Here is a 264,677-nt window from a genome sequence, read left to right on the forward strand (position 1 = left end):
AGCTATGTCACATCTTAAAGAAAAGCTTTTAGTTAAGCATAATATGCACGCAAAATTTCGTAATAAGGTATGTAGCGCAAAATGCAAAGCAAGAATGTTACTGATGCATACAGTTGATCGCAACAGTTATAAATATAGCACATTATTTTTAGAGAAAGTTATTGCAATTAACGAAATAAATTGTCTACGAAAAAAAATACAAAATAAACCTGTAGCATAAAATAAGATTTTACTAGCTGTTGCATAAACTCAGTCGAACACAAATCCATGATGGCGGAAGATATCATAAAACTAAGTTAAAGTCATCAATTCCCATTATGACTTTAGAGAGGGAGACATCATTTATTAAGCGGGTTTTCTTTCCTTAAATGAGATTAAACGAACTGAAAAAACTTTTGATGGGACAAGGAAAAAATCACTGACATCCAGATACTATAATTATAAATTAAAGCAACATGCATAAGATTTAAGATAAGATATAAGGAAATAACTGCTAAAATATTCTAAATTTCACAACTTATAAAGTTTTGCTGTTTAGTTTCCTTTAAAAGCGTGTTGATATATAATATATTCAGTATTAAAAAAAAATTCTAAAAGTTAGAAAACGATTCAAAGAAGTTTCTTTAAGAAACCTTTTTTTCTCCCCTTAAAGTACAGATTTTTCTTAAAAACAAAAACGATTCAAAATGACAATAGCTTAAAGAATTTCTTTTTTTAAAAAAATCATTTTCTTTATTCACTTTCAAGCAGTATTTTGATCTGCCAAAAGAGATATTAAAACCCTTATTTGGTGTTGAATTGTTTGGTGATAAGCTGTTTAAAACATGAATCAAGTTTCCAAAAATGAAAGATTAAAAGAGAAAAGCAGAAAGCTGTTCTGAAAGAACAGTAATTTAATGATTTGTTTAATTAAAAAATTTCCTTCTTTTTCTCACCCTAAAAAAAGATTCTTCCTTTGAAAATAAAATAGGATGTTTCAAAAAAATCTTATACTGTGATGAGTTACGAGAGTAATATCGTATCACTTCATTATCATGAAATTATTTATTTAATGATGATAAGCTGTTTTACTATGAAAATTTGTGAAGATAATTCAGCATATTTCGAATAGAAGATGTGAATTCAAATTTTACCTACACTTCACGGTCTTTTTTGAAGATGTAATAACTATTGTGAATCGATGTACTAACTATTGTGAATCGATGGTGAATAATAATGTAATGGTTAACAATATGAATCAGGAGTAAATGCAATATATAATAAGTTTATTTTTTTTAAGAAAATTTATCGTGATCTATTTATTTTTTGCTTGGAAAAATAATTAAAATGGAACTAAAATGAATACTAAATTAATGAATAAATTAGTATGAATTAATTAAATCATGAATAAAAATAAGATTTGAATAAAGGGAAAGTAAATAGATAAAAGTTTGTATTTTAAAAATTTAAAATATATTTATAAGATTTATTTTTTTGTAGAAATTTTTCTTTCTTCTTTTGCTCCTTTTCCTTAAAAAAATTTTTTTTTGCCGAATTTGTTGTTAGTAAATTTAATCCCGAAGTTGTGTCATTTTCGAAAGAGCTTTTACTTCAAAAATAAAAAGCATTTAAACAGAATAAAATTCTTCAACATCAATAAAAGAATTTCGAGATATACGATTATTTCAAGATTAGGATTTTAAATAATAAAATATTTTAAGAAATATTTATACCATTTTTCATACAACTAGGAATAATTAAAAAGTGATTGTCCTAATTATGTAAGATAAATTAACTAAGAATAGAAGTCACATTTTGCTACACACTAGTTGCTGAAGAAAAGAAGGATTTTTTTTTTCATCACGATTATTTAACAATAGAACACTTCAATGTCCTGAATGAAGCTAGGCTGATAACAACGGGGTAATGTCTTCTTAACAATTGCTCCCCGTGTCTGAAGTTCATTAAAATATTCTATTTTTCACCAAGTAACTTAGAAGTATTGTTTAATTTCACTTTTTAAGGAGAAATTTATGACTGGGCTTGGCTCTTTTAAAAAATAATTAGGTGCAAAGTGATACAATACAGTCTAGTATTACAATAGCTTTTCAGTTCTTCTTTTTTGAGGTATAAAAAGAGCAAAAATAAAATTGCTTCTAAAATACGTTTAAATTAAGGAACATTCAATTAAAAATATTTATTCACAAAACTGCTAACATAGAAAATTTAAATATGAATGTGCTAATTTAATTAATGTGTATAGTTATGCAAAGTTAACACCATAGTTGCGTTAGTTAACAACATATTTTATTCCATAACATTGAATTAAAGTTTTGAATTTACCATTATCAAAGCTCATCTCCGAAGCCTTGTAATTCCAAACCCATCACAGAAGACAAGAGAACTCCTGGATCAAACACTGCAAGAAACTAGCTTTAGTAAAGGACTTCTGGATGGAACTAAGTCATATTTGCGTTACATAGAGATGAAAACACGAAAACCTTCCATGATCCAACGTCAAGAGAATTCTAATCTATGATCTGTCCACCATTGACGATATTTTACGTCAGCACTGTGGTCGGTGCGAGCCAGGAGCAGATTTTGTATAAACCAGTTATCACTGGGATTTGAACCTGGGTTACTTCATTGGGAGGCGAGCATTCTATCCCCTAAGACAGTAATTGAGAGGATAATGAAAAACACTATTATAATATCATCAGATGTGCTAAAAGAGATGCAAAAGGAAAATAAATGGACCACCTTGAATAATTTCTGATCTAATAATTGAATCTTCACGTTCTAGAACTTAAATTTAATGGTTGGAGGGGGTGCCCTCAAATATGAAATATGTTAATTAATTAGTGCAAATGATATTTTAAGTTACGACAGATTTTCTAGATGCGTCTATCCCCTAAAATTTGGAGATCAGAAATCCAAACCCATCAACAAAAAAAGGTATGTTTATTCAGAGAGAATACGCTTTTTTGTCTGATTTCGAAACTTAAAATATCGTCTGCATTAATTAATTAGCATATTTGAGTTCAGTCCCTAGAAACATTAAGATTAAGTCCTAGAACGTGAATATCCAATCTTTAAATCAAAACTTATTCAGAGTAACCAATTTTATTTATTTATTTATTTATTTTGCGCACTGTACATTTATACTTAGTGACTGTTTTTCGAGAGCATTGAAGGTATTTTATTTTTAAACATGAATATGATTTAAAATGCCTGAGCAAAATTAATTTATTATTGCAAAAATTTAAAATTGTAGGAATGTTACAATGAAACCTAACTTTATTTCCTAATCTAAATTTCTTAGTTTTCATCAGCTACTAAATATTACGCAGAATTTACTAATATCAGAAATTTTTTTTTAGTTCTTTAATAGAGGTTTAATAAATAAACTTTTAAATGAGAAGTACTTAAATTTATGAGTGTTTAACGCACTCAACACTTTAAAAGCTCAATTTGTATCATATTTTAAACATTTCTTCTTACATCTTAGATAATTCTCTATGTGAATAAATTAGCTAGATTGATAATTCCTAATCCCTAAATATTCTGTTTTCCTTTCACCTAAACAGAAAGTTTAAGAACATCGCATTTTTAATGAATAAAATAAAAGAAGAAAGAGGAAAGATTACAATTTCAAATACACTTTAAAATTACTTTTATTCTTCCTCAAACTTCTAATTTCACTAGAAGACGTTTTTAATGGTACGGTATAGGTTTCATCATTGATGATCGATCAAGGACAAATTTTAACCATTATTTTGCTGTGGGAAAAATTTGTCCTTTCAAACCTTTGTTAATTGCATTATTAATTTCGTGTCAAGGATGGTGCAATTAGTCTCTTCATGTACAAAGGAAGCAAAGGGGTGTGGGTTAAACCTTACACCATCTGAAACATTAATGATAGATTACCCTTACTAATAACAGCCTGTTTCAAGTGCAAAATCTTCCAAAAACGTTCTATTAAAGACTTGTTTGACAGTGTAGGGGTGCTTGTGCAACGGGCAAGGCAAAATGAAATTCTTCCCCTCAGACCACACCACAGGACACACCTGAGGTAAGTAATATACCAATATGTCATCATCTTGACCCATTAAACCTGGACGAACACCACAATCAGAAATCGAACAAAAAAGAAAAGTGTATAGCTCTCGGCAGTTATTGATTAGTTTTCAGAACTGGTAGCGGTAATATTCTAAAGGAGGGTCTTCCCCACGCCCTCGCCTCTCTACTCTGCCAGACAAAGACCGAGACTACCGATAATTACAATAACAAAAGAATAAAAATAAAAGAAAGTTTTGTTTCAGACTGAAATAAGTGGGGTAGAGTGTTGTGACCCAGTGTGGATGGAAGGAACGAATAGCCGGATGGACAGGATTGAAACATCTCCTCCCTCTGTTTGACCTCCACCCTGTGTTCGATGAGTGTATAAAAGGGATGAACACTTTCATCTTCATTCATCCCGCTTTTTGAATCCTTCGTTAAGTTCCTACTTTTAATCCTTGAAGCAATTACCATGATCGCCAAGGTAAGTTTGGACATTGTTTTTTTGGCAGTTTTTATCTGGGAGTTGTTGTTTAAGAGGGCGCTATATCGCTGGAGATATTTTCCATGGTGATTTCGTTTCACCTTCATTGTTATTTTCAAATTTAAAGCTTAGAGAAAAGTGAGTTCTGATAAACCTAGAGTAAACCATAAAGCTTCAAATGCTGAATAAATGCTTTAAAAATGAAAGTAAATTATTGCAAGATTACTTCCTGTCTGTGTAATCCAGAGTAATCCAGCCATAATTTGGATATTTTGAATTTTTTGAATTTGGAAATTGTGATTTTTTTTTAGCATTTGAAACTTTATGATTTACTCCAGGCTTACATGAACGTATTTTCTCTGTACATTAAATTTTAAATTACTTACGTAGGTGAAAAAGAACATGCCATGAATGTGTTTGTGGTAAAGCGATCTTTTAAATCCATATTTGGAGTTTGTTTATCGACCGAATTAGCTCTCTGTACTGCAATAACTCTCAAGAAACCGTATTTTGAAAATTAATGCGAGGCAAGGTTAATGCTACCTAATTAAAGAAAAAAACTAAAATATGTTCTGATCAAATTGAACCTCAGTATTGTAATCGACTGATTTAGAGTCTCTGTTCTGCAATAACTCTCAAAAACAGCATCTTGAAAATTTATACGGGGCAAGTTTAATGCTACCTGATTAAAGAAAAAAACTAAAATATGTTCTGATCGAATTGAACCTCAGTATTGTAATCAAATTTAAGAAGTACAATAATGTTGTTCAACATATCAAGATTTTAAGCTTTCGGCAAACTATGTTACATGGTGCAACGCACTTGAAGAATTGATTAGTAAAGCAAGTAATCAAGTTTCTAACATGTAATGAAAATGTGGAAGATTGTAATTTTGCATTACAGAAATTAATTTAATTGAAATAACATAACGAATATGACGTAAACTTATATCAAGAAAAATCCCATGCATTTAAATAAAGAGAAAATTCGTTCTCGTATAAAAGTATTCAATTTTAAGTGAAGACTATTAATCAAAATATCCTTTCGTTGCTCCACAACATTTGTTAACTAAAATAATTCCGAATAAATTGTTGGAGCCGAAGTTTTTTTTTAACGCTTATGTTAAAGCATAGGAAACTATTACTGTGGAATAATTTATAAATCAAAAATTGCTTTTGATTATTAATTTTTAAATATAATACTTCGAAACATCAAAAAGAACACTACGTTTTGAGCAAACGATTTTATAAATGATTTTAGAAATAGTTTTCAAATCTTGTAATTTAAAGTTTTCTGGGAAAGTTGGTCAAATCAGGTATTTTAGAAAACTTAATTCTAAAGCAATAATATTTTAAATTGATTTGAAATTTAATTTTATCATTGCTTATAAAATACGTATGTTCGTCTGTACTTTAAAATTAGCAATTTTTTTTAATAAAATTTATTAAAATTTTTATTTTACTCAAAATTTTCTACATTAAAATTCATTACTTCAATACCAAAAATATAATTTTACTTAAAAATAAAATGTCAGAAAATTAATTAAGACTTAATCACATATGAGTTTGGTAGAAAGGAAATAAATATCGATATCAAACTGTATTGTTCATAAAATTAAAGCAGAAAAACTTTTATTTCTTATTTTTTAATCATTTTAATTCATACCTACAAAAAATGTCTATTGTAAGAAGATAGTATGGATTAATATAAATTATAGGAAATATGTGAAAAGAATAAAATTTTTTCCTACATAACGGTTCTGTGCATACCGTATGCGATTTTCAAAGTTAGAAATCTAGGAAGACTTAACGTTACAGTCTTTTATAATCATTACAATACACTGGAAAAATAGTTAAAACTTCTGATTTAAAATGTACCAAATAAAATACACCACAACAGATAAAATTACATTGAATTGAAAACTAATTTATGTTATAAAATGTGAAGAAGATGGCTTAATCGCAGAAAAACAAAATCAAATAAAAATATATATTAAAATTAAATCAAAGTTAAATTTACATTTTTATTATTATTTATCAAAATATTAAATATTATGTTTTGAAATTGTATTTGTTAGTAACTATTTTAATGTAGTAATTGTAGTATGTTTGTTAGTAATTAGTTTTAATTTAATTTTTTTAAGAAATGAAGTGTTTAAATTTTTTTCAGACTATAAATTATGATCTAGAAAATGTAGAAAATATGACTATAAGACTTTTTCAAGACAAAATAAGGCCGTTTCGTAATACATTTACAATTAAATTTTACCAAGTAAACCAGACGATAAAACGTGTGAAAATTTGTTTTTTTCATGACACGAGAGGTAACTCGGAGTGAGAAATTATATGGTGAAAATAAGTGTTATTTACTGTGTAATTTATGAGCTAATCATTCAAAAAATATAACCGAAATATAACAAATATATCATGACGAAATTTTTTTGCACTGTTAGTCGTTAAATAGAGTTAAATAAAGGTATGGTAAATATGTCTTGCTATTCAATTCTTTTTTGCTTATTTTGTTCGCTCTGGTAAAGGGAAATATTTGTTTCTAAAAGCAATAATTTTATAACAATAATGGCAACAACAAAAAAATATATATATTATATAATTCTCGCTCCAAATTATTTACTGATCAGTCTGATTAATTTCATAGTGCTTTCTGAAAAAAAAACTTCGGTTACGTCAATTGTTCTGGAAAAAATATTGTAATGTAAGAACTTGTGCATTTATGAATAGTTAAAAAGTTTCATAAGTTCCGAAAATGTCCCATTGTCTCCGATGCCTTCTCATGGGTTTAAAAAATCAAGTCTTGAGAATAAAACTATGGTAAAAGTGTTATCAACTAATCATCTAGTTCGAAAAAAATGCTAAAATAAGATTTTTATCATGAGCTCTAAATTGCAGTTTCGCTTAATGGGATATATACAAAAAAACATTATAAAATAATATCTATTTAGCTATTTCTTTTAACATAATCATATTAAGCTGGAAAACAAATCGTAAATACTGTCCCTTTTTTTGCGAGAAAAAAAAGTGATAAAAACAATTATTCTTTTCTCGCTTTACTTCTTATGTTTACAAAGGAGAACAAATTTTTTGTTGCTTTTATATAAATACTTGATCTTGCATAATTTATGACTACGGATTCCTAGTCTGAAATTAGTCTTGCTCTTGAATCTACTGATTTTTCTTTAAAAATAACATTTTTATTCCTTTCTTGTCAAAATGTAGAAGCTAAAAATCGTCGTATATAAAAGGGGGAAACGTTGATGTTTCGACAAACATTTTGGGGAGTTAGGCACATTACAGAATTAAAATGGCATAATAACCCATGCTCGAAAATGTCATCATACACCAAGAGAGGCTCTTCCCTATCATGAAGAGATTTTTCGTGTGCGTCTGATCAGGTCATAATAGGGAAGAGCCCCTATCAGTAAATGACGACATTTCAGTGTATGATTCCTGTGCAAATTTAATCCTGATAATGTGCTTTAACTTAGTTTGTCGAACATTTATGCGATCCTCTGTTATATTTAACATTTTTAAACTTATAGATTTCGACGAAAATTAGACTAAAATGTCATTTTTAAAAAAGTCTGCAGATTGGAGAAAGAAACTGATTGCATATTTGAAATCAGCAATACGAAAGTATCTGAGATCTGTTAAAAAATCCTGTGCCTCAGAAAATTTGTTCCCCAGTATAATTTAGAAACAATTTAGAATTACATTCAGAATATCAACAATTCAGAATTTCCTCAATATTACGTAAAATAGACAGAGCTGTATTTTCTTATATTATTTTCTAAATAAAGTTTATGCATGAAAGCTGAAATTTTGAGTTTTGATATAAAGACGAAGTTTCGAGAGTAACCGATATAACATCCAAACAAATACACACTTATTTCTGATAACTTAATCTTTTAACAAAAAAAAAACTAAAGTTAATAGTTGTTACATATACAAAAGCTAATACTCCAGATATTAAAACACGATTTAGGAATATGGTTTGTATTATTTAAATAAAAGATTTCCTACCATGATGTACTCTCGAAATCTTATTGTGATAGGCAGTTGAACTAAAATCATTCATTTATGTAAAGCGTGTAGAAAGAATAACTTAGTAAAAAATAACTTAAAAGAATAATAACAAGAATAACTAAAAAGTAGAACACTCACATTTACATTCATTGAAGACATTAGAATAGATTTAAAGAAATGAACTGTTATTGACCTTGATACATTGTTATAATAATTAGTCCAGTGCTTCTATTTGTGATTGATTGGATATATTTGATGATGCAAATGCATTAAGATTTACATAAACCTTTTGTTATCTAATGTTCTAAAATAATAAGGATCTAAAAAACGTAAGAGCTTTCTAATTTTACAAAGAAGGTTATTTTATTAGATCAAGTACTGATTTAAAAAGCAGGTTTTTTGTCGCTAAGGAATCTGAAAAATATATTCATCATTGAGTATTATTTTAATAAAATTAGTTCATAATAATCATTATCAGTTGCTGTTCTAATACATTACGAAAATTATCAGAAAACTGGTGCTCAAATGCATCAGTTTAAAAATATTTATTTCTTTATAGTATACACACATAGAGTATTCGGATCTAGTAATCACATATACTATTCATACATGCGTAAAGGGATTCCAAAATTAGGATTTAAAATCTTTTCTAGAAGGTATAGATCAGTCTTACTAGAAATATTTTTTAAGAACTTCAGGCGCAATTTGTTCAATGTTTCGGATGTTAATAGTTATTTACGTTAAACTATATTCACTAAAAGTTAAAATTCACCAAAAAAATTATCATTACTTAAGAAGCGAGTTGCCCTTTCTAAAAACAAATTAATTGAAAATATTCGAAAGAAAGATAAGATTTAAGTTTTTGTTTTTTTGAAAATTACATATCAATTCGTCAATGATTGATTTTACCACAACATTATGCTATTATTATGCACTCAATTGCGTTGAATATCTAAAATGATTATTAAATCAAACACCGTCACTTTTTATCTATCATAGGTAAGTTTCAGTTTGTTGCATTTATTACGTACTTTAATATTACGCAGAGAAAAGTAGATAAATGATTTTATACAATTACGCAAAATCACATAATAACATTTTAAAAGCATAGAAAAAAATTATTTAAGATTTACAGAATTTACAAGTGAAAACAAAAGTCTTTTTCACCATTTTTAATTTTTATAACTAAACAATATCGTAAAATTTTAATATTTATTAAACCTTTGACACAGAATTTTTATTAAACATATTTCTCATTATTTTTTTTATTATTTTGTATTAGTTTAGCATTTCAATCAATTATGGTTACAAAGTACAGCATGCAACATCGGTGTTGTTAAAGATAAAAATTTTCAAAAACGGACAATTTCCGAACAAAAATTTTTCACATTTGCATTTGGATCTAGGGGAAGCAGTTAATCATCATTGAAATTACTTTTACTTACAAAGTTAAGTATTGATAAATTTTTTAATATGAAGGAAAATAAAAATTCTTGAACTTTTTTTTTTTTGGATTTTACATTTAAGAAGAAATATACTTCTGATATAACAGCAGATTTTTTAAATAACTATTAAACTGTTTTTTATGATCAGGAATAACCAAATATGTTTTTGAGAGTCAGAAAAAAAAATATGTAAAAATGATACCAGTGTCCCATCTGTGTCAAAGAGTTAACAAAATATTGAATAAAAAGTCTAATTTTGACTTAAGTACAAAATTATATAATTTAATTAAACAATTATAAATTAAATAATATTTATACTTAATAGATTGAATAAAGCGAAACTGCTGATAAAAATTATTGAGGGAGATTTATCCTCAATTTAGTTGTTTATAATAAAAATTCAAAAATGCTAGAGCATGCGATATATGTGACAGAAATTCCAATTGTTTAAACTGATAAATTTAATAAGTTTTTTTTAAATCAAAATAAGCCCCTTGATGGAATTTTGAGGTGGCTTAGCAAAATGGATGCTTATACAATGCCAAAACACAGAAGGTGAATAGTAAAATGCATTCATCGCTTTTCTGAGAAATATATTTCCAATTTATATTATTATTTTTTGTTTGGCAACGATGACAAACTGTCGCATCTGTCTAACTTTCTAATTTACGCATTTAAATTAGCTTCTTAGATTGTTTCAATTAGCCTATTACATTGCGTCTACGTTTATGTGTATTATTACAGAAACTATAGCAAATTGTAAATATGGGATACAAATTTTCTATATTCTTATATTCCTAAGTTGTGGTAGAAGAGAACTTTAAAATTAAGGTTAGATTATTATAATTATTATACATAGGTGTCAAAATTATATTGGTACTTATGTATAGTAGCTTGAATTTTTAAATTTTAAAATTATCTTAATTAATCTTAGTATCTATATTTTTAAATTTCAAAAATTGATTTTAGTAATTTGCTACTATTATTGACTATTAAAGAATAAATTTTCAATTGAAGAAACGAATGATTTTTTGCAATATTAATTTTATGCATTGAAAAAAAAAATATTCGACATTTTTAATCAGTCTGACTTTGTCCCATTATTAAACTTCTATTAAAATTGTTCATGCTTTGGATAATAATACTATTTGAGGTCTGTTTTTTCTAATTTCAATAATTTCATACGTGATAAATATCATAATAAAATTATTATGATATTTATCACATATTTCTAATATATACTAAAGCGGCTACATGAATATTTATGTTTACTAATATAAATATATCAGTGTAAAATTTTTAATCTACTTATCAAGGGTTTCTGAGTTTAAATCAGTAGAGACTAAAATAGTAATTAAATGCTGGCCGACTTCTTTATTTAATTTGAAATATTACAATTATCAATATCAGTTTGTTTAAGAATTCTTTACTATTCTACTCCCTTCTCCAACTGAGTCTTCAGTTTTATTCGTCATACCGTTTTTCTGTGGTGCTGCCATCTATACATAGAAATGATTATTAGCATTAGTCGTTCATTCACTTTCTGAAAGATGGAGCCACTAAATTTTTAATTTAAGCCATTATGTGAAAAATCATTAGATTTAATTCTTTTATAGTTAAATTATTTAAATCATAGTTATTTGTTTGTTTTTACATCATCTATTTAAAGAAGAAAGAAAATTTCACCACTATTATTAATTAAAGACAAATATTCCCAAACATTTTGATGAGTTGTGATTTAAATTTAAAGTATAATCACAAAAATTTCTTCTTTCTTATAGATTTTTCTGCTTTCTGCTGTTGTTGCAGCTACATATGCACAGTATGCTGCCCCATATCCTCAACAATACGCTCCAGTTAAATCAGAAGAAATAAAGGTGGGTGTATTGAAAATATTTTTTTTATAAATATTGCTAACATTTCTGTATTCTAAATTTTAAACAGAGTCAAGAAAGAATTGATATTATATGCAAGAAAGCGATTTCTAGGTACTATTTCTAAGCAATTGTACGAAACAATGCGTATTTCTTGGATGAATTAGAGAAATCAAGCTAAATTTGCCTTTATTTTCCTTTTTAACTATTAATATACTGAAAATTGACGTATCATAACTACCGTAGGCGATTCAAATTGAGTTACTTTTCTCTACATGTTTAGAACATTTACTTTAAATCATATTGTTTAACTACTATTGTCAATTTTTGAGATTATTTCTGATATTATTTTTCATCTTAATTTTCATCTTAACTCAGACACTTATTTCCAGTTTATTTATCAAAACTATATGTTACTCTGCTCTTTCTCAATTTTAGTTCTGATATATATGTTGACAAAATAATTTCTGATAACTTCTCCAGACAATTTATTCTTGGTTTAGATATAAATAAGTATTTTACGTGCACGTCTTTGTCTATTTAAATTCCCTGGATCGCTTAAGTATTTATTAATTCTGAACGGACCAATGCCGAAAAATGAACGGCTAGACACTTACACTCACTATTAAGACAAATACTGCGCATATGATAACTAAAATAATTTTGTTTTTTTATCACACTATCAATTTAATTGTAATAGTTATCATTAATCATTACAATAATACCTGATAAACTTGATAATAATACCTCATAATAAACTTGCAATAATGTCTGAGAAACTCATGATAAACTTGAAAAACTTCCGGACGTTAAAAACATATCAGTTATATTGCCGAGTCACGATATGTTTTTTTATTTTATGATGAACTCCAGCAATATATTTTCGGAATAGTTTAGTATACATTAAAATGTATGACAGATTCTATGTTTTTTTTTTCTTAACAAAACGCTTTTATTTTTATTTTTTGAATTCTACTTTAAATTTATTTTGAAATAACTACAGTAGTCTCGATAATTCGAGGAGGACGGAACCGAGCCCACCTCGAACTTTCGAAAACTTGAATTATCGAAAACGTAGAATTTAAGAAATATTTAAATAAATGGAAACAATGCTATTTCTAAATTTCAGTATTTAATTGAAAAATATATCATATTTAAAGAAAATTTATTTACATTAGATGATCAGGGTACATTCACTGCATTACATCAAGTTTCAACATTCTTTATATTACTGCATCAGATTAATTGTACTTTAAATTACTGTCTAATGGTTTTTGTTTAAACTGTTCACATGTTTCAATGTTTAATACACAAACTTGTTTTTAAACATTCAGTCTCAGTAATTGCCGTAAAGCCAATCGTAGTAATCGTTCCACATGTTGTGTCTCAGTTGGTCATTGTTTGGGAGCAAGACTGATTTTTTTTCACTAGCTTGGATTTATAGGAAACTCGTTTTTTTTTTATTACAGCGGCCATGCCAAAACAAAAGAACATCTTCATATCTCTTAATTATGTGCAATTTTCTAGTTATTAAGGCTCAATTTTGGATTTGCTTATTTGTGAAAATTTTAAGTTACAAAATCAGAAGAAAAAAAACGTACTTTACCTGATATAAAATTTGATTCATTTAGATTTTGATTGATTTTGATTCTCAAAATGTGGTGAACTAGACGTTCTATTGAAAATATAGATTTAGAAGTGAATTATAATTTGCATTCCTCGTGTTAATTTTACAATTAGTTTTGTATATATTGGAAACTGTTTCACTGAATAAAACACATTCCCAAAACTACCAGAATACGGTAAAATTTACCATGTTTCTGGTTCTATGTGAACACCAAAAGGCTCTGTAACTTTTAAGGAAGCGTAACGATTTTGTTAAAATTAACCGTAAAATATTATTTTACATTAATTATTATATATTTATATTTATTATTAATGATTATTATACTGTTTAAAATCAGGCATATGCGTTTAAGTTGATATTTTTATAAATATGTCTTAGAGCATGGCATAAAACTCTTTTCTTTAGTTAAATTTATTTTTAAGTTTCAACTAGTTATTTAATGAGTGGTACTGAGAACTAAAGTTTTTAAAACCAGAATTGCCAGTAAACTGTTAACATATGAACAGAAAAATTACCAAATTAATGGTGATCTACCGTATATTTTGGTTTTTATTGCCAGAATTATGCTTTTTCTTCTTCGTTTTTTTAAATTTTTTTTTATACCGAAACGTCATTATTATATAGCGCTGTAGTTTCACCAGAATTTCTTTCTTCATGTTAAGTAAAATCAGAAATTTTTGAAAACAATGATGAAACTTATTTGACAAAAGATGATCTTTAAAAAAAATTTTTTGTTTGTTATTTATTAATTAATTCAATGATGGTAAAAAAAAGCTTTAATAGAGAGGTGTAGAAACTTTAACATCATTATGAACTACATAATTTTGAACGATAATATCCAAATCGGTTGCATATTATTTCTTGAGAAACTAAAATTTTAAATATTTCATTTTAAATTTAATTAAAAAAAAATTTTTCTCGCTACATAAAAAAAATAACCAATATTTCTGATAATAAAAAAATTCAATTATTCAAATTAAAAGTCTTGTATTTAAACGTCTTTTATTAAATTTTAATAACTCTTTGAAATTACAGTACCCACCACAACCTTACCAATTCGGATATGACAGCAATGATGAGTACGGCACAACTGCTTTCCGAAAAGAATCGGGAGATGGCAGTGGAAGAGTGCAGGGAAGTTACGGTTACAAAGATGCTCAGGGTATTGAAAGAGTTGTTGAATACGTAGCTGATGAAAATGGATATCGAGCTCAGGTAAGGCGTAATTTTTTTTGAAATTGTTTCGAATAATTCAAATTTTGATATATTCGCACATTCAAGCGATTTTACTATTTAAATTCATGATATTTACAAAGGAAAACATGCGATATAGAACTACATGAATTTCATTACTTTTTTACGAATAGCATTTGCGTTTTTCCTTCCTGATTATAGTTACATTTCCTATTTCTCTAGAAATATAAAAAATTGAGGGAAAAAAGTCATACAGTACAGAGCAAATATAAAGTATTAATATAATTTGATATTTCTTCTCTGTAATTTCAAATAAGTGATGACTTATGCTAAAACAAAATCATACATTTTTTTTTTAAATTTTCATGAAGATATTAAGAGAATATCAGTCATTTTATAAATTTTTCAGTAAATTTAATACAAATGTTTGATTAATAAAAAATTCAGATAAAATTTCCAATAACATTGAATATAACTGAATAGAGTCCAATAACTGAACAAAGTTTGTTGATAAAAGTTTTGTTCTAGAAGATAATGAGAAATAAGTATCGAAGATTTTTATTTAATTTAATTTTATGTATAAGAAATCGCTGTTAAGATTTACAGCAAATAAAATAATGTAGATAAAATGCCTCCTTGTATCAAAGATAAAATTCAGACAACAGTAGTTCATGCACTGTGCACAAAAAAATAAATAAATAACGGACCACCCTGAATAATTTTTGATCTAATATTTGGATCTTCAAGTTCTAGGACTCAATCTTAATGGTTCTGAGGGTGTTCTCAAATATGCTAAAAAATTAGTTACGAAATTGTAAATTAATTTATGAAATTTGACACAAAAAGCACTTTCCCTGAATAAATATACCTGTCTTTCGACGGATTCAGATTCCCCCAAAATAGAGTGGGTAGCCGCAATCTGGGAAGTATGTCCTCATAATTTGGTCAGGAGAGCGATCCAAAGTTTGGACCCCTTAACGTTAATTTTACTTTTTGCATATGACACCATATCTCGGAAATTTTTTAAGCGAATTTGAAAGATTAATTTGAAAGATTCACATAATTGTAAAATTCGCTTATCTAAAGAATATTTTATACTAAAAAATTTTTAATAAAGATTTATTATTTTTTATGTTTTTATTTAATACTAGTCCAAAAAAATTGAATTGTAAGATATAAAATGTTTTACATCATTCCAAAGTTTGCAACTTTAAGTGCAAAATACAAAATTTGAGCAAAATCGGTTGAATAGCTCCTGAAAAATCGAATTGTAAAGAAGTCGTATTTTGAAAATTCGATTATGATTTGTTGGACTGTACTGTTGAAAGTAATGCATATTTTTTTTTCTTATTAAGAACCAATCAAAAGTGAACAGTCTAATTCAATTTTCGGCTAATTAATATATAATCTCCTTTATTGTAGTCTTACCAATGTCTATGGTGTCAAATTAATACTAATAAAAATATTTGTGTGTGCTGTTAAATTCTTAACAAATGAAACCAAATTATAATAATTTGTCCGGAACTGCCGTTCAATATAAAATTTATAATTTTTTACCAATATTTAAAATAATGTCATATTTTAAAACCAACATTCAACAATTAGGAAATAAGTTTAGAAAAATAAATGCAAAAATGGTAATTTTACGCTAGAGAAAGCAGTTCTTTTTAAATCGCTTTTGTGAGAGTTTGATTTAATAACACCTCTATAAACATCTCTTATATATTGTATTTAATCTACTTATTATTGCACACATAATACGGGTAGTTTCATTCTATATAAATATTACTTTCACATTTGCAGCTAATTTTCCTATATAAAAGCAATATTTTACAGTTTATTTAATTAAATTTTTTTATAGTTTAAATTTTAATATTACATACTCCTAATATTTTAGATTATAATAATCAAATAGATTTGTAATATACAAGATAAAAAATGTTTGATAGTATTTTAAACTATACAAACATTTTTAAAACCGCATTTGTCGCATTAACTTGAAATGATTACAGCAAAGTCTTTTCTAAAAAGAGTTTTATTTAGATATTGTATTAAAAGTAGAAATCAAAGCTAATTCAATTCCGTTTAAATAAAGTGCAACCATCGCAGGAATAACTAAAATTCATTTAGTGAACCATTGTTTTCATATACTATTTTTTTCTTCTTTTTAATAAATTATGCTGCAAATCTTTCCTAAAGCTGTATTTTGTAGAATTAGTAAGTAATTTCAACATTGTTTATTGAAGAAAAACGATAAAAAATAATAAAATGCGCGTAAGAATGCACTGACAAAAAAATTACGATCAAAAGTACTCGGAATATGGTAAAATTTACAGTGTTTCCGGCTCTGGGGGAACCACCAGAAATCTCGGTAATTTTTACCGCAATGCTCTGGTAATGATTTTGGTAAAATTAGCAACAATGTATAGTAAAATTTGGTAATTTCCTCATGATACCTTAGAGCACGGCATAAAAACCCTTTACTTGCTTAAATTTGTTTTTTTAACACTAGATTGTCGGAGGAAGTCATTTTGACTGTTTTTTAATTTGAGTTAGAAAAACAACGATGTATATAATGACACAATTTCTTAGAATTTTGTGACTTTTTGTACAACATATAATTTCTTTATTGTTAATATTTACTAATAACTTGTTATATAACTGTAATTAATATAAAAAAATATAAAAAATTTATTTTAAGCAAATTTCTTTACACATTAGTTATTCCTTTACAATGCAGTCGTTTTGACTGCTTTTGGACAATATTGTAGTTTTAATCCTTTTAGTCATAATTATATATTATTTTTTACTAAATGTGTGGTGAAAAGAACTATAATTTTGAAAACCAAAATTTCCAGTAAACTTTTATCGTATGAACGGAAAAATAAGCAAATGAATGGTCTAAATACTATAACTTTTGATTTTACTAACCAGAATTATATATTTTTTCTTTCAAAAACGTCATTACCATACAGAATGACAGTTTTATCAGTTTTTTTTTCCATGTTTGTTCTAAATTATCAACTTCAGCAAATCTGTTGTTCAGAAATAAGATATGTTGAATATTAATCAAATCTTGAAAGAAAGGAAACTTTTAGTTCTATTTTTTTCTCAATATCACTACTTAGCTTCAATCAATTTTTAAATACTTCATATAAAATTGCTAAAAAATTTAATAAAAGACAATTTGGGGATTTATAATGAAATGCTTTCTTAAAGAATATGAAATGAAATTATGATTAACTGTTTTTAATTATTTTTCCTATAACTTTTGAGGACTTAACGTCTAATAAATTTCATAACTTTTGGTGCACTATTATGACTTAAAAAATAGTATTTTAATATTTTTAATCAGTTTGCGTGCCTTAACAAATCGTTTGTCTATGTAAAAATTGGATTGTATTTATCTTTGTTGGTTGGAGCTTTGAATCTCAATAAAAATTATAAGAAAGGTAAGAAATTCGGTTCAAGTAATCGTTCTGTCAGTTTGATGGTATATAAATATCTAATTATTTTAGTCTAGGGGATTTTGTTCATGAAAAATGCGATAGTTAAAAACAAGTAATAAAATTTATTAAGTTTAATTAATATTTAAAAAACATATTTTATTGCATTTATGAGTTTCTTCTAAGCTGAATATTTCTATTTAAAAATCGCATTTTATGTCATTATTTAACACTCGGGTTTTAGGAGTATAAATAAGAAACCTATATGTGAAAAAAGCTATTTTTTTGTGGTTATTTACTGCACTTATAAACATAGAAAGACTTGCTTTATCATAAGCTGCAATTATCTGAATTGTTCAAATTAATACAAAACAAGTTGAGTTTTAAATATTTAGAAGGAACATATATTAGATTGGACATCCTAAATTTTAATTGCTTTAATATACTCTTGCAATTTACATTTCTTTGCTTGAAAACTGTAATTTTGTGGAATGTTTTGAAATTATAATTAAAGAAAATTAATATAAACTTTGAGGAAATAATTTTTTATGTGTTGAAAATATTTGCTGTTTTTGTGAGTTTTATACATTTTCTATTTTGTATTATGTATCTAGGTGGGTGTATATATTTGGTGTTTTGAATATTTAATAGAATTTTTATTCTTAAAAAAAGATAAGCTGATTAGCATGGAAGATTTTATCAAATTTTTTTTCGAAACTTCTAAATCAAATCTATAAAAATTATGACCTTTTTAATAATTTTTTTAATATAATAAATGCAGAATAATCATTTGAAAAATTGTTTACTAATTTTAATTTTAATACAATAGTAATAATAAATAATCTTGAAGTAATTATGATTACCATAGTCTTCAAAATATTTTAACGTGAACTTATGACAATTAAGACACATTTAAAATTTGTTATCTTTCAATAATCTTGACAATTTACTTCTCGATAGTTTTTTTGATAATAATATGATATTTTCATAAATAATTTTCCCAATGACAGACTTAAGCTATCTAGTATGAAATATTTAATTTCTTTTAGGTAAAAACCAATGAACCAGGAACTGAAAGCAAAAGCCCTGCTGATATTGAACTCTACGCCAATCCCATCCATGTAAATTATGTACCACCACAGAAATATCAATCTGTTGATGCTGCCTACAAGCCCCAATATTAAGACAATGACTGGTTCTTTTATTCCTTCATCTGAGGTAAGTAATTTGAGATTGGTGTATGCATAGTGTTCTGTACAGACCACTATTAATATATAATTTTGAAGCACTTGCAAAAAAGCCAAAAATAGAAAAATAGAATAATTTTGAAGCACATTAGGTGCCTTCAATTAATATTTGAAAAAAAAACGTAAATTAAGAGTCACTAATGAGGAAGGCGGGATTGAAAACATCAAAATCAGATTGATTGCCGAAGGAAACAGAGAGAGCTGAAATGTTTTCTTTTAAAACATCTCTCAGACAATCGAACTAATTTGGTGTTTTTCTTCCTATCTTCTTTGCTAATGATTCGACAGATTTCGATATCCGTCGAATCATTAGTGAGATTTTGATATATATATATATATATATATATATATATATATATATATATATATATATATATATATATATATATATATATATATATATATATATATATATATATATATATATATATATATATAATATTGCTTAAATTATAAATTAATCATAAAAAAAGTTGCTAAATGGTTTAATGTGAGTCACAATTAGACAACTTACTGCATAAAAAAATCTTGATATTTTTCTATTTTCCTCAACAAACTTTCGCTTTTTAGTTTCAATGAAATAGAAAAACTGGTATAAAATTTATAAATAGAATTTTGTAATTATATTTTTTATCACATTTATACTGTAATCTGATTAAAGGTTTAAATTTAATTAGCATTTTAATAATTAGAAATAAATAAAAATACTTGGGAAGTATAAAAATGAGAAGAAAGGCATTAGCAAGACGTATTAATGGAATATAAGTTTATAAATAAATTATTTCATAACACGAAATTAAACAGACAGAAATAAATAAAATTCTCTTTGAATGAGTAAAACATTAAAATAAAATTTTGATTTAATTATTGAAACTGTGTATTCGAAATATATAATATTATTAATTTATTTCAGAGTACTCATGTTTTGATTGGACGTTCATCCCTACCTGAAAAAGTATTTATTTGATGTCTAGCTCTTTCAATTATGGCTGCTAAAATGGCATTCAACGAATGCACGGCTTATTCTGAATCTATTGTCAGATTCATTGTTACTTAACTCTTTTTTCTCACCTTGACGTTTTATAAAAGAAAACATTTCGATTTTGTGTATTCATCTGTTATAAATAAATTTATTCGAAAAGAAAGTAAAAAGTATTTTATTGCGTGTGTATTTATTGTAAGCAATAATTAGTTCAATAAGAGAAATGAAAGCTTTGTCATAATCGTGGCTAATATGATATCACAGTAAAATGATAAGAAAAAAAATTAGGACTTTAAAATGTTTTTTACGCAACAGTAAAATTAAAAATTTTAATATGTCTTTAACTTGGGTTACAGGAATTATATGATATATGTTATTCCTTTTGCGTTTCTGAATGAAGCAGAATGTCAGTATTTTCAAGAACTATAAATTTATTAAAAAGTTATTAAAAGTTTCCAGGAGAATAAGTATGTTTTAAGTTTTTAAAAGTTTAATGAAAACATAATATAGATTTCAAATTATAGATTTTAATATTTTTGATATCGTTTAATCATAAAATGAAACATCCAAATGAAAAAAGTTTCTGAAAGACAAACCCAAAAGTATCTTTACGTTTTCAGCTTGAGAAAGTACTTTTGGATATTAATTAACCTAAGTTGAGGTTTATAGCTTTAACTGAAGACTAAAAATTTCCCCTGGTTTCCTCAATAAAACTATTTGGTTATTTATAGTATTTTTATTTTTAATAAAACTTTCATTTTTTTTCTTCAAATTTCCAAATTATTTTTTCTTAAAAATTTCATCTAAAGTTTTTGATTTGTACAGTTTAACATTAGCCATTTGCCACAAAACTGAACCACATACCACAAGACTTAGCCACATCACTGAGAAAAAACTACGTTTAAAACTACAGTATAAGGTAAAATTTACTGTGTTTCTTGCTCTATAAGAACACCAAAAAGCTCGGTAATTCTAACTGAAGAGCTTTGGTAGGAATTTCGGAAAAATTAACCATGGATTTTTATAATGAGTGATAAATTTTGGAAAAGGAAGTAAAGTTGAGTAATTTTATCATGATGTTGCCATATTAATGGAAAATCTATCAAATGGATGCTTTAAATATCGCATATTTTAATTTTTTTAACCAGAATTATTTTTTTCCTTTTTACAAAATATGTCATTATCATATAGTATCATATCATATGCGGTAATTTTACCAGAATTTTTTCTCCGTGCTTAGTTAAGTTTTCTTGACAATAATCTTAGAATTAAAAATGGTGCGAATTATCAGGGTTATTTAGGATTATGTGGGATAATTATCATTGGCTTATTTGTACTCTAAAATAATCTTTTTCGCTCAATACTTACCCAAAAAAAATCTAAGGAGCTTGTATTTTTTTGGTATTTGGAAACATTGAATGAAATTTCATAGTAATCTAGAGTTATCTATACTGTTACAAAACATTTTGATAAATTATACCCATGTTACGTCTAAAATCTCATTTTTATTTCCGATTATTTTAACATTTCAAGGCAGTATATAGTTTCCGAAATTCGCTAAAAATTGAAACCATGAAAATGACAACTAGAACAAACTGTAATACGGAGCGTTAATGTAATTTTTTCTAAGTAGTAATCATTACAGCATTGCTTAGATTGAAATTCTTTTAAGTTTAACTTGCGAACTTAATTTCAAATTTAGGACAGAATGAGAAAAATTAGAACTTAGATTTACTTAATTTTTTTGTTTAAATTAATAATATATATATTTCGACACATTGTTAAAGTATTAAAAATCTGTATTATATAAAACGCTAATACGTATGTATCAATGAAACCGATGATATTTCTTTTCTCGCGTTGGCAACAGTTTTCATTTTTAATTGATAGGCTTCGGCGCGCAAGAGCACGTAGTGAGCATCATATGTCTAATCGGGTGAATTCTCACCGAATTATAAAAAAAAGTTCTCACAAAATTATCTTCATCGAAGCCGATGCTTTACATCCGGCTTTCAGTACTATTTCATATTGTTTTACAACACATGGTTTCAGCCCTCTGGTGGGAAAGACTTTAAAACAAAACTTACAACAGTTACTTTTCTCAACAACTGAAATTTAGAATAGTGTGATTACGAAAAATATGTGAAATGTTTGCGATTTCAAACTAATATTGAAATGCACAGGTTTAGAATTTTCTACAGTGAAAAGTTTTCGGAACTTCAGTGTTCAAAAAAGTATACAAAAGCTATACGATAAGAACATATCCAATGAGCGAGCAAAGCGAGCATCGGATTGCGAAGCAATCCGAAATGAACTGCGAAAGCAGTTCCGGGGGTTGGAGAGCGCCAGCGAGCAGGGGGCAGAGCCTCCTAGATATTTCATATTTTGATACGTTATGCGTTATTAGATAAAATTAACCACAATTTGAGCCAAATTTGACTCTGTTGCAACACTTTCATGATTTTCTAATGAATCATAAAATATAATTTAAATAATATAAATGCATAATTTTAATTTTTTGATCCCAACCTTTCTTTCCACGACATTGTGGCAACCCTATGCTAGATCATTTCTTACCAATCACAAGGAATATCTTTTACTATAATTTTCACGTGAACTAATTGTAAGATTTCATTTATAACAGAGATTTAGTATTTCAAAGAAAACTTCTTTCCTAAAAGCTTTTCATCTTCAACCGAAATGTTTTATTTCCAAGAAAACGTATCGCAGAAATATGTTTTGAGTGCATATGGAAACTATGTTATATCTTAATATGATTAAAAACATTTGTGGCACATAAATTAGATATTTCATGCTGGGCAAAAGCTTGCTGACTTTTTATTCAGCATTGAGTTCTTAAGAGGTAATGTCTTCTTTTCGAAGCAGGTGCACATATTTTAGGCTAAGAATATGCATATAGGGCATATCCAACCCACGCAATAAACAGAAACAGTAAGTCACCACCAAAATATTGTATTTAGGTTGCACAAATATACTTATAAGACGTTCAATACATTTTTGTAATATTAGGTCATGTTTTACGTAAATTCTGTGTCATCATTAGGTCTTTCATACGCATTATGAACCAAATATTTGAATTATCGAATGCATAAGAATTCTATAACATCAGCTAAGCAAACAAATTGCAGTGATCGGTGGCATTTGTTTATTGAGTTACATGAATTTAATCATCTTTGTTCTAAATATGTAAAACATTTTTAGAAAGCAAACCGAAGAAAGTTTGAAATTAGTAAAAATCTTCAACTTTTTATATATTTTTTTTATTTTAATGAGCATTTAATTATCTGAAATAATTAAGAGTTAAACTACACCGAGAAAAAAAGGTTTGGTAAAAACTACCAAAATACGGTATTATTTACCGTGTTTCTGTTTAGATGGGAGCAATAAAAACATAGTAATTCTTACCATTACTGTTGTATGAGTTTTGGTAAAATTAACAATAAAATGCGGATATTTTGCCAGATATATATGGGTGATTCTCACGAAACATGACAATTCACTGTCCCTTGCTCCAAGATCTAATACTATAATACTGAAAGAACTTTTTTTTTAAAAAAATTAATAAATAGCATTGCTGTTAGCATTTTAAAATGACTTTGCACAAGCATTGACTGTTTTGCATACTTAAAAAATTTAATTGAATATCAAAATGTCATTTTCATGGCATGTCCCAAACAATATTTCCAATAGTAACTAGCTTCAAAACTTCCCATACATTTTTCAAAATCTAATTTTTTTTAATCTTATCCTATGTAAGCATTTCTAGAATATACGCAGAAGGTATTGTTTACTAAAACTTCGTTTAAAATAATTTTTTCTGTCAATAATTTGTTTGTCCCATGAAAATCTGTCATTTTCCTAGCTACTTTTATTTAGTGATTTATAACCAAAATAGATAGCGCCAGGAATCTATATCTTATGTTAATAGATTGATTAGATACCCTCCTATCTGAACATGTCTTGTTGCATGAATAAAGAACCAATTTTCTGGCTCAAAATCTATTTCAAAAAATTTTTCAAGATGAGTAGGTTTTTATGCTGTCATTTTCCTGGCTTCTTGAAATCATTAATAACAAAAACTACATAGATTTATCTGAGTTATTTTAAGAAATACTGTTGTTTTCTGCAGAATATAAACGTCTTAGGCCAAAATATTAAATTAAAGCAAAGTTATATGCTATAAAATGACGAATTTGTCATTATCCTTGCTTATGAATGCCAGGACATTGAAGTGTTACCAGAAATTCTTTTTAACTGCTAATACTGTAAAGAGTTAAAGCAAATATTAACCTAATACCAAGTTTATGTATGATTGTGATATGCTTGGATGTAATCAAAGTTATTTATTTATTTAATGATTGAATATTATACTCAATTTTATTCTGTACATATCAGCAACAAAATTTTTTTTGTTTTTTTCTACAGTGGATAAAAAGAATTAGTTTAAGCAATTTATGGTCCATCTAACATAAAAGTTTAAGTTGAGTTACTTACTATTAACTTAAAATGACTGTTTATTAAACTTCTAAGGTACTATGTCATTTTCCTAGCATTCAAGATTTGGTGAATTTCTATTTTATTTTTTTTCTCGAGCAAATGTCAATAAACTACACTGCTGTCTATAAGATATTAATAAGTGTAGCTAAAGAAGTGTAAAAAAAATTTTTATTTTATTTTGAAGACTTTAAATTTGAAGAAATTTTTTGGTCCGAATTGTCATGTTTCGTGAGAATCACCCATATATGCTTATAAATTATCAATAAAATGTTGATGTATGGATGCACGTCATGATACCTTAAAGTACGGCATAAAAATCATTTATTCAATTAAATTTATTTTTTAGTTAAAGTATAATTTTGAAAACCAGAATTTAAAGTAAACCATATCCATAGGAGCGGAAAAATTTCCAAATGAATGGTTTAAGTACCGTATATTTTGGTTTTATTGCCTAAATCGTACATTTATAAAGCGTAAGTATTATTCTCAATCTTAGTGGTCTTCGAACTTATCAACTGGAAAGCCAAACTAAAGCTTCCATTTACATTTTTGCGTATTTTTTATGCATCAATAAAAATTATTGAAAATGGAATTTTAATATTATTTTTTAAACTATCTATATCCAAAAAAATGAACAAATAATTTTCTCTTAAGTAAACTGCAACAGACCAGAGAGCTTTTGCTTTTAGAAACTTATTTCAAAATGCATTAAACATTTATTTTTAATTGAATAATGTGTAACATTTAAAAACATTATATTCGAATATTTTGTTTAGAACTTAAATAAATTTTTTAATACTAACTTCATCGTGAGCTTAAAAAAACAAATAAAATTGTTTATATATTTACAAATAAAATCGGATTTGAGAAAACTAGACCCTAGTGACTGAAATTCAGAATTTGTACTTAACGTGAGAAAATTCAATGTTTTAGATCTGCGTTTCAAAATGCTCGGTAAAAATACTGCAAATATAGAAACTAATTTGTATTGTTTCATATGTGTTTTAAGTTACAGTTTTGTTAAATGTTTTTGACTTAAAAACTACTGGCATTGAGTTACTGAAACGGAAACTCTTATCGAACTAAAAAAGTGATTTATTTAAGCTTTTAGAAATTTAACCAGAATAAAATAAAAATGTTTTATTTTCATCAGAGTGTGTTTATTTAAGCACAAATATTGATTTAAAAATGTATCAATGTATAATTCTGAAGATATGCATAATGAATTGATAATTTTGTATAAACTTTATATACATATCTGAAAATATTTATGTCTTAAAAATGAAAATACTTTATAAAAAAAATTGATATAAATATAAATTATAAAATGATGAATGCAAAAAAAGTTGTTGCAAATAAACGCATAAAATTTTTGACAATCAAAATCTAAAACACCTGACTTTAAATTCAATAATTATCCAATGCGTGAAAATTAAAATAAATCGCTAGAAAACAATTCTCAAATTGGTCTTTGGAGTGCATAAATTAGTATTAATACACTATCTTGTTCAGTTTCTGGATGGCCTTCTCAAATGTCGTTTTCAAATTTTGGGAATCTGTGAAAAAAGTTCCATTACACTGCAAAAAATTCAGGATCTAATTGATGTATGAAGTGCCAGCAATTCTGGCGCATTATCCGCAAAATCCATTTTACAGTAAAATCCATTTCTAATATATATATATCATAATTTTTACAGTAATATTTATTTAATGAGAGTGATACAGTTATTTTACTGTAATTATAATTGTAAAAATTACGACACATCAGTTTTTTTGTTCCGTAAATTGTTCCGGTAAAAATGGATTTTGGCGAAAAAAAATACTGGCACCCTGAGTGCCGGCGTTTTTTATCGTAATTTGGAATTTTTTACAATGTAGAAATGAAAAAGTAAATTTTTAAAATTGGGGTTCAAAATGCATAAATTCGAGACATCTGTCATATTCAGTATTAAAATTGCAAGTGTCATAGCCTTTTCATGAACTGACATATAGACGAATTTTTCTTTATTTTAATATTTAAAGAAGTAATTGTAAAACAAAGATTTTTGTAAAATCAAGATTTAAAATGAAATGGAGGAGTGAAATTTTGTAAATTGCAGAAAATTCTAAGCATTTTCTAATCGTATCACCTTAAAATATCTCGCAAACAAAAAAATCAGGAGCGAATCTATTATAATAGCGATTAGGACACTTTCATTCCTGCTTACTCACTGATTTTAACGGAAGTTACTTACTGAAATGCTCAAATATTATGTCATGCACATTATTAAAACCGTAAAATTAACCAAACTCTTTATTTTTTTTTTATTTATCGGGAGGCATTGAATTTATCGTTTTCCGCCATGGAAGGCTCATTTTGCTCATTTTGCGATACCTGGTGAGCACCGTGTGACCGAAGTCACGGAGGCGAGCAACATTACCCACGCCACATTGCCACAGACATCCGTTCATAGGGTGGGCCACATTCATACATCACACACAGCAAAAGACAGCAAACAGAGAGAAACATCAATGCCCTGAGCAGGTTCTCAACCCGCAGCCAGCGACCCGCCACCCGGCGAGATAATTAACCTAACCTAAAAACACTTTGTTTACCTAAAAACACACCTAACCTCAAAACACTTGAAAAAATCAAAAACTCTGTAAAATTGCTGAATGTAATGCAACAATGCAAAACTTAGAGAAAAAAAGAAAGAAAGAGAAAAAAAATCTAAATTTGAGTGAGATTTTAACAAAAAAGTGTTCATAAAATTCATAAACTAAACTATTTGTTGAACTTAACTAGAAAAACGAAACAGCTAACGAATAATTAAACAAACATAACGCTTTTCTTCTTATCATTGCTAAAAACAAACAAAAAATTGCATGAAAAAATTTACATTCTCAGCAAAAAAGTTGATGAGTGCTGCCTTTGATAAAATTTAAACAATAAAAATTTTTTGCAGTTCATGATAAAATTATTACTTAAAATTTTTTTTACCAAAAAGCCACTGTGTTTTGTTGAAAAATTACTTAAAAGGGAACTGTATAATTAACCATCTGAATATCCGGCTTTTGTTTGGTAAAAAAAATCGTAAATAATCGTTAGCAATTAACACTACTAAAACATTTACGAAACTGAAGGGTACGTGTTCAAATTTCGGGACTGAACAAAAAAGTGTTTAAAGCACAAAAAGCTCCGGTGTTATTCTAAAGTTACACACACACTGGCAGACGCATAAAAACTTTATTTTTAATATGGATGAAATAGCTCCTTGCGCTCGTTCAAATTTCAGGATCCCTTCTCGAACGGTTATGGAGCAATAAGAAATAGAAAGAATGCGAGAAGCACTTAGAGAGACACTCATACAAAATCTTTTTTTAATTATTATTATAGATTATGATAAACTAGAATGGCATGTTCTTTTTAAAAAATAGTCTTAAAGCAAAGATCTCGTAGACTATATCTTTTATGATCCACCATTAAAAGCTGTAGTCTGAATATATCAGATCAGAGGTTCAACTTGTGTCACGCTTCTCGAGATTATTAATTCTATTCACAATAAATTAATAAGAAAGCAACACCTGCCTAAATATTAGTCACCCTTGAGATACATGAATCATAAATAATTACGAGCCTGTTTACTTTATTTATAAGATTCTAGAAGATAATAAAAAGAAACAACTAAAAATAGTTCATCGCATATGTGTAGTATAATTAGGGAGAAAAACTTTTCTATTACTATGGAGATTAAAGTTCATTTGAATTCTAGGTAGATTTGCTTTAATTGAAAGCTTCTAAACAACTGTTAATACGGATAGTAAAGTATTAAAAATAAATCAGTCTTCAAATGTTCATTGATAATTTAAGATGACTACTTCATAAGTCTTAATCGAACACAACCATGAAAACTTATTTTTTTTATCTTCCTTTTGGTAGTTAAGTGGCTTCCAAAAATTTTATAGTTTCTCTGAGACAAAGTTATTTTTAGGGTAGCTATTTTATTTTATTTTATTTTATTTTATAACCGTCGTTGAACAGCCGACCCAATTTCATGGGTTTACGACTACTTACGTTCAACTCCGTAGCCTTCTAATTTTGAACCAATCCAGAAGACAAGGAAACTCCTGGATCAGTACCCCCAGAGGTATTGATTTGTTGTGGGAACATGGAGGACTTTGAGACTCGACAGATTTAACGTGCATCAGTCACCATTTACTACATGGGGAGTCTTCGGCCGGCGAGGATCGAACCCACGACCTCTTGGATATGGGCCCAGCGCCCTACCGACCAGGCTATCCCGGCCCTTAGGGTAGCTATTATTCGCAATTTTATAGCATATTTTGTAACCAGTGTTGAACAGCCGCCCCATTTCTGAGTTTACGACCATCAATGTACAACTTACCGCATAAAACTAATAAAACTAAACAGCATTTGCGTTTAATGGGCAGGAAAACCACAAAAAACTGTCACGGCTAGTCCGACGGGAAGGGAATTCTACCCCATGATTCATCTACTAGGCAGGATATTTCTACACCACCACGAGCAGGGAGTAGAATTCGTATCAACCGAACACTGCTGGGATTCGAACCTAGTTTCTTTATTGGGAGAAGAACGCTCTATCCCCTGAGCCACTGCAGCTCCTATTCGTAATTTAGATACATCACATATAAACTCATCAAGTAAAAACTTATAGCATAATCTGCATTTTTCAGATATTTCAATGCATTGTTATTTATTTCATATGTAAGTAGTCGCCTATTTGGGGTAGTGGGAGGGGGGTTGTCTACCATGGCTTCGATCGGGGTTCGATTCCCTGTGCGGAAAACTAGGTGTTAGAATAAATTGTATTTTTTCGGGACATGTATTTGTGGTTTGGATTCCCTTTTAATGTAAAGCTCCCGATAGTTTCAGAACCAAAAAAAAACTTAAATGTTCAACAGTTTCTTTCTTTCCTTCTTTTTTTTTTTTTTTTTTTGAAACATTATTCAGTTTCCTGTAGGTATCTTTCTGTATTTTTCAAAAACTTTCTAGATTTATTTCCTTATAATTTCACAAGAGACTTTTACTAAAGAAATATCCAAGTAATTCCTTAATTTTTTTTTTTTTACAGTGCATAATTTTCAAGCTCATATTAGGTAACTTGTTCTCAAATTTATGTTTCATTAAAAAGCAATACAGTGAAAAAAATCTAATTTCTTTCTCGGAAAAATCCTAATTTATTTTTCTTGTCGAAACTCTAAATTACTTATAAAGATCGTGGCCAAAAGTTGAACATAGACTACGAGGGTGTGTTTGTTTTCTTACATAAAACAAAATGAAACTTTATTTCTATAGATATTTTTTTTAAAATTATTCTTTCCCAGAGTTGAAAGTAAATTTGAAGTTTGAAGAAGTTTTTCCTTAGTTCAATGGCTTTTTTAACTTTTTCTTTTCAAATTCATATGTTAAGAACTAGACAAAAGAACTAGATAATAACTAGAAAATTAATACATATAAATTAAATGTCAAATCATTGCCATGATTATTCTAAACCACAGGTAGTCAACCGTTTTATACCCAGTACCCACTTTTGTATACTAAATAGCAGTCCAAATCTCTAAAACTCTTCTTCCATCGATTTTACACAGTAAATGACTTATTAAATACAGACGTAACTTAATAAATTTTATGGTGTAAAATTATAGCAAGTTAAAGAAGCTGAAATCTAAATCAAGGAGTCATTTCCATAACACAACGAAACAACTTGTTCTTCTACGCATTTGCAAAGGTTTCCCTACTAGGAAAAAAAATTGGTGGTAGATCCTCATGTTCTTGTACAGGTTGACCACTCTTGTTCTTAACTGGTCAAAAATTAGTCCAATATTAAGAGCAATGGTACTTGGTTGATTCACATTTAAATCATTTATGACGGAGATAGTTCACGGGAATGATCTGGCGTATCTACCCCGAAATTTTGCAACAGAAATTTTGCGTTTTAATTATTAGCGCACTAAAAATATAACCTCTCAAGAATTTAATGCTAATATACAGAAAATATTTTTAAACGATGGAATGAAATTTTTTTACGTAATGCTTAAAAAAATGATTATTTCGATGCTTTTATTTCGTCCATCTTTTATAATGATGTAATCCTCTCTGAAAAATTATAAAATAATCAACAAGAAAAAATCCAATATATATACTTAATAAAATTTCGTATTTTTTTGAAATGGTGGCTTTATAACTAAATTGTTTAATAACTCATTACGTCTAAAAGCAAACAAACTCGTCAAGTACTTCAACTACCGTAAATTGAGACACCTTTTGCGGAAAGTAACAAACCTCTATTATAGCATGAGGTGTTTATTACTCAATTAAGGGTCATAAAGTCTACGTGTTCATTGATCCACGCTGTCCAGATCGTCACCAACAGGAAATGTCCTAAATAACCATATCACGAAATATTTAAAAGAAAAGCTGGCAGCTAAACATGATTTCCTGCTGTGGCAATGCCACGTCATCCACGTCATCATGGAACTGACACGGGGTCTTTTTTCTGCGCATCAAATTTTTATATGTTGTTCCAAATGATTTGGCACCTGTGCCAATATAGATATAACATTTCTTTATCTGCAGCGTGAATAATTAAAACGGAATTTGTGAAGTCTGAATCATGCAGCGTATGTTGCTGCTGCCTCGGACTGTTACCTTTGTCGCCTGTGCAAACACTTAGTAAGATGTTCGGAGTTTTGACTTAAACTTTCATTATTAGGAAGAAAAAATTTTTTTCTTCGTTAAGGGCATATGCCCGACGTAAGATGCAGATTTTAAAAATAATTTCCACTGTACTAAGTGATTAAACATGTTTTTGACAATACTGTTAATACTTAAGAATATGTTCGTCAATGAGTGGGGCATAAGAAAATGATTTTAAAAAGTCTACTATGTAGACTAGAAAAATTCTACAATGTAGAATGCAATGTATAAAAGTCTACAATGTAGACTACTAGATACACTTGTGGCAAAAATATTGATGATGACAAAACTAATATGAAAATACACTTTTATTCTTTGAGACATTATTTCTTAATGTGTAGGAAAGATATTGATTTTAAAATGTAGTAGAACGTGAATAGACAAACTTCAGACAAAAGCATTGATGCTTCTATCTTTTAAAAACATGTTTAAGACAAAAATATATTTTTATTATTAGAGGACAGGTACCTTAAAGTGTACGGCATAAGACGTAAATTTTAAAAGAAGCTAAGTTTCTGATATACAAAGTGAATAATATGCTTCTGACATATGTTGTTGCGTTGTTATGAATGCTTCTGACATAAACATTGATGCTTATATCCATTTGGGACGAGTGTTTTATGATGAAAAAATACTTTTTTCTCTTGAAAACACGTTTCTTAATGTTCAGAATATAAGATAGGATATTATTTTGAAATCTATTTCTGCTATACTACTCTACTAGACATGTTTCTGTCAAATATACTTTAATGACACGTTTTTTAATATTTAAATAAGCTTTTATTCCTTGAAAACATAATTTTTAATGTGTGGAGTACAAGATATTGATTTTCAAACATGCTTCCACAATGCAATAAGTTTCAATATGTTTCTGACTAAGGCAATGATACTTCTATCCCTTAAAAATGTGTTTAAGATGAAAAGATGCTTGAGGACTTATATCTTAATATACGAGACATAAAACATTGATTTTAATGACTAATTTCTAAAATTTAGCCATTTTGCTAAGTATGAAGAGTTTCTTTTGTTAGAAATTTTAAGAAATGTTTCTTAATGCTTTGAATATAAGATACGGGAATTAAAAAATTATTCTATTGCAAATTGGAACAAGACATATTTTTAGAATATTTTACTTTGTAGAGATACATTTAAAAAATGTATCTTTAAAGTAAAAACCAAACATTCCCTAATCAAGTGATATATAAAATTAAGACAAAAGAATGCATAAATTATATAACCGTTGGCAAAATAAAATGTTAAAAAAAAATTCTGAAATGAACTTTTAGTACACAAAGTGATACAAAGCTATCTTTAATACTTTCAGAGAGAATAATTGCAGTATCAAAATTCTTCACGTTCTTATTTAGAGTTTCAAAAATTAAGATTGTCTAAATTCGTATTTTTAATAAGTTGAGTATTATGAGGATATTATTATTCTTGCCACATTACTTTAATAAGAGACTCACATTTTGAGATTTTTTTCATTTTTATATATTTGGAGATGCATTTACTGAATGAAACAGTTGTGAATGGTATCAATTCCATTATTCGCCATATTTTATCACTTTAAGTTTGATACAATATATCAATTTATATGGAAAATATTCATGCAAAAATATTTGATTGAAAGCTGATCATTTGAATTACAGTACAGGTTTTGATACGATTTAGATGTTTTAATAAGATTAAGATTTAGATATCAAACCAAAATGTTTCATTAAGCGTGCACTTCTTAAAAAGTGTTAAAAAGCATTTTCAATAACGTTTATTTTTAAAGAACTGCATCTGCAAGAAAAAAAAAAGAAACACTTTTCAAGCGCAAATGATATTATATCACTTTAAGTTTGATACGATATATCAATTTATTTGGAAAATATTCATGCAAAAATATTTGATTGAAAGCTGATCATTTGAATTAAATTGCAGGTTTTAATAAGATTTAGATGTTTTAATAAGATTAAGATTTAGATATCAAACCAAAATGTTTCATTAAGCGTGCATTTCTTTAAAAGTGTTAAAAAGCATTTTCAATAACGTTTATTTTTAAAGAACTGCGTATGCAAAAAAAAAAAAAGCACTTTTTAAGCGCAAATGATGGCTTTTAATTTCTCTTTCAAGCAATAAAATAATTCTTAACATTCAGCTACTTATTACATAATAACTTTTTCGAAAAAAAAAACTTTTTTTTCTTAGTTTTGTTTACAAATTGCAGAAGTCTTTGAAAGCTGGTAAACTTATTTATTCATACGAAAAATATCCTTCAAATTCAGAAATTTTAACTTACAATTGATATTCATAAAATTATAAATCTTAAGGCTTGGAACATTAAAGTTTATTTAAGTGAATAATTAAAAGTGAGTGAACATCAAATTTCGTTTACACACTTTTCGTATGATTTCTCCAAAATATTTTTTGAGTGGTACTGCCATGTGACGTTTTTAACTCAACATATAAAACGAAAATAATGAAATTATTATTTTTATACAAAAAGTGACATTTTATTGCACACTTCATCTAAAAATTACCACCATGCACTTGAACATATACTTCAATAAATTATTTTTAAAATAAATATGTAGAAAACTTTTTCCTTTTAAATTTAAAAGTAAGTACATTTAATGGTTTTACGACTATTTGTAATTTTTTGATGACATGTTTCTTAAGATAATTTATATCATTTTATATTAAAGTCGATCAATAATTCCTCAGTCTAGAGATAAAGTACCATGAGTTTAGGGCATTTGCTGAAAGGTATTTGTTCATAGAGGAACTTTCGGATATAAAATAAAAATTATTTGAAAAAGTTATAAAATTATATTATTTAGTAATAAAATTATATCAGTAATAAAATTATAATATTTAGTAAATCTAACTTCATTTTGCTCATAAAATTCCTTAAATTACGTAAATCACTGATTTAGGCTAATGAATATAAATCGAAGTTCTTGAATTTTCTAACTCTATTTGAAGTATTTTGTAAAAAGAACATTAAAATCGAAAATTAATAGTTCCGTTACTTTGAAAGTTCGGAAATAAAAATTAAATTTACGAACGAAATTAATTTTGTAAATGACTTAATTAATGCCTTAAGGCTAGAACAGGGATTTTAAAATTTGTTTTAACAGGCTGGAAAAAAATTATTATAAATTTTCATCAAAACTACCAATAAATCTGTACTAAACAACACCACAAATAATGCACAAAACTGAAAAGCAAAATACTGACACAATTAATAAATCTAATATAATTCTACTTTTTTAAATTTATTATTAATTTTTGATGTTGTCGGTGGCTCCACGTTATTAGATTGAGTAGAATATGTTTTTAGTAGTTCATTCCATCAAAATAATGATTAAAAATATTCAGTATCTTTTGGAATTATGTTATTGTTCGAGGTCAACTCATGATGATTTAAATTTACCACTACTAAGCGATATTTTTCTGGCACTTATCTCTTTTGAAGGCCAGTAAATCATTTCTTTCTGACTTACATAGATTAAAACTCAACAGAATTAATGCAGTTTTAGTAGGTACCATTTACACTTATTTTAACTACACTGGTAAATTTGGTATTGATTAAAATTGCACTAATTAAGTTATACCAATAGTGTCTATTATCAAAATTGATTAAGCACCATTGGTGTCAATAATAGCATAAAGATAAAGATTTTTTATGTTTCTCCTGTACTAATTAGAAACACTTGTCCATTAATTTTAATTTTCAGTACATAGCTTATTCTTTGTTTCAATTAGTACCTATAACCAAAATTAATTATACATCAAAGGCGTAAATAATAGCATGGCAAATTTTTACGTTTGAGTCATTTCCCAAATAATTTTGGTTTTTGGTGCATAGCTTACAATTTTATTTTAGTGAGTACCTATTTCTAAAATTATTTAGGCATCATTAGCTTCAGTAATATTTGGGCGAGTTTTTTTAATTTTCTTCGTAATGAATTAGAACCATTTCCTCATTAATTATATTTTTAGTACATGGTAAATTTTTACCATTTCATATAGTGCCAAAATAGTTTAGCATCATAAACATCAATAATATTATGGTGATTTACTACGAAATATATCATGGAGATTTACTACTACATCAAAATAGGAATTATTATCATTTCTTCATTAAGTTTTCTTTTTAGCACATATATAATTTTCTTATTCCAATTAGTACCTTAACACCAAAATAAATCAAGCATCATGGATGAAGGACAATACCTGTATGGTAATATTTTACTTTTCTCCTAAACGATTTAGTAGTTTTTTTCACATTCACATTGTTCTTTTAAGTATATATATATATATATATATATATATATATATATATATATATATATATATATATATATATATATATATATATATATATATATATATATATATATATATATATATATATATATATATATATATATATATATATATATATATATATATATATATATATATATATATATATATACTTCAAATACCTTTGATTTTAAATTTTCAAGTTTCATAGAAACACGTTTTAAAAGCATAATTATATACGAATACATAGTTATATTTGAAGACGTAGTCCTCCTATGCTACCACGCTCGAGTTGATCATTGAGTTTATCTGACTTAACAATTTTTTTCTTTTACATTTCTAAGAACATGCAAAAAGCTCCTTTTTTAAATTAATGAGAGCTATAAGCAAGAAAACATCACTAATGCTATATTTAAAATCGCCTGCAGTTTCATTTATATCAGTGGCACTAGCTCTAAACCAATGAGAAATTTCCATTTTTTAAATTTCTCCCCTGAATGATCTAATTAAAATTTTAAAAGATTTTGATCGTTAAAATGAAGAAGTTGGAGCTTAATATACTATATTTATACATGGCACTATATCTCCTCTTAATAGTGATATTCAAACTGGGCCGCGTATTATACAACAAAGTACTAATGTAGCCAACCAGAGGAAACTATAGGCCCATTGGAGGACCCACAATATGGCCCTATAAGTTACTGTGTTTGTATATATATATATAATAGTTTGTTGAATAGCGTTAAAATGAGGACGTGGGCAAAAATTGCTCCTTTTACCCACTGTCTAAATTTCAGGTTGATAGACCAAATGATTTTGGAGTTATAAGAGACACACACGCATGCAAACTCTTTATTTTATTATTATCGAATCATAGTTTTATGTATTGCTTATTTATTTCACTGACATAATTATTTTTGTTTAACGCATTATTTAATTATTAATTATCTAAGATTATGATATCAACCTTTTATATTAATAAAATTTTTTTACAATTTAATTCATAAGATTCAGAGTTTCATTTTTGTATATCAACTAAATATTTCAAAAGAAAATACGCGTTTCCTTCCATTTTCTTCATTATCTGATTTTTAATCAAATACCGAATATTTTTTAATCAAATATACAATTCAAAAGTATTCTTTATAAAATTAACGATTTTTGAACACTTTTGAGACTTTCAAATTTTAGAATACCGTAGAATAATTGCGCATTTTTTCCGACTATCCCTTGACTCATATTTCGTAGTTTCATATTAAGTTCTTTTTCTCTTGCTGCATTTTTAGAAGACATAACTCGATTTTAAGACCTGTAATATCAAAGTTTTTTTTTTCATTCCTGAAACTGATAGTATAAAATTAATCCCTTTTTCTGGAATTCGCGATCGAACCCGGGATGAAATTACCTGTACAAACATAATTAAAGTAAGAATGGTGAGTTAAGAAGTATTAGGAAAGGATAAAAATGAATATTTAAGTCTTGTGAGCAAACACCGATATGCAAATTATATCCGCAAGGAGTCATTATCTATCAATTTTCCATTTTTGTGTCATGTGGTTAAGTAATAGTTAAGGATTATATCGAATATAAATTGAAATGAAAGTGCCATATGAACCACACTTCTCTAGAAACCGTTATATTTAGAGTTAGTTCACACTTTGTGAAAAGAAAACCTCAAACAAACATGAGATTCTTCCAATACATCGTTGCTGTTGCTGTTGCAGCTCTTATGCTCATCTCTAATGGTATGAAAAATTATTCCTTTTCTTCTCTCTTTTTTTAATACTTTACTCTCGTGTTAGAAAATTGTAAACAAAAATTTTAAACTAAATTCTCTGTAGTGCTTGAATATTAAATTTTGCAAAAGTATGCTGTTGATAAAATAAAATCCTAATTTTTTTAATTGGAAAAATGGCTATTTTGAAATATTTCGGAAAAAATCAGAGAGTAATTGTCAAATAAAGGAGATAATGTGTAAATTTTGCCCAATTTTGCGTCTGCAGAAAATAATTTGTCACTACAATCGGTAGCATTAAATAAGTTTTTGTTTCATTAAAAAAAAACGAATCGTGTATTAACGCGAGATCACTGTGATTTTAAATTGTAGCTTATTCAAGAACGGTTAATGTAACTAATGTAGTACAGCAATGAATGTAGCTAATGAATGTAAAAACATAGCTAAGCTGAAAAGGGTAAAATGATTAGACAAGCATTAGAGTTCGCTCATTAAAATACTATTGTGATTTATAGGATTATACGAAAGTCATGAGACAAACAGAACAACTTTTTTTTGACATGGGACCAAATCTATACAAATACTTATTAATTAGATAATGTTTATTCAGAAAAATAAATTTGTCTCTGGGACCCTTACTTAAAGGAACGTTAGAAAAAATGGTGCATAATAAATCCCTAAAAGAAGAAAGAAAAAAAAAAGAAAAAAACCTTTAAATTATCTTACTTAGGTAATTTCAGATTTTTTCTGAGAAAACCTGAAATGATTGACGGTGTCACTTTTTTATATACTCATAAATTGTATGAAAAGAGATATAAAGGCAAGTATTTTATGCTCTAATTCATCAAAGTATCAAAAATATAGGACTTAAAAAATATTCCTAAATCAATTGTGGTGAAGAAAAAAAATCGTCAATTAGAAAAGCAGTTATTGCAAAGGAACAAAACTCAATTTCAATTAACTGCTACTCTACAATCCTATAAGCTGCAATTCCAGTAGAGAATAATATATTAGAACTTACTGGCAAATTGCAATTGAAGCATGAAAAATAATTAGAATTCACTAGATAAAAATACACCAAAATGAATGAGTACCCCTTTTATTTTCTTTCTATAGAAATATAGGAAACTTTAATCTAAGAAACTTTCAAGGACTGATTTTACTTATTGAGACCAATTGTTTTTTAAATGCAGGAAATAGCAAGTTGGGAGAATCTAATATTAAATAACCACCGAAAGTAAGAATGAAAGAAACTATATTTGCAGCAGTTTTGGTTGTGAATGTGTGTGATATCTCTTAAATGCTAATAAATCAATGTTAAATGGTTTAGCCGTAACTCGAAACATTCAGAATTACCCTGGTAAATTTCTTGGATGCGTATATACTTGAAATTAAAATTATTCTAAAACAAATATCATTAGAAATATCATTCTAGAGAAATCTGGAATGTTTTTTCCTTGAAAACTTTTTCATATTTTTGAAAATAAGAGCCAAATTGTAATACTGTCTTTAATTACAATATGTATAGTACGCAAAAAAATAAAATAAATAATAAAAATAATAAAAAACAGACCACCCTGAATGATTTTTGATCTAATTTCTAAGATCTTCAAGATCGAGAACTCTATCTTAATAGTTCGAAAGTTTAATAAATATGCTGTTTAAAGCAAGCGATTTTTTAAGTTACGAAATCAGACACAACAAGGGAATAAACAAACTTTTATTTCGACAGATTCAGATTTCTGATCTCCAAAATATAAATGTAGCAGCAACCTGGGATTCCAATAGTTTGGTCAAGAGATCGGTCCAAAGTATGAACTCCTTAAAGAAAAGCTTATTTTTTGCTTATTTCGTCGTATTTCTAAAATTTATGACAGTGAATTGAAAAACTTTTGTTCGAGCTTATAAAATTCGTTTATCCATAGATAATTCCATGCAAAAAATAATTTTCAATGATTATTTATTATTTTATTTAATGAATAGTTAAAAATTTTGATTTGTAAGGTTAACAATTTTCGCAACATTCTAAAGAATGTAATTTTGCATGGCAAAATGCAAAATTTTGAAGAAATCTGTCGAATAGTTCCTGTGAAATTGACATTTAAGAAAATAGTATGAATGTTATTAAATTTATTGCACGCAATATGATTTACTGATGGTTGTACAATTTTAAGTTAAACAATTTATTTCAACAGTTTTATTTGAAATTTTCAATATATCATACTTATTATTAAATTTGGTCTAATGAATATGCAGGCACGTATGTTGTTTTATGTAGATACAAATATTACTTTACTTTCACATGGAATTATCTCACATGCAACATTTAAACGAGTTCAGCACGAGTTAAAACAAAGTACCCTTTAAACAATAATATAATTGTAAATAGGAGATTTTTCTAACGGCTTTGATCTATAATAGCTAAATAATAATAATTTACCATGTTAACTGCTAAAGTATGGCATATAAACTTTTTTTTAAAAGTTTATATACTTCACATTAAAAATGGAATTATTTATTTAATCAGCAAATAAACAAATATTTTTTATTTCTGCGAGAAAAGAGGGAAATATTTAGATACGGGATAATTTTAAAATTGCTTACAGATACAGACATTAGAATAAATAGTTATTTGAAAAGAAAGTTTTGCTTTTATTTTTTGTGTTTCTATATTGCATTTTCAAACTATATTAAAAATATACATGTAAATAGTGTGCTAACTGCTAAATCTATTAATTATTTATTTCTTCCCTTTTTTACAGCTGCTGTAATTGCCGATGATACTAGTAAGATTTTGTTGATACACATTCAAATTATTCAAATTAGTATATATTATAATCTCTCTGTATTTATATATATATATATATATATATATATATATATATATATATATATATATATATATATATATATATATATATATATATATATATATATATATATATATATATATATATATATATATATATATATATATATATATATATATATATATATATATATATATATATATATATATATATATATATATATATATATATATCAATTTTCTGATAATTTAAAATTAATTAAAGAATTATGGTATCAATTACTTTCTTTTCTTAGCTAATGATATTTTTAAGGAAAATAACTTGACTTTTAATTAAAAATAAAGTGACACAATACTGATTATTAATTTAAATTTCTTTTCTTTACAGCTGCAGCAGGTAATTGATCCATTTACATTTTATAATTTCAACAGATGTTTTAAAAATGCTAAGTACAGAAAAATGTATCATACTTTAAAGCATTTCTTTTTTTTTAATTCCATTAAAATAATAGAATTATCGCACTATTCTTTTACATTTCAGGTACAGATACACTGACTGAATCTTTATTCTATGAATTATGAATATAAATATTTTTTATTGCCATTCTTAACTTTAACCCTTATTTTAAAATAATCCTTTGATATAATTCCATATAACTATAAAAAGAAATAAAAAAAGTTTTAAAAATAATTTGCAATTATAAATATAAAATTATTGATAAGTTATATTGATTTGAAACAGTGATTACAAACTCAATGCAAGTAAAACAATTAACAGCAAATAAACTCGGATTAATGGGATTGGCATATTATTTGATAACTATCAGTAAATATTTTTCTGAAAGTTACATTTTCCTTCAACTTGATTCATGTTTTAAATCTAAGTCAAAATTTACATACTTATTAATAGAAATGGTATATTCAGTGATAAAAATGCAAAATTATATTAAATTTCGTTGAAGCTTTAACTGTATACGACTCATACTAAAAGTGTTTAAAGAATACTTCAATACTAAAAGCAACTAATGGAATATATTTCATATAAAATTTAAAATTATATTGCATTTCGCTGAAGCTTTAATTATATACGACTCTCACTAAAATTGTTTAAAAAATACCTTAATACAAAAAGCAACTTATGGAATATATTTCATATATTTTAAATCAAAGTTAATTTTATTAACGTGAAAGGTTTATTGTTTTACACCATGTTTAAAAACATTTTTTAAATTTTCAACTTCTGTTTTCTTTTGCAGATGCAACAACAGTTGCTGCAACAGAAAAAGCTTGTAAGTAATTAACTGCCACTGAAAATAATTCTTATTAATCAAACTTGAGTTTATCGATTTTAAAACAGATATTTAAGTGATTGATGTTTTATAAACTCTCAGAAAAGCGAGCTCGTTGAAACCTTCATAAGTTGTTAAATTGAATCATGATTTCCTTCAAGTTAAACAATTGAGTAATCAAGTTTGCGAAGTTAGATAACATGGTTCAAATTGGTTTCCTTATTCATGATTCAATTGCAAAATTGAGCCATGATTCCGTTCAAGTTGAGTAATCGTGTTACCAAGTTTACAGGAAAAGATAACATGATTCAAATTAACCCTGTATAAAGATTGACGCAAATTTGAACCATGCTAAGGCTTAACATGTTCCGAAATTTCCTTCAGTGTAAGGTAGCGTTTTAGTAATGCCCATAAGCTCATCCGCTGAGAAAAAAAGTATTTTTGTTAAAGCTACCAGAATGTAGTAAAATTTACTGAGTTCCTGGCTCTATCGGAACACCAAAAAGCTCAGTAATTTTTAAGAAGCGGTAATGATTTTGGTAAAATTAACTATATAATATGGTTACATAAAATGTGGTAAAATTTGGTAAATGTGGTTACATTTGGTAATTTTAACAGGTTCACTTATAGTACGGCATAAAAACTATTTATAGACTTAATAAACTTTTCAGTTTCTTTTTTTTTTTTACTAAATGTGTGGTAATGAGAACTATAATTTTTAAAAGCAGAATTTCTGGTAAACCGTTACCATATGAATGGTTTAAATAGCGTATCTATATATTTTTTTAATATTAGAGTTATGATTTTTTTTACCAGAAATGACATAACCATACTGCATGGTAATTTCATCAGAATTTATTCTTCCATGCAAGAATTATGTCTCCGGCATAAATTTTGAATTAATTCTCTTTAATTATTCATTTTATTAAAATTTTGCAAATTTCAAGAGTTTTATCTCCTTTCTTGTTTTGTAATTTTTGTTTTCGTCACGAAAGTATTAAGTTACTTCAAAAGAGCTCACTTGATCTGAATTATTTAAAAAGTGCTAATAAAATTATGCATGTTGGTAAAATTGCAGCAAAATGTAACCCACAGATAATTCGAGAAAATTACTAATAGCGACAAACTTAACATAATATTGGAATTCAAGGAAAGCGTCCTCATTTTGTCAATAAAAAACATGCTTGAAAAATCTTTTGTAACACAATTTTTTAGAACAGATACTACAAGAAGTTCCTAATGTTAAAAGGAAATATTTTCCACATTTACTTAACCTTTTCAGGTCACAATTTCATACATATTTAATTGCATTAAATATGTAATAAATTGAAAAACAATTTTTTTTTAAACGAACACTGTCCTCATATTTTTTTTTTCTTTTTATGAAAAACTAGGCTATTTTTATGCAATAAGAAAAGATAAATTCGGTTGAAATTTTGAGAAATGATCATAGAAAATTATGAAAAATGCATCAATTGTGAAGGATTGCAAAAGAACACGAATAGATTTTTAGAATGCTAAAAAAAGAAAAGTGTTTGCTAGTAATTAATTTCTTTGCATTTAGAGAACAATTTAAAAATAATTTGTTCGAATTTTTTTTGTCACATTCGTATTATTTGCCGTGAATTAAAAAATATGAAATTTGCACTTTAGACCATTTTAGGCGTAAAAACTCTAATAGTATGATTTTTAATGTTATTTAAACTTCTTCGTATTTTTGAATATAAAATCACAATATCTAATTTATATTATTAAATAATATCTCATTTAAATAAACTCTCATTTTAGAGGCTGAATGGAGTTTTTTATTAAAATATGAAAATAAATTACTTCAATCAGTAAATATTTTTCTATTTAGTGAATAAATTTGAACTAGCTAAATAAAAAATATTAATTTCGAGCATAGTTTCTACCCATATCATGACTTCTCGTAGTGAGACAAAGATGTTGTATAAGCTATATTTATCTTTCCAAAACTTTAGTTGAAGAAATAATTTGATTCGTTTTACATTTTTAAAGACATTGTAAATGTTTATTAAATAAATTGTTGTTTGATTTTAGAAATGAAAACTCTATGAGGACCGAAACCCAGCTTTCTGTTACAGCCACTATGCCATCGTCGCTTTAGTGGATTCTTCTGGTGGCGTTGATTACCATAAAACAAAGATCTTTTTACTAGGTTTCGGAACAAACTGCAATGTACCAAATTGATTCCCTTTATGTTCTATTTTCTGTACAATAAATTGTACTAATAATTTGTAATTTTCTGGACAATAAATTTTCTGTACAATAAATTGCCTCTTTCCTAAAAATTTCTTATTTCTGTCCATTTATTATTTTATAAGTTTCAATTTTCATCATGTTTCAAAATTTTTAGAAGTTATTAGAATGAAATTAGCGATTATGAAATTCTGCACATCAACAATAATATAAAAACGACTAACACTTACTTGTAAAAGGCAGTTCGAAATCTAAACTAGGAAAATAATTTTTTTTATTTTTAATAGTTTTTCATAGGCATAAAATCTATTATTACTCTAAAAAGTATAGTTTGCTACTCAGAATTTTGCAATACTGGAAAATATGAGTAATATGTGTTTTTCTCATAATGCTATTTCGGATTATTTATTGCCATGAAAAATTTGCTTCAGAAACATAAAAAATTAGTTTATTGGTATAAAAAAATTAGGAAATTTAAAAATTTCACATTTCCGAATGAAATTTAATTAACTATAATTCACAATAGTCTTGGAAATCTTAATCATAATTACGAAATTAAGATATTTAATACATAACTACGAAATTAAGATAATCATAATTAAGAAATTAAGATAATCATAATTACGAAATTAAGATAATCATAATTACCAAATTATGATACTTTAAATGTATAAAAATAATAAGGAAAATATAAGTCAGGTCAAAGGAAATAAGAGACTACTCTCAAAATTACGGAGCATTCTATTTTGTCTCAATCCATCCAAAGAGTTGTGTTTTGCTTTATTTGCTATATTATGTCAGTAACAACTTTGAAAACAAAAGTGAATTATACAGAGTGTTCTCTATGGATCACACATAATTTGGTAATTTTAAAAGATACCTTTGAACATGCTATGAAATTCATTTATTAAGTTTTTCTTCTCAGTTTTGAATTTTTTTGGAAATGTGTAAATAAGAACTATAATTTTGGAAATTAGAAATTCCAGTAAACCGTTACCATATGAAAGAAAAATACTATCATAAAAATGGTTTAAATGCCATTTATTTTCACTTTATTACCAGAATTAGGCTTTTTTATGAGAAATGTTTTTAACATACATCGTGGTAATTTTACCAGACTTTTTTTTTCTCTGATGCAACACAAAGCGTTTTCGATTGCAGTAAGAACTAGAGAGAAGTCAAACTAAAATTATGACAAATGAGTTTTTTCTAGCAAACTAATTTTAATGAAAAGTCATTCCCCTTTCCTCACTGGTGATTCTACAGAATCTGTAGTGATTTTGTTTTTCACTCACTCATGTAATTATTCGTCACCCTTTGTGTGTGTTCTTCCTTTATTTTGTTTTATTTCTGACAAGGGTTCAATTTACAGGAAAAGGTTTCTATTATTTAACTGCGAATTTTTGGGGTTAATTTTGGCACATCTGTAGCTTAGTACATTAAATGTAATTGTTATCCTCCATATTACGCATACCTAGACATATTTGCTATTATTTGAAAATTTTCAGTAAATTTTACAAATATAAAACAAAAACAATGCAATACAATACAATATGTTACAAAAGTATGTGCCATTTGCCCAATCAAGGAAACCGTTCGTCTTCACTGGGACACAGATTTTTAATTAATAAGACTTTTTAATACATTTTAATGCATTCAATTATCTCCCTTCCTGCCTCTGATTTGAGAGGGAAGATTTGAGACACAGGCTCCATCTTGTTTTGAATTTTCTAAGCGTATACGGATTCATGGGATACGGACATGTCAGTAATATACAGTTTAAAATATTATGATCCAGTGTGGATCGCAAGTGAGAACATAATAACAATATCTCTTAAAAAGATATCTAATTGTTTGAAATTTTTGATGTGTGTATATCGATTTGGACAGAATAAGTTAGATTATTATATAATTTAGGCTTAATGACTCAGGCTTAATTACTTAAGCTTAATTACTTAGGCTTAATTACTTAGGCCTAATTCCTGATGTTCTTTTACTAAATCCAACACAGTTCGTGTCTTGTTTTTTTCCTCTTTTTTTTTCTTCCTAGAAAAGAGGTATTCACATATTTTACTAATTTTAGAGGCAACCCGCGAATCAAAAAAATATTTGATTTTAAAAATCTTGGAACCATTTTTTTTTCATTACTCACAGCAACTTTCTCACACTTTACAGTAATAGAAGGAAAAAATTTATTTTCTTTTAGTTTCATCAAGTGAGATTTAAGTACTTGATACGATTTGTACATATGGAATACATACCAATACATGTACGTAACAAATGTCACGGAATTTATTGTTTTGCAAACGAATTCTTATCCAGAATTACCTTTCTTGACATATCATTTCTAAGTGCATGCATACAAAAAAAATTTAACTTATTGAACTCTTTTTAATTGCACGTGGAAGGATATGAATAATTTCATCACGATACTTTTCAACTGATAAAGTACGCAAATAAAGACAAATCTAAATTTTTCGAACGTTTTTAAATGTCAAGCGTCAAAAATAATTTCATCGGCCTTTTACACTACTGTTTAAACATATAAATACGAATTGATTCTAATTTTTTCTTTTCCTTTAAATATCGAATGTTTTTTTTTTTAAATTATTTGATCGTCTTACCAATCAACTTATTAAATGCATAACTACACTGTAAAAAGATTTTGTGTATTGTAGACACCATTTTACGGATTGAAATTTTTTTTTACAGTGCATGTAATCTGTTTTTTTTTTATTTATTTTTCACTGTTAAAGTTTTATATATATTTTTTTTCTGCTTATTTGTTTTCTGGACAACACATATTTTAATGCGCATTAAAATAACTTCAGGGTTTCATTGCAGAAACATTTCGTTTAAAAAACAGACTTTAGTAATATATTTTCACTAATTCCTTCAAACAATTCGTATTTTGTCACTTTCATGTTAATTTTTACACGATAACTACAGTTTTGTGACTAAAAATGCATTTCGTTTTCCTGGTGGCAATTACACACAAAAAAAATTACAGTGTTCGCAATAATCTTCGTTTTCGATTCAATATTATTTATACGCCATGTTAATCAAGAGATGCATTTGAATACAGCAAAATTTGAGTGTTGCGATCCTCTTTGAACAATGTTTAAAGAAGAAAGGGGTTGTATGGGGGGAAAATAAATGAGACTATCATTATAACTCTATTTCCAATTCTAAATTTAGTCCATTTTTAATAAGAAGTATATTTACGGCTCATTAAAAATTTCACACGTCTTCTTGGCAAAAATTTCTATACATATACATTTAGCATTTGTTCCCTTTCGTATGAATACATGCTTAAGGAATACACATGGTTTATGAATGCATAGTTCTCTTTTTTCTTTTTTTTAAGTATTTTCAACAGTCTGCCCAATTCTGAGTTAACAACTATAAATCTTAAACTCTGGGGCTTCGTAATTTTTAACCCAACCTAAAAGACGATTGAACTTCTAGATCAAGCAATGAGACAAACTAGGCTTAGTGGAGGACTTTCTGATGGATCTAACCAGCATTTGCGTCACATGGAGAGGAAACCCACGAAACTCTCCTACGGTAAACCAAAAGCAAGGGAAATCTACTTCCGTAAAATTTTACCGTCTTCCACTGAGGATATTTTTACTTCATCATTGTGCTCGGTGCGAGCTGGGAGCAGGATTCGTATGAACTAGCCACCGCTAGGATTCGAACCTGGTTCATCTGATTGAGAAGCGAATGCTCCATCCGCTGAGTCACCACAGCTCAGGGTCAGGTCATATGAGCATGGTTTATCAATTATATGCAAAACTTTTGATACTCTATATAATAATACAAATCCCACTGAATATTCTCTAATGATCGCACTGCAGGGGAAAAATTCTATCATTGAACTCGATCCTTTGTTTGACCATCTACATTATTCTATAGTTATTGGCCACAGCCCCGCCCTCCTGGGATGTTTATTTAGTATACTTTGTAAAGTTCGAAAAGCGCCATCTTGGACGTGAGTTAATACACGTTCAAAGGAATTTTCTGCTCATAAAAATACGAGTTTTGTACTTTTTTTTAGCTCATTTTCATATAAGCAAATTACAAATATCAAAGAGACGCTTATAGTGCTGATAATATTTAAAACTGTGCTTAATAATTGTTATTTAGCCATATTAATAATAATTGTTTACCTTTATAACAAGATTTTGTAACTAACTATATATATATATATATATATATACACACACAAAAAGAGAGAATCGTCGAAAATTAGAGTTTTTACCCCTTGATACCAATTGCACTTTTTGTGTATTTCTCCATGCCTCCAAAATAAAAAAGAGAATTAAAACACTTTTCCCACACACAGTTACTTAACTTGTTTATCCAAATATAATTTCATTATTTTATTTTACTATTTATCATTGAAAAGTTTCAAATTTGAGGTATGCAAATTTTTACATCATTTTAAAGAACGTAATTTTATAGAGCAAAATTCAAAGTTTGAAGGGAATCTGCCGAATAGTTCATGAGAAATAAAAATTTAAAGGTGCGATTTCTATGAAATTTCATTACTCAGAAACTTTTTGACTGATTCGCTTAAATTTTGTATTTCGGAATTTAAATTTGCATAGCTCAAAATGATGCTAAATTTGCATAGTTTAAAATAGAAAATTGTTTCGACCATTATGAAATGAAATATTAAAAAATTGTAAATGCTTATACAAAATCATTTTTTACATGAAATTATTTCTAAATAAAGAAATTTTCTAATTCTGCGAAAAATATTTTTAATTGTGAGACACATCGAATTATATAAAAAGCAAAATTAAAAAAAAGGGGTTCAAACTTTCAACCGCTCTACTGACTAAACTATTGGAATCATATTTTCCAGAGTACGATTATAATCTGTTTTCTTTTATAATCAAAAACACAATTAAACCGATAAAAGACAAGTTTATTCAGAGAAAGTACGTTTTTGTGTTGAATACCGTAATTGATCGTCTGAGTGAAATTACTGAGCTATCGTCTGAACTAAATTACATATTTAAGGTTAAACCTTCGAACCCATTACGATTGAATCCTAGTGTGTAAAAATCCAATCATTGGGATCCAAAGTTATTCAGATTGTTCCTTTTTTAATATTAATCACTGTGTTTAAAGAAAAAAATTGTGTTAAGTTTCTGATTTTAGATAAAAGAAAAAAATTCAAAGTAGAGTTGTTATCGGTATTTGTAAATTTTTAATGTAATTAGCGAAGGAAAAAAAATTTTATTTCAAAAAAATCGTATTTTTCTTCTTTTAAATGCTGCTAACGAAAATTTTAAGCACCGTTTTGATAGTAATATTTAAATATTCACTTATAGAAATAGAGTATATTTAAAAAAGTAAATTCAAAATAAATTAAAGTTTTTAAATCAATCAATTATTCCACTATTTAAACTATATTGTTTCATACTTCCATTCTGCATCTAAATTACTTATTCCCTTTTTGAATATTTATGATTAATATGTTTTCAAATTGCTATCAATTATTGGTTTAGGAAAAAAAAACAATTTTATAGGAATGCCATTCTTACCAAATCATGAAACTTATTTTCGATTTTTTTTAAATTCTATATCAAAGCTCCTGATGGACTCCTAATTGTATTTATTCAAAACATATTTCTCTACTATAATGTGTCAACACAATAATGAAAATTTTTCTAATTGCTGGACAATGAATAATTTATTCATTTATAACAATATCCACATATGTTTGTGAAGTTAATCAATTTTATAAGTCATTCATATCATAATTAAACTCCGCATTTTATTTCGATTTAACTAATTTGAATATTTTTGGTTATATTTCTATGTAAGAACCAGATATTTACCATATTTTCCAGACAAATAAAATGAATAGTACAAAGTCGAATTTTAGTACTATGATTCAAACATTTTCCCCATAAAATTCAGATAAACAAAAATTTAAACACTATTACAAAATTTTGATATAAACGGTTTTAAAAAAATAATCGTTTATATTTTTCGAACAAATTTGCACATTTCTATTCCGCAGGCAGCGATTAACATTTTGATTTTTAATACCACGCAGATTCATGTGAAATAAATCTGCTACTCACATTTCTTTTTCCTTATAGGAGGTAATAAATAAAATTTAACACCCATGGAATGTTCGATAGGAACATTTTTATTCGAAATCAGTTTCAACCTTTAATCCCATTTTTCTGGGATTCGGGATTAAAGCTGTGGTGAAGGTGCCTGAACAAACATATGAAAGCCAAGAATGAGGGCTCCGGGATTATGCCTTCTTTTAGTCTTTTGAGCAAATACCGACTTGCGAAATAATGACCACAAGGCGTCGTCACGATTCGAATTCCTGCACAATATCAGTCACGTGATCGAATCATATCTAGGGATTATCAGGTATATAAATTGTGGTGAATGTGCTGCTAGTATCACACATCACTTCGAATCCTATCATTTACAGTTAGTTCACTTTTGTGAAAAAAAACTCCAAACCAAAAATGAAATTCTTCGCATACATCATTGCTTTATTCATTGCAATGCTTTTCTTCGCCTCCCCAGCAGGTATGAAAATTTTTTATTCTATGCCTATATTTATTCTTAATATTAATTATCTTACTTATTCTTATGATAAATTTGACTACTTGTTAACAGTTCTTGGCAGTTTTAAAACATTTATTCTGTATTCTATTATCAATTCTTATGATAAAAAGGAAGTCGTCTGCATCTTAACAGTTCTTGGCACTTGCAAAACATTAATTCTATTATTAATTCTTATGATAAAAAGGAAGTCGATTACTTTCTAACAGTCCTCGGAACTTAAAAAAAACATTAATTCTAGTAACTATTCTTATGATGAAAAGGAATTCGTCTATTTGTTAATAGTTCTTAGCTTTTGCAAAATATTAATTCCATTATTTATTCTTATGATAAAGAAGAAGCAACTACTTGTTAACAGTTTTTGGAACTTGAAAAGCATAAATTCTATTATTAATTCATACGAAAAGGAAGACGACTACTCGTTAACAGTTCTTTGCCGATGCAAAACATCAATTATATTATTTATTATGATAAAATAGAATTCGTCATCTAGTTATCAATATTTGTTATTAAATATTAAGCTAAATCTAATAGAAATTCTGAATTGTATTTATTTACTCAAAAATTGAATTCAATTAAAAACATTTAGTAATTTAAATTACATTTTAAATTCAAAACAATCTTATAGTTTACAATATAATTGCAAGTAAAATCATTAGTAATTAGTTTAAAATTAAGAGTAAGGATAGTATTTCCCAAATAAGTTGTGAATGAGTTTAATTTGTAATCCGTATTTTATCATATTCTCCTTAAAAATAATTCTTCTCAAGTCTGAATTCACCTTTCCACTTAACACTAAAAGTATTTTTCAAATTTCCTATGCTGCATTTGAAAAAGTTTCAGAATAATAAATTAAATGATCTGTAAACGAGTTTTTAAATTTTTTTTTTCGATTTACAAGTTTTAATCTGGTTTGGACCCATTAGTAAAAGCTAGTATTTTTGATACGAAAAATAAAATGAATAAATACAATTTAGCAGTCTTTACAACAATCTTTCGAATAAAATAGTACAGTTTTTTCCGAGAAATTTTTTGTGGTTCAATAGATTAATAATAAGTAACTAATTAAAATAGAGGGACTTAAACAAAACCCTTTGGAGTATTTCTTAAAAAAAAATTACTTTTATTAATATCAAATATTTAAACAGATTCTTAAAAAAACAGCTTCTATACTTATCTTATATTATTCAGTTGTAAGCAATTTCCAAAATAAATTTATATAAAAATGTGCTCGTGACAAAATGTGTAAATTTTTATATTATTTTTTGTAGTTGTATTTGCTGATGGAGACGACACAACCGCCGCCGCAGACGATGGTAAGTTTTTTATTCATATTCATTTAAGAAAAGAATCTTAGATTTTTAAAAATTCAACACCACTAAATATATTGCCTCCATTCCTTAAATGCAACTTTTTCTTTCTCCGTGTATTTTGCTTCTCAAAAATTAACTAAACAAATGAACAAGAAAAACGGCAGTGAACTGGGATCACATGATCAAAATCCAATAAATCATATATATTTGCTGAATTATAATACACAAATCAAATTAAAATTATTTCAAATCAATAATCGACTCTTAAAGTAATTACTTTTATTTATTTATTATTCTTATAAGTTATAACCAGACTGATTTTAAAAAAATTTTTCGATAAATTTGAATTCTACTACTACGTGACGTTATTTCTGGAAAATGCCATTTTTCATACCGTTGAAAAATATTATACGATATCGAATTTGTATTTGAACTAAATTTTAATACAGATTAATATTTAACTTATTTATATGAATTAACTTCTTAAGATGAATTTATATTACATTTTTTTACATAAACATTCTCCAATTGTAGCATAACTCACAAACATATATATTTCAGTAATTGAACCAAAATATTTATTAGTGTGCAATTTTTAAAAGGTAGTAAAATGACCGCAGCTAGAAATTTGAAATTAAAGTTAATTTAACAAAAGTGTAGAAATTTAATTCAGAAATGACTAATGAGCATTCAAATTTCGCATATCTTATAAGCATAGAATGAAAAACTTTTCAAATCCGTATCAGTGTATGTGACACATCAGGTTCGATTAAAAACATTCATGAGTAATTGAAACGAAAACAATTCCGAAATTAAGTTAAAATGTCCTAAATGAAAACCTAAAACGGAAATAAAGAGCCTATCTCTACTTTAGTACAGTAGACACTCCACTCTACGCATCAGTTAAGCATTTGCTGCTTCGATACTTAGCGTGGACGTTAATAACATATTTTTTTTTTATGTACACGAATAATTCACATTTTATTGAATTATTGATGAGCAAAGAACATTTAAGTCTTAACATATAAAATACTGCTAAAATTGTTTTATAAACCGTTTCAAACCAATTTATTTCCTGCCATGTGCGGCCTGAATGAGAAATATGAGGCATCTATAAAGCGAATTTACGGCTAATTCGCCCTATTTAATATGGTAAAAACTTCTCTCCACATGTTACTAAAGCTTCTGCTACCAATTTATTTCTTGAAATGAGTGGCCTGAATGAGAAACATGGGCCATCTATAAAGAGAATTTACGGCTTATTCGTCCTATTTAATATGGTAAAAACTTCGCTCAACGCGTTACTAAAGCTTTTACAACCAATTTATTTCTTGGAATGTGTGGCCTGAATGAGAAACATGAGCCATCTATAAAGCGAATTTACGGCTTATTCGTCCTATTTAACATGGTAAAAACTTCGTTTCACTCGTTACTAACGATTTTACAATTTCGAGGCTAAAAGTAGACATTTTAAGAATTCAAAATAAAAATTATATTTTTACAAATCAGTACTAATAATTTTGCGCTGTTAAATAAGTGTTTGTTTATGCTTTATGCAAGACTCTAAAACAGATCAACTCTTTAATTATTCTTTTTTCTACGTTAATAAGAAGTATGGACGATATTTAGTTATTCTTTAATGTCCAATAAGTATTTGTTTACATTCTGGAAGTAATTATCAAATTTCGGTGCAGCAAGTTTACTAGGAATTACAATGTGTCAACATTAAAAAAAAAGAATTTGATTGATTTTCTCTGTTTAGTTACTGATACTTTCTTTTCATAATAATGTAGTTAAGTTACATAATAAATTCTAATTATTTTTCTTTTTCTTTACCAAAACATTTGTTATTTTATTCCCACACCAACTGTTCGTAAAACACATAATTTTATGGACTGAAAAATGTTTTGTATAGATCTTATAAATATTTTTGTATTTCTTATGTTACTTTACTTTCATTTTTAATTTTAAGATTATTAAATAAATTGCAAATAAAGTTAACCATGTTTTATTTTTTGTTACAGCTACAAGTAAGTTCTGCTTTTGAATTATTATTTCATATAGTTCATCCAAAATTAGTATTAAAAATGTTTTAAAGATTTGAAAATTACTTTTAGTTTTCTATAACTATAATCTTGTTACAATCTTAATATAAAGTATAATCTTAGCTTTAATCTAAATATATGAAATAGGTCTGAATTACTGTTAAAAATTTCCTCCATAATCTTTATAGTTAAATAAAGTAATAAAATTGGAATTTATAATTTTATTAGAAATATTGATTTAAGCTTCAGTGATACTACGAATTCAGTGCGAGTAAAACTTTTGAGACCAAAAAACATTATTTATAAACATAATTCTCAGGTGAATTTACATTACAAGTGACGTTGACTGTAGAACTATTGAAATTATGAGTTTAGCAGGAGTAAGAGTTTTAAGAAAAAGAAGCATAATTTATAAACATAACTCATCTCGGGTTAAGTGAAAAAACGAAAAAGAAATATAATTTCTTTAAAACAAATTTCTTCCAATGAAGTTTTAATTTTTGATGTAAAAAAAACATAATTTATATATTTATTAATCAAAATGACACTTTAAGAAGCACAGTTATACTAAAAAATCTAAAAAATTAAAACAGCAATTATATTAATAAAATTTTATCAAATTTTATAGCAATTTTAGTATTATCCAATTACAATAAATTAAGTAATTTAGAACAAATAGCGAACACGTTTGATATGTTTTTTTTAAATTTAGATTAAACTTACATAAGTAAAATTTTTAATTTGTTTTGTGTTACTATTAAAAATGATTTCGGAACAAAGTATTCTTGTTATATTCATTTTCAAATTTATTTTTTCCCTTTTTTTAGCCGCAGCAGCTGATGCATCAACTGCCGCAGACGCCGCCTGTAAGTAATTAAGCTTATTCGAGAAAGAAATTCATTCTGAATAATAAGTTCTTTAACATTCTTCTTCAGAAACTAAGAGATTTTAACTTCTTCAGAAACTAAGAACATTGTTCTTCAGAAACTAAGAGATTCACAACTAAAAAATCCAATAGAAAATAGATAATCACAAAAAGGAGATTCTCTGTAGTGTAAAACTAATTTCGTGACAAAACGTAGATCGTGAAATGTATCTGTTTCTTCATCTAGATTACCTTTGAAATTTTCATATAAACTGAACATTTACCGCAATTTTGTGAAGAAAATGAAATATGTTAAATTTTTAACATACTCTATCAGCGAATTCTGTTTTGGAAAATAAATTAAATGTGTGCCCTCTTCCAAGGAAGCTCTTGAGCCAAAGATGTTCTTGGTCGCCTCATATTCTTCTTCACAGACTATGCCAGGATAAGGTCCGTTTATTATTTATAATTCTTATAGTTTGGTTTTGGGATGGAGAAAAGTCCGGTCGTGGCAATTTTGTGCTAGATTATGCCAACTCTCCGTTACAGCTCTGTATCATCTAAACGAATTTTTTTTCTCCTGGAAAAAATTCATATAAGCATCTAAGAATTTAATTTGTCATCAACTTTTCAAACTTTTAATTCAGAATATTTTTTTCTAATTTAAAATGAAGAAATTAATCGCCTGTTTTAGGCATTTTACTTCCCAACAAACAATATTAAATTAAGCTTTTTGAAAATTAAATAAGCCAATTTAATTTTTATTGAAAATTAATTAAAAAGTCATTTTTTAAACCCTTTGAAATAATTATCTCCTTAGAATTATTTGATATTAAAAAAGGTTGAAAGTTAAAATTCAGAAAACTATTTAAACATACAATTTATAACTTATTATACAAAATTAACTATCTTATTTTAAAATTTTTCATTTAAAAATAGTTATTCAAAACTATCCTTTAACAATAAGTCATATTTTCTAAAATTGAGCATAAACAGTCATAAAATCATAGATAAGATCATAGATAATCATAGTCAAAAATCATAGATAATATTCCCGAAACAGAATAAGCATACTTTTAAAATCGCTTATCTGAATAAATTAATGAAGAATGTTAAATTTATTAAATTATTATTAAAGAATTACTTAATTATTAAGCTATGTAATTGGTTATACTACAATTATATATTAACTATATAATTGGTAAATAATTTAATAAACATTTTACAAATCTCATATTAAAATGGTAGTTCAAAACAAATTTCAAAAGGATTAAATTATTGCTTAGCTTTTTATTTAATTCATCCGAACTGTATATATAGAATGAATTAAACATCTTTAAGCTGTAAATAGTTCTTATTAAAATAATTGTGACAAAGTCATCTTACGTTTAAACAATGGCACTTTTACATTCTCTTAAATTTTTTTGGATAATGAAAATTCCTCTTCTTTTATAATCGTTCTTTTATTTAACATTTAAAAAAATCGTCATTAAATCTCTTTGCATTACAAAAAACAGAATAATTTTTAAAGTATACTTTTTCTTCAACACTTCAACCATTTTAATGAACATTGTACAAAATAATCATGCAGTTTCGAACACAATTATTTCCCATTTTGAATATAATTTGAGCAAACGATAGAATTATCCGCAATAACTTTCGTCGAAATAATTTCACAAACCTAAACTTCTTAACAAATTGTCCGTCTATTACGTCTTTTTGATACAGTTTATAACTGAAATTGTTATCTAAACATTGATGAATATTTAAACAATGATCTTATAAATGATGAAAACCATTTACTTTTTTCAAAAATCCCCAATATCGAAAACAGTTTGATATTTTCATGTTTTTTTATACTCATAATCGTTTGCAAATTTACTAAGTTTAATCCTGTGAATTGAAATAGTTATTCCAATAACCCAAAATACAGCATTAGAATAGTAAGCGAAAAATAAATTTATTCCTATTAAGGAAATTTTTTATCAAACTATAGTCTTATGAGCAATAAAAACCATTTTCCTTTTTCCACTAATTCAGCAAAAATAGTTTGATCGGTTCTGGTTTTCTATTCTTATAATCGTTTGCAAGTGTGTAAATAAAAATGTTGTGAAATGAAAAAGTTATTCTAAGAACTCAAAACACTGTTATAAAGCTTCATTTCAAAAAGTATTTGATTCTTTTTATGCTTTTAAATAATTTAAATTGTTCTCTAACAATCTGCCGTTTTATTTCAGAAATGGGAATTCTATACGGACGGAAAAACAGCTTTATGTGTCAGCAACTATGCCATCGTCGCTTCAGTGGATTCATTTTGGTGGCGTTGATTCTTACAAAAAGATCCTTTTACCAGGTTTCGGGATAAAATGTTATGTACCATTTTGATCCACTTTCTGTTCTCTTTTCTGTACAATAAATTCTCGTTTTCTTAAAACGCACTTTTTTTAAGTTCATTTACGTAGTTAAGCACTTACAGCTCTTCATCATTTATTATATGAAACATTTGGAAAGCTAATAATGGTTTTCATGACAATGCATATAACTTTAACATAGAATAGATTGGGAAAAAATAACATCTGCATACTGAACACATTAAAAAAAGCATTAAGAGAACTATTGAGATTTTTATCAAACAAGTCACTGGTTTATCAATAACATTGAAAAATATTTGTAAAACACCTGCATCTTATTATTTCCTATTGACTAGAAAAATCAACTATACCTTTTACTTATAATTAACAAATTTTCATGCTCAATTTCTCATTGACCTTAAATTGTTTTCTTATTTGTAGACAATTACTAGAAACATTACGTAATGTGTACGTCATTATTTTACTGCGACGTCATGGAAACATTTCCTAAGTTTCTCCTCAGAAAAAATATTATAGTTCACTTACAGAAGAGCTATTAACTTAATAAGAAAACACTTTTGAACAGGGAAAATTAGCATATCGGCAATTCTTCTACAAGTGTACTTATTCCTGTTGATTTCAAACTCTATTCTTCGATAATTCTAAAATAGTAGGAGTTTAGATCACTTACTGTAATTAGTATTAAACATATCATGTTTAATATTAATTACAGTATATATTCAACTACCACTAATTACAGTATCTATTCAACTACACTGCAAGAAATTTCAGAAACTAATTTTGACTCGACGAAAATGTTTCCGAAAATCTCAAAAAACTTCATTTGATATGTTTTCGATCAATTAAGAAACACTTCTTTTATTCTCAAAAGTATGAAACTGAATAGCATTGATACTGATCCAGTTTCAGAGTGTACCGTAACTACCACTACAACTGTTAAATTCCAGTTCGCTGGTATATAAGACATGTTATCCAGACTTTACCGAGATGAGGCATTAATATAGCGTAACCACCACTACAACTATTAAATTCCAATTCGCAGGTATGTAAGACATGTTAACTAGACTTTACCGAGTTAAGGAATTAATATAGCGTAACTACTACCACACCTATTAAAATCCAATTCCCCAGTATATAAGACATGTTAACCAGACTTTACCGAGTTGAGGGATTAATGTAACGTAACTACCACTACAACTTCTATTCGTTAATAAGATATGTTAACTCGATTCGATCAGGAGATGATGTTTAATATTGTCGGTAGCCTAACCTCAAATGGGTGTCTCACGGACGTGATCTGAACACGCCTACCTTGACCGAAACGCCCACTTCGATTTGACACACCTAGTTCGACGGATCGTTCACAGTGAACAGCTGACTTGCTATATCTGTTGCTATTCAGTCTTGATCACGCACAACGGAGCAACACCTTCTAGGAGGTATTGAACGGAGGCCATGCACACTCGCTAATTGTCGAGTGCTAATTGCAACACAGGAACAACCATGATGCTAATACATCTCTCAAGACCTGGACACAAGGCCTGATGATCTTTTGCAAAACAGCAATGAATCGTCTAGTGGTATCCATTCACAGATAATCCATTCACAGAATTCTATCACAAATAAAATTCTAGTGGGGTAGTTATGTAGTGTAGCTACTATTAAATTCTAATTCACTAGTATATAGGATATGTAACTCTATTCTAACTTGAGATAACTTCTGTTAAATGACGGTTGACATTGTTGGTAGTTTAGCACCACACACTGCTCCATAAATTCAGAAACGTTTCGGGATTTCTTTTACAGTGCATAAATAAAATGTATTGAAACTTGTTGATATTCATATACATAGTAGTAATATGAAATTATACTTGCTCATATTTGTTCTGTTATTAGTTTATAGAACTTAATAGTGAGCGGCAAATGTATAACAGCATATTATATTTTAGCTAAAAATAAATTTAAGAATAAAAAAATAGACATAGGTTAAAATGTTTAAATGAAAACGTAATAAACATTGATGCTAGGAGAAAATGATCTTTTGCTTTTTTTTTCATTTAAGATTCGAGATTCTTTAAAAAAATATCTAGTCATTTTAAGTTTTTTTTAAATTAAACTGAAACAAGTAACCAAAACGAAATTGCGCTGAACTTCATATATTCAATTAAAAATAGTAGTTTTAAAACAAACCATATGAACTGTTCGTTGAACTACTTCTTTGCTTTAGATTCTTTCTCTTTAAAGTGAAAGCTTTTTATTATTACCATGCAATTTCCTTAATATTCATAGTTTCCCAGTAACACAAAAACTTAATTGTACGATTAATAACCAAAAGCAAAAAATTCAGGACTCATAAAATCTTATTGACACAAAGTTTCACAACATTTTTAGAAATTCTGAAACACAATATCGTTCACATTTTCAAAATTATGGCTATATAGTTTTAGCATTTGAGATTATTTCCAGGAGAAAAGAGTAATAATGAAAACTATAATTTTTAAAACCAAAATTCCCAACAAATTGTTGCCCTATGAACGGAAAATCACCAAATGAATGGTTTAAATAAGGCATATTTTAACCCCAGAATTATTGTTTCTTTCACCAGAAATAACAATGCCGTAGTCATTACAATACAGTACGGTTATTCTGGCCGGGATAGCCTGGTTGGTAGGGCGCCCATGTCCGAGAGTTCGTGGGTTCGAACCCTGCCGGTCGAAGACTCCCCGTGTAGTAAAGTGACTGATGCACGTTAAATCTGTCGAGTCGCTAAAGTCCTCGATGTCTCCATAACAAATCAATACCTCTGGCGGTACTGGATTGGAGATCGATCGTTCTCTGATTCAGGTCAAAATTACGTTCTGTGGATGAATGAATGGATGTATTAATGGGTCCGCCCTATAAACGGGTGTGACGAATGGTGTGGCTGAAGTCGAATTCTTGACCATAGATGGCGCCACTGGAAAACAAGAACAATCGCACCCCCTCTGCCTAAACAGGCATATGTCAACGGTTATTTTACAGGAATTCCTTTTCTCCGAGTACTAATTAATGTTAGATCTTGATTATTTAAATCTCAATCACGTTCTTTAACGCCATTTTACTGCAAAAAATAAATTTTTTGCTTAGAAAACCGTGTCTTTTTTTTTCTTCAGATAATCACTATGATGTTCACTCTCCTAAACCATAATATGCAAAACCTTGAACCATAATATGCAACCTCATTAAGCTGTTAATGGAACAATATTTCAGTTTAAATTTCACCATATCATCGTGTAATCATGTTTATGAAGTTGGACGAAGCTGTTAAAATTTGTTCCTTACAGATTTGATGCAAATATAAACGATATTATGGTTCTAACTCTCCGAAACTTCTGACAGCGGTGCACCCAATATAAAATTCCTCATTGATTGCACAGAGCCAAATATTTATTGAGTAAAAGGGCTATTTTACCTCTTACTTCAAAATTAAAATAAAGGATTTTTCTTAAGATCTAATCAAAGCTTTAATCGATGTTCTGTTTTTTTAACAAGTAGAATGTATATTTTGTGACCATCATTAATGTGCTAAAAAAAAATATTATTTTATTTTTGACAAAATACAATAAACAGTTCCTGTTATCATTCTATATTTATACAGATAAACGTAGTTGAAACAAGATACAATTAACACAATTTCACAAATTACATGAGTAAAATAAAATTTCGCTGAACTGAATAGAATAATTCGATACTATATAAAAGTCTAACCTACATCAATGGTCCTCAAATTTTTTGCTTAACTCGATGTTTAATGGCCCCATTCTCTGTAGTTAATGGTTGAAATTCTGTTTAACATGTTTAGGTGGTTAAACAAGGCTACAGTTGTTAAAGATGAAAATAAAACTGGCCAAAAGAAAAACGCATGATATTTTTTTAAAAAAAAGGGTCAGATCTTTTCTTTGATACCCGTAAAATAATTTTGTGTTCTACTTAAATAACAGCTAACTTATGTTTTTTCAATCATCGGAATTTTAAGAGAAAAACCGACGCTAGTATATTTAAAAAAGAAAAAAAATTTTGAAAAAATTTTTTTCTGTTAAATTATCTTTAAATTTCTGTTATTAATTATCTTTAAATTTTTGTTAAATTAATTTTGTTTAAAGAATACAATATCTCAAAAAAAAAAATTATTCAAAATCATGCAGCATTTTTAAAAATATTTTTGAACTTTTCAAAGTTTCGTTGAACTTGAAAATAAACTATAGCCTCTAAGTTACTTATTTTATTTTATTTTATTTTATTAATTTATTTAGTTTATTTATTTATTTAATTTTTTTCTTCTTGTAAAAAATGTGATAATGCAATGAAATACTGTTCATGCTTGAAATAAATTAACGGATCATACCACTTGCTCTACAAAAAAATTTAATCGATATGTTCGACAATATCAGTATTATGCAAGCAAAACCATTCAGTTACTGACAATGAAAAATGTTTTTAAACAAGTTTGGTTGTCATCTGATCACGTTCTGGCATTTCTGTTAAAATACAAAGCTAAAATCTTAGAGGAAATAAGTGATAGGAAGATATTTGTAATCTATAAAATAATGATAGTTATTCATCACCTATAATTAATAACTTAAATAACACTGATTTATTTTTTAGAATGGTTAATGCATATTAAATAAATGCATTTTTCTACAGAACTTTTAAATATGCATTATTTTATTTATTTATCTTTTTATTTTTTCTTATATTCAGCATACAAAATCATAAATCTTGATGGTTTTTTATGAATAAAAATAAATTGTTACATCCGAATATTAATTTTTATATAGTGGCATTATATTTGCAATCAGAAATCTCCCGAAGATAAAAAATATTCCACTATATTACGGTGATAGTTAGTGAAATATCATCAATTTAATTCTTCATCACCGCCATAATGACGTCTTCGTATTAAAATTGGTAAACCTAACATCATATTCGTACGTAGTTACTTCCTTAAAAAAATTAGAAATACATTTTAAAACTGTTTGTCAAAATACTTAGTTTTTCGACCTACTTTTTTTTTGTGGATACCGACCACTGCGCAGGGATGCTCCAACTTCTTAACTCTGGATCCTACTTTTTTTTCAATTTCGAAGAAAATGCTTTTTCCAATCTCTAGAAGTACATATTTTTAGCCAAACATGGGAAAAAACATTTTTATTAGACGGATAAGGAACACAATCATTTCTCGATAAAGTAATTTCAAATTATAATTCCAAATTTTGCATTGACAGTCTTTCTTAATACATGTCATAAAATTTCCTTTTTTTTTTTTTAAAGTTATTCCTTCAGCAAACTAAGATTGAATTATAAGAAGAATCCAGGCAGTTAAGAGATAGTAAATTTCTCAGAAAACGAAAAAGGGGAGTACCGATACAATGGGGAGGGGAAATAAAATACATTAAAATTTATGAAAGAGAAATAATTTAATGAAACATTTAAGTTTATCTAATAATTTAAAAAAATATATAACACTAATTTTCTATTTGTATATTTTTTCGCACTATATTTCATGTCTCTTTCTTACAAAAGAAACTGACAAAATCATTGTAATATAATTTTTCCTTTTTTATTAAGTTAACAATAATATTTCTTGGGAAGAAAAAACTTTTTAAAGACTTTTTCAAGGCGTTCATGCACATGTTAAGAGAATAACTGAAATTTTGTATAAAAAAAACTAGCATGCATTTTCCAAAATTTTAGTTGTAAAATTTCCAAAACTGTGTTTCTATAGAATAAAATTTCGGCATGAAATTTCAGTTGCGTCAGTAATAGGCTGAATAGAGTTTGTAGAGTGTAATTCTGTCTTGGAAAATTATAAGTAAATAATTATAGAGGAATTTCTCAATAGCACCGATTTCCTGCATCAATATATAAAAAGGCGTGCATACAAAGTCAATGCAGTGATAAATCAAAGCCTTAATCTGAGTAAAAGATCCAACCATTCCAGGACATATTTGTGAAGTAATATAATCAAATAAAAGAAAAATGTTATTAAAACGTGTTAAATATAATAAGTTCTTGCTATTGACTTATGTCTTGAGAAAGAAATTGGAACATTTTTGGACATAGCAATTGATCGTATTTTGAACATACATATATATATATATATATATATATATATATATATATATATATATATATATATATATATATATATATATATATATATATATATATATATATATATATATATATATATATATATATATATATATATATATATATATATATATATATATATATATATATATAGAGAGAGAGAGAGAGAGAGAGAGAGGGAGAGAGAGAAAAATAACCGCGTTCACTGTTACAAAGAAATAGATAAGTGATCGCTGAAATTATTCTAGTCCATTAAAATTTCTATTCATATATTTTAACGTTATTTTATTTTTTAACAGCTTACAGTATGCTAAAAGGTTTTTTCGAAACAAATTTCAATACCCAAAGCTTAAAATACCCATAGCATAATTCAAACCCGGCCCTAAATTTTTAAAAAAAGTATGCACATTTCAAGTTCAAAAAAATTTTTCTTTGAAAAATTACTTTTTTTTCTTAACATTAACTTGTTAAATAGTTCTCATCGAAGGTAGTTTTAAATAGAAATTGTAAGAGTTGAAAGTTATTGGTATTAGTATAGTCCCATTTGTAATAATAATATTTTTTTAACATTTTTTATAACACTCATGTAAATGAAATAGAAGTAAAAACAATAAATTCACAATTCAGTATGCCTACATAAAAATAGCTACGAATAATTGTCCCCATGCACTCCAAAAATATTTGTGACAAGGTGAGCTACATTGAACTATCTGAAATAATATTTACAAAGTTTTCATGACTTATGAATAGTTTTTAATGAAAGGACTAGAGCTTTTTCAACTTTTCAGAAGCTGTGCTATGAATTGGTGATACTAAAACATATCTCGTCGGTCTCATTGATGGAAAATCGGCAGCTACACCTTTAGGTTTCCTCAACAAATCAACTTTATCTACATTTTCTTTGGAAGAAAACTTAAGAACTTTGGCATTAGAATTACTTGGTGACACATTCAAAGAGGAGTGAGCTTCTGTTCCATATGCATTTTGACGAAGACTTTGTTTTGAACGAGGCGCCAAGGGGATCCATTTTTCGTCAGCGTAGTCCTTATCTTTGACATATCTACCCCTTGAAGACGCTGAAGGTGCGTGAGAATTACCATTATAAGTGGCGTGATCCTTGGACACAGAAAGCGGCTCCATAGGTTTACTTCTTGAAGTTTCTGGGTCACTATTATGTGTATTTGCTGGATGTAAAATAACGTGAGAATGGTGACTTTGTGGATCGAATTTTCGAAAAATCTTAGATAAGTCGTTTCCTTGATGGACACTATCCAGAGGAATGTGAAGAATTCCATGGGGCTTAGGAGGTGGATGAGTTTGATCAGCAGCAGTTTTAGCATGGTTTCCATGTACTGCATTCACGGGTATGGCAACCAGTTTCTGACCAGGAGTTTTCTTCTCAAATAGATTTTTATAAACATCTGCATCGATTTCGAGAACAGCCTGCTGGGCAGATGGATGGTCTTGCTGGTCCTTGTTGTGAGAAGCATGTGAAAGAGAGCTAGCATAGCTTGGTGTCTTCTCATCTGAATAAGGCATTGTTTTTCTCTCAAAGTTGGAAGGCGTGATATGAGATCTATAGTTATTACCACCAGGCTTATCTGAATAAAGTAATTGCATTTGAGGATGTCCATGATCTCCAGAATCGGATTGCGATACTGGTTGTTCCTCTGGAGCATATTTATATTGATTGGAAATTGCAGTATTAGTTTGGGATTGCACACTAGGTGGAACTGGTTCGTACCGATAAACCATATCATTATCGACTGGTGTTGGATATGGAGGAATTGGCTCATATTTATATGAAGGAGCTCTATTTTTCTTTATAGCTGCATCTGACTCAACTCTCTTATAACCATAAGCATGATTGTTTTCTCTCTGCTGCTGTGCTTTGGGTTGATCTTGCTCATTTATAATTTGAATATACTGGTGTATAGCTGGGATGACTTTTTGAGTAGGGTCCATCGGTTTCTCAAATTTTATTCTATATTCCTTAACTGGTCTCTTATATTCTTTTTCTTCTAATTGTCTACCATGTCCGTCATAATTACCATGGTGTTCAATAGTGTGAAAGCGTTCACCATTGTTATGTTCGTCCGTTTGAGGAAGAATCACTTCCCGTTCACGAGATTTATAAGGGTGCTCATTTTCATAATCGGGGTTTCTGTAAGCATCATAATAAGCCAAATGATGCATCCCAGGCTCTTCTTTCGATGGAGGACCATTTTCAAGAATTACAACTGGTTTGTGAGCTATATTTTTGCTCTGATAAGGTCCCCCGTCTTGGGTGGATTCGTAATCTCTTTCATGATCTAGTTCATCCTTATGTTTCCTACTATCAAGTTCATACTGATAAGTAGAAAACTTCTTATCTTTAGGTTCTCTTCTATAATATTTTCCTCGATGATACTGACCCATTACATCCTCTTCCGATTCATCTTCGTGTGGTGTATATCGGTTACCATGCGGAGACTTGTTTTTGTAATAATGTCTGTAAGCAAACGATGAAGGTCTGTCTTTTTCTGATCTGTCTTTCTGAGGTTCTGAATCGTCATATTTTCCAGATGGAAAAGGATGGTAAATATGAGATCCATGATGCATATAATCTTTGTGTTGAGGGGCTCCTTCATCATCAGCATAATCTTCGTCTTCTTCCATTATTGCTTTACGAGAATATTCCTTCGGTGCACTGCCCACGTGATCATACGTCTGTTGCTTTCCAGAAGAGTCTCCTTCTTGATGGCCATCAGCGGTTACTTCCTGATCTTTTTGAATTTTAACATCTGCTGGATTTTCATCGACGATTCCTGCTTCATTGGTTTGAATTTTAGCTCTGAATCCATTATCATCTGCCACATAGTTTACTTGACGATACTGACCTTTTGGATCTCGATAACCGAATCGACCTTGAATGTTACCCTTCTCATCCTTTTGTTCATGCCGATACTGGTGCCCTTGGTGATGATCCTTAATTTCATATCCGAACTTGTATGCTTGAGGTTCCTTTAGAATAATAATGAATAAATATAATAGTTTTAAAATAAAATTATAAAGGTATAAGGAATTATCACATAATTAAACTTGGAAATATTATGGTTATAACTTTAGAAACATTCATAAACGTTGGAAAATTCAGATTAAATGCTTCAAGCTATTCATATTCAATCATTTTGGTCCTTTGAAATTTTACACCGGTCGTTTCAATTATTGATTAGATTTAATCAAAAATTAAGTTAATTAATTACATATAAATATCCAATGATATACAAAAAAAAGAAAGATATTTTGATCTAATTACCGAAATCGTAAACTATAGGTTCAAATATTTATAACTTGAATTCCACATTTCTGGTAAACAAATTAATTAGTGCAAACCATTATTGCACAAGTAAATTTACCACAAAAGCATATTTATCTGAATAAAGCTATTTGCTGTGGATATAAATTCCAGTCTCTCAAAATATTTACTAAAATTTGGAAAATATTAGTTAAGTCGCGAGAGATGTCGGAAATTTGACTTCTTTTTAATATTATTTCATTCCATATCTTGAGATAATCAAAGCAGTTTTTCTCAATTAATTTAAAATAGCTTCGAACAATATTTTAAAATTATTTGTTTAAATACATGATAATTTAATGGACAAATAATAATAATTTAAATAATGATAATTTAATGAATAATGCAGTCATTAAATGCATCGTAAATTTACAACACGTTATTAATAGGCTAAATATAATGATAATTTAAAATGGCTAAAGAAAAAGCATAGAAAAGAGTGTAATTTTATATCTGCTTGGGAAATCCGAGGATAAAGTGTCTGAAAGTAAAAAATCTGTAACTGAATAATCCGTAAAGCAAAATTAAAACTTATAATATTGTTTTGCTGAAATAGTTGCGTAAAGTTGTGTAAAGTTGCGTAAATTAAAGTGTATGGTGACATTATACATTTCGTGTGAGTCTGAAGTTGTTTGACTAATCTTTATAATTTTTTTTTACTATAGAATTATTGCCAATAATCATTAATCCGACACTTATCTTTTTTCTCTTTACATTAGAATTATTGCCGCAACCACTGATCCAACACTTTTTTTCTCCCTTTTACAGTCGGATTATTGCCGACAATCATTAAACCGACACTTTTTTTTCCCCTTTACATTAGAATTATTGCATACAACCATTGTTCCGATATCATTTTTCCCTTTTAGGTTGGGATTATTGCCGACAACCATTGATACAACACTCATTTCTTTTCCTTTACGTTAGAATTATTGACTGCAACCATTTGATCCAACGCTTGTTTTTTTTTTTTTTACCGTTACGTTGGAATTTTTATTGAAAGCCAATAATCCGACAACTATCTATCTTAATCTGTATGATTCTTTACGTCTAATCAATCTTGATTGCTCTGAACTCACGTAAACAGGAATTATGATTAATATATCTCGAATTGCAAACGATTATACGTAATTTGCAAATATGGTGAATGGGAAATGAGGTAACTGCAATAAATCCTGTGAATATGAGTCAGAAAGTGAAATTTGTAATGATGCATGTTCTGTTAAAAAGAAACTGCTTTATTGCGCAATTTATATTAATCTAATTTGCAATTTAGTGTCAAAAAAGCGAACGATTAAACAGTGCGTCTTTTATTTATGTCCCTTGAAAGACACGTTATGATAAGATGATTTTGTACTAAATTAATTTATGCTATTTATTTCAAATATAACTCGTATTTTATAATTTGAAAAAAAATCTCATATTTTAAAACTTGCACTCTAAGAAAATATACTAAACAATGAGTAATAACCAAATGCTCATAATTAAAAATGTTTCGAAAAATCAATATTTTACTGTAAATTTAAATCAGTTGACTTGCCTAACATTAAAATATTTAGCAATGCAATAGTAACATTATGATAGTACCAATAAAATAGAAAGCTAAATAAACTCATTTGGAGAAAAACAGCATAAAAAATCATTTTATTTTCTGACTTGTTTTGCAGTTAATCTTACATCAATTGAGATTTTTTTTTCTATTCTACTTTTGAAATTTAAAATATTCCTTTAACTCTAAAGAGCAACAACACTTAAAATGAGAAAAAAAATAGAATAAGAATTCGTTGATGTAGGTGAAACATCAAAGTAGAAAACGATTTTTACTACTATTATTAAGATAATTAAGTCAGCATCTTGAATTATAGAAATTCACGCTCTAAATAACTTTTAAAAGATGAAGTTGTTAATGTGTGTATTTTAATAAGAAAATTATGGTTTTGGTAGATGATTTTTCTCAATTCTTTATTATTTCCCACGTTTGAAAAATTATGAACATTCTTTTCCCTCAAAAGGGCAGAATTCTTTAGTAAAAGAAGGGAAGAGGAATGGTAAATTGTTGGTATACTTAAAAGTATTTTGGTAGGCTTGAAGTTTTTCACTACTTATGTTACATACGTAAAGGGTTTGAAAATGTCCTTTTGAAGGATATGTTTTTTAACACTTTTTTATTAATTATCGATAAAAAAAATTATTAAAATTTATTCTATTATTCCTTTTAAAACTGCACTTGCACACAATTTATCAATAAGTATAATATCTGAATAATATATTCCGAAAATTTACATTTAGGTGGTGATGCAATTAGTCACCTATTTCTGATTTTGAGACAATTTTCTATGAAGTAATTTGACTGATTTATCTTCGTGAAACTCCTATAAAACAATTTTAATTTTTGTTTACTACTTTTTACAATAAACATCACACTCTTCAAATTGATTCTTATCCCAGCGTTGTATAATATCCTTCAATTAACATTTCAGACTGTTATTTTTTTATTTAATCTTTTTTTAATAGAATATTTAAAAAAAAATAACTAATAAGCACAAAGCAGGTTTTTATTTTATCAAAATTCAACAATATGAGAAAAAATTAAAAAACAATAATTGAAATATCAAAATGTAAGAAACGTGTGATTTATTTATAATTTTGGTAATATTTTTATTTATTTATTTTTAGTTTTTTTTTTCAAAATGATGCAACTGTGTAAGTTTTTATATTGCGGCTCCTTCGAAAATAAATTTGCATTTGAACACCTGCATCAGATACATTATCCCGAAAATTAAGGATTACACTTATATTTTAAAATGGAAATTAGGTTCCATTTCAACCACACACAATTGCAATGCGGGTTACAAAATTGTGATATCTTAAACTTCCAATGCCCGCAATGAGCTGGTGGGGGGGGGGGGGCTTCACTATTGTTAATATTTGTCAAAATCAGTAGCAATACAATATTAAAGACACATTGCCATGACAATTAATACAATAATTTGAACGATATTTACCTTATTATAGCGAAAAACTAAATTGATAATTAACGTTTTACCATATAATAATGAGGCGAATTTAAATTTAAGTTGCTCTTGTGCACTTTTACTAGAGTACCAACGATTATCATGAAGTAAGCTTTCATGACGCGATAATATACTGATAGAATTTAAAAGCTAATTAGAGAAAAGGCTTTACAAATAAAAAAGTTTTAAACAGCAGTTACCTTTAAGTCATCATCATGATAATCATCACTCTTTGACACTTCATAAGGCTTCCTCTTAGACTGAGGGATGCGCACCGCCTCTACGTACTGTGTTCTATCTGCAGCCTGTTCTACATATTGCTTCGTATCTGAAAGAGGCTCTTCATACTGCATTCTGTTTGGAATTCGTGGAGGCTCTTCATACCGTTTCTGATCAGAATGAGGACCTTCGTAATGTGTTTTGTCTGGAGTTGGATGTCGTGAAGGCTCTTCATAATGATTTTGATCTGAAAGAGACTCTTCGTAGTTTATTCTGCCTGGAATTCGTTGAGGCTCTTCATATTGCGGTCTGTCTGGAATTCGCGGACGTTCTCCATACAGCTTTGAATGTGAAATCTGGGAATGTTCTGCATATTGATTAGCATTTGCAAGGGGATCCCGTTGAGCATCTGAATACTGTAAGCTCTCTTCTTCAGGAAGTTGTTCATTTTTGTAATGGTCTTTGTCTTCTTGCGGATAATTTTTCGCATTGTAATGTTCCTGATAAACTTGGGATCTCTCCTCGGTTGCATCAGCAATTATAGTCCGTTCTGTAGGAGATTTTGTTCTTTTGAGATCATTCTTTGGTACTTCGTTCGACAAAGCAATGCTAACAGCACATAGAAATAGCAACCCTATAAATACCTGGAAGAAAATATTTGACAGTTATCACAGCTATCACCATTTAGTTAACGTCTATGTGGTCAAAAAAATCAGGTTGCTTTAATTTTAACAGTTTTTTTTTATTTATTTATCTTTAAGAAGAAACGTATCTACTCTTAAAATTCGTAAATTCTGTTTGCGTTTTAACGCATGCTTCGCTTTATGCCTCTAAATATGTACAAATGTAAGCAAAAAAATAAAAATAAAATAAAAATGCTTAAGTGGTTAATGCTCTGAAATATTTAATAGTCAATGGAAGTTTATATCTGCTTGCTTATCATCGCCGTGCATCTGGGTATCTAAGACCTGTAGGGAATTAATTAATTGACTATGTCAACCTTCATCTATCAAAAGGTACCTCGTGATAGAATCAAGTTAACATGTCTTATATACTAGAGAATAGATATTTAATATTTATAGTGATAGTTATGCCACATTACTCCCCTTCCAGAATTTTATCTGTGATAGAATTCGATGAACGATTACCACTTGTTGATTCATGTTTAATATATTTAGATCAATTTTGCTCATTATATTTTTCATTTTTTTACAGCATTTCGCTCATAATTTTTTTTCTTCATTTATTTACAGCATTTCGCTCATTATTATTTTTTTTTTCTTCAATTTTTTTTTTTATTGACCGGGAGACTTTATTTACTTCACCGGATTTCTTTTTTTTAAATTTATTTACTTTTTCTTTGAGCAAAGCATATTTCAAGCAAATCAACTGTTTAATGTGGACCATCCATCATGTTGACTAGTTCTTATCACGTCCAGAGGTCACCAATGTGGAGAATTAATTAATTGACTATGTCAACCTTCAGCTATCAAAAGGTACCTCATGATAAAATCAAGTTAACAAGTCTTATATACTAGGGAATTGATATTTAATATTTATAGTGGTAGTTATGCCACAGACCTATAACATATCTCGCCTACACCGTCGACCCTCAACAACAGATATCACTTTTTTCAATCAGAAATTTGGCGAACGAAAAAATTCAAACGAAAGTTTAGCTAGTTTAAAATCATGGGCTGAAAAGTAATTCTAAGTCACCCTCTTAATTTTTTTATTTGGGCTTTCTGAGTACATGACTGAATCAAACTCCACCTATGTTTTAAGGTCTCTTCTTCTGTGGTTCTTGTCTTGACTTTTTCAAAAGAATTAAATTTAATTTATAGGACTGGAAAACTTTAAAAATTCATCAATCGTTCATTCGCAAATGTTTCAAACTTTTGTTTCTCAATTTAAAAGTTTCGCGACAAGTAAAGAACTGTTATGACTATAGTTGACAGTATGACTGCTACTGTCATTTTTTAATTTCGAGGGAGCAGGTAAAGTTTTAAGACAAACATTCTAAAACTATTTAAGATAAAAATATTAGCAAATGGGTTTCATTGAAAGAGAAGTTTAATACTTCCGCTTATAATGTTACAATTATATTTCATAAAGCGTAGCTGTTCGTATCACTTTTTAATGTTAAGATTGAATATTTTAAAAGCTCATTCAAATTAAATGAAATTCGAAAGAGTATATAGATTTTATGCAGCAACAAATATTAATTAAGTGGACGAGATATCAAATTTATTTTAACCATGCAACGACAGGTGAGCTTTTACATTTAATTTGCGGAAACCGTTACTGTCGATACATTTTAACGATACAACTTTTCGATTTCATTAATTCAATACTATGAAATTAAAGCTAAGGAATTGAAAAGTGTCTGAAATTTGAATAATCTTGAGGCTATTCTATCAAAAAACTGAACAAGCCTAATGTGCAAGGTTAGGTGGGTGCTAGATGTACCTTCTATCGTCACTAAAATAAGTACAGGTGGGCTTTCCAAATTTTCCTTAAATTGTGATTTCTCAGAAATAATGCTATGGAACCGTAAACAAAACAGTATAACGAACCCTAAAATAAAACAAATTAGTAATATGTTAAAGTAATCAAATACTTAAAACAAAAAAAGTTATTCAGTATACGTGATACGCTTACGTATTAGAATGCATTATGAGCGCATTTATGTAATCGTGTACACATGTTTATGTTATTGTTACGCGTGTATTAATTATATCATTTTATGCATATATTTATTTAACGTATATACCCATGGGCTTATTTAACAGTGGTGGCATGAGAAGAAAATTAATTAAAATATATTTTTTAAAATTATTAAAATTAGAAGAGAAAATAAATTATATGCCAAATTCTGATATAGAATGTTTGTGTTATATAGTTTATAAGAGTGCTTTTAAGTTTTTGATATAATTATTTTTTTATCTAAAACTATTCTGCATAATTTGATACTTTTTACTAAATTCTTACGTCACATTCCAATTTTTATTGTGAGTACTACTTAAAGTTTTAATAACAAAAAATTTAAAAATTTTCACAAAATTTCTTTTTTTAATTACTTCCCCAGTAAAAGTTTTATAAGCCTTTATGTTTCGACAATTGTTTCTTTTTTAATATCGATGAGAAAAGAGAATTAAGAAATTATAGTCTTTATTTATTTTTGAGTTTTTTTAAAAAATATAGTGTGCTTTATGTATTTACATAAATCATATTTAAAGTTTAAAAAGGTTATTAATTTGTTAAAATTATAGGAAAAAAATTTACCTACTCCATTGAAAAGAATTTTTTTACTATCATTAAGTGTTTGCTCTTTTATATTTTATTAGCATTAATAGATATAATTTAAATCGAAATTCTATAAACACACCTAGTTCTATTTGAAGCATTATTGAACGATTCCAATACAAGCCATTAAAGTTGATATTCGAAATTGACTATTTTAAATAAATTGCACATTTCATATAAATAAGATACGTTTAAAAAATCTAGAAAAAGATTAAAAAAATTGAAAGAAACTTGATGAAATTTTCGTTAAAAAAAGTTTTGATAAAAAACTAAACTTGATGATAAAGAGTGCAAAACAAATATATATGATTATCATTAAATTTAAGTCCCAATTATCAATAGCAAATAAACATTAAAAAAAATTCATTTTAGTTATTGTAAAAATCACAACTTATAATCTTTAAACACTCAAAATAATCAAAATTTTTCCATAAAATATTTCAATCAACGCATGACAATTCTTTGCAGTTTTGCTGCTGCAATTTTGAAATATTAATCCAAAATTAAAATTAAAAAAATTGAAAAACTAATCGAGCTGTCTGATAAAAATATCACATAATATATTTTATTCAATGCATGGAAGTTTATTTTAGCTTTTATAGCTTTTAATATTTTTGAGAAATTAAAATTCAAAATCGATTTGTTAAAAGTTAAAACTTTTAAGTTTATTTAGAAAAGCAAACTGTAAAGCAAATGAAATTTTTTTTTAAATTTTAAGATATGATAATTATGATATATAGAGTTATGATAATTTGAAATAAAAAGAAAAATTATCATAATTTTTAATAAAAACATTTCTAGAAATATTTAATGAAACGTATAAAGGTTATTTTAGTTCAGCAGTTTTTCATTCTTAATACATTTTCGAAATTAAAGACAATATTAATCAAAATTTTATATAAAAATATTTCGTAAAATATTTCATTCAACGCATGAAAGTTTTTTCCAGTTTTGAAGCTGTATTTTTGTGATATTGCACAAAAATTATAAAAATAATTGCAAAATTAATCGAATTGTATGATTAAAAAACTCACATAAAATATTTTATTCAGCTAAGAATTTTTGGCTAAGAATTCTAAGGTTTATTTCAGCTAAGAATTTTTTTTCCAACTAACTTTTCATATTTTTAAGAAATTTAAATTCAAAATGTTAAAATATAAAGTTTTCAAGTTACTTAAAAACAGAAACTATAGAGTTTTTAAAATTTAAATTGTATACAAAACAAGTCGTTTTAAATCCAAACCACTCACTTTTGGAATATCAGGATAAAACATAGTCCAGAGTACTGCTCCTTCTCCCTCAAGAGAGAAGATTAGCACCGCAAACGATATTTAACACAATGACTCCCAATAAAACACGTGGTCCAATTCTTATATATACCGGGGATAATTCGGTTGAACGTACGGATGTAGCACAGAAAGAACAAAAACGGCATCATCCATTAAGAAGAAATAGAGACGAAGCCAACAATACCTGGAGGCAGAAATGATATCTGGAAGGACATTAGGCGAGTAAAGCCACCGCCCGATATTGGAGTAGAAAAAAAAAAAAGGTTTGTGGTCATCATCCTCTGAAGAAAGATACTTAAGTGAAAGTGTTCACACTTGATGGAATTTCAACATCGTTTTAGAAGGATGCTCAAGATTTTAATGAATAAAATCGTTTGTAAGTGATAGTGAACTGGAAAATGACTGGGAATGAGATGTTTAGAAATTTACATGCCTTTTAATGTTGAATTAATGTTTTTGTAATTTAATTTGCATCAAGACCTTATTTAAAACGTGTAAAAGAATAGATGGCGGATTTAATAGATGCTTTAAAGGAAGTCCTTAAACTCTTTTGTTGCTATAATATAACCTGATTATACTTAACCTTGATTCCTTATCAGTTAAGTTCATCCTCTATTAGATTAAAGAGTCACAGTACCTAAGAAATGTTCAAAATATCGTTATTTTTTATTGCTTAAATAAAACTTCAAACTATTTCAAATGCACTGAAAAAAAAATCATCTCTTTATCGACATTTTTAAAAAGTTAGGAATGATTTTAGATTGCCCTAAAACAGAAACTTGATCAGCAGACAGACTTCAAAGTGCTTTTTCTTATAGATGGTAATTTTGTGTTTTAATCTTAATTAAATCCCTAAGGAATTTTTTCTATTTAAGATAAAGCTTTGGAGTAAACTTTTTTTTATCTTAAGTATAATACACTAATTTAAACTGTGCATGGAATAAGCATTTTATGAGGTATTACAACGTTTACAGCATGTTATATATACCTAATAGGAATTGTTAACCTTTTTTTCTACTTTTTCACAAAATAATGTGTAAAAAATATTCTAATTGAAATATCAACAAATGAATGCACAAAATTGTTAAGATGGAACTAAGCACTAAGCACTGTAAGCACTAAGAAAGAAAAATTTAAAATATGTTAAAATAAAAAAGCTTTAAAATGTTTTAATTTTTTAAATTTTAAAAAAATTAAACAGTTTAATTATTTTTTGAAGATAAATTATTGATTATAAGTTAAATGAACATGTAAAACATTCACAAAATGAATGATTATAACTTTATTTTAAAAAAATTGTTGCAAGGGTACTGTGACCCCTTATTATTTAGTTTTCCAACACTATTAAGTATTTAAGAATCCTTCCCCTTAACGTAAGCGAGGTTATATAGCTTTTAACTGCAAATAATATCTTTCTAAACGAAAAATTAATTGAATTATAAAGTGGACTAATAGCTTAGAAAAATATTGAAATTATTAAAAAAGAATCGACAGTTTCTTTTCTATCTAAATTCAAATCCTCACAATCAAGGAATAATTTTCTGTTTTTGTATATTTTTATAAATCCAAGAAATGAAAAAGCTTTTCATGCCTTAAAAAAATTAGATCACAATCGCTTTTCATTTTCAAAAGAACTGTAGGGCTTTATTACATTGACATTTTGCACCGTTTTCACTATTAACACAGCAGGCACAAAAACGGGCACAACTTTGCCTAACAGTCATGGATGACTGTTGCAAACTCACCAGTATTATAAGCTATAAAGTGTAATTTTAGATGACGACCTTTGCAAAAAGAATTTTAACATATGAAACCAAGACAACATAAAAGAACTCTAATTCACAAGCTATGTAATATATACATAGTAAATGCATGGCATACGCTCTGCCTTCTCGCTTTATATGTTCTCGTATGTTCCTATTTGTGTCTTGTTTTGTATTTTTTTTGAATTTATGTGATCTTTACTTATTAAAACTTAATTTTAGAATCGATTTGTTTGTTTTTTCCCACTTTGGTGTTCCTCAAACTATTGTATTGATATGTTTTGCTTCAACTGTATTAATACAGTATTGGAAAACACTATTTTTGCTTGCGAATATAATCGTGTAGGCTAAAGGCTATATAATATATTTACGCTATAATTTTTTTTACAATTTCGGTTAATTTTTAATTTTTAAAAAAAAAATAAAATTTAAATTTTCTTTTGAAAATTCTCTTTTTTTATTTATTTATTTGCTTGTTTTCTTTGCATTTTTACCTTGCATTAGATTCTACTTAGTATATATATATATATATATATATTTTGGTTATCTAAAATTATTTGCAAAACAGGCAATTTATGTTTCTATTTTATATTTTTTCTTAAATAAATGTTTATTTTCTAAAATTATTTATGGTCAGCTTTTTTAAATTATCCAGTATAATATTATCTTGAGCACAACCATTTCGGGCCCATCCGTGGTAACTGACAAATCAATGCACATCGTAACTCACTTGCAGTAAGAACGGCACTTTAGAACAAAACTCCTCTAGTTACACTCAATTTGCGCTTTTGTTTTCATATTTTGTAATCTGGCAATCTTGTTGCGAAAATATTTTTAAATCATTCTTGAAGAATTTCCCGTTTATGTAAGTACATCTGATTTCGCTACTCGCTTTATAGATTATGTTTAATACTGTTTTTTCTTTTTCTTTTCTTTTATTTTATTTTCTGTTTTTACCTGTTATTTTTACTTATTGTGTTCTATTTTATTTACTATAATTTTTGTAAACAATTTTTTTGAGTGCTCCTCACACTATTGTAATATATTTTATCAATACACATATTTTATCAATATCAATACTCACAAAGCAAAATATATTAATATATTTTGCTTTGGCTATATTGATACAATATTAGAAAGCACTCTTTTTTGCAGATATAATCGTGTGGGCTGATGAAAAGATTATATCTTTTATTTTCCGGTACTTTTTTATTCTTCCTTTTATTAATTTTCATCCTTTTTTTTTTACCAGTTGTTTGTTATTTTTTTAATTATTATTTCCCCCCCCCTTCTTCATATGTCTATAATTTTCCTTTGTTTTATCTTCATTTTGAACTTATATATATATATATATATATATATATATATATATATATATATATATATATATATATATATATATATATATATATATATATATATATATATATATATATATATATATATATATATATATATATATATATATATATATATATATATATATATATATATATATATATATATATATATATATATATATATATATATTATAGTATGCTAATGACATATCTGGCAGCAACAAAAAACAATAATTCTTGTTAATAAAATTAAAATCTATGGTATTTAAACCATTCATTTTGGTAGTTTTTCTGTTCATTATGCTAGCGGTTTAGTGGAAATTCTGGTTTCCAAAATTATAGCTTTTATTTCCACACATTTAGGTAAGAATACAAAACTAAAAAGTAAATTTAAACAAATAAATGGGCCATGCTTCAATAAAGAAATCAAGATAAATTACCAAATTTTACCTCATTCACGAATTTTGTCAAATATTATAAAACCACATTTTATTATTAATTTTACCAAAATTATCACCAAAGCACTTCCGTAATAAAATTACCGAGCCTTTTAATACTCCCATAGAATCAGAAACACAGTGTTATAATATTCTAGTAGTTTTGACCATTTTTTTTATCGCAATGTATTTTTAAAATATATACTAATTTTATAAAACATTTCTAAAATATTGGAAAATTTTCATAACTAAATTATTTTAAATTAAACGCTTTTCATTTTTAAAAATGTAATTTTCAACATAATAGCACTAAAATGAGCTTCATTGTTTTTGAACAAGCGTTATGCCTGCTATTGTCCTATAAACTTAATTTTCTAATAGCATAAATACACGAAAAATTTAAGGATTTAACTAAACAAAAAGGAGACATGGTCTGCAAATAAAGGAAAGTTTGACCCTCTCAGAAGTTTCTTTTGTTCCATGAACCATATACTCCGTAGTAATGTTCCTTTTTGGGTATCTGAATAGCAATGAATGGTCAAAAAAACTTCCTTTTAATCCACCATTGTGAACAGATTAATAAGTGTTGCATTTAGCCGTTCTTGTTTTCGAACTATTTATAATTTAAAGTTCATTGTTAAGTCATTATTACATTCTAAAACGTGAGCTAAATAGGTCCATCGGCGCAATTATGAAATTTGAAAGTCATTTGTGGAAATGTAAATATTACAACAGAGTTCATTCATAGAAATATTTGTTTTATTAATTTTTATAATTATGTGCTCTCATTTATGTTTATTTAGTTCCGAGATTCCTGATGGTGAACATTTCAAATATATCGTGATGTGATATCCTTCATTTAAGGATTCCGAAAAATTTTGAGGAGATTTTTAGTTACCTTTCTTTGTTTTACTGGTTTATTACTTGCTGCGTCATCTGTCGAAATTTTTTTTTTTTAAGCTTAAACATGATGTTAAGGGGGAAAAGTTAATTGCTTGTCACACGAATTTGCTGTGCGAGTTACTTTTTTGACCTTAACCGTTTTTCTGTAATAAATTTTTAAAAATCATCATTCTAATTCAAAAATAAAAAATTGCTTTTAATTAAATTATTGTTTTAAATAATTTAAACAAATCCTTATTTTTAATTAATTTAATTAAATTATTATTTGAAATAATTTAATGAAACTAATTTAAGAAATATCAATAATTTATTTTTTAACTCTTCGTAGAACGTAAAAAAAATTAAATTTACTTTAATGAAAACCTTAAATGAAAATCTTTATTTAATGAACTGCATTGTTTTGATAACAAGCTAAGAATCTTTTATTCCGTTTTTAGATCCGTAAAATTGAAAAACCGGACTAACAAGGAAAATGACGTTAATTATTAAAAAACAGTTTTCTATTTCATTTTTTTTTTCATTTTAATTCATAATACCTTAACCATTCAATGAAACCCTTTTAAACTATTTCGTTTTTTAATAACCACTTAGTGTTTTCTATCATTATTACTGTTTTTATTATTATATTTTTTATCGCAGGAATAAAAAGAACCCTTAGAAAAATAAGTCTGATAATTTTACTACAAAAAGTATCATTATTTTAAAGATAAATAAGTTGCATGACATTAAGTAATTGGCAAACATACTTATTTTTAAAATAGCATTTTGAGTTTAAAAATAAAAGTAACCTCAATTTTCTAAATTTATATGTAAATAAAACAAATCAACACAAAAAATAGCGCATGATTAACAAAAGAAAGGCTTCATTAAAATTAAAACTTGTTCGTGCCTCTTATCAGCATATCCCATGCAATCACTTACAAGATACGGCTTGCAATGCATAAATTCTTAGCCATTATCAAATAAAAAATAATTGTCGCGTGAAAGGGCAGCTCTTTTGCATAGAACTCTATAACTAAGTAAACTAATTGTAAATAACTGAAAAATCTCACGATCTTATCCTTTAGGTCATAGTTTTAATCGAATGTATATTGCACTGGTGTTTAAAACAAAAACAAAACAAAAAAATCATATTTCGTTGAGAACTCCAAAACTAGAGGACCAATTTGAATGAAATTTGATTTAAAGATAGGTTAATAGAATAAAAAACAAAATGATCATTCAACTGCTATGATGCATATGCGCATGCTCCGTGCGTAACAACCATTGGATTTGAAGGTATGAAACGGCAGTTACAGAATCAAACGATTAGATAGGTTGAAATGAAACTTGGTTCCATTTCAGTTAATTTTAAGAGGCATACAAACCTCATGATGTACTGTTTTGCAAGAATTAAGTCAGTTTAATTATTTTAATGACAATCGATCCACTCGTTCAGCAGTGCAATTTGTAGGACTTGGATTCGTGCCAAAATGATGCTAAATGCTGAGATAGCCCTTCTTAAAGAACCCCAGACATATTTGAATGGACTTGAGGTCCATTTCATGAGACGAATATTTTCCACTTCCAGAATATGGCCGACTGAATGAGAACCATGTGGCATGCGTTGTCCTCCATTAAAATGAAATCAGGACTATCTTCACTCCGGAAAAGGCGAACACGGGATTCCAAGACAACATTCCTATACCTTACATCAATCACAGTTCCTCTTTCACAGTAACGGAAGTGTGTAAAGACACTCAATATAATACTTTTCCCAGCCATTAAAACATCGCTGCTGTAAGGGTCAATCTTTCGGACATTAAAGATTTCTGGCCCTGTGCATATAAAAATATGAATTAAGTACACCCTCCAATTCCCGAGAATTCGACTATTCTGTCAGTGTTGTTTTGATGGTACGAAGAAGCTTTCTGTTGAGTATCCGCATACCCCTCCTTGTCCTTAAATAACCGATGTTGATTGTTGTGAACATAGAGATGAGGTCTTGGAGCTTATATCGCAGTTGGTGCTAATTTTATTTTAACGAACAACGCATGACATTTTCTTAGGGCTTATTCTGGCTTTCATTCCCTGGAATGCCAAGATTTTTGTCTTATAGTTTTAGCTAATCAAGATCCCTTGGATGCAATTTCAGAGAATGTGAATGGTAAAGTCTGGAGAGGAAAAATGCAACGCACAACACCCCTTTGTCTACCATCCAAAGCCCGGAAACCGAGTTGCGAGAAAAAGTGACCCAAAAAAATACAAAAACTGTCTTATTTTCTCCACAAAATCACTGGGGTAATTTTGTGTAGCATTTAAAATTAATTTATAGAGCAACAAACTCCTTGTTTAACTATTTTTATGTTCAATTCTGCAATCTTTTGCTTCAAAATACTTTTCGACTCTGGAGAGTGTTACACAGGAGCAAGCGCGTGCATTATAATTGTTAAATAATTATTTTGATTGTATTATTGATTGGTTTGGACTTCATACCGAATTTCATTTGAATCGGTACATTAATTCTAGACTTACAAACTAAATATGAAATTTCTCATAAAACTGAGATCCTGTATGTGCGTGTATTTATTGCTTTATTTGCATTATACTGAATTTCTGAATATGTTTTTCAAATAATTGTTTACAAGAAAAAACGAAAAAAAAATTGTTATTAGTGAATTAAATTTAAATTTTCCCTTTTTAAATACTGAAATATCTTAGGAAAATAAAGAAGAAACCAAACAAGAAGAAATCGATATCTAAATCTTTTTGGACAATAAAATAGGATTTATGTTTCATTGTAATCTTTATTTCGAACTCTCAGTAAACTTTCGATTTAAACTCCAATGAAACTGTAAAAATTGTGAGACTTCAAATCTTATTTATAAAATGGAATTGCTCAAAAGTTTTTAAGAAAACTATTTCATAAATAGTATTAATAATAAAAATTATAATTATGTGAATATTATATGTATATGTTACCGTTAAAGTATATAATGCAGTTATTTCATAGAATACCTAGTTATTCCATGAAATTACTGATTGTGTCCGTTAAAGTGTGTAATATGTTATTAATTTGACACTTTAACTAGTTATTCTATGAAATAACTAGGTATTCTATAAATTAACTAATGAGAGACAGTTAAAGTGTAAAATAAACAATTTATCTAAAATGAAATAACTAGGTATTCTATAAATAAACAAGTGATAGACAATTAAAATGAAAAAGAAGCAATTTATCTAATTTACGCAGCGTATAAATGGTATTTATGGAAACGTACCATAAAATCATTTGTTATAACAAGGATTACTAAAAAGACGCTTGGAATTACAAAGAAAAACAAGAACACTAAAACAAATCTAACTAAAACATTTCTAAAACAAAAAAAAAATTTTGTTGACACACTGGGTTTTACACGAACATTTTTTTAAATCCCTGACCAGTACCTAAACTTTGAGCTGTAGCAACAGACCGGAGCGATATCTGTACATCCGGTACTTCTTCGATTTTAATTCATTTTTGTTCGCAGACACTTAACTGTGATCGGGAATATAATTGTTTTATGCAGCCGTTTCTTGTGCCCAATTGGAAAAATCCTTCTTCGGTTATTTTTATGATGATAGATAAAATAGATTTGCATCACCTTTTCCTTTGTCAACTTCAGGCACTGGGATACGAACGGTAAACCCCACAGAGGCTTCTGAATGAGATTTATCCGACATTAATTTCATCATTTTCGCTTGAATTTCTAAACATTTTTTAGAATTTTCTCTTTCTCTTTGAACATTAAGTTCTAGATTATTTTACACTTTAACGGGCTGCAGATCGTTATTCTATGAAATAACTAGTTAAACCATGAAATACAAGAGAGTTTTACACTTTAATGGACACGATCAGTTATTTCATGGAATAACTAGGTATTCTATAAAATAACGGATTTCATACTTTAACGGTAACATATATATATGTACACAATAGTATATATATTCTTTTTACTCCACTTGGTAAGTTTCGTTTTTAAATCATCTTAAAAACAGCAACATAAATATTGACCTGGACTTATTTTCGTTCTGACACAATGTATTTAAATTTGACTTTATTTCGTGAGCAAAGAACAATGAGAAAAGATTCTAATTCAGTTTATAAACAAAACAACAAAATGGAGAATGTGACACGTGAATCAACTTTCTTCAAATATGTGGTACATAGCGTGTACTTTGTGATTACAGACATTACCGTCTCAAAATAAAACATGCAAAATGCAGACACATAAAAAGACTTGTTAGGCACGCTTCGCGATATATTTTTATATGCTAAACAGCGATAAAAATCTTTTAATTTATTTGCGCTTACCTATAATCTTCTTGTGTACCATTATCTCAACCGAAACTCTAACCATTATACTCAATGATGTCGCTTTAACTATAAAAACGTGCACGAAATCTGATTATTCGATTCTCTATTCTGTTAATCTACATTGTGGCGTGCGTTGGCAGCTTCTATTCAAGATTTTCGCTCAAGATGTTTGTAATTGTTGCTAAGATATCAGACAGATCATTGTCGAATATTCTCATGAATGAGTGCACTCATCGTTGGCCGTTGAAACGTTATTATGAACGCCATTTTTTGTTTAATACAGTATCGTCTGCTCGAGTGTTGTTAATCTATTTTTGGGACAGACAGTTATTGTTTCGAGAATTACTCTGTGCAATGGCTTCTTACTAAAGCACAAAATATGCAAAATCATTCAATGGGTTTCAAAGACTAGATACAATGTTAAAAATACAATCGAATAATGAACTTCCAATAATGAAGAACAAATAAAAGCCAATTAGTTGGCATTGAATTATGCTTAAGAGTAATAATATTGTTTAAAATGCTTTCTAATAAATCATATATCTTATGTATTGCAAAACTTAACGTGCCTGCTTGTGTGAAGTCTAGGCTCCCTCAGAAGCATTTTTCTTAATGCTACACATTCGTATCACGGATTTTACGTATGAGCTTTGCCTATACGGGTAAGAATCCTGCTTTGGTCAGCAGCATAATAGCTCAATGACTTGTACGATAAATATTGACTTTTAAAGGTGATAATGTCTCATCTGCTTTCAGCGTTTTTCTTTTCTTTCTTGAGTGCTACATACTTACCTTAAATCACCTTTCATGCGTCTAAGAGTCTTTTCAATCATGCACAAATATTTTCCTTTCAAAAGCACGTACTGTTGAGACACTTATATTGTTCGTAATCATATACTGAAATGTTAATTTCAAATGTGAGTACTGTTGGAAGTTTTCGTTATCCTGTACCAAAAATGTTTCTCTCAATGTATCTACTGTTGAGAATCTTATTGCCTTCTCAGTCATGTAGTACCTTTTTAATTGTACCTACTGGGGAGGAGAGAGTAGTGATGAATATTTTTAGATCGTCTTGATCAAATCCCGTGATTTAAAATTTTACTGTTCAGAAATTTGTGAAGCATAATGAAGAACGGGCAAAAATATTCTGTTGCGACGTTGGCGAAGACTTTTCGATGACAACGTGGCCCCAAATTTCTGAAGATAACTAAATCATTTTTTAGAAAAGAGTTTATTCGAATTAGAAAATTTACCATCTTCCTACTTAGTAAATATTCCGAATGAATTTAGAGTAAAAAACACCGGCACTTTGGCTGCGTCATCTGCAAAATTCTTTTTACTGTGAAATTTCATACCGAAATTTTTAAAGCAGTATATATTGCATTACAGTAATTCTGGGATTTTACAGTAAATACTACTGTATAAAAATTACGGTATATCAAATTCTCTGTACCGTAAAATTTTACAGTAAAAAGGGATTTTACGGTAAAAAGTGCAAAATTTTAAACAATTGATTACTACTAGCTGATAATTTCATCTGCGTTTAATAAACTTTCCCATCAACACCTATAAACTCAATTTGAACTTTAAAAAAGGTCGCACAGTGCTTTATATATTAAATTCTGTTAGATCTGAACTGGATTGTGAACTAAAAAAGTGAAGAAAAAAACTCTTTTCTTACATAACTATACTGTAAAACATTTCGAATCAAATTAAGATAAAAAGTACCGGCACTCAGGACGTCTGTATTTTTACCTGAACAAATAATCTAATATGCCGTAATTTTTACAGTAACAATTATCGTAAAATCCCTCAATGCTCTAATTAACTAAATATTTCTGCATGGTATAATATTTCACAGTGAAAATAGATTTTACGGTAAAATTTATTTACGGATAATGCACCCAAAGAGCCGGTATTTTATACCGAAGTTTGATTCGAAATCTATTTCTGTGTATAACGCGAAAAAAATTTAATTGGCTGAAGAAAAAAACAATTAGGAATAAAAATTAATTATTCCTTATCCCCAAAAAACTATATTTTCTTATCATTTACATTATCCCCTTAAGTTTGAAGCTTAGTTACAAAAATAACTCCCTTGACTTGTAAGCGTAATTATTTACTCAAAGCCTCGTTACGAATTAAAATACGTTTATTTAAATGCATTTTAACACATTTCAATGAACTACCAATCACAGTTACTAAACGAGCTCATGATTACGTAAACAAAAATTTAAAAATATGCGTTACGGAAAGTGTTTACTATCGGTAGATTTCAATCTATTACAAACATTATTCGGTTATTTGATGGCAATTATTGATATGATTTAGTTTAATATTTTACGCACGCGACTTTTCACCCTTAAGCTTTTTCTCATCGAAATTGCTTAAAATACACGATTACTGAGAGTTTGATCTAGGTTAACGAACTCGTTGAATACATCGTTACAAAAAAAAGAGAGGAAAGGATTCAATTCAATAAAACAGTTCTTTGATAAAATCGTCTTATCAGTGATTCTGAGTAATAGTTTAGTAGTTTGATTTGAATGCATCGTTACAGAAGAGAGGAAATAATTCAATTCAATGAAATAGTTTCTTTGAAAAAAATCATTTTACTGATTTTCTAAGTAATAAAATTATTATTCTGATGAGAGAGATCATTCATACAAATATTTTTTTTCTTTAAATTATCGAGTTTCTACTTGGAAATTGAGCCCCGATGTATCATTTAAGGCCCAGATTTTTCAGTATGAAGGACTACGGTCCTAACCCTGGGGGCGGCTTGAAGCCCTCTCACCTTCAGATCAATAGGAACCAGCAAGCTTTTGTGCAGTAATTTGATTTGAATGCATTGTTACTGAAAAGAGGGAATGATTCAATTCAATAAAACAGGGTTTTTTTCTAAAAAAAATCATTTTATCAATCTTCTAATAATTCTGAGCATTTATACAAATTGCTTTTTTTAATGAATTATTGAAATATTTGAAATGGCTGAAAGGTTAAGGCACAAACCTATCAGAGTGGAGGACTGGGGTCGGGGTGTTATCCTTGATGGTGGCTTGAAGTCCTCCCAGATTGAGATTGGCTTGTCGGAAAAAATAAAGGTAGTCCTTGTTCAATGCTAACTGCCACCCCCATGCTGTTGCTCACAAAATTGTGGAATCTTAATCTCCATGACCCCGCTGACCAACAAAGGGTCGTTGTGGAAGTTCTTTATTTTATATACTTTTATAACAGAGTAACAATTTGTTGTTCAAAAGTTAAAATGTATTAATGCTATGCAAGATAGTACGATTTGGGACCTCAATTTTTTGAAACTTTTTAACTCACTCACTAAAAATTTTAACTCACTGACAATCGAAAACGTTTTAAGCAATGTACTTAACACCGGAAAGATTTCTGAATCTTGAGTTTTTCCTGCAATAAAGAATTTTCGAAAAATGAAAAACTTTAAATCCATCTCATTCAAAACCAATCTCTTTAACTCATAAAACTTTTCACATCCATTTTAAACAAGTGATAACAAAGATCGTTTAATGTATATGATATACTTAAAGAAGGAACCAACGGGGTTTAGCTTCGGTCTTTAAATCTTGGCTTAAACTGATTAATTCAACCTAAACTAAAGAAAAATATATGAGGTTTTTCTTATTTTATTTTCATAATGCTTTAGATAGTTTTGATCATGAAATCTTGGGGATGGTCTGCGTTGACTTTGCTTTGGTTTAGAATTCAATAAATATTAAGCGATACCTAAACTGTTAAAAATTTCTCAGTAAAAATGGTTAAATACCAATTTATTTAATTGTTATTTTACCATACTCAACCGAAACAGTCAAACAGTCATTCAAACTGTTAAGAGTGAGAAAAAAACGTTTATTTATTGTTTTTCTTAACATGGTTAAATACCCAGAGTTAAATCCGGCCTACCTTATAAATCGTTCCGTTTTATTCCGTGCAGCCAGACACAAACTGTAGCTGAGAGGGCATATAGGTCTATTTCAAGACCGGTTGAACAAGGTGTTCGATTCCCAGTGTTAATAACACAATATTTCTTCCATTAATTTCCTTGTAGAGTTTCCAGTGTCCTGCATTCTCCAATCAGTGACCCTGGACTATTAAGTATACAAAACTATCATTCATTCATAAATGGCGCAGCACCCACAAAGCTCCAATGTCGGTTTAAATTTCATTTTCATGGTTTAGAAACTATGCTAGTTATAAATGGTTACAAAAAAGTATAGTTTTGTATTCATGGTTTTTTACCCATGCCAGTTGTAAACAATTCAAAACCATAAAGGTAAAAAAATGTTCCTGAGCATAAAGTTCATGGTTAATCGGATGAACAGACCGCTGCCGGTTATTTTACCGTATTTTTAGAATGAAAATTCCAACATTATAAAGCAAAGCCAAGGTTCGCTCTTTTTTAAATATTGAAACTAGTGCATTGCAAGATGCTTTAAGTCTTTTCCTTTTTGCGCTTTATTTAAATGTACTTATTTACCGATTAAATGATTTTGGCATTTCCAATTTGAGCATTTATATTGAATTTCTAATAAATATCTTGCTTTCACGCTGACAATGCCGTTATTTCAATTGATTCATCTATTAATTTTTAAAAAAAAGATTCGTGGATTGGAAAAGTTCTTTTTAGATTTAAATATCACTGCAAGTTTTAAAAAACGATAGTTATAATATTTAATTAGGGAGAAAACGTATCTAAGCACCATAGATTTTACTATCAAAATTGTAATTTTGGGGTATCATTTATCATATTCGGTAACAAATTTAGAAAATAAATATCATTTTAGTAGAAAATCGATAACAACCATGCATGTTTAAACCCATAAAATAATAAGTCATTTAAGGGAATGTGAAAGTTGTTACTCCACTTCTGAGAGAGGATTATTTCTTAGAAACATTGTCAAACACTGCCTTTTCCGCTCATGAAATTTTCGATAAGCATTGATTGAGAGGTGGTGGCTCAGGAGATAGAGCATTTGGCTTTGCCTTCGAATGAGGTGATCCAGGTATGAATCCCAGCTGTGGCTTTGCAATATGAATTCTGCACCCGGCTCACACCGACCACAGTGATGAAGTAAAATAATCTCAGTTGTCGATAGATCATAGGTTAGAATCCCCTGGCCGTCAGACTAACCGTGGAAGATTTTTGAGGTTTTCTTCTCCATGTAAAGCAAATGCGGGTTAGTTCCATCAAAAATTCCTCCAAGATCGCTAGTTTGTCCAAATGCTTGATCCAGGAATCCCCTAGTCTTCTGGGTTGGGATCAAATTTACAAGGCTACCGAGTTCATTAACTCAGAATTAAGTCAATTGTTCAATGCAAGTTATAAAATAAAATAAGCAGTGATTATGCAAAATGTGTCCACTAACCAATGATAATACAAAATGGCGAGCACTGTTTTATGAAAGATTTGTCGCTCAATTTTTCTTAGAATTTTAACATCGTTCTTAAATGAGTGTAAGAAAATCATAAACTCTTATGCGCAAAAAATATGTAAATAATTCATACAGATTGAACTTGTAAAAATAATATAATTTTTTTTCAAATACTTCTTTTATAAAGTAAAATAAAAATCTTTATAGCATTTGCAATATGTTTTTTACGTTTTTTTTAATATCTTTTTATTGGCTGAAATCTAAACTATATGCTTTGATAACAAATCCGAAAGAATAATTTGCAAAACATAAATACTGCTATGATTTTTAAATTGAGAGGTAAGAAATTTATTACCGTAAAGAAAAATCAAAAATCCAAGAAATCAAAGAGAAATCAAAGAATCGTATTTTAAATTTTTTATAAAAATTTAAGCTCGTAAAGACGAATTTATGAAAAAAATCCTAAAGTTCAAAATATGCTTTGAAACAAAGTTCAAAATATGCTTTGAAACAAAGTTCAAAATATGCTTTGATAATAAGTCCGAAAGAATAATTTGCAAAACATAAAATACTGCTATGATTTTTAAATTGAGAGGTAGGAAATTTATTACCGTAAAGAAAAATCAAAAATCCAAGAAATCCAAGAGAAATCAAAGAATCGTATTTTAAATTTTTTATAAAAATTTAAGCTCGTAAAGATGAATTAATAAAAAAAAATCATAAAGTTCAAAATATTTTTCCTAAATAAATTTATAATAACTAAAAAATTCAAAACATGAAGTTCAAATTAAATTCTTAATTAGTAATTTTAAAAAGAATTTAAATATTTCACTGGCATTAAATATTACAACTTATAAGTTATAAATTATAAATGCATTTTTTTTACAAAGAAAAAGATATTTAAGGAAACCTGAAAATCTGAAGAAAAAGTACGACATAAAAATAATCAAACATTTTTCGTTTTTTTTAATATAAATTGTTTTTACATCCTTTATTATGATTTATAGAATACTTATTATTCCAAGTAACGTAATTAAGACATAAAAAGAGAAAAGGAAATGTTCTAACCTATGCATGCTCCAATTTCATTCACAACACAAAAAATTATAATTATATTTACTGCTTTAGGTATTTTAAAGTTAGTCTTTTTAAAATTAGTCTTTAATGTACTATACTCAATTATTTCTCTTTTTTAATTCCCTTAATGGCAAATGCAAATCATTCTAATAAATAGTTAATGAGAGCAGAAATATATTTTTGAAAATATATCGCAATCAGCGTAATTTAAGATAAAAAATAATTTTTACTGACTTTTAATTCATTAAAATTATCTTAAATAGTAACATTACCTTGAAATTGTTTAATTGAATTGTAACTAAGTTCCAAGAATGAAATTATAAGTAATTTATCTAATTTTATGTTCTTATATTGCAAAAATAATTGTTTATAATCACAAAATTAATAAATTTTCTAATAACAAGAAAAATAATTTCCTATATGTTTATTTTTATTGTAAACTGACTTTGATCAGAGCTATTTTCTATAGTAAACTGATTCTAACTGATATGATTTATTTTCAATTCCTTTGCATTTATTGCATGTTTGACTCTAAAAATAAATTTATTATACTATTTAAATTTCCCAGCATAAAAAGCATAATTTAAAAGAATAATAAACAATTGAAAGATATTTAAACGAACTGAAAATAAATTAACTTAAGAGAGAAAATGTTATGAGAAAAATTGGAGAAGAAATATATTTGTAAAAATAAATAAAAAAAAAACATTTTTATTTAAACATTTTAAGTACCTAGTAAAATTTTTATTTTATAATAACTTTTTAACAAACTTAATATAAATTAACATTTCTAATTTTCATTTTAACTTTATGACATTTTCACTGTTAATTTTAAATTACGGCTATGCATAGTAAGCGATTTCTACCAATCAACGGCTCAATAACGTTACTTGTTTTATTTTAATGTTAAAAAAAGTTACTGAAAAGAAAGAAACATTTTTTCTATATTTTCTTACTGCTGGAAGGAGTTAAAATTGTATCGATTTTTAATAACTACTGTTTAAAAAACTTTCTTTTAGAGTTGTGAAACCCTTTCCTACACGCTTGAAACTATAAAACCAGATGAAACCTTGACTTTTAAAAGATAAAACTTGTCTTAGATATTTTCAATTTTTAAACAATTTTAAACATTTAAATTTTTTGGAACTTTAAAACAAAATTATCTTTGATATTTCTTTTAGCAGTAATTCAGAAAAAAATACGTCACAAAACTATAGATTAAAAAGTTATTTCGTGAACTACGTAAAAAAAAGAGATGAAAAGCAATGTAGATTGACCTCCACTTAGTTTTTTTGTGATTAACTAAAATTGGTGATAAACGTATAGAGGGAGATGGATGGGTTTTTTTTATTACATTTCTCTTATGTACTACATCGTATTGTTTATATAGTTTTTATACATTACCAATGAGTGAGGGGTGCCAGTTCTTAACTATAAATAATTTCTTAAAATATCAAGATACAAGAACATATATGCAATTAAAAAACTTAGCAATATATTAACTTCAACCTTAAAATTTATTTTGTAATACTTGCAAATCATTGAAACAAAATCCATTATCACTTTTGCTAAGTAGTCAACTTGACAGGTTTCACTGTATATACATATAGTAAAACTATAGAAATCTTACTATTATAAATATATTACTATCATTTTACTCGTTAACGCATAATTCTATAAAAAAAAATGTATAAAGGCATATAAATACACAGTAATTGTATTTGTGTACATACATCGTGTAAAATATAATATACGTGATATTATCACAAACCTTTAAAACCATTATTTTTTTAATTACAGAACATCCGACCATTAAAAACAAAGTGTAGACTTTGTGATTGATCATAAAATAGTTCACAGTTGTTGTCAATGGAGACTTATAAATACAGTACGATTTTAACGGTATAAAATATATACGTATATATATTCAGTCGAACTTGCTTATAACAAGCCCTGATTTAACAAAAACTCGTATTAAATTAAGGGATCTGAAATAATTGATTGGTACAATGTTAATTTAAGTAGATACAGCTCACATTTAACGTGTGAACCCCTGTCTTAATGAACAATAATTTTGTGTTTCATAAAATTCATATTAAATTCATATTAAATGAAGGAATCTGAAATAATTGATTGGTACAATGTTAATTCAATGAGATACAGCTCGCATTTAACTAGTGAGCCCCTGTTTTAATGAACAATAATTTTGTGTTTCATGAAATTTCGACTTAATTCGACCTCAGCTTAATACCATCAGGGAAAAATTCTTTATTTGATGTTTTTCGTGTCGACAAATCCCTTTTAGCCGTCACCGATGTTCTTCAGGGCTTGAGTCTCATCCGAAGAATAACACAGCAATGAGACAGTTCAAGACAAATTAACTAACTTCTTTTGTACTGTATAAAAATAAAAATAAAATAAACTAAGTACTATATTTATAATTTAGTAGATATGTATGAACTTATATGAGTTTTTCACGAGCCCTTTTTTTACGAGATCTTGGTTGCAATAATCAAATATTACGATCTAAACGTATTCTTTGTAAGCGAGTTTATCCACATTATTTATTTTATTTTTGTTAACAGTAAACTACTACTACTTTGATGAAGTTTGAGTTATTGCGAATTGACACAACTTGGCTGAAAACGTTCAGCTAAAAAAAATTTTTTAGTAACTTATAATAAATACATTTGATTGTTCATTAAAAAAACTAAATAAATTTGCTCAATATATTACCGTTAATGGGCAAGCAACAGCTGTTGTATTGTTTACAAGCTTCTAACATTTTTTAGTCTAACATATCTGACTAATAAGCAGATCTGCTGTATCATAATGAATTGATTTGTTTAAAAAAAATTTAGCGAATCCCATTCTACAAAAATCTAAATTAAGATATTAATTTAAATGTAAATCTATAAAAATCTAAATGCAGATATTAAATAAAATGTAAATCTACAAAATTCTAAAAGCAGATATTTAGAAAATCTAAATCCAAATATTTAGATCTTTTTATAATTTTATTATTCACAACTTTAATACAATTAAAATAGAGTAAAAAATAGAAAATACCATATCTCAGTACATTTTTAACAAACATTTAAAAAAATGCAATATTCTCTAAGAGAATTGGAGTTGCCATTTGCAAGTTGGAGTTGTATTTTCGACCGAAGTTAATATTTTTAGTTTGAAGTTGACGAATATTTCTAGAAGAAGCTGGTACCTAAATCATATTACATATATTTGACAAAATAAGTTCCAATTTTTATTCCTAGTACTGTAATATATTAGGTACTAATATAATATGTACAGTGCGTCAAAAACAACGGACCACCCTGAATAACTTTTGATCTAATGATCAAATCTTCACATTCTAAAACTCAATCTTAATAGTGGGAGGGAGTAACCTTAAATATGCAAATTAATTAGAGCAGACGATATTTTAAGTTACGGAATCAGACACAAAAACCTACTTTCTCTGAGCAAACATACATTTTTTCAACTGATTCGAATTTCTGACTGGAATCTGGGAAATATGGTCCCCATAGTTTGATCAGGAAATCAATTCAAAGTTTATACGTCTTATTGTTAATTTTACTTTTTGCGTAATTCGTCATATCTCGAGAACTTTTTAAGCGAAGTCGAAATAAATTTGAATTATAAGGTATAAAATTTTTTTAAATTATTTTAAAGTATGTAACTTTACATGGAAAAATGCAAAATCTGAGCGAGATCTGCGAAATTGATCATTGATAAGTTTTTAAGAGGCAGGTAAGTGAAGCGATAATCGCTTAGCTATCTCAATATTCTTTTGATTAATATACGCTGCGTAAATAATAGAACTCAGATGTTAGATCGAAAAATGTTATATATGTCTTCAAACATAAATTTCGTTTTGTAATTATACAAAAGTTATTAATTATTCACTCATTTAAATAGTTCACATTTCTCTTGTCAACAACAAATATTGCTTCTAAATCCAGAAAAATAAAGATTATGCGTAAAAAAGACCATTAGTTTTAACAACTATAAGTCCTTTATCGACACCCAAAGTGATGCCCATGGCAAATAAATTACGGACTAAAAATACAATATCCTACTTAATCAGGTTTTTTTCATTAACAACCGAATTTAATGAGAACGAAGTAGATATTGCTCTAGTTTTTCATGACCACGTTCGTAAATAGTCAATTTATGAACGATTAGAGGCATTTTTTATCCCATTTTACTTACTAATCCCAACTTATTCATTCAGGAAGTTTCTCGCCAATACTTGACCAATTAAAGTTAACATATGGTTGATACGCAAATTAAGAAACATATGGAAGTTTTTCCTCTATTTCTATTCACTTCTTCTTTTTTTATATCTTTAGTTTTCTCTCCTATTAAGTTTGCGTTACACGTATTTCTCTTTTAAATCATTCGATAAAATCGAAAGTTAATGAAGAGCGTGGCGCATTTTCGTTTGCTGCTCCCTTTTTTCAAGAAACGACAACAATTTATTTAATTTAACCATGTCATTTCTTAAACATGCGAGAGTCTAAGTATTAGAAATAGAACTTTTATGATATTAATTTTCTTGTCTCTGTGAATAAATAACTAAAAATAGCTGGATTTTATTAATCTAAATCATTTTTATTTTCTAATTCCCATTCTGATTTTGTAGCTTTGCTTTAAATTATATTCAGTTTCATTTAAATAATCTTTCTCTAAAATAGTAACATAACATTCATAATAAAACTGGCAAATGCCTAAATTGGGCAACTTAATAAACCCTAAATTGGGTAACTTAAAATGCTTTTAAGACTTGTATAAGAAAATTTATAAAGCAGCTTACAATTTTACTTTAACTTGTACTTCAGTTTCAAATCATAATTCTAGAATTTTTTACCATCTAGATATGCAACTACATGCTAGATTTACAACTAGATGTAGTTGACGTGCTTGAGGCAATATAATACTATCCCACACTTTTTAAATGTGACACTTTTGTATCACATTATTCCTTAATACTGTTTCTAAGTAGTTATTTTATATGTGTTCTGAATAAAGCTAGATATCAGTACAATGCACAAAAATATCTATAGCTTACATGGAAATTGAGGTGTTTTGCACCAGAAACGCTATCATGAATAATTTGACAAATGTAATTTATCATTTTAGTGCCCCAAGCATTTAGAATATTAAATTAATTTTAAAGAGTACGTTTAGTTTCCGAATTTAAAACTATCATTCTTATGAGAGGCGAATTAATTTCTTTAAAGGATTTACTTTCATCTTTCAGCAGGGAAGGAATAGTAAGAAATCATTTTTCATATTTCAATTATAAAAATAACTTCGTAATTGCTATTTTCTTTAGAGTTATTAATTAAATAAAATAAAATTCTATTCCAAATCCAAATCTTTCAATTCTTAAAATCTATTGTTTAAAAACTCGCTCTTTTATTCATAGAAGCTGGTATGTTATAAACACAAGAAAAGAAAACAGAAGCATCAGGACAAAAAGCTGAAAATCAGGACAAATAAAAGCAAAATATTTTGTGCAAGAAAAATCAGGAACATCAAAATTATTAAGAAACCTGTTAATATCAATTTGTGTTTATACCAAACTTCTATTTAATCTTCCCACTAGTTCTAAAAACAATCGAGCATATCCGGAAATTATCTTAATTTTCAACGTGTGTTTAATTAAGCGCAATATATAGGAAATGCTTAAGAAATAATATTTAAGGTAATGCCAGCAGATAAGGTAATTTAAACAGTTAAATTGAAATTAAATAAATAAGTCTAGTTAAATTGAAATTAAATAAACTTTAAAATATATTCTAAACGTTTATTGATTATTTTACTATATTTCTCTGAGACGTAGTGCCTCTTCCACGCTCAATCTTCAACATGAGCACAACAGTGCACGCATGTCTATAATTAATAAGCATTCATCTAAAGATATTTATGCTTAACAGTAGACAATTGATCATTTTTTTCTTATACTGCATCTTCTGTCATGCTTCATTACAGGAGAAAGTATTCTTCAGTCATCACTCATCCATAACGACGATTAGATCAGCTCAAACGAATCAAGTTTTCAATTGAATCTGTCATCTGTCAAATGATTTAGATGTTCAAAGCTGATTTGATCGTCACTAATTACCTCATTGAACTGTTTGCTGGTACATCTTTCTAGAATTCTTTTTCATTGGTCATTGGTTCAAAGTTGTAAGATGTTAAAATAATTAAGAAATTGTGCCCAAAAAAAGAAAAAAAAAGGAAACATTTTTTTAAAAAACTAAATAATGCACAACTCATTTAAGCCGTTCAAGAACACAGAGGGAAAAAATACTCTGCTTTTCTTCATTTATTTATTTATTTTAGTGAACCTAGCGAAAAAAAAAAACATACTGCACCTCTAGTAGTTAAAAACGTAATCATATTTTCAGACTGAGCATTAAGACACAGGATTAAATCAAAATTATGAAAAAGTTGTTTTGCTTTTTTTACAACTAATGAACTGTAAAAATTAATATTTTTTTCAAAGCGGTGCAAAACATGCTTACAGCAAGATTGATTTATCAGCTAGAATAGCCCGTTTTTAAAAGAAAAATTAAAAAAAATTATTAAATTAGAAAAAAAACTAATTTTCGTGTTTCTATAAAATATAAATATTTTTTTTAAATTTGTACTCGATCGTTTGTGATCGTTTGTCGTTTGTGATCGTTCGATCGTTTGTGAGGTATTCTAGAGCCCATGAAGTAGACTTTAAAGTATGAAGAAGGATTTTAGTATGAACAAGGTAGTGACGTTTAAAATAGGATTTTTTTTAAAAGCTTTTATCACATTCAGAACAAAAATATTGTTTTTGACTTGTTGGGATACGACTTTGTTTCTACATTTTTGATACTGGTTTGTCAAGTGATGAGAGCAATGAATGATTCTGCATATGCCATTTAAAACAGATTTGGTGAGGGTATTTCTTATTGCCTATTCCGCAGGAATAAGGACTTTCTTCGTTATGATCGAGGATGTGCCTTTTCAAATTTCCATTTTGGTAGAACTTTTGATTGCAAATATCACACTCAAAAAGGTCGTTCATTAGTATGAGTTCGATAATGCGCTATGAGTCTGAATAAACGATCATAAAATTTACAATCACAAATGTCGAAAAAAAATTGGTTATCATCGAGATGCAGCTTTAAACCTTCTTTTCATTAAAATCTTTGCTTGCAAACATTTCACGGGTAGGTTATCAGATGAATGCATGAGTTGAACGATGTTGGAGCATGCATTATTTTTTTTAAAACCTTTTTACGACATATATAACATTCAAAGTTTTCAATTTCCATGGATTCATCAGAAACAAATGATTCTACCATTTTTCAAGTTTCCAGCAGGACAATGTATTTTTATTGTTAATTAAAAAAAGTTTTCGAGTTTTTATTGCTAAACAAATCTGCGATCTAAATGGGCTTAGGTGGCGCAGAGCAAAAAACTCTCTACCTATTGCAACACTTCGCATGATGTCACCATCAGCGTGTGGGAAGTCAATGGAGAAGGAAGTACGTTAGTTTCTGTCTTGATTTTCAAATAGATTAAAAACTTTAAAGTTAGGAAACTAAATGGTAATGAAAACTATATTGAACATAGTTCTAAAAGAAAGCATCGTGGGAATTTTAAAAAATGTTTTTGACAATTAATCACAAAAAGATTAAGAGAGGAGAAAGGGAAGAATATCTTAGTATATTCCTATACAACTAAGAAGAGGGAAGGGGGGTCAAGATATGGAACTGGTCTTCTACCTAGATGGCGTATATTCGAGTGTTGCGATCGCGAATGCTTTAAACCTAGGCTTTTCATTGTTTTTAGTCCTGCTGTGGACTGATCGTAAAGATGCGATTTCCAGTAGAGGAACATCGAAGTAATCGACTTCGCGTGCAGGTCGTCGGGCTACCGAAGCGGGGGTGCCACCCCCTCTGCAGAGGATCAAAATTGTGATGGCATGTCTTCGGATCATCCTCAGGGATGTTTCCCAGACCGTCACCAATAGCCCATTGGCGATCGCAACACTCGAATACGCAATCTGGGGAGAGACCGGTTTCATGCTTTCAGCCCTTCTCCCTTCCCTCTCCTCCTCTTTTCAGTTGTATAGGAATGTACTACGCTATTTTCCCTTTTCTTAATATTTTTCCTCTTTATTTAATGAAAATATTTTTTAAAATTTCCGTGATACTTTTCCTTAGAACTATGTTTAATGTAGTTTTCCAAGTTAAAAGATTTTAATCTATATGAAAATCGAGAGAGAAACTAACGTACTTCCTTCCTCTATGACTTTCCACACGCTAATGGTGTGGAGTGTTGGATGTGAAGCATGTGAAGTGTTGCCATAGGAAAAGAGTTCTGCTCTACGCCACCTGCAGCCCATTTCAATCGCCAATTGTGCAGCTCTAGTGCGACGTAAATGAACAACAACAACAACATCAAAGTAAAGCATCACTGGGGCCGCGTTCAGTAAGCGGGTGGGTGACCAATTTGATCAGCCTGCGTAGGCACCGAGGATGCGTGGTATCGGTCCTTGTTAAACCGTTCTACTGTAAAGTACTCGACTTCGCGAGAAGGTTGTCGGGCTACCAAAGCAGGGGAGCCATACCCTTTGTAGAGGATCCAAATTGCGATGGCAAGTCTTCGGATCATCCTCAAGGATGTTTTCCAGACAGTCGCCAATGGCCCAGTGTGCAGCTCTAGTTTTAAGCAAGAAAGCATCTACACAAGTACCTCTTAATGTTTTTAAGTCTTTATTTGCCTATTTTTGTAAAACTCAATAACTATGTAAATGTTATGTAGCGTATCTACCACTACAAAATTACAACTACAATTCACTAGTATTTAAGACATGTTAACTCGACTCTATGTTGGGGTACCTTTTCATAGATGACAGTTGACATGGTCTGTAACTACTCTCCCCACATTGGTGACCTTCGGACGTGATGTGAACACGCCTACCTTGGCAAAAACGCCCACTTTGATCTGGATACGCCTACATCGGCTGTAACGCCTACTTCGTTGGATGGTCCACATTGAATAGTTGACTTGCTACTTGTGACTGCAACATTATCCACCTCCTCGCACTGTTGCTACTCAGTCTCGAGCACACAACGTCGGCCTGCATACACTCGACTGCTAAAGGCAACACAGGAGCGACTACGACCGTGAAGTTAATACACCTCTCACATTCAGCACTCAAAAAGTACGGTGATCTTAATACAGCTCTCCCGGCTCAACCGCACAAAAAAACAGCAATGATTCAACTAGTGGTATCCATTCATCGAATTCTATCACAGATATAATTCTGGTGGGGGAGTACTGTAGCGTATCTACCACTACAAAATTACAACTACAATTCACTAGTATTTAAGACATGTTAACTCGACTCTATGTCGGGGTACCTTTTCATAGATGAAAGTTGACATGGTCTGTAACTACTAGCCCCACAGTTATAATCCTTCATAGATAAGAATTGCGAATGCATTATTACACCAATCCAAACTCTCGATATTCTCCTATTCTTCCAGAATTTTGAGTGCAGTAAGAATGAACCATTTAGGAAACCTGCGTGCCGAACATGTTAGAAATGAAGTGAAATCAATAATACTATTTGTATTTGTAAACATTGAGTTAGTGTTTATTGCGCACGTTTTCTCAATATATCGTCCCAAAATGGGCTCTGAAACCCAAAATAAATTTAGAAAGAAAAAAATTGATAAACGGTTTTTGAGTAAGAATAAAACTATCAAACTATATAAAGAACGTCAAAGCAAAATTGACCTATTCAAGAAGGAAGTAGACGAGTTAAAGCAAAAATATGAGAAGGTGCTTCAGCAGTAACTATTTTCATATCCATTTCACTATAATAGTTTATTGCACCATATCTAATTGGATTTAAAATGCCCCATACATAATTTCTTTAATAGCTGTGTGCTTGATAAAATTTCTGATTCCCAAACCATCTGATACTTGGCTGCGAATATAGTAATTCCACTAGACAGTTAGAACTGCAAGTCTTTAAAAATAAAAACTTCTAAATTTTTGGATCCCAAATTTAATTTGAATTCTCTACCTGTTTATCCCTCCATTATTTTACACATTCTTAATTATTCTATATATTGTTGACTAAGTCACGGATTTTAAAACAACAAATGAATTTCATCTAAAAAAGCCATTTATTAGAAATCTTTCAATTTCATCAAGAAGAAGCAGTGATCTTCCGAAGCGTTTTTAGAAGGGCGACCTGCCCTTTGATGTGCCTTTATTATAAAAATAAGCCACCATCCTTTGAAAACATGCCTTCTTATTCATATCCCATTAAAAAAAAATTAACTGTTTAAATAATATTTACACACTGGTAAAATTATTTGTGTTTATAGGCTTAGTTCTGATTACCTTTAATTTAAGGTATTTACTTTTATAAGATTATTCTAAATTGGTTAAATTTGTATAAGTTTCTCTTTTTTAATGTATATTAATGAATTTTTAAAGTTATTTTGTAAATAAATACCTTAAAAAAAATACTCTTTTTAATTTTATTGTCTCATAATTTTCAGTTTAAAATATAGACGAAAACTTTGAAGTTTATCAATAATTTTTTTATACTTTTTTAGAAAAAATATGCGTATATTGAATTGTTTTTTAGCATGTAAAGTGTTTTCACTACAGCGCGAGAATCTCGTATAATTTTTTCTCTTCTCGCATTAAAAAATTATTACTGCGAGAAATTTGCGCATTCTATAAATCAATTTCAAAATCCGCGAATTTCTCGCATTTTGGAAAAACCTTAGAATTACGCCATTTAGAATAAAATCCGTTACACTTTTCTTATTGGATCTTTCATTATTTTCAACATCTGCCCCATTATCTAGCTTCCCTATTTACCAGTATTGTTCAGAACCTTTTCGAACAACCGAAATTAACCACGGAACCCCTTTGAGAAGACATTTCTCTGCAACCACGCGTTTACCGTAGGTAAGGTTTCTTCATGTTAGACATTCAAATTTTTTATGCACTTATGCAAGATGGACAAATATCTTGTAAAGGCAAAATCTTCTATGATGATGCACCAAAAATATTCAATGCTTTAAATAGTAGAAGATGTTAAAAATGTATTATAATTAAAGGAATGATTTTTTTTCAAGAGTGTTTGTGTATTTTTAGAAATCTCACTTAATTTTTTGAAATCTCACTCTGTGTTTGGGAAAGGGTGAGAAATTCTCACCCATTTTTTTTCTATGATGAAAACACTGATGTCTTAAATTACTTTTTGAAATGCACACATAGAATAGGAAAAGAAAGTAATTTAAAAATCGTTAAGGTTCATATTCAGTTATTACATAATATTACACATATTGTTAAATTTTTACTGCGTTAAGTGAGCACCTTGTACTTTTTTACTCATAGGGATAACTCACTATTCGTTACATCTCTAATATTTAAAATAAATAGGTAGTTTTTATTAAGCTATGTTCTTCAGTAAATAAGATTGAAATTCTTGATTGAGATTTCATTTATAGATTTTTTTAGCCAATTCATGAATAAATTTCATTTTTTATTATGTTTTCTATTTTAATAGTGGCATTATATAAATCATTATTAGAAAAAGGGAGAAACCACAGAACTGCCCTCATAACTAAAGATTTAACTTAAACTAAACCAGTCTAATGTGAAACAACTACTATGTACAATTATTTTCTCAAATTTGAGTTTTTTTTTATATGTATAATTTTCTATGCTTTATAAATTTAGGTAATTCTTATTGATTTCTGAAATTATGTTTTTTGTTTTTCATAGTTAACTACATCTGAAAATATAGAATCATTTGATGATTTTCCATTGTCAATAAGAACAAGAAAAGGTATTTAACTAATTATTTATTTTTCAATTATAAAAGTATTTGCTATATGTTATAAAGCTATTCTATTGTATGTAAAATAAGCATATACAATATTAGATATAAATAAAATATTTCAAAATGAAATGTATTGTATATCTATTCTATTTCCAAATATTTTTTATAGATATTTTCTGCATTCTAACTTTGTTATTATCACAGGGTGCATAGCATTTTCAAAAAGTGCTTAAAGGTGCCTATTTTCGTTTTTTAAAAGCCCTTAAAGGTGCTTTTTTAATTGGGTGTTTTTAAAAAGTGCTTAATTTTCCCTTTTTCAAAATTAAAATTTTCCTATACCATGTTGATTTTCGCTTTGAATTGTGCAAAAGGGCACAGTTCACATTGTTCTATTAAACATTTTCACAATTAATTCAGCCCCTATCTATTTCAGCGTATTGTCAGTCCGTAGCATATGAAAATGCCATTTGTTTTGCATGATTCAAAATTTGATGATTTTTAACAATTGTCAAAAACAATGCCAAAATGTTTTTTTTTTTTTTTGACATTACTGTTAAAGCAAGAAAAAAACCGTCAATTGTCGAAAACATTCGAACCCTGCCTAATTATGATATTTTTTTAGAGTGCTTAAAAGGTGCTTATTTTTTGCCAGGGTTGGGTTTTCGACGTCAAAAAGTGGTTTTTGACATGACAAGGGTATAATACTGGTTTAAACCGTCAAAAACCCGTCAAAAATGTCAAAAACTAAAGTTTGCCAAAAAAATATATAAACTTCAAAACTACCAACAGTTGTCATGCATTATATTGAAATTTAATTATACCATAGGTAATCAGCAGGTTTTAAAATATTTTTTTATTAAAATTAAGGTAAAATTTAAGGTACAGATTTAAAATCTCAGAAATTTATAATCAAATGCATGTGCAGAAAAATTTTGCACAAAATTTTTTTAAATATTTATATTTTGAAAAAAAAATTTTTTTTTTTGATACTTAAGAAAATTAAAAGTTTATTACTATGCATTTTTGACATATAAGGAACATATAACTAATATTTATAAGGAACTTACAAGTTATGTTGTATAAATACAAACTTGATACAAAAGTATGGAAAAAAATTTTAATGTTATACCGAATATCTTTATTATCCAGATTGTTAATTTGAATTTAAAATACTGAAAGAAAACACAAATAATTAAGATCAAAAGGAAAAAACTTCTTTGAAAAAAACGCGCTAAAAAGCAGCAGAAATTTCAGAAAAAAGTATCAATACAAAACAAATGAAATAAAACAAAAATACGACCACCGAAGCCGACGTCTTCAGGGGGTACCGGCCCCGGTAGCCATTAAAAACAAAACCATTTCTATTTGAGGGAGAAGCAAAAGCTTAAAATATCTCCCTCAGTACCCCGATGGTTTTGTATAGAGGTCCAGGAAAAACAAGATACATTCAAAAGAATAAACAAATTACGAAAAGAAAATCAATAAAAATCTTCAGAAAATTAAAAACTCACAGTCACAGGTCAAGAATCAACTTCAAAAGCGGAGGAAAAGAAAACACTAAAAACTGAAAAACAACACCCCCTATAATAATGCGCAGTAAAAGTTTAAAAATGATATGAAAAGGTCAGGAGAAGGAGATACGTAGATAAAGCAGTTAAGCATTCTATTAATTTATCTACGTATCTCCTTCTCCTGACCTTTTCATATCATTTTTAAACTTTTACTGCGCATTATTATAGGGGGCGTTGTTTTTCAGTTTTTAGTGTTTTCTTTTCCTCCGCTTTTGAAGTTGATTCTTGACCTGTGACTGTGAGTTTTTAATTTTCTGAAGATTTTTATTGATTTTCTTTTCGTAATTTGTTTATTCTTTTGAATGTATCTTGTTTTTCCTGGACCTCTATACAAAACCATCGGGGTACTGAGGGAGATATTTTAAGCTTTTGCTTCTCCCTCAAATAGAAATGGTTTTGTTTTTAATGGCTACCGGGGCCGGTACCCCCTGAAGACGTCGGCTTCGGTGGTCGTATTTTTGTTTTATTTCATTTGTTTTGTTTGAATTTAAAAGTAGTTATATTTGTGAATAATGATAAATATAATTCATATTGTTTATTATATTTATTTATAATTATTACACTTATCATTTTAAAACAATTTTTACCTCTTAATTTTTCCCCCCCACTTGTATTAAGAATACAAATAATGCATATCTTGAAAGCAAGAAGTAATTATTCAACAGCTGAATATTTAGATATTCAACAAAACTATGTACATAGTATTCAGCAAAATGAAATTCACAAGTATTTGGATAAACTAAATTCTCAGCATAGTAAATGAATAGGCTGAATATACTGTAAATCGACACTAGCTACTCTGTGTATTTAACAGAAAGCACTTAAATTTGTATTGTCTTATGTTAAAAAGATTATTAAGAAGATTTAAAGGAATATTAAAAAGATTTTTCTTTAAAAGATGTCTAATGTGCAAAACTGCTAATGCTTATCTTTAAAAATGTCTAATTTTTAGTATAATCTATACTATACACTAAATTTGGTTATAAATAAATTTCTTAATAATATCACTGCAGATTTTCAATAACACATGAAAATGAATACATAATATTACAAAAGATGTGAGCTTTCAAAAGTACAAGATTTTGGTTACTATTCAAAATATAAGTGTTTCTTCAAAATTTTAAATTTATTTTTTCTAGAACATATTTAGAAACACTATCCTTTATAAAAAATATATAAATTTTATGTATTAATTAAATTTCACATATGAATATAGGTTTTTGACATTTTCGACATTTTTGAAAGTGAGGTTTTTGACATGACGGTTTAAACCATGGTTAAAACTGTCACATGTCAAAAACCTGCCAACCCTGTTTTTTGCTGAGTAATTTGACTACGTACCCTGTATCAGTAACGAAAAAAGTTTATCTGATATTATTCATTCACATTGTCGCAGACCTTTATTAGTGGTTATATTTGTGAAACATAGTTGAGTTTTAGAAACATAGAGCTTTTATACTTATCCTTGTGAGCATTTATATATTACTTAAGAACGTTTTAGAAAATTCTAGACCCTCTCCCAAACTTACATGAGAAGGTTGAAGCTTCTTCCCCTTATATTTTGCTATAACTTTACTTTTACTGTATCAATCTAATTTTAAAAACTCGTTATCTTATTAGATCAGAGTAGCATTTTTGACATCAAAAAACTGTCATAAACTGTTGAAATTTGACAAAAAAAAAAAAAAAAAAAAAACTATCAAAAACCTATAGCAGGTTTCTTTTCTATCATTGAAGACATTTTATTCGAAGTCAAACTCGCCGTGGCAAACAGTGTCGCAGAATGTTACCAAGTTCTTGCAGAAAGATTTTTCTTTTGGGAAGTAAAAAATTCTAACTTTACTTTTCTGCAGAAATTTTCGAAAGATTTTCTCTTTTCTTCAAAATTATATTCAAAAGAAGCCTTTATCGCTCATCAGAATTGAAAAAAATGCTTATGATTTTTCTATTCTCATTTGAGAATAATGAAGTAAAAAATTTGGTTTTTCTTTTCAGTAAAAAATTTCATTCTGTTTTTTCATGCAGTTATTACGACTGATTTACTCATAGTTTTTAAAATCTGATATTTTTAATGCAGTATTATTTATTAAAACAGCTGAATCTCGAAATGAAGACACGCATTTAGTAACCCCTTTTGAAGAGTCCAATTGCATGATTTCGCTGTCAATCACTTTTTCGGTAGTTAATGCAACAGATTTCACAATTTTTGAAATCTTTTTAATGTGATGATGAATTACAAAATGCGAAAAAGGAAGTAATTAGTGTGTTATCTTCCTACAAAAGGTGAGAATATGGCTCATAATATTAAAATAAAAAAATTTTACATATTCAATTAAAAAAAAAAATTTATTTTATCCAATTTTTTTATTTATCTATTTTTTGAAGTTAATGCTTCTAATACTTTAAATTCCTAGCATGTGAATTTGTTATTAAGTATTTTGCAGAAAGCTATACAAGGGTCTGTCCCGGGCGAATTTACTACCGTTTAGCAGTACCTTCACAAATTCAACTTTAGGGAAAACGGTAGTTTCACAAAATACTTTTTCTTAAAATTTTATTTTTGTATTCCTTAAGAAACGATAAATCCATATTTTTGTGTTGATTTTTTAATATCATTTTTAATTTTTCACAAATTATGTCTATATTTTCACAAAATAGGTACCTCTCAGAAGAACCTAGACAGACCCTTGCTATTAGTATTGGAGAGTTATGATTCAAAAAGCTTAAAAAAATTCTGATACAGGATCAAACTACAAAGTTGCTTAAATTGTACACAATACTTACATTATAATTACTACTGTAATCAGGGCTAGGTTTTTGACGTCAACAGGAGTTAAAATGGGAGTAAATAAAAATTGATTTTAATGTAAGAAATCAGATGATTGTTTAGTGTTTTTTTATAAGTGGATTATTTTTATTTTCAGTAATTTAAAAAATTAACAGAAAATTAAATTTTACTTTTTCGCTTTTTATAAATAATTATTTAATATTTTCTAACCCTAACATTGGGTTTTCGACAGTATCAGTCAAAACAAAAAGGGTATAATTTCAAGAATATTATTGATTGATCACTTATAATTTTATATGTATGTTTATTTATAAATATTTCTTATTTATAATGTTAATAATTATTTTTACACTAATATTTTTGGTTTTTGAGACTTGTCTAAAAACTGTCAAAAAGGGTTTTTTGACATAAATTTAATTTAAATAATTAAAGGTAAATTTTATCAAAAGAACAATTGTTTACTAATTTATGAAGTCATCTCGTATACTGTATGGAATTGCATTTTAAATAAAATCTTGGATACAATGTGACTATAAACTAAATACTGATCAATTAATTTCTTATTCATTTTGCCCTAACTCTTTTTATACGCAGAAAAACTTATATGTGGAAATTATGTAAATGTTTTTAAATAAACATACTTTTTTATAACTATACCCACATCTGTATAACTAATTAGGGATGTCTTAACTTGCCAGCTCTAACAGTTACAAATGCTTAAAATGAAATAAAGCTGTATTTCATTACATCGCGATTTCAACATAAGTTATGTCTGTGATAATAACATAGTGTAAAAAAAAATCAATTTATGTGATTTTATTACAAGTTTTCTTTTTCTAGGTTTAAAGGAGTGTGGCTATTTCACTCCAACTGAAATTCAGAAAGAAACTATTCTTTTAGGACTAAAAGAACAAGATGTATTAGGAGCTGCAAAAACAGGGTCTGGCAAAACTCTAGCTTTTGTTATTCCTGTAAGTTACTTGCATATTCAAAAAAATATAAAAATTAATTAAAATTGTATGTAAATATTTCAAATAATGTCATTATCATGCTTTAAAACTGTCTGTGGAAGCATTACTATTCTTTAAAGTATAATTTGCTGATGTATAACTTTCACACTTACACTTTTATAAAATTGCATTTGTAATATTTAATTATAATATCTACACTGAAAGCCTACCTATTGGAATGTATTTGGCATTCATTATAATATATTATCTTTCTGTAAAATTAACAATTCTTAAATTAATATATTGTTTGTAACACTAAATTATTTTATGTAAAATCTTAATCTGCCAAACTGGTACAGGTGATCTATTTAAAAAAAAATTATATTTGGGTTGAAACAAATTTTTCTACTGTGATTCTTTAAAAGATAAATCTTCAATTCTCAAAAAGATAGAATTTTTTATTTATTTCCTAACAAAAAATGATTGTTTTGATTAGTATTTTTAATCAATCTTTGCTAGTTTGTACTAACTATGGTTCAAACATAAGGCTTTTCCAAGTTTTAAACTATAAAAGAATTCTTAATATTAGTACATTATTTTGCTGCTTTGCTTTATTATATAATTGTCTAAAATTCTAGAACAACGGATGGGGACACTTTGGCCCACCCTCTTGTTTTTTGTTACTCTATGATTCAAAAAATAACTTATGGAAAGTGTTGGATATTTCTGTCTTGTCATAATTTGATCCAATCAAAGTGCTTATTTAATCATTCGTGTGTTCATCTTATAGAAACTTATATCCTCACAGAAGCTTATAACAAGAATGACGAGAAGGTCCAGAGTGGCCTCTTTGATAGGTATCCCATAATCTCACATATATTTGGGTATAGGTACTCTTTGGTATGTATAAGGTTCCCTGGTTTGGTTAAAAGACTACAGAAGTCTTTCATCATATGTGCAATTATTATTTAAAGATTATGTATTATTTGAGTGCATTATACTAGTGTGTGAGTATTATTTGAAAGTCAGTGTTTTGTTTAATAAAATATTTCCGTTAACCAAATCGAAAAAAATACCAAAGAATTTCGATGATCAAGTCTATAAGAGGTTTTTATTCAATTAATTGTGATTATATTCTAAGATTTTGAATGTCTAATTGATCTACACAAAAACAAATGGGGAAGAGCTACACTGACCCCTGTAGTCTTTCTAGGTATACAGCTATGTTCAGTCTTTCTAGTGTTGATAATGATTTGTGTATAAAGTTTGGACTGTCAATGTACACATGTTGGAAAAAAAGCTTTAAATAAGTATATAAATAATTAGAGGTTTTCTTTTTGTTTTAAAAATTTTCATGTTCTTTATTTTTTCATGATTTGAGTTCATTGGTAATTTCAGACTTTTTATTCTTTTATCCACTGTCATGCCTGATGCTTGCAATTTTACTCACTTTGAAATTAACAGTTTTTACATATTTAAAATTTTACAGTTTTGTTTTTTTATTTAAATCAATTTCGTAATAACAATTTTGGGGGTTTCTTTTTCAGTTACTGGAACAGCTTTTTGTTTCTGGCTGGACCATACTTGATGGTCTTGGTGCACTTATCATCACTCCAACGAGAGAGCTAGCTTATCAGATATATGAAGTTATCAACAAGGTTGGAGCCAATCATACATTTTCTGTTGGCTTAATTATTGGTGGAAAAGTAAGTCACCTTTCATTAGCAGTTTTAGTTATTTATTGACTACATATACATAATGTAATATTTGTGTTTCTTAATAGGATTTAGCTAAAGAAAGAAAACTGCTTGATAAGTGTAACATAATGATTTGTACTCCTGGTCGCCTTTTACAGCACATGGACGAAAATCCTCTGTTTGACTCAATGAATTTAAAGATTTTGAGTGAGTTAATTTTAGTGCTTGTGTTAAGTAGGGATGCAACTGATAGTTAGTGGTTTGGCTGAATAATCGAATATCCAATATTTCACTCAGCAATAGCTGAATATCCTGCTGTCAAATAGTGAATCATTAATTTTGATTTCAACCAAAATACTGAATATTGCTCTTTTCAGATAGTTCTTACTGAAGCTTAGAATTAAATTACCAAGCATTGAGCCCTCTAAAAAACACTGAGCAGAAAAAAATATCTGTTACGCACTTCCACTGAATAACATTCTGAGAAAGCTTCCAACTGGAAAGTTCAGAAAAATCCGGAGCTAGTGCTCAGAGTTTAGGATATAGTTCGAACAAATTTTAACAAAAATGTAAACATTTTAATAAAACTAAACAAAAATATAATATTAAAATTTTGTATCAATAAAGGTTTTGAATAATCTATTTTAATGTAATCTTAGAAACTTATAGCTTTTATTTGGTAAACTGTTATCTAAGTTATAATAACGTACCTCAGTTTTATAGACATTCTTAAAGATTATTGCTTAATCAAGTTTATTATTTGATTTTTATGTTTAAACCTTTCTTTTATTATAATGTATATGAAATATTGTTTTTTTTTTTATATAATATTTAAAGCAAGTACAATTAAGGATTACTAATATTGCATTACTCTCTTTGACCAATTATGTAATGCTTTCTTCATTCCCCTATTTTAAACTTGTTTCTTTTTAATTTGCATTCTTTTTTATTTCTAATTTTAGGTCTCAAATGCATACAAAATTTTGCACTTAGAAGCAACCTCATCAAATTTTAACTAGAACAATTATTTATTTGGCATTATTTTTCATTATTAAATTATTGGAATTTTTATTAAATTAATGACGTAATTTAATTGAAATAAAGTTTTACAGTAGATCTTTATAAAGCAAATCTTGAAACATAAGGATTTGCATTATTTAGAATTTTGTGTTATCTATATTATTTTACTTATCATTAAACTAAAATAATTTTTAAATACAAATAGTTTAAAACACAATATGCAATTATGTATTTTTTGCTGAAAAAAAGTTAAAGTTATCAATAGCATTAGAACTAAAACCAACAAATTTATCAAGTTTGGTTTGCTAAAGAAATATGAAAGTTAAAGAAATAGAATGTTTCTAATCGGGAATTGAGGTTTATAGAATTGCATTATATAGATCTTTTATAGTATAAAGTTTGAAAACATTTAAATTTTCTTAATGTGTTATTTATCCTATAGAGGATTAAAACACTCATTACCAAACTGTTAAAACCAAAAGAAAAATGCAATGACTAAATTATCTCATTTTTCTCTCTTGTTTGTAAATTGTATTTGAAATTTTTACTATCATAAAAATGTATTAATACTTTCTGAATTTTATTAATGTTTCACTTTCTAAGCTTATTGCCTATTCTATAATTATTTTTAGTACTAGATGAAGCTGATAGAATTTTGGATTTAGGATTTGCCAAAACCTTGGATGCTATTATAGAAAATCTTCCTCAAGAGAGACAAACGCTTTTATTTTCTGCAACACAAACAAAGTAAGCTCAAGTTGAAGCATTTTTCAACTCTATACATTTTATTCCTCAAATACAGGCTGTTAAAATCTTTGTCAAAAGTGAAACTAATAAAGTACAGTACAACACCGAAATACACATGCAAATTAATATTCAAGTCAAAAAAGAAAGAAACGAAAAATAAACAAAAATAATGCTTTCAAAATCTTGCGAATAATTAGGCAGGCTAGGGAAATGAAAACTAGTTAGATTCTGTAATGTTGTTTCGAACTTCCTCTTTTTTCTTCTTTTTTTTTTCATTTAAAGTGTTTAGTTCTGCCTTTAACAGCAGGGATTTGCCAGATTTTTATAGTTGACACTGTGGAACATTTATTTTTGACTTCTAGATAAATAGTATAAAAATAATAAATACTTTTTTTCAGTTCATTTTTTATTGTGATTTTTAAATATTATTTTAATTATATATTAAAGGTGGGCATTATGAAACTCCTTGTATATCTGTATTAAATTCATGAAAGTATATTTATTGCAATCATTGTGTAAATATTTAATATTAAATGTTTACTTATTCCTTACCCTATTAGTTTACTGGTTTTGACTACTATAAACTTTTTTTTCTCTTTTTTAACATGATGTCAATTATTCAATAATCAAAAGATAATAAAGTAGCATGACAATATATAATTTAGAAAAGAAATGTATAAATAATTTTCAGTTGATATTGTATAGTTAATTTTATGTTCTTGACAGTCAAAGATGTCTAGATTTATATGTATAAATATTAGCAACGAAACAATCAAAATTTATAATCAAATTATTTCTGTTGAACTTAACTGAATCTTTATATATTGGTACTAGCATCTTCTGATTGTATTATCCAATTGGAATGTTCCGGCAACAATCAAAAAGTTGAAAACGTTGATTTTCTTGTTATTCTAATTGAATACCCATTCTTCATACTTGTTAAGAGAAAAAAAAATGTAAGCTGTCAATAAATCTCAATTAATCAACACTACAAATTCATACATAAAACTCAAAGGCATATGCTATTACGATTAATAAAGCTGAAATAATTAAAATTTTATAATTTGTTATTAATTTAATCAAAACAGGTTTTATATGCTCAACTCCTCAAAATTTACTGCAATCAAGTAATTTTAAAGGGTTCAAAAAATTTTATTACCACAAACTGAAGTATGATATCACATAGAAACTAGTTCGAAAAGTCAGCTTCATTCAACCAAACTCTTAAAAATTAACCTAAAATTAATTTTATTTGTATTAAGTTTAATTTATTATTACATGTGTCCAGGTTTTATATTAATAGTTTGTTATGCCTTCTAAAAATATTATTTATTATAGGTCTGTAAAGGATTTGGCTAGATTAAGTTTAAAAAATCCTGTATATGTTTCTGTTGATGAACATGCAAAGTACACTACTCCAGAGGCTTTGCAACAAGTAATTAATTTTAATTATATTTTTGTAAAAACATTTTATAACAGGTTTATTATAAGAGTTATATTGATAAATATAGCTTAAATATTTAATTGCTTGATTATTTTTTATTATTCTTTAATTGGTTGATTATTTTTTATGTGTTTAAAATACGTTCTGCGAACTTTTGGGATAAACTGTTAATATTGATGAAGTATGCTAAAATTTGCTGTTTATTCAGTGGTCGGAATTAATGTTCTACAAAAAATAAAATATTGTAGTCTTTACTTTTTTTGTAGTTGGTAGTGTAATGTGCTGTTTTTTGAAGAAAAAAAGTTGTGTAGTAGTGCAATACCAAAAAAGATGCACACACTAGAGAGATTCTTTGCAACTTGTTGTGTTAGTTTAAAAAGGAAAAAAAAAGTTTAAATGCAACAAATTTTTGGAATTTTATTTGTGCAATTTATACATGTGTTCATCAGTGAATGCTACAAGAATGTCCTTGGTATATTTTACTTAGTTTCTTTTATTTTTAATTTAGTTAACTGAGGCTCTAAAGATGTAACAAAATCACAAATATTTGAACATTATAACAAAAGAACAGTAAATCTTGAAATAAATACTGTGATAAAAGGTATAAAATGGTCAAGATTCAAAAAAAAAAGTCTAATAATTAAGTTGACTTATTTATTATTCTAAAAAAAATTTTTTTTTTTTTTTAATTTTCTTTCGATGTTTTTTTTTTTTTTTTTTTTTAAATTTTGATCCATATAAGTTGAATCCTGTAGCAAAATTTGTCTCCTAAATGTAATAAAGTGAAAACTGCATTTCAAAAGTAGTTTCAATCACTGCATTTTTAAATAAATGCTTGTAGTTAGCTACATTTGTAATAAAATAATTGTAGTTAATTACGAAAAAAATGTAGTTTTTCAGACCACAGTATTTTTACTATTTGTGCCTATTTATTCCTTACAGTTTGTTTTTTAAAAAAAAAACTTTTTTTGCTTGTCTGTAATAGAGAATTACATCATACTCTTAGCTCAGTGTTTTAAAAATTGTGATTTTTTTAAAACGTATATAATATTTTAAATTATATAATATTGTAAATTTTTTCTAGTCCTTAAAATTTTTAATCCTGGTGTACTTTTTTGCTTTTTAAATATCTAAATTGTAATATAACATAACATAGTTATGTAATACATAAAATGCTGTTAGCATTATTCATATGTAATATAAATTACTTTTATAATAATTATTTTTTTAGTGTTTTGCAGTCTTTCTTCTAATATATATTTAACTTAAAACTGTAGAGTTTAATAGCTAAAGTAATTTCTTTGTTTATTCCTGGATTTTTAACTTTCAAATGCAAGAAATGTAGTGTGTAACAGGGAAAATTCAGCACTATTTTACCAGGGAGCTCTTGGTGGTTTAATGTATTGGTCTTTTTATACTAGTAATATTGTTTATATTATTTGTAAGCTTGTTTTGCTGTGTTATTTAAAAACAAAATATTTATTTTACAGAGTTTTATTGTTTGTGATGCTCATGACAAAATGAATTTAATTTGGTCTTTTATTAAAAGTCATAAAAAACAGAAGATTTTGGTATTTATGGCAAGTTGCAAGCAGGTAAGATAAAAAAAAATTTAACAGTTTGTTTTGCTTTCATTTTAAATATAAAGCACTACAAAATATATGAAATAATGTCTAATATGTTGTGAAGTGCCTCTCTTTAATTTAATTAGTTTTTCTAAATTCTAACTTCAAAATAAAAGAATAACCTTTTGATTATTGATACTATTATAATTATTCTAAAGCATATAATTATCTATGTATAGTGAAAGAAAGACTCTTTTTAAATCTAAAATCCCCAAAAAACTTTTCACATATTTTAGCTGTTTTAATCTGAGTATGATATTGTATGGGTAAAGAAAAATAAAAGATTATATGTATTCCTCATAAACTTAAACAGGGAAGGAAAAAAAAAATTTAAACTTTTAAAGCAAACTAAGGTTTTTTTTTTTCTCTTTATCAAATCAAATCTTTTGTATTCAAAAATATGCATTCAAACAAATTTTATTATCACAGTTTCAACTCCTCGAACTTGACATAAATTAGCACCCATTGTATCAATTGGTTGAGCTTAAGATGTTATAATTTATTTTTAAGTTTTGATTCTTTTATTTGTCCTCTTGCGCTCCTTGATGAAGTGATGTTTTTGCTAACATACATATTTTTAAACATTCTTCTTTTTTTTCTTCTTTGATTTGTTTTTCTAACTTTCTAAATTGTTTTCGAGTCAGCTAGTTCGCTTGTACAGGAAACATGCCTGTGTTACGTAAGAATGCTCCGTGCCAGAATTAATGAGGTGAATCTTCAGAACTATATTCATAAATCCAAATTTGCTTGCAACCTCAATGCAGTCAGAGGGAGTTTAAATCATCATAATCTAACTTACATAACTAAATTTGCAAATATAAGGTCTTTAAAAAGATAATAACTATAAGCCCATAGATAATTATTAGGTTAGTTACAAGAGTATCTGCTTTAGGCATGTATTTAAATTAACCAATTAACATGAATCATTTCTGTCTGTAGTTCCAAATTGATGAAAAGATTGTATTTATATGCAGTGGATTGATGTATAATACATGCAACTAGAATTTATTTAACCGTTCAACTAGAACCCTCTGAATGAATGAAAGTTTCAGATAAGATTAATTTGTACTAATGTCTATTCAAATTAAAAAAACAAGACCTCATCATAGTGTTGGATATTGAGTAATAAGCTATTTTAAAAAATCTGAAAATGATTTAGCATAAAAATATGCCCTTGTTTAAAACAGATTGATAAAAAAATGTACAGTTGTCACAGCAACAAAAATATTTTACGCCACATATTGTTAAGTTGTCAACTTCCCTCTCTATTTCTAGATCATAAGTTGGGGCTATTGTTCACCAGTGCACATGATCTTTTAAGAGGTGTTAGGATTTTCTAGCAAGTTGTTAACAAACTATAGTTAAAATGAGTGTTGAGCATTCATTAATGTTCATAAAATATTTGGTTTTGGTATCAAAGAATTCAGTGTTCTCAATGCCTTCTGAAAAACCTTAGCAATTCAGCTAGTTTGTCCAATAAAACAATAGTTAAATGAAAGAAATGTTAGCAGAATGAAACCACTCATCCCCTTCCTTCCAGTTCTGAATCCCATTATCCATTATGGAAACTACTAATACTTTAAAAAAATTTTTATTGTTTTGAAAGAAAGAAATATTTAAACTGTTATGGAATGCAAATATTTGACTGGAGTTAGTTCTGTTATATAGTACATTAGTAGTGAGTACAATAAATTAAAAATATATATATTTCTGAAAATAATCAGATTACAAATAATAATTAACATTAAAAAATAATTTTTTTAGTATTTGTCTGTTTTTCTTAGACACCCACACGTCAAATATCTTATTAAGTTGTACAATGCCCTATTCAGCCCATTCAGACAAACAAGTATATTTACATTTTTTGCATCAATTTGATATCAAAGTTTTGTTTTGGTGGAGTTCATAACACTGAACTTCCTCCAGCTGTCTACATAATGTAGTGGCATTACTGAAGCAATGTGAACGATGTTGTATACTGTTGAATACGAATGGTATAAATCAGTTTTCTTAAAAAAATCACTTCTTTAAAAAAAAAAAAAAACATCTTTCTCAGGTCTCACAATGTAGCAAATATTGTCATTCGTTACGTTGCCAAATGAGACATTTTGGTACTGTGGTGAGCAGCACTTAGAACCCTGAAAAAATTGGATAGTTGGCATTTTAAAAAATTGATTTTTAACTATTACAAAATACTGTAATGAACGCTTTTCAATTTTAAGTTGAAGGGTGCCATGGTCTTGAACTTTGGTGCCCCTGCAGTTTCCCTAAAGTTTTTCCACAAAGCTGATATATTCTTTGATTTAATTAAATATGCATTTATTTCAAGGACTTACTCGGAAACTCCATCTACTCTCGTTTGCCAACCTCTGAGGTATCCTAATGATCATCTTGCCCCCCTTAAAATATAATACTTTTTTTTATTAAAAAAAAGAAAGATAATTTTTGCTTATAAACTATATAATAATTCTGATTTTATGTAAGGCCATTTTGGTAATATGTTCGTCGTTGCAAATTGAACGATCCTTTGAATTTCTACATACTTTTGTATTTTTTTTTACAACTATGAATTTTGTACAGCAAAGCAAAATGTGACCTAAAGCAAAAAATTTGGAAAAACAATCGCAAAAAAAGCTCTTAAAATTGCATTAACTTGCGTTGAAGTTGGAATTTCAAAAAAAAAAAATTTGATGTGTTCATAAACAAATATGGTCCATTCAGCTTGTTAAATCTCAATGGGCAATGATTCAGTAAAATTAGGTAACCTATGCACTAGACGTAGATTTAAAGAAACTTTTATAAATAGCTTTTAATTTCAAGATTATATTAACTTTAATGTTTTTTTCTAAATTGAATAATTTGTTTTTCACATAGTACTTAATGTAAAAGGATTTTATAAAAAAAAAACTCTATTTCACTCTATAGGTGAAGTTCACTTATGAAAGTATCTGTCGTCTGAGACCAGGAGTTAGTATAATGGCATTATATGGCAGTTTGCATCAACTAAGAAGGATGCAGATTTATGATGAATTCTGCAAAAAGAATCATGTTGTTATGTTTGCAACAGATGTCGCATCTAGAGGATTAGGTATGGCATTTTTATTTTACAAAAATTAACTAATTTTGATATAGATTTTAGTTTATAAATGAATTTGCATGTTTTAGTTAAAAAATATTTACAGTAGGGAACCGATTATCCGGAACGATCGGGACCATCGCTATTCCGGATAACTGATTTTTCCGGTTTTCTGAATCGCTACAAAAAGCAGCTTTCTTTTATTGTTAAACCCAACTAAAAAAAAATTTTTGGAAATAATCTTGAAAAAACGAAGTAATACACTAATGATTATTTCCAAAATGATGGTAAGGTAAACATCTTTCAAAAAAGAAAGGAAAATCCAAAAATCTTACGAGGAAAAAAAAATTTTTTTTTAAAAAATGGCGGAAAAATTTATCGAATTTCGTTCCGGTTTTTTGGTTTTCCGGTTTACTGATTTCCGGATAACGGGTTCTGTACTGTATTTACTTATTTATTTTTGTGAATGCTCTTGCTGTTATCTTATGTGTGTTTTAATTGAATTACCTATCTATAATTTCTTAATAGAATCACAGAAGATCTGTATTTAAAGCTATGTTATATTATGATGAACTTCAATATTTTAAAGCTTTATTAAATACATATCCATCAGAGAAAATAGTCACTGTTGAAACTCTGTAATTCATGTGTCTCATTTAGCTAAAAAAAAAAATTAATATTTTGTCAATACATAGCTGTTTTAATGGGGGGGGGGGAAATTTTAAGCCTATATACATTATTTTTATTGTTATTTTAATATTTCTAGTAATGCTTCTTATTACAACATTTTTTAAATTTTCGTTTCGTTACCTTTTATTTTCCTCAAAGAATATTTATATAAATTTAATGTACAAACTAAAAATTTCGTTAAAGAAGTTGCTAACTAGAATAGATTAAAAATAGCATATATTTAATCGATCCCTACTTGTTTTTCCCTGGTTATAAATCAGCAACCAAAATTATCTGTAATTGTCTTGTTCAAAGAATAAAAATGTGATCTTATTTCTATCTGTATATGTTGCCCTAAAACTGGAAAGCTGTTAATGTAAACAGTACCTAGCTAATCTTCAGCTTAACTGGGAGGATTTATTAAAGTGTAGAATCATAAAAAAATTTTAGTTAGATGTGTACATTAATGGCTTCCACCTTGTTAAAGTTCAAAATGTTTATTTATTTTATTTACTTTCCCTGCTTCTATCCCCTCTACTTTTTATGTGTTGTCAATGGTTGTTTTTTCCTTCTTATAATAACATTAATTTCCTAAATTTTAATAATATTTTGAATCATAAGATTCTTGGTGTTTGGTTTGAGTTTTTTAATTGGCTGTTCTACTAATTTGCCATTGTTTTTTTGTAGCAACTTAATTCTTCAGCTATCTAAAAATGAATAACATTGTAAATTTTAGATTTTAAAAACATTGCTGATGTTCCAGAAAAGATCTGATTTTACTTAGTAGTTCATTTAGGGATTATCTAGGTAGTTTGTCCAACTGTCTAGATAATCCATAGAATAACTGATTTCTGCGTTTGAACTATAACACTGAAATTGTTTTTTTTTTTTTTTTAAATGTTTAAAAAAAATTTCTCCTTTACTTGAGTAATGGAAACATTGTTCTTTAAAAAAATAACATAATAACTTGTAATAAAAAAAAATATGAAATATATTTTCTCAGGATACACCATAATAAAAATTCTAATATTGCCCAGCACTAGTCTTAATTGTCTGAAAGTATTTTAAGCTTGTCCTTTACTTAAAATTTCAAAAATAGTTAAAACACTTAAAATTTTAAATACAATGACTATGCACTTATTCATATCAAAAAATAGATATCGAATTGCTGAAAAAAATTAGTGCTGAGTAAAAAATACAATACCAGCTGAAAGCATACAATTCAATTTTTCTTTCAATAAATTTTAGTAAATTATGAAATATATAATTATACTTAATTCAAAAGGTTGCATAATTTTGTGTAATATCTATAAAAGTTAGAGTTTTTTAAAAAAATAAAACCAACCATTTTAAGAAAGATGGGAGTCTCATTCAATAATAACAGTTTATGAAGTTTCAGATTGGCATATTGATTAAATTCTAAATTGTATAGCTTTGTTCACATAAATCTACAAGTTTAGGGTAGTTAGGTTAATATATTATTCACATTTGATAATAGTTTAACCAATAAGATATTAATTTTGTATTTTTTGATTTCTTGCACTTTTTTCATTGCCTAAACTACATAAAATTATTTATGGACAGTTTGAGGGGAGGACCACAAAAAAAATTTTTTTTCACAGTGAATTTATTCATAGTATACAAAATCCTGCTAACTCTGGCTTAAATTAATATATTCTTCATAACAAGTAAACATTGATATGCTTTCCTAAAGAATCATATTAATAAAAGGTTAATAGTGTACACTAAATACCAGTTTCCTTGTTTATATATAAAAAGAAAAACTTTGCTTTCTGTGCTAAAGAATAATGGACCGATAAAAAAATTTCTTTTCCTAATTTATTTATTTATTTTTTTGCAGATTTTCCTAATGTTAATTGGGTTGTTCAATTAGATTGTCCTGAAGATGTTAACACTTATATACATCGTGCTGGGCGAACTGCTAGGTAAATTCATTGTTTTATTATTTGTTTCCTCTTTCCATTTAATTTTATTGCATTATAAATTGTTAACAAATTGGAAATAAAATTTATCCTTTTTAGAAAGAAAATGACAAAACATCTTGAATATTTTTATACTAACTTTCAAAACTGCATTTAAATCTTTCAATATTTTTGTTTTAATGAAATTTGCATGAGCTCAAAATTCAGTTTGTAAAAAGAAAAAGAAAATTCTTTCTTTTTACTTTTTTATTGACTTTAAATTTGTAATTATTTTAAATTTACCTTATATTTAAATTTATCAGCTCATATAAATTGTAAGGAGCTTGTTTCTGAAATATCTTTTACATACCAATGACTATAATTTTTGGAGATAGTTATGATGCAGAAAGAGAAAACAACTCATTAATAATTGGATTTAAGATCATTCAGTTCTCACAGCATTTTAGAGTGTCTATGTAATCTGTTTTACAATACCTAGACTCAAAATGCAAGAATAATAGTAAAATAAAATTGTTAAGATACTTTCATACTTGCCAACTTTTACGGATTATCCGTAAAATGTACGGATTTACGTCTAATTTTACGGGCCTACGGATTAACCTGAAATTTATACGGATCCCCCGTTTTTAACGTTGCACGATTAGCGCATCAGCAAAATTCCGCGATTATCAGCTGCTACGGAGCTAGAGTAAAACCATTTGTAAAGGGGGAAAACAGAAAAAATGACACGAGTTTTCCGATCTATTCCAAAGCAACACGGTAACCACACACCCCTTATAAGTGGCTTATCCTCGTAACCATAGTAACGGCACGTTCACGTGTAAACCAGTTGATTGGTTATTCTCCTTTTCTCCCTCCTAACTGCTTCCAGTCTCCTCTAGTGAATGCGCTGTTCCCGTCATTATTGCCACTCCCCGTTTCAAATACGTCACTGAACTAGCCGATCCAAACGTCGTTTTCCCTCCCTCTGTAACGAACGAAAACGGTACTGAACTGTCGCCTACTACTTAGCTTGTAATCACGTGGTGTGCGTTAAAAATGAAACCGAAGAAAACTTATTTTCAATCGTATAAGAATTCTTATACTGCAGAGTTTCCATGCATAAAAAAATCAAACAAAGGAGAAAAGTATGCTTATTGTACGATTTGTTTTTCTGACTTTCTAATATCGCACGGAGGTAGAAATGATATACATCGCCACGTGACCGGACCGAATCATGCCAAGAACATTGAAAACGCTGAAAATAACCAAAGACTAAGCAAATTTTTTAAGCCACCTGATAATGTCCAAGATGAAGTAATGCGTGCTGAGTTATTGTTTACCTCTTTTTTAGTTGAGCATAATGTTCCGCTAAATGCCGCCAGCCATGTGGGTCCGCTTTATCGAAAGATGTTTCCGAAAAGTGAAATTGCGAAACGTTACGGATAAGCTAAAACCAAAACTGCATCCTTTGTTCATGGAATGGCTATGGATCGAACTTCAGAAATTATTAAATATTTGCAAGAACAAGCATTTACTGCAGCATGTGATGGTAGTCACGAAGCTGATTATAAGTTGTACCCAGTTGTGGTGAGTTATTTTAACGTGGATCTTCAACGCATTGAAAGTACTTTATTGGCAATCCCAAATTTGGAAGGAAACTTCACAGGTGAAAATATAAGCTCCCTTCTTTTAAATGTGTTTGAAAGAACCGTACTGAATAGCGAACAATTATGTCTAATAAAACTTTAGAAAGCCGCTTATATTAAAAACCAAATTTTCTAAAATCTGTCACGAACAAGTGTTTGAAAAAGATTTTTTAATTAAAGCAAAGAAGGCTACTTCAGCTTCTTTGAATTCAGCATCCTCTTTTGTTGTTGATTTAGAGGAAAACCCTTAAAGAACTATTTTATTTTGCATATAACATTTTTTTAAAAAGTAGCATCATTGTAATAGAATTTGAAATAATTGTAATAGAATTTGAGATGATAAATGGTTGGTTGATTAGATAATCCTGTACATTTTCTAACAAGTGCAATTAAAAAATTTAATGAAAATTTGGTTTTTACTTCATCAACATTCAATCATGTGATAGATTCTATAATTAATATACAGTACAGAACCCATTATCCGGAAATCAGACAACCGGAACGAAATTCGATAAATTTTCCCGCCATTTTTTAAACAAAATTTTTTTTCCCTTATAAGATTTTAGGATTTTTCTTTCTTTTTTGAAAGATGTTCACCTTACCATCATTTTGGAAATAATCATTAGTGTATTACTTCATCGTTTTTTCTTCTTTTCAAGATTATTTCCTAAAAAAAATTTTTTTTTAGTTGGGTTTAACAATAAAAAAACGGCTTTTTGTAGCGATTCAGAAAACCGGAAAAATCAGTTATCCGGAATAGTGATGGTCCCGATCGTTCCGGATAATCGGTTCCCTACTGTATTTATTATTCATTTGTGGTGTATTTTTACTTATTAAATAATTCGAATAGTCTTGAATTTTTTCGTAAAAAAAGTTTTACTGATGGCAGTTTTTTTAAGTTGGCAAGTATGTACTTTTATCTTTTCATATGAATTTTATCTACATTTTGTTTCATAACATCACTTTCAAACTGGTGAATGCTATTTTTAGAGACTGTTATGATGTCGAAATAGAAAACAACTAATTGATAATTGGATTTAAGATCATTAAGTTCTCACAGCATTTTAGAGTGTCTATGTAATCTGTTTTTCGATACCAAGACTCATGAAAATGCAAGAATAATGATTAAATAAAATTGTTAAGATACTTTTATCTTTTCATATGTATTTTATCTACATTTCATTTGTTTACATCACTTTCAGACTGATGAATGCTATTTTTGGAGACTGTTATGATGCAGAAATAGAAAACAACTAATTGATAATTGGATTTAAGATCATTAAGTTCTCACAGCATTTTAGAGTGTCTATGTAATCTGTTTTTCGATACCTAGACTCATGAAAATGCAAGAATAATGATAAAATAAAATTGTTAAGATACTTTTATCTTTTCATATGAATTTTATCTACATTTCATTTGTTTACATCACTTTCAGACTGATGAATGCTATTTTTGGAGACTGTTATGATGCAGAAATAGAAAACAACTAATTGATAATTGGATTTAAGATTATTAAGTTCTCACAGCATTTTAGAGTGTCTATGTAATCTGTTTTTCGATACCTAGACTCATGAAAATGCAAGAATAATGATGAAATAAAATTGTTAAGATACTTTTATCTTTTCATATGAATTTTATCTACATTTTGTTTCATAACATCACTTTCAAACTGGTGAATGCTATTTTTAGAGACTGTTATGATGTCGAAATAGAAAACAACTAATTGATAATTGGATTTAAGATCATTAAGTTCTCACAGCATTTTAGAGTGTCTATGTAATCTGTTTTTCGATACCAAGACTCATGAAAATGCAAGAATAATGATTAAATAAAATTGTTAAGATACTTTTATCTTTTCATATGTATTTTATCTACATTTCATTTGTTTACATCACTTTCAGACTGATGAATGCTATTTTTGGAGACTGTTATGATGCAGAAATAGAAAACAACTAATTGATAATTGGATTTAAGATCATTAAGTTCTCACAGCATTTTAGAGTGTCTATGTAATCTGTTTTTCGATACCTAGACTCATGAAAATGCAAGAATAATGATAAAATAAAATTGTTAAGATACTTTTATCTTTTCATATGAATTTTATCTACATTTCATTTGTTTACATCACTTTCAGACTGATGAATGCTATTTTTGGAGACTGTTATGATGCAGAAATAGAAAACAACTAATTGATAATTGGATTTAAGATTATTAAGTTCTCACAGCATTTTAGAGTGTCTATGTAATCTGTTTTTCGATACCTAGACTCATGAAAATGCAAGAATAATGATGAAATAAAATTGTTAAGATACTTTTATCTTTTCATATGAATTTTATCTACATTTCATTTGTTTACATCACTTTCAGACTGATGAATGCTACTTTTGGAGACTGTTATGATGCAGAAATAGAAAACAACTAATTGATAATTGGATTTAAGATCATTAAGTTCTCACAGCATTTTAGAGTGTCTATGTAATCTGTTTTTCGATACCTAGACTCATGAAAATGCAAGAATAATGATAGAATAAAATTGTTAAGATACTTTTATCTTTTCATATGAATTTTAACTACATTTCATTTGTTTACATCACTTTCAGACTGATGAATGCTATTTTTGGAGACTGTTATGATGCAGAAATAGAAAACAACTAATTGATAATTGGATTTAAGATCATTAAGTTCTCACAGCATTTTAGAGTGTCTATGTAATCTGTTTTTCGATACCTAGACTCATGAAAATGCAAGAATAATGATAAAATAAAATTGTTAAGATACTTTTATCTTTTCATATGAATTTTAACTACATTTCATTTGTTTACATCACTTTCAGACTGATGAATGCTATTTTTGGAGACTGTTATGATGCAGAAATAGAAAACAACTAATTGATAATTGGATTTAAGATCATTAAGTTCTCACAGCATTTTAGAGTGTCTATGTAATCTGTTTTTCGATACCTAGACTCATGAAAATGCAAGAATAATGATAAAATAAAATTGTTAAGATACTTTTATCTTTTCATATGAATTTTATCTACATTTCATTTGTTTACATCACTTTCAGACTGATGAATGCTATTTTTGGAGACTGTTATGATGCAGAAATAGAAAACAACTAATTGATAATTGGATTTAAGATTATTAAGTTCTCACAGCATTTTAGAGTGTCTATGTAATCTGTTTTTCGATACCTAGACTCATGAAAATGCAAGAATAATGATGAAATAAAATTGTTAAGATACTTTTATCTTTTCATATGAATTTTATCTACATTTCATTTGTTTACATCACTTTCAGACTGATGAATGCTATTTTTGGAGACTGTTATGATGCAGAAATAGAAAACAACTAATTGATAATTGGATTTAAGATCATTAAGTTCTAACAGCATTTTAGAGTGTCTATGTAATCTGTTTTTCGATACCTAGACTCATGAAAATGCAAGAATAATGATAAAATAAAATTGTTAAGATATTTTAATCTTTTCATATGAATTTTAACTACATTTCATTTGTTTACATCACTTTCAGACTGATGAATGCTATTTTTGGAGACTGTTATGATGCAGAAATAGAAAACAACTAATTGATAATTGGATTTAAGATCATTAAGTTCTCACAGCATTTTAGAGTGTCTATGTAATCTGTTTTTCGATACCTAGACTCATGAAAATGCAAGAATAATGATAAAATAAAATTGTTAAGATACTTATATCTTTTCATGTGAATTTTATCTACATTTCATTTGTTGACATCACTTTCAGACTGATTAATACTATTTTTGGAGATTGTTATAATGCATGCAATTTTTAACTGTTAGATGTGTTATCAATTTGTTGATTTTTAATACTTATCAGTTAAATATTTGTTAAATATAAATGAATTTGTTTTTGTTATAGGTATGAAAAAGGTGGTGAATCTCTTTTAGTGTTATTACCATCTGAGAAGGATTCCATGATTAAACAACTTGCAGATCGTAAAATACCTATTGAAGAAATAAAGTAAATATTTTTTTAAAATTTATTAGTTTTTTTCCTTTTAAAGAAAGTCTCTATAATATTATCTGTGTCGAATCAGCTCCTAAACTATCTGATGATAACTTTCTGTTTTCTTCCTCTGAAAAAAAGAACTTTTTCTAACCTTTGCAACTTTCTTGCAGTGAAAACTTCTTAGTTAAGTTTTGTACACTGATAACTAATAAAAAATATTTATGCAGGTTATACCAATGGAACTCATGTTTATTCTAAGAAATCCAAACTGCTAATTATTGCTTACCTACCTGTAAAAAAATCTTACTACTGTGTACAAAGATAACTATTTTTACGTCTGATTTACCTGAAAAAATATACTTGTTTATAATAAAGATGCACTGAATATTTAGATATTTTTCAGTTATTTTTGCCAAATATTTATAAGGAATCGAAAAGGTAAAGAAAATTATTTAAATCAACAATTATAAGTTTTTATTTTGCTTTAATCCTCAAAACTCTGAGCTCTTAGCCACGTTTGTACATAGATAATTTTCTGCTTTTAAATTACATTTAAAGTGAATGAATAGGGAGGAATTATTTGTTATAAAGTCATTTGGGTCCAAGAAAAAAAATTTCCCTGTAAAAACATTAAAGTAACACTATATTTATTTCATCGCATTAATTTTTTCCTATAAATAAATTGATTTCTTGTTATCTTGTGACTTTGTAAGAAAATAAATACTGCTTTTCTATATAAAAAGTAAGTTTTATATTGTTTGTTAATTTTTAGTTTGATACAAAATACTGTTTCAAGAAATGTATTAATTTTATCCCCACTTTCTCTAATTATATATTCTTTCTCTTTAATAAATTACTTTTACTGTTTCCAAACTTTTTATAATTATTATCCACTTTTCATTTATAATTTTAATTATTCAAATATGATTATTTATTTTCCTTATTTACTGCCATTTTTCTATTATAAATACTTTTGTTTTCTTTTTAAACCAGGGCTAATCCAAATAAACTTCAAGATGTAAGAAGAAAGCTCGATGCTATTCTATCAAGGGATAAAAATTTTAAAGAATCTGCATCTAGGGTATGTGTTTTTTTTTCTTTTTTTCTCCATGTTTGGTTTGGAAACTTGGTTTTATTTAAAGAGTGGACATCCTGATTGTGTTCTTTAAATTAACTAAGACTTTTTTAAATTTTCAAAAACCTACAGATTTTTCTCATTTTATTTTGATTGTAATTAAAATATTCTATTAAGAATACTAATTGTAGATGCAAGCAATATTTCTTGAATTTACTCTTGTTTTATAATCATCATTTAGAATTACTAATAAAATGTACCTGTTTTATTAAAGTTGACCAAATAAATTAATGTCCCTCTTAATTTAATACAAAAAGGCAGCTATTTTATTGCTATAGTTTCAAGTAGCTTAATTATTTTTTTATTTCCTATTTTAGTTTTTAAGAATTAGTAATTTAAGGGGGGGGATTTATGATATACGGATTACTCCATTTTCACAAAATTAAATGTTTCAAGGTCAAGTAGAAATTGATATGAAGAGTGCCATAGACATTTGTTTGGTAAAAAAAGATGCATTTACAATATTTGTGATTTTCGTTTTAAAGTTTGCGAAAAGTTAATCAATAATACTTTTATTGCTTGATGATTTTATTCACCCTTTTTGTAAAATAAGAGTGAAATAATTTTGTTTTCAATTTTTAGTTAATTTTCAAAATTCTTAGTTAATTTTTAAGTTAAAACATGTGTTATTCATAACTCATTTGCTGTACTTTAATTTTGATAAAAATTTGCAGTTATCTGGATGTATGTTTTTTTTAAAGTAGTTTCTTAGAACCTGCATTTTTTTTAAAGCATGTTGCACCTATAATGTATTCTTTTTAATCATCACTTTATTATTTTTAATTCATTTTTTTAATTCATCTTATTATTTAATTCATACTTTTATATTTATATCAATATAAAAATGAAACATGTTGTGTTATTACCAGTTATTCTGTTATTATTCTACTCTCAAACTTGTAACATATGTTGTAGAGCAATTTAAAATTGTGTTTAATTCTTTACAAAATATTTTATACGCAAGTTGTAATAATATTTTTATGTGTAGTTAATAATTTTGTTAAATAAGTAATTAGTGAAGAATAAATGTTCCTTGTATTTTTTTGCACATTCACAATACAACAACCTCACATTTTAAGACCCCTTTTTTTTTAAAACTAAATGCCTCGTTATATTGAAAGTTGACTATACAAACAGGGCGTAAGAAAAGTTTGGTAATAATCAAATATCTTGAAAAATATTTATTGGATCGAAAAAGTTGGATAAACAAATTTCATATTATTTGAAAAGTTATCCAATGTTACTAAACTAGATTTTCCACCCTCACCTATGAGGGCAAAGTGGGGGCAACTTTGATATCTTAAATATGAACCCCCTTTTTTTTATTGCAGTTTTGGATTCTACAAAAATAAAGTAACCCTATTTGACCAATAGGATTCTGCATTTTGCACTCAGAACCTGCTGTAGACAACAGCAAAAATTAAAATATGATGCAGACAGTTTAAAATGATGATTTCTCAACACTCATCAGATTGAAAAAAAATTTTTATCGAAAGAAAAATGGGCAATTTAAAAAATTTGAAACGTGTCTGTTTTTATAAATAGCTTTTGGTTAGTTTTTGTAGTCTGAACCTGAATCCTTTATTGTGTAAAAAATCACAGAAACATGTAGAAAAAGTGAAATAAAAAGCATGGTAACAAATCAGGTAAAAATTTTCGTCGAATTTGAACAAAAAATTTGTTATAGGTATGAAGTGTACCTTAATACAAGTATGAAAAAAAAATTAGCTATTCCAAGTATTTGTATAATTTTCCTACGTACACAATTATAAATTTCAGGGTTTGGAATCATAATAGTGACAAAATTAAACAACAGACTTATCCTAGAAAGACTTATTTATAATTGACCTTCTTTTAGTAGTATTTCTGGCAGATCTCTGATGATTCTACCCTTCTGCAATTTTATTTACAAAATGGGGGAGGAACTTTCACATAAATTATTACGTAACTTTCACAAATAATAAAAAAGTAAAATTAAAGCAAAAAATATAGGAAAGATAGATAGATTTATTATATACATACATAAAGGATACAAAAATTTGTGATGCAAAATTAAAGTAAGCCTAATGGTAAAATTAATTTTAATTGCTGAAAATAAAAATTTGATTTGTATTGTTCTTTAAATGAATAATATATGTTTAATTGGAAACTATATTTTTTCTGATATTAAGATTCTGATTAGATGTGCTCCTTTCTTTAAAAATTTTTAAACAACTAAAACAGCAGTTTTAGTATTATGAAAGAGCTGTACTATAAGATAGTTTGTTCTTCTTCTTAAAATAATACTCTCTTTGTTTTTTGCTATCCATTATATACAATTTATATTATTATTATTTTTAAAAAATGAATTTTTTTTTAACTGAGAGCAATTTTTTTAATGTCAAAGTGTTATAAACTGTTTACACTTCTATTTTAAAATATACAGCTTTTTTTTATCATCCTCTTCACTAATTTCACACAAAGGTGTTATTATTATTTTTTTTATGAAGCAGGCTATTTTAATAGTTAATTAAGTTTAAAATAAAATTTAAATTGCAGAGTATGCGTTGCTGACTAGTGTTATTTCTAAGTTTTATTACGTTCAGTATCACTGAAAATTAATTAAAGATTGTATTATAAAAATGAAATTTGAATTGCAGAGTATGCATTGCTGACTAGTGTTGTTTCCAAGTTTTATTACGTTCAGTATCACTGAAAATTAATTAAAGATTGTATTATAAAAATGAAATTTGAATTGCAGAGCATGTGTTGCTGAATATGCAAAGCTAAGTAGTGTTGTTTCAAAGTTTTTATTACATTCAGTATCACTAAGACCAGTAGTATAAATTACTATTTTGAATCTTTTGATAAAGATTTGAAAACAAAATATTTTATGTTTATGATTCTCAAACATTTATTTATTTAATTTTTTTGAAGAAATAGTTATGCTTCTCACATGCTCTTAATTTCATTTTGATGTTTACTCTCTTTGTTTTTAGGCTTTTAAGTCTTATCTGAAAAATATATATTTAATGAAGGACAAGACTGTTTTTGATGTCATGAAAATTGATGTGGACCAGTATGCCACGTAAGAATTTTATGTAATTATGTAATGCAAAACAGTTATTTAATCTTGTATTATATTCCACTCAAAAATTTATATTATAAATAATGTAATATCTGTTTGGTTTTCATTCTGAAAATTAAATTTATTTCAGCTTTTGAACTGTATCAAAATTTGTTCCAGGGAAACTGAAGAATTTTTTAATTTTTGAAAATCTTGAAACTATTAAAATACACAAAAATTAAGAAAATTGACTTAATTTAGGTTTCAGACATATTTTAAACAAACAAATTGATTTCTTCTCTATTAAATGTTGTCTACTCTGAAGTTTTATACATTATATAAAATTACATTAACTTTTAAAAATAATTTTTTACAGTAAGTTGATTTAACATTTATCAGAAACTCTTACACAATCAAAAATCTAGTTTAGGCATTTATACTAACTGAAAACAATATTTCCTTCAGTGTGCTAACAGTTGCTCTTAAAAATAGTGTTAATATACATTAAATAACATCAGAAATATAATAATAATTAATATAAAAAAATGTGTGGCCATTATATGTGTCTAAATTATCATGTCTACCTAAATCTTTTCATTTAATATTCTCACTTTATACTTCCAATTTTTTTTCAAACTTTGTAAACTTATAAAAGTGTTTTGTAATATATTTTATGTATGTGAATAATACAAAAATGAAAAATAAAAGGAAATTTGAAAAAAAGTTAAAGAAATTTTTTTTCTAAGTGTTTGTGACTGATGACACAAACCCTGTGGTTGAGTTTTTTCTAAAAGAACTAGAATTTAGAATACCCTTCATAATCATATTGATTTAAACCTAACATCAATAAGCTTTATCTTACCAACTTAATCTGTTTCTTTTTTTTTTTTTCCAGGTCACTTGGGCTCAATTTTGTACCAAGAATTCGATTCTTGGAAAAGCATGTAAAAGGTTATAAAAATGCCTCTGTTAAAGATTCAAACACTGAAATAAAGCAAAAAAATGAAGATTCGTCTGAAGACGAGTCATTAGATATTGACTCTTCAATTATAAATGAAGAAAATGCCCAGAAACATCTTAAAGCTCATAAAATGCCCATAAGAATTATAAATTGTGATGATGAGGATTCACCAGATCAAGATGACTATGAATATTTAATACCCATGAAACAGCTTGAAATTTTATCTGATGTGGAAGAGGTATGTTTGCTTTCTATTTAAAAACAAGTTGTAACCACTATCACAAGTCAAAATATCACGAAAAATAGTTTACAGGACAGTTCTTCAGAGTACTCTTAAAAATATGCCTCAATAAAAAAAAATGTAAATTTGTATTATGTTAGTGTTTTTATTAGTTATTGTTAGTCAATAGTAAATTTATGAGATATCCAGTCATTTTTGATTTCTAGATATTTCTTTGTCATTTAATAATTTTTTGCAATTTCAGGGGTCTGTCTGGGTTTTTCTGACAGGTACCTATTTTGTGAAAATTTAGACATAATTTGTGAAAATTAAAAATTATATTAAAAATTCAACACAAAAATATAGATTTATCGTTTCTTAAGGGATACAAAAATAAAATTTTAAGAAAAATAGTTTGTGAAACTACCATTTTTACTAAAGTTGAATTTGTGAAGGTACCGATAAACGGTAGTAAATTTGGCCTGGGCAGACCCCTGCATTTTAAATGTTATTTTATTCGAACCAGTATTAACGACTGCTTAGTTTTAGGTTTTATTTTAAGCCTTGAGTAATCTCATCCCAAACTCCCTGTGTGATTTTATATCTTACTTGATTAGTCATTTACTCCTCTTCCCGTCAAAAATCAAAGCCCATCTAAACCACTTACAAGGAACTTATGCTGATTTTTGTACTACTAAAAAAATACATTTAGACAAATGCAATTTCTCTTCCATACATCCATTAAGACTTAACGGTAATTTTTTACTTTGTTACATTCATAAAATTTTTTGTGATCTAAACAGAAGATATGGTTTTCGCATGCTCGTCCCTCGCCAGAGCAAAAATAAAGCTTTTAAATATTCGGTTTCTCAATACTACTTTTCCCAGCTGATTCATGTGAATTCGTTAATAACTGCTATCCTAAACAGTTGCTTTCAATTTTACTACTCGTTTACGTCTTTAAGTTAAGGTTGGTTTTTTTAAAAATAAACATTTACAGGTACGCCCAAAAATAGAGAATTAGACATATGTTTGCTTAAGAAAAAGTTACAAAAATATTATAATTTTTGTTTTTTCTTTTAGGATTGGGAAGAAAAAAGTAAAACTCATAAGGTTCTTTCCAAAGCCGCTTTGGTCAAGAAAGCTTTAAAAAAGAAGACAAAACTTAATACTGTTCTAAAGTATGATGAAGAAGGAAATGTAAGTTTATTTTCCTTCAATATGACTTAATAAACTAATGCACTGAAATGACTAATGTAAAATATTTTTTATTTTTAAAATATTATTTTCTGATTCTATATTTTGAGCTATTAATGATTCACTCATATTTAATTATCTTCCAATTTAAACAGATGGATAAAAAGAAAATTAAGATAAAATAACTTATAACTGAAAACAAAAATCTTTTGATAATGATGACTGTTTTGTGCATTGTTATTAGTCTAAAAAGAAAAAAAAACATGATTTTTTTTTATAAAAAAGATCTAAATATCTTTAGCTGTAATCAGCATAAAATTTATGATATATGATTAAAAATTATTTACCCATTTCTCATTTAAAGCTATTTACCACTTACCAGTAATATTTATCTATCATCAGTTCTTAATATTATTGTCTCTTATTTTTACATTTTTGATTTCAATCTAGAGGTTTAAAATTAAAAACTTTATAAATACATAATTGCATATTGCAATATAGTGCAAGATTTAATGATAGTGATATTTAGTTTCTCTTTTACAATTTTAAATGGTAAATAAGTTACATTTGTTTTTTTATTAAGTTTTATTTATTATTCAATATGTTATATTTACTGAAATGTTATATGTACTTAAATGTTATATTACTTTCACAAGTTTTATTGTAAAAATTTTTTTAGTTCTACAAATGAAATTAATGAATACAAAATAACTAGTTTTAAAAATCAACTTTTCCCACTATTTCTCATTTTTTGTCTTAATTAGTTTTTTTTTTTTTTTTTTTTTTTTTTTTGCAGAAATATTTTTTAAATTACTTATATCCTACATTAGGTTTACTTATATCCCACTCAGATTGCAAATTTAACCTTTACAACCAATTTTATATTACTGCAATAAAATTTTATCTTTTAACTGATTATTTTTTAATTTTGATGTAATAATGTGTTAAAAGAAACAAATATGAATGTGAAACAATCAAGGGGGCTGATGAACAAAACTAGCTGAGGACATTACCTCTATTATAATTACTTCTAAATATTGTAATTAGTAATTAAGTACTATGAAACTTAACCTCTAGTTTCTACTAAAATAATTAACCCCTTAAGTTAAAAACTTGAGATAACTTAGACTTCTTCAATCTTATACAAAATAATTGTTTGAAATGTGATGTGTGTGTGTATCTGTGAGCTTTAACTTTCATACAGGTCTTGCAATAACAAATTTCAAATGTTTTGTAAATTTTAAAATAAAATAACTAAATTCTGTATGGCTTCCATCTCTTATTTTTTTAATCTTTCTGATTGTAATTAATTATTTGTTTTGAGATTGTGAAATAGAAAAATGTCACTTTTTTCTTTCGTATGATTAATGCACGTTTCTTTGAAATTTGAATAATAAAGTAATAAATAAATTTATTTTTCAAATCATCTTATCATGTAACTTACTTTTTTTTTAATTAAACATTAAAACTGAATATTTTTTTTAATTACCTATGCAGGAACAACTTTTAATTTTAAAATAGAATTTGCTTCTTTTTTTTAACACCAAGTGTTACTTGTTATCATATAAATCTTAACACTTCTTAATTTAAAAAAAAATATTCTTAATTAGATCTTTTAATAACAGTGAATCATTTATTTTTGCATATAAATCTTCTTTGTTTTTAATTTAGCCTCTTCGGGAAGTTGGTGGACAGTTGATACCAGATTTAGCTGCTGATCCAAAACTAGGATTATTAGAGGAAGATTATAGCATAGATAAAGTGAAACCTATACTTGATAAAGAAAATGAAATAGATAGACGAATTTACAAGGAAAAGATAAAAGCTAGACATAGAGTAAGAAATAATTTAAAGGGCTTTTTTTTTTTTTGGAAGAAATTTGCAAATTTTATGACAATTATTAACTAATTATTTATTTCCATTTTAGGCTGAAAGACTGAAAAAGAAAGAGGATAGATGGCTAAAAAACCCAGCTGGGGCTCCTCCAACTTTAAAAGATTCTGAAGTAAGCTTGTTTAAAAGTGTCTATTTAGGATCAGATGTGACAAAACACTTCTGGAAAATTAACGCATGTTTATTATTAATTTTAATAAAAAATTTTATTTTGGAATTTGGTTTGCATATTATTATTTTGCAAATTATTTTTTCAAATCATTAAAATTAAGATTATATGCTTGACTAAGAAACTAAATACTATCTGAAGTACTCATCTGTAATAAGGTTATTCTTTGTTAGTTATTTAATCTATGAAATCTCTACTTAGGATCATGTGTAATAAAACACTTCTGAGACATTAACATATTCTTATTATTATTAATTTAAAATAAAAGATTCTATTTTAGAATTTGTATTTATTGTATTGGTATGCATATTTTTCCAAATTATGAAAATCAAACATTTTGGCTTGACTAAGAAACTTATGACTCAGAACTTACTGAGGTACTCGTCTGTAATAAGGTTATTCTTTGTTAGTTATTTAAAATTGTCTCAACTCCTCTCTCTACATCAATTGCCATTCAATTGCTTTTTAAATGTTACATTTTAGCTATTAATGCAAATTAAAACTGTAAGCATACAAATTTTAAAGTATTTTTGATTAAAAAAAAAAATTTTTTACGCAATTGCATTTTAAATAAATATGAGATAAATAAATAATAAGTATGAAATTATACAGAGATAGTATATCTAGAAGACGCCAGGTGGCTGAGCGGTAGCGCTTTGCGCTGTCGTGCCGCAGGTCCCTGGTTCAATCCTCGGGCCAGGCAAGGTTGACTCATCCCTTCAGTGGGTCGATTAAATGAGTACCAAGCATGCTTGGGAACTAAAAACTGGAGGTTCGGCTGACCGGAACATCTGCCCCAGAGCCCAAGGTCACGAAAACTGAGATGGGCACAGTAGGCCTTGTCCCTCTATGAGCTGTCCAGCCACTGAGTTAAATTTAGTTAAGTATATCTAGAAGCAATAAAAAAAAATCACTTAGTTTTTGGAATCTGTTTGATTTTCTTGTAGCATTTAAATTTAATAAGTATTAAACAATGCTACTAAATTTAATAATCATTTGTTTGATTCACTTTGTATTAATAGGATGATTCTGACAAGGATAATGAAGATTCTATGATTGATCCAAATAACATGTACTCGTCTGAGAGTGAAGAAGAGAGTTCCGTTAATAATGAACGATTAAAAAATCATATAAGTTCTAATGATTCTAGTGGAGACAATACTGAGGAATCTGACAGATTTGCTGGTTCTGGAGCTGAAATGAACATAAACAGTGAAGCTGAAAGCTCTGAGGAGGAATTAGTAGACAAAATTGAAACTTTCAGGTAGGGTGTGCTTTCTTTTTATCTATTAGCTTTTTTTAAAGTTCAGTTTTAGTCTGGTATACTAGAAAAGTTACATACATCAGCAGCCAATTATCGGTAAATGAGATAATTAAGATTAAAGTTTCTTTTTATTTATAAATTAATATTTTATTATAAATAATATAATCAGGGTGAGCAATGGAAACCGGGAAAACCTGGAATTCTCAGAGAAAGTCACAATTAATTTTGGAAGTTCTCAAAGTATTATCAATTAATAAAATAATTTCACACAATTTTAACACTAGCATGTTTATATTCATTATCAGGCATTAAAACTGCTTTCGATAACCAATCATATCTTAATGACTGTTTACTATTATCATTTATTTTTCTTGATATCAATGATATTTTTAAAAATAATTCTAATAAATAGTTTTGTTATTTCCACTTCCTATTAAAAAAGCATATTTTTTTATAAATTTTTAAAACAGTAAGATCATTGTGAACATTTTTTAAATCATCTTGAACCTGTAATAATGAATATAACAGCATTATAGTTTCAATATAATTTAATATACTTATAAATATTTTGTTTGGTTATTCAATTTTGTGAACTGTCATGAAAATTTTAAGCACAAAAAAAGTTAATAAATTGAGATTAAAATATTTCTAAAATAGTTTTTGGCTTTTATCATTAAGTCATATTAATGTATATGTGAATAAAATTTTAAAATTAGAAATTCGCTAATATGAATCTGTGATGCCACAATTGGCATACACATATTTATTTTCTATCTTTTAAAATATCTTTCATTACTTAAGCTGATTTTTTATTAATAGAATTATATTTAAAATAAATCACAAACTTAATCTTTTTAAAACAAACATAAAATATTTATTTCTTCTCTTCTAGATTAATGTAACGGATACTTTTTTTATTTCATTACTAATGCAGACTTATATATTCACTGTCGCCTTTAATCGAAAACAAAAATCTATTTATAACTTTTTATTCTAATTTTCCAACGGCTAAATGTTTCGGTTGCATGGTTGTAATAATTCACATAAATTTGTTGGCGACTCGTGATCGCCAAGGTATTCTTTTAAACCCATATTGATAGGCTGGTTGGCTTTGTTTTGGCTATGTAATATTTTAATAGATCGCCAATTTTGGATCTCCTACCCATGCTTCTGTGTCCGTTGAGAACAAAATTACATATACTTTTTAATTTGGCTTTTGATTAGGCAGGTTGTGGGGGATTTGTCTCCCATGGCCTGTCCTTATTTAATATTATTATGCAAAAATTGATTCAACTGAAATTCTTATGGATAATATATGTATATTTGATACCTCGAGCTCTACAAATACATAAAATAAAAGCCTTTTTATTAATTCTAATCCGGCTCAACTATTATTTTCATCACCCTTCTGTTTTCATCGCAATCTTCAATTTGTCATTACTATCTTCAACTTAATCCACTATACCATAATATACAAACACCCACACCTTAATATTCCACCATCTCAACATATAAATGGCACCCCTGAATCTTCTTCTTTCACCATAGAATCATTAAAAACTAAAATTCTTTAAATTTGACTCTGGAAAGCTCCGAGAAATTGGTTTTGTTTTAGGAGAGGCAACCCTGTTATATGAAAAATATAATTTAAATCCTCATACAAAATTGTTTTACTAGTTGAGAATTCCCTTTTGTACTTAATATTAAGAATACACATATATAAAGCAGTTTAACTTTCAGTGTATATAAAGTAGTGGTACTGAATGTACAATTATTTTACAAATAATTAGATTTTAAATATGTGTTGTGTATTTCCTTTCAAATATATAGGTATAATTTTTGGTAGTTTTGAAAATTAGATACTTCATATTTGTTAACAGCATAACAGAGTAATAAGCTTTAATTTAAAGAAAAAATACATGTGTGCAATAATTACACAGAAAAAAATTCTTTTTTCTTACTCTACTGTTATTTTTATCTTATGTATATGTTACACATACAATCTTTTTCATAATGATTTCAATAATAAAACTAGGTTTTAAAAAATTTCAACTTAATAATTCAGTTACAAAAATTTTACCCTAGCAAATTTATCTAAACTGTGTTTGACTAAGATAATTTATGCCAGTGGTGTTTTAGTTTTGATCAAAAGTGTACAGTTAAAGTGTTGGTTTCAGTTATCATGTAGTTAACAGGTTTTAACTAAATTTATAATTTGAAGTAATATTTAATATTTCCCTTTTAAAGAAGTTAAGTAGTTTATGATGTGAGCAAAATATAATGGTGTAATAATGAGCAAAATATATGGTATGGTATTTTGGGCATTGTAGGATATCATGGGGCAGAATTTTATGAAGACAAGATCTTCAATGAGCAAAATACTAAGAATATTTAAAATTCGCATTTACTAGAACAATTCTTTCATGCAATATTGTTCTGTCAGAAGAATGGAGATAACCTGTCTACAGATAGTCAGGAGTTTAATGTAGAATTCATTCATTATTTTGATATTGTTTGAAGGCGTATAGAAATTAACATTTTGTTTTCATTGCAATTGAACATAACATTCTTAAACTATATAACGACATTCACTTATCTCATCTTAAGCATTTATTTTTATTGTTAATCTTCTGGTGCTGTTAATTAATCATCCTTAATTTCTCTTTTAGCGGCAAAAGAAAAAAATTAATTTCCCAAGCTAAAAGCAAGAAGCAAAAGTTGAACAGCAGTGTAGCCAAAGTGAAAAGAGAAAAGCAGAATCGCACTCTGGAGGATGATGAACAATTAGCACTTCATTTCCTTAATAGCTAATTAGTCCTACTTAATGTATAGGTTTTGTAAATATAAAATTATATTTGTATTAAATAATTTATTTGTTTTACAAAATTTGCTTCCTTTTTCTTTGTATTTTAGTTTGACTAAATTATTCATTAATCTTCATTATTCATTAATCTATAATTAACCTAAAACACAAGCAAATAAACACTTATTAATATGTCAGATTGTACTTTTTTTAAGATTTTATTCTTGGAATATAGAATTATAAACTGAAAAGAAAGTTCAAAGTATAATTTATGGAGAGAAAAAAAGTATACAAATATTAACAGTATACAAAGCAACATCATATAAATTAATATAAAGAGCAATCACTTTTGGGGGGGGGGATTATTCAGTAGAGACATTAATTTCAGTTAATAAGTATTTATAGTTATTTTTTAACATAACTAGGTACTATAATTCTATTATGATTTCTATACATGATGGGATTTCTTTTAATGTTGCATAATAAGTCATACTCTATCTTCATAAATAGTTATATTCTAATGTAGGTGCTACATGATTCTAATAAGTTAATTATATAAAAAATTAAATTAATCATTTTTTTTAGTCTGTGCCACCGCTATTAATTCCAGTTTAAGTTTTATACATTATTTAACACAGAATTTATTGCATTACAAATTCAAACAAAGCAAAATTCTAAAAATGATAAGCAACAGTGAAACAAGTATAATATCTCTTGAATCTTAATAGTTAAAATGAAAAAAAATAATTTTTTAGAAATGGTAATGAAAATTACTGAATAGTTTGAAAAGCTTAGAACAACAGGAAGTGTGTGTTATTATACTAATAAAATAATAATTGCAAATCTGTTTTCTATAATAGCAAAACATTTTTATTAATTGAAATTCCTGTAGTAGTGCTTTCTTACAGTAAAAGTCTTAATTTTCAAAAATATGTACTAAATGATTCCTTTATGTAGTTAAAATTATAATTCTAAAATAATAAATTTCCCCCACCCATATGAAATAAAGTTATAAGTAATCCATCAAAACAAATAAATTATGTAGAATTAAAAATGTAGTTTCCATCTTCAGTTTGCTCATAGAATATCAATCTTAAGTTAAAATTATTATTAAATAAGGAATTAAAACATAAAGATTTATACCTTTTTATGTCAACTGTATACAGAAAAATACATTTATAGATTATAAACACATATTTTACTCATCGATACATTTCCAATTCTAATATAATTAGCAATTCTACATTATAAAGACATATTGTTATTATAATTGATTATAATTTGAGATTTAAATCAGAAACATTTAAAGTAATATTTTATTTATTTTTTTATATTTATCTGAGTAATAAGATATAATATTTGAATCATATTCATATAATTCTTTAAAATTTTACCTTATGTATTATTTTGCTCTAATTGAATTCAGCAGTTATAAATATTTTAACTACATATATTTTTTTTTTGTATTACATAAACAACAGCTCACTTTTACATTTTTTATCACAACCTAATTGTAATCTTACTAAGTAATTGAATACTATAACTATAAAAATCTTTAATTATTATGTTGCCCTCTCAAAAAGTTGAATGAATAAAATTTTTCAAAAAAAGAAAAATATCTCTACACCTAGGTTGGAAGTTCAATTTAACAAAGTTTCCATTATATGACAATACACATAAATTAAAATAACTAAACCAACACTAGTTCATATCATTTAGAGCTTTAGAAAAAAATGTAATTTTCACATTGAAGAGAAGTTTCAACTTTAAGTTCTGTATGTTGAATTTTGAGCAAATATGGTTAAATTAGTTATCTAATTTTGATAAGAAGTATTTATAAACAAAAACCTACAAACTAAAAAGTTGTGTGGAATATCATTTTCTTATTCAGAAACGAAATAGAAAGAGTTTAAAAAATTAATCCAAATTTTTCATTTTTAACTCTTTGTGGTCGTATTAAGTTCATGCTGGTTGGAATTAATTTACTTAAACACAATTTATAAAATATTATTTAAAATTCTACATATCTCTGAAGCTTGCCGACTTAGTAAAAGATCAGTATGGTTTTTTGCTGTGGTGACTGAAAGCAGACATACGACTGGAACAGAAAAAAGGCGGTGGCTGAGAGCAGATATATGATTGGAACAGTAAAAAAGCGTTGGTGGCTGAGAGTAGACATACGACCGCAAAGGATTAAAAGGGCGCTACAAATATAGCCACCTTTATAGAATCATTTCTTGAAGATGAAAATTTAACCTTCTGACTATGGCTCTTTTTAAGAAGCTGTCTTGAAATAAGAATTATTTCTTATTTAGAAGCAGAAGGTTGATAGTATTTTCTATTATGATTAATAGAAAGAATAGGAAGCTTAATACATTCAAACCCCGCTATAGTTAACACGGTTTATAGTGAACTCCCGGATATAGTGAACGAAATGTTCGGTCCCGTGCCTTGCTATACATGGATAATGTTATTTTTTGTGAATATAGTGAACCACAAAAGTGAGGAAGTTGGATGTAATGAGCTTTTTTCTGTCTTCGACTGATTTTTAAAAAAAAAAATTTTTTAATAATTTTGAAATTTCTACTTCAAAATAAATACATATACCAATTTTCAAAACCATCTATAGAGGGGAATGTAGTGATAAGCATTTTTTCTTGTTTGCTTCTTTTATCTCACTTTCCCACCCCTAAACAAACCAAGCAGATGTTTCCAACCCAGGCAGACGATGCATCTGTAAGGTGTCAGTGGGATCAATATGCATTTTCTGTCAGAGGGAATGAGTAAATTATTCATTATTGGTCAAAGGATTAGACACTAATATGTGTTGATAAGGCCCTCATTTCAACTCCTTTTTGCTCTAAGTTCAGTTAAAAAAATCCTGCAAACAAGTGTCTCAAATTTAAATATGGCGAGCAGTAAACGTAAAACGTTCTCCATTGATGCAGGGATGAGATTTTTTCACTTTTATCTCTTGAATTTCAGCTTTTTTGTTATCAAAAATTCAGATTTTCTAAAAATTTCACTTTTTTTTATAGATATTCCGTTTTTTCAGAAAATTCAAACTACATAGCTACCAATCCTTTCTCATTTTTACTTATTTTTGCTATTTTCTCCCCTTTTACACGCAGCAGGTAAGATTTTCCGAATTTTTTACCCGCCCTCCAGATAAATCCGATTTTCGTAGTTCAAACGACGCTGCTTTTGACAAATCTTTTAGAGGTCCCAAGCCTGGAATCTGCTAATATCTCGATTCTTATTCATACGATTTTAATATCAAACATAGCTTTTCATATTTGCGTGTTGCGATTCTTATTCACACGATTTGAATATTGTACGTTGCGATTCTTATTTACGAGATTTAAAAATCCGATATTGTGATTCTTATTTACGCCTTTTTAAAAACCTATGAAGCGATTGGTATTCACTCAAGTTTAAAGTTCAATGTCTTGATTTGTTCATGCGGTTTATAATATCAACCATTGATTTTCGTATTTATATGTGATTTTAAAATAAGGCATTGAGATTTGCATTCACTCATTCTAAAAATTATGCATCATAATTTTTATTTATGCAATCTAAAAATTGCGCATCATGATTCGTATTTACGCTATCTAAAAATTATGAATCGTGATTTGTATTTACGCGTTTTGAAAATTCTATATCCCAGTTTGTGTTTTCTCATTTTCAAAATCGTATATCTAGTTTCATAATCATGTGATTTCAAAATCCATAATTGTTATTCATATTCACGCAATTTTAAGATCAACTATCGCGATTCTTGTAAGAAGTAATTTTTTTAAAATTAGTTACTATAAAGGTGACTGTTTTTCTAACGACGATTATTAGTATATGTAAGTGTTACAACATCAGAGAAACTGGAAGGTAATATATTCAAAACTTACATTCTGTGCTTGCAAAGAAGAAAAAATAGGATTTATCACAAGATGTTTTAAGATGGACTAACAACTAAATATAGCAAACATAAAAGATATAGCAAACAAAAGCAATCACTTAAAAAGGGATTTAATTTATTTATTTTGGAAAAAGAGTTAATTAACTCATCATCAAAATTTTACTTATAATTGCTGTTATTTATGCTATAAAATGCAAAATTCTTATCAAATGAAAAACAATTATCTAAACTGTTGCTGATTGTCATGTAATTTTTCAAACTAAAATAGCAATTTTTGTATGTTAAGGAGTTACTATATATTTCTACTTCACTGTTATTGATATGTTTCAGAGGGCTCTACTTAGATTAGACTATGATATGATCATAATGATTCGGTCCATTGTTAAAGTTTTTGTTTTCAATATAATTTAAAAAGTAATATTACTGATATATTTACTATAAATCACATAACAGTATTTATTAAAAGAAATGAAATATTAATGTAAATTCTCAGTAGTTTTAATTTGCTAAACCAGGTAGTTTTTCAAGTAATAATTGTCTCTTATGTGAACTGAGGAAAAATATAATTTCCAGCTTTATTTTTTCAATTGGTGATTTTTATTTTCACTAAATGTTAAATATCAATGTAATCATTTATATAATAATAGATTAGTACACAATTGTATATCAACACATTATTTATTACCTGAAACTGTCTGGAATTTATTATTAAAGGGTTGCGCTTGCGTAAAATTTACTATCGTGGAAATTCAGCTTTTTTGCCTTTTGGCTAATCTCATCCCTGTTGATGATAAAATGGGCATAATCAGAAAAATTGAAAATGGATGCAATCAAACTGATATTTGCAGGGAATATAAACTATCCAAATCTGCAATTTGTAACATATGGAAAAACAGGCAATTAGTAATTTCTGCTCATGAAAAAAATTCAGATGGCAGAAAAAAGCTGATCACAAGGATGTTGAAGAACATTACTGAAGTGATTCACCAATCGAATGTCCAAAAATTTGCTAAGCGATTTTATGAGCGATTTCATGTGCTCGAATGGCAGTTTAGACAGGTTTAAAAAGCGGAATAACAGAAATTCAGGAAAAATTATCTGATAGTCGGGAAGTGTTTCTATATCTGATGTTGAGGATTTCTCATCAGCTAAAGATTACTAATTTATAATTTTTTTTTTTTTTTTTTGTACGCAAGACGAAGAGTAATGAAAAATAACGAATTTTTTGCTACTGCATAATATTTTTCAGTCATTTATTTGAATAACGTGTAATAAAAGGGAGGAGTTTGGGAACTATTAGTTAAATTGCTTGTGTAACGGATATAGTGAACTCCTGGTTATAGTGAACCGAAATTGTGGTCCCTTGAAGGTTCACTATAGCGGGGTTTGACTGTATAATGTTTTCTTATATTTGGGTAAGAAAATATTCTTCATACAAAAATATTATCTAATAATATATAACGAAAAAAATGCAAGATGAACAATAAATTTCAACATATATTTTTAATACAAATTTGGGGAACTGATGGAGCATCATCATTGGACATGTAACTGATACTGCTCAATTCTACATTTTTCAAGCTTTTTAAAACACTCCACTAATGGATCAAGAAGTTCTCGCAGTTTTGTTTCAGGTAGAACAGCACTATTACTCACTAGGAACTCGTTAACATTTTTAATCGGAAAGTTGTCGGATTTAAAACCTTTATCTCGACAAGACTGCAAAAGAGCCAATATCAAAGCTTCGCTCTGAAGTACACGTGGTACATTCTTCAATGGTGGAATATCACTACTTTCAAAACTATGGTACACTATATCTCGTATTATAGAAAATACATGAAAATGTTCATTTTTTAATAAATTTAATATATGCCACAAGCATGGCACATCTGAAATTAAAAGGGAGTTAAGTGACTTGTAGTTAAGTTTATAAATTGTACTGTCACAGTAGAATCCTAAACTTGGTATACTAGATGAATGATACCAAATACCAGTAACAGGAGAAAACTCATTTAATTCAAAGTCTTGTAAAAATTCACCTTTAGTGCAGTTATAAATTTTTAATTGCTTGCATTCTTCAGTAAATATGCAAAGAGCATTTTGCATAATAAATGCTTTTTCAATATTATTCGGTGATATATTCAAAGAAACATTATGGCGTATCTCACCATTCGGTGCAATAGAAATTAAAGACTCATTATGTAGCATATATGCAAAATTCTTGACTGGATCTAGAAGTTTACAAACTTTAACTACTCCAGTAGGCTTCCATAAACCAACAGCTTTAGTGCATAAAGAAATAAAATCCATAGGGCTGTCAGTTATGATACCTCGCCACAATAGTTTTCCATCCATGTGAAAAAGCCAAACATGAGAACGAGCTGAGATGATAATATAGATATTGATAGAATTTGGCAGACGTGGCACAAGACACAGATTATCTCTAATTTCTACTACGTCAAACTCTGGACAGTTTTTGAATAATTTTTGAGGAACACCAATAGCACTTTGAGTAATCTCTCGCACCCCATTCAGAGGTATCTCCCTTTTATGAAAGCTAAAACATGTATCAGATGGACCTGTTTTCTCAGTCCAATATATAAAGTTCTGATTGTAAGATATCAAGACATGAGTAACAAGATTATGGTGATTGTTATTACTGTTAGGGGATGTTATATTTACATTAAAATAACCAATTCTGGCCCATTCGAACAGTAAAATTCTGTATTCAAAAATTTGCACATCACCATTTTGTAGAATTAAAAACATACGAGTGGACTTGCCTTCAGTATCGAAAAATAAATCCAACACTGGAGATGTTGTGACAAGAAGTTCATCAGTTTCTGCTTCACTAGGTGAAGTACTAAAATCATATGGTCTAGCATCACACGTGTGAACTTTAGTATCTTCTGTGGTAAATACTATATGACCTGGGGTGATCCAAAGGCGAGAATTGTTTTTTGGATTAAAGTTTTCTTCAAAGCGCTTTACTAGAATTTCATTAAATATACCACAAGATTTGAAGCAATCGTCAACCTTAAACATTTTTAATAAGTAGTTGTTGGTAATATCAACAGGATTTTCTCTTAATGTCTTAATCACTGTAAGATGGTGAAGAATCGTAGAACTTCATGCAATAAGATTACACGTTATTTGAATTTATTGTAAATTACTTGAGAACAATCACAAGACATACCGAAACCAAACTGTAGCAGTAAATATTTATTGAAGATGCCATCTTAAAAAAATTGAAATAATTAAACATGATCAAAAATTAAAATGAGGCACGAATCGATAATATTTAATGAAATTTATTTTTTACATGATCCTATTTATTATGTACTTTTAAAAAAAGAGTTACGAATTTCAAACAAAATTTTATTTTTCAAAAACTCAATCTTAACTGTTAAGTAAACTAAGTTTCAGCCAAAACAACTCAACCCTTTTAAAGTTTTGTTTTGTTGATGTCTCAGTGGCGGTCAAGCGATTTTCTTACTACAGTTCTAGATTCCAAACTTTAATATTTTAAAATTTGAATAATTTTTTTAATGTTAATTGTTTGTAGTAATTATTAATATTTGTAGTTTTGCAATAATTTTTGGTATGGAATCTGTTGTTGAAGAAAAACCTGAACTATCAGTTGATCGAGAAAAAGTAATACTTTTATATTAAAAGCTAATTGTTTTTTATTAGATAGTAATTCTTTTACTACAGAAACTGTAGTCGTTGTAAACATTTGAATTTTGTTTAATAATTTTTTATGTTAGCAATTAAGTGCTCTTAGAACTGATTCGAATCATTATTCGATGTCCTTGCGTAGTTAGCTATTGCATAGATCTAAACCATGCAATTTTATATTAATTTATTATAGTTCTAATTTAAAATATGTCATCAATTTTCTTTTAATGGTAATAAAATTGGTTCCTTCCTAAATTTCTCTAATATCCTGCAAAATTAAGTAAGTTTTAAAGTAAAAAAAATTTTTCAAGTGCCATTCTCAACCCAGAAGTAATTTTTGTTCTGTTCAGAATAAGAAAATAAAATTTATATAATATTTATTTATTATTTTATTTGTATTCAGTAAATAAATAAGACAATGTATTGATTTTTCCACTTTTTAAGTAAACAGCTCTTAAACATGTTTATAATTTTACTGTTAATGTCACATTTTTAATATTAATTTTAAAAAATGGTATTGAATAATCGCAATTTGTGCATCCTGAAATTTTGAATTTGACTAATTTTATTTGTTGTTGATTTTGATGTGTATAATATAATAACCTCATGATAAAACGAATTTCGAATTTTAGTTATCACTTTTTGACATGCCAGATCTGCGACAATTCCATCTTAAATCCATGTCATTTTCTGATCTTTTTTTAGCCTTTTAGTTATAATTTATTAAATTTCAATATTTTTACTAATAAGAAGTTATTATGACGACTTGCATATGATCAGAGTTAAGTAACAACTATTTGTTAACAGTTTATTAAAAAAAATCACTTAGTTGTATTTCATTCCTCCACTGTGATTCCACATGTTTTTCCTGAGCTGTTTTCAAATAATATTTCTATTTTTGTTATTTTTAATATAATGTTATCTAAATTGTTTTTAGACAATTAAGTTGATTTCAATTGTTAGTTTAGTTAAGGTAGGTATGCACTGTTAATTGGTTTTATTAATCTTAAATATTTGTTGAATATTATTTAAATATTAAAATTTAATTAATTATTTAAATATTAAAATTTAATTAATTATTTAAATATTTTTAAATCTTAATTAAATTTTTTTTTTTTTTTTACATTTTATTTTTATTAATCATTTCATTTTTATGTAAATAAATGAAATTTTGAGAATACTTTTTTAACTTATTTTTTATATTTTAGACTTGCCCTTTATTGCTGAGAGTTTTTTTAAGCAAAGGAAGACATCACTCTCTAAGTGATTTTCAAAGAGGAAATGTACCACCTAATGAGCTTCAAATTTATACATGGTAATCTTTTTTATTCTTTTTAAGGATTCAAAGTCTTGAAACATTTCTTATTGCTTCATCTTTTTCAAATCATGTATTGTATTCTATCATGATCATCTCTTAATATTTAAATAAATCTATATCTATCAGAGTGCGTAGAGTTTTTTAAAAGTGCATATTTTTCTATCTTTTAAAAAGAGATTTTTTCTTCATTGTACTGATTGTCGTTCTAAATTACAAAAAATGCATTATTTTCACAATTTTCTTTGAAATATCTATCAGAAACTAGTTATTTTATCATGATTATGTGAAGTTTTTGAAAATGTTTTTGAATTTCTCTAATTTTATGTTTATAAATTAAGAACTTTAAACAATAAAAAAAGTAATTTTTATTGCTGCACAGATCCTAATAATGATTTTTTTTTTAAGTGATTAAAAATATTTTTTGAGTGTTTAATAAATACTTAAAAGGTGCTTATTTTTTGTTGAAAAATCCGACTATGTACCCTGTCTATATTTGATTGGGCTTTGCTCACATATATTGTTTGATTTTAATATGCCCATTATTTACAATGTTTTATTCATGTGCAATGCAATTAATAAAAAAAGGGCAAATTGAAATGGTTGAATAAATTTTGACCTTCTGATCGAATTGTTGATGAGTTTTTGTCAGTTGATGGTTTTATCCAGTTTAAACCATGGTCATGGCAAAAACCCTTTTTGATATAGTTTTTGACCAGTGTTAAAAACCCAAAATTTTTGTGTAAGGAAAATTATTAGCTATTATAAATAAGTATTTCTAAATACACTAAAACATACATATAAGATTACAAGTGATTAATCAATTTCATTCTTGAATTATTTTGATACTAAACTCTATTTTTGACAATTACTGTCAAAAACCTAAATGTTTGTGTAGAAAATATTAAATAATAAATAGAAATGTGTAAATTTGAAACGTATCCACTCTGAACAGTGTTAAAGCCCTCTGTACTCTTTTAAGTTTATTTTTCAGTTTTCAATGAATAAGACCGGAATTTAAAACTATTCTTTTGATTGATGCTAAGCTGTATAGTCTAGAAAGTAGACATACTAAAGTTATGAGGGTCTAAGCCCGATATAGTGAAGTCCCGTGCCTTGCTATACACGTATAATGTTATTTTTTGTGGATATAGTGAACCAAAAAAATGAGGAAGTTGCATATTGTGAACTCAGTGGTCTGTCTAGGTTTTTCTAAGAGTACCTATTTTGTGAAAATTTAGACATAATTTGTGAAAAATTAAAAATTATATTTAAAAATCCAACACAAAAATATGGCAAGAATATGGATTTATCATTTCTTAAGGAATACAAAAATAAAATTTTAAGAGAAAGTATTTTGTGAAACTACCGTTTTTCCTAAAATTAAATTTGTGAAACTACTGTTTTTCCTAAAGTTGAATTTGTAAAGGTACCGCTAAACGGTAGTAAATTCGGTCTGGACAGACCCCTCAACTTTTTTCTGTTTTCGACTGATTTTTTAAAAATAATTTTGAAATTTCTACTTCAAAATAAATACATATACCGATTTTTAAAACCATCTATAGAGGGGAATGTAGGTATAAGCATTTTTTCTTGTTTGCTTCTTTTATCTCACTTTCCCATCCCTAAACAAACCAAGCAGATGTTTCCAACCCAGGCAAATTATGCATCTGTAAGGTGTCAGTGGGATCAATATGCATTTTCTGTCAGAGGGAATGAGTAATTATTATTGGTCAAAGGGTTGGACACTAATATGTTGGTAAAGCCCTCATTTCTACTACTTTTTGCTCTTAGTTCAGTTAAAAAAATCCTGCAAACAAGTGACTCAAATTTAACTATGGCAAGCAGTAAACGTAAAACATTCTCCATTGATGATAAAATGGGCATAATCAGAAATATTGAAAATGGATGCAATCAAGCTGATATTTGCAGGGAATATAAACTATCCAAATCTGCAGTTTGTAACTTGTGGAAAAATAGTCAATTAATAATTTCTGCTCATGAAAAAAATTTAGATGGCAGAAAAAATTTGAGAAAAGCAGATCACAAGGATGTTGAAAAAGCATTACTGAAGTGGTTCACCAATCGAAGAAGCCGCAATCTTCCAGTATCTGGACAAATGGCGATGAATTTGCTAAGCGATTTTATGAGGCTACTTTTGTGTGCTCGAATGGCAGGTTAGACAGGTTTAAAAAATGGAATAACTGAAATTCATGAAAAATTATCTGAGAGCTGGGATGTGTTTCTATATCTGATGTTGAGGATTGCTCATCAGCTATAGATTTTTAATTTTTTTTTGTATGCAAGACGAAAAGTAATGAAAAATTTCACATTTTTTTGCTACTACATAATATTTTTCAGTCATTTATTTGAATAATATGTAATAAAAGGGAGTAGTTTGAGAACCATTTGATAAATTGCCTGCATAACGGATATAGTGAACCAAAATTTCAGTCCCTTGAAGGTTCGTTTGACTGTATAACATAATAACTTAACATGTAACTAGGAAAGTTATTCTCATAACTGTATTAAGTATTAATTATAAAATAATAGTAATTTAATTATATCCGGGAATTAATTAATTGATAAATTATTAACTCATTTAAACAAATATTTATGTTTTTTATAAATTATAATTAATTCACTAATCAGTAAACTAATTATTAACATTAGTTCACTAATATTGGAAATATTCATGTACATATAAGCAGGAGGGCAGAAAATTCTAATTTCTCTTTATCATTTCTTACAGGATACAAAAATAAAATTTTAGTATTTTATGAAATTTCCTTAAGTTGAATTTGTGAAGGTACTGCTAAATGGTAGTAAATTTGGCCTGGACAGACCCCTGATGATAAAAATCAAAATATATTGAATAGTAATAATTTATTAATTAAATTTAAGGTTCCACTTAGGGAATTTAAACTAATAAATGCACAAATTGACAAATCTTTTTTAACAAGAAAAAGTTTTGCAAAGCTGCACAATTTTTTGTCAGACTTATTCTGCTCCTCTAAATATAATTAATAACAACAACAAATATTGAGAATCAATGAAAAAATTATATTTTGAGATCAGACAATTATTAGTGAACTTTATTTTTACTTAATCTAAAAAAATCTGCCTAAATTGTAACATTCAATTATTATGTAACATTAAAAATCAATATTGAAATTGAATTGAATTGAGCCAGGTACAGAATTCATGTTGACCTGGGTTTCAAACCTCGGTGACCTCATTGGGAGATGAGCGCTCTTTCTCCTGAGCCACCTCTTAACGAGCCTCTTAAATTTCAACTTGAAGGAAATGAAAGATGTTTACAAAATCAGGATATTATAAGATCTGCCAATGCCCTTTATAATTTGAATTCTAGTCTTGATTTTGAGTTTTCTGCTAAAATCATTCAACGCTGCTCTGTATCAACTGATCTTGATTTCTTGTAATCATTCCATATTTTGAAAAATTTTAATAATTGAACTATTTGTAGTATTCCATCCTTTCCCTGTGTTTGGAAATCCTTTCTAATTTAATTTCTACATTCTGAGACTCCCGCGAAACTCCTGCACACCTGTTTCTTACGTTCCTTCTTTTAATATCTTGTTTCGACTGATTCCTCTTTACCTTCTGGTTAAACATCTTAGCATATTTCTTTGTTTATCTCGTTGCATTTCTCCTATCATTTACTGTTTATACACTAAGGAAGGTTCTTGGTTATAGAATCGAAACTATAGTTTGTCCATTTCTGTTCTTTTATTTGTGCTTTATATATTCACATTTTGTTTTAATCTTACTTGGTGTAGCATAAAATATACCTATTCTCTTTTTGGATCTACTATACAGACCATATTTTCTATATTACAGTTGGTCCCCGTCCCCCTGATAATATTTTGACACAATGCAAACAGTGAATGGTAGAAAATAAATACTTGGTAGTATACCTTGTAAAATAAATACTTGTACAAGACTGGCTCAAGGACAGAACAAAATTTTTATTAAAGTTAAATTAATTTTAAAATACTAATCATATCAAGCAGAAGGTTTTCTGCCTAGAATGCAGCAAATGTTTAAACTTTTGTTATATTTTTTAGATGATTTGCCCAAATAATTTTTGAATATGAATTTTAAAAAGTTTTCTGTTTCAATTAGATATTTTGTGTGAGTCCAAATATGCAAATAGTTTATTGGGTATTCATTGTCATTATGTCTTCGTTTTTTCTCTCTATTATTATACTTTGTGAAATTTGTATGAGTTAAATGAGTAATATTTTTGGTTGATCTAAATTTTTAGAATATTAATTCAGGGCCAATAAGATTAAACGAAATATTGAAAGAAGTCTATCATCTATTTTTTTAGTGCAAATTTATGAGTATCAGCTTGTCTGGGAAGTCAAGGGGACCTCTATGCAATGCTGACCACATTGCAACAATCGTGCTATTTGGTCATGAAATTGTGGAGCTTTAACCTCCATGAGCTCGCTGTGTGTTGCTGTGATAATGCTTTGCTTTTTTTTTACATCTAAATAAGTATAATAATTTGAAAAAATGTTCTTTGTTACAAATTTTTTATTAAATTTTATTAATACCATGTTTACAATTCATAATTACCTGTGTTTTTAAAAATGGAACTTTCTGTATAAAAGATTTTTTTTTTTTTTTACTAGTTTTAAGATTCAACAATAAGATATATAATTGATGAATATATTACTGATTGTTGTGACTTTATAAAAAATCTGTCATGTTAAATTTTTTAATTTTTTCTAGCATTTATACAAACTATTGCTTTTATCTATTATTTATGTATTTTCATATTATGAGATCTACTTGTTAAACCTTCTCTTAATGAAATCTTACTTTTTTTATTATTTCATATCCAAAATACACAAATGCAATGGGGCAGAGCCTCTCAACAGTTTTGTTTTCGTTGTGAATATTTGTCTCATATTGAGGTGAGCTGTAGAGCTCGAAAAGAGGTTCAAGCAGTTCTGTTACTTCACGAGCTCTCTTGTTTGTGCATATTTGATGAAAGAAACCTCTTAGCATGCTTTAGAACCTGTTTTTGTTTATATTCAGATCAAAGATGAGGCAAATATTTATGTTTTGGGCTTTAATATCAGTTAACTAAGCTATCTCATAAAATGAAAAGTTGACTAGTTGTCCATTGAGTAAGAATCCTACAATTCCATTTCATTCATTCTAAAACATTAGGTCTAATCTATGTGATTCTTTAGGCTCGATGCAACTTTGAAAGAATTGACAAGCCTAGTGAAAGAAGTGAACCCTGATGCGAGACGAAAAGGAACTCATTTTGACTTTGCCCTGGTTTTCCCTGAACCCAGAGGACCCAATTACAGAATGAGAGAAATTGGAAGAACATGTTCAGGTGAGAAATCTGCTGACGATGGTAAATCTCTGTCTGCTTGCCGATTTCAGATTGGTGACTACTTAGACATAGCCATATCACCACCTCCCTATCGTGATAGACCACCTCAATCCAGAAGAGTGAGGATTTAAAAAAGCTTCTTTCATTAAGACTGAAATTCTCATACTGCAACACAATTTCATATTTTAGTGAATAAATTTGTACATAAATATTGCTCATGTGTCAATAAATTTTGTGGAATAATTATAAGGTGGTTATGCTTCTTGATATTTTATAAATTATAATTTAACCTCATCTCTGGCGGCGTCACATCTCATATGTTCGGCGTTTTTGTGCCTGTATGGTTGCTGTCTCATACCATGCAACGAAGAGAATAGAACGTATATTAAGTTTCCGCAATGAAAAAAAATTTTTTATATATTTATTTTTTTGGTCAGAAATTTGAAATATCTGTCAGTGTGTAATAAAAGGGATTAAAAAAAATTCTTTTTTTTTTTCTTTTTCGTGATGCAGTACAGAAATAAGGAAAATAATGCTAATATTTTTTTCATTGATGCATCCCCTTTTGAATATATTCTAAAATAGTTATTAAATCATTACCTGTAAATTTAACATTTTCCACTTTTTTTAAATCAAATTTAAAAAATTTTGATGTTTTACAAATTTAACTTCATATCATATATGTAAGGTATAGTAACTTTTAGGCTTTACTTCACTATGTTCTATTGAATTATAATGCTTGCATACAAAAAACAGAGCAATAATACATAATAACAGGGTGCGTAGCGTTTGTAAAAAGTGCTTAAAGGTGCTTTTTGGGGTATTTCGTTTTTAAAAGCTTTTAAAGGTGCTTTTTTCAGCTGGCGTTTTTAAAAAGTGATTTTTTTTTCTTCCTCCCTTCAGTGATATCTGGTGGATCCCATGCATTTCACGAAAAATGGGGTGTGTTGCTACGTAATCATTCATGTCGTATCCACGTTATGACTTCTGCATGCACGCACACTTGAAACCGAAACCCGAGTGCTCCAATTCGGATGGAGAATATCAGATCCTTATGAAATGTTTTTTTTAAAATTTTATTATTGTTTATTTTATTTTACTTCTAACACTTTTTTGACGTAGGGGGTAAGGGTACTTTTGTTCTGAGTTCAGGAAGTTGAATTCACTCGATGATGTGGGAAAGTAATGATTGTTTCGATTTACGTCTGTTTCTTTTTGGGGTTTTTTTAACGCTAAAACTGTTTATAGAAAGTTTTTGTTTTTCAGTGATATCACTGATTGAATATGAATTTTTTGAGTGCTTGAAAATTTTTGTAAAGTGCTTGAAAAGTTTTTAAAAAGTGCTTATTTTTGATTCAAAGATTTGGCTACGCACCCTGAATAAGGTAAACAAATTGTTTTAAAAATTGAATCTGTTGATACTTAATTTTAAAAAGTCACTGATTACAATTCTCCATGTGTGTTGTGTTACACTTAGTGCATTCTGATAGTTAATTGCTTTATTTTTTTAAAAAAAATTACCAAAATATTACTAAGTTCTGTATTTAGGAATTTAAAAAAAATTAGACGGTAGGGCTATATTGGAACAACTCTTTTACTGTTTCAGTTTCTACCTACAAAATAAGTTTATTTTATTCTATATTTAAATTTTAAAATATCTAATAGAAATCCAGTGAAACTTGACAACTCCTGATTCTGCTAACAATGGGCTTAATAAACTATTTTCCAACCGATTAACTTACAATCTATATCCAGTAGTCGACAACATTTTTTTCCCACCGAAATTTTTACTGGTAGGCCACATAACTTCTGTTTTAGATTGCATATATCAATATAATATCAAAAACATAGGATTTCAGTAATAACTGTTAGTAAATAACAGAAAAATAAAGACTATATTAAATTTACTATTTTCGTTTAATAATAGTCACTCAGCGTAACTGGCTAGTATCCCAAGGTTAATTAATGAGACATCGTCACCAGATCTCTGATGCAATATGTTTGGCTTTTGTTTTATTTACGCACATGTTGCGTAACAATAGAATTTCATTTCATTTTGCAACATTTCATAATACAAACGCGTTAGATGTTTATAATTTAGGCATGGAAAATGGCAGCAGGCGATGGCTAAGTGGATAAACTGAATGAAAAAGTCGAAGCTTTTTTAATAACCTTGCATCATCAAGTTAAAAATGGATTATTTTGATTTAGGAATGATGGATATTGCTTTTCATTTGCGTGGTTCACCTCGAAAAGTACAACCGACGGCTGTTTCACCAAATCAAAAGCAACCACTTCTTTTCATTTGCAAAAATGCCTAGCGGTCATCATAATTTCAATTGATTTCTGGGTTATCAAAATTTACCCAGTGGGTCGCAAGGTATTCCGCTTGTGCATAGTTTGTCGCTAATCTAGAAGCAAGTACCGTTCTGTAAATGAAAAAAAAGGTTTACCCTGAATAACCTTTGATCTAATGATAGGATTTTTACATTCTTAAGGATTCGATAAGATGACTTCAAATACTATGTTAATTATTGATAAAGACGATATTTTAAGTTAGAAATCAGACACAAAAACGTCTTTTTTGTCGACGGATTCAGATTTCTAAACCCCAAAATATATGGGGTAGCCACAATTTTTGGCAATCGATATGGGCCCAATAGTTAGGTCAGTAGAACGATTATTTTCCCATCTAAATCTGATTTTTTTTATCTCTGAAACAAAAAGTTAATGTACAGTGCGCAAAAAAAAAAAAAAAACGGGCTACCCTCAATAATTTTTAATCCCCCTAATGATCGGATCTTCGCGTTCTAGGACTCAATATGCTAATTATTTAGTGCTGACGATATTTTAAATTACGAAATCCGACACAAAATCGCACTTTCTCTGAATAAACGTATTATTTTTTTAACTGATTCGGATTTCTGACCCTCAAAATAAAGGAGTAGCCACAATCTCGGAAATATGGTTCCAATATAGTTTGATCAGGAGAGCGATCCAATGTTTGAACCTCTTATGCTAATTTTACTCTGCGTAAAACTTATACAGGGTAATTTTTTTTTTTTTTTTTGCTCACTGTACATTAATTTCTGAAAATTATGATCCTTTGATGAATGGTTTCGACTGTAAATGAATTTATTCCATTAATTTTTTTTAATTACTTTTTTTATCTTCCTTATATCCTACAGAATTAGTAAAATCTGTTTAGTGTTTATATTAAAATTCATATTTATATTTTAAATATTTCGCTGGGGAGTTTCCCCGCAATTATAAGTAATCCATTTCAATAGTGACATTTGTCTCAAATAAAATTATAATTCTCAAATGATTTCTTTATCTAAAAAAAATAATCTTTTAGCAATTTCTTGCTATTGAATAATACTTAATGAGTAAAATAAAAGTATTTATAATTTACTCTTGAATTAATTATGCAAAGATATTTATTTTGTTATCAACTCAAGTATGCATAATATTCTAAACATAATTCAAGAAAAATTATCTCTAATTATTCGTTATAAGTTATCTTTAAATTTGCTATATAAATGAAGCGGTCAATGTTAAAAGGGGATATGTTACAAAATTACGTTTTCGAGAAAAACCAAAAAAAACTGTGTAGAAACTTGATATCAAATGCCAAGTAATTTTCTAGACTGCCTAATGAAGAGGATACAACAATTGGGAAGCAATTGAAACAATCTTTCCACAATTGACACGGTTTTGGATTTTTTTTTTTGTTTTTTGAAATAGCGGATTTGTAACATTACCCCGTTTTAACATTGACCGCTTCAAATGTACTTGTAGTTTTATTAATCTTAGTCTAAATTTCAAAATCTTTTGTTCTGTTTTTCTTTTTGTAAACTTATGTATTATTTGCGAACACAATAGTTATTTTCAGTACAATTTTAGTGTTTTGTGTTCATGGAATTAATGAATTGAAAACATGATGCACGTATTTTATTTCTCCCAAACTAGAAAAAAAAGTTTAATTTACATATAAATTAGTTTTTACTCTACTAATAGTACATTCTCTGTACAATAGTATGAGTGATAAGTACTTGTGCTACAGGAACTCTACTGTTCATACCGTCTATTAAATTTGAGCCTTATTTTATCTGTTTTTATTTCGAGTTAAGATCAGGCGATTTGTCTGACTGTCGTTATTTGTCACTGCGTATGATGAAGTATCAGGAGATGGTACAGACTTTTCTTTTTTCGTACTCGTATCATTTACATTTTGCTTAGAGTTTTTTAATTTTTTTAGAACTGATATCATGTTATCTTCTGTTTTTGTATCTGGTTGTTTGTCATCTGAACTTTCACCATTTATCGAAAGATTCTTAGCTTTACCACTTTCAATTCCACTTGCATTTGTTTGTTTTTCTTTCTTTAAGAAAGAAGATAGAGGTATAGGTATCGGAATAGGAACTGGAAGTGGCAGGAATATTGGATAAGGTAACATGACTGTGTTTGGTGGCGCAGAGGATCCTGCATTGAAATGTGGCATTGAAGGCTTCAAGTTCGGTAACACAGGATCCGGGTATATATGCGATCCCAGAGGATCTGTCCTTCTGTTCATTGTTGATTGCATTCGAAGAAATGCTTCCAAATGTTGTGGGTGTGACAAAGAACCAAAGGGTGGCTGAAAAAATTGTGGATTAAATTGAGAATGAATAAAATCATTGTTCAACAATGGCGGTGGTGGAGGCAACCCAGGTGGTAAAAGCGATCCAGCTATTCCTGGATGGGATGGTATTGATTTTGAATGAGCAGCAGGTGGATTTATGGGTGATGAGTTTTGTGATATATATGGTGACACAGGTGGTGGATAAAGTCTATTTTGTCCAGGAAACGTAATTGAAGGATGTACAGATGAAGCTAAATGAGCTGGAGGGGCTTCTTGGTGGGGATTTGTTTTGTGGCGCAAATTTGCTAGACGTTGTTTTTTACGGAAATGTTCTCTGTCATTCTCAAAATGTTTTCTTCTACGTTCCACAGAATTTTTGTCTCTCTCTTCCCTCAGATAAGAAGATAGAGCATTGCACATTTCAAGTGAGCGTTTGTCTTTCACTAAAGTAGAATTATCAGGGCTCTTATGCCCACTTTGGGAATAATCCCTTTGAAGAGGAGGGAATGTTATTTTTTCAGATTTGTGTTTCATTGATAGATCCTCCAGATCTATTTCTTTTCTGACTGGATTTTGGGGGAAAGTTCTCACATTGGGGGACACTGAATCATCATCACTATGAGACAAATTTTGTCCGCCATTTATCGGCTCTTGACAATCTCTCAACCAGAGATCTGGAGTAATTAGTTTAGAGTTGGCATTTCCAATGTTCTTGCTCGTTTCTTCCTGCAAATGTGGATTCATTTGCAAATAAGCTTGAGTTTCCCGGCAGAAAATTTGCATTTTGTATTGATTCAAACACTTATCACTGCAAAATTGAAGTTGTTCATCACCATCTTTAAAGTCTACGTAATTCACTGTATGTCGCACATGCCTGCACCAGTTGCAAACACGATTCTTTTTAAAAGCTGCTCTTCGACACTGGTTGAAGCAAGGCTCGCTGCAAAAGACTTTTGTTTTGCCAGATGAAGTTTTTAGTGTAAACAATTTCAATCCTGTTTTTTGGCACCAGGCGCATATGATAGCTTCGTTGCTTGGATTTGATATCAAAGATTCTGTAAAGAAAGAAAATAATAATAAAACATTTTAGCATTTTCGCAAACATTTTTCAATTCTTTTTCTAAGCTCTTTAAGTTAACTTAATTCAAATAAATTGCATATTTATCAAACAATAAAGCCATCACATTAACGTAACTTTCACATTAAATTACTGTAGTGCAAATCAGATCTTGATTATAGTCTGTTGTCATAATTTTTGTCTTCTCTACAGAAACATTTTTAAAATTGATCTTATTTTTTAAATAACTTCGCACAGTTGTTACTGGAAAAAGCAATCCAGTGATAGCACTATGAACAGGAGCAGTCGTAGATTGCACTTGTTCATAGTGCTTTCTAACAAAGACACCCATTCTTGACCAAAATCCAGCATTCTTTTCCGATAATTATCTTTTGTCTTAACGGATTATAAATTGACTATGGGACACTAAAGTATCATTTCTTGAACTTTTAGAATTTTTTATTCCACCTATTAAAATATTTTCTTTATTTAAAAAATATAGAATTTATCCTCAATATATCTTAAATAAAGGATTTATTTTTAAAAAAGCCCTTAAAAGCTTTAAGAAGGCATATTTATATTTGCTCTATTGCTTTAACCGGATAATAAAAAACTATTAGGTTACGGAATTGAAATCTAGAGTGACCATTTAATACCGGTTGTAAACTATTACAAATTAATATGCTGCAGACTTTGCAGAAGTGGTAAGTCAAAATACAACATACAGTCCGAAAAAAAAGGGCCAAATTGAATTATTTTTAATCTAATGATAAGATCCTGACGTTTTAGGACCTTGATGTTTCGAACGGGTGGCATCAAATATGCTAATTAAAAAGTGCAGACAATATTTTTTTTTTTGCAGAGAATTATCTTTGTATAAACGAATCTTATAATTGTATGCAAAATGTTTAAAATTCATCTAAACAGTTCTCGAGACATAAGAGAAATACGCAGAAAGTAGAATTAACACATTAAGAGGTCCAAACTTTAAAGAGCTCTCCTGACAAAACTATTGGGACCATATTTCCCAGAATGCGTCGATTTATGGAGTTCTGGAACGTGAAGATCCGATCATTAGATCTAAAGTTATACAAGGTGGAACACTCCATTATTTTAGAATCCTTGTCAAAAATTATGTAAATAACCAATGGAATTAAAATTAATTGAACCAGTTTATTTGTTCGGTAGTAGTTACATTGTAACGAGGATTATCAACGCCTTTCAATTTCACACTACAATCAAATTGGTTATGATGCTTTGAATCCTACCTCGATAATGACTCTTCATTATCTAAAAACTTTTTTTCTTCTCATTAACATAATAATAACGATATTTTAAGTTTCAGAAACTGAAACTTTCTCAAAATAAGCATATATTTTTTTCAACGGATTCGGATTTCTGATTCATTGGGGGTAGCCACAATATGGGAAATACGGTCCCAGTAATATGTTAGTATCAATTTTTTCATCTTGTTTCGAAAAAGTCGTTTTTTTAAAGTTTCAATTTTCGAGAACTGTTTGAATGATTTTGTTATTTAAAATCGCATAATAAAAAATAATGTATAAGTTTATCTATCCTATAATTCAAAATTTTTATGACTAGTATTACAATAAATAATTATTTTCATACTATCTTTGGATCTCAAACAATTCTAGAGATAAAGTGATGCGCGAAAAATTGGAAATTAAAAGACTCGATATTTCGACCGTTTTCCTGCCTAAATTAAGGATTACATTTTACAGATTGCGGCTCCCTCCCTCCCCCCCTTTTTTTAAGGGTCATAAAGTCAAATTAGTGGATCAAAGGGCGTTTGTTCCAAAAAGTGTTTTTTTATTTATTTATTTATTTTTAGCATCGCAGATTTTTAAACATCAGTATTATTTCCAAATTATGCCTTTTTTCTCTATATCTCTGACACGCAAATTACAAAATTCGCTTACTTAAAGATAATTAAATGAAAGAAATAATTTTCCCTCACTATTTATTTTTAATTTTACGAGTATACAGTATGTATAATTATGTATACAAATTTTAAATGATGGTCCTTATAAAACGAAAGTTTTGCGAGTGCAGGAGTCGGAGCTTCCAAGAATTTATTACATGTTAACATAGTTTGTTTCATTGGGAAAAAAATTTAGTTAAATTCGAAGGAATATTCGTTATATGTACCAAAACTCAAATGCTCTGAAACTGAGTGTCATAAGTGATTTCACGAACATACAAACGAATGGGATGCATTTCTAATTTTTACGATAAAAATGTTTTATGATGACATTTTGTGTTAACTCAACCAATGAGGAATAAAATATTTACTAAGTTGGAATAATAGCGCGACTTCTATTAAATGCTTGTATGCTTAGAAGCATTGAGGCTCTTTCTTAATTTTTGTGATAAATATTAATGTAGTGATTCGATTATATCAAATTTGCAGAGAAATTTTCGAATTCAATACGCGTATTGATTGGAATAGCGTGAGGAATATATACATTTTTACTATTTAATTTATAAAAAAAAAAATTTTTGAAAAATAACTTAGCGATAACTTAGAAATGTATTACAATGCATTAATAATCATTGTTTTTTTTTTCATAAATAGATTTGACTACCAAAATATACCGAGCCCTCTTCTTTGGCATATAAAAAAAATGTCATCAAAAAATGACGAAGCTTTCTCTAAACCTATAAATTTACAAACATATGAATGGTTTTACATTGAATATTAAAATGGTGCAGAACCATTAATCTTTTCTTGTTAAATCAGTGATTTGAATTTAACTTCTCAACATAAAACAAAAGTAAATACAGCTCCGATACTTTTAATCTGATGTCCAAACTTCATAGGGCGAGAACCAATAAATGAAATGGTACAATATCATACATAATTCCCATGTTGAATATTTAGTTTAGTCTTTGAACTTCTCAGCATCGAAAAAAGCAGTTATACTATACACCTATATAGTTCCGGTACTTTTAATCTGATGTCCTATATTCACTATATAGCTGTATAAAAGAAATACTATTATAAAAAAGCTCTATAATGGTACAGTAGCATACATCTTTCCCATGTTAAATCAGTGGTTTAGTATTTAAACATCTCAGTAGAAAATAAAAGTAACTACAACATTGATATTTTTAATCTGATGTCCTAACTTCAAAAGACACAATAAAAGAAATGGTTCAGTGCCATACATCGTTCCCATGTTAAATCTTTGGTTTGGTATTTATAGTTCTCGGCATAAAACAAAAACAATTACTTTAACTGGGAAATAGTTCCGGTACTTTTAATCTGATGTCCTATATTCACTATATAGCTGTATAAAGAAAATACTATTATAAAAAAGCTATGGTATAGAAACATACATCGTTCCCATGTTAAATCAGTGGTTTAGTATTTAAACATCTAAGAATAAAATAAAAGTAACTACAACTTTGATATTTTTAATTTGATGTCCTAACTTCAGAAAAAACAATAAATGAAATAGTTCAGTGCCATACATCTTTCCCATGTTAAATATTTGGTTTGGTATATATACTTCTCGGCATAAAACAAAAACAATTACTTTAATTGCGAAACAGTTCCGGTACTTTTAATCTGATGTCCTAATTTCACGAAGGTTCTGTAAGTGTAATAAATCTAGACGTTACCATTCGTAAAAATATTAACACTTCATTTAATGCACGACCCCTCGCAACCATCTTAAGAAACGAACAGACGGAACCAGTAGGAGTAACCCCAAATATGTAATAACAGCTGTTTGAACTTAAGATGAGCGACGGGGCGTGGAATTAATTTGCTCCAAAGCATCTCGCCTCTCTACCTCCCATCTTCCTTTTCACTCACCCCCTTCTATAATGTTCTAAGGTAAATGGGAAGGGGGGGGTCTGCCAGAAGCTCTTTCATCTTTCAATCCGCGTTTCTACTGATTCGACGCCTATCTTCTAATGAGCCTTGTTTGCTGAGATAGATGCTTAGCTTGCTTCTAAAGCAAGATGCTGTCCATCAAGGATGGCCATTGTGCTCCCGTAAGGTGCGATTTGCTCTCCAACCCCCCCCCTCCTGTTCCTTTTGGATCATTGTAGTAGAACAATAATGATAGTAGGGGAATTAATATGTTCTTCGGCATCAGCTGAGATTCATTTTGATGATTTCCAGACAAAACTTGAGGTGCATTACCCACAAAAAGCAATGGACAAGCAGCTTATCTTGGCTAAGCAACGATGTTGATTATTAAAAATTTAAATGGTAGTCTTTCCCTGAAATTTATTCACATGAAGTCTTGATATCAGGACTCAAAAATTATATTATCAGAGCTCAACATGTCCGGGCTATGTAAGAATTCTGATGAGTTTTTTACTTGCCCGACTGGGCATGGTCAGTACTCACCAATGATTATCGCGATTAAGTTATCACTAATTCCCCGATAAAGTGCCCCCTCAAATTTGTAGGAAATTGCCAATATGCCAGATGGAGGCCGGGATAGCTTGGTTGGTAGGGCACTGGACCCATGTCCAAGAGGTCGAGTGGTTGACCTGTCGGCCGAAGATTCTCCGTGTAGTAAATGGTGACTGATGCACGTTAAATCTGTCGAGTCACAAAGTCCTCAATGTTCCCTTAACAAATCAATACCTCTGGGGGTACTGATCCAGGAGTTTCCTTGTCTTCTGGATTGGTTCAAAATTACAAGACTAAGGAAATTACAAAGCTACGGCTGTTCAACAACGGTTATAGATGGGAGCCGTGGTGGCTCAGGGGAGAGACCGTGCTCCTTCCAATGAAGTGAATCGGGTTCGAATCCCAGCGATGACTGGTCGATTCGAATTCCACACCCGGCTTGCACTGATCGCAATGCTGAATTAATATATTCTCAGAGGTAGACGGATCATGGATTAGAGTGCAATTTGCCGTCAGACTAACCGTGGAAGGTTTACGTGGTTTTCCTCTCCATGTAACGCTAATGCGGGTTCGTTCATCAAAAAGTCCTCCACGCAGACAAATTTATCCCAATATTTGATTCAGGAGTTCCTCTGTCTTCTGCATTGAGTTCAAAATTACAAAGCTACGGAGTTTATCATTAGTAGTAGTAAATCCAGAATTGTGTCAGATGTTTAACAATGGTTATAAAATAAAAGATGGGTAGTGGATAAACGGTGCAAAAGAGGTGGGGTACTATCGATTATATTAGATCCGATCAAAATTTAACTGAATTTACTTAGATAAATAAGAATTGGAAAAAAATTTGGCTTATTCTTTTTTTTTTTATCCCCTAGTCATGTTCATATATTTAAAAAAAATAATACATTTAACTTAATTAATAATAGCAACTGTTAAATTTGGTTTAAAATTCTTTGGTACTTAATTTTCCATTTTCATTTTGCTCTTTCGTTATAGTTCTTTTGAAAGTTTATATAGTAATTAGTCTCTGTAAATGAATAGTTAACTAACCTAAACAAATTAAAAATAAAATATTAAAATTAAAATATTAAAATTAAAATGAAAACTTGGTTATCTTCTGTATTTCTTTCTCTCTAAAAATGTCTTTTTATTAACATGTTTTGAGAAGTAAAAGTTTCACTTAGACACACATGCTCAGAGATTTTTCGAGCCATGTATCTTTTTAGGTCCTAAAATTACTCACAATGACCTATAAAAGTCTTCGGCAAGCATATTTTTTCTAACTGTTTTGGTTTTCGATGATTTAAATGAGTGAAAAATAAATAATTTTCCTTTCATTTATTATTATAACTAAATCTAAATAATATCACATTATTTATTTATAATTACATGCATAACGTTTATAAACATAAACACTAACTGAAATCCACAACTTTTTCGTGTTAAAAAGTCTCTGGTCAGATTATGATTTCAATTTAATTAAAATAGTTTTCAATAAATATAATTTGAAAAGCTAATAATTCCATAATAAAAGTTTAGAAGGCATTTTCACAATCTTCATTATGGGTAGATACGTGTGTTTTTAGTTATGGCAAGAGTAATACGATTATCGGATATCTTTAATGAAATTTCGTTTTTATTATCATTTGGAAAGTCAACTGTAAATGACTATTGAAATGTCCAAGTCAAAGGCTAAACTGTATCCCTCAGTAGAATGAATGAATCAATTGTCGTTTACACCATTCCTATTGGACTATTCATATTCAAATTCCAATAGAAATGTATTCCTATTGGTTGTTATCGGCAACTAATTGATCATTGATGTATTACCAGTGGTCAGGTAAGTGAAGTGATGCCAGCTTTGATATCTCTGTGGTTTAAAACGTAAGCCTTATACTGGTAAGTCAACGGAAAAAGTAAGCAGCAAAATTAAAATCAAATGTACGTAGGACGTCAAGAAAACTGCAGCTCAAATTGCACTGGAGTAATGCAAAAATAGTATTGTAAATATTAGAAGCAGTCAGGGTTTTATCAAGAAATGTGGAGGTCCCAGACACAGAACTATCAGGGTAACTGTTATGTGTAATATGATGTCGGATTGCATGGATGGATATCCATAGCGAAACCATTAATTAGTAAAAAAAAAATTAAAGAAAACACATTACAGTTAACCTCTGACCACTTGAAATAGACATTGGAGAATTGTTAGGAGGAGTCGATAGGGGATATGCCAATAAGGATCTAAAACTGACCTTTTTCGATGTACCTCTTCTCTGATGCTACACTGTTAAAATTTTCATTCTAAAATTATGGAAAAATAACTGGCAGCTGTCTGTCCATCAGATTAACCGTAAAGTTTACAGTAAAGAACATTTTTTTTCCTTTATGGATTTGAAACCATTCACAAAAAATATGGTTATAAAACCATGAATATACAAAACTATACTGTTTCTTAACCATTTTCAGCTAGCATTTTTCAAAAACGTAATAAAAAAAATAATAATTATCTAACTAGACATAGGAAATCGGCTTTTCGCAAGGTAATGGGCATTGTAGAGTGCCGGACACTAGAAATTCTTCATGTGTGTTGAAGGGAATTAAGGAAATATAGTGGTGTTCACACTAGGACTCGAACTCAAGTTCTGTTGGACATTAGATTGACAGACAAGCCTGCTCGGTTATGATGTGTACGCAGTTGCAAAGAACTAAGTAGCTTCATTAGGTGGTTCTAGTTGGAGCGATAAAATTCAGGTTGTTTAACCGTATTAAGTGAAGTCAGTTAATAAACAGTTTTTCTCAAACTTAATAGGTTGATTGCCATTTTATTTAGGGATATTTGACTGTTTTGATTAAATATGGTAAAATAACCATTCAATAAATAGTTATTTATCCATTTTTTTCCGAGAAATTTCTAACAGTGTAAACAAGATATTGCTTCAGGTTTTCTTTCCCATAATATTTACATATGCATGTTTACGCTGTGATAACTGTTAATAAGTATCTTACAAGGGAAACTAGGGAAGTGTGACTCGCCAATTTTAAAATAAACTAGTGGGATGTATGCCTCATGAGGAATAATTTTAGGGGGAAACATTCGTTTCGGCCCATAGAAGGTCCTGTGAGAGATAAAAAATAAATCAATATATAGAAAAATCGGTATTTTATTACTTCAATGCAGGCTATTAGTTATTGTAATTATCTCATACTCCAATTAATTTTGTGGTATTTTCACGTACTATATAATGCATATTTATTGTCAAAATTGACTTCGAAAATTTTATGTATCTGTAGTTTATCAGAAAAACCTGTTAGATTAATTTTAAAAAAAAAATTGACATCAAATTTTTTTTTTATTTTTTTAAAAAAAAATTTCCAAATTGATTGGAGTATGTGATTGCAAATCAATTAATTAATTAACAATTGATTAATAATTACTCAACTATTAATTAATAATTAATCAACAATTAATTAATAATTAATTAATTTTCTGGATATTTTATTAATTAGCAAATTAATTAATTATCAAATTAATTACAAATTAATCGGGTTATGAGACAATTACAGTAACTAATAGTCTGTATTGAAGTAATAAAATACCGATTTTTCTACATACTGAATTGTTTTTTATCTCTCACAGGACCTTCTATGGGCCGAAACGAATGTTGCCCCCTAAAATCATTCCTCATAAGGCATACATCCCACTAGTTTATTTCAAAATAGGCGAGTCACACTTCCCTAGTTTCCCTTGTCAGTCGCAAATTCTTTTAAAATAGTATGCACTGAAAATTTTTAATTTTTTAAAAAGTTTCATCAAAAATCTTTTATAACTCAAAAAGTATTCATGTTAACGCTAAAACATTATCACAGCATACAACTGATATAATCTCAAATATTCCCAAAAAGAATTTCAAAGCGAAACCATAAGTAGTTTCTTATAAAAGGTACATCGAAAAAGGTTAGTTTTAGCATTATTGCTCTACCGTCTCCCCTTAAGAGTTGTATTTTATTGATAAATAAAAAATCAATTTACCCGAGAGTGACTGAAAAAAGTATGTTCGATAGGAAGAAATGAAATATAAAATTATTCCTACTGACGAACAAGGCTATGTTATGATTTGGAGTGTCTTTTAGGTCAAGTACCCATTCTGCAAATTAATGACTTCGTGGATTGATCTGTGTCGGTATATTTTACTAAACAATCTTTAAGCGTATGCAAACCAAATGCTACAGGGTTATTGATGTCGATGTTTCAATACGTGTTTACTTACCCAAATTAAATCTTCAAAGCTTGTGAAGGAATGGTTTGTACGAAACAATATTGATGTTTTACAGTGGGAAAGTCAATTTTAAGACCTTAATTCCTTATATCACTTAAGGGAAGAGCTAAACGTGGTGTTAGAAGACACCAATATTCAAATGAAATTGATTAAATGAATCCAAATTTCGATTCGAAAACAAAAATGTAGATCAATATAAAAATAATGTAAATTAATAAAATTTAAAAAAAAAATACCGTGATATATCTTAAACTATCAGTATTTTCTAGCGATAAACTACAATATTTAAATTCTGGTGCGGCTCACCACTAACTAACAATGGAATTATGAAAGTCTTTCATAAATTTAAGAAAAAATTGTTTTAAAACAGTAACAGCTTCAAGCGAATTATAATGTATCTGTACCCTACACGGAGAAAAAATTCTGGTAAAATTACCGCACTATATGGTAAGAACATTTCTTGTTAGAATAGCAAACAAACATAATACTGGTTAATAAAACCAAAATATAAGGTATTTAAGCCATTCATATGGTAAATTTTTTGTTCACATTGCTTACTGAAAATTCTAGTTTTCAAAATTATAGATCTTATTACCAGTTAGTTAAAAATACAAAACTTAAATTTAACCCAATAGATAGTCTTTATACTGTGCTCTAAAGTATCATGAAAAAATTACTTTATCACATTTATTAAATTTCTTCACATATTATAAAACCATATTTTATTGTTAATTTTACCAAACTCAAAGCGCTTCGTTAAAAATTGCCGAGCTTTTTGGTATTCCTATACAGTCAGAAACACTGTAAACTTTACCATATTCTAGTAGTTTTGACCATACCTTTTTTCTTAAAGTGTAGTTGATCACGTTAGCTATTGCCTACCCCGCAGTGCTATTCCCAAGTCAAAGTCGGCCAAGAAAACTTGATTATTGATTGATTTAGAATGATTACATACGATTGATTGATATGATTGATTTAGAATGATTACATAAATTGATTCAGTTTGAATATTGGCTTAGTTAAAAGATAAAGGTACATAAAAAATTATAGACGCGGAAATAAATAGCCAAAAGCGCACAACTTAGCTTCATGACCCTAGAAGCTACATAGTACTAAGTCTTCTTTTAAACTACAAATTCATAGATTACAAAAATGAGCTTTTTGCGAAAGATTAAAATATCGCAACTGTATCACCATAAACAAAAAACGCTTTTTCAAAGAACACACTTTTGATTCACTTTAAATAAATTAAATTGTGCCCACATCGCCTTAAAACAAAATTTTTTGAGTAAATTCAATATCCAAAAAAATTTACAACGATGTAAAATAATCAAAATTGTAAAATATAAAAAAAATGCTTATAAAACATAACATCAAATTCATGTGGAATTGTGGATTTTATAGTATGTTTGCTGCAATTTTATAAAACTAAAGAAACAATCGTAAAAATTAGTACTACGAGTTTTGTAAATTATTTTAAGAAAGCAGTTCGGCAAAGGAAATAAATCAAGACCAGTAAAAATTAAAATATTACTGTAATTTACTAACTTGATTTGGAACAGGTAATTTTATCTATCAGTCTTGTTAACCAAACCTCTCACGTAGATTTGCTTTTAAATAATCACTAAAACTGGATGCCTGCTAACACTCGCATCGAAAATTAATCTATGAGTTTAAGGGGTACTGTCATCGAAAAATGTAATGAAAAGTCCTAATTTTAGATTTAAAAATATCTAAATTTAAAAACATTTCGACGAAATATTGGTATTAACATATTTAAATAAAGTTGTTCAATTTTATTTTACTCAACTTTCTCACAGTTAAAAAACCTATATAGTCAAAAAAAAAATTTTAAATTTCATTTACTCCTTTTTTACATTGAAAGACTAAATACAATGATTCCATGCTCTTAAATTTAATATAATGTACGTAAATATCTATTAGTGATAATAATTTGTTCCTTTTTTATTAAAAGGCCAAATACATTAACCGTATACATTATTATTTATAGATTATTACCCCTATTATATTTAATATATTGTATACAAAAGTCCTACATAGTGATAATAATTTGATTAATAATTTATTTCTTTTTATTAAAAAACCGAATACAATACCCTGACTTTGTACTCAGATTATATTTTATGTTTATAATATATTTTATATGTATACTTACTAGTGATAATAAGTGATTTGATTAATTTGTTCCTTTTTCTTATAAAAGACCAAATACATTAACCCCACTCTTATATTTAATATATTGTATATAAAACACCTACTAGTAGTTTTTTTTTCAGTAAATATTTTCGGAAAATATGCGTGAAAAAGTAAAATAATTTTAATTTTTCAGTGTAAGACAATTTTGTTCAGTAAAATATTTTGTTTCGCTTAAATAAACTTTAAAAAAAAAGCAAATTATTTATTCCCTGGCGTTAAGATTAGTTTCTAAAAAATTCTTATGTCTCTATTTGAAAACATACATTTTTCATTACAAAATAAAAAAAATTGAGAATTTGGATTGAAAATTTTATTAGGTTGTCATTATTTTTAATATTTATTCATTTTATTAATGTTTTTAGTATTGAAATAGCAAAATAATAATAATAAAAAAAAATTTAATATTTTTTCCTTAATATATTTTTCTTTAGATAAAAGGGCATGTCTTTATTGTGTTTAATTTAGTTAACGTCAAACACTGATTGTTAAATTTTTCTCAGACAATAAAACTGTAATTTTCATCTCAGCAAAGAATAATTATTCGCTCTTGTTTGGCAACAGCCGTACATTGACTTTCAATACAGAATTCGAAATGAACCATTCTCATCAGCGCCATTTTGCAGTTGTTCCCTTAACTCATTGTCATTTCTATCTTTTGGCGACGGATGCGATTAAAAAAAAAAAAAACGGAATGGAAAGTTATTACATGGTGTAAATCAAATAAAAGAAGGAAATGGAAAAAGAAAAGAATAAGATGAAGGTAAAGTAAGGCCGACAGATGCTGAATGGGACCCGTCTGGGATTCAGCCGAAAAGCGCTGAGGTCTAAACAAAGCGAATCACATTTGAAGAAATATTCGATAAGTGGAAGGAAATATAAGGGGAGGGGCTTATAAAGAAAAGAATAAAAATCCCCTAACAGTAGTAGTTCGATGATTTGACATATTCGAATGAAACATGGACCAGTGGCAGAAGGGAGGGGGTAACGATATACCAAATTGCAAAAGTAAAAAAGGAATTGTTGATGAAGATGACAGCTGGCTTACAAAGAAGGCAGGGTGAAAGTTGTGGTTATCTTTTATTTCATTCGAAATCGAATCAGTTGAAGAATAGATTCGAATTTTCAAAAAGATTGGATTCTTTGAAAAATTTCTATTAAATAATGAAAGGTGTCGATAGAAAATGAAATACTTTCGCTAAATTTTACCGGCACAGTAAAAAAAGAGCGAAAAAATAGTTATAATAATAATGACTTTAAATTCCAACTCATCATTTTTTGTTATCTTAGCAATGTTCGAATATTGAAATAATGCATCACCTTCTTTTATGTAAAAAAAATTTCTTCAAATGAACTTTATGCATAATTATTATCTATTGCAGTAACATAATATGTTATCCAAAAATATTTATAATTTTATCTGACCACCAATCAGAAATTTTTTTAAAAAAAAATTGCTACTTAGCGAATCGTTTTTTCAATGAAACGTGTTATTTTTCTTACTATGTTCGTGTGCTTTTTCTTTGCGTTATTCTGAAACTTAATGTGTAGTGCAAATTGGAGGATAAAAATCATGAAACACAAGACTGCAGGAAATTTCATATTTTGCTTGAAATATGATTAATTGTTAAAAATAATGTATAATTAAATGAATATTAAAAGAATTATTGGCCAACTTATTTTCTTAGTGGTTTTAAAACAAGAGCTGTAGAAATCTTTAATTGATACACTAAAAAAATTAATAATGAATTGATTTTTACACCTGGTTGTTCCTGCCTTTTATTTTTTTTCACTCAATTTAAAACTTAAGGCGAGAATTAAACTCTCTAATAAAAAATTATGAAACGATGTCATCTTCGTTTCACGAATCTAATACGAGCAACAAGTTAGCATTATAATATGAACGAATATTAAGATAAAAACCGGTTGAAAATTTCGAAATAATTCATGATTACTGTGAAAAGTTCGATTAAGAAAATCGAAACATCAAATTAATTTTAATTGTAATTTATTTGTAATTTTAATTACATTTGTAGTTTTAATTGTAATTAATTTTGTAAAGCAAAATAGGTTTAGGAATTATCCAAATAGAAAATAATTGTTTTAGGACAAGCAATTTAAAAAGGCTAGTTTAATTTTCTGACACCAAACATTAATGCCTAAATTTGTTTGTTAAATTTATCACCTTTTAATTAAATAATTATGAATTCAGAAAGAAATATCAAAAAATTATTACACAAAAACCTGGAGATTCAAGATCAAATGGGGATCAAGGAAAAAATTGAAGACAGCTTGAAATTACTCAAAATTACTATAACTGCCAGACAAAATCAACCAATAGAAAAGAATAGTTCAAAATCTTAAAGAAATCAAGGCTCTACAAGAGCTGTAGAGCCAGGATGAAGATGACACATTAACATTTAACTAATAAAAAAATTTATTTAACTCATAAATATTCTAACAAAAAAAAAGTTTTACTTAACTTTGAAGTGTCACACATATTACTAAGTACTGATTTCGGGAAGCGACGTAAGAATTTGATGAAAATTTCAAAATAAAAATGATGAAAATGATATTAATGACTTTACCTGTAGTAATAGTATTACTTATTTTGTTTGAAATTACACCAGTTTTAAGCTTCCATTTTTCAAATTCTTCCAGTTTAGTATAGTACGTACTACCATACATTGGGCTAAATTAGTTTTTTTCACCTTTATTCTAACCCATTACATTTTCGGAATTGATTAAGTGTAATCGAATAATCTTCTTCAAACTTAACTCCATTCAAGTTCCTAACTTTCCAACTCTTACTTTTAAACTTACGGTTTAAAATTCAAAAACAGTAATAGTACAATGCAATAATAATAGCAAAATTATAATATACACAGTTAGAATTTTTGGAAGAGTGTTAAAGCATAATATGACATAAAACTGAACCATAACATCGCGCTATTTAAACTTAATATACTATGAATAACACAATTCATATGCAAGAGCAGTGGTTGCTCAAAGGATAGAGCGTTCGCCTTCCAATGAGGTGAACCTGGTTCAAATCCCACCGATGGCTGGTCGATAAGAATTGCCCGACCACAGTGATGACGTAAAATATCCTCACTGGTAGATGGATCATGGGTTAGAATCCCCTTACCGTCAGACTAACCGTGGAAGGTTTTCGTTAATACCACGAAACTCTCCACGTAACGCAAATGCGGTTTTGTTCTATCAAAAAGCAATTTCTCTCAATACTTGATCCAGGAACTCCTTTGTCTTCTGGATTGGGTTCAAAATTACAAGGCTACGGAGTTGAACACTAGTAGTCGTAAAATCTTAAAATCATCGTCGTCTGCTGTTTAACAACGGTTATAAAACAAAAAACATATGCAACTTCAATGTAAACCTTTTACAATTTATTATCTTACTAAGCAAATTTACAATATATGCTTCAAAGTACAGACGTAATGAATCTCCGTTGAAACGGTTTCTTATGTATTCATTTTTTCATATTATTCATATTTTACTGTTTTCATATTATCATTTATTTCATACTTCTTGATTATACGGTACTTATACAATTTCAACGGAAATATGGTTTAATTTAACACCTTACGAAGATTACAGGAAATGTATATTTACACCATATTACGGTTCAAAGTACCAATGTGACGAATCGCTTTTGAAACGCTGTACTTATATTTAAATTGTGAACTATTTCCCCCCACTTAATTTAAACGCAAATGCTCTTTGAGGTATTGTCCATGGGAGCATGCTATGCGATGAAATGAAATTAGTCCGCAAAGGGTTTAAGCAGAAGCTGTATTTATTGTCTAAATCGAGCTATTTCTTACGAAATTTAAATGAAGAGACTCGCAACAAACTTCATCTAATATTCAGAAACCAATAACCAAATAATAACTAAAATCTCGCACATAAGAGTTGTCCCCCCACTGACATAAAAATGGGAGGAGTTGAGCTGTAAGAAGTGAGATAAAGTAACAACTATAAAAAATAAAAAAACATAAAAACTCTTCCATAATTACAGCCTGCTTTTCGAAAAGTCGGCATTAGCACCTCCCGTTGTTACGCAGCCTTCGATCTCTGGGGGATGGAGGGGTGGGGGGATGTTCAATAATTTCGAAGAAGAAGAATCGCAACATTACCTTTAATCATGGGCCATGGTTAGAGAAAAGATGATGACAATGCAGGCTACCCGCTGTCAGTTTTGGCCTTCAAGGATGAAGTGTTCATCTTTTCCCATCAGAAGAAGAGCCACCATTATATGTTATTTTTTGTTCTTTTAATTTGTTCTATCCTCTTCCAATGTGATTCTTATTTCTTCTTGCTTGAATTGGCGCGGGATTCTTCTCCAAATCATAGTCAATTTTTTTATTTTATTCTGTGGGATCCTCCCCTTTGTGACTGCTGAGTTGGTTGCTCGCGCTTCAATTAAGCCCCCCCCCCTTATTTTCCGTTCGCTTTACCTTTTTCGCCGCGTGAATCAACAGGTTGTTTAGAGTTCTTTTTTCTTCTTCTTTCAGTTCTGAAAATAGTGTTTGTGGATTAGAGAATAGATTGGATGAATTGAGCATTTGTTGGTGAAGAAAGGGTTATTGATTCAAGAGATTTCCGATGTAAAAACTACTTACTAAGAACGTTCAGTAGCAAAAAATGCATTTTACTTACTTAGCCTACCTACTCGGTTACAAACAATTAGAATAACAATATTTTAAATTTTGCTGAAAAAGAAGACATTGATTTTTGAAACTATTCATAGTGATACTTTTTTAAATTTATTTTTATTGTGAGCATGGTGTTCCACAAAGATGACCCTTAAAATATACTTTTAGAATTCTTTTCACAATGAAGATTTCAAAAAATATATACAAATTAGGGAACATTTAAACGAGGAAAAAAAAATACTATCGAAATCTTGCAATTGAAAATTAAGGACGGCAGATCATCTTCCAACTCAATCCTCTTCCAACTTCTCTCTATTTTATCCTGCAATCAATAAACTTTCGGAGCTTCGTACACCCGCTTTCCTCAATTATGATTAGTCAGATTTTGATAATGTTTTCAATTTTTCCTTGTTTAGCTGTTAATCGTTAATGTTTGTTGAAAAGGACTTCTTCATTACTTTTTTTTTTTAATTTGAGAAGAATTTCTTATTTACTTCATTTTTATTTTGAGAAGAAGATTTCTTATTTACTTCACTTTTACTTTGAGAAGAATCCTTATTTGCTTCGTTTTTGAGAAGAATTTCTTCATTACTTCATCTTTACTTTGAAAAGGATTTCTTGTTGACTTCCTTTTTAATTTGAGAAAAATTTCTTATTGACTTCGTTTTTGAGAAGGATTTCTCATTTACTTTATTTATGAGAAGAATTTCTCCATTAACTTTATCTTTACTTAGAGAAAGATTTTTTCATCACTTCATTTTTACTTTTCTTATTTACTTCATTTTTGAGAAGGTTTTTTTTCATTATAATTTAACTTTGAGAAGGATTTCTTATTTATTTCATTTTTGAGAAGGATTTCTGCTCTATAACTCTAAAGGTCGTATGACTGATGTATGACTTTCCTGGCTAAGTTAAGTTTGAACATAGTTATGCTTGTTGACCACCAATATATAATACCCACAATACTAGATAAGCGATTAGATTCCTTCGCCGTCAGACTGTCTGAGTGGGGAAATAGCACTTGGTAAATTCAAAGTTTAGGATCTAAGTAAATTATAAATTGGAAAGAAAAAGAAATACTCAGTGGGATTTTTAAACACTTCTGCAATAAATAGGTTTAAAAAACTGACTGATATAGATCATTTATCACTACTAATGCAGATGCTCATTTAAGCTTATTTTTTTCTACTTACGCTGAATTTTAAATTCTAAAAACGAAGTTTCTCTTTGTTATCATTTAATATTACTTAAGAAAACAATGAAAGAATTCTTTGAAAAAAATTATATAAATTGACTTTTTAGTAAGTTTGTGAAAAACCACTTTTAAAATGTTGAGAAACATCAGGAAGCTTTTTACGAAACAGTAAAAAATATTTTCAACAGGAACCGCCTTATTTATTTAATTAAAGACTTATTCAATTAATTAAAGACCGTAATAAAAGAATTATTTAATTAATTGAAGACTTATTTAAATAAAGACTTTAATTACATTAAAAAAAATCTCGTATATTCTGTAGTCAAGCATAGAATTTGAATTCTAAAATCAAAGTCCTTCTTAGGTGTTATTATTAAAAATTGTTTGCTCAAAAATAAAAATATAACTATGAAGATCTTTGCGAAAAAAATATATTAAATGTCATTTTAATAAGTATGTGAAAACGAAGTTTTGGAATGTATAAAAAAATCAGAAAACTATTTACAAAAACATTAGATATTTTTTCACCAAAACCCATCTTTTATTAATTAAATACTTATTTGAAGAATTTAAAATAATATTTTTCTCTTACAACCTACCAGAACTGTTCTTTTCAACTAAAAAATTTGAGTGCTTTCAATGTACCATAATAATCCCCCCCCCCCCTCTAATACAGCGTAATAACATTCCTCTAAGAGAACTTGGAAATTAAACCTCAGAATTAGTTTGGTTTGACCTTATTTTTCTTCAAGGACACCCTTTTGAAATATTTATACTTTTGTCTAAATTTTGTATTTTTTTACTTTTTTCAAAAAATATTTTGTTTATAAAAAGAAATATATTTTACGTTAAATTTCTATGAAACAGTCATATGTAGTAATATGAAAAACTTATGTAACTTATGGTAAAGAAATTTTTAAGACAAACTATGAATTTCCAAAGAATTTCTAGATTATTTCTTTTTTAAGGAGAAAGAAACAAACATAATCTTTGTCCTGATTTCAGAAATTCTTAAGATTCAAATAATGTGATAAATTTAAAATACATAAGAAAATCTTTAGGCGTTTATTAATCATTTACGATGCCTTTATTGTTTATCTGGTTCGTGAAGTCGGTGAATGTAAAAAGATGCTTTCATAGCTCAATCGATTGCAATTTTTCATGGTAGAAATTTTTATCTTGTAATAAGAGTTGGATTATTATTACAATTTCAATAAAAATAGAGTAAGAACATTTAGTTTTGAGGGATATAATTTTATTAAAAAAATTGTATGAGAAAATTGCAATTTTGTAATGGTATTGAAATTTAATTTCTTGTAAATCATACATATTTTATTCAAAATTGTAGTCTTTACTAACTTTTAACTTTTTAACTCATGTCATAAAAATGCTATTTTATTTTTAAAAAATCATTATTCATAAAAAGTATTCGATTGTAATTTTTATTCAGAAGGAATGAAATTCATAATTTTAAATGATACTGAGTAAGCAAAAGTAACATCAATTTCGTAAAAAAATTATTAAAACATAAGTATACACTTTGATAACAAAAATAATATAAATATTTAGGTAGTAATTCGGCAGCTAAGTACTTTTGCAAAAGAAAAAAATAAAATACTTTGGTATTATTTTCTCAACTATTTTTGCTAACATCACGCCAGAGTCATTTTGGTATCTCTTAAATTTATTTTAATATAGTAATTTATTATAAAAATTGACAAAATGCGAACATAACTTATTGCTAAAAATTAGATAATATTTAAATCTGAACCATTTTTAGATTTGGGGGAAATGTTCAACGGAATAATACACAAGTATCAAAATAAATAAATAAATAAATCAAATCAAATAGGAAATGAAATACAATGAGCAAGAGTGCTTGATAAAATCTAGAAAATAGTCTGCAAAAAATAAAGTTAAAAAGTCGGGCTGGTTTGTTTAAAGCGACACAAACTATTTCTAAAGAAATCCCATTTTATATGCTTTTCCCCTTGAAAAAACGATAGACAGATTTTTTTTCTCACATAAAAATAAAAAAAGTAAATAAAATAACTATCTATAATAATAATATAATAATTTTTTATAAAATAAAAAAAGTAAATAACATAACTCTATAATAATAATATAATAATTTTCTTATAAAATAAAAAAAGTAAATAAAATAATTCTATAATAATAATATAATAATTTTTTATAAAATAAAGAAAGTAAATAAAATAACTCTTTGATAATAATAATAATATAATAATAATTTTTTATTTTGTTAAATTTTACTAATTAAGCACAGATTTCATGATTTTCACCATCCAGAATTTCCCAATGTAACATACCAGATTCTATGACAGGAGACCTGGAGCTTCGCCCCATGTCGTCTTCAGACATGATGTCATCATCTTGCCTCAAGGGACTAGAAGATGAGGATGAAGTTGGGAAGTGATGATTGAGATTCTTGAGATTAAGACTCCTTGCATCCAGTTTGTCGAGACCATACCATCCCAGTAATTCGTTCATTGTAGTTTCAGCATAATCCTGAGAAAAGAAGATTTCAGCATAAAAATTTGTAATGAAAGTCAAAAAAGTATTCTAGGTTTTTTTCATACTTCCATTTCCGGTGTATTTAGTGACTCAGTGGACCTATTATTATATTTAAAATAATTTATTTTGTGGTAATTTGGGGTTTAAGTCAACCTCTGAATTCATCCTTTATTTAAAAAAAATATTAAGATTTTTGTTTTCCACACTGAAAAAATAAATAATACTCAAATTTCACGAAACTTTCTTCATTTATGGCGAAACTGTTTCCTGGTATATGGTCAAAGCAAATTTTATATATTTTTAACTATTTTTTTTATAAAATTTTATAACCCTCGCTGAACAGCTGGTCCAACTTTGAATTTACAATTACAGATGCTCAACTTCATATTTTTGTAGTTTTGAACCGAATCCAGAAGACAAGAGAACTCCAGGATAAAATATTGGGAAAAATTTGCATTCGATGAGGACGTTTAGAGGGAACACTAATCCTCATTTACGTTACATGGTTAGGAAAGCCACGAAAACCTCACACGGTTAGCCCACTGGTAAGGGAACTCTAACCCATGATCCATCTACCACTGAGGATATTTTATCTCTGCACTGTGATCGAGATGAGTTGGGAGTAGAATGCGTATCGATCAGACAACACTGGGATGCGAACCTGGGTGATCTATTCCCTGAGCCATCGTGGCTCCAAACAGAAGACGTTGAAAACAAAATCTCTGTGTCCAAGCGTGTTACCCGTGCATAAGTCGATTCCCCAAATTTCATAATTTAAGCGGGTTCACGTAGCCGCCGGAAAATACTGTAGCCTATTCATTCTAGTTTATGGCATCATACAGGATTAATAACCCCAGATGTGTACCAACGGTTAGTTCTTGCTGGAGTCGCAATTCTTCCCTGCTCTCTGTGTTTTAAATTTCAGGCAATTCTAGATTAAAATTATCAAAACCAATAAATAATTCTCAATTTGTGCAAATTCTTTAAAATGTCTTTGCTAATGCAGGGTATCTTAAGTATTAAAAATCCAGACCACAAACATTTCACAAAACTGGGACTACTCTCATATTGACGTTCTGCGCCATTTTCGGAATTATCACAGAGAGCGCTAGCTAAAGATTGGATAAATTTAACCTAATAGTTATGAATAATTATTGCAAACTTACAGCAATTAACCCACTGACGGTTCTGCACGTAAAAGTCGTATTTTAACCTGCAGTCTTCCCCGCATAGCAAACACGGCTTCTCCATGTTATTAGATAGAGAAATCGTGTATTGGTAAGATACATTCTCCTAATTTTACTCATCTGCTAAACCGCCAGTGGGATTTAATGCAAGAAAGTTGCCTTTAATTCGAGAGAAAAAAAATATTGATTCATATGATGGCAAATCCTTCGAAAAACAGACTTAAAGGATTTTAGACTATGAATAATAATGAAGATAAAAAGAAAAAAAGACGAGAATCTTTCACCTTAACTCAACCAATTCTAAGGGGAAATTTTCTAATCACGTTTGGTTCACCAACTACAGACAGAAATCAAACAATTTAACAACTTAATCTTTAAATTAAACTTTGGTTAAGAATAACTTGTTTGGACTGAGAATAAAGTGTTTTTAAATTTACACAATAGTCCATCCTTTTTTTAATTACATCGGTTATGAAAAAAATTTTAATGCCTAATTATGCGTGATAAGAAATTTTTTATTCAGACGATCTAAGCACAAATTTAATAGTATAATTTTTTTTAATATTTGTAATTTAATTATTTGCAGTTCGGACTCGCGATAGATCCAAAAAGTACAACAGATATGTTCGAAAGGTAAAATTTCTGGAAAGAAAATGTAATTATGATAATAGTTTGAAATCAAATCATGCTATCTGTGTTATATTATTGTGATGCGTAAAAACAACGCCCAATGCGTAAAAACAACGCCAAATTCTGGTTTGCACTGGTAACCTGCTACTGATAATGCATATATACTGTAAAAGATTCTGATCAAATTAACGTATAAAGTATGGATGCTTCATCCGTAAAATCCATTTTATCGTAAAATCCATTTTTATAGCAAAAAAATATTATACCTTAGTTTTTACAGTAATATTGATTTATTTAGAGTGGTTCAGTGATTTCACGGCAATTATTACTGTAAAAATTACGGTATATCAATTTTTTTTGTTTGTTCCGTAACGCGTTCCGGTAAAAATTAATTTTACAGCAAAAAGTACCGGCATCCTGTCTATAAATTCAGCATATTTATAAATTCAGTATTTCTTATGTACTTCAATTTATAAATTCGGCATATGCGCTTTTCTTCATCAATTAATTTGATTAGCGTATTGAGCAAAAATAAATTCATTAAAAAAATATTGTTATAAAATGTGAACACTGTAGAAAATTTACGATTTTTTTTTCTTTTTTGGTTTTATTTGTTTCGATTAAAATTGTATCTCTTAAAAATGTAGATTTAGTTTTGATTTATTGAGACAAATAAATCAATTCTTCACTTTTCTAAAATTACAATGAAAATAAGTCTTATAGTGAATTTATGAGTCTATGAATTTCTTATAGTGAATGAATAACGCTAGCTTTACTTAGAAATTGTTTACTTTAGATGTTTTCACTATTTCAGTAAAGGAAAGTATATTATATATATATATAAGTATATTACATATATATATATATATATATATATATATATATATATATATATATATATATATATATATATATATATATATATATATATATATATATATATATATATATATATATATATATATATATATATATATATATATATATATATATATATATATATATATATATATATATATATGCATATGTATAACACAAAAACGAGACAAGAAAGAATTAAAGAAAAGAGATTAACAAAGAATAAAAGAAAAACTATTAAAAATAATTTTAAATTTTGAAAGAAAGTAATAAAAATTATAAAACCAGAAAACACAATAAACAAAAGTTACAATCTCGTCTTGAGCTCACACAATTATATCCTCAAATTACTAATATTGTATTAATTTAGCCAAAGCAAAATATATCAATACAATAGTTTGAGATTGTATTGACTATACTTAGTATTTTTATCGAGGCAGACTTCTTCTTAGGTCGATTGACTGTCTTGAAAATACACGGATACTCTAAAAATCTAAAATTGGAGGACAGTTGCCAAACTGAGAGACGCCAGGAAAAGACTTCAGGGGAAGGCCAGGACCCTTCCGGGGCTGTCGTGCCTCTGAGGAAGAAGAACTCAATCTTAATGGTTCGAATGCCTGACACGATTAATTAGAGCAGATGATATTTTAAGTTACGAAATCAAAAGCAAAAGCGCATATTCTCTGAATATGCTAACCTTTTTCTGGCGGTTTTTTGCTTATTGATCGTGAAAATAGGGAAAGGACATCCGCAGTCCGGAAAGTATAGTCCCAATAGTTCAGGTAGGACTGTGATCGAAAGTTTCCTTTAATATTAATTCCTTCATTTTTTGAGGATCAAAATCTCTCTGAAAAAAAAGCATATTTAAAGTTAGGGCCTTGAACCATTAAGGTTGAATCCCAATACGGGAAAATTTTAATCATAAGATGAAAAGTTATCTAGAATGTTCGCTTTTTTATCTTGAGCTCCACCAAAAAATCATTTTCTCTAATGCATTTTAAAAAAGTTCAAGCTGCACTGCATACAACGCCTTCATTCTGAGTCTGAGTCCGAAACAGTCCAAAATGAGAGAGACGGTAAAATGAAATAATTCTATTTCATATTTTTCTTTAGAAGAGTGCAACAAAGCAACAATGATTAAACTAAACCATAAACCACAGAAAACAATACAACCGCCCATTCTTTAGGTCTTCTCTTATTGCAGACACCCATAAATAATGCACTTTCTTCTCGGAGAGAAGGGTGGTTTCTGTCAGGTTCAGAAAAACTTGAAGATTGAGAAGCGGCGAAATGGACAGAGCAGATGTTGAATTCCGCTGATGGAATGATGCTTCTAGTGTTTGTTCTCAAAGGGAACGAAAGTGTAGATGATGCGGAATAAAGTTACTACTCTCTTGTCGAGTCGAAAAGAAATCTCTTCCGCAGATATTTTTAACTTTTTACTGACTCCCATGATATTCTATTCTCACCTCCCTCTTTTTTTTATAAATCCACCCCCTTTAGTACAGAAAGATATTTAAAAGAAAGGTTAATATCAGTTTTTACTGATTGACTGGTAGTATTCAATCAAACTGGTGTTATTAATCGGAAATTATGAAATGAAAATAAAAATTCTTGTGAGAAATTATCAAAACAAATAAGCTCGCAGAACAAACAATTAGTCATATTTCGAGAAAGATTGATAAGCATTACTAAATATCGTGTAACTCCATGTTTGGGCTTTCATTATGAATTTCACTGAGGATTTTCTATCATAAACCAGCATACTTATTTTAACATGCTAAAAGATCAGCTGTTACCTGCGACATTTGCATGATGAGCTTCTTGCTGTTGGCGCCCTTATTCTTCAAGATGACGACAGTTAAGTTTATCAGGTTGGAACAATATGTGATTGGTCTTATGAACTCTCATGAACCTTATTATATATCGATTAACCAGCATAATCACCCGACTTGAACTCCAGAGAAAATCTGCAGGACATCTTGGAGCAACGTTGCAATTTAGTGGATTTTAGTGATCAAACCCTTTGACTGACTGACTCGGCAAAACTCTTGAGGACTGACTCACTTAAATACCAAATCCAGATGGTCAGAGGAGGAATTACTTGGATTCAAATAAGGATATCCTTAATTTGTCTTGAAATTATTAAGTTTTCATCGAGTAAGCTTATGATTTTATCTGTCGTTGAACAGCTGATCCAATTTTGAGTTTACTACTACTAACTCCTTAGCCTTGTAACTTTGAACTCAATCCAGAAGGCAAGGAAACTCCTGGATCAAATACTGGAAGAAATTCGCCTTCGTGGAGGAAATTTTGTTAGAATTAAAAAGCATTTGCATTACATGGAGAGGAAGACCACGAAAACCTTCCACGGTTAGCCTGACTGCAAGGGGACTCAAACCCATGATCCGTCTATCACTAAGGATAATTTTCGTTAGCACTGTGGTCAGTGCTGCGAGCTGGGGGAGGAATTCGTAGCGACCAGCCATCGCTGGGATTTGAACCCGGGTCATCACATTGGGAGGCGAGAGCTCTATACACTGAGACACCACGACTAGTTAGTAAGTTAATGATTTGATTCAATTGTTTAATGCTAACACATGATAGTTATAAGAATTAATTTTATTGTTACAATAATAAATTTTTTTGTTAACTAGGAGTCAGTCAGTATTGTAATCGGAGTTCGTTACTGGCTCAGGGAGCATTATTGAGGTTAATTGACGATTATAATCATGAAACAATACTCAAATCACTGAAATTATGCACGCTAGAAAGAACCGATCCAAATGCAAAATAATAAATATATTCCAATAAATAGTTAAAACAAAAACTTTATTCATTAAAACCAATAGTAAACGAAATATTATTTCCGACATATTTTGACAAATGAATGAGATCTTACGCAAAATAATAAAGCTTAGCAATAATTTTCCCAATTCTTAAAAAGATCCAATAATTTTAAAAATAGATTTCTAGAATCAAGTTCAATCATGAAAAACTCGTGCCATTGGCATCACGATTTCGTCATTCGCAATTAATCTCATTCAAAAATAGTTTCTCTAAACAATATTTACGTACGTTAAAACAAATCCCTTTTACGCTTCTTTTATTGCCGCCAAATCCTTAATAATTCCGAAAACAGACTAAAACTTAAACTTATTTTCGGCATGTTAAGCTGATAATAGCTCAAACATCGCGTTTAAGGGACCATATGTTCTTGCCACCAATCTTCGAATCGCTTTGCTTCTGATCCTCTTCAAAATGCCGCTGTTTTGAGAGCTCGCAGAAAATGGTATAAATGGATAGAGAAAAATAAGATGCCAGAAAAATAATCCTTAGGAACTTCGGATGCTTATGACTTTTCTGTGTAAGACATACTTAGTTTTTGGGAGGAGCATCTTTTTTTACTTTCGTCTCGAGTTACTTTCGAACGTCACAATGACCTATCAGAATCAGTTGCCAAGAAAATGGCGCAATATTATGTTTGGATGAAGTTTCGGAATTTTTCAGTTGTCGTTGCATCTTAATATCAACTTTAAAGTTATGAAGGAAAAATTAACTACAATAATTTTAATTATTGTTAATGCATTTTTATAAATTTGTTTGAAATATGAAATTGTGAACTGAAGGAAATACTGAAAATATACCGCGCGAAATATCTTTCTAATTTTGTGACTGTATTATATCATAAAATTAAACAACAATATATGGGGTGTTCTATTATTACTGCCCTTTGCGTATGTTTCTAGAACCTTAGGCTTAAAAGCATTCAAGAAAGTATAGATATTGGGGGACAAAATAACTACTCTTCAAGTTAAATAATTTAAAAAAAAACTCGATCGATATTTGAGAAATCACTACCGAGGAAGGATCTGGTAGAAAAATTGGAAAAATCGAATCGGTAGAAAATGTTTTCATTACTGGTTCAAACTTCAAAATGCTTCAAATAATAACCTTTAAACTTTTTAATCCTCATGAATTAACTTTTGAATTAATGTTGGGATCGTTACATACTAGATTGCAATAAAAATATTTCGAGGCAATCAGTTTTGATCGAAGCAATCAATAATACTGATCGAGGCAATCAGTACTACTCTCTCTGTCATTAATATGCACCACTTACATTTATCAATTAATTATGAGTCATAAAAAAACAAATTTCATTTCGGGATATTTTCGAATCATAAATATCAAAACTTTAAGCTATTTATTCAGGCTTTTGGCCCAATTCTTCGATTGCTTCGGTTTCAAACAAAAACTTTTAATGCCTCGATTTGATTGAGTTTTATAACACTATATTTTTATGTTTTAGCAGTTTTATCTGAACTAGAAACATTTTCAGAAATTAAAATGGCGAAACTTAAAAATTGATTTTTTTATGACTTACAGTTTTCTTGAATACTTATAAAATTAAAATTTGAATGCTGCTACACGTCAAGAGTTCAGCTTAAATCTTTTCTCGAAAATAATACGCTTAAATTTTCTAAAGATTTACTAAAAACACGCGTTAATCGATAGAATATTTTCAGCATCTTTATCATTTGTTTAAATTACACTTTTTTTAATGGGTTTCTACTCATGAAGCACCACGATTCCCATAAAGGTCGTAAAATGCATTTTTCCCGTTGAAATTCTAAAAATTTGCATTAACAATATTAAAGAAGAGTTTGATGTGAAAGTTTCACCATCAGAAAATGTGCATCTTATTATTATATTGCCGAAACTATTCCTATATTGTTGAATTGTGCAAAATTTTTAATCAGGAAAAATATGTTTTTATTGAACTGTGTGTGGCATGCTGTTGTTCTCGTAAAAATGACTGAAACAAGATTTCAATTCTTTTACTCAAGTAATCACTATTTAATTTGAATGTCAGTAACTAATAAGCAATCATGTGCGTAATCTTAACCAACTGTCTGTAGAATTTATTGAAGTGTAGTGGCCTACTAGTCAGGCATGTTTACTTTAAGCATTTGTTAACAGGAAGCATCAAGAGACGGCATAAAATCAATCTACTGTGAAAGATATTAAAGACTTTAAGCAAATCAACGCTTTAAATTCATTGATATAAAAATGAAAGTAAATGTATATAATCTTTAGACTCAATTCATCGATGAAATGCCGATAATTTGTATAATGTGATGTTATCAGTTGGTCTGCAATTCCATTTTTTTTTATTTGATTATACTATTCGTTCTTTTGTAGCTTTACTATAAAATAAAAACGGTAACCAACATAGAAAAATTTTAAAATTTGATATAATTATCTATGATAATTCCTTTATCGATACTTGTAATATCTTTATCGATATCACGATAATACCGGTTGCTTATAATTTTCAAAGGACTATTTCAGGAGTGAAAAATGTGGTTTGGTATTTGTACAAATTTTAAATTATAATTTTGTGAAAATGAAGAGCTTTATAAAAGAATATGTAAAATGGCTATTTGAAAATACTTAGTTTTTATGATTTCAGAATATGGTTGGTTTTAATTATAAAATATAACTCAATGCTGCCAAGTATTTTAAATTGGTTTATTAGAGAAAAGAATTATATCACAAGGTTTACTGGCATAATTTTAGATCTCGTTTTTTCTAGGTAACGCTTTGTTTTACTTTTTCTCGGATAAATAATGGTTACTCTTTTTTTTTTCAATTGCATGTAGTATTAAAAACTGAAATCTTGAAAACTTTGCTTAGTTACTTTATTTTATCATATAGATCTAAACAAATTTGATGTTATAGAGGAAAAAAATGTTAATTCATAAAGCATCTTATGAAAAACTGTTAACAAAACTCCTACTTTTTTCATTAAAGGATTTGTTTTTATACTAATTTACTTCTATAGCTTTTGCATCTTATTTAAAATTTTTCCAATTAATTTTGTTTTTAAATTGATCATATCTGGGTACAAGTTTAGATCCAAGTTTTCCGGGGTAATCATCTGCCAGATATATTCTTCAGAAATTCAGAAAAATTTCAAATAGCTACTCCAATCTAAACAAACACTCTATAATAATGCAAAATTTTAGACTAAACATTTATTTCTAATAGGTATTAAAAAAGTTTGTAGTAATATTGCGAACACGTCACAATCAGTAAAACTTTGTTTTTTTCAAAACTTCTGATAAGGGTGAATAATTTGAAAGTGTATTATAGATGAAAATGTGTATTTTACAAATCCCTAATTATAATGGACTGTGATCATTTAGTGGTATATTCAAACGTATGTTAGCTTAGAAAATTAAAGAAAATTTTCAAGCAAAACAAAACTGTAATCATAATATTTATCAAAATATAACGAATTATTAACGAGGATGGTAGATCTAAAACATCAACGACATATTGATTGCCAGAAGAAATCCTAAAGCGCTTCTAATGGGCGGCTTTCAGCACTCTTTAAATTTTATACTGTAATCCAACTGGTTTTGATGCTTTTAATCCAATCTTCCTTCTTAATGATTTATCAGATTTTGAAAAGTTTTTTTTTACTTTCTCTCAGAAATAATATGTGATTAGTATCGTTTAGATTTTTAACTTTATTTTGACAAGTTTTTATTTTTAACTTTATTTTGACAAGTTTTTATTTTTAACATACTACATAAGTATAAAAACTCTGTATTGCTAAATAGTGATAATTTATTAAGCTTCTTTCAGCGTTTACTATAAAATGATTATTAAAACAAAGGATCTATAATTATCAGAAAGTCGATGTAATTATCGGGCCCTTAGTTAACTAGGTGAAAAAAATAACAATAATAAAAAAAAAAAACAATTTTGTTTCTCATACAGTAAAAGTTTCATTAAATCATATACAGTTTGAACTTCCTCCATACCAAATATAGCTTTCTTGCATTTTAATGAAACATTGACTTTTCTTGACGAAAATTCTTTTGTTTTTGTTTTATATTATAAATCTTCTTGATTTCACTGAAATATTTCTTCATGTGCATTTCCCTTAAGTTCTTATAAACTTTAGAATGAAACATTGTATAATATAAACTGTAAAAAATTCCGGATCATAGTACCGGCACCCAGGAAGCCTGTACTTTTTACCGTAAAATCCCTTTTTACCGAAACAAATTATGGAACAAAAAATGCGATACTCCATAATTTTAACAGTAATAATTACCGTAAAATCAGTGAGTCATTCTAATTAAATAAGTATTAAATTATGATGGTAATATATTACACGGTAAAAATAGATTTTACGGTGAAATGGATTTTTAGGATTATGCGCCTGAAGTACCGGTACTTTATACTGTAATTCGACCCGGAATTTCTTACAATGTAGATCCCCTTTAAGGAAAAGCCAAAGAGATAGGTTAAAAAAAATAGGCCCAACTATTCTGAAGACATCGACTTATTCTAATTCAACCTAAATTGACAGGAGAAATTGCAAAAAAAAGGAATAAATTTATGTAATTTTATTCTATACATAAAAAATACCAAATTAAATAAGGCTTTTAATAATGAAAGGGGAGAAAGAAAATCCAAAATATCGAAATTCAGTAAAAGGTCGAGTATACAACACGAATTATAATTGACCGATACTTGACCGGAACAAGATTTCTCGGAAGACTTTTTAATGCATCCGCAATTCTATTTCCCTCTGGACTCCCTTTAAGGAACGTCCCACTGTCCACCAATCGCAACCAAAACTGTCCAATCAGAATATGATGATGTTTAGAAAATTTTAAAAAATCTTCTGAAATTTCATCGTGGTTATTTCACAATTTCTGAAATCGAACGTATCTTTAATAACGAGCATACCGATCTAATACTCATGCATTTGAATAATGACCTACACAGGTTAATCAAATTACAAGTTCTCCAAAACGAAAGGAAAACGTGACTGAAAAATATTATTAAACATTTAAAACGTGATAACTTTCAGTTTTAACTAACATTTTACATCTTTATCAATATTCATATTCATTTTAATGGATAACAGTGTTAAATTCAAGGAAGAGAGAAGTGATTTGAGAAGAGTTCTATTTCTGTCTTGAATGTTATTCAATCTCGATGCTCTGGAAGAGGAAAAAGGAGAAGAAACAGGCGTGCGGCCAGAGTTCCCGTCAAGAAACTTAACACTCTCTTCAGCTCAAAGGAGAACCAATTCCAGGAAAAAGGGACTTTTTAAAAGCTCACTGCACCTCTGACAGTTTTATGAAACTTTGACAATTGCGCTAAAATCATTAAAAATCATTTTGCAATTTGATATTTAAAGTTATCGTTATGAATAGTATTGGATATTACTTGCAAATAAGTTTCATTAAATTGTCGTAAACACGTGAATTTAAAATTCCTAAGTATTAAGCCAATCATCAAGGAAAAATATGTTTAAATTTATTTCTTTTTCGTACCATCAAATGCTCTAAAAGACTCTCATTAATTATGCGGTTCAGTTGTATACTCCACTAATTCTGACGCAAAATACGAAGAAATAGAATATTTTAATTATAGGTTGTTTCTAAAAGTTCCCTATACCTGATGCTCGCAGATGTGTAGCGTATCTAGACGGATTCGAAACGTGATATTTAATGGAATTAAATATTTTACGAGTTTCACCTTTAATTTAGAAGAAAAAAATATACTATTTATGATATTTTATTGTAGTTTTGTGATGACTTGAGGTCCATACTTTGTTAACATATACTTAGTAAGTAAACATAAAGGTTTGTTGTTTATCGTTGAGGGGAATTATCAATCGACTATGTCAACCTTCATCTATCAAAAGATACCTCAAGATAGAATCAAGTTAACATGTCTTATATACTAGTGATTCGGTATTTAATATTTATAGTGGTAGTTACGCCACATTACTCACCTTCCAGGATTTTATCTGTGATAGAATTCAATGAACGGATACCACTAGTTGATTCATGTTGTTTATTTGCATCAATTTTGCACATTATATTTTTGTTCTTCATTTTTCGTTTATAGCATTTCTCATTATTATTATTATTTTCTTTATAACAGTTCGCTCATTATATTTTTGTGTCTTAATTTTTTTAATTCAGTATTTCGCTCATTATTATTTTTTCTTTATTTTTGTTTATTGGCCGGGAGACTTTATTTACTACACCGGATTTTTTTTTCTTTGAGCAGTATATTTTTAAGCAAATCAACTGTGTAATGTGGATAATTCATCAATATTGACAAGTTCTTATCACGTCCGGAGGTCACCATTGAAGGGAATTTAATTATCGACCTTCATCTATCAAAAGGGACCTCAAGATGAATTCAAGTTAACATATCTTATATACTAGTGAATTGGTATTCAATATTTATAGTGGTAGTTACGCCACATCGCCAACTTAGCTACTTTTGCCGATTCCTCCCAGAGTCGACAATTCTACCTAACAAACTATTTGTCAGAGCTATCAGCTTTCGCTGAACAGAGAATCGTGTATTACGGGAATGTTTTACATTATTGTTTTCTTTAATTGTCTCAACAAACCTAATGTATGTTAGATTGATATAAATTATTTGAACGAAGCTGAGACTTCCATTAGCGAAAAGCCCTGGACCACAGAAGAATCAATGGGGAGAGAGTAGTTATCGACCTGGCCAACTGTCGTCTATGAAAAGGTACCATACCATAGAATCGAGTTAATATGTCTTATATACTTGTGAATTGGAATTATATATTTGTAGTGGTAGATACACTACAGTACTTCCGCCACCAGAATTATAGCTGTGACAGAATTCAATGAACGTATACCTCTAGTTCAGTGTTTCCCAAACTTATGACTTTTGCGTACCCTTTCTAAAATTTTCGGAACGCTGTGTACCACTAATAAAAAAATAAATGTATTTCTTACTATGAAAAAATTACACAAAAGTTAAAAATCACAACTGGCTGTTGACACCACTAATTATTAACTGTTAACTCTGCAAAAAATAGCCAATAGAAAAATACGTAATCGCAAATTTTCATGGCTAGCTTTGCTTTGAAATAAAATGTTCTGAAATTTTCGCTCGTTGCAAGATATTTCGCATAAGAACGCGTACCCTCGCTAAACTGTTACCGTACCCCTGGGGGTACGCGTACCACACTTTGGGAAACACTGCTCTAGTTGATTCTTTGCCAGTTTTTGTGAGAAGACGGGAGAGCTGTATTAAGATCACAGTACTTTTGAGTGCTGATCGTGAGAGCTGTATTAAGTTCACGGTCGTGGTCGCTCCTGTGTTGCCTTTAGTAGTCGAGTGTATCGATTGTGATCGAGACTGAGAAGCTGGTAAATGTCGCCGTCACAAGTAGCAAGTCAACTGTTCAATGTGTGGATCATCCATAGAAGTAGGCTTGTTCAAATCGTAGTGGGCATTTCTGTCATGGTAGGCGGGTTCACATTACGTCTGAAGGTCACCAGTGTGGGGAGGGAGTTGTTATCAACCATATCATCCGTCATATATGAACTGCATGGTTTCATATTATGAGGGATTAGAAGAAAAAGGGTAGGATCTTTTTAATTTGTCTGTTACATTCAAGATGGACGCTTGAAATAAAACAAATTTCTCAATCAGTGTACGACAAAAAGGTCATAAAAATTATATCGCTCTTATAAATACTACAATAGGTATTACTTATGATCCTGTTTATTAATAGCTTATGTTTTTCGAATTTAAGTTTCTGTATTAGATGAACTGCATGGTTTGATATTATGGGAAATTACGCTAATTAAAAAAATCATCACATTGCAAACGGCCATCTTAAATGCAACAGGCAAATTAAAAAGATCGAAGCATTCTCTTTTTGTTCTAATCCCCCATAATATCAAACCACACGTTTCATCTATAATACAGAAACTTAGAATCAAAAACTTAAATTACTAATCAACAGGATAAGTTAAACCTTCTGCAGTATATTTAAGCGCGATATAACTTTTATGGACATTAAGAGCATAACAAATTATATCCCTCTGATATATACTACAGGAGGTTTTACTTATAATCCTGCCGATTTGTAGTTTAAGGTTTTTGATAAGTTTCTGTATTAAATGAACCGCATGGCTTGATGTTATGGAGGAAGAGAACATGTTGCAGGCACAAGTTTAAGCAATATCTTCTCTAAGTTGTCACTCCTTTAAGATACAAGGGGAAAAAAATAGCTGGTTGATCTTGCCACCCCCAGGTAGTTTCAGTTAATCTTCTTTTCCACGGGATAAGTCATCGACATGGTCTGGATGACATCCAAAAATGACAGTTTTTGACATCCCTTTGTTTTGCACATTATCCCTTTTTTAGGTACTTTAACACTGTTTTTATGTTTTAATGCATATTGTAATTATCTTTTTTTAGAGTCATATTTATCGTATTCGATGATATAGATCGAGCGAATTAATACTTGAAGGTTTTGTTTCGTTTTTTCTGTTAGCTCCCTTGGCCCCTTTTTCGAGATGAATCTGTTTAGGTAACATTGGGAATTATTTTTTGGACATAAATTAAATTCAACCACTTTTTTAAATATAATGTTCTGTAAAAACAGCTGAAATTATACTCATTTACAGCATAAGTTTTTCTCACTTATGGGTTCGTTACTAGCACGGTAAGGGTTGTATTCATAAAGAACCGTGGTTCGTAGCTAGCACGTTGAGGGTTGTATTCAGGTTCGTTACTAGTATGTTGAGGGTTGTATTCATAAAGAACCGATGTAGATTTTTCTGATTTATTTATTAAAGCAATAACTAAACAAAAAATTAATTTACATACAATGAAATCGTTATTATATTTAGTAAACAAATGGGTCGCGTGTGGATCTGTAATAGCATTATTTTGAGACAACCTTTTCGTTCTTTATCAAACATGCGTCTACTCACGGAGTTGAGCAGAACCTCACCAGGGGCGAAATAGGCATAGGGGTTTGAAATTAATGTTTCAGCAAAAGAGAAACAAAATGGGAAAGGTGGGACTAAAAACATCAAAACCAGTTTGACTGTCGGGTGTAAAAGAGAAGAATTGACGAACGATTATTAGAAATATCTCTAGGGTTCAAGTTTCATTGGTCAACCATATTAGTTCTTATGTTTGTTTGTTTTTTATCCCAGGGTTCCCCACCGTCAGATTTTGCTAACGTTTCTGTCTTTTCTTACCTTTTAAGTGTTCATTTGTAACCTCTATTATGCACATTTTTGTGCCTGAAAAAAGAAAAGAAACTTGAATGTTGTTTCTTGTGGTTGTAAAAAGAATAGTGTAAGTGGTTTTTCATTAATTAATCAATTAATTAATTGGTGTCTCGTAAGTAAATACAATTGTAAGAATAGTAATAGTAGAATGTTGGCGTCGCTAGTAAATACAATTGTAAGAATATATTTTTTTAATTGAATTTTACAAAAATTAGATTATGATAGTTTTTTTTTAAATATTTTGAACGGAATATAAATATAGAATATTAATATACATTTTTATATTTTTGATTCATTATAATGTTATGATTATATTAGTCTTTCCCTGTGTGGAATTGTACTGAAATTTTCCTACTACACACTATTTTCTCATTCTAACACATCGAGAAACCGGTTTTTTTATGCAGGAAAGTATGCAAATGAAAGTTCGAAAAAAGCCGAGACTAACGTTCAGAGGGTTAAATCAAATAGATAATTCCAGTATTATTGATATTTAGAAATTATGATTTAATTGTTGACAGGTTAAGAAATTCAGAATTTTTCTAACTCGAGTTCTCAACTTAAGATAAGTATTAAAGTGGTTTGAGATTTAATAAAATTTCTGTTGGAAGTATTTTTGTTAGACAAATAATTTTCTTCATAAAAATCAGGTATAAAATAATTTGTGACTTTATTCTAGCATCTATATCATTTTTTATGTTAAAAAATATACTAAGAATTACTTTGTGGCTCAAATCTTCCTTTTTTGTTAAATCTTTAAAAAAAATAGTTATTTTTTTAAAATTCCTTTATATACCAGTAAAATCGAACATACATAATTCAAGCATATTTCTCAAGCACTTTTGAGCATTAACTTTTTTCATTTATTCATTTTGAACTATTTATTCCAAGAGTAAATACTTATTATGTCCTGATAAAATTTTAATTTCTTTCATTCTTTTTTTTTTCAGCCTTGTCTTCGTAGTTTCTGGCAAATTCACAAAAACAGAAACCAGAAAGTTTTGAAGTCAACTTAGTTTAGTTTGAACAAAGGTGTTTTGTTTTAGTTTTCATTAAATTCTGTCTCTCAACCACTACTGAAAACCCTCAATCGTCTATTCTCAAACTGTCAGCATGCAAAAATAAAAAATAAAAAAAAGAAACGTAACACTCTGATTAACTTTTTACCTCATGATCAGATTTTCATACACAAAATTATGGTATGCCCCGAAGAATAGGCAGACTAATTAGACATGAGGGGGAGCATAAATCTATTCTGCAGAGAAAATTCTGGAACTACCACTATAGATAAACCTGAAAAATATCCTTACTTCGACATGAGCAAATTTCTATTATATTTTTGAGATATTCTCTGTTGATGTAAATAACGATAAAAAGGCCAAAAAAACAACAACCTGGAAAAATAATCGGGGAGAAGATCCAGAAAAAAAAAATTTAAAATTGTGTGAGTTTTACCTTCTTATTCCATTGGGGCCGTTGAGCTTGAATTGTATGTAATTTGATATTCATTCAAAAAAGTTGTTTGATAGTTTATTTAAAAATTAATTAATGAACAAGGGTTAACAATTAGTATTTTAATATTTTTTCCTATAATAATATTTCTGCATATAATGCTTGGCTTTTCAGTAGCTGCTCAGAAAGTCGATTTTATTTTAAGTTAAAAATTTTTAACAAAGATAACGAAATGTTTCATATTAATACATTTGTATTGATATGAAACATTTCGTTATCTTTGTTATATTTTATTTAAAAAAAATCCCTATTTTAAAAATTATTATTTTTATACGAATATTAAATCACAATACAACAATTGCAATTAATAAAATTTAATATTTTTTAATAAATTATTTTATTAAATAAATTTAAGAGTCCTAATAATTCAGTTAAAAATAATAAAAATGTGTTATAAATGATATATAATATAATATAATATAGTATATATAATAAAAATGTTCAGTTAAAATGTGTTAAACTTCGTTCCGAAATTTTAAGCTTGTGTTCGAACCTTAATTAATTTTGATAAATATTTAATTACATTAAATTCGCGCTTAAACAATCCGAATCAAATCAGTGGTTAAATTCATATAATTACTAAAGTTATGTTTTTTCCAGTGCTTTTTTCCGAGCTGATTTCTTCGGTCATTTTATGCCTGTGTTCTTTTTTTTTTTTGTCATTTACTGTTTTAATAACTCTTTTATTTTATATTTTATTTTGTGCTAAACAGCCGACCTAATTCTAAGTTTACGACTATCAATGTTCAACTCCAAAGCCTTGTAATTTTAAATCCAATGAAGAAAACAAGAAAATTCCAGCATCAAGTATTAGAACAAACTAGCCTTCGTGATGGACTTTTTGGCGCAACTAACCCACACGTCTGTCCACGACCCACACGTCTGGAGAGAGAGAAACCACGAAAACCTCCTACGTTCAACCCGACGGCAAAATAATTTTTACCCATGATCCGTCTACCACTGAGGATATTTTACATCAGCACTGCGGTCGTGCTAGCAGAATTCGCATAAATCAACCACCGCTGGGATTGGATCCAGGTTCACCTCATTGGGAGACGTGCCTTTGAGCTACCGCTGCTCTCTTAATAGCTCTTTGTTAAAATTTGAACCATTTCCGAAATTTCTCTTTTAAGTAGAATGGCAAATACAAGTATTTTTTAAACAGATTGTGCAAAAGCCACCTCAGTCAAGAGCAACTGTTGGACTCGAGATTACGAAATGGGAAAGCAATCTTACCATAATTTGTTTGCAAAATTCTTTTCAGCATTTGAAATTTCTATTCTAGATATACCTGAACGCACTTTTTTCTAAACTTTAAAATACTAATAAAGACGAAACAGAATTTGTTATGGAAAGTTTCTCCCTCGTATAGCATCCTCTTGATTGTTGGAAAAAGAGTGTTATCGCGTTAAACAGTTTAATAATTGTCACATTCTTTTGAATATCAGAATTTCTTCTAATTTTTGCATGAATAAAATATCCTTCGGAATTCTGTTGGAAATTTATTAACAGGAAGAGCATGAAAATCTTCAGAAAAATCTTAAGAATAAATATTCCCGATAATTCAATAGGAATGAATAGCTCTTTTTATTTCAGCATTTCAAATTCCCTTTACGGAAGCTTATTAAAATAGGGTTTTTAAAAAAGTTGAAGCCTTAAAACCACTTTTAACTATTGAAATTGGATTTTAAAATATTAAACCGGAATAAAGTCTCAAATGTCATCCTATTTCAGATATCTTTTTCGACATTTTAAAGAGATGAGTGTATGTTTTCTTCAAAAGCTGAATATCATCTTTCTTTCAAGAGCTTATTCTTTCAACCTTAGAACTAGATAAAATTAAAAGGCGTGGGATCTATAAGTTAAACTTTCTTTTTTTTTTTTGGATAAAAGAAGGCGTACTTGAAATATGATCACCTCGAGAAAATGTACAAGAATCGACAATCACTACGAAGTTCTTGAAAATGAAATGTTATACGACGGATGTAGGTTCGTTCAGTGATAGCGATAGTCAAGAGGGGGGAACTATCAAGAGAGCATATAAACAAAGGATCCAATTACTTAGGGATGGTTTATGTTTATGTTGGTTTAAACTGAAGAAGACACCAACTTAGTCAATAGCTGGAATTTCATTTAAATATTTGGGGACATAAATGTAACAACAAGAGAAAGTTAGTATCCTATTGCACATAATTCGAGATCATTTGATTACTTTCGAAAATCCATGTTTGTGGACATTTTTAGAGCAGTAGCAGAATCTCCGACACAACACGGGGCTCTGCAGACAATTACAGAATCTGCAGATTATTTTTTTATTTAAGCTTTTATTTTTAAGAAAGTAATGAAATGTAGGGTTGAGACTCCGTTTTAAAACATCTCAAAACTTGCTTCTAAAGTTATAAAGCCTAATTATGAATATAATAAACAAAAGGACCCTTATTGTTTATTATATTCATCAATGACTTTTGTCAACTCAAACTTTTTGGTAAGATGATAACATATGCTGATGATTCCGTAATTTTGTATTCTTGCACTGATTTAAATCAACTAATTTTTCAAATTGAATCTGATTTACGCGTAATTTCAAAATGGTTTACAGTAAATGACTTAAATTTAAGTCTAAATAAAACTAAATATATTTATTTCAGTTTAAGAAAATCAGAATTTAACTTAAATTTAAAATTTCACTCTCTCTCCTGTAAAAGTACTAATGAAAATTGTCAATGCTACATTCTACAATCTGTAAATAATATCAAATATTTAGGACTATATATCGATTCTAATTTAAAATGGAAAACACACATTAACAATTAAGTTAAAAAATTGCGTTTTGTTTTAGTTAAACTTTATCACCTTAAGAATAAAATTCATTTTAATTTTGCGAAAGCACTCTATTACTCTTGGTTTTATTCTTTAATTAATTATGGTGCAATAATATATGGGGGTGAATATAAAACTAGTTTACTTCCTTTAATCTCAGTTCAGAATAAATGCTTCAAGATTATTAATTCTCTAAATATAAATAATTCAAGTATAACTACTACCAATATATATACAAGAATTAATCTATTACCATTTCGCCATAATGTATTTTTTCGTATTTTGTTTTATTTACTCAACAATAAATTAATATGCAAATTAAAAACTATTGTGTCTGTAAGGAGACCAACTGAAATATATGAGATTCCCCACTATAGAAAAGAAATTTCACGAAAACAGTTTTTTTTACTTAGCACATAAATTTTATAATAAATTACTATTTCAGTTGCAAAATATCCAAATATATTCTTCTTTTAAGCGTGCTTTATTTCAATTTGTAATGAACATCGACGATTTAGATCTCTATTTTTCACTTTAAAGGAAGCATTTGATTTTTTATACCAGTCTTGTGCCAATCCAAATTAATTTCTTATGTTACCTTTGTTATTTTTTTTTATAGTTTCATGTATTTTAAATTTATTGTATTACCTTTCTTTGTCGCCTGAACAGGATTTTCCTCTTGGCGGCGAATATATATTCTTTGTATTTATGTGTTTGTTTTTGTTCCCAATAAAATTTTTGTTTGTCTGTTAAAAAAAAAATGAGAGAATACCGCAAAAAATCTAAAAGTCATTTGATTACAGGCTTAACTATATAGAAATTTACTCCCTTTTTTAATGTCATTGTATAAAAATCAACTTAAATTTAAATACTATTAAGTTTTTATGTTTGAGGACCAGTTACACGTATGTTGCATAAATCTGAATTTCTGCAACATTGATCCATGTCTAATTGTGTTGAGGTCAAACATAAATTTGGATTTATGAAGACAGTGCTGCGTATCCGCTTCGTAAATTCCGTTACCGGAGATAATAGTAACAAATCTTATTGTTGCAAAAGTAAAGCTTCATTTTCACAATTATCAGAATTCATCATCAAATTGTTTCACATCTTTAGACTGTTTGAGGTAAAGTTAAATTATTACAAAATTGTTTCTGTAACATAAAAACATTTTTCAATAATTTTGTTATTATTCCTAAATGAGCTAAAAGTAAAAAATTCCGGATCACATTATATTAAGTACCGGTACTTTGGGTGTATCATCCGTATAAACCATTTTTACTGTAAAATATTATACCGTAAATTTTACAGTAATGTTTAATTACTGGGAGTGATTCAATGCGATTTTACGGAAATTATTACTCTAAAAATTACGGCTCATCAAATTTTTTGTTCCGTAACATGTTCCGATAAAAATGGATATTACAGTAAAAGTAGGGGTACCCTGAGTACCCGTACTTTTTATTGTGATTTGATTCTGAATTTTTTACAAGGTGAGTTGAGGCCGCGAATAACTCCGTAAATTCGGTTACTTGAGATAGTAATAATTAATTTTAAAGCTGAAGTAGTAATGTTACTTCATTTTCACATTTATCAAAACTCAACAAATTGTTTTAAATCTGAATCGTCTGTTTGAGATAAAATACGCAAATTCAAATTAGAATACTAACAAAAAGGTACACATTGAAGGCTAACTTTTCAAAAGGTCTTAGTATTCTAAATTTATTTCGTTTCATAAGTAGAACAAAAAGTAAGTATTAAAGTTTTCATTTGGGTTAAATTTTCACCATTTTTAATATTTACTGTTTCCAAGATTAAAAAAGCAATTCTGGTAAACTTTTATTTTACACCTACAACAACGTCGTTTTTTATTAGAAATTTAAAACTTTTTCTACTGATTTAAATAAAACGAAGAAAAAAGTTATTATTGATTTTTTGTTTTAATAATATAATGGAATGATTTTTTTTTCAGATGCAAAAGATGAAATAAATTAAGACAATTTTTTTCCATTTAAATTTGTCTCCCTTTGTTGCAGTTATTTTTCATTTATTCACTTTTTTTTTAAATTCTGAAGAAGAAATATGAGAAAGGGGAGGTGCTATTTCTGAATTTGAAACCATCCTATTTCATGTTATTCTATGGATAGGAGGGGCGCAAAGGTCAACGCTAGGGGAAAGTTTAAAAGAAAAGTTGCCCTATAAAGTACAGATGTTGGCATAACAAACAAAGAATTTGTTATTGATTCTTCAGAAAATAAAGAAGAAAAAAAAACACAAATAAGAGCGAAAATAAAGAATTTTTTTTTATTTATTATATAAACTTTTGTAAATAGATAAAAGGGTACTCTCAAGTTTGAGTTACAATTAATTTCTTAGAAAGAAATTTTAGAGAGACATAAGATCTTTACTGTCTTAAAAATGAGTTATTTTTTAACACTTTATTATTTGTTTCATCCTATTTTTTTCTGGGTACAAGTTAAATATACAAGATATCTTCAATACCAAGTTAGATAAAAAAGAAATTAAAAATTCAGTGATATATTAGTTAATACATTTGCTTAACTACATGAATTAAAAATATTACTTAAAAATATTACTTAAATATTACTTCAATGTGAAATATTATTATTTTTGCATAAAATGATTGAAATTTTTAAAAATTTTGGCCACAAATAAAGACATAAACAAATACTATATGAAATTATTTAAAGGTTTATGGTTTTAAAGGCAAATGTTACTTATTAAACAATGAATGGTTTTTAAAAATTTTTTAAAAAAAATAGAGTTGTTAAGATAATTTTTTTAGTAAAATGTAAAAGAAAAATATATTTATTAATGAAAAGACATATTTTTAAAGTATATTTAATAACCTTTGTACGAAATATTGTTCTTGGACAAAGTTTAAAAAATTTAAATATTTCTTTGAAAAATTGAAATGCATGAAATTTTTCGAATTTGGTGTAATTCAAAGTGTCCTTATTAATATCTTCTTAGTGTGCTAATAATATCTTCTTAATTTTACAAATACTTTTTAGAAACAATGTGCATAGGTATGGATGTTATATTATTAATTTTAATTGCTTTAGTATTTTGAATTCTTTTCTTTATTTGTGCATAGGTATATTACGTATGCAAAGCCGGCACTAAGAAAAATAATCATCGTTATTTAGTGCATAAAATTAAAAAATGAAATATAATTAATGTACACGTAGAAAAAAATTCTGGTAAAGTTACCGTATAGTGTAGTGATGACATTTTTAATTTAAAAAAAGAACTACATAATTTTACAGAAAATAAAACCGAAATATGTGGTATTCAAAACATTGATTTGGTTCCGTTCATATGGTTACGCTTTACCAAAAGTTCTGGCTTTCAAAATTATAGTTCTTTTTACCACGCATTTAGTAATGTGTGGTAAAACAAAACAGAGAACTGAAAAAACACAAAAACAAAACTGAAAAGTAAATTTAACAAAATAAATTATTTTTATGTCATGCTCTAAGAGAGAGGTTCCCAAATGATGCGTCGCGATGCCTTAGTTCATGGAAAGGTCACAAGGGTTCCGTAAGTTAGGATTTTTATTTTAAACCAGTAAATAAGATTTCAAAACCTGTAAAAGGTTTGTATGCACCTAACAATCCGTTATTAATTTAATTTTAAGGTAATTTTTTTGAAAATAATTCTGTGAAATTGCAACAAAAAAGGAATAGCAAATGCATTTCTTTCCAAAGCACATTGAATAAGTTACTAAAAACCTATGCCATCATTATTTCTCATCAAATTCTGAAATTAGAAATAAAAGAACCAAATTCTAGAGTAACGAAATAATTTTATCTGATAACACTTCTCACAATTTATAACAGTTCTTTTTCCAAAATCATATTTTAGCTTACTTAATCCAATTTTAACTTAAACGGCTGAGACTATTAGACCTAATTTATACGGTAAAAACGTAGCCTCTGCAAACTTGCGAATTTAACTGCCTAACATAAAATCTAACTGTAAGATCTTATTAAATAATTTTAGTCACTAATTTTAAGATTTGATAAAACAATAAAAAAATTTCATCTATGTTAAACCTTTCTGAATTAATTTTTTTCCTTTGTTAGCATATTTACAACTCTTAATGAACTTTTTTTAAAAGTCAGGATTCTGTCAAACAAAGTTCGATCGTTCAGGGTTCCGTAGCTGAAAAAAATTGGGAACCATTGCTCTAAGGTCTCTTGACAAAATTACCAAATTTCACCATATTTAATAAATTATATCTTATGTTATGAAATCATATTTTATTGTTAATTTTCTAAAATCATTATCAAAGCGCTTCGGTAAAATTTACAGTGTTTTGTATTTAAATAGAGCCAGAAACACGTTAAATTTTACAATATTCAGATAGTTTTGACCATATTTTTTTTTAGGGTACAAAAAGGTTAATCAATTGTTTTCTACACAATCTACATTAAAATATGATGTAATGATAACTTACTGTAAGCGATTAAGCAATTTAAAGTCCTATTATAAGCTTAAAAAGAAGTTAAGCAACTGTTTTTGCCAAATGGGTACTTGACCAAAGAATATAGAGGAGAGTCTATATTCTTTGGAGGGGAGTCTATTTCTTTGACTTGATTACTGAGATCAACTTACTTAGACAAGTAGTCAATTTAACAGGTTACGCTCTCTACTATTGAGTACAATAAAATAGCACTATCGTCAAAGAAACCTGTTGTGGTTAGTTCGACTCTAAGATCAGATTCAGAGCTGATGATCATATGCTTTTAGAAGCATTTTCTACGCTGTTATTGCTGGATGAATGTAGAAAAGACAAATTGTATCGATGATTCATGGATTAGAAATAAAACAAACTAACAATTAAAAAATCAAATTAAATAATTAATTAAAAATTAATAAAGTTAAAAAAAGTGCCTTTTGTGAAATAACTATGCAATTATAAAACATTCATTCTATAATAACAAAATAAACACTGTAAATGTATTGCGCTGAGACGATACAGGTTTGAATCTCGTTAATGGTTTTCAAAGATTTAACATCTGATGTGAATATTTCCATTGGTAGACTGATCGGGATTACCGCCATATTCTAATTTTTTTTGTTTTTTGTTTTTTTGAACCACGATTAGAAGTTTAAAGCTAGTTTAACTTTTGTTCGAATCTAAATTTTATATTCTTAAATCTCGGTACAATTTCCAATCACCATTTTTCGCGGCTCAACTTCTACCTTTCGTTCAACGCATTTGTTCTAACATAAGAATCGAAGATAGAAATCACAAATTTTGACCATGCTTTCTTTGTCAGATATAAAGTAAAGCCAAAAAAGTTACGTTTCAATATCTTATAATTATTTCAGAAATTAAAATGTAATTGGCCTAAAATTGCTAGCCAAGTAGCACATTTTTACCAAGATGTTAGTCTTAAATTTAGAACATGATGAACCTTTATAAGATAAGTAGAAAAACTAAGCAAGTCTCAGTTTTGAAAAATATTCATATCGGTATTTGTAAACATCGGGGTTTATCAAGGAAATTACCGAGTGATAAGCGTAATTGGCAGTAATACTAAATAATATTTTTATCAAGTTCGAAGCCTCAAATTAGGTCCACGTTTTCTTTACGAGAGAAATTGAATAACTGAGAAAGCTTCATTTCGATATTTGTAATTATTGGATTTATCAGGGTAATTAGAGAGTATTTATCATAACTAGCAGCTATGCTAAAAATGTTCTTTCCAAGATAGAAGTTTCAAATTTGAACAATGAACTCCTTATCAAATAAAAGAAAAACTAAAAAGTTTCATTTCAATATTTGTAGTTATCGGGGTTAAATAAAGGATTAATTGGAAAATAAAGGTGAGAAACAAAACTAGAAAAACAAAATAGTTGAGAGTGAAACAAAAATAAGGATGGAAAAAAAAAGAACAAGAAAAACCACTGTAGCCGAGAGGGGCAAATCACGGTAAAATGCATTTCTAAGCGCTTCCCCTTTGTTTTACATTATTCGTTGGAAGCCTTTCGTTTCAGATTTCAAATAAATTTTTTTCACTTTCATGTCTGACAAGTTTTGGAAATAAGCGCCATTTTTGAATGTTTGAAAATGTCGACTTTCATTTCCATCTGCATATTCTTCAGGGCCAATGAAGTTTTTTAATCAAGTAATGTCTTACCGTTTCAGTTTCTTGGGGTTATTTACTTAATTCATAAGTTTCTTTTAAATAGTTTTACGATGAACTCCTTTAATGCTGCTCGTCCAATAATTAAAAAGTAAAACTTTTCCTATTATTTCCGTATAAAAAAAAGTTTACAGGTTTAAAAAAAAAAAAAAACTTACTAACCTGATAAAAATAACAACTTTTTCTTTTGTTTAAAGAGTAAATAAATCAAAAAACATGGTAAATGCATATTCTAATCTCTAGTCGCAATCGCAAAATGTATTATGGCGTAATTTTAAATTTTTATTTATATGCTTGCGATAATCCTATGAAAACTTAGATTTCAAAACATTCTTAGAAAATTAAAACCGTCTTCGTATATTTGTTTTTAAGATCCTTTGAAACCTTTATAAATAATAATCATGCTTCCTCAATCAATGAATAATATGAAAATACATTGGAAGATAAAATCATCGCTCAGGAAATGTTTCTTGAAAAATCTGCCAAAAAAATTTAAAATCAAACTAATTCTAAAAGCTTCTAAAATTATTTTTTTCATTGGCCCTCCAAATTAAAGGTACTATATATAATATAAATAGTATTTGAGAGATGTAAGAAAGTGAAGCAGGAAATAAAATAAAAGATTGCGGGAGATGGCATCGGAAAATGACACGTGACATCATCTCTTAAGATGCTTTCATTCCAGAAATGCTATTCATATACTCCAACACGTTCGTCTGTGTAATATGAGAAGGTAGATAAGATATCTTCCTGCATAGAAAGAGAGAGCGCTGACCTTTAACGCATGCCTCTTAACATCTATTGTAATTTCGATCACCTATTTATGAAAATAATTTCATATTTCATTATTTTCATCATCGAATATTTAAATCGCATTCTTCAAACGTTTTTGAAATATCATCGGTTAATTCCCAGTTAAACCTTTGACGCAGAAAATTTATTAAACATATTTTTCAGTATTTTGTATTAATTTAGGCAAAATAAGTGGGGGAAAATATTATATTTAGCATTTAAATAATTTATGGTTAGGAAATACAGTCTGAAACACCGTGCTTTTACTGCGTTAAAGATAAAATCTTCCAAACACGACTCACTTCGAAACAATAATTTTTCAAATTTGCAGTTATTTAAATCTAAGAGAAACAGCTATTCATGATTAAAATTTCTTTAATTTATAAAAACACTTATTGATAAATTTTTGAATATAAATGAAAAAAAAATTCGAACTTCATTTTCTGGATTTTATATTTTAGTATAAATATCATTCCGATAATCTAGCAGATTATTTTAGTAACCATTAGACTGTTTTCTTATTATTAAAAAGTACCAAAATACATATTTGCTTGTAAATAGAGAGTCAGAAAAAATATATATATAAAAGGGACACCGGTGTCCAATTTGAGTCAAAAGGGTTACTTGTATTGAGAATGAATTATGAAATGAAGGGCTCCTAATACCTAGTAATTGATATTTAGAACATCGCTATTATATTTTTTACCTTGATAAGATCTTTAAGATTTTGAATTCATATCTTCCGAATAATTTTAATAATAATGATTATAATATGCTTAAGTGTGATAAATTGAGAATAGTATTTGTATTCATGGCATAATTATTATTTTTTTTTCTATGTTTTGAAACAGAAATATGATTTATTATCAGAAGGTAAAAATTATTAATTAGCAGCTGAATATTCTTTCTTTGCATGGAGATAATTATTAATTATTGTTTCATTTTTATTTTTTTACTATTTAGTTTTTCAACAATAAAACTTTCAATACAGGCAATGTTGCAGATGGTGTTGTAAATGAGAGAAAAGCTAAGAATTAAAATGTCACTTATAATAAAGTTTTTTATTAAAACTTATAAGCATTTTCGTGTCGCATTGGTACACCTTCTTTCGAAATGGTATCAAAAATATCACAAATAATAAAATTTTTATTGAAGCCTATGCGAGTTTTGCTGTTACGTTGGTACTTTTATCATTTGGAAAAAAGGCATTAAAAACATAGCAAATAGTACAAGAAAGATATTAAAACCTATAGGCCCACATTGGTACACCTTAATTAATAGGGCAAATGGCAAAACTAATCCTACCTCCAACCATTTGTCCCACTGATGAAGGTGTACCAATATGACACTGAAAACATGCTATAAAAAGTTTTCTCAAAATTCACCAAAAATTTGTCGAAATAGCTCAGACACAAATGGTATTGTTTCTGATATTCCACCTATTTACTCAGTAATGAGAACTAATTATTATCAAAACAGTATTTATGAATTTTTTAGTCAAAAATCTCAAAAATCACACATCATGTACTCATTTTGAGTAATTTAATAATAAGTGGGCACGGTCTCAATAATGAGTATATGCTGTTTTGAGCTTGTCACCATGCTCAATATTGAGAACAAGGGGTATTCAAATTCGACTATTTTTGTTTTGGAGCTATTTTGACGCATTTTTTGCTCAATTTTGAGAAATCTTTTTTTACAGTGTAGGTTTTAATAAAAATAAAATGACTAATACGTGGTATTTAATCAATGCTAAAGCTATGAATTATTGAAAAGTCATTTTTTCTTTGCTTCGTTCGGAGTAATATTTATATTTATAACCGTCGTTGAACAGCCGACCCAATTTTGGGTTTACGACAACTGATGTTCAACACCGTAGCCTTGTAATTTTGAATTCATTCCAGAAGACAAGGGAACTCCCGGATCAAGTATTGGGAGAAATTTACCATCGCGGAGGACTTTTTTTTATAGAACTTACCTTCATTTGCATTACATGGAGATTAAAACCACGGAAACCTCCCACGGAACCCGTCAGTCTAGTCCCCACTGGGACTAGACTGACGGCAAGGGGACTCTAACCCATTTTCCGTCTATCACTGAGAATATTTTTCGTTAGCACTGTGGTCGGTGCAAGCCGGATGCGGAATTCGTATCGACCAGTGGTTGTTGTGATTCGAACCCGGTTCACCTCATTGGAAGGCGACAGCTCTATCCCCTGAGTCACCATGGCTTCGTTCGGAGCAATATATTTTATATCCGTCGTTGAACAGCCGACCCAATTTTGGATTAACGACTACTAATGTTCAACTCCGTAGCCTTGCTATTTTGAACCAATTCAGAAGACAAGGAAACTCCTGGATCAGTACTCCCAGAGATCTCTTATGGGAACATGGAGGACTTTGCGACTCGACAAATTTAACGTGCATCAGTCACTATTTACTACAGGAGGAGTCCTTGGTAGGCCTGGGATGGAACCCACGAACTCTTGGACATGGGCCCAGTGCCCTACCAACCAGGCTATCCCGGCCTATTTGGAGTAATAGAATATTTTCTTTTTGCTAACATTAAAGAAACACCTATTAAATTGAATAATTAATATTTTTGCGTCGTTTGTGTTCGTTCAGTTCGCTCCTGTTCACTTCGCTAACTGGCCTCCGTGGTTTCTTCTCATTCATCATTGAAGATTGAGGGAAAATAACGGTTTATGTACATTTTCAACGAAAATAACGATTGGACAACCATCTGTAAACATTTTTAGGATTACTAAGTTTTGGCTAATCAATAATATAGAAAATTAGTTAATGCCGAGAGTTATTAAACATTGAGGATGGGTTAAGCTATGAAAAACAGTTCCTGTCCGTGCCCGAATTTGTCTTTTTCCCAGAATCTGTTTTCATTGATATAAACTGTTCTTCCCCTTTTATCTTCAAAATGTTTTTTTTTTCTCTCAAAAACTGATAAAACTGGTCACTTGGTTTATAAAGATATATAATTGTTATAATTTTATGCAAGCACATTTTGTTATTATGTTAATCGTAACGAAATAAGATGATAGCTGGATTTGAAAAATTATATAGTGCACTTGAAAAAAAAAAACTAAATTTAGGAATACAAAATATGCATCACAATAAGAATTAATAAATGAGAAACAGTTTTGTTGATTTTCAAACGCTAATCATACAACAGTTCACATTGTAAACAGTTTTTTTTATCACTCTTGAGTTTTGATGTCTTTAAAAATTTCGATATATATACATATTAAGTTGTATATCTGAGAACACCTGCTGATCTCTCTCTTATTTTTTATTTACCAATTTTTTGTTATTTTTGACATCAAGAATTTTTGCACATAGAATTTGAGAAAGTTTTGCTACAATAATGGATAAATAACTATTATTAAAAAAAATTGCATTAAAAGGACATAAAATTGCAATAACTTTCAATGAAAGGAATTTCGAAAAAAAAGCTTATTATTTAAAATGGTCCTATCATCAAGTCAAATTTCAGCTCTGTAGTTGCATTTCAGTGAACCGCAGATCAAGCAACATGAGTTTTTTTATTTTACAAATTTAACAGTAGTTCTTGAACGAATAATCAAACCGTATTTTTTTCATTTCATCGAGTTCCTTGTACATTTTTCTACATACCTTGGTAATTTTAAGCTTCTAAGTCTCTTAGAGTTTCAGCCGTAAAGCAAGGTTGAAAAATAGTGAGAAAATAAATCGTTTCAATATTAAGGTTGGAGAAAACAGTTTTCTTTTTCTTAATTTAAAAAATATTTTTATTTTTGCTAGTTTAAAATATTATTTTGTATTTGCTTTTATCGATTTTTTTTAAATGTATTACAAGCCATTTTTAGTACCTATCAATTGTGTCTTCACAAGTTTCTTTTTTAAATTTTTTTTCTATCGCACGGAAATATATTTTGTTTCAAATTCCGATAGTTAAAAAATAAACGGATAACAAAAAAATAATTGTTCGGATTTTTGTGAATGCTGTTTTAAGTTGTGTTGCTTGCGAAAAAGAAATTTAACATACTGCAAATGTGGCAAGATCATTTTTGAAAAGTGAAGATCAAGGAGGGGGTGTGTGTGAAAGCGTATGTCCATGAATACTGATTTTGGGAAATAACGAATTTCATGGTTTGGGATTTTTCAAGAACAAGCATTCGATTAAAATAGTAAAAATAAAAGTACACGCGAATTTTCAATTTTTCAGGTTGAAAAAAAAAATAAAATTCGAAAACTTTCTTCGCTCTTTTTGTCTATGCGTGGACGGGTACCTTTTTTTCCCAGCTCGGCCAATCTTTACTTTGTAATAATGCAACGCCACTTCGCAATAAGCGAGTTCAACTTTACGAACACATCTAAGTCCTACAGTCGTACGCATCTATTCAAAACACGTTTGATGACAATTAAAAGTCTTATACTACGAACACATCTAAGTCAAAGTTCAACTTGACGAACATTCGAAGCCTTATATTTTTGTGCAGCAAAAACTATTTAACTGAGAAACTTAAAAATACGATGGTGGTTAGAAAAATGTAGAGGGAGTACGATGGAATTAAAAAATAATTAAGATTCGAGAATTATCAACTGTTAAACTCATCAGAGAAAGAAAACTTAACCTTTCTCACTAAATTCGCACTGCTGGCTCAGCCTTCCGTGACACCCTATGTGGGCACGCCTGCCATAATTAAAAATATATATAAGTAAGTGGTTATTAATGTATACCGTTCTGAATATATAAACCATGTTGAACAAATACTACAAAAGATAAACAGAGAGTTTTGAGGATGTTTGGCTACTATATTGCTCAAACCTGACATAAAACATCCTTACTTCGTGACAAGTTAAAAGAAATATTTGGCAACACCCAAGAGTGCAGTTTTTTTTTCTAGTGGGGAAAAAAATCCTATCAAAAGAGCTTTTTCTACGGTGAGCATTTCGTAACTAATAGGGAAAAAAATAATGGCAATTTTTCAAGGATTCTCCCCCTCCCCCATAAATATATATTGTGTTGAGAGTCATTCTACTCTCGACTCCCTCATTAATTTTGGAGAAAAGAAGTATTTATAAAAAGTTACCCGGAAACTGAATTGCTTTAATAGCTTCTATTAATTTTAAATAATAATAAGTTGAATTGCAGAAATTTCTCATTCCGAAGCAATTGAATGTTATTTGAAGTAAACTTCTGTTACAGCTTTTAAAATAGGCGATTTCCACAACATTTTCTTTAGATAATTTAATAAATTTAAAAAATGGCAACACTCAAAGCACAATCCAATTTATATAAGTTCTCCATTTCCATGGCGACTGAAAGAAATAATGAAAATATTTCCAAGGGCGGGATTAACAAGTAATTTTTGAAATTTTTTCTTGACAACTTCTCCAGAAAATTCACATTATTTTCTATCAATAATTCAGTGTACAAAATGGATACCCAAGTTTCACGAAATTTCCTTCGTTTTTGACGAAACTGTTTCTTGGTATAAGCCTCGAGCAAATATTTCGTCAAAGTGGGGAAGTCACTTTTTCAGGGAAACAAATTTCCTCACTAGTAACGAAATATTTCGTCCTTCTATTTTTTTTCCAAAAAAGAAAACTCGTCGAGACAAATAGAACAGAGAGCTAAATTTGAACAGTACCTGAGAAGGGATTAGAATCCGGGATTTTTTGGATCCGGTACCTTGACCACTATAAAGACTATTCGACTTAATTCGGCACTTTATTTCTGATCGTCAAGTTTTCATAATTTCGTCATTCTAGCTAACTATCTCCCACTATTCAGTTGAGGTTTCGAGTTGAGGTTTCGAGTTGAGGAAACATTTTCGTCGAATATTTAAGAATTCCCATTTAGTCACAAATCACTTGATTTCGTTACGAAATAATTCTCAAAATTAACGAAATATAGCTCAAAGATTGCTAAATCGTCAAAAGTATGAGTTTTATTTCTGAGAGATTGTGATAATACATTTTCGTATGATACCGGAAAAGTATAAAAGCTGAGTCGAACAAATGATAATGACCTTATAACAACATTGGCCATCTTGCGTAGCCTAATAAAAATAATTTAAGAGTGCTTATCTTTAAGATTATCTAATGAAAATAATATATCACTGCAAAGCATTTTGAATTTGCAATTGAATCTTTTAATTGAATTCACTACTATAACACAACTGGAGACTTACTGTAAGGGAAAGCTTTTACGGGAAAAACGAAACATGGCTTTTCCTACAAATCGTATGAAGCTAGACAATTTGTAAAGATTATTATTGACTGAAATTTGATTTTTCAGCTGGATAACGCCGCCATTCATGTTGGAAATCTTCAGGCAGATGTTTTTAGATGATAAGGTGCATGTCATAAAATGGCCTGTCCTTTTCCTTGATTTAAACGGCATAAAAACGTTTGAGGATATCCTCAGTAATTCTGATATATATGTAAATGGCAGAGAGCTAGGAGCTTTCTTGAGCAATATTAAATACTCAATATGTTCCATAGTTTTTCTAGGCATGATATTTAATGTCTAGACATTCGATATAATTTCAAAAATAAATCAGTAAAGAAAAAACTTGAGAGAATTAAAATGACTTTTGCAGAATTCTTAGATAATATGTGAAACATTGATTATTTCATATTTCGTCATTTTATTCTAGATATTTTCTAGCATTTTACTTCAATAATACTTTTATTGTATATACTTCATCAATATTGATTTTATATCCATATATCAAGTCTAGGTAGTATTCTAAGGAATGCCCGAATTCTTTACTTCACTAGTACCCTTAAAATATGTACAACAATCAGTCAATTTTTTTTAAATTTTAAAATGCACGATCAATGTGCAGATTTATAAAGTTTGGGTTACATGTCTGTATAATATATTTTGAATCAAGCGAAACATGAGATAAACAAAACTATCAACTCTATCAGACTATAAAAAGTAGGCAAATCGATTATAAGTTCCATAAATAAATTGTAATCCTTTGGAGATATTATGTTTTTCAATTCTATCCAGTTTGTTGGAAGCAAAACCTTAATCGAAGAACGTTGTGGCCAAAACAAAGGAATAGATCGCGTTCTCAGCTGACGTTTGTGGATCCGTGGCAGTTTTCCTCTTCTAAAAATAGAGCCGAGCCGGATCAAATAACTTGTTGGAGATCAAAACACGACACACGTACGGCAGACCACGCGAAGATGAGTGATTCCCCAAATCGTCCCTCACGTATTAAAAAGAAAATGCGTGAAGGACATTTCTAACGAATGGTTAATTATTTTAAAAACGATGAAGAAAATATTTTATCCCCATTTAAGGAAATATGAGAATTATTTTCATCTCTAATGCGACTGAAGTATAACAATAATATGTTATAATAAATAAGATAGAACATATTTTGATAAATTGATTTGCATCGGATATTTCGATCACATAAGTTTGAAACATAACAAATCATAATTTAAAGTAAATTTATAGTTTTATATTGAATTGATTGCATGGCAAAAAAGAATCCGATAATTCTATATGATATTCTATCTCCTACTTATTGTCACACATTAAGGATAATGGTAGTTACTAATTAATTATAGGTAGTCATTAACACAAAATGGGGGGGGGGGAATGAATTTAAGAATCAGTAAAGCCAATAGTTTAGCTGTGAAGAGCTGTCATAAAGTTGAGTATATTAGTTTGATTTTCATATCTATATTTCTCACTATATAATTGCGTGAATCAAAAGAATTATAAAACTTGTTTACCTTTATGTAAGTACATCGTCCTGCAGAATATAATGTTAAGCAATTACAATAGTATCTATTACTCAATATAATAATGATATTTTTATATAAATGTAAAATTTTGCATCATAATATAAATTATGCCATTTTATAGGATAAGTTAAAAATTTGAAAAGAAGAGAGAGAATACACTAAAATATTTATAAGGAAAATTCCACAAATGATGCCAAGCTTAGTAGGATGAGAGAGGGTTTATGAAATTTTGTCAGTTAGTGACAAAGGTAAAGGAAGAATTTAAACGAAGTGTGATGTTACACACTTTGGTGTGTTTTCACACATATGTGTGATATCACACATATTCTAAACATATAAAATAAGCAAATTAAATACTTTTTTTATCATGTTTGTTTTTATCTTTATTTCGGCTTTTTTCATCGAAATAAGTACACATCTAATTATTGTTAAGCTTACAAATCTCATTAAAACACACATATTTAAATTTTAAAAATGAAATATAATCAGAAACTGATGATTCGTAATCTGATGATTACGAATTAATTTATACTTCATTATTCGTATGCCATCGAGTAAAAGATTATACTATTAACTATTTATCAAACTACTATTAACTATTCATTTAACTATTCATCAATATTTATGAAGGATTGCTTTGCCATTTAACTTTTTATCAATACTTATGAGGGATTATTCTATTACTTAACCTTTTATAAATATTTATAAGGGATTATTCTGCTGTTTAACTTTTTACCAGTATTTATGAAGAATTATGATGCCATTCAATTTAAAAATAAAATTTGAGAAATAAACAGAAACATATCATATGTTTTTTAAAAATCAATTATTTGTTTCTGTAATTTAATGTGACAAGTACAGTGAAGTGAGATAAAAGGTTCAATGATATTGAAAAAAAAATCAAGTATGAACGACCTCTAAGAATCTTCATCCATTCCATTTCTTCAAGTTACTTACACTTAAATATTGACTTGCTAAGGAATTCATAAAACTTTTTTTAGTATTATAATTGTTAAATATTATATATTTAGAAAATTAAATTAATTGAAAAAGAATTAAACGTTGCGTGAATAGTTTCTTTACGTCTTACATTATTTAATTTTGATGATTACGAATTAGTTTCTACCTCATTATTCGTATGTCATCGAGTGAGGGATTATTCTGCCATTTAACTTTTTAGTGAGTTAAATATAGCATCTGTACCTGGGCCAAAGTAAGTTGATTCTTTACACCTAAATACTGCAATCCAGATGTTATTATAAAAAATAGATATATTTGTTTCAAAAAACGTTAAATTTGTAACAGTGTGGCAACGTTTTGTACAAACATTGATTTTTAGAACTTGTTAGCAATGAATATTTCTTTCGATTTGCTTTTTAATTTAGAAATTACGCGATGTTTTTAGTAAAAATATGATATTTTAGTTAATGCATAGAACTGAAATAAAATAAAAATTTCAATAAATCCGTTTTTTAAATTGAAAAGGAGAAAATAAATTATATTTTTGCTAGATCTAAAACGGAAAACTTAAGGTACGCCATTTTTAAAGGACGTGGGGGATTCTTCCGTTGTGAAAGTAAAAAAAAAATCAAATAAAAGTCGAAAATAATTCTCTAAATAAGCAGGACAAACTATTCTTTAAACAAAATCTCACTAAAAAATAGAATTAAAAAAAGAAGTTTTGATATAAATAATATCGATAAAAATCACTGAAAAACTTTGAGATCGTGGGATTCGAGTTAAATATGAAAACAAATGGGCTTGCATTCCTAGTCAAAGTTTGAAGTTAATAAACGGAATCCCATACTATCACTGTATTTATTTCCCCATTGCATAAAAAATATGTAAGTAAAATTGCTGAAAAACCAACTATTTAGAAAATATAAATAAAAATAATAATGAAAAAATTTAATATAATGCATTAATCTACCATACATTGAAAAAGTTGATAAGGGAAATGTTCAACAGGAACAAATTCGGAAAAGCAATATATCATTTCTGTTGACAATTTAATTTGAATAATTTCAATTGGTATGTAAATGTTTTCCAAAGACAAATAAAGCTGCTTTTGTGAACTTAAAATTTTTTTTTCTAAAAAAAAGGAAATAAATGAAAGAAAGAAAGTAGTAAGTTTTATTCGTAATTATTTTTTTTAAAAGTTATTTTTCTTTGGACACAACAGAATTCGAACATTACTGAAAGTTTCCGAATTAAGGCCTGGCCGACGATGGCTTAGTATCTTAACATCAACAGGCTGGACGAAGGCCTATCTGTGGAAGGCCTACCTTATGACTGATACAATGCCTTAAATTGTTTATTAATTGCCTCCAGACCCCATTCAGGATAACATTAAACATATTTAATTGTGCACAAGTGATCCAAGCTGTATAATATAACAATCCGTGCATAGCAATATTAATGTGGCTAATATTAATATTACAATATTAGCTACATTAGTATTACAATGTATAATATTATTACAAATGTAATGTATAATATTATAATATTATAATAATATAATGTATAATATTATTACAAATACAAAAGAAAAATTATACTTTATCTTTTAAACAATACTACAGAAATTCATGATTCGCCGTAATTGAAATTTTTGTCAACACAAGCTAGAGAGCTGATAAAAAAATATTCCCATTGGTTGGTAGATTAAGAGTTCGCGGTTCGTCGCCTCTGTACTAAATTAGAAAGCGATTGGATACTTTTAAATCCAGATGTTTGACCATGTTTAATAATGTTACCTTGTCTTTTGAGTTCGATACAAAACTTCAAGAAAAACTCTTAATTTATATTTTTGGGGGAAAAAAGTTTCGAAATTTCCTTCAAATACAAAATAAAATTCGCTTTTGAATTAATTTCTGATTCACAAGAAGAATAGAAGACGAATGCGATGAAATCATGGTTAGAGATTTCCATTATTGCAAAATTTTCTTTAATCACTAAATTCAATTTCTAGAATTCAAGATGCAGAAAAATTATTTGAATTGAAATCAACTAATTTTCAATTGAATTGCTATCAATTAATTTTCAAAAAAATAATAATTCATAAGCATTAAAATAAACTTCTAGCGGTCAATTAAACTTATTCATTGCATTAACAGCATTACTTTTCGTGTTTAATATATGCATTACAAAAGGAACCTTACTAAATTAAAACCCTGGATACTTAGACATCTAGGTAATTTAGAGGTAATTTAGGGCTTTATGCAAGTTCGGTGATGTGCATGAATACAACATACCTTTTTTTAAAATGTTTCTTTATGTTAAATGGCAGAAGATTATTTTGAATTATATCATAATTTTTATTTTATCTAAAAATAAAATTATTTAATGTTTAGAAATGAATGCAAGTGTATACCATAATTTTATAAACATTTTAAAAAATGAACCAAATAAATAAAAATAAATTATTTTTAAATATACACTACAAGAAGGAAAAAAAATTCTACTAAAGTTACTGTACTGTATAATGATATTTCTGGTTAAAAAAACATGATTTTAGTTAATTGTAATCAAAATATATGGTATTTAAACCATTAATTTGGTAGTTTTCCAGTATATATAGTAACGGTTTCCCGGAAAATTTTGGTTTTCAAAATTATAGTTCTTATTACGACACATTTAGTAAAAAATACAACACTGAAAATTAAATGTAACTGAATAAATGGTTTTTATGCCATGCTCTGAGGTATCATGATAAAACTATTAAATCTTATCACATTTACCAAGTTTCATCACATATTATAAAACCATATTTTATTGTTAATTTTACCAAAAGTAAATCCAAAGTGCTTCGGTAAACATTACCGTACCTTTTGGTGCTAGGTAAAGTTTAAGTTATTCTGGTATTTTTTATTACACTTTTTTTCCTCAGTATTTATATCAAAATATAAATGAAGAAAAGGTAAAGTATATACCAAATAAGTAAAGTGTTAAAATTTCATGTAATAAAAAAGTGTATTAAAAGACAGTATGTATTGAAAAAAATTGAAACATTTAATTTATACGCCATTAAGTTTATTTAACAATTGAATACAATTTGGTTATTTAATATTTGATAAGTTCAAAATAGAAAATATTATGGAATATCTAAATTTGTTTTTATCCAATATTACTTAACTCTACTCCATTTATTTTTAATTTATAACGAATTTTACATTCTTAACTCTTAATTAAAAGATAAAAATAATTTTTAAACACTCATAAAATTCTTCGCTCTGAACTTTTGAATTGTTCTTATAACTTTTTACAATAATATAAAATCATTCAAATGTGTTCATTAATTTTTTAAAAAAGCGAAACGAAATAATAATAAAATGATAAGAACTTGAACATAAAATGAATAAGAGTAGTGGTAGCAAAATACAGCTTTAAAATTAAATCCAATTTTTTAAAAAACACGCTTAATGTTCTAAATTAATTAGTAATATTTTTGCTCTTTTTATTTGCGTTCGCAAAGAGCTGTGAAAAGTATTATACCGCATGTTTGAATCAATTTGACAAAAATAAACTTACCTTTTTAAAAAATTAGTTTAGAAAATTCAAAGATGTTTGTTAATTATTTAAAAAATAGAAACAAACTAGTAATAAAATTATAAAAAATTGAAGATGAAATAAATAAAATAGGCGGAATAAAAATAAGATCAATTTTTTTTTTAAAGGAACACTTTTAATGCTCCGAGTTAACTAAATTTTTTCACCCCTTTTGTTATTTTTAGGAACCCTTTCGCAAAGAAATGCGAAAGGGTTCCTAAACCTATGCCGAGTGTTTGAATCAATTTAAAAAGAATTAATTTATCTACAGCCCTTCTACAAAATTTAAAAAAAAACTTCACACCTTACCTTGATATCCGAATCGGGTTCTGTTTTCATTCGATTCGAATCCTCATCATCATGATCTACATCATAAGTCCGGTTTCGATGCCGGCCACTATCCGGTGATCCCCCGGCGACCGCAGCACTCATATCTCGCCAAAGCGATTCCTCAGATTCACGCGATACGTGTTATCAAACACCGGTCCTGAAAAACTAATCCAACTGAAGATACGCGCGACCGACTCCTGGAGATGTTGAGGAGCAACTGGAATTGGAGGGAAATAGAGGAGGATGTGCTGGAAGAAGAAGCTTCTCTGAAAGACCACAAGGGATCAGGAATCAGGTTTCATCTTCAGCATCTCTTCTTTCTTTTTGTGATTGCCGACGAATCTCGAGTTATATGACCGTTTCGTGTGTGCAGTGCAGAAAATGTTCTTTTTTATTCCAGAGAATGGTTTACCCATGTCCTGGAAGTGGAAAAGGTAAACAAAGTATTTTTGGGATCGAGTTCACGAAATGAAGATGAAAGATATCTTTTTTCCTTTGCGTTAATTTTAGTTCCAAGAAGCGAAATACCAAAAAAAAAAGAGGCCCCCAGATTCATGAAATGAATAGAAATCAGTTTCAATCTTTGAGCAAATCGGATACAAAACAAAAGACTGTTAATTTAGGAAAATGCATATCTTGCTTTACATTTAAATTTATAAGATATAGATTTGCTTCTATTTTGCCCAAAAGGGCAAAAAAAAATTTAAATTATTATCTGAACTTATCTCTCTGATTTTTATAAAGGTTTTCGTCAAACAGAAAATGGACTCTATGTTTTCTATGTAAGGGGGTCTAAGTGGTTTTTATTTCATTGAAAAACATCAAAGATAAATTTTTTCTGATTTTCTATATTTAGGACTATAAATTTTTACTAGAGTTTAACATCGGTATTGACATTATAAAAATGCAAACTCTTTTTTGAAACAAGATAATGAACTTATCTAATGTAATTTTACTTACAGATAAAACTTGAAAGAAAAAAAAAAGCTTCTTGAGCGCATAGTAAAAGTCGTAAAAATCATGTTAATGACTTAAAAAATCTTTTAATATGCAGCAATATATGCTCTTTTTCAAACACTACTAGTCCTAAGAAATTGTTCAACAGGAAGTAGCTTTTAATTTTAAACAAATTATTTTTTTAGATTTGTATAAAAATTATTTTGGCAAAAAAAAAAAAACAAAAAAAACAAAGTGAAATATTTAACAATTCTTATTACATATATTATTAATTTAATATTAATATTTTACTATTAATAAAATTATTTTCAAAATAAATTATAATTCAAGTGCTAGTATGAATTTAAGCAACATGCTATACTCAAAAAAATTGATAAGTAATCTTGCGCTTTTGGTGAAAAAATTTGAATAGGGAGAAACAGTTTTAAATACAAAACTTTGAATAAATAACTTTAAACAAAATACTGAAATCGCGAGAGATTCTAGTTTAGAAAATGGGTATATTTTCTGTTTTCAGTGCGTGAATTTCAGTATTTTTGCTGTAAATTAGGAAGTTTTTTGAGTTTTGAGTACTTATTGTCAAATAGCTCAAAATAAAACAGGACATAATATTTATTTTTCGAAAAAAATGTAATATTTTCTCAGGAAAAACTTTCAAGACTCTTTTACCCACGAAAAATTAAACGAACGAAATTTCCTTATTCATGATAAATCAAATTAATCTTTTTGAATACTTTTTGTTAATTTTATTCATTGAAATTTATTCCAATGAACCTAGTTACCGAATTTAAAATGTTAATGTTGTTACACTTTTTGAAATTGAAACAGATTTCTAAGCTATTCAAAATAAATTTTTTTAAAGATACCTACTACAACCTTAAAATTTAAAATTGGGTAACTAGGTTCAAAAGGTTCATTTCAGTAAATGAAACAAAACAAAAAATACTTAATAAAATTAATAAGTAAAGGAATTGAGTTCATAGACAAATTCTTATTGATAATTTATCGAAAAGAATTTGCGCAGAGTTATAGAAACAACACTTACTTAAAATATTTAAATAAAATCGTAGTTTAATCGAGTGCTTTAGATACTAAGATTCTTTACAGAAGTCGAAAAGTTTTTCAAAATCTTGTAAAGATAAAATGTCCAAACATTTTATGACATTTCTAAAATAAAACAAATAAGCAAACGATTAAAGAATTCATAAATTTATTCAAAAATTATAAAAGAAAACGATACGTTCATTGTTAAAATAATACAGTTTACTTTATTCGCGATCGCAACGCTCGAGTACGCCGTCTAGCGGGAGCCTGTAAATATCGGACATTAATTTATCACGTTTTCATTTAGTTCCATCAAAGTCATTGACTGAATCAGACGCCATTCTTTAGCAGCAAATAAGAAACAAAATTTCCCTAAGGAAAAGGCCGAAGAACTTGAAAAAAATCTCCAGAATATTAGTAAATCTTTCAGGAACAGAACACGCCAAACATTTGAAGAAAAATTCCTCAATAATTTTTAATTTCTATTATCAACAAACTTGCAACTGATGACTTCCGATTTCGGATACTGTTACAGATGTGTGTATTAAGGTAAAATGCATTTCTTCTGTCTTCAATTCATTACGAATTAAAGTGAAGTCAACATTGCTTTCGTCATTCCAGTGAATAAATATGAATTCAGAACATACAGAATTGTAATAGTTATAGCATATTCTTCTTCGTTATAGAATAGTATATATTTCTGTATCCATATAATTCGGAAAACAACAATAAAAAATTATCCAAGTTACTTGAAATAGTGCCATTTGTGCTGATTCTTAATTAATTTAAATCGTTTTCTTGGTAAGTTTTTTTTAATTTTGAAAGAATAAGTTCAACTAGAATTCAGCTATTCTGTTTTTAGCTACATATTCAAATTCATATCAATTATAAAATTTTGCTGTGTAGTATGTTATCTAAAAGTAATGAAGGTATAAACTATGTATCTATTATTTGAGAATAAAGTTTTCAAACAAGGAACTTATCATTTTGGAATTCTCCGGGAATCATAAATCAGGTAAGTGCAATGATTTTTACAATAAAAAATTTGCTTGTAAATATTTTTTTTTCATTTGATGATGGTTCTCTACAGAATGGTTTTTTACGTCTGATTAAGAACTATAAGAATAATAAAAAAAGAAACAATATGAAAGTTTTTATTTCAATGTTAATAATTCTTAAAATCGTTTTTTTTATCCTAAGAATTCTTTATTTTCCGTTTTTTAGTTTATAATTTTTTGATAAAAATTGTTCTCAAAATACTTTTGAAAAATTAAATGGTATAACATTATGTGTTTATGTATACTTCTTGTATATTCCAATGTTTGAAATAATATGATTCAGAAAAGTATGGAATAAAAATTCGGTACTTACGACGTATTAACGCCACCGCCGCTACAGATTTGGCGGTTTTTAAGTGCCGCCAATCTACACTTAAAATTTTTGCGACAGTTCATAAAATAAAACACTTTATTTAAAATCAAAATAGTTAATTGGATTTCGGTGGAAAATGAGCCGATATAGAGTTTAGCATAGATTCAAAACAATCATATCGCCATATGAACTCTGATGAATAAGATTCCAAATGAAATAACATTTCCAAAACGTACGTTTGCCAAGATAAAGTTTTATGTTGTGGGAATTGGTACATTTTCGTTTTTTCGGTAAAATATTTCCCTCCTGAAAAAATAAAATTGCATCTTGTTTTGTTTTTGGCAAATCCCAAAGACGAATATTCGTAGCACTAAAAATGGCGACAAAAAAGATTTGTTTTTGTTTCGTCAGCATTCTTTATTTTACGTTTCTTAGCTTCTAAATAATGATTTTTATTGAAACTTGAAATTTTTTGATAAAAATTGTTGTCAAAAAACGTTGTTTACAAATTTAAATTTCATAAAATTATGAGGCTTATGTATACTTTTTGTTAATTTTAATTTTTGAACTAATATGATTCTTAAAACTATAGAATGTAAAGTTTAAATGGGCCTTTCATGTTATATCATTAAATTTAGTAATACTATTTCTCGGGCATTAGGTTTTAACTCTTATAAGAATACACATATTTTTTTCTGTTAATGTACAAATATTTTTCCGATGTGTTTTGGATATTCCTTCTCTAGTAAAAAGAGATACCATTTTGTTTTCGGTTGTACAAGAAAGAATATCAAGCATTTTTCTTTTTTAAATTTAATAAGCCACATTAAAGAAGGAACGTTGCAATGCTACACGCTACATTAACGACGTCTCCAGAGTAACTGAATGACGGTTCATATGGAAATCGCAGGTAAGCGTCTCATACAACAACGCCCCCTATAGTTCGTTGCGATCGCGACCGCAGCAGGGCGCTCTACATATTTATTCGGAATAAATTTAGAAATCGGAATAAAATGAAAAAGCGTCGCGTTTTTCTCTCCATATTTTAGCATAAAAGAGAAAGCTCTTTATATATTACTTATCCATAGTTTTTTTTATAGGCATCATCAGTTTAAAGTACCTGATATTACCTAATAAAACACGGTTTTCCATTAATTGTCTGATCACCGCCTGCCTAATGCTGATTCAAAAATTTAAGTGAGCCAAAAAATATTTTAAAAAATAAAAGCAAGTACAAATAAGGAAAGGGAGCGAAAAGAATAATAATGGAAATCATGTGTACAAATAGGTAGCGGAAATTTCCTGAATGATTATTTAAAAATTTTGTGCGGAATGATTATTTTATAATTTCTTTTCATAATTTTAGTATTTGGAACAAGACTTAAATGTTAGTTATACTACTTTTTATCATCGCTTAGGACCTCAACTGATGCACCTTCAGAAATCAAACACAAAAAATTTTTTTTTAAAAGCTAATCAGTGAATTTCTCTGCGCTGTGTATTAAAAGAAAATGCAATCGTTCGTTTTTCTCTTGCAAAATAGAAAACATTGCAATTAATCATTGAAAGGAGTAAAAATTGCGTATTTTTTAAGATTTCTTTTCGTATTCTTTAAAATATTTTTTCAGGAAAAATATCTAAATTTTCAGCTCTATATGAGAATTGGGTATAATATGAAAAAGCACAACTACTTCCACTTACTAAAAATAACATTTACTTTTTAGTTTAATTAATAAACTGAGTTTTAAATATGTTTACTAAATTCATAAACTTCGGTAAAACAACAATATAAAGTATTTCCAAAGGAACTAGACTAATACAATTCCAACCTGGCGAGTAGCGACCTATAAACAAGACACTTCGTTTGATGCTTTTACTTGTTGCTATATATCAGGTTCGCAGAAAATGCTGTTTACTAGTTAAATTTAGTAGGAATAACACGATCTGTGACGTAGGCTATAGTATACCCAATTAAGATGTTTTATTTACATTTCAAGTATTTATAATTTACTTAATTGATTTTAATCGAAAATATATTTTTTTTTTTCAAATATGCATTACAATGCATCAATTTTTTATTCTTTACCATCTGCTGAGTTTTGTCCATATAAGAAACATTTAAAAATTTTAAGATAAAACTTTTCTTGAGTTATTTTCCAGTTAATTTCACAGCAATTAGTATTAACATATAGTTACAGTAAACATGTTGTTACATTAAATCAAATGTTAAAATTACTCAGTTAAAAGATGCAAAATTTTTTATTTCCATAATATTTTTTATAAATTATTTAATTGCTTCTTTTATATAGAGCTCTAGGCTAGTTATTAGGAATTGTTGCCATTAGCTATCAAAGTCATAAAAAAGGTAGCCATTTTTAGATAAGTGTACACACAGCATAAGGATTGTTGCTTTAATATATTCTTTTAGTAAAAAATGAATTTATTTGAAAATTATAAGCTTTTTTTTATTAAATCATAATTTTTTATTTTAATTTCTTTAAATATATAAATTTATGCTTCACAACATACTAAAAATTAATTTATGTTTCTTTAAAATTGTATAATTAAAGAATATTTAAATAATACAGATAGTTATCAATTCAAAATGTTTACAAACTAAAGATAAAGTGAATAAATAATTGTAAAATATATCAACGAACTTGGTCAACGAAACTGCAAAAACATATGCTAAGAAATACCACGTGAAGATCTGAAGCTATTACGGGACACCTGCAAGTGACGTAGTGTATATCGATCCTAATTGGTTGTTGAAGCGTGACATTTGTTTACGTTAGCAAATGTTCTTTCCAGTCTACTTCGAGCAAACTTAGCCCGTCAAGTATCAATTCTCTTAAGTGACACATTCTATATTCTTTCACAAATATTGCAATTCTTTAACTATATATTTCTTGCTTAACACAAAGACAGGCATGAAACCATGCAGAACATGAACAAACTAATTATACATGGAAGTTGCCAGGTACATAGTACAAAAATATATACCGATTACAATAAAATATATGAACAAATATTAAATTTAAGTTAAGTAAAAGATGTAGACGAGAAAGAATTATACTTTATTTATTTATTATTAAATTTCATTTATTGTATTTAATTAATTTCATGTTAATTAACATACTAACTTATGTGGAGAAACTCTCAACTTTAACACTCCATTTTGCTTATAAGCAATCAGCTGGCCCTGACACCATGGGTCACATGTGCGGGTATATCCGTGATCTTCTTCTTGAAGTGCAAGCATCCAATTGCTGAAAGACTATCGACAACAGCGCATGACTTTTATGATGGAATCAAACGTGAATGTCAAAATATGAAAGCTCAAATGTCGTAAAATTAACGTATTAAAAATACTGAAATTTAGAAAAACCAAGCAAAAATCCGTCGTAATAACTTTTGAAAAAGTGATCGAGAAAACTATTGGAATTTATGATAGAGAAGGTCGCAAATCTATACCCTCAGGAAGTGAACTCAAATATGCACTTTGGAACTTACCCAATGTTGAGAATACTTAAAAAATTAGATTAAATCATGAAAAACTGGGAAAATCTAATAGAGTTGTAAGTTTTGAGTTTATGTTCTAGTAATAATGTATGTTCTAGTAATTCTTTCAATAACTAGAAAACTCTAAAATCTCCCTCAATATTTAAGACATATAAACAAAATTTATAATTTTATCAGGCCTTGTCCATACATCTGAGTCCACCCTTTTTTTAAAGAGTTGTTTTTTTTTTGGGGGGGGCATGATTTCCTACGGATTGTGAACTTCCCAATGACTATTTTCTTTGGAGATATTTAAAAAAATGTTAGGTACTCAGTATGGTGTGCTCCAAATTAAAGACGAAAATCGAACAAGAGATCAAAAATGTTTTCTTACAAGTGTTGATTCATGTTTTCGATAATCTTATTAAGCATGCTTAATTTGTCAAACAGAGTACAACATTTCCTGAAATCTTCTGCATAATTTGTGTATAACAAAACATACCTTTTCCCCTTTGTTCATGTTTTGCTTTTCTAGGTAGCGTTTTATTTGGAATATATTGTACCTAGTAAATATATATAGAATCTTACATATTTAAATTAGAACAATTACACTTAACTTCATTACTTCGGTCCACATATGTGGACCTTCGCTTCTAAAAACACTCTATAAGAAAATTTATAGTTATACATATATATATATATATATATATATATATATATATATCTTTTTTGCGGATATAATCATGTGGGCTGATAAAAAGATTATATCTTTTTTTTTGGATTTTTTTTCTTCCAGTTTTTGTTATTTTTATCATTATTTTTCACTAGTCTGTAATTTTTCTTTGTAATTTTATCCTCATTTTGAACTTTATATATATATATAGATTATCTGTAAAAAGTTACTAATTTAGTACTTACTTAATATTTAAAAATAATACAGTCAAGAACATACAGGAAGAAGCAAGTGTATTTTTTGGAGCATGTGGCGAAATTTATGACAGTGTAGTAGTCAAGTGAAATCTCTTAGCATTAGAAGTATTCAATTTTATATCTATTCAGTAATATTTTTAAGTTTATTTGAATTAATTGTTATATAATAAGATACATACATGCATTTAACAACTTTAACCATTTGTGTTTTTTTCCTCCATAATTTATAAATTTAACCCCAAGAATTAATTTTTTTTTTTACAGTTAATATGAGATTCTTTTCCATAATTTTTTATTTTGCGTCGCTTGCATAATTATAATAGTTTTGAAACTGACATTTCTTGCAGTGATGCTTTTAGTACTGCATCGCATTGTAAAAAAACTTCGTATTGTTTAATTTTTTCTCTAAATAATTATTAAATCGATTCATCATTGTATTTAAATGGACCAAAATATAACATTATGCATGTTTATTCCTGCTTCAGGTGCAATTTAACACACACATATTTGTATTATTTTAATTAGTTAAAACTTGAAGTCCAGGTGTGTGGACCTAGAAATATTAGCCTCCTGGTAATATAATTAACATTTTGTTTATTTTATTATGAGTTATAGCAGTAAACTAGAGATACGAAACAGTAAAATAGTCTTTTCTATATTCCCTTATACTTCAGTAGTGAAGAGGCTAAATAACAGGAAACTTTCACTGTTATATAGATGTGTGTAGTTTTCTTTTTTCAGTGTCATAGTATGCAAATAGATCACTCAGCATTTTATGAGCCCGTGTTGAATCTCATTTTATTTGATGCAAGTATTCAAAATTATTTCAGTTTCATAAAAAATACTGTCCTTTTCCTCAAATTTAATATTTTTTTGTTGAGGTTCTATTATTTTATAGACAAATATCAAGTGTTAGTAATTTTATAAGAACAGCAAACTTAAAACATTTCTGTGTAACTATCTATTTCCAAAAATAAAGTATTAAAAAAAAAATTTTTTTTTGGTGTTTTGAAGCAATGTATAAAATTTCCCATCCAATAGAAACTAAGTTGTCTTATTTTTTGTTAAATGCTTAAATTGAATGGGTGAAGCGAAACATTTCTATGTACATTCATGGTTCAAGTTTTACATTTATATTAATTAATAAAGAATGTAATTAGTTTTTTAGAAAGTTTTTCTTTGTCTATGGAAGGGTTTTTAGACTTAGAAAGAATGTGTTAAAACAGATATTTAAGTAGAAATTACCTAAATTACTTAAACATTTTTAGCAATAGATATCACTTTATAAAATGCAATTAAAAAAAAAAACAAAAAAAAAGACTTAGAAAAATTTTATAGCTATGAATTTAATTTTCATAATCTAGCGAAAATAGGAAATCTGAAGATAATTAATACTAATAATTAATGTGGTGTGCATAATTTTTCAAGAATAAACTATTATAGCAAAAATGTTTATCGAGAACGCTCTTACTGAACGTTTTCGAACTAACTGAACGGCTCGATATTTCTTCTCTCTTTTTTTTATGTGAATGAAATTATTGTAGGTAATTCAAAAATTTCTGAGATCATATTTTCTATAAGAAATATGTCAAATGCAGCTTCCAAATTTTTCACAACTTACAAACTATTCCAGCCGAATATTCTGTTATCCAGTAGAAGAAACCTTTAACAAATTCGTTGAAGATCCCATCTTACTTTGAAAAACTATGATTATTGGGTAATAAGTAGTTTAGGAAATAAAAATTTCTTCTTATTTTGAACAAAGTATTTTGTAATTTCCTAAATTGTTTAGGTTTATAATTAATTTGTGGGAGAAAAATTCCCCAACTTTTCTTTGATTATTCAGAGTAACAATTAAAAAAAAAAAAAAAAAAATACCGACAACTACAGAATGGTTAAAAAAATATATGAAAAATGTTGGTAACAAATTGCTACAATAAAATCTTAATAGCATGAAAAACTAAGCCATATGCATGAATATCAAACAAAATCATAATCCTGTCTACATTTTAGAGTATTGCATTATACAATATTTCGATATACCATGCTAATATATTAATCAAATTTCATGGTGTAAGTAATTCCCAAAATTTTAAAGAGTTTCAAACGAAAGATTATTTATCATTAACTCCCTACAAATCTAAGAAAAATTAAAAACTTTAACTTCAGTTTAAAAAAAACTCTAATTAGTAATTGCATCTTAAAAAACTACCCAATCAGCTAATAAATTTTAATAAAATTTCGATATTGCGAAGAAAAATTGACAATTTTGTTGAAAGATAAAAAATATATTTTAAAAGATATTTTAAAACAAGTATTTTTATAGAGTAAAAGAAATCGTAAAATTTTAATTTTTCTATAGGTTTTCAGTAAAATTTTTCTTTCTTCTTAAATATTCTCTGATTTTTTTAAGCTAACAAAATATAGAGTGAAGTATATTAGTATAGCATAAACATTGCTATGTATTGCTATTTAAAAAAAAAGGCTTAGGAAGTACAATACACAAGCTATGAAGTGCAAAGAAGCTTATTATGACTAATTAAGCAACTTTGTATAGTTCTCATTCAACTTATTCAGAGTATCTACATGATCTGTGGTTGTAGGGTCCTTTAAATTTCTAGGACCAGGAAAGAAAAAAAGCATTTCCTAAGCAGAGTTGGAAAGATTTGATGGTTTTAACCATAAACATATTCTTCACGTAAAAAAAATGTTCATATGTTTTGTTAGTAAAGTTATTATTCTTGTTTTAAATAGAGCATTCCATATAGTACTTAAGGTCAAATATTAAAAACAAATTTTCTTATGCAATTTAACAAAGAGGATTAGCCTAGATCAGGGATGGCGAACCAATGGCACGCGACACAATATTTTGGGCACTCCACCGATCACAATTGTTGTTACACTATGAATTGTTATTGCACAAATGTTATGACACTATGAAGCATATGTAACAATCAAATTAAAATTCACAAAAAACAAACAAAATAATAAACAATTATTAATAAAAAAATTAATACTAAAAAAGCAATTAATAACCATAAAAAACAAGCTAACAGTAAATAACTAGCAAAAAAAATCAACAATCCTGCTTAAACTAACATCTTACAACCCAATATAAGTTATTGGTCATCTAATCTGCAACAACAGAAGTCACACTGATATTACTTTAAGTTGAATTACGTGTATAACTGAGACATTGCAAAATGTTTTTTTTTCTTTTTTCAATGTAAATAAAGAGTTTTGAGTTGATAGTATTTAGTATTATTATTTTCCCAATAATCACGAAGTCAGAATTATTTGACGGCACGTATATGACCTCATCAAGCAATTTTTTTAGAAAAAATGGCACGTTGGTGCATAAAGGTTCGCCACCCCTGGCCTAGATGATTTATTCAGTTTCAAAAGACTTTATAAGTATAGAATTTGCACGGAAGTAAGATACATGGAAAATTACACACACTTACTAAGTTTCTAGTACAAAATGTTCGATATATGCACCTTTGGTCATTCAGTATACTTCACAATAGTAATACAGTTCTGAAAATGCATTCAATAACATGTTTCTATCAGTCTGTCACAACTCTTGCAGTGTTGCTGGTAATGTTGAAGAACAAAGTGTGCGCACCCTAACATTGCAGGAAGGCCTCACTATTGCTGAGACAGATATAGGTAGAAACATGCTATTGAATGAATGGACAGAACTTGGTTATCATGAATTGCAAAGATGCCAACTACTTCACTTTTTGCAAAATATTTTTATGAGTGATAGACATTTGAAACTTTCAGAATCTTGGTTAAGTTTTCGAACATCTTTAAAAGCCTCATCACTAAAAAATCGGAAAAAACAAAGTTTAATATTTTTTTAATAAAATTACTGTAATTACAGAGTGGAAAATAACTTTCAAACAAATTTATTAAATGAAGAATCATACATTAACACGTAAACTTTCCCACCACTAAAAGAAATTTTCTTACAAAGCATAGAAAGTTAACATCCCTGAGATTGGAATGTGTTCTAGATGACCAAGAATGCAGGCATCTTGGCATTTGCAGATACTTGATTAGTATGTATCTTCTGATAATCTCCTTATGTTTTTTATTTCTTAACAAAAACGGTAATAGGAAACTGGTTAAAAAATTTGGGCTAACCCTGTATTCCCAATAGCAGAATTTGCTATGTACATCTGTATAACCATCTTTATAAATAAAAATTTGTCTACAATACAAACGCAACCAGGTGGAGACTATTATTTAAAAAATAAAGTTTACATAAACCTGAAGGAAATTTTCGATATTGTGAAGGAAAACAGATAAAAGATAGGGTAGGTAGATAAGATAGATAAAAATTAAACAAAAGAAATGTATGCTGTTCAATTTCAATTTGAAACATGAAATTATACTAATTAAAGCATATTTTAAGTAATTTTAATATATTAAAGCATATTTTAAGCATTTAAGTAATCAAACATTAAAAAAATGTGTGCAGATTTTTCCAACTGAATTCAATAAAATGCTATCAGCATGAATACATCACTCCAGATAAATTATTTTAATACTATAGTGATCTAAGCTTATCCAAAGATACCTATGAAATTATATGTAAAAAAGAAGATGGAATAAAATCTTTGTTAAAGTATTAAAACAACTAAAACAGAAAAAAATTCATTAAATTTAGTTCAAAACTAATACAGTAAATGTTGTTAGAGGAATTGGGGTATGTGTGTTATGCGACCCTCCTCTTACATAACAATATTTAACTAGTATATTTCAACCAAAAATAGACTAAACATTTTATTTAAAAAAAACTGCAGCTTTAGGAGCAAAACTAATTACAGAATTGAAATCTCCACATCGGAATTAGGCAAGATAAAGAATTTGTATAAATGCAATAAAAATTTTGTTCTCCTATGTAATTGCACATGGCCTAGGGTAGAGCTTTTTCTTAAAACAAAACCCATACATATTTAATAAACTTTCCATTGATTTAAATTTAACTTGCCACACACAATTATAATTTGTTAAAAAAATTTAATGAATCATAACTGTCGTTTGAGTGTCATAAATGATATTAAGTGAGAAATATGAAACATTTTTCTTCCTATCGATTGCCTTGTGTAGGAAAAAAAAAGTGTCCCATGATACAGATATATGAATATGGTTTATAATAATAATGGTTATAATTATGTACTCCTATATATACCTAGAAAAAAATTTGGGTCTTAATTATTGAAGAAATGATATGTACAATTGGGAGAAAAATGCTGAAAAATAAAAACTTATTCAAAAGATATTTCATCAACACCAACAACTTTTATTCAAATATAAAATAAAAATAAATAAATACAATCTTTTCTAATGATATCAAAAGTTTGTATACATAAATGAAATAAATGTCATTATAATAAAATTAATTTATTAATAGTAAATATACTTATTTAGACATGAAATGAAAAAATAAATATAATAATTTTATTTCATAATATGAAAAGTTAATATAAATTTTAAAGAAAAATAAACAACATCTTACTAAATGTTGATGCATTGATAAATTAATCAAACAACTGCTCAAACATAAAATGTTAAACATCTTAATTCTATGACATGAAAAATTCATATGAATTAAATTAATGATTAAGAAATGATTTCACATAGATGATAATTTATCAACAGTTTAATCAGATAACCACTCAAACATTGAATAAAAATTATTACTATTATTTATACAATGACATGAAAGAGTTAATATAAATTAAGGAATAAGAAATTATTTGAATAAATATTAATTAATTGACAGTTTAATCTACAGTTTGATTAAATATCAAACACTAGAATAAATAATTTAATGTCAAAAAATTAAAACACATATAATTTTGCACCTAAAGTGGAGCTTGTACAATGATTGTATATTACAAGGATAAATAATATGATAATCAGGAAGTTTATTTTGATGTACCAAACAGAACAAAATTTGTATTTGCTCTTATCTCCAAATTGCCAAATCAAATGAAAATAAGGAAAGCAATATTTTAGTGGAAAATGAGATCAAAGCTTTAATGATTTAGCCATAGCTTTCGCAGCTGTAGAAGTTACAAACAACCATGAAGTTAAACTTATGCTGCCTGAAATGAAATGAAATTTTTTTTAATAAAAATTGAAACAAAACTTAAATGCACAAAACTGATTGAATTTGTAACTTTGTTTCCAGACTAGATAAATAAATTTCATAATTAATTAAATATTTTATATAACTGTAAAACTCCAAACAAAAATATGTGGTGAAATTACAAATATAGACCTTGAAACTTTTTACTGTAATGTGAGACCTTTACTAATAAAGAATGCAAAAACATGAAACAATAGAAATTTTAAAATCTGAATATTTCTTTCGACTATCACCAGAGTAAAAATTTTTATAATTTTGATAAGAGACACAAATATTTAATCCGAAATACAACAAAATAAAATACAATTAAGCATCTTATCAAATTTTGACAAAAATTGCCAAGAAAACTGAATAGGATGGAGAAACAGCAACAAAGGGGGGAAAAAGAAACCCTTTTTATTTGATACAACTTCAATGCAATGTGGTTAAATTTTATAAATAAAAATTTAGAAAATAAAGTTAGCTTATTTTTTATTCTGGACGTATTTATTTTTATTTAAAAAAAATCACTGAAATTGCTGTGCATTTAAAGAGTAATAAATATAAAAGTTAAAATAGCAAATGCGAAAATAACACAGAGGGCAATAGAGGTTTTATAACTCTAACATAATCCACTTCAAATCTTTAATGAAATTTGACAATATCAGGCCAATAATAATTTAAAGTGAGCAAGATTAGATATAGTTACATTTAATAAGATTAGTTAATCAGATTAGTTATAGTTACATTTAATAATATGTGCAGTGGGAAAAGATGTTTGGGCATGTAAAAATCATGAGAACACAAAAACTCAGATAAAATTATGTATTAACAGAAAAATGTGCCATGAAATATTTTTAAAAAGTAGAATAACCATAGACTTTCTTCTAACAAAGGTTAAAAAATGAAGATAAAAATATCTATACTACAAAGTGCGGCAGAAAAAACAGAGCAAACAACGCTTAACATAGCTTCAGTAAAAATAAATAAATTAGCAAAATATAATAAATAATAAACTTTTACTAGTAAATAAATTTAATTGTTTTCGAACTGGCCATCTTTAAAAACGATGTAGAGGAACAAACACTTATTGAAAATTTCAGCAAAAGTTTCACCCATTCCTGTCGAAGCAATCACTTTAAAGAGTTCAAACTTTTGTGTATAGAGAAAATAAACGATTTCACACAGTTTTTCTCCTAGCTTAAACGACTCTAAAATAGCAGAATTTTGATTTTGACAATGCAAAAAAAAACAACTGCAAACTAATTGTAACTAAGAGATATATAATATAAAATATTTTATAGTTAAAGCAGTAGACGAAAAAAATGAATGAACAAATGAAAAAGAAATTAGTTAACTTCTATTATATGACACAAAAACTTTGTTTGTGTTTCTCTCACACACCCTGTAAAGATATTAAATTTTTAAAACAAAGTTTAAAAATATGGGAAGATAAGGGCTTTTTATATCTTTCACAGAAGAAAGTATTTAATATGTGTAGAAAGACAAAATGCTAGGTAGGCTTCAAACAAATACTAATCATGTAATATAAAAGTATTGAAATAGAAATAATTCAACAATAATGGTGTTGTGTCACAACAACCAGAAATAAGACGTGAGTTGTACCAAACAATTTATTTAAACATTCACACGAAAAATCACAAAATATTACCCAAACGAAATATCTCTTCTCAGAAAAAACTCTCTTTTTCAACAACAAAAAAAAAAGAACATCACTTCTCGTGTGTGTCTCTCAAGCAACATTATTTTAACATTACCTCTCGAGGAATTGATGCTTTTAGCTCAGTTGTCACTCTGTTACGTTACAGTCTAACTCCTCCCTTCCACAGAGTTTTCTTTGCAAAAGTAGGAAATGGCAAAAAAAACATACATAAAATTTTGTCAAAACTGATCTATATAGGTTGACATAAAACTGTTTTGTTTATCGGTATATAGGAAAATAAAACAGTAAAGGAAAATAAACAGGAAAATAAACAGTAAAATTGTAGTCACGAATCTTTTCAGTGAGTAAGTCATCGTTTTTCGCCGTTTGATCAGAAGTAACGATGTGTTCATTGGAATCGACTATCCCGAGCTGTACATTATCTTTATTTTCCACTTCCCTCCTTTCATTCATATTTTCTTGTTTTCGAGTCATTACAGCACTTATCATTGGGACTTCAAACGAATTTTCCAATAGCGCAGCCGTTTTGTTACCCAATAAATAATACCCTTTATCAAGAGAATCACCTAATACAGCTGCCTTAGTAACCACTTTTCCTAACTTACAGTTTAATTCAACTTCGGCTAATGGAAAACAAAATGATTCTTCCTGAATTGGAGTTTTTATCCAAACAGATTCACCCGTGTACATTTCAGGTTTTACAAATCTCCTAGGAATTAAATCCAAGGTTGCGCCAGTGTCTCGTAGTATTGAAATGCCAACGCCATTTACCACGCCAATGCTCGTATATGGTGTCATTATACTATCAGGAAACCTTGATTCCGAAACGTGAAGCGAAGCCACAGTTTCAGAATTTGTTTTCGCCTTGGGACATTGAGGGCGTAGATGATCATAAGAACCACATTCATAGCATCTAAGCTGTCTTCTTCTTTCAAATTCTCTTTCGCGAACATTTTCTTTAACATTATTTTTCTGCCAAGTCAACTTCTCATCAGTTCTGGTATCACTTTGGTTCGGAAATCGCCAAGAATCATCTTGGTTACTTCGATTATAAGACACAGACTTTTCCTTGAAACTGTTTTTTAAACTTTCATAGTCGTCCAATTTTCCGGCTAATTTGGAATAAGAATTCAATTCCATCCAATCTTCAAGAAAATGATCTCTCATGTCATTTGGTACATGACGTTTCATTTGCTCGGTAACCATCAAACTCTTAAGATCATCGAAAGTGGTAATTTTTGCTTCAGAAACCCATTCGCTAAAATAGCAATTTAATTCTTGTGCAAAATTTCGCCAAGATTTTTCAGGTGATTTAAAATGTCGATAAAAATTTTGTTTGAGTTCCTCTGCATTAATTATATATTGTTTAAGAATCAATTCTTTTACAAAGTCGTAGTTATTGGCATCATTAGGGGACTCTCTCGCCAACATATTTGAAATGTCGGGTGGTACTACGCTCAATAGGTAAGGCACCCATTCATCTTTAGGAATTTGTGCAATTTCTGCTCGACGTTCAAAATTTATCAGATACAACGACATTTCATCTTTACCTTCATTAAATTTTGGTGTTATTTGTAAAATCTGTATTTTATGATTTGTTTCACCTGATACCGGTCTGTTTTGGTGCTGAATTTGAGAATTTGCTTCTAATTCGAGTTTACGCAATTCCAATTGATGTTGCCGTTCAAGTTCTTCTCGCCGCTCTTGTCTTTCAAGTTCTTCTCGCCGTTCTTGTCTTTCAAGTTCTTCTCGCCGTTCTTGTCTTTCTCTTTCAAGTTCTTCTCGCCGTTCTTGTCTTTCAAGTTCTTCTCGCCGTTCTTGTTTTTCAAGTTTTTCTCGCCTAATTCTCTCCTCCGTTATACGAGTCAAACACATCTTTACATCCTCAGCCTCATAATGTTGACTAGTTTGAATTATTTTTTTAATTTCACAAACATTTGCTTGAGGTGGAACAGATTCACCTAATTCGTCGGCCAATTCTATCAAATCCACTTTTTTCGCTTTATTAAGAAAAGCCATAATTTACAACTGATAAAAAACTAAATATACAATAACTGACTACCTTAAATCAACTACTCTTACTATATCCCACCGCTGCCACCAGAAAAATTCTGTTGTGTCACAACAACCAGAAATAAGACGTGAGTTGTACCAAACAATTTATTTAAACATTCACACGAAAAATCACAAAATATTACCCAAACGAAATATCTCTTCTCAGAAAAAACTCTCTTTTTCAACAACAAAAAAAAAAGAACATCACTTCTCGTGTGTGTCTCTCAAGCAACATTATTTTAACATTACCTCTCGAGGAATTGATGCTTTTAGCTCAGTTGTCACTCTGTTACGTTACAATGGGCTGCCAAAAATGTTTTGTTGTAAAAATCAATCATAAAAATTACAGTGAAAATCTGTCTAAAAACCAATTTTATGTAAATTAATGAAATATTATGCAGAGAAAATTTAAGAATAGAATATGAAATTAGGATTGAAAAATAAAAGTACTAACAAATCCCATTTGACATTTAATTTATTTAAACACTATATCAAAATGAAACTATGCTCTTGAAATATACAATAATTTTTTTAATCAATAAAATAAAACACTACTTGTAAAAGTGAAAAAAATACTACTTGAAATTACAATAAAAATAAATAAAAAGTATTGAGTATGAAATGTATTTCTCTTGCACACTTATGTTTAAAATGTAATCTCCTAATTTTAAAAGCTAAGAAAAAAGTTTGATGGGCATAAAAAATTAAAAGATCAAAAGCAAATTTATCATGCATTTTAATACTTAAAACTTCTAAAACTTATTACACTATCAAGCGTACATACAACAATTCACTATAAAATTGTACCTCGCAATGAAATTTCTTTTATAAAAGCAAAAATTAAATAAATTTTATAAAACAACAATACACTATCAAATAGTAACTCATAATAAAATTTCTTTTACAACAGCAAAATAAAAAGCAAAAACTAAATAAATTCTATAACGCCTATGATAATAGAAATTTTTAAGTACATTGATTAGAACTAACATTTTTGTAAGTACATTTCATAAAACCTCAAAGAATTTAAACACAACACTAAGAAACAGCCATAAATTAATCTTATCTGTTTTTATTTTTCAAGAAACTAATAAAAATATTACTTTAGCTATGTGATAAATTCTAGTAAATACTAAAAAATATCGAAAAAAATTAAAGTTTAAGTTAAAATATATTAATTTCTGAATAAATCACTACCGTTCTAAAGAGTAGTTAATATAAGCAATAGTTGAAAACGTTATATGTAAAGATATTAGTTTAAAAATTTCTTTTGTTTGTAGATAAAAATCCTATTTACTCAATATCCCGGTGTTTAAGTCGATCCTCTATTTTTGATTTCTAAACAGAAAATTTCTGGTATGTTATATACATAAACCAACCGCTGAAGAAAGAAATATAAAAAAATTTCTGAAATTAGAAACATAAAAAAATTATTAAGTTAACAAAATTATAGAAACAAAAATCTACAAAATTTTTTCTCTGGTGGTGATTATTCAAATGTTTTTTTAAATTCTTTTAAAAATTGTGGAATTTCGAATTATTTGGATGGGAGTGAAGAAGGATTTTTCTGGAACTCAACAGATGAAGAGTTCATTGCAGAGTTGGATCCTTATAATAACAATGCTGACATCTTTGAATCTGACACAGATTGTCTTCTGATATATTCTTCGAAATACTCTTGAATAAATTATCTAAACTTTCCTCATTCATACATTGTTTCTGACCACAATTTAAAATATTGTTTCTATAAAAACAAAACCTTTATATGCAAAGAAAATATGAGAGAGAATGCAAAATTAATTGCATGTAACATATAAAGAATATTTTTTGCAAGGGGAAAATTGATATTGAGTTATATATATATATATATATATATATATATATATATCTTAATATCTATTGTGCAGCCAACTGGACTGTGTAGTGATCAGGGAACTGACCTCCCATCAGAGGAGAAAGGTCTCGGGTTTTTAAATCCTTGACAAGGCATGGATGTTCTTTCATTTTTTGTACTATGTCCTTACTGTGGAAGCAACGCTGGCCTACCTAATATGGTGCCCCTGAAAGAGTGGCCAACAAAGCTGCCCTCCTGATACCTAAATGACGAGAGTCAATCTAATGACGAAGGTCAATCTAATTCATTCAGCATTGACATTTCCGAATCAACAAATGTCCATCTCTATTACTAGCGTGTAAGTCAACCTACTGAATTTTTTAAAAATTTTAGGAATTTGAAAAGTAGACTTATACACCAGGATATACAGTAATAAGTTTTAGAAACAAAAATAGCAACATTAAAAAAAATATGTTTTTTTTTTTTTTAAAAAAATTAAAAACATAAAAAAGCAGCCAACATAACTAATTTTAGACAACAAGGATTGTTATACCTGGAACATCAGAAGGATACGACAACAGAGATTCAAATGGATACAACCAATTTCTTGGTAAAATTACTATTGGTTCTTTTCGATAATTCCATAAAAGAAAAACTACAGTGCAACCCTGAAATTGAAAAATATTAAAACATCATAACTTTCTAACATATCAAAGCAAAATAACAAACAATAATTTAATATCAGCAAAAAAGTATGTATGTTTTCACTCAATGTTTTTGGTCCAAATTGTCTGTAAAACAAGTTAATGTAACTGAGTACAAATGACATCAGAATAGCGAAAACTATTACACATTTTAACAGTGGCGTAGCTATCTGAAGACTTATGTCCCCAATGCAGCCTTAGAGGGGTGCCAAAAGTTATAAAAAAATAATTAAAAATGAATTTAGGAGTAATCTCTTTCAAATATTTTTAGTTTCATTCCCAGATTGTGAGCCCCATTAGTTCTTCAAATGTTTATACGAATAACCTAAAAATTGAGCAGGATATCTATTAATATTGTAGTTTGCTTTGCATGTAGGAATTTTCTTTAATTAATTTTATTTTACAAATAGGAGAGGAGATATATTGACTGAAAGATTTGTTTAAGAAAAATATTTATTCAAAAACAATAAACGCAAACAAAAAGTGTAATAGGAGCCACATTAGTAATATAAATTGGTGAATTTTAAACCAATCAAAACTAAATGAAATTAATGAAGTATAATGACTGAAAAATTTTCAGAAAAGTTTTCAATGCAATAACAAAAAAATGCCAATCATGGTGGATTTAAATTTTAACATTATCTAAAACATAAAATAGTTCCAAAAAGCTCCCTTTAAGGCCTAATTTCAAGGGGAAGCAAACACTGAATTTGTCCCTAGGTACTGCAAACCTTAGCTGGACCTCTGCAGATCAAAAGTTCTACAATGGACTGATCCTAAGACAATTGCCGAAGACAAGCATCACTGACTGCAGTTAGCGAGTAGGTGAGTGCCCACTTTGATCAGCGTTCAAAGAGACTAAAGGAGTGAGGTATAAGTCCTTGTTGAAACGTTTTACTATAAAGTACTTGACTTCGCACACAGGTGGTCAGGCTACCAAAGAGGATAAGTCAACCCCACAGCAAAGGATCAAAGTTGAGAGGGCATGCTTTCGGATTAACCTCAGGAATGATTCATCCTACACCATCACCAATTGTGCCCATTGAGCATCTAGTGTGACGTAAATAAAATACTACAACTGCTTAACAACTTACTTTTTCAAACTAAGAATATAGAAAAGCACTATTCATACCTATTCAAAAAAGAATCTGAATAAAAGCAAAAAGAATGAATATATGGCGGTGAATATAAAACTAATTTACTTCCCTTAATCTCAGTTCAGAATAAATGCTTCAAGATTATTAATTCTCTAAATATAAATAATTCAAGTGTAACTACTACCAATATATATACAAGAATTAACCTATTACCATTTCGCCATAATGTATTTTTTCGTATTTTACTCTATTTACACAACAATAAATTAATATGCAAATTAAAAACTAATGTGTCTGAAAGGAGACCAACTGAAATGTATGAGATTCCCTTCTTTACAAAAGAAATTTCACGAAAACAGTTTTTTTACTTAGCACCTAAATTATATAATAAATTACCATTTCAGTTGCAAAACATCAAAATATATTCTTCTTTTAAGCGTGCTTTATTTCAATTTGTGATGAACATTGACGATTTAGATCTCTATTTTTCACTTTAAAGGAAGCATTTGATTTTTTATACCAGTCTTGTGCCAATCCAAATGAATTTCTTATGTTACCTTTGTTATTTTTTTTATTTATTTATTTATTTTTTTATATATATAGTCTCATGCATTTTTTTTTTTTTTTTTTGTTTTCTATTATTACAGTGTTCAACAATATATGACGTCTTATGATGAGCAAAATAATTTATGATTGTATTTTTTTTTTTTTTTTTTTTTTTTAAATTTCTATTTTAAATTTATTGTATTGCTTTTCTTTGTCGCCTGGACAGGATTTTCCTCTTGACGACGAATATATATTCTTTGTATTTATGTGTTTTTGTTCTCAATAAAGTTATATTTGTTTGTTAAAAAAAAAAAAAAAAAAAAAAAAAAAAAAAGCATGAACTAAAGTTTCCTGTACGCGATAAAAACTATGTGTTAAAAGTAAAAACGGAAATTATAAAAACAAACAACTTCCACATTAAAAATAAACTCAAATAACGAGTAGTTAAGTATTAAGGATAATAAAATAAACACAATAAACTATTTTAAAACTCAGAGAAACAATACATATGAAGCAGAAAGAAAATATTTAAATCAAAATTAAGATGTTTAGTGAGAAATTCCACCTATAAAGTTCTTTAATGCAATGAAGGAAAATTTTCCGAAATTTTCATAAAAATGAAGAAGGTGAATTAAAACTCATCTTGGGAGAAATTACCAGCAAACAATCAGCCTTTGCTTTTTATTAAATATAAATAGGTGAAGATGTACACAAAAAAAGAGGTAAAATCATACACTACGATCTCCACACAATAATTTGAACAGATTTGTACAGTAATTTCTTTTAGAACAATGTTTTTCATGTAGAAAAAAATAATTCATAGTGCAAAAAAGTAAACAAGAGCTACGGAAAATTAAATACGAAAATTGTAAATTAAAGGGTTGAAAAATATTAATAGAAGTTTCTAAAACTTATAGTTAAAGAAAAACAAATAAGATAAACAATTTAAATTGAAATATGTTGAACTTAAGTTTTTCCTTACCAGAACTGCATACAGGCTAGCAGTATATATTAAATGCATTCTCATTTTGTATGAGGTACGAACATCAGCTGTAAAAAAATTAAAATAAATTACTACTCAAATTTGTCAAATAAAGAAACTGATTCATTCAAAATAACATATAAAAAATGTAGTTAAAATTTACTTGCCCATCTAAAAATTGATAGACAATCATGTGACCCTGTCATGGTTTACTAATAAAGTAAACCTATCACGCTTATTACTCATGCTAGCGAAGTCTTTATTTTTTTTCCTTCTAAAAACAAATTTGTGAAACAAAAATCCATTTGCACACAAATTTCCCAAATGGAAGTAAATAAAATTGAACAGTTGAACTTGCTTGAGTCCTTTATGAAGATTTGAAAAAGTTACTTTCCAACATCGATTATGAGACAAATATACTCTGTTTTTCAAGCTGAACTGCTATGTGTAAATATTGCCATGAAATAGATTAAAGACTCTCTTCAGCACAATGAGAATATCGGGTATCTACTCTGCATAGATTCACTTTCCTCACCTAAGTAATAGTATTATTACAGTTCCTGTAGTGGAAATTCAATTCAATGTCTACGCCCTCAATGGTATTGCTGAATTCCATTTTTCTTACGCTCAGGGCCATAGCTGTGATCTCGGTAATGATAGAGCAGACAAGTTGGAGAAGGCATGACTTGTTTTCATATTGATCTGTTGATGTCTGCCCCATCGTTACACTGAAAACATGTAGCTTGGGAAAAAACTGTTTTGAACTGGAACAGTGAATTCTTGGCTTCTCCAAAAGCTGCGTGGACTAAAAGATTTTTCAGCAGTAGAAGTGTAGGAAAAGTTTTACCAACTTTAAATTAACTCAGACTCTTACAGGACATGGAAATTTTAACAACTAGTTTAGGTTTAATTTAGTGGCTTGTAATTTCTGTTCTTGTGGTCAGGATGCTGACACTGGAGAACACATTATATTTTATAGTAATTTATATCCAAGTCAAAGAGAAAGCTTAAAAGAGGACTGAGACACTCAGATAATTCTAACCTTTTTGTACTTGTTGTTTAAATGCACTGAAAATTTAAATAATTTTAAGCAAGTTTGTTTACAACTTAAACCTTTAATTTTGCTCCGTTTCTTTTTAATTTACAATTGCACTTTACTTTGCCCACTTACATCTGTAAGCATCATGTTATACTTTGTAGAGCAGGAGGAGTTGTGTAATAAATTTAAATAAATAAAAAAAAAATCATGTCACCTTTGATGGTTATAGTTTAAAGAAAAAGATAATATTAGTATTTGTTTTTAGAAGAAAGCTGCCAGACTTTTCTGACAAAAACTTTACATTTAAAACATTTTAAGATGTTCTTAACTATGTATAAAACAACTTTAATTACTAATAAGGTCTCAATATAAATTACAATCTTAAAAATATTTCCTAAGTTTATATAATTATTAATAATACAGACACAAAAGCTTTAATTTATGTGTACAATGGACTCCAAATTATTTGACACTGGATTATTTTCTGACACAATCAACACTCTATTTCTAATTTCCGAATGAACATATCTACTAACAGCCAAGAGTTTGAATAGGGTTGAGCAAACATGAAAAGCTTTATGCAAATTCTTTTCTCATTGTTGTTTGGACCAAGAAAAATAACACTATTACTACCAAAGTGGTTGACAAGTTGAGGAGCAACAGTAGGAGAAGAGAAAATCGCAAAGAGAAACTGGTGAATGGCTATTGTTTTCCATTGATTTAAACTCGGGGACTATATCCTATTGGGTTAATCATGAGATAATATTTACATGAACTCCTAACTGATAATTATTGACCACCGGAACCATAGAAGAGATAAAAGCGTCATAATGTGCATAGCTGCCAACAAGGTAAATTTTACAAAAAGGTAGATTTTACAAAATATCAATCCAATAGATTTTATGAAATATAAATTTCATGATAATTGTTGCATAATATTATATATACTTTACACACAGGGTATTTTAGGTATTTTTTTAGTCATTAAAATATAAAAACTTCAAAAGGTCTGCAATATTTTCTAGTTATGATTGGTATTAAATGAACTTGTATTTGAAATGTTACTTATTATGTTTACTCATAATTTCGAATATTAAAAGGCATTTAGTTCATAAAAGATAATTAAAAGATTTTTTATTTTAAAATTCTATTTCAACCGCGACTTTTTTTAGGAAACTTACTCACTTTTAACTTACTAAACGCCCAGTGGCTGAGTGCTAGAACTTCACACTCTCATGCCACAGGTCTTGCGTTTGTTCCTCTAGCCGAACAAGGTTGTCTCAGCCCTGCAGTGGGTTGATAAAATGAGTTCCAAGCATACTTGGAGACTAAACACTGAAAGTTTCGCGTTCAGCTGACCACCCAAATGGAACATCTGCTCCTGCACCCCAGAGCCAAAGGTCAAGAAAGCTGAGATGGGCACAGTAGGACTTGGCCTTCTATGGGCCATCGCGCCAATGAGCTTAGTTTTAGTTCACTCAATATTAGGGAATTTTTAATTTATACAAAAACCAAACGAATTTTTATTAAACTAGTAAACCAGGAGAAACTGGCAAAATCCAGTTGAGTTGGTAGCTTTAAATGTGCATCTTATCGCACATGGATTCCATTTGTTTATTCGATCATCAGGATCCAACTCATGGTCTCAGCGTTATACTAGCTATTTGAGAGTGTTTCAAACACCTGTGTCACTGAAGAGCCCACTCTAACTCAACACTTTTTTTAGTATACATTGCAAATAATGAATTGATTATATTAAAAAAAAAAAAAAATACAATTGTTATTGGAGTGTAATTTATATTACTAACATAGTGAAAATTAACCCTGATAAAGTATAATTAGTGATTAGTAAATTGAAAACGTATGAATTGTGATTTAGATTATTAAAAGAAAAAGAATTTGTTTAATGAGTACTTTTTTAAAAACAGGAGGAAAACAATTTGAAGCAACATAAAAGCTTTAATACTAAAGTTTGTTTACTAAATAAATTATAAAAAATAATTCATAGAATTTAGCCGGGAAGACATAGTGAATCAGTCACAATTTTTATGATAGATAATTTATAACCACTTCAAACTTGAATTCCTTCATAAACATATATTTAAAAGACAAATTTGATTATACTAAAACACCCTTTTAACAAAAAAATAGATAACATGTTTTTGGTATTTTGAAGCATGATTTAATTTTTATTTTAAAATAAATCATTAGTATTGCAAAATTGATTTCCTAGCGTGCTTATGACAGAAAAATACTTGTAGTTTTGAAAATAATGGATAAATAATAGAGAATTGCAGTTAAGGTTAGTATTAAAAAAAAAATTTCCTACAAGAAGACGTACATAAAAATTTTGGAGACTGCGATCAAAAAATTTCTGTAAACTTTCTCGTTATATTATATGAAAATATATTAAATAGTGTTCAACTTTGTCAATTAACAATTCTTTGTTTAACTAATTTTTAGTAAAGTGGTTAAAAGCAAATCTCACAAACAATAAATGTTTATAGATATAACAAAAAGAATCATGAGATAAAATAGTGAATAAATTAATAAAATATTTCAATAATCAAAATCAATACAATCACACATTTATCTTAATATAATCAATCAATATCAATGATGTTCTTTCACTTTCAGAACCTTAAACAAAAGTGGAAAAAAGAAAAATAATTAAAAAGAACAAATAGAAGTGGACAAATGAAAAAATGGTACATATTTATTCAAATGCTATATGAACAAACATAAAATCACTTTTAAATAAAAAAGCAAACAAAAATAACTTACATTGATGAGTTAATTCGTCCGTGGCTTTATTGATTTTTCTTTTAATTTTAGCATATTTAGCAAACTCATCTACCATACTAATGCTGCCTAATTCAGCTTTAAGATCACATACTTGACGACGAAGGTTGTTCTCCATGTCAGTTTCTCTTGTAATAATTTGCAAGACCTAACGAAAAATAAATTTATGAATGAATAAGCTAAAAAACTTTTAAAAATTTTTTACAAAGAAGAGTAACATTATTAACATGATTCAAAGATCAAATAATATAATTAAACTACAACAGTCGACCTGGAAATAACCACTTGCCGCATGGAGAGTCAACAAAAAAAAAGTGGCAACTGAAATAAAGAATAGGTCACTTTTTTCTATCGTTTTGTTAGCTTTTTTTTCCTTCAAATTGTTTTATGATAAAAGTACAATCAATGCAAAAAACTCTGAAAAACAGGATTTTACTTCAAAATGCTTAATTTTTCCTTCAAAATTTTGATCCTACAAAATCCATCAATTTTCAAAGAGCAGATTCATGCAGAAGAAAAGTTCGTAAACGATTCACATATTTCAATGTTTTAATGCATACATCAAATGCATTTTGCCTACCCAAATATTTTTAAATAAAGTTCTTTAAAGTTGGCATGTTTAACTCAGTTTTTTCAGAATTTCACATTATTTTTATTCCTGAATAATCACTAGATTATTTTAAATATGAATTTTTTTTAAAAACATATTTAATGAAGCAAAAAAATTTTTTCAAAAAGGTGACTATTAAATGAATAGGATCTATTAACATTTATCATCGGCTCATTAGGTGTGAAGAAAAAGTGGCTACTAAGTTATTTGAGTCTATCCTCCACTGGCTATTAAATGAAAATTTAAATATTCAAGTCTATCTAACCTTCATATTTCAATCTGAATAACATAATTTTCATCATAAAATCTGTCAAAGATTCCAAAAGAGACCTAACTAACACACTATAGAAAACTAGGATTAACCAAAGGTACATATCTATATTCGAAATACAATTTACAAAAGCAAGTTTTTATGTTTTGTATTTTTAAAATGAAATACGGTTGGTATACTGAATAAGAAATCATCAGTTTGGTTTTCTCAATTCAGTTTCATTGCCAGATTTTTATAGAGAGAGCATCCCTTTATAGAACACCGACAGAAATAACTTATATTACAAATAATTTTTATAAATAACTGGCAATTTTCTATGAATAAAGCATTAAACTCGTCTATGAATAAAGCATGCCCCACAAATAGGAGAAGTAATAGTAGAACATAAATAGCATAGCAACCCATTACCAGAAATGTCATTGTATGCCACTATGAGTGCTTTCCTATAATGAGCTGCTTCTTTGCGTGACTTTGAACAGGTACTTTCATCTATCTAAATTATCTTAATTATATAGTTAATAATTACTGACAAAAACTGCATTAAGCTCAGTATCAGTTGTTTTATTGTGACTAAATGGTTTGACAAAAAATTTTTTTAAAGCTCATCAAATTGTTAAAAAAAATTTTTAAGCCTACATCAGTGTTTCCCAAAGTGTGGTACGCGTACCCCCAGGGGTATGAGAACAGTTTAGCGGGGGTACGCGTTCTGATGCGAAATATCTCGCAACAAACGAAAATTTCAAAATTTTTTATTCAAAAACAAAGCTAGCCATGAAAATTTACGATTGTGTATTTTTCTATTGGTTATTTTTTGCAGAGTTAACAGTTAATAATTAGTGGTGTCAACAGTCAGCTGTGATTTTTAACTTTAGAGCAATTTTTTTTACAGCAAAAATACATAATTTTTTATGAGTGGTACACAGCGTTACAAAAAATCTATTAAGGGTACACAGAAGTCTCAAGTTTGGGAAACACTGGCCTACATGAATACAATTTTTGACAATTATTAAATACAAAATTGAATATTAAAAATATAAAATTAAAAATATCTTAATTAACATGAAATTAAGATATTTAGATATACTCTTCCTCCCATTGAAGTTTGTAATGTACCGATATTCAAACGGCACTCTCAGGGGTCTGCCAGGCCAAATTTACTACCGGTACCTTCACAAATTAAATTTTCGGAAAAACAGTAGTTTCGCAAAATACTTTTTTTGTAAATTTTATTTTTGCATCCCATAGGAAATGATATATCCATATTTTCACCAAATTTTTTTGTTGATTTTTTAATATAGTTTTTAATTTTCACAAATTATGTCTACATTTTCACAAAATAGATACCTCTCAGAAAAACCTAAACAGACCCCTGAATCTGTATATTCCATTTTTAGGGCTGAAACTTTTTCTTAACTAGACATTGACACAGTACTTTCCATTTCAAAAAGCTCTTTTACATTGTTTGAATGCAGGCATTATTCATTTTCATAAACTGTTTTTGTTTATTATTTCTCTAATTATAAAATTTTACATAATTGTTTCTTTATAGATAATTAATAGAGTAAGGAAAGGGATAACACTTCAATTCAGGGATGGGAAGAAGGAAATAAAAAAAAAAAACATTTTTAATGGTTTTTGAATAAAAGGTGAGGTAAAATAACAATGACAAGCAATTTTTAATGTAATTTTATTGTTAAATAAACTAACAAAATGTAATAGATGATAATAAGAGTAGATTCTTACAGAGGAATAAATTTCATTGGTCTCAAAGGGATTGCCATTTGCAGCAATGCAGAAAGGCAAACGCTTAACAGAATTTTCAGCAATGAGACGCAAGTCTTCAACTTTTAATCTATCTTATTCCAGCTGAAGCAATTATTTTATAGAGTCCAAACTTTTATGTACAAAATAAACGAATGATTTCATGATTTTGCTTAAATTCTAAAATCGCAGATCTTTTGCTGAACATTATAAAAAAACCATTAAAACATTACCTAAACTAAAAGACACACAATAAAATATTTTGCAATTAAAGTGGTACAAAAATAAGTGAGACAAAAATAAAGTGAGAAAAAAATAAATGAACACACAAGTTAGAAGGAAGTTAGTTAACGATTTGATGATGCAAGAATACATATACAGATAACAAGATTGAAACATAATATAATTGGTGATATTAAATTGCCAGTATATATAAATTAACTAAAAGTTTTAAGTTTCAAACAGCAATCTATTACGCATAAAGAGTCATTTTATTTTTTATTTTTTTTCAAATTATTTTTTATTACCATCCTCACAAGAGCAGGAATGAAGGCGCATATAATACCGCAAAATGTTACCGCCCAAAACAAATTAACATTAAAATCAGATTCCATTTTTAAAAAGAGAAAACGAAATATATCATAGAAAAAGTTTAGTGTTGTTTTGAAACTTCTTTGACTTCACGTCTGTAGAGAAATATCAGCAGAAATTTCAGCAAATTATACGATTTGTTTTGGTAACGAGTAGGAGATTTAAGAATCTTTGCAGTTGTTTTCATATGCTTTTAGCTCGTGTAGAATAATACATAATTCACGCATTTCAGTTGAGCTCATTTAATGTGACGTCATCAGAATGTTTTGGAATTCATGAACGAATCACGTGCAGTGAGGGTCAGTTTCTTCGGCACAAGCATTTGGATCCCAGTCCAAACTGTTCTGATAATGCCGTTCAAAACAAACTGAAATTTTGAATCCAGTGGTTCCAGAACTTTTTTTTGTCTCGTAGACCCATCGCCATGTTTTTCGGTTTTGATCAGACCCCCTGCTAACCTGATATTGCTTTTTTGTAAACTCTACAACTTCAAATATGTTTTTGACAGCATGTATAGTTCTACTTAACGTGAAAGATTTAAATTTCTAACTGTAGTGAAGTGTAGTGTGAAAAAACTTAAGAAAAATACACATGCTAATTTTCTACATTTATTAATTAAATTCAAACTAATTTAATTACTAACGTAATTTAATTAATATGTAAATGGAATAAAATAGGGCACTATAAAACCCGTACTCCTCTACCAATATTATAATTGCAGAAATAAGTTTGTATGAAAAAATAGTGCATGGAGTCCCTCGGCGCGGAAGAAGTTAAACTTCGTAACCTGCGACGTTAGTTGTAATAGAATCAGCAGTCGTAGAAGGATCACTAGTTCTATTCAACGACTCTTTTTCCTGCTCCACTCGCTTCCGTGCTCTGTAATAACGGTAATATTGTGCGTTTTTCCGCCTGGACCTCTTGAACCAGTGGAAGTGCTTGTGGTTGTCTCATCGTCTCGCCATGGAAAATGTATTTGTATTAATAATGTATGTGAATGCGTCATAATGTAATTTCAAAAGAGAAAACCTAACAATCAATTGATATTGTTGTTGTTGTTGTTAATTTACGTCGCACTAGAGCTGCACAATTGGCTATTGGCGACGGTCTGGGAAACATCCCGGAGGATGATCCGAAGAAACGCCATCGCAATTTTGATCCTCTGCGGAGGGGATGGCACCCCCGCTTCGGTAGACCAACGACCTGCGCGCGAAGTCGAGCACTTACCGGGACCAACGAGGGTTAACGACCGGGTTAACGAGGACCAACACCGCACACCCTCGGTCCCTACGCAGACTGATCCAAGTGGTCACCCACCCGCACACAGACCGCAGCCAGTGATGCTAGACTTCGGTGATCTGCTGGGAACCGCGTCTTAACGATCAGTCCATTGCGGGACATGATATTCACAAGAGACGTACCTTGACATAACCTTAAATCCGTCGCATTGTCCGTGGGATTGATTTCACTCATTCTTTACAATTGTTATCCACTAAATTTGAAAATAAAAAATACTATCCTATTAAATTATATGTGTATCAAATCAAACTAAAAGAATATTTATAGAAAAACAATACTTTTATGACTTTTATGCTAATGAGAACCGAAACAATATGGAAATGAATGAGGGAAAACTGGATCCTACCACGTGATTGCCCGGCCAATAAAAATGTAGTGTTAAACGTTTAACGCAACTTTGTTGGAAGTCGCATAAGAAGTACAATTTCAAAAACCGTAGTAGTGTATTGTCGGTCTCTTTATTACGTTTTTACGTGAAAACTAAGTAACAAATCTCCGTGATCTTGTGCGCAGATACAGTAGGAGGCCTAGCTAGCTATAAAGAGTTGACATAGGCTAGGCTACAATTTACAGCGGAAAAATACTTTTTTGTTACAAAATGAAACCTTACACGCAGAGAAAATAAAAACGTACGCGGGCGGAGCTGCAGGCAACTGCTAGTTTATAATAATTCAGTTTCATATATCAAAAAATAATCCTAAAAACTTAAATTTTAATGACATTTTTACTTCATAGCTACTCTTGTAAATTATGTAGAATGTAGATAGATATGGATGGGTGATCGTGTAAAGCTAAAGGTGGGGGCGCTAGTGGTAAAATTGCTCTTTCAAGACTGCTTCCGATATATTTTTACGCCGCAGATTGAAAAAACGCGCCATCATATTATTGCATCATATCTTTTGCAGTATTTCACATGTACCGAGTTCTTTCTTTCAGCCTTTAAACTTCATCATTATCATATTAATATTATAATCACTAGAATATTTTCTAATTAGGCTAACTTAAAAAGATATTTTTAAAGATATTTTTGGCGACATTTTATTCAAATGTAGCCAAATGAGGCATAAAATACAAAACATGGCAAACCTTAAGAATTATTCACAATGAGATATTAACTTTCCAAAATTTTTTTTGGCCTTACGACCTCTGAGAATCAATACATTTCTGAAAGCTCTTATGAATGGTACAATTATGTTTAGATTTGAGCCTAAATTACAATAACAAAACTGCATAGAATATTAGGCTTGTTCACACATCGCCTCGTAGTCATAACATAAGCGGAGGGATACACCGGAAAAACCAAGTTTTTAATCGCAACAAATAAAACTCCTGATCGATCTCCTCTGGAGATAATGACTTACTCTTTTGAAACTGTTAACCAGTTCAAGTACTTAGGAACCTTGATCTCTATCCACAACAACCTGAAAATCGAAATAAATAACAGAATTTCCATGGCTAACAGAAGTTTCTACGGCCTCAGAATCCACCTACAAGATGGATAGACGACGTTGAAAAGGACCTCAAGCTATTGGGAGTCAACCGATGGCGGGCCGTCGCACTGGACGGGGTCAGATGGAGGAAACTCTGCGAGTCAGCCTTGGCCTGTGAAAGGCTGTTGCGCTTATGAAGAAGAAGAAGTATAATGTAAGTAAATACGGTACTATCAGTGTATGCTGATTATTCCATTTATGAAATGCCAAAATTAAAAGTTACGACCTGCTTATATGAAATCCACAATCGTTGACCCCCATTTTCATTTCATGGACCCCCAATTTTTTTTTTTTTTCAGTTGACATGGACCCCTTGCAGGCTGTCGTCGACCCCTTGGGGTCGATATTGACCACTTTGGGAATCACTGGTTTAATCATTTTCTTAAGAGAAAAGTGAGGACATTCTTTCGTTTTTTTTTTTTTTTTTTACGAGTATATATAAATGATTTTGTGTAGAATTCACTGGTTTTGAAAAGGCAATTTTTCATTTTTGACAAGGAAACAAAAAAAAAAAAAAAAAAAAAAAAAACGTACATTAAATAATATTACATAAAATTACACAAATTAAATGATGCTGAATATATTAATAATATTATGGAGCACTCTGCTTAAATTCTTAAGTGCATTTTAAATCAATTCGATTTGTAGATATTTTTAAATGGTTATAATAAAAATTTAAAAAACATATATTTTTTGGGTTGACTTAAGCAGCTCGAAACAGTACGCAAAAAATATTTTTGAATAGAGTGAAGAAAGAAAATTATTTTGAATCAAGAGAATCTTAGTTTAAACAGACGATTTTAGAAAAAACACAATTTATAGAAACAGGTATTTTTTCTTACATTAGTTAATGTAATGTAAATCCTTTCGTATCGTAACAATATTACGAAATATGGACAGATTCGTGGATTTGTCTATAGTAACATAATGTTATTTTACTTTTCAGGTTCTCGTAATATTTAATTACAAATCACCCTTTAAATAAATTAATTTAGCGATGAATTCTTTTTTTCGCAAGCAAGAGTTCTGATGCATTAAAAAACTTTATTTATTTATTTATTTTGAATTTTAGTATGTTACATATTTAAGATATTCATATTATATCAGTTTAGTTAGCAGCTCTAATAACTTTAGAATAATTTTACTATTTTATATTTATGAATATTGGGCACATTTTATTTAGATTCAGCCAAGACTCTTTTACCAACAAACATAATTTTTCTCGTCTTCTTCCCAAATGTTTCAAAATTTACTACTTACGGAGTAACAAAAATTGCATTTTTGTGGATTATTATTTATATCAATTATAATGCTAATTATTCTCTAATATCAATTATAATACAAAAAATTCTCTAATAATTAGGTGAACCTAATAAATGCAGTCGCTAGAAAAATTGTTTGCAGTGAAAAATAAGTACAAGGTCTTTCTCTTCTTCTTCTTTTTTTTAACTCTCACTTCATTTTGGGCATAAATATCTCAGTGCGACAAATATATAGCATTAAATTACTTTCATTTACCTAATCTGATAAACACTATGTTTAAGAACCGCATTCTACAAGAAGTTTTCTCCAAAAGTAAATTTAACTAAAGAACTTTCGGAAGATTCAGAATGGCATTTTCGAAAAAATTGATAGTAATAATGGCGAGGAAAAAATAAATTAAGAAACAACACAACAAATTAAAATTTAAAATCACGGAGTCATGTGAAAAAAACAAAAACAATTTTAGCATATAATATGCAATTCATTATAACTCTTGATAGATTGTAACAGTTACTCATAAATATTAGATTAAGTTTTGTTTGCCTTTGTCTAGCCAGCTCTATGCTAATAATAAAAAGATGAAAAACATCAACAAAAATAAAGGCACTATACGTGATCTAATTTTTTAATAATTGAAAAGTTAGTCACACTCTGCATTGTTTAGACTCATGAAAATATGAAAAAATGGATAAGTATTATTAATATTGCTTTAAATGATATTTATCTAATTGGAAAAATACAAGTTATCAAATTTAAAAAAAATAAATAAAAAAATAAAAGAAATTTCATAAAATATTTAATTTTTTTTCCGCTTTAAATTTTAGTCAGTTTTCTATCATAAGATAGTATCAATAGATGATGTTTTACTTCAAGGTTTAAGTTACTGTGACTATTTTATTTTCCTTAAACAAAAAAGCTTCATAGAATAAATTTAATTTCGCTGCAATTCGCCTTGTTGTTCATTTGTTTCCTAGTCTAATTCCATCACTTTCATTTCAGCGACATTAAATAGGTTTCGTGTTTTGTAACTAAACAAATCAATGGCGGAGCACATGGAACCCTGCCTGTCAGAACTAGTGCTGAAGCCTAACTCGAAGATCAAACGTCCTCCTAATGCCTTCATGATTTTTGCCCGAGAACACAGGAAAGGTTTTGCTCGTCAAAATCCAAATAAGGACAATAAAAAAATCAGCAAATTATTGGGTGATACGTGGAAAATGACAGATGCCAAAACAAAAGAGAAGTACTACAAAATGGCTAAACAGTTAGAACTTCTCCATAAGCAAAAATATCCAGGTACACTATCACTTAAAGGAATTACGGTTCTGGTTAAATTATTGTAATAATTTTTTTTTCACAGATAATTTAATAACATAAAACAAAAAAGTATCTCCAACTTTTTATACATGTTTTATTGAAGCCATGGTGGTTCAGGGGATAGAGCACTCGCCTCCCAACGAGGTGCCTTGGGTTCGGATCCCAGCGATGGCAGGTTAATACGAATTCCGCACCCGGCTCGCACCGACCACCTAATCGTAAGAGACTTTCGTGGTTTTCCTCTCCATATAGCACAAATGCGAATTAGTTACATAATAAAGTCTTCAATGAGAGCAAATTACAACCAATAATTGATCCGCGAATTCCCTTTTGCTCTGGATTGGGGCCAAAATTACAAGGCTACGGAGTTGAACATTGGTTCTCGTAAAATTAAAATTGAGTGAATTGTTCAACGACTGTTATAAAATAAAATATGTTTTATTAATATTTCTTCGATATATGAATAGTTAAGTATTTTGTCGAGCCACGTGTTGTCAATAGTAAGGGTTGGACTCAACGTGACCTTGATACAATATATTTTTATTTATACTTTTATTTAATATTTTATTAGAAAATTATTTCTATACACGTGTAGGAAACAATGATGTTCTATCATTCTTTGCTTTTATTTTCTTGAACACAACGTTCAACAAGTCCCGTTCAATATATACCTATTTAACTAAAAATCTTAACTTACTTGACCGACTTATCATAACTGACCTACTTCACAGACATTTTTTACATTGCAAACTTTGCAAAATTGAAGCATAATAGCATTATAAAAACTATTATACATTTTATCATTACATTTTAACACTTTTCTTTTCTTTTTCGAATTTTTTTTTATATTTTTGAAAAAGTTACGTAAATTTTGTAGCCCACTGGACTAATTCTAAGTAAAACAAACTTTGGTAATTTTTCTATTAATTTTTTCAAATTTTAATTTTATAATATTTTGATGAAAAAAATTTAAAAATTCTTTTTCAGATACGTATGGTGAGTATCATGAAGGGTTATGCAATAGAGATCAAATATACCAACATAGGTACAAAGTATTATATTGATATATTTGGTAATTTTGACTATCATGTATGAAATATCATGTATGGTCTCGAATACTACAGTTGATAGGATGAACAACAAAAAAACGTGTACTGCTTCATTTTATAACGCAAATACACCAGGAAGGGCATCAAATAAAGATTAAAAAAATAAATAATTGGAATTACTTTAACTTTATTAATTATACCAGATTATACCTTTCAATTTTGTGCATGATTTTGTTGATCAGTACTGATTTATTGATTACTACCGTTTTTATTCTCCCCATTTATTAACTAGCTGAATCTGTATTCAGCTAGTAAATAAATACTATCTAGATTGTAACAACTAATTATAATAATGTTACTTTATTACAGGTTATGTCTACTGCCCTAGAACAGCGCGATTGGAAAAATCAAAACGGTTGGCAAGAAGAGCTCTTTTGCGTCGAAGTGGGGACAATGAAGTGGAAAAGGCAAGCATGGAATCGCAGGTACTGTTTTTAAGTTAACTTTGGAGATAGATGAAAAATAGATAGAAAGATCGCCAAATATTGTTATTTTTAATTTACATAATGTTCGCTTACAGGTATCCAAATGCTTACAATGTTCACTATTTAAATTTTATTGGATTTTTGTTGTTTAAGATTTTACAAATATGTAATGAGCATATACACCGAAGAGCCATTACATTATAACCACCCTGCTAATAACATGTAGGACCACTTTTAGCCCTCAAAACTACTAGCACCACCGTGGCATTGATTCCACAAGGTGTTGATAGGTAGTCTGCGGTATCTGGTACCAAGTGCTCACCAACTGGTCCTGCAATTCCCTCACATTTCGAGGGGGTAGCGTGGTAGCACGAATTTGGTTTTCCAAGTAGGACCACAAATGCTCTATTGGATTAAGATCAGGTGAATTTGGGGGCCAAGACATGACTTGAAAGTCACTGGAATGTTCCTCAAACCAATCCACGACGATTCGACCCTTATGGCATGGTGCATTATCCTGTTGGTAAACACCATTCCCCGCAGGAAAAACTGTTGCCATGAAAGGGTGAACCTGGTCTGCAACTATGTTCAAGTAGCTTACAGACGTCAGTGATTGTTCTATTAGGATTATGGGTCCTAATGTGCCCCATGAAAACATTGTTCCTGGGCGAGAAACCATGAAAACCTGGGCGAGCCCATTGTTATAGATGGAGGGTGGTCATAATGTAATGGCTCTTTGGTGTATATGTGTAAGTATAAGAATATCTTTTATAAATCAGCCTTTGTTTGAGAAAAAGTTTGCAAAAACTAATTTAGTTCTCTTCTGTCATCATTAATTATATCTAAATTAAACCTTAACTATTTAAAAATTTGACTTCTCTATTGCAGTTAAAATTATGAATCTAAAAGGCATTGGTGCAAAAAATTCTCCACGAAATATGTACTTTTACCAAATGGGGGAATACTTCGATCATGTACTAGCAGCCAGCCATCTCAGACAATCGATTTCTCTGTCTTTCAAATTCTAGTACACAAAACATTAAATAACTATGACGTTAAAAGTGACCTGTAAAACATCAAACGCGTCTTTTCAAGAATGCAAACGATTACGGATGAAATCATGAGTTTAAAAGGCATTGGTGTAAAAAAATCCCTTCGAAATATGTAAAATGGAATGCAATGCTCATATCGTTTGATAAAGCGAAAAATTAAAGCCTTAATAATACAATTAGCTTGTCCAGACATTATTTCGTACCAGCGTTTATTTCCCCCTGCTTTAAATATATATATATATATATATATATATATATATATATATATATATATATATATATATATATATATATATATATATATATATAAGCGTAAAATAAATCAAAACATTCACTTTATTATTACAGCTTTTAGTACTATTTTTTTTTTAAAAAGATTTCGCTAGTTATTCATAATTTCATTCATAATTCGTTTTCATTTGATACGGAAATTATAAATATGTTATCATACTGAAAATCAGTTATGGCGTAAAATATATAACTCAGCTCCAAACTAAGGCTTGTATAACGCAAAGCATCAAAATTAGTTAGATTGTCCATTAAAATTGAAAGTCATTTTTAAAACTCATCTATCCATCCTTGCTATGAATACCTTAAAGTTTCATTCAAATAACAATACTGTCGCAGAGTTGTCTGAATCGAAAGAAAGTTGGCCAAAAACGTAAGATTTTCGGTAAACTGTATATTATGTAATTTTTAGTATGATTCATGAGGACCACTAACTACGAATATAAAGTCAAATGTGCAAAATTCATTGTTGTTAATCCAATAAGTTGGTAGAAAAGGATTATATTGATAATTTCTTACATACTACTATCGTAATACCTTGATAAATTAGTATATATTTACTTTCGGACTTGAGGATGTTGGGCTCTTGTTCGTGAGAACGGGTGTTCGAATTCTGCCTGAAGAAGATTGGCAAGTAGTATAAGTAACAACACCAACATATTTATTTTTGGAATTTTTTTGCTTACATAATGTCAATTTATAAAAATTTAAATGAGTATGAAGCATTTTTTAATGTTATTGCATTGCAAATTAAATATTATTTTGAGAGAAAATGGATAAAATAGTGAATGTATTTCAAAATAAATACTACAAAATTAAAATTTTATTTGTCGTACATACTTATTCTAAGCAATCAAGCAACATTACACTAAGTATTTTTAAAAATTTATTTCTTTTTCCTCATTTGTTTGATAGCATAAAGAACTGAGAATAGGTTTTAATTTCTGTTCTTTAAAATATATTTTTCTTAAACTGCATTTTATCATGATAAGAGTTTTGCTGTAAAGAAAATCAAAACTTATTACTTAGATTGTTATTCTGATTGCTGGTTTCTTGCAATATGTAAAAAAGAAGAAAAAAGTTTTTTTTTCGATTAACTTTCAATACTATTGATTTCTATTAATTTCAAGATCAATTTAATTAACCCTTATTTCATAATTTTTAAATGTATGCACGTTTTACTGGCATATTTGAAACTCAAGTCAAAGTATATTTCTAAAAAATTTGCTTTTAATATTTTTTGGTGCAAACATACGCATCTAATTGTTTTTATTTTTCATCGTATTTTCCTTTCTTTAGGATAACACTGCAAATTTGTAGCTGTCAAAAGTGACCAATATTTCCGAATTCAATGAAGTTTCTAAGAAATCAGTAATTGAAATACATGCTTTTAAAAAGTCCATATAATGCAATTTTTATGCATTCTACTTACATATTTGTATTCGTTAAATGCAATATTTTAAAAAGTTGATTTTCCTAAAATTAAGAAAATATGCTTGACGTTTTTATTGCGCTATGCAAAAGAGTATGGTTATGAGTTTTGTTAGAGAAAACATTGATACTTGTAACATTTTCACCTTGTAACATTTATTCTATTTTTTTTTCAAACATTCTAAATATTTAGTTTGTTAGTGATTTAAAGTTAATTTATATCAATAGTAATTTATTGAAAATTTTTAGACCTCTCGTTTCAGTGATGCCAGAGAACAGAAACCAAAGAAAGGTATGCAATTTTTTTTCCTTCATGCATTTGTAGCGTGATTACCACTACAATTATTCAATTCTAATTCACTAGTATATAGGACATGTTAACTCAATTCTACGTGGGTAGCTAACAGCAAAGCTCTACCACGAAGTTTAACATACTACGTCAGTGTTTCCCAAACTTATGACTTTTGTGCACCCTTTCTAAATTTTTCGTAACGCTGTGTATCACTAATAAGAAAATGACCGTATTTTTTACTATAAAAAAATTGCACAAAATTTAAAAATCACAACTGGCTGTTGACACCACTAATTATTAACTGCTAACTCTGAAAAAAAATAGTCAATAGAAAAATACGTAATCGTAAATTTTCATGGCTAGCTTTGTTTTTAAATATTTTTTTTTTGTTGAAATTTTCATTTGTTGCAAGATATTTCGCATAAGAACGCGTACTCTGTTAAACTGTTCCCGTACTCCTAGGGGTACGCCTACCACACTTTGGGAAACGCTGTACTACATGATGAATAGGATAAAGGCCGGCAGAAGTAACAAATTTCCAGTTAATACTGGGACTTAATTCCTTGTGGGGGTACCTTTTCATGGATGAAGGTTGACATTATCGATAACACTCATCCAGCAAAATCAATTTAGGAGTTACAAATGTACGCTTATTAAGCAACAAAATGAAATTTTTAAATTGCTATTACTGAACCTATGAAGTCTCTTACATTTGTTGAAAATTTCGAAAATCAAATAAAATATACTTGTTTTTTTTTATTTATATACATAAGGAAATCGTTTACTTTGAAAAGAAGCATGGAAGGTTTGATATTTTGCTAAGTGTGATACTTTGTTTTATATTAGTAATAATAGTAAGTATAGGATAGTCATAGTTCGAGAAGTTTAAAGACTGATGAAAGAAAACTGCTTAACCAAACTCAAACGCTTTTGCTAGTCTTTGCTATCATACTATTCAGACCATACTATTCAGAAACTATGAAGAAATGCTAAAATTTAATAAATAGGGTAAGAGTTGTTGGTGAGAATGATGGAAATTATGTAGTAAATAAAATATTCGAATAAAATACCTAGCAAATGATTGTAGCATTCTAGCAAACCATTTGTTGTCGTTGTTGCTTAGCCTCATCTGGCCTGATGAAGTCAGACCAGATCTATGAACCCGTTAACCAGAATAAAATCGAAGACCAAAAGAGGAGTAGAGTAGATGTCTTCCCAGAAAGGACCAAGACAGTCTACGATATGATAGGCGGGAGTCCGGTGTCCATTTCATGGAGGGGAAAAACACGATAACCTCCCATGGTTAACCCGATGGTAAGTTGGTATACCTACAGCAGGAATTCAAAATTAATTAAATCAATGCGCATTATCTTATAGAAAAAGGACACATTTAAATTCCAAATAAATCAAAATTTTATTTTAGTTGCTCAATTGTGACATTTTTATTAAATCACAGAATAGGCATTTTTTAATAATCAGTTGTTTCAGGAATAATAGATATGTACAATTTGGTAATATTTGGCGCGGCTTATAGCATTTCGATGGCTTCATTGCTATTCACTCACTCGAGATCTTATACCTGCTCCTCATATTCTTACTGATCTATCGATAGGCTATAAATTTATGACATGAATTCGTGTCTCAAATTACACTTTTATCACTTTTTGCCAAAAAATATGAATCTTAAAAAGACAAATATTGCTAGACTTAGTTCATAGTAAAATTTTAAAGGGTAGAGAAATATTTTACTTCATTTATTGAAATTTCATTTTTGAACTTCATTACTTCATTTATTGAAAACGTAAGAAACTTTTGAAGAGGTTATGAACTAAGCTTGTGAAACCCAATAGTAGATATGTATTGAGTTATTTGCTCATGCTATTAAATTTATAAATTGTTGAATGTTCTTTAGAAAAATGGATTCAGGAGTATGCTAAAAGGTCACCAACATCTGAATACGTTCCTAACAATCCTGAGTATTTTACAAACCCGGGAGAAGGTGATAGTTTTTCTTCGTCCATCCTGGAATCTCCCCGATCCAGTGACAGATCTTCGGAATGTAGCCCAGATCCTGTTTATGATCCATCCATGGCGAATCTAAAAGGAATTAGAAGCAAAAAGGACAGTATTTCCCCTCCAATTCTTAAGCCCCATTGGGATGAAGCCTATCCACAAGGTATGATTTTGAGCTAATTTAGTATGAGAATGGTACTTTATACTAAGTTTTTTTTATTTATATCTCGAGTAATGAGATTTTATAAAATTTTAGTGTATCGTAAAGCTCAAATTTTGTCTACTACTTTACATCAAAAGTACTGTAGTGAAACACCAGAAATAATTCTTGATGTAATCAATTATCAAGGACAGTTCTTGGTGTCATGAAACAAAAGGAATATTTCGTTCAATCCGAAAATACACTGGTTATCATAAATTAAGGAAAATTCACAAAAATCGCGATAACTCAAGAAATTACACATGGAATTTTATGAAACTTACCCACAATATACAACACATAGTAAGGTATTAAACAACATAAAAAGAAATTATCAGACATTAATAGTAGTATAGAAATTAGCACATGTATAAAATAAACAAATTGGAAGTATCGGTTTGCAATAGAAAAAGTACCTTTAATATGGAATATGATTGCCTCTAGAAGCAATACAGCACAAACAGCGATGTGTGATGCTTTCAATTATGCGGTCTATCAGTTCAATAGGAAGTGAGAGCCATTGCTCTTGTAAAGCAGTTGCAAGCGTGGCAAGGGTCTGAGGGGGCGGATTGATGGCAGATACACGCCTCCCTAGAGCATCCCAAACGTGCTCGATAGGATTCAAGTCCGGGGATCGAGCTGGCCACTCCATGCGAGTAATTGTTTCCTGTTGAAGATAATCATCAACAATGCGAGCTCTGTGTGGTCTTGCATTATCGTCCTGTAACAGGAAGCAATCACCAATTGCCCCGTCATATGGGCGCACATAAGCATCAAGGATGTTGTCTCGATAAACCTGAGCATTCACGGTTCCCCTTGGAAAGACATGGAGGTATGTGCGCCCTCCTAAGGATATGCCTCCCCAAACACAGACACTGCCTCTTCCGTATGCATCTCTTTCACGGATGTTTGATGGATGATAACGGGTCCCAGGTTCTCTCCATATCAAATAACGTCTACTGTCACTTTCTAGACTAAACCTGGACTCATCCGTAAAGAGAACAGGCCTCCATTGATCTGACGTCCAGTGGACATGTTGTCGGGCCCACTGCAAACGGTCTCTCCTATGGCGTGATGTGAGCGGCACGCAAATGGCTGGTCGTCTCGCATACAGACCACCTTCGTGGAGCCTTCTGCGCACAGTTGACGTTGACACCAACCTTCCGGTGGCTGCAGCAAGAGAGGATCTAAGATGTGTCGGAGTAGCGGTTCTATTCCTGCGTGCACTTAATGTCAAATATCGGTCATCGGCACTGGTCGTAACAGTTGACCGTCCTTGACTGAACCTCCTAGATGCCGAATCTGTGGTTTGAAATTGCCTCCAAAGTCTATGAACCACAGATGGACTCACATTTAGCCATCTGGCCACTTCTGATTGACTCTGCCCTGCCTCTAGTCTCCCGATGGCTCTCCATCGTAGTTCTTCAGGCAAATGATGCCTAGAGGTCATTATTACGAATTGGCTATCTCAGATTTTCAATGTCGCAATCACAGTAAAATTTGTGTGCTTTCTCTCAAACTTGGACTTTTATGCTCCAGGCAGATGACGTAAGCCGAGTGCAGCGCCACTAATTTGCATATTGCAATTTTACTCAGCTACTCTTAGTGGACAACATATGCAAATTTTGCACGGTTTGGCTTACTTTTGAAAGAGTTATCGCTATTTTTGTGATTTTTCCTTAATTTATGATAACCAGTGTAGTTTCCCCTATATTTGGTATCCAGTAACATTAAGTTTTTAAACGCAGTAAAATGAAATACACAAAAGAATAAGTTAAGTTATTTTTACGGAACAGTTAAATATAAGAACAGTTAATTTAGGATGCATACATACACTAAGCTTTAGTTTATTAAATTTATGTAAATTTGTGTCAAATTAGTTTGTAAATCGAACTTGCGCATAGCAAAGGGAATATTAAGACGAATTTGAATTAAACTTAACAGAATAGAAGCGGATAGAAACTAAATATTTTGAAATAATTTGACACAATTAGTTAAAAAAAATTATGCAAGTTCTTTAAAATTCATATGTAAATATCCTTATTACGCAATTTTAAAGTTAGATGTATTTGTATTTTGAAATGGCGAACTTTTGTTTCAGTATATGTTTAGCAACGTGCAAGACAGTGACAAATCCAGGTAATCTCGAATCCGAATGCAAACAATATAACAACTATAACTAATTGTGTCAAAATAGAGGGTTTTGAAGAGAAAAAAAATGAAATTTTCTATGCACGTGAGCTTTGTGTAAGCATTCGTCATGGCTGATGTTTAAATTTAATTCCCTACACTGGGAAATATGGTCCCAATAGTTTGATTAGGAGAGCTCCAAAGCAGATACAAGCTCTTGACATGGTATTAACTTTTTCTTTCACACAATTCTTTGGTTCGTTCAACACCGAATTTGGAAAGAAATTACACCACAGTTTTGACAGTGTACAGTGCGCAAAATTAAAAAACGGAAAATAAATAACTTTTGATCAAATGGTGGGATCTTCACGTTTTAGGACTTAATCTTAATTGTTTGAGAGGAGGACTTCAAATATGCTGATTTGTAAGTGCAGAAGATATTTTAAACGATGAAATTGGACAAAAAAACGTACTTTCTCTGAATAAACATATCTCTTTTTTCGAGAGATTCGGATTTCTGATCCTCAAAATATGGGGGGGGGGAGCCGCAATCTGGGAAATATGGTCCTAATAATTTGATCAGGAAAGCGCCCCGAAGTCTTTACCCCTTAATTTTACTTCTTGCGTAATTTAATGTATGTCGAGAACTTTTAAAACGAATTTTAAAAAACATTTTGCTCATAATTATAAAATTCGTTTATCAAATATAATTCCATGCTAAAATTAACTTTTATTAAATATTTATTGTTTTTAAATTTTTTTAATTGAAAGGTGTAAAATTTTTTGCATCATTTTAAGAAACATAATTTTACAAGGTAAAATAAAAAAATTGAGCAAAGTCGGTTGAAAAGTTCCTAAGAAATTAAATTTTAAAAAAGGCAGATATTTAAAATTCGATTTCTCGGTAACTTTTCAACCGATTTTGCTCAAATTTATGTGTTTTGCCATTACGTAAAATTATATTCTCCAAAATAATGTAAAACAGTGTACACTTTACAATTTAAAAATTTTAATACAATTATTAAATAAAATAATAATAAATTTTTACTGAAAGTCATTTTTTGCATGAAATTATCTTTGGATTAACGAATTTTATAATTCTATTTAAAAAATTTTCAATTCGTTTAAAAAGTTCTCGAGGTATAGCGAGATACGCAAAAGGTGAAATTAACATTAAATGGTCGAAAACTTTAAAGAGCTCTCCTGACCAAACTATTGGGACCATATTTCTCAGATTGCGGCTACCCCCGATATTTGTGGGGCTCCCTTTGAACCATTAAGATTGAGTCCTAGAACGTTAAGATCGTCTGATCATTAGATCAATAGTTATTCAGGGTGGTTCGTTTTTTTTTGTTGCACTGTTTCTTTTGTCTGATTAACGCAGAATAAATATCAAATGAGTGAAATGATTTTCATACTGTAAGTTACTAATAGTACTTCAAAGTATGCTTGTTGAGAGTACTAAAGGATATGTTAACTAATTAGTTCTAACCACTGGATAAAGAAATTAGACACATGTTTTACTTGCATAGACATGCCATTCATATGAACGAATTTTTAATAGTAATATTCATATTAAATTAAAAATAAAATACTAATATTTAATTTTTTAAATAATATAAGTGACAAGTTAACAATTAAGTTATATTATATTTCATTTTCAAATGTTATAACACTTATGCTGTTGGTTAAAACATTCCTAATAATCCGAAGTATTTTACAAATCTGGTTGAAGATGAAAGTTATTTTTATCTACGATTAAGATGAGATGAAAATTTTTTGTTCATTTTTATTCAACTTATGAGTCGACTTTTAGGATCTTCCAAAAACTGTCTTTGATAAATTGTTGAGGCGAAAAGTTGAAAAGTATCGCTGCTACAGCAAAGTTCAGATTTTTGCTTATCATTTAAGTTTCGTGCTTTCATTATGAAAAAAAAGTTAGCAGAAATAGTTTCTTTTATTAAAATAAAATTGTAATCTATCTTCCCCTTTCTTGATTCTTCTTTCTGAAAAGTGTGCAATTCCAAACTGTTCGCCTTTAAGTTAACTTACATCTGTTAAATTACTACAAATGTTTTATAACAACGTCGAATCGTTTCCGTTCTGTTATCACAAATAAACGCCAGCATTCGTTTTCAGAACTAACTTAGTCAGCAACTGTACAGAAAGCTGTTTGTTATAATGGTCATGTGTTTGGAATTAACTCAAGATAACTTGATTTTTGATTATATTTTGAATATAAATACTAAAAAAATTATTTATTAAATTGCTATGAGTTGTTACGCTAACACGTTGCGTTTTGTTTTCTTTTAGATTATATGCACACGAAAAGACCCGAAAGAGATAGTTTTGCCGAATTTCCTTCGTCAAATCGGTTCTATTGCCAGGAGCCGATATCACAGGGTACCTCGTCAAATCTTTCACACAACTCTCCTAACATGCTAAATTATGAAAATATGTGTCAGCCATACTATATTCCGATGCCGGAGAAACAATATTTTTCAGGGCCATCACCATTACAAATTTACCCACATCACTCCCATAATGCACTGTATTTTACTCGGGATTTCAACTGTGGCAATTCAGGCTTACCCCGGTTTTACCAGCATCCGGATAATTTAAATTATCCATGTTGTATGAATTGTATAGAACCAAAGAAACTATCACTTCCTGGATTTAGATATTCTCATGAAACAACAAGTCTTGACTATCCCACAGAATTCAGACATTCTTGTCCTTCCGAAGCAACAAGACGTGATTTTGCCCCAAAATTCAGACATTCTTGTCCTCCCGAATCAACAAGACGTGACTTTGCCCCAGAATTCAGACATTCTTGTCCTTCCGAAACAACAAGACATGATTTGCCTCCTACTAGATATGCTTGTCATCCAGAAACAAAAAGATTTGATTCGTCTTCTGAGTTTATATGTTTTCCTGAAAAAACAATTCTCAATTTGTCTCCTGAATTTAGACATTCCCTTGAAAAATCAAGACTTGATTTTCCTTCGGAATTTAAATGCTCTTCTGACACGAAAATACTCAATTTGCCTTCTGATTTGGAGCAGTCTTCTGAAAAAACAAGTTTTGATTTGACTCATGGATTTGGACGTCCTCCTGAAACAAAAAGAATTGATTTTCCACCTGACTTTAAGCATCACACAGAAGCAACTAGTCTTAATTTGTCGGAACCTTCTCCCGAAACAGAAAGAAGTGATATGCCTTCTCACTTTAATTATTCTCCTGAAACAAGTTTTGATTTGCCTCCTAGGTTCAGACATCCACCAGAAACCACGATTCTTGATTTGTCATCTAATTCTAAACATTCTCTTGAGACAACTGGACTTGATGTTTCACTTTGCTGTTATCCTGGTCTAGCAACTGATTCTGCGCATTATTCAGAGCCAGAATCTTCGCATTCTGTTGACACGTGCTCAACCAACACTACTATGAATGTGAAATTTGAAATTCCTTCTGAGGATGAGAAACAGGATGATTTCATTAAGAATTGCAATAAATTCTGAAGTAAAGAAATTGATTTTGGCACAATTTTTTTTAACATGAAAATTTTGAACTACATTAAAAGACAAGAGCTTGTTTTGTAAATATCGAAACCTTTAAACTTACTTCAATAAATATTTATAATCTAATTAAGTATTTATGATTTATTCTTTGCTTATTAATGTTAGTGCAAATGTCATGTTCAATATTAGAGAAATTCATTGATGTAGAAAACTGCTCTCGTGTCTAAAAGTTAGGGAACAGACACATTTTCGCATAGAACTCAAGAAATAATGTATCATTTGGTACAAATTTACATGAAAATGCATCAAAGTATGATAAAAAAGTAATGGCTCAAATTTCAAAACACAAATTAATAGACATTTTAAAGTCATAGTCAAAAAATGATATAGTTTAATATCACTTTCGTAGTTTTTAATATGTGTTAAGACTAACTATGTTGGTAATTCAGGTCTCGTAACAAACTCTAATTCTATTTACAAGGTTGATAAACGTTTTGGAATAATAAATCATACTCCTTCCTTAAATCTGGGAGGCTTCTGGGTTGTTAAATGCAGTTGTGCCAAGATCATCCCAAATATGTTATATGTGATTCGGGTATGGATACCAGATTGGAGACACGCCTTGAACTTTGCGTAAAGCCTTGAGATTTCATCTTTATACATCAGAGAAGTCAAACTACCTTTCTAATAGTGCAGGCCACTATATATTTGACTTGAACTGTTGCAAGCAGTATCAAGTGGGAACACTGGAGGCGACTTACTCATATTCTCTTCACTGATAAGTCTCAGTTTCTTCTGAACAATGATTCCTGAGCCACGATGGCTCAGGGGACAGAGTGTTCGCCTTCCAATGAAGCGAACCGGGTTCGAATCCCAGTCGATACGAATTCCACATCCGGCTTGTACCGACCACAGTGCTGACGTGAAATATCCTCAGTGGATCATGAGCTAGAGTCCCTTTGCAGTCAGGCTAACCGTGGGAAGTTCTCGTGGTCTTCCTCTCCATGTAACGCAAATGCAGGTTAACTCCATCAAAAAATCCTCCAGGAAGGCAAATTTCTCCCAATACTCGATCCAGGAGTTCCCTTGTCTTCTGGATTGGGTTCAAAATGACAAGGCTACGGAGCTGAGCATTAATAGTCGTAAACTCATAAAATTGGGTCTGCTGTTCAACGACGGTTATATATATATATATATATATATATATATTAAAAAAAACAATGATTCCTGACATGTGCGTATACGGAGAGAACCAGGGATCCGATACCATATCTTTCAAGATCACGGAAAAAGGTTATTATGAAGGTCGAGTTGTTATGATCTGATTCAGAGTGATGCCTTTTGAATGGCCGCATAGACATGCTCATCTTTTAAGGAGTCACACAGATTTTTCTGAGATACAAGATCGATAACTTGGAGCCTTATGTAAGTGTGTCAAGAAAAATTGCCGAACTCTAATTTAATTTCATGGAT

The 264,677-nt window shown here is 28.5% G+C and overlaps 8 protein-coding genes and 3 long non-coding RNA genes across 11 annotated transcripts; 7 read left to right on the top strand and 4 right to left on the bottom strand.

The window, feature by feature from the left end:
• The first annotated feature begins 4,030 nt into the window (after window positions 1–4,030).
• LOC107437965 (cuticle protein 10.9) lies at window positions 4,031–20,550 on the top strand. The gene is made up of 5 exons (XM_043052669.3): window positions 4,031–4,522; window positions 11,789–11,884; window positions 14,544–14,723; window positions 19,198–19,366; window positions 20,309–20,550. The coding sequence occupies exons 1-4, from the start codon at window positions 4,511–4,513 to the stop codon at window positions 19,330–19,332; spliced, it is 423 nt and encodes a 140-aa protein (XP_042908603.1). The 5' UTR covers window positions 4,031–4,510; the 3' UTR covers window positions 19,333–19,366; window positions 20,309–20,550.
• A 21,056-nt stretch (window positions 20,551–41,606) lies between these two features.
• Window positions 41,607–44,036, top strand: LOC107437967 (uncharacterized). The gene is made up of 2 exons (XR_011636593.2): window positions 41,607–41,742; window positions 43,804–44,036. It is a non-coding gene; the product is annotated as an uncharacterized LOC107437967 (long non-coding RNA).
• A 6,380-nt stretch (window positions 44,037–50,416) lies between these two features.
• Window positions 50,417–51,887, top strand: LOC147816439 (uncharacterized). Its single transcript, XR_015433576.1, has 2 exons — window positions 50,417–50,535; window positions 51,843–51,887. It is a non-coding gene; the product is annotated as an uncharacterized LOC147816439 (long non-coding RNA).
• A 1,653-nt stretch (window positions 51,888–53,540) lies between these two features.
• Window positions 53,541–57,232, top strand: LOC139425368 (uncharacterized). Its single transcript, XR_011636592.2, has 2 exons — window positions 53,541–54,795; window positions 57,032–57,232. It is a non-coding gene; the product is annotated as an uncharacterized LOC139425368 (long non-coding RNA).
• A 6,510-nt stretch (window positions 57,233–63,742) lies between these two features.
• Window positions 63,743–74,668, bottom strand: LOC107448105 (uncharacterized). Its single transcript, XM_071180510.2, has 3 exons — window positions 74,425–74,668; window positions 69,850–70,512; window positions 63,743–66,301 (listed from the first exon to the last, which is right to left on the bottom strand). The coding sequence occupies exons 1-3, from the start codon at window positions 74,446–74,448 to the stop codon at window positions 64,064–64,066; spliced, it is 2,925 nt and encodes a 974-aa protein (XP_071036611.2). The 5' UTR covers window positions 74,449–74,668; the 3' UTR covers window positions 63,743–64,063.
• A 24,670-nt stretch (window positions 74,669–99,338) lies between these two features.
• Window positions 99,339–137,524, top strand: LOC107440403 (putative ATP-dependent RNA helicase DDX10). The gene is made up of 19 exons (XM_087163115.1): window positions 99,339–99,576; window positions 101,548–101,611; window positions 106,805–106,935; window positions 108,462–108,620; window positions 108,698–108,818; window positions 110,264–110,378; window positions 111,717–111,813; window positions 113,313–113,417; window positions 116,373–116,535; window positions 119,054–119,138; window positions 124,664–124,765; window positions 125,747–125,834; window positions 128,867–128,955; window positions 129,830–130,133; window positions 131,199–131,315; window positions 132,984–133,148; window positions 133,240–133,317; window positions 134,397–134,638; window positions 137,308–137,524. The coding sequence occupies exons 1-19, from the start codon at window positions 99,424–99,426 to the stop codon at window positions 137,447–137,449; spliced, it is 2,520 nt and encodes an 839-aa protein (XP_087019241.1). The 5' UTR covers window positions 99,339–99,423; the 3' UTR covers window positions 137,450–137,524.
• Window positions 137,525–142,841: 5,317 nt separating this feature from the next.
• On the bottom strand, window positions 142,842–144,767 carry LOC147816440 (uncharacterized). Its single transcript, XM_087163122.1, has one exon. It carries the CDS (start codon window positions 144,400–144,402, stop codon window positions 142,894–142,896), a length of 1,509 nt encoding a protein of 502 aa, XP_087019248.1. The 5' UTR covers window positions 144,403–144,767; the 3' UTR covers window positions 142,842–142,893.
• Window positions 144,768–144,800: 33 nt separating this feature from the next.
• Bin1 (histone deacetylase complex subunit SAP18) lies at window positions 144,801–151,979 on the top strand. The gene is made up of 3 exons (XM_016053309.3): window positions 144,801–145,011; window positions 146,244–146,350; window positions 151,579–151,979. The coding sequence occupies exons 1-3, from the start codon at window positions 144,961–144,963 to the stop codon at window positions 151,859–151,861; spliced, it is 441 nt and encodes a 146-aa protein (XP_015908795.1). The 5' UTR covers window positions 144,801–144,960; the 3' UTR covers window positions 151,862–151,979.
• Window positions 151,980–155,667: 3,688 nt separating this feature from the next.
• LOC107440400 (uncharacterized) lies at window positions 155,668–215,730 on the bottom strand. The gene is made up of 3 exons (XM_016053308.5): window positions 215,434–215,730; window positions 176,497–176,695; window positions 155,668–157,409 (listed from the first exon to the last, which is right to left on the bottom strand). Exons 1-3 carry the CDS (start codon window positions 215,554–215,556, stop codon window positions 155,839–155,841), a joined length of 1,893 nt encoding a protein of 630 aa, XP_015908794.1. The 5' UTR covers window positions 215,557–215,730; the 3' UTR covers window positions 155,668–155,838.
• Window positions 215,731–229,076: 13,346 nt separating this feature from the next.
• On the bottom strand, window positions 229,077–245,531 carry LOC107440399 (guided entry of tail-anchored proteins factor 1). Its single transcript, XM_016053306.5, has 5 exons — window positions 245,312–245,531; window positions 242,125–242,290; window positions 238,302–238,369; window positions 235,526–235,640; window positions 229,077–229,376 (listed from the first exon to the last, which is right to left on the bottom strand). Exons 1-5 carry the CDS (start codon window positions 245,396–245,398, stop codon window positions 229,300–229,302), a joined length of 513 nt encoding a protein of 170 aa, XP_015908792.1. The 5' UTR covers window positions 245,399–245,531; the 3' UTR covers window positions 229,077–229,299.
• Window positions 245,532–248,902: 3,371 nt separating this feature from the next.
• Window positions 248,903–263,324, top strand: LOC107440402 (uncharacterized). Its single transcript, XM_043050620.3, has 6 exons — window positions 248,903–248,992; window positions 250,427–250,723; window positions 252,163–252,278; window positions 255,299–255,341; window positions 257,254–257,517; window positions 261,997–263,324. The coding sequence occupies exons 2-6, from the start codon at window positions 250,468–250,470 to the stop codon at window positions 263,202–263,204; spliced, it is 1,887 nt and encodes a 628-aa protein (XP_042906554.2). The 5' UTR covers window positions 248,903–248,992; window positions 250,427–250,467; the 3' UTR covers window positions 263,205–263,324.
• Window positions 263,325–264,677: the final 1,353 nt, after the last annotated feature.

The sequence above is a fragment of the Parasteatoda tepidariorum genome, chromosome 1 (genome assembly GCF_982258835.1).
Source record: "Parasteatoda tepidariorum strain Cologne lab strain chromosome 1, Ptep-v5.0, whole genome shotgun sequence".
In the NCBI taxonomy this organism is placed as follows: Eukaryota; Metazoa; Arthropoda; class Arachnida; order Araneae; family Theridiidae; genus Parasteatoda; species Parasteatoda tepidariorum.

Bases quoted from the DNA above. Each gene is read 5' to 3' on its own strand.
- LOC107437965 (XM_043052669.3), top strand. The intron at 11,885-14,543 runs GTGGGTGTATTG...TTGAAATTACAG, and splicing joins TTAAATCAGAAGAAATAAAG to TACCCACCACAACCTTACCA. The intron at 14,724-19,197 runs GTAAGGCGTAAT...AATTTCTTTTAG, and splicing joins AAAATGGATATCGAGCTCAG to GTAAAAACCAATGAACCAGG.
- LOC107448105 (XM_071180510.2), bottom strand. From the start codon at position 74,448: ATGTTTTATCCTGATATTCCAAAA. The intron at 70,513-74,424 runs GTGAGTGGTTTG...ATTTTCTTCCAG, and splicing joins TTTATCCTGATATTCCAAAA to GTATTTATAGGGTTGCTATT. The intron at 66,302-69,849 runs GTAACTGCTGTT...ATTATTCTAAAG, and splicing joins ATCATGATGATGACTTAAAG to GAACCTCAAGCATACAAGTT.
- LOC107440403 (XM_087163115.1), top strand. From the start codon at position 99,424: ATGGGCTCTGAAACCCAAAATAAATTTAGAAAGAAAAAAATTGATAAA. The intron at 101,612-106,804 runs GTATTTAACTAA...TTCTTTTTCTAG, and splicing joins GTCAATAAGAACAAGAAAAG to GTTTAAAGGAGTGTGGCTAT. The intron at 113,418-116,372 runs GTAAGATAAAAA...TTCACTCTATAG, and splicing joins TTATGGCAAGTTGCAAGCAG to GTGAAGTTCACTTATGAAAG.
- LOC147816440 (XM_087163122.1), bottom strand. From the start codon at position 144,402: ATGTTTAAGGTTGACGATTGCTTCAAATCTTGTGGTATATTTAATGAA.
- Bin1 (XM_016053309.3), top strand. From the start codon at position 144,961: ATGGAATCTGTTGTTGAAGAAAAACCTGAACTATCAGTTGATCGAGAA. The intron at 145,012-146,243 runs GTAATACTTTTA...TTTATATTTTAG, and splicing joins TATCAGTTGATCGAGAAAAA to ACTTGCCCTTTATTGCTGAG. The intron at 146,351-151,578 runs GTAATCTTTTTT...GTGATTCTTTAG, and splicing joins GAGCTTCAAATTTATACATG to GCTCGATGCAACTTTGAAAG.
- LOC107440400 (XM_016053308.5), bottom strand. From the start codon at position 215,556: ATGAGTGCTGCGGTCGCCGGGGGATCACCGGATAGTGGCCGGCATCGA. The intron at 176,696-215,433 runs GTAAGGTGTGAA...TTCTTTTCTCAG, and splicing joins AACCCGATTCGGATATCAAG to GATTATGCTGAAACTACAAT. The intron at 157,410-176,496 runs GTATGTTACATT...CTTTCTTTACAG, and splicing joins GTCTCCTGTCATAGAATCTG to AATCTTTGATATCAAATCCA.
- LOC107440399 (XM_016053306.5), bottom strand. From the start codon at position 245,398: ATGGAATCTGATTTTAATGTTAATTTGTTTTGGGCGGTAACATTTTGC. The intron at 242,291-245,311 runs GTAATAAAAAAT...ATTTTTCGTTAG, and splicing joins TTCCTGCTCTTGTGAGGATG to GTCTTGCAAATTATTACAAG. The intron at 235,641-238,301 runs GTAAGGAAAAAC...TTTCAATTTCAG, and splicing joins CTAGCCTGTATGCAGTTCTG to GGTTGCACTGTAGTTTTTCT.
- LOC107440402 (XM_043050620.3), top strand. From the start codon at position 250,468: ATGGCGGAGCACATGGAACCCTGCCTGTCAGAACTAGTGCTGAAGCCT. The intron at 250,724-252,162 runs GTACACTATCAC...ACTTTATTACAG, and splicing joins CCATAAGCAAAAATATCCAG to GTTATGTCTACTGCCCTAGA. The intron at 255,342-257,253 runs GTATGCAATTTT...AATGTTCTTTAG, and splicing joins AGAACAGAAACCAAAGAAAG to AAAAATGGATTCAGGAGTAT.